At 36.3% G+C, this 236,112-nt stretch overlaps 1 protein-coding gene, 1 long non-coding RNA gene, 1 other non-coding gene and 2 pseudogenes across 12 annotated transcripts, besides 3 other annotated features; 3 read left to right on the plus strand and 2 right to left on the minus strand.

Annotated features, from left to right (window-relative positions):
* Positions 1-4,659: 4,659 nt before the first annotated feature.
* COBLL1 (cordon-bleu WH2 repeat protein like 1) lies at positions 4,660-188,805 on the minus strand. 10 transcript variants are annotated; one of them, NM_001278458.2, is made up of 17 exons: positions 188,686-188,805; positions 187,885-187,975; positions 147,263-147,283; positions 90,416-90,604; positions 76,643-76,844; positions 74,698-74,926; positions 73,835-73,873; positions 69,154-69,251; positions 68,804-69,040; positions 51,681-51,834; positions 51,173-51,247; positions 49,833-49,949; positions 47,251-47,485; positions 46,134-46,228; positions 40,998-42,565; positions 38,950-39,126; positions 26,917-32,761 (listed from the first exon to the last, which is right to left on the minus strand). In NM_001278458.2, exons 1-17 carry the CDS (start codon positions 188,771-188,773, stop codon positions 32,675-32,677), a joined length of 3,702 nt encoding a protein of 1,233 aa, NP_001265387.1. In that variant the 5' UTR covers positions 188,774-188,805; the 3' UTR covers positions 26,917-32,674. The 10 variants fall into 10 exon arrangements, with proteins under 10 accessions (NP_001352600.1, NP_001265387.1, NP_001352604.1 ...); NM_001365671.1 differs by lacking the exons at positions 26,917-32,761; positions 49,833-49,949; positions 147,263-147,283 and adding exons at positions 4,660-5,240; positions 12,576-12,630; NM_001365675.2 differs by lacking the exons at positions 49,833-49,949; positions 147,263-147,283; positions 188,686-188,805 and adding an exon at positions 188,468-188,552.
* On the minus strand, positions 34,372-34,506 carry SNORA70F (small nucleolar RNA, H/ACA box 70F). Its single transcript, NR_033309.1, has one exon. It is a non-coding gene; the product is annotated as a small nucleolar RNA, H/ACA box 70F (small nucleolar RNA).
* Positions 58,513-58,657: an enhancer, noted in NCBI's record as "145 bp enhancer 131/132 fragment used in the MPRA reporter construct; PK_construct_95". NCBI's record gives its function as "activates an SV40 promoter by MPRA in HepG2 cells {active_cell/tissue: HepG2}" and the evidence as "EXISTENCE:reporter gene assay evidence [ECO:0000049][PMID:23512712]".
* Positions 58,578-58,591: a transcriptional cis regulatory region, noted in NCBI's record as "HNF1 motif; enhancer activity is reduced when this motif is scrambled". NCBI's record gives its function as "necessary for full MPRA enhancer 131/132 activity {active_cell/tissue: HepG2}" and the evidence as "EXISTENCE:site-directed mutagenesis evidence [ECO:0005528][PMID:23512712]".
* LOC124906197 (uncharacterized) lies at positions 93,041-93,118 on the plus strand (annotated as a pseudogene).
* LOC101929633 (uncharacterized) lies at positions 187,478-196,125 on the plus strand. The gene is made up of 2 exons (NR_110574.1): positions 187,478-187,551; positions 195,571-196,125. It is a non-coding gene; the product is annotated as an uncharacterized LOC101929633 (long non-coding RNA).
* Positions 188,526-188,735: a silencer, noted in NCBI's record as "silent region_12065". NCBI's record gives its function as "represses an Ori minimal core promoter by ATAC-STARR-seq in GM12878 lymphoblastoid cells {active_cell/tissue: GM12878}" and the evidence as "EXISTENCE:reporter gene assay evidence [ECO:0000049][PMID:35858748]".
* Positions 205,161-205,275, plus strand: RNA5SP110 (RNA, 5S ribosomal pseudogene 110; annotated as a pseudogene).

The following is a 236,112-nucleotide window of genomic DNA, read 5'->3' on the forward strand; positions in this document are numbered from 1 at the left end:
AGGAGATCCTCAGGTGGTTCCTATACACATAAAAATTTGAGAAAGGCTTTTATTGACCATATCATGTGAGGTTTGGATGTCTGCCTTTCACACTAAATGCTGCATTTCTCTAGACAACAACCATTTATTTCATTTTTTACTTATTTAATACAGTGTCAGTTTATGCTAACCACTAAATGTATATTAAATAAGTGAAAGAGAAAATGGAAACAGATGGTTTAGTGGTCACCTAAGTTGGAGTGACAAAGCCAGGATTCTATCGACATTTATGCTATGCCACTTACAAAATGTCTTTCCTTTCCATTTCTGAACCTCCAAGATGATGGATGACACACTTATAGTCACAAGGCTATTTTAAGTGGCAAAGAGGACTCTAGAACACTAGAACACTAGTTTTTTTTCTTGACACTTAGTTGAAGATCTTCCCATTGTGTCATTTGGCCTCTATCTGTCAGAAGAACAAATGGGAAACACATTAATTGAACTTCTGTCCTCACAATGCAAGTCTCAAAGAGCATCTGCCATGATGAATGAAAATATGTTTGTAGTTCACAGTGTGCTTCAAGTCATTAGTACTGGATTAAAGTCCAGTAAGCCAGGATCAGTGAACATCTTTATGCCAAAGTTAAGGCAGATGCCCTAACTGAAAAACAAAAAGGAAAACAAAAACATAAGAAATAATTAGGAATATAATTAATCAATTTACCAATTTGATTTTCTCTATCTGGTGCAAAAATTTTCTTGTAGCATTAATTATATTTTATAGTACATTCATTTAAATATGTGATACATAATGATTACAAATTTCCATTTTGAATAAGACATATTTATACCCCAAATGATTCTTTATTTATGTATTCCAAGTATGCTTGAATATTTTGGGCAGAAAACATACATGATGTTTTATAATTGCCACCAATATATCTTGCTTTTCTTTGTTTCAGTTTTGAAATAATTATCATGCCATAAGTGGCCTATTTACTCATTATTCCTTTATTTATGGGATATGTACTATGTACCAGGCACTGTGATATGCTATACCATCAGGAAATTCTACCTCTAAGAATCTTATGGGGAAGTCGGGGAGATAGCCAAAGAATCAAGTAGTTTACAATGAACTTTTACAAAGGGGTAAACAGCGGGTACTTACTATGGTCTGAAATTCATATGTTGAAATCCTAACCCAAGGTATTAGAAGGTGAAGTCTTTGGGAGGTGATTAGGTCATAAGAACAGAGCCCCCATGAATGGGATTAGTGCCCTTTTAATAGAGGCTCCAGAGGTAGCCTCGCCCCTAGCAACAAGGCACCATCTATGAACTAGAAAGTAAGCCTTCACAAGACACTGAATCTGCCAGTGCCTTTATCTTGGACTTCCTAGCCTCCAGAGCTGTGAGAAATAAATTTCTGTTGTTTGTTAGTCACCCAGTTTATGGTGTTTTGTTATTGCAGCCTGAATGGACTAAGACAGTACTAAAGGGCATCTAGTAAGAAATAGGACCAGGCCCAAGTTTGGAGAACAGAAAAGCTTTTGCAATGATAACTATGAAGCAAGGTCTCAAAGAATGAGTAGAATTTAATATGACAAATTATGTAGAATAGGATGTTCTAGGCAGAAGAAGAGAGCTGCATGTGTAAAGCCCTAAGCCAAGAGAAAGGATGAAAGTTTCAAGATAACTACAAGTAGTTCAGTAAGGGTGGAGCAGAGCTTTGCTGGTGCAAGGGAAAGAATGGTATGGAGAATGATAAGTTAAAGCCAGACAAGAAAGCAGGGTCAAGATCATGAGGGGTGCTGAATGTCCCACAAAGGAATTTGGGCATCATTTTAAATAATAAGAGTAATATGTAATGCATTTCTAGTGCTTACTGTAGGCCCTGCATTGTTCAAAACTCATCTCACTTAGTTTTCACAACCACCATATGCTCCAGGTACTCTTACTACTCCCAATTTTTCAATAATAAAACATACTCTGAGAGCCACTGCAAGTGAAATCTTCTCTGAAGATTTGAGCTTCGTTTGGCATTGGCTGCCAAAAGATGAAGCCAGGGAGATTCCCTGTAGGTATTTTCCTTGGGAACCATCACAGATCCACTGTGAAGAGGAAAGCCAGCCAGTTCTGGAGTGTCATCACCTTTTGCTCCAAGAATATTTGCAATCTTTCCCAAAGGAGGGAGAAAAGATTCTGTATTGGCTTAAAAGATTCTGTATTGGCTTAAAAAGGCTGAATCATTCTCAGAGGTGAGATCTAGGCTACTGAAGGAATGACTCAGAGGAGGTGAATTAAACAGAAAGTTCCCAAATTTCCTCATAGTAAACCTTGGAACCTAGTCTCTCATGAAAGGGTTTCTGTACCAAGAACCTACATCCTTGGGAAAGGTGTTTCCTGAGTTTGCTGTCTGCTAGTTTATACACTCTCTCTAGACAATCAATCTGTGCTGTAGTTCAGAAAGCAAAATGAGATGATGTAAAAAAAAAATTCTCACATTTCTGCTCACACAATGGAAAATTAGATGCAGAAGCACTACATTTAACCAACTTTGTTCAACAATCTTTAGTTACACCTGTTTTATACACACACACAAAACAAGTCATTGGAACATCAAAATGTTAGCCCACTTGGTTCATTAGGAGTTTCATGATATTCGTGCAGTGGGTACTGCCAAGTCCTGGGCATATGGCTCCACCATGTGGATGAGACTCTGCAAATAATACTGACAATATTTTTTTTTCTTTTTTTTAAGACAGAGTCTTGCTCTGTTGCCCAGGATGGAGTGCAATGGCCCAGTAATGGCTCACTGCAGCCTTGACAGCCCAAGCTCAAGTGATCCTCCCACCTCAGCCTCCTGAGTAGCTAGGACCGCAGGCATGCACCACCATGCCTGGCTAATTTTTAAATATTTATTTATTTATTTATTGTAGGAACAGTGTCTCCCTGTTGCCCAGGTTGGTCTCGAACTCCTGGTCTCAAGTGATCCTCTCACTTCAGCCTTCCAAAATGCTGGGATTTTAGGTATGAGCCACCATGTCCGGCTGACAATAATTTTTAAAAAAGAATTTAAAGTTATAATAAAAATCAGAGATCATAGGTCAAACCCTTATTTTATAAATGAAAAGAGTTAAAGCAATTATATGAACTAATTCACTCTTAATTCACCCATTCAATCATTTTAATTATTGAATAATGAGATTAATATGTTCAGTGGGTATTTGCTTTATTTTTGTCTACATATAATCTAAGCCCCTTTTCTACTTGGGAGCAATTTTGTTGTGTAAATGTGGTGGGGCAAAAACCCCACTTCCCTCTAGGGAATGGGAAAGAACATTTAACCTCTCTTCTCACCCCATGAACTAAGATATAGGCATGTCTCTTAGTAAACCAACAGGATATTCAATGCAGGAATGTTGGATCTGTAGTAAGTGACATATTGGGATAGTTAGAGGTTGTTCTGGAGGAGGCAGTAAAACTTGACTAGGTCAAGTAGTCATAGTAGTGGTAGCTGTTCATGCCAGCAGCAATGGTGAGGACCTAGTGGTGGCACTGCTAGTGACAATGTCCTATCAAGCTGTTACTGAGATATAAGTTTAGATACATTTTCTCTTCCCACTCTCTAAGGCCCATTTCCTGAGCGTGGTTATTTAGCCTTCCTATGGACTGTCTGAGCCAACCTATATTCTTCCAGTGTAGTTCTTTTCTGGTTAGTAAAGCCAGAGTCTGTTTTTGTTGTGCAGCAAAAGACCCTCATTTAAACAGAAATTGTTACCAGTCGCTAGTTACAGCACAGAGCCTCAGTGAAATGGGCAGAATCTAGGGTTTGTATCTGACCTTGTTGAGGCTGAAGGAATTTTAAATCCTAATCATTTTAGGGATGGAATTTAGATCTGCCTCATCCTAGCATGGAAAAGTGAAACAGCTAATTAAATTATTTCCTGTGGTCACCTGGAACAAATCCTACTACCCTGTAGTTGTCACATGCTGTGTGGTTGCCAAGACAGGCTGCGTGTAGATGCCCCAGTCACCAGTCCTAGTCTTTGAGTCAGACCAGTTTAGGTACTAGATATGTGAATGAACAAGCTTTCAGATGCTTCCAGCCCACAGTCATTGAGTCATCCCCAGGCTTCGAGACTTCCTAACTGAGGTCACAGACATCATGGAGCAAAGATAAATTGTCTCCCACTCCAATTCCTTACCCACAGAATCCATGATTAGAATAAAGTGATTGTTTTAAAACACAAAGCTGTGGGTTAATTTTTTATGCAACAACAATAACTAGAACAGGAACCTACACCAATTCAGCTGTTAAGGCACTGGTTAGACAGCCAGGCACTTGAAAATAGTGAACTCGGAGCATTGTGGAGGAAGTTTAGGGAAAGGGTATGCTGAAGGGGTATGACCCTTTATAGTGAGCCCAGAACGAGAATATATTTCTTGGAAAGTTATATTCACCACAAAGCCTCTAGTGTGAATAAGGTGACCCACTCAGTAGACATAGGTCACCCTTCTTTCTCAGAAAATTACAGTGGACTCAAGAACCACATGTTCATCATGGAAGGAATGAAGGTTATTCATGGTTTCAACAACATGGAGTTCTTACCAATGGTAATATGGCTACGGTCTTTACAAATGATCCATTTTTTTTTTTTGCAGTTGCAAGATTTGATAGAGTGAAGTAGAGTGAAAACAGAGCTCCCATACAAAGGGAGGGGACCCAAAGGGGGTTGCTGTTGCCGGCTTGAATGCCTGGGTTTATATCCCGATCATTGTCCCTCCCGCTGTGCTCTCAGGCAACAGGTGATTGGCTATTTCTTTACCTCCTGTTGTTGCCTAATTAGCATTTTAGTGAGCTCTCCTTACTATCTGATTGGTCATGTGTGAGTTAAGTTGTAAGCCCCGTGTTTAAAGATGGAAGCGGTCACCTTCCCAGCTAGGCTTAGGGATTCTTAGTCGGCCTAGGAAATCCAGCTAGTCCTGTCTCTCAGTCCCCCCTCTCAACAGGAAAACCCAAGTGCTTTTGGGGAGGTTGGCCGAAGACCGCTCTAACTGCTTCCTGTTGAACTGGGGCATAGTAGGGGTGGTGCAGTTGAGATTTCCTTGGGAGGGGTGCCTTCAATGTCATTAACATCAGAGCATGGGCTAGCAGGCCGGTCCAGGGGTCCACGGTAGATCTTAGTCATGGACTGCATCTGGGGCTCCATTTGAAGAACGATTTGTAGTTTTACAGCTTTGATTCTGGAAGAGACAAACTTAACAAGGAGGTTAAAGATATAGGGATTGAAATGTATGGCCTGCAGTGCAGGGGATTATTTCTTTGGCACACTTCACAGGCCCTGACTATCTGCCTGATAGTTTTGAAAAGGCCTGGTCCAGTAAATAATAATTTGGCCATCTGATGGGTGCTATCAATGCCTAAGTGAAAGATTTGGTGAAGGGTTTTAAGTAATTTCCATTGGTTAGCTGCAGGCAAAAGTACTTTTCCTTCTTTGGTGGCTAGCCATCCTGAGGGGAGAAAACTGTGTCCTCATGAGGTTCCCCAATCTATTTCTCCTGCTGAGCATTGGGGCTTGGTTTCCTGGAGGGGATTACCCCATACTAGGGGTCCTTCTATAAGCATCTCTAATGGAGGGTCCTGCCTTGTGGCTCTTTTGGCTTCAATATCTGCTTGACAGTTCCCTTCTATTTCCCTTTCCCTTCCTTTCTGATGACCCCAGCAGTGTAAGACTGCCACCTCTTTAGGTTTCTGTACAGCCAATAATAATCTCCTAATGGCTTCCTGATGTTTGATAGGTGTTCCCTCGAAATTAAGAATTCCCTTTCTCTCCATATTGCTGCATGGGCATGGAGGACTAGGTAAGCATACCTAGAGTCTGTATATATATTTACTCTTTTTCCTTCTCCTAATTCTAGTGCCCGAGTGAGGGCTATTAGTTTTGCCAGCTGAGCACTAGTTCCTGGAGTGAGGGGATTACTTTAAAGTATTCCATTATCACTGACCACTGCATACCCCGCTTTTTGAAGTCCTTTTTCTACAAAGGAACTTCCATCAGTATACAAGTTGAGGTCAGGATCAGTTAAGGGAAACACTAAAAGGTCCCCTCGAGTGGCATAGGTTTGAGCAATTACTTGTTGACAGTTATGTTCTATCTTTTCTTCATTGTCTGGAAGAAATGTGGCTGGGTTAAGAGTTGCACAAGTGTGCAGTCGCAGCACTGGCCCTTCAAGTAACAGAGCCTGATGTTTAAGTAAATGGTTGTCTGATAGCTACAAGTCTCCTTTAGCAGTGAGTATGCCGTTCACATCATGAGATGTCCACACAGTAAGATCTCTTCCCTGTATTATTGTAACTCCATTTTCTAATAGCAGTAGACCATCATAAGTCCTTATAAGCATTATACCTAGAAGGACCAAAGAACTATTTGGTGTCAGGTTGTCCGGAGTGGGCAACTGCCATCTTTTAGGGAATAAGGAGTGAGTAGCAGAAATCTTTCCTTCTTGCAATAAATATTTATTCTGGATTTTTTTTCTTTTATTGATCATTTTTCTCTGTCCTTGCTCTATCTATAGATTGTCTACCATATGCAAGGGCATGGTATCCCACACAAAGTTGCTTCAGTTTAAAGGAAATAACTTTATAGAGAAACAAAGCAATGAGCTAATGTTCAAGGGATTTGTGGGTATTGCATACTCCATGAAAACTCAGATGAGCTTCATTCAGAGTCAATAGCTTGCAAATTTGAGGTACTGTCCTGCAGAATACAGTTTATGTTCTGAATAAGTGACTACCACATGGCATTCTTTTACCCCCTTAGCTAAAATATATGCGTCTGGAGTCCTAGGACTGGAAACTGGGATGCAAGCCTTTGAGATTACACTTATTGACACATTCTAATTGTCTGCTTTCTGTCCTTTTGATTTTGGACTCTGATAGCATAGCACCAAGAAAAGGGGAATTCTCTACCAAGAGACACAGTAATATTGCATTGATTTGGAAATTAAGGCTGTACGAGTTTGGAGTTTTAATGCCGTAAGTAAACAGGGAAATAAAAAGATTGTCACTGTTGTTAATGTGTTATTGTGTTTTCTTGTTCCTCTTGGGGGAAAGTAGAGTTATTGCTATACTTGGGGATTGGGAGAAAGTGTCAACGAAATTATACTGCAACCTGATTCAGGAGGGCCACGAGGGGTTCAAATCCCTGACTCTGACCCAGTGAGATTCAAACTGAAGGCAAAGGAAGTGAAGTAGAGGAGGAGACTCACAAAGTTCCATTGAGGCCTCAGCTGAAAAACAAGCCCAGTAGTACACTACCTATGTTCCTTTTGGTGTATTATACTCATACTGTGTTGCTTTGTTATTAATGGTTTCTGTCAATTTGTAATCAAGAGTTGACTGGTACAGTTTCCTAATTGGTTGTTGACTCATTTTTCTGGAAAATGATACAAAAAGCAGCAGACATCTAATTTTAAGTTCATATGTAACTGGAATCATATGAATTTGCATCCATTTTAACTAAATTACATTACATACAGCAATCATAGCTCTTGAATAATACTACATTTTAGGTAAGTGTGCATATAAAACATTACAAAATGGGTTTGATTGAAACATTTAATCAAATAGTGATTTAAACCCTAATGGGACTCTCATTTCCTGGATTTTATAGTTATAGAGACTGTACCTGTGAAGTTATTGATTTTAGATAGTATTTTTCTGATTCAAAACATTTATGTCTCAGCTTAACATAAAATCTTTCATGTGCCAAACATAAAAATTACATTTCAACTAGTTTCTACCGTGAAATTGAACTCCTTTCTTAAATATTCTTTATAATAAAAGTAATGGAGTTTGGGAGGAGAACATTACTCTTTAGTATATTACATTCAGTACCTTATTATTGGGGGAAAGAGTGTCAAAGTTTAAGAATTAATCATTTTTGGAGACTCTATAACTCATTATGATATTTATATATTAAGAAATAAATACTGTGAGTTTAAAAAAATGATAACCAGCTATGGGATGGAAATAAGCATTTTATATTAAAATTATTTGCCACATGACAGGAAAATGAATCCTTGAAGGATACAAGCTTTGGCTCATACAAAGAAGAAACTATAATGATTTGGGGTTGAAGTCTTTCACAATAAATTGATAGTTATGTAAGAATAGTATTTTACTTTGTTTATAGAGCAATTTATCATAGAAAAGTGTTTAATTAAGACTGTAAAATGATTTACCACTGACATTTTAAGCATTTCCAAACATTTCCACATAAATTAAACATGATGTAATTTAGTGGTGGATTAAGCAATGTTCCACTGTTGATTCATGTGGAAATCACAGAAGTTCACTGATTACTATCTTTCCAGTGTGTATTAATGTAGATGTCATAGGTATTTTCATGAGAATCACACTTCAATGTGCCATTTTAAATATTGAAATAGAGTTTTCAAAATGTCATAATCTTTTGCAGATCCATAAACTGTTTGGAATTTAATTTATAAGTAAGTACTATAGTATTAGGATTACTTCAAGTAAAGCCATATATTTAACTTAAGGCATATTTAATTATTTGTGTTTTTCAACAAATAAGTTATTTCTTGTTAAGAAGTAATGTTTTTTATGGTTATTCATTTTTGATTCTAGCATAAAAATAATCTTGGCAATAGGCTGTTTCTTAATTCTGCTCTTTTGAGCTTCCTAATAATCACACAAATTATTCACTCTTGTTTTTAAATTCATATCCAGATATGCATCAAAAGGAACTTAAGGCAGGTTACTGATATTGTTTTTAATATAGAGAAATTCAAAATGTTTTGAATTGAGAGTATTTTTAAACAAGGTAAAGGAAAAAATAAGTATGGAAAAGTTAGATGGAGCCAGAAGTCGAGTTAACATCTAAAAAACATACACTTGCTAGTGATGAGCTGCAAATTTGGCTTCAGGCTCTCCAGCAGCCAGATATTCCTTAAATAGCTTGGGTCTGTCTTCTCACAGAAGCCAAAAATTTGTCTGAATGACCTTGAGGCTACTCAGCCTTGCTTAGTAAAGCATAAGATTACAAGTAGACCTTGCTTCACACAAGAGATTTGTTACCAAGAAACTGTGTGGAAATGGAAATTTTGCACATGGAATCATATTATAAATGCACTAATGAAGGAATCATAAATGGCTCCTTTCAAAGAAAACCTACAAGTACTCCCTGTGTAACATGGAACTAATAAACTTACTTCTGTTATGCATTTAGCATTTTTAATGTTGGATTTTCTGAAGAGTCAGTGATATCGTTTCAATATATGTCCCTGCCAAATCTCATGTTGAAATGTAATGCCTAGTGTTGGAGGTGGGGCCTAGTGGGAGATGTTTGGATCATGGGAGTGGCTTTCTCATTAACGGTTTACCATTATCCCTTTGGTGCTGGGTTAGCATTATCCCTTTGGTGCTGTCCTCATCATAGTGACTGAACTCTTGGGAGATCTGGTTGACTAAAAGTGTGTGACAACTCCCCTCACATTCTCTCTCTTGCTCCTGTTCTGGCCACGTGACATGCCTGCCCCCATCTTGCCTTCCGCCATAAGTCAAAGCTCCCTGAGACCTCCCCAGAAGTTAAGCAGATGCTGGCACCATGCTTGTACAGCCTGCAGAATGATGAGTCAATTAAATCTCTTTTCTTTATAAATTACCCTGCCTTGGGTATTTCTTTATAGCAATGCAAGAACAGCCTAATACAGTCAGTATAATATCATGGCAACATCCTTTCATCTCAGTTTCATGGTAGTAGACATATTAAATGTATGCATTGGACTTTTCAGGGCAGGGTTTTAGTCAATATGTAAAAACTTCTAATTTCCATTTTGTTTTGTTTTATCATGTTTTATTGCCTTCGTTTAATATTCTGAGGGCATAGGGCAACCTGCACATTTAAATTTCTTTCTTCAATGCACATACATTTGAAAATGTAAATAAAGGTAGCTATAGCTATAATCCAACATATCCCTAATATTCACCAGTTATTGTCTACCACAATAAATTCTAAATATTGAGCCATGAATCATTTAAAATATCTTTATTTTTTTAAAGTCCTTTTTGAATGCTTGTTCACTGTTGGTAGGAATGTAAATTAGTTTAGCCACTGTGAAAAGCAGTTTGGAGGTTTCTCAAGTATTTAAAAATAGAACTACAATTCACCCCAGCACTCCCATTACTGCATATGTACCCAAAGGAAAATAAATTGTTCTACCAACAACTATGCAACAGAATTCACCACAGCAAAGACATGGAATCAACCTGGGTGCTCACTGATGCTGGATTGGATAAAGAATATGTGGTACATATACACCATGGAATACTTCACAGCCATAAAAAAGAATGAAATCAGGCCCTTTGCAGAAACATGGATGCCCCTGGAGGCCATTATCCTAAGCAAATTAGCACAGGAACAGAAAATCAAATATTGCATGTTTTCACTTATAAGTGGAGCTAAATCTTGGGTACACATAGACATAAGGATGGGAACAATAGATACTGGGAACACCAAATTAGAGAAGTGAGAAAGCAAGGACTAAAAAACTTCCTATTGGGTACTATGTTCACTATTTGTGTGACAAGATAAATGGAAGCCCAAACTTCACACAGTATACCATTGTAACAGATCTGCATATGTACCCTCTGATCTAAAATAAAATTGAAATTAAAAATAAATGAAAATAAGCTTTAAAATCCTTTTTGCTTTTACTAAAATGTATAATCTTATACTTAAAATAAAAACAATCAGAGTTATTGGAGACTTTATACCTAGAAGAGGCTTCACAGATGAAGTGACAGCTTCCCATTTTGCAGAAAAGCCTATAATGCAGAGAGGGTAAGGTTTTGCTTCCTGTTCTATCCCACTGAGTATTGTTAAATGAAGTCCTATGTATTTGCACACTATTCTCTGATGACACTGCTCAAGCAGTCACCTATGATGGTTAAAGTATAGATAAGCACTAACATGTCATCTATGAAAACAAGGGAGTCATCCCATGGTGTTACATTACCATTTGGAGAGCCATAATTTTCTTTCCTAATAGCTAGTATTTTCAGATGTTAAAAGACACAAATCAAAGAATAGAGTCACATTAGAGTCATTGCCTATATTTGAGACTTCATGACAAAATGAAAAGTTCAATATTATATTTCTTACATTGAAAAGTACTTTAGGGCAATGATCTACTTGGGAAAGAAAGTATTTCCATATGAATAACTCAAAAAATAAATCAACAGCCACACAAAATGAGGGATAATCAATCATTGCAGACAAAGTCAATGAATACCTGGCTAGTTTACTCCAACATGATTAAAATATATAAGTACTATTCAACCGTAAGACTAAACTGTATAAACTAAGTGACAAAACTTTTAATAACAGGTGAGGAAGAACGGTTAATTTCTTCATAAGGCGTCTATTTATATTGAATAAATAAAAAGAAATTAAAAGCATTTTCTCTATTTACAACAGAGCATTTGAATACAAGATGAGAATAACGAGAAGATGTTCTTAGTGACACAAAACCATGGTCATTTAGTTCTCCTGATAAATTATTTAACCAAATAAAGTGCTGTTTAAGAGCTGGCATTGAGTTAACCTTTATGTCCAAAACTGAAAAATGAAAGTGTGGCTAGTTAGCCAGGGTGCCTTTAAAAAAATACACAAAACAGGGTGAAAGAAAAAGTACATGAGAGAATCAACAAATAGAAATGAAAGGTTAAATGGTCATATCAAGATGGCAGATAAAGGAAAACAAAAGTGGGTCGGGCACAGTGGCTCACGCCTGTAATCCCAGAACTTTGGGAGGCCAAGGCGAGCAGATCACTTGAGGTCAGGAGTTTGAGACCAGCCTGGCCAACATGGCAAAACGCCATCTCTACTAAAAATACAAAAATTAGCCAGGTGTGGTGGCGGGCGCCTGTAATTCCAGCTACTCAGGAGGCTGAGACATGAGAATCATTTGAACCCAGGGACAGAGGTTGCAGTGAGCTGAAATCGCACCACTGCACTCCAGACTGGGGTGACAGAGCAAGATTCTGTGTCAAAAAAAAAAAGAAAGAAAGAAAGAAAGAAAGAAAGAATGAATAGCTACTGAAAAGGGAGCCTGAAATTCATGTTGATGGTCACGAAAAACAGTCAGTAACAGGAAAGAGTAACGTAAGTGTCTACTGTAGTTTAAAAAAAAAAAAAGACATGGCATAATTTTTGAAGTGAAATCTTACTTCAAAAAGATTGAAAACCCTACCCCAGAAATTTATTATCAATCTTTTCTAAAATGGCTAATTTGGAAAGAAAAAAGTTACATAGTTGATATTCCTGTTTTAACACCATTGCTGCTATTTATTCAATATTACCTACCATAAGCTGGATGGTAGCTATTTTTTAATTAAATTAATTCAAATGTTGTTTGAGAAATGCAAAATAATTAATAAATGAGCTAAATAAAGGGAGGAAGAGTATGTGGGTTTTTTGGCATTAGAAGAGTATGTCAATTTTCCTCTTCTCACCTCCAGCAACCATAACTATTTAACCAAACACATAAAAAACTGCAGACCTTACCATTTGCCTTCAAGGAGAATGGGTACGTTTCAGGTTTACAGATGCATTATCCATCCTAGTGAGAAAACAGATTGACAGTGCTAGTGTTCTACTTTAGAATGATGATAGTTAACAATAGTATATTATATAGTTTCAAATAGCTAGAATAATATTGAATGTTCCTAACAAAAATAAATAAATGTTTGAGATGATGTGTGATACATATAATTAAGCTGATTGATCACTATATAGTTTATGTATTGAAACATCACTATGTATCCCATAGATATGTATAATTATTATATGTCAATTAGAAAATAAAATAAAACTCTAAACATGAAGTATAGTTATACCTCAGAGATACTGCAGGTTCCATTCTAGACCACTACAATATAATAAATATTGCAATTAAGCAAGTCACACAAATTTTTTGGTTGCCCAGTACATATAAAAGTTATGGACACACTATACTATAGTCTAGTAATTGTGCAATAACATTATGTCTAAAAAACAATGTACATACCTTAAAAATACTATATTGCTAAAAAATGCTAACGATCATCTGAATCTTCAGTAAGTCGTAATGTTTTTGCTAGTAGAAGGTCTTGCCTCAATGTTGATGGCTGCTGATAAATCAAGATGGTGTTTGCTGGAGGCTGAGGTGGTTCTGGTAATTTCTTAAAATAATATACCAGTGAAGCTTGCCACACTAACAAACTCTTCCTTTCACAAAAGATTTATCTGTAGCATGCAATGCTGTTTGATAACATTTTACCCACAGTAGGACTTCTTTCAAAATTTGAGTCAGTCTTCTCAAAACCTGCCGATGCTTTTTCAACTAAGTTTGTGTAATATCTAAATCCTTTGTTGTCATTTCCATCTCAAAAGAACACTTTCTTTGCTCTTCCATAAGAAGCAACTCCTCAACTGTTCAAGTTTTCTTATGAGATTGTGGCAATCCAGTCACATCTTCAGGCTCCACTTCTAATTCTAGCTCTCTTGTTATTTCTACCACATCTGCTGTGATTTCCTCTACTGGAGTCTTGAACCCTTCCAAGTCATCCATGAGGGTTGGAATCAACTTCTTCCAAACTCTTTTTAATGTTGCTGTTTTTACTTCTTCCCATGAATCACAAATGTTCTTAATGGCATCTAGAATGGTGAATCTTTTCCAGAAAGTTTTTACTTTCCTCGGATCCATCAGAAGAATAACTATGTAAGGTATAGCCCCACAAAATGTATTTCTTAAATAATAAGATATTTATTTAATATTATATGTTAAATATTAATCTCTTTATATATCTTCAACAGAGGTCCTGGGTGACTAGGTGCATTATCAATGAACAGTAATATTTTGAAATGGATCTTTTTTTCTAAGCAATTGATGTCAACGGTGGGCTTAAAATATTCAGTAATCCGTGCTGTAAACAGAGGTGCTGTCATCCATGCTTTGGTGTTTTGAGCACAGGCACAGTAGATATAGCATAATTACGAAGGACGCTCATATTTTTTGGAATGCTAAATGAGCACTGGTTTCAACTTAAAGTCACCAGTTCCATTAGCCCCTAACAAGAGAGTCAGCCTGTTCACTGAAGCTTTGAAGCCATTCATTGACTTCTCTCTAGCTATAAAAGTCCTAGATGACATTTTCTTCCAAGAGAAGGCTGTTTTGTCTATGTTAAAAATCTGTTATTTAGTGTAGCCCCGCCTTCATCAATGATCTAATCTAGATCTTCTGCATAGCTTGCTGCAGCTTCTACATCAGCACTTGCTGCTTCACTTTACACTTTTCTGTTACAGAGACAGCTTCTTTTGTTAAACCTTGTGAACTAACCTCTCCTAGCTTCACATTTTTCTTCTATAGCTTCATCTCTCTCAGCCTTCATAGAATTGACGAGAGAGTTAGGATGTTGCTCTGGATTAGGTTTTGGCTCAAGGGTATGTTGTGGCTGCTTTGATCTTCTAGCCAGACCACTAAACTGTCTCCATATTAGCAATAAGGCTGCTTTGCTTTCTTATCATTCATGTGTTCACTGGAGTAGCACTTTTCATTTCCTTTAAGATCTTTTCATTTGCATTCACAACTTGGCTGTTTGGTATAATAAGCCTGTCTCGGCTTTCTTTTTTTTTTTTTTTTGAGATGGAGTCTCACTCTATCGCCCAGGCTGGAGGGCAGTGGCGTGAGCTCAGCTCACTGCAACCTCTGTTATTTTCCAGTTTCTCTGTTATTTTCCAGTTCATGATTGTCCTGCCTCAGCCTCCCAAGTAGCTGGGACTACAGGCATGCACCACCACTCCCTGCTAACTTTTGTATTTTTTGTAGAGGTGGGGTTTCACCATGTTGGCCAGGCTGGTCATGAACTCCGGACCTCAGGTGATCTACCCGCCTTGGCCTCCCAAAGTGCTGAGATTACACGTGTGAGCCACCACGCCCAGCCTGTCTCGGCTTTTGACATGCCTTCCTCACTAAACTTGATCATTCCTAGCTTTTGGTACAAAGTGAGAGCCTTTAACTCTTTCTTTCACTTGAACACTTAGAGGCCACTGTAGGGTTAATTGGCCTAGTTTCAATATGTTGCGTCTCAGGAAATAGGGAGGCCTGAGGAGACAAGAGAGATGGGGGAATGGCTGGTTGTTGGAGCAGTCAGAACACATACAACATTTCTCAGTTGTTTGCTGTCTTACATTTTACAATTACAAAAGTGTGACACAAGGACATGAAGTGAGCACATGCTGTTGGAAAAATCGCACTAATCAAATTACCTGATGCAGGGTTGCCACTAACATTCAATTTGTAAAAAATCCAATGTTCGTGAAGTGCAATTAAGCAAAGCACAGTGAAATGAGGTATGCCTGTATATTTAGTGCCCTGCTTTTTAACTTTTCCTTTTTCTCTGTTATTTTCTCGTTCATGATTATAATTATTTGAAGGAGCAAAACATTCTGTGGATGTTTATTTATCTACTTGTCTATTGTTGAACCATCAGTTTGCTCCTTGGGTTTCATTTATAATTAACACTTCATTTGAGTTCTGCCTGAATTTATATACTTTTTTCTTTTTAATTATTGCCTTAGGATAAATTCCCAGGAATGGGAGAACCTGTGCCAAGTGGTATGAACGGTATGAACATTTACAGTACATTTACAGTACACTTCATAAGTGTTGCTAAATTGTTTTCTAACAGGAATGTACCAATTTATCCTGTCCTTAGCAATAGCTGAACATAGTTTTCCCCCCAAAAGTTGACAGCACTGATTGTTTATCATTTGTTCGTCTTGTGTTTTTAGATACTTTTGTTCTCTTTTTTTCCTCATTATCCGAAAGGGAAGAGTTGATGAACTCAGAGAGCATAGGATTTTTAACTTAGTTTGGAATGAATGAGGAATCTTGTTTTCATTCAATAGCCTTTGTTACATCCACTGAATGAAATATTATGCGGGAATAAATAAGGACAAACATGAATGCTACCTGGTAATATAAAAAAACACATTCTGATTGCTTCTCAGCCTTTTGGATGAGATCAAGTGTAAAAACACATTCTGGAATTCAATTCAAAGGAAAAGGGAGACTTATAGAGTTTGGCTTGTCCACTTATGTTTCCAAACCAATGCCATATGAGAGACAACTGTGTATACTCAGCCTTGTTTTATGCCAAAGACTTTCTTGCAACATGGTCTGTTTCCAAGAGTAATACACATCTATTTTTCCAAGAACACTGCTTGCTGCCCAACCACTTCTAGCTACCCACAAAGTTCAGAAGAAATGGACTGAATGTGAAGCCCTGTAACTTTGCTGGATGTACCCAATTGGGAACACTGCAAAACATTCTTTCTAAAAGGATAGGCCATCTATCTAATTCTTTTCTTGGTACATATCTATCTGGTTCAATTGATTCCATTCACATCCCAGTTTTGCCACTTCACTGTGAAAATTTGCATGTGGCTTAAACTTTGACTCAGTTTACTCATCTGTAAATGGGAATAATAATAATGTTTCTTATATGTCTGTTGTAAGGATTAAATAAGTTATGATATTACAGTATCTGGGATCACACAGTAAAGCATTAAGTAAATTGTCTTTTTGTTGTTGTTGTTACGTGAGAAACCTGACTTTCTGTATTGCACCAACTCCAAATGCCCAAGTCAAAATAGCTTGCTAGTGACTGTCATTGCCGCTCCTTGAACTGTTATTTTTCCATTGAAAATATAATACAGATAATAAAGAACATCATAACAGCAGCTGACATGATTGAAAGCTTATTCTGTACCACATTCAGTACTGAGTGTTTTATATGCATTTTCTTATTAATCTTCACAAGCACTCTATAAAGTTGGTACCAGTTTTCAGATGCAGTGACAGATGCTTAGAGAACCTAAATAACTTGCAAAGACTGACCAGTAAGTGGAAGAATTTGAACTTGAAAGCAGTCCTTCCCATCAGAATATATGTAGAAAAAGAGAAAAAAAAGTGCATAAATATTATCAGTGGTTGTTTCTGGATCATAAAATTAGGAGTGATGTTTTAATTATCTCTACATCTATCTTTTATATGTATAAGAACATATTTCTCTGATAATAAGTTTTTTCAATCTATTCCAAATAATGAAGATAATAGCATTTCTAGCTAACAATGAATAATAGCAATCTTATTGCTCACTCTTGTGAATTAAAAAGTAGTCTATCTTTGAATCAGTCTCTTTATCCTTTGCACAAAGAAGTTCTGTTATGGCTTTCTAAAAATGAATACAGTGTTTTAGAACCTGAATTCCATCTACTTTTAATTAGCAAAAATATAACATGTGCAGATTTTTAAAAATTCAAGTTAAAATCCAACATCAGTTTTAAGTTGGGATGAGAAGGCCTCCTTGCCTTTGCCCCTGATGTCCCTGTGGGAAATTTCCCCCCACGAGCCTGCATGGTGATCAGCAACAGAGAAGAGAGGCCAAATGGAAGCAGAAACCAAGGCTAGTGACATGCTCAGAAGAGGAAAGTTTGTCCCACACTGAATTACTTCTCAGAACTCATGAGGAATGGAGAAGAAAGAAAAGCAATGGTGGCAGATCAGATTCATGGTCAATTGACATTTATTCTAGTGCCTGCCAAGTCCTGGGTGCTTTCACCAGTATTATCTCATTTCATTCTTCAAGAACAATGTAAAATAGGCGTTATTAGTCTCACTTCACAGGTAAGGGCAATGAAGTCCAGGCATCAAGCAATATTCTGAAACCCATAGAGATGATAAAACAGCAGACAAGGGATTAGAACTCTGGTTTGCAAACCTCTTACTCCTTTCTATATATAATGCTGCCAACACCTTCATCACTCCCAATTCTCAGAAGTAAAAGGCATGCAGTAATCTATTATTAGAACCATTATATATGAGAAAGTATCTATAAATTAGAATACTATAACAAAAAATAATTAGTAAATAAAGAAGTATGGTTCTACTTGCACACCAGTTCTACACTTCCTTTTTTGTTTTTTTGTCTTTTTTTAATGTAAGAACCTATTCTTTGATGACATGTTTCTGCTCAGGATAGTGTTTGCTAAGTCTGTGGCCCTTGCTATGAAGTGCAAGGCAAAATTTCATTTAGCAGTTCATAACAGATTTTATGTGCAAAAACAAATAGACTCATAATATTACTTCAACTAGAACCACAATCCACAACAGACTTGCTAATTATTCTCTCCTCTGAGGTCTCTGGAAAGGTGATAACCAGTTCCATGACCCATCCCTAAGGCTCTCATCATCTTTGACATTTCTGTCAATTTATTATTTTCGATATCTGTCAACATAGAGATTAAACAGAGGAGAATGTGGACTCATATTGCTTCCAGAGCTTTATGAGGATAAGGACATTTAGACAATGGAATCGGTTACTGAAGCACGTTATGAAGATTTTTTTTTTTTTTTCCAAGAGGCTGAGCTGTCATTTACTTGGAATGGCTTAGGACAGTTCTGACTGGAGGCAGGAGTATGGACTCATTAACCTCCTAGCCCTGTAACTCTGTCAATCTCAATTCTCACCAGTTTCAATCAGATACAGCTGCCTCTAGTTTCATTCTGGTTGGTTTAGTGTGGTTGTGTGTGCTCATGCAATTTTCTGCATTGCAGGGGAAAGAAAGTATCTTCAATATGTGTCTATATCTGTGCATGAGGCAGTGTGTATGGTCAGTCTTTCCTTACCGAAAGTCTCAGCATAAAATGTATTGATAGAGGTGTACGCTGGTATATAGGAAAGTACCCTGTGACAAATATAGTTGATTCTTTTTATTTCTCTTTGCATAGAGATGAACACACAGCTACAGTGCTCTCAGGAGGCCTAGGAGTTGACTTAGTCCAAAGGAATGACTGTGCTATTTTTGCACTTTCCCTCACATTATTTCTCAAGGCTTGAGGGAATTTAAATGTGACTTACTTGGCAATGACAAGTGTCTGTCCCTTCAGTGCCTCCTGAATGAGATCATTTACACAAATCACTTCACCATAGCTCATTGTATTTTTCATAGACAAATAGTATCACTTAAATAGAATCTAGACTTCAAGAAAGGAGAGGGTTTTTTTCTTCTTCCCTTAAAAATGACTTTGTAGGCCGGGCGCGGTGGCTCACGCCTGTAATCCCAGCACTTTGGGAGGCCGAGGCGGGTGGATCATGAGGTCAGGAGATCGAGACCATCCTGGCTAACAAGGTGAAACCCCGTCTCTACCAAAAATACAAAAAAATTAGCCGGGCGCGGTGGCGGGCGCCTGTAGTCCCAGCTACTCGGGAGGCTGAGGCAGGAGAATGGCGTGAACCCGGGAAGCGGAGCTTGCAGTGAGCCGAGATTGCGCCACTGCAGTCCGCAGTCCGGCCTGGGCGACAGAGCGAGACTCCGTCTCAAAAAAAAAAAAAAAAAAAAAAAATGACTTTGTAAAAAATGTCACTATGAAATTCACAATATTGGTGTGATGATTCATTATATGTTTTCTGGAAGAGACAGGGATATTTCAGAACACCTTAGTATTACAGATAAAAGACTTGAGGCTCTGAGAAGTGAAGTAACTTGGATAAGGTCTCCTAGTAAATTGGTACATCCCCAGGCCCATAACCCAGATTTCTGGTTTCCTGGTCCAGACTGCACCCTCCCTGCATTGTGTAACTGCAGCCCCACACACTCTGGAATAAAACTGATTCTAGCAAAAACAACAATAATTTAAAAATTGCCTTCAATTAAATGTTACTGAACTTTTCTCATGAAATATAATTTTGGAAAAAGCAATTGTCTTTATAAGTATACATAATTCATGTCTGTTATTCCTTGATTCTTATGAGAATTTTCTTATTACTGAAATAGTGAAATTTGTCTGTTCTCTTGTTAAAATCTATTAAAATGGAAAAAAGTAATAAAGCTTAAAATACATAATAAATATAAAATCAGAGAACATGACCAGACTTATTCACCTCTACGGAAAGAATAAGAAAGGCGCAATGGAGAGGGGGGCATTAGTTAGAGGCATAGTACTTTATATTGCGGGTACTTGGTGAATGTTTTTAAGCTCGATCAGTAAGGCTGGGCGCGGTGGCTAGGCCAGGCGCAGTGGCTCACGCATGTAATCCCAGCACTTTGGGAGGCTGAGGCAGGCACATCACTTGAGATCAGGAGCTTGAGACCACCCTGGCCAACATGGTGAAACCTCATCTCCACTAAAAATACAAAAATTAGCCGGGTGTGGTGGCGCATGTTTGTAATCTTAGCTACTAGGGAGGTTGAGGCATGAGAATCACTTGAACCCAGGAGCGGAGGTTGTAGTGAGCTGAGATCGGGCCACTGCACTGCAGCCTGGGTGAAAGAGACTCTGTTTCAAAAAAATAAAAATAAATAAATAAATAAATAAACTCAGTGAATTCACTTCACAGGAATTTCCAAGTTTGTAAGCCACTTTTACAAGTACTATGAAAGAGTTCTGTGCTTATATATTTGTGTATTGTTTATGGCAGAATATGTTTAAATGGAAACGAAAACAACTTTGGGCAAATTAAACCTAACCAAATTTTTAAAAAATATCTCTTTAGAAACTTGAGAGAATTCTACAATTACATCAAGAATGAAGCTGGCTATTGTCATATTATTATGCTATAAATACTATTGAGTACCTCTATTATAAGATTTGTAGGAAGGTAGAATTGGTATTTCTAATGGTCTATGCCTCATTTAGTCAAGCTAAAATATAAAATTTACTATCTTTTTGTTTTTTGTTGTTGTTGTTTGTTTTCAGACAGAGGCTTGTTCTGTCGCCAGTCTGGAGTGCAGTGGCGTAATCTTGGCTCATTGCAACCTCCACCTCCCAGATTCAAGTGATTCTCCTGCTTCAGCCTCCCGAGTAGCTGGAACTATAGGCACGCACCACCAGACCCAGCTAATTTTTGTATTTTTAGTTGAGATAGGGTTTCACCGTGTTGGCCAGGATGGCCTCGATCTCTTGACCTCGTGATCTGCCCACCTCGACCTCCCAAAGTGCTGGCATTACAGGCGTGAACCACTGCGCCCAGCCAAAATTTACTGTCTTATTCATGCATTCTTTCAACAAACATTTATTGCATGCCTAATATGACAGGCAATATAGAAGAATGAGGACTCTAGAGTCAAAATGCCTGGGTTCATGTTCTGGCTTTCTGTTTACTAGATATGTAATCTTGGATAACTTGTTCCTCAGCTTCCTCATTTATAAGACAGAGGTAATAATAATACCTACTGTTATTTTTTATTAAATGATTAACATCAATGAAGCATTTAGATGAAGATATGGTAAGGGCAAAAGCTCCTGTTGTTATGATGTGTTATGGATTGGGGATAGAGGGCAAACAAGATAGATATGGAGTCTACCCTCATGGGAAAAATTGGGTAAACAGCTTTTACACTACAATTATGTTAAGTGCTAAAAGAAGGTATAGCATGAATAATATAACATAGTTCTAACATCTCTTTAAACATTCATGCGTAATTTTCTTCTGCTATTGCAACCAAGGGAAGCCACACAGTACACTGCTATTCCACATGTTGGTAACTGAGATTTGAAATCTTTGTTATTTCTACACTGAATCATACCCTTTTAAATGAAGCAAGTGAAATTTCATATCTGTGACATTGTGTTGGGCAGGCATCCTTGGAATAATTCATTTCTCCATTTTATTCTTATTTCTTTATGACCACTTAAAAGTTTCAAGAAAACAATCTTAATTTCATTGTGCTACATTCCTTAAGGCACAAATCTTTGTGATGCTTCAGGGACCTTTGTCTTGATAAAGACAAGTACTTCAGAAAAAAAAAATGAGGAGACCAACAGCCAGTGTTTGTTGACGATGAGCTCAGTTGTTCTTCACATTGTGCAACAGATGGCATTGACAGACTGATGGTTGGGAAGGAGGAAACCAATTTCAAATACACCGTTGTCTCATACCACAGCACCATGTCATAATTACATATTGATTTCCTTTCTTCTAATCCCACTGTCAGCCTTCTACAAGTGAGCTGATTTGGATAATCTGAAAAAATATTAACCAGATATCTCTCAACACACTTGTCATTTTGGCCCCATCTCAGATATCAAAGAGGCTTGAGGCACAGATTTTAAATTTATATTTAAATAAATATAGGCTTGTTCTGCAGACAGCTCATCTAGACAAGAATTTAAAAAAGAAAAGAAAGCTGCCAAAGAATCTTCAAGAAGTCAAACTCATTTCTCTGAGATTTTTCTTAAAAAATAAAACAAAATGATTTTTTAGGATTCCCCAAATGAGGACGGGACAAAAAGTGAGCCGAAAGTCCCAAGGTTGCTAAAAATGACTTACTTTATCTTTGGCATGTGTATTAAATGTCTTATCTTAAATTTAGACTAGGTTTTTGAGGTCTCTTCTAAAATACAGGGGTAATAAAAATGTTTTATTGCTTTTCTTTTCTTCCACAATGACATGGGTATTCTTTATGGTAGGAGAATAGAAAACTTGGGACTCACCCTTTAAATTGAAAGACAGATAACATAAGCACTGGCCACCTGCTGCCAAGCAAGGTGCGGTCCAGTACTGCTGTGGTTATATGGTGAACTGTGACAGCATTTCCATGGTGTGGTACTTGAGTGCACTAAAAATAGGCAACCGTGAACTATACTGCAGTTGAAGGACAAGATAAAAATAGGAAAGAAACCTGAAAAATAATTGTATAAATAGAGTACAGGGATTAACAACTCAACCCACAGGATTGAATTCCCTAATAAGTTTTGCTATTTTTATTGAATGCAGTAAATAAACTAACATTTAAATATTTAAGAGAAATGTTTAGTATAGAAGTGTTTTCCGAATTTAAGAATGGTTGACATTCAAGCAGAGATAATGTATACCATAATTTTGAATAGAAATTCTTTAATCTTTTTAGCTGGGATGTGCCTTTATATCTTTTAATGGTACTCCTTTCACTAAACACACACATATAAACACACACACACACAACTTGGATAATATCTGTCAGCTATAAAAAATATAATTGATCTTGTAGATGTAGCTAAAACCTGACCTTTATTTGCAGAGTCTCAGCTTTGATCTTGTATTCAATTCCCAGAAAACAGTAAGGACTGGGAAGAGCCCAAGAAATGAAGGCATTCTATATCATTTGGCATAAATGTAGCCAATATAGAGATGGCATCAAATGGTTAAATATTCTTCATATTTCCTTAAAATGAAACATTTAAAATGCTGGTTTCAATAATTCTGGGATGGAAAATCTGTACCAGATTACCAACTCTTGGCCTCATATTTCAGTCCTCTCTCATTTTGCCTTCTGTATTTCCACCAAATATGCCATCGATTCTTAACTCTGCTTTTTTTTTTTCCCCCCCTTTTTCTGCCACGAGTCTAGAGCCAGAATCCCATCAAAATCAGACTTGGATTTTGGCAAAGGATCATTAACTTCTGAATTTCTGGCCACTTCCAGCAGATTAATTTTATGATTATGTCACCTTTCTGCTCAAAACTTCATAGGATTACTTAGAGGAATTCTACACTCTCTAAACCTGCTATTCATTTTTAACAGTAATACATTAATTATGCATTTATTTTATTCAACCAATTTATATAATAAACATCTCTAAATCCACTGTCCAATTTATATCATAGAATAAACATCACTGATAACTTACCTATGTGTCCCTTGCCTAACCTAATCCTATCCCCCTTTCTCCCTCTCACAGGTAACCAATCTCCTAAATTTAATGTTTATCAAGCCTCCTTTTAAAAAACTCTTAGCAAACATATGTACATCTAATTTAATTTTATAAGAAGGTTATAATTTTATATGTTGCCTTCTGTGGCTTTCTTCAAAATTTTTGTCCTTGACATTTGCTTACTATTATTTATCTGTGCCCATCGGAACTTGGGCTGTTTCTTTCTTTCTTTCTTTCTTTTTTTTGCTATTACCAAAGCATCCAAAGCGTACTGCAAACATTCTTAACATGTCTTCTGGAAAATGTACCTACTTTGGTTTCTCTTGGGTAAATGCCTAAGAGTGAAACTGTTGAGTTTTAGGTTGTACCAGCAAAGGTACTGGTAGGAACAAGATCAAATTGTGTAATTGAGGAAAGTTTAAAAAAAGAACTATTATGGGACAACAAAACATGCTAGGACTAGCAAGGGCAAGGATCCTTAAACATCCCTAGCCCTAACAAGGCACAAACAGGGAGCTATTACTTAATCTCAAAAGGGTAGCTGCAGCTTTAAAAGATTACTCAACAGAGCTCTAGCTTTCAGTAGAATTCAGTTAACAAACTGGCAGAGAAAGAGTTGATCTCACTAAGAACCTTGACCTGACTCTCTACCCTTCTCACAAATGTCTTGCCATGGTCTCTCATTGGCTGAACCAAATCAGAAGGCAGAATGCAAGGAAACCATTCATGATCCCCTTCCAAGAACACAGTGCAGGGTGGAGAGGGCTAAGATCTAGATCTAGAGAGATAAATGGATATATGCAAATGTTAGATATTATAGAATTCCCTCTTATTTTTCAAAGTGTTTGTACTAATTGATACTCCCACCAACAGTGGATAAGATCATACTGGGCCATATCCTCTCCAACACTTAGTATTATTAGACTTCTGAACTTTTGTCAATAGGCTCAAATTGTTATCTCCTTGTGGTCTTGATTTGCATTCCCTCAGTTAACTGCTAACACTGAGCTTTTCTTCGTGTTTGCTAGTTAGACACATTAACTCTTCTGTAAAATTTCCAGTCATATATTATGGAAATTAAGTTTATGCTGAAATTTACAGAGAAGAGCAAAGAGCAAGAATAGCCAAGACATTTCTGAAGGAGAAGAAAAACGAGCAACTTTTCTTCAAGATATAAAGGCTTATTATAAAGTTACAGTAATTAAGACAGTAATATTGGTGCAGTATACACATTTTGACCAATGGAACAGGAAAATAAAAGCCCCAAAATAGACTTAGGAATTTAGGGATCATCAAAAATGATGGAGATAATATGTCAGATCACTGAAGAAAGGCATGGTTATTTAACTAATACAGTTAAAAAATTTGACTATTCATATAGGGAGCAAGAAGAAAAATGGATTGCTATCTGAAACCATACAAAAAACTTCAGATGAATTCAGACCTTAAATTTAAGAAGCAAAGCCTTAAAACTTTCAGAATAAAATACCAATGAATGCCCCTGTCTGACCTCAGGGTAGAAAAGGAATCCTTAAACATAATACAAAAAATCTTAACCATAACAGAAAATATTGATGCATTCAATTATGTTAATAAGAAATTTTCATTAAGACAATTTAAATAAACAATAAGCCACAAACATGAAGATAATATTTAAATTCATGTAACTAATAATGAGCTAGTATCAAGAATATATAAAGCACTTCTGAAAAAAGGCAAATGACCTAGTGGAAAAAGGGACAACTTACGTTTCTAGCATAGTTTTCTTTTATGACCGTGTTTTATGAACCATCACTAGTCTATAATTCTTGGAGGACTAAAATTGTCTTAGCTGTCTTTGTTTCTTTATGACCCAGCACAGTGCCTGTTGGAAAGAAAATGGTCAACGCATGTTCATCAAATAAAGGAACAAACTTGTCACCCCAGAATAATGCAGACTGTTAATAAAACTCACCATATGCATGCCCTCAGAGTCTTTCCTCTTATATTCACATTACCAACTCCTATCCACCCAGTTTTGGAAGTCCAGATCACCAGTCCCTTTACATCATGTCTTCGCAGCCTCTAGCATTTAGCAAATATTTCTCTGGGACATCTCATGCACTGTTGGATTATGTTTCTCCACATTTCTATGTCTGTCTCCTCTGACTTTGATTCTAGACTTCTCAAGAAGGCCATACTTCTCTAAAGCACCCTGCCTAGTAAAATTCTAGGAGGTGTCCCATATTTATAGGGGATGTGGTGCAACACCTCGTACAAATTACCAGCCATCCATCAGGTTTCAAAATGGCAGAATAAGTGGTCTTGGAGAAATACTGGTCACTTTCATTATGATTTTTCTCCGGTTTAGGCAACTGAGATAAGGTTACAAAGATTAGAAACGTAATTTATGAGGTACTCATTGCAAAGGAAAAAAAAACTTTTTGAAGATTGTTCAAGTACACAGTTACAATTGGAATAAGGCAGCAGAGTATAGCAGAAAAAAATGGGGCCATGGTATCAAATATGTCTTCAACCCCAGCACCACCCTAGGGTGCTCTGAACTTCATGAGTAAAATGTGATAAAAATCTACCTCAAGGGACATGTAGCAGAGTAAATGGTAGAGAACTGGTATTTAAATTTCATTTTCCCTATTTCTCTCGTCCCTCTTAAAAATAATGCCGTGTTCCAAGAACAGAAAACCAAACACCGCATAAATGGGAGCTGAACAATGAGAACACATGGACACAGGGAAGGGAACATCATACACTGGGCCTCTCGGGGGGTGGGGGCGGGGGCTAGAGGAGGGATATCATTAAGAGAAATATCTAATGTAGACGATGGGTTGATGGGTGCAGCAAACTACCATGGCACATGTATACTGATGTAACAAACCTGCATGTTCTGCACATGTATCCCAGAACTTAAAATATAAATATAAATAATAATAATAATAATAATAATACTGTGCTCCATCAGATCTTGCAGTGTATGGTGTTTTTTAGTTAAAACTGAACCATAACACCCTTAATTAACTTTGCTAATAGTGAGATGCTTTTGCCAAATTCCTACTTGCCTCCAATCATCTATCCTGACTTGACTAACATTCTTAATGGGTGGAAGGAGAACAAATGGCCACAAATTAAATGTCTTTATCCATATGAATAGAGTGCAATCGGTCACTGTAACAGGAGTGTCTCAATAATTTATTTATTGACTTTATTATAATTTCAAACATGCAGACAAGTTAAAAATCATGTACAATATAACCCACATACCCACCACCTAGATTTAACAATTGTAACCGTCATAATAATAATGTAGAGAGTAATGATGACATTACCAAAATTTCCTAAGTATATTATTTTCTGATCCCTTGAAGGTATCCAAAACCCACCAACAGAAATCATCCAAAAAGTTTCTTCACTATGAACCCTTCAGTGAACTTTTCCCCATTCATAACATGGGGGCATCGCTGAGGGAGAACTACCAAGGAGCACACAGGGTGAGTTACTCTTTTCCGTAATGACGCCTCTTGGTTTCTTGACTTAGGGAGTCCTGGGCCTGCTCACTTCTATTACTCATATGGCAGATTCTGCTTCTTCCTTCTTTGTACACTTTCAGGTTTTCAATGAAATAGCACAGTTGCCAGATTTAGCTAAGAAAAATACAGGATGCCTAGTTAGCTTGAACGTCAGATAAACAATATAAAAATATAAGTATATCCCAAATATTGTATGGGATATGCTTATACTAAAAAAAAATTTGTTGTTTATCCGAAGTTCAAATTTAACTGGGCATTCTGTATTTTATCTTGCAATCCTGTGAAATAGACAAATTTAATGACCTTCTGAAGGGGGTCTAGATGACTTTGACAGCTGGGCTCTCATGCTTCTAGGTCTGAAGACAAAATGAGAGAAAACTATAGAGAAAGGGAGAGAATATACTTTTGCACTACGACTAAGAAAAAAAATATTTAGAATTGCTTTTAACTGGTTGGGAGCTAGACAGAAAGTCTGAGGTGTATTTGTGTTGGATTTAGTAAGTCATCTGTGAGATTCTGGAGGAAACAGCGTTGTGGAACTGAACAGACTGAATCAATTTATGATTAGGGTTAGAGTCATATGTGTATGGTTTGTTTAACAGGGTGTATTGCACCTATTGCCACATTAATGCTGTATATAAACCAACCACAAACCTTGGTGGTATTGCTGGGGTAAGCATTTATTGCTTACACATCAGAGTAAACTGGGGGCCTGGCTCTTAGGTGATCTAGGCTGGCCTCAGTTGGGAGCTCTGCTCCCTGCATCTCTCATCCTTTTCTTAGGACCATTCAGCTGTTTCAGAGATGTCTTTCTCACAGCAACATTTCAAATACAGTGAAAGCAAGCAGAAACACATGAACCTTTGAGGGCTGGTCTTAGAACTGGCACAGTGTCATTTTCACTTCATTCTGTTACTCTCAAAACCTGCTCCTATGGGTGGGAGAGGGGGCTCTGCCTCTTTAATGAGAGGAGCTGCAAAGTCACACAGCAAAAGGTACGGATGCAAGAGAGGGAAAGAACTGAGGCCATCACTGCTATCACAGCAAAAGGTATGGATGCAAGAGAGAAAGAATTGAGGCCATCACTATGCCTATCGCTATCGCAAGGCGTGGGCTGGAAACTAAGAATAAACTGGGGAGCAAAAAAGTTGCTTCTTTTTGAAAACTATACATTTGTTTGCAACTGTAGCATTTTTTTTCTTCTCCAAGAAAAGTAATTAGCAAGACTTACAAATGATTTTTTCCAGTTTGTGAAGCAGAGATGCCAACAGATCTCTACAAATTACCAGAATGTTCCACAACTCTTCTCAAAATACCTGTCAAAAAAGTTCTGAGCACATGGTGGCATTTTTTCCTTGTTGTAAACACAATGTATCTATATGAACAGTCTAACATATTAAGGATGGAAATTTGCAGGAAAGTGGTAACATTTAAGAGAAAAGGAAAACCAACTGAAGATTCAGAACAAATAACTTCCTATTCTGGTATCCCTTGAAATCTAGCACCAGTTTCTTCATCATTTGCTACATTTAGTCATGGGGAAGAACAAATTAGTAATTGGATGTGGGACTCTGAGACTCCTCTGCTTCTGTGACCTTTGTAAAGTAGCAATCTTTGCACACCTTTTAAATATGTGGATCAAATAAAAATCTTGTTGTCAACTCTGAAATAGCAAATAAATAGGAGATATTTTTACATCTAAAACCTCAGAAATCACTTTGACCCTGGAAATCTTCACTATGACCTCTAATTGCAAGTTCTTTTCTTTCAAGTCAGTTATCAAAATCAGTAGATTTTAAAAATGATGAGTTTGATTCTTAGTTCTTTGATACTTATTTTCTCTACTGGTAGTGGGTACAAAGTAAACTGGAATTAGACACATACATAATTGTATCAATTGGGACGCTTTGGGTTTTAAGCACCTATAAGTAACTAAGTCTCAGGACAAAGATTGGTCTCATTTCAAGGACTTGGATAAGATGACAGAGTGTGTATGCTGTTGCCAGTGCCTAGTGGCCAAGGCCAGATCTGGCAGTTCATGAAGAGGTGAAATCGGAAGAAGGGTCACTCCTCAAAGAATAGGGAGTATATTAGGCAAATAATACCTGTTCACTTATAGTATTGACATCAGGTAACTTTAAAAGATGAATTGCCTGCCGTTTTTAAAATAAGGTTCATTTTTATTCATATTAATTCATTTTTCAGAAGAGAAAATGAAGCATAGAGAAAGTAATTTGCCCAAGATCCCATGACTCATAAGTGGCAGACTTGTGATCTGAACCCCAATCTCTTCACTCCAGCCAACATTATGTACCGCAGCAAGAAACAATAGAATGGCTAACAGAAATACGATCGATCTGTATGTGTAAAAAGAAAAGCTCTTCCAGAACACTGCTGGTATAAAAGGCAAGTTGTTACATAGTATTAGAGTGTGACCTCCTTTCATGTTAAGAAACACACATACACACACACACACACACACACACACACACACACAAAAGCCCCCAACAAACCTGCACACATGTACTTCATATAAATACATCTATATAGGGCTTCATATCAAAATATTAACAGCTATCTTTGGAGAGGAGAGTGGGATGCTGGGGATGAAAAAGAATGTATTTTATACTCTATCATATATATGTAATCTGAATTATAATTTTAATATTATATAAATAAATAACTTGATTGGAGGAAAGAAGGAAAAGCAAAATGCCTAGATGCTAAAAATTATACATGAAAGTCAAAAGTTGGTTCTAGACCATTCCTGTATCTTCCTTGTGCTGTTATTTTAGGATATGATGAGTGAAAACTACTTGTCACAAATTTCTTTCCCCATTGACAGGATAGCACATGTTCTCCTAAAATGGTGTCGATAAGGCAACTTTTCAGAACATACATGTATTAATGGTTTATATACATAGCCCCCTAAATCCTATGTGACCTTTAAAACATTATTTTATTATAATTATAAACTACAAGTATACTAGAATTTAGAATATAATAAGCACTTGTTTTCAAACAGCAGTTTATAAAATACTACGAACACAATTGATGCCTCTTATAAATCTCAATTCAGTCTTTCTTGGTTCCCACAGGTAACCACCAGCAAATTTTTTTCCTACATATACAGCCATAATTTATAGTATCATTTTTTATATTTATACTTTATGTAACTAATTTCATAAAACACGACTTGTTCCACCACTCACTCTTGTCACTTGTTTTTGAGATGTATTCATGCTGACATATATAGCTCTAGCTTGTTCATTTGGACTGCTGTGTGGAAGTCTATCATATGAATATATGCATTACTAAAGCTGAGCACGGGTTAGGACCCCTTTCTGCTGTTTTACACAAGGCTGCCGTGAACATTTTTGCAGATGTCTCCTTATGCATGTGCATAAGTACTTATTTAAGGTAACATGGTAAGGAATCTTTAATTTTACTAGATATTGCAGAACTGGTAGTTATGCCAGTGTATTTTCCCACCAACAGTAGAGTTCCCACTGTTTGATGTTCCTGACAACACTTGCTATTTTGAAACTTCCGTTTTTGCTAATTTGATGTGGTACCTTTCCATGTTTTTAACTTGTATTTCCCTGATTATCAGTGAAGAGTATTTTTTTTCCATGTTTGTTGGCCTTTTGAATTTCCTCTTGTAAGAATAATGTGCTGATATTTCTATTAGGTAGACTTATCATGAGTTGTAGGAACTTTCATATCTTCATAAATTAAGCCTTTCTTATATATTAATATATTGAAAACATCTTACATGTCGCTTGTCTTTAAGTCTTCAATCCAACTCAAAATATATGAAGGTTTAAATTAGGGATCCAAATTTATATTTTTATAAGTAGATAATTATGACAACACAATTTTTTAAAAAAAATTCACTCCTTTCTCTACTTGCTTATAACAACATAACTTAAGTATCTATATATGAGGGTCTCTCCAACTGATTCAAGGAAAACAGCAGCAACATTTAGCATTTAAGATGGCCATGCCATGTATCAGGAACTATGCTAAACATTTTAAATGCTTAGACCATGCATTTTGGAGTCAGAATGCCAGGGCTTAAATGTACACTAGGGATCCCTGATAAATGGTAAATCTTACAAATTTCTTGTTTGTTCACTGGCTAATAGAAATGTATGCATCAGGTAAGGGAAATAAATATGCTGGTTGACACAAACTATATATTTTAAAAAGCACCCCAAATATACAACTTGCTTTTATTAAATTGAAAAAAAAATCCCCAAGAGGCAGATATCCCAGTAGTTTTAGTGAAAACAAATTTAATATCATCTTGTTTGAACAAAGCTTTCAGAATAAGTGAGCAATTAAATTCTTAAAGTAGGGACAGAACACCAACAGGCTCTAGACTCCGGAAGAGCTGTAAGCCGACAAATGGGCATTGTTTTGCTTAACAGTTTTAGCTTCAATGTAAATATATATTATTACTTAGAATATTAGCATCTGAACTATATAATGACTATTTTATCATTTTACTTGAATTAAAACCAGAATTTCTGGAACTTCCAAATAGTCTTTAAAGTTTTTCAATATAAACATAAACTAACCCCTATTCCTCTCTACATATCAAATGTGAAATAACTGTCACAATATATCAGCATTTTCACAGAAAGATGTTTAAGGCTTCTGGCACATAAAATGTGTAATTTCTGTGTGACAATGTCATAATTATATACAGAAAATATTTAAAATTCTTGTAGAATTTAAGTTCTAAAGATTAAAAAAACAAGAGTTCCATGTTAATAAAATATTAAAATACTATGAGCTTCCCATAAAATTGACAGTGATTTGTAATTACATAAAGAATACACAAGGCAAGTCTTTCACACTAAGTGATTCATCATTGAAAATAATTATTGAACTGAATATACTTATTTGGTATCACTAGTTTTCTAAATCATTCTTTCAGCCCAAAACAGGCTTTCATATAACTTATAAATATTTCCAATTGCTACACTGAGGCAGCAAATGTCATATCTATGTTTGTCCTAGTTGTATGTCATACAAATATAAAGTCTATGAATCTTATACTTTTGTCTAAGTCACCATTGTAGAGAATGTGCTGGTAAGTGAAATCAATACAAAGGAATTATTTTTCATTTGTAAAAAATGAAAATCATTTACACCTTGTTTTAAAGTTCTAAAGCAGCATATTCAACTCTTAAGGCAAAAAAAAGATCAAAAAATTACTATAAATTATAAATTCTGGTAACTTTTCTTCTGGCATTAAAAGCCACAACACAAATTCTAATATTTTAATAGATAATATATTAGTGTACATCTGAATATACATTTGCCAAAATGTTCCATTAGTATGAAGTTGGTCTGAAGTGGAAGTGAAGTGCAGTGGTGTGGCAGGGTAACATTTAATGGCCGTCCTGGGCATCAGGGGACATGGAATGGCTGAGTCTTGACCTTCCATTCACAGATATTGTATTTGATGGAATGGTAACCTAAGAGAAAGAAACACACTTTGCACCCATCAATTTAAAATGGGATAGCTGTCTAATTTTCAATTTTCAACAGTTACCACATTTTAACTTCTGCTTAATTGTAAATGATAAGTATCTATTATTCAATAAATTATAATCAAGAATAAATGTTCATTCTACCATAAAATTTAAAAAGAGAGAGTCGTTATTTTCACAACAAATAAGATAAATAATCCATTAACACATCTTAATCTGTACAGAATTACCAAATCAACACAAAGGACAAGAGCACAAACAGACTGCAAACCAAGCTGTTAAAGAGCATTTTTAGCTAGATTAATTCTGTAATTCTGGCTCCCCAAAACTGCCTCTGAGAATGTAGAAAGATAAAGTGAATTCCACAAAGCAATGAATTTTACAAGTTTTGTACTGATGGTATAAATTAACGTGAAATCCCCCTCCCAATGGCCCCCTATTTATTCAAAACAAAAAAACTAGCCCTTGGTTTTAAAAATGCTTTCATATAAAGGATTTAAAAATTAAAATCTGTGACTGTTAAGCCAAATGACTGAAGACTGAAAAGGAGTTTTTTTTTTTTCCTTAGTAAGTAAACTCCTAAGTTTCAAAATTCTATGGCAAAGTCTTCTATTCACAAACTATAAGTGAATAAAAACACTAAAACAAGAATTTTCTACATAGTGTGAAATTCCAGCTTTTGAAAAATGTAAAGTCATCTGTATTCTGAATAGTAAATACCTATATTTTGAAACATCATACTTGCAATATAATGAAGATATTTTAAGACAGTTTAGATTATAATTTGACTAATTTAGATTCATAACCAAACACTATCATTTTCTTACAAGAAGACAACTGGAGTACAAATGGCCACAGATTTTCCTATTAACCGAGTAAATTGGTTAAAAGGAAAATGAAATTGGCAAATTTAGTTTGGACTTGGCTTCCTTGCGCTTCGCTTTTTGCCTTTTACTAAATAAAGATTGGTCATCTAAACTAATGAGTTTTCTCGATTGTCTGATGAATCCAGGATGGAGCAGAGTGATTGACGCTACACACCTAAAAGGATACGGTAAGAAGAGTTGCCACCAGCAGAAGGGAAAACTCATCTGCACTCTCTTTAGTATGCCTGTGAGATTTCTTTCCAAGTATAGCCAACAAATGACAGGTAATGACTTTCTTTCTTTTTTTTTTTTTTGGAGAGGAAGTAGAATTTATTGGTTAGTATTAAGAGGGGAAGCACAGTGAAAGCCCTCATGAGTGCAGGGCCCGGCACTTGTCCACAGGGCCACAACTGGGGATGTACTTGACCCCACAGCCATATGAGCCACTTCTCAGCCACCATGTCTTCAAATTCATCGACATTGAACTTGGTGAAGCCCCATTTCTTTGAGAAGTGGATCGTCTGGCAGCCAGAGAACTTGAACTTGGCCCTGTGCAGGGCCTCAATCACATGCTCCTTGTTCTGCAGCTTGGTGCGGACGGACATGGTAACTTGGCCAATGTGACCCCTGACCACAGTGCCCTGGGGTTTTCCAAAGGCACCTCGCATGCCTGTTTGAAGCCTACATTGGGGTAATGCAAGGTCAGAGACATGAACATACATCTGAAAGGCCTATTATCAAGGTCCCTTAGAGCAACCTATAGAGGAAACAGGCTGCATACACCACCAAGGAAGCTGCTGTTTGCAGCCATTGCACACTGGGCCCCCATAAGGAAAGGAACTCAGTACACTTAATTGACTGCAGAGGTAATGACTTCCATTGTGGAACCTTGGTCCTAAATGTTTCTGTGTACAGGATAATTATTTTGTAATCCTTGCCAAAATTGCAGTTCTCATAATTCTTTGTGAAGGAGAAAATTTGTTTTAGGCATTTAGAAAACGTATCGATGGCTCTAAATGTCTCCACGTAAAATATGCTCATTGTACCACCATATACAGAATCCACTTAAATGTCCACAAATAATGAACAAATAAGCTACGTCACATTCATAAAGTCAAATACTATGTAATCTTTAAAAGAATAGTATATGAATATATATATAAACAATTTTAAAAAGCTTCAAAGAGACATTTGTTTATGACTGGATTTGCAGAGGATTCCATTTTGTAAATTAAATACATTTACATACTACAGAAGTGGGCTAGAAGCTTACAGAGCAACCTATCAAGAATGGTTATTTTTGAAGAGAAATGACATCTGCTTTATTATTTAAAAACTTGTTTACTAAACTTTTAAACACAAGAAGCCATCAATAGAATACTAGTTTACGCATTCTGAGGGCAGAGATCTTACTGATTTTAATGCCAGTTTATAACTACTTTATATTTATTTTAGTGCCTGGGACAGTGTAGTGCTCAATAAATATTTCTTAAATGGAATATGGTAACTTTTTACAAACATTCATAAACAAGAAGGTATCACTTGAATGTTTTTGAATGAGGAACATATTACACTTATAATACAGATACTTAAAAAAACAGCATTTAAGAATTTACTGATGTGAATATCTACTAGTTGATTGTCTACTCTTGAAGTTTAAAGCATTTTTAGGAATTTCACATAGCTTTCTTTTTTCCATAAGGAATGCAACTATAACAATTTCTATCATTTACATTTACTTTAAAAATGTAGAAATCGCTGCCAACCTGAAACTCTTTGGTTGTTCAAATTTAAACTAAGGAAATATGAATTAAAAAAACTAATTAAATAAACAATACAAGCCAGCAAGATTCTGTGTGACTTACCCAGTTTTTTCCTTCCCTCCACCTTCTGTTGAACCAAAGATAAATCTTACATTTGAAAAACACTTAATACATAGTGATAAATATCAATATCATTCACTATTTTCAGACCTTACTTGTAATAGGGTAATAACTTGATTTTTAGTAAATCAGAGACCATCAAGTACTGAAAGCCAAAGTTGTTCTTATGTCAACACAGGCCAAGGGTAATGAATTAATCTGTCTTACTCTTTGTAAATAATTTGCTGATTAATAAACCTTAACATCACACAATTTATAACATACTGAGCTTGATTTATTAATGCTTTACTTGAAGAAAAGACTAATCTCTGTGACTACATGTGGGTTGAGTAGGGGTAAGGTATGCAAAAAATCCCTTCTGAAACATGAAAAAAAACATGGCATATTTATGACTACATTTACACTAGAGCAATCAACTAGATAATTGTTCTATTGTGAACCAACCATTATAATGAAGGTTAATTGCCTGCGTATGAACCAGAGCCATAAGACAAGTGGGTACCTGGAGTTAAATTGAACATTTGGGTGCCAAGATATAGAGAAACACAGAGCCAACTTTCTGATGAACAATCTAAACCTACTATCAAAATCACTGGAGATTTTATTTGGCAATATAATTGTTGTTCTATAAAACAAATGTTAGAATTTAAAAGAAACTAGAAGAAATTTTCAGTACAGAACAGAAACATAAGACTTAAGCAAAGATCACAAGAAATTAAGAGCCTGCCTGTGTCCATTTTTACTTCCTTTTGCAATTTTTTGAAATAGAATATATGTATAGAAAAATTCACTAAATGTAAATACGCAGCCCAGTGAAAAACAAATGTGCATACAATGCACCACTCATGTCAAGAGAAAAAATACCTCCACGTTCCCTATTAATCTTCTTTTAAAATTGTGGTATTTTCTTCAGCATAGATTTTAGCCTTATTTTGAATATTTTTATTGCATTACAATAAATAACATTTATCTGGATTACTTAGCTTTTTGATTCCCCCTTAAATTGTGTGCATGGCCTACATCAATAAGCCCTCACCAACCCCTCCTTTTTTCCCTCTGGAAGTAAGCGCTATCATAAGTTTTGTAATTACTTCCTTGCTTTTAAAAATAACTGCCACTTATGCATGCATCACTAAATAATGTAAATTAGTTTTGTATGCTGTCAAACTTTATGCATATATATCTGTGTATTTTTGTGCACATTGTTGCATTTTACTATATTTTGTCCATTTGATGGCTATATGACAGTCCATTCTTTGAATATACTGCTATTAATTCTACTAATTGGATATTAGGGTTATATTTATTTGGAGTTTTTACAAATAATATTCCCTGAACATTCTTATGTGTGAGAGTCCTGGTACACAATAACAACATTTTTAGGGTACGTAACTAGAAGTGAAAAATGCTCGTCATGAAGTTTGTATATTGTGAACTTTACTAGATACTATGTCCATTTTTAGTGAAATGAGATGGATTATAGATGAGATTTTTATTTTAAAAAAATTAGAATCTGGCACTATGCTCAGAGCTATCAATAAGGTTCCACTGAAAGAGAAAATTTTAGATTCAATAGAACCTAAAGTAATTAGTTTTAAACAGGAAACAATTATAGGATAATCATTTATTGCCCGCTTTTTATGTTGATTCATATTCAGCTCATTCTAGAAGCAATGAGAGTTTTCTGTGTGAAAGGACTGCCAAGTCAGGGTCCATAACACACCAAGTATATAGCTGCTGGCCTGTATAATTCTGTTGGCCTAAAAGGCATTTCCAACTTAATGCAGTTTTCTGCAATTAGTTCATTGAAACTGATGAATATCTTCACTGACCTAGTATAAAGGCATCGCAATCAGTTTCTGTGTAGTAACTTGGTTCTCCCATGGGCCTGATATACCACTGTATCTCAGGACCAGGCTGTGAATGCACAGAAGACAGAGGCTTCATTTTATTCATTTTCATGTTCTCAGTATCTAGTACAATATTTGTTACTTATGTGCTTTAAAAGTGCTTGCGAAATTTATTGAACTGAGAAACCAGTAGTGCTTGGTTTGAAACTCATCCTTAATTTACAAGATCAGAAAAAGAAAACTTTTCGTGAGGTTGTGTAATTTATTAACAAGGGCATTTATCCTCCTCTAAAAATATAAATTTGTCATGACCGATGAAAAACCAATTTCAATATTAAAAGCTATACCAAATTGTTATGCTGCCTGGCACCTAAAATCAGACTCTACAAATAATTTACAAAATTCAAATCTAATCCACTGTAGTATTCCCTCCTGTTTCCTCCACTCCTGACAGCACCCAGTATTCTGCCTTGTCTCCATGTTTGCCCAGACAGGGTGCCAAGTCCTCTGGGAGGAATGGCTGTCACTCATACCTCCTCACATACACACCAAGGAAGTTGGCTTATGCAGTCAAGTTTGGCCAATGTTGATATGGTTGAAAGGCCCGGAAAGCCTTTCCCCATTTCTTTTCCTATCTTTGTAGCATTCCTGTTCCTTTGCAGGTTTAATTTCTGTTGAGCTCAATGTTTTGCTCAACAAGTCTCTTACTATTCTCTAAATGGCTTTTAAAATGATCACAGAAGGAATTCACAAAATGAAATGCCTCGGGAGTTAATGGAATAATAAGTACTTTCCTTGTCTTAGATGCGGAGGTGCTTCCAACCAGGAGAATTAAGGGGAGAAGACAAGAGAGGTTTAGGGAGAGGACTCTCTCTGGGGAGTCTAAGTGCTGATGCCTTGTTCAAAGCTTCACCACATCTTCTTCTCAGTGGATGAAGGGAACCCAAGGAGGAAATTCACCTGAAAAGAATTCCCTGTGACACTTGGGTGTTTTTCCTGAGAAAAAGCAGACTTCCTCTTTTTTTCTTCTTCTACCCCACAGTAAGGAGGAGCTAGACAACTTTGGCAGGACATTACTAAGATTTGAATTTCTGTATTATCTATCATCTACATTCTCTAGATATTCTGCACTTTTTTTTGGTTTAACCTATAAAACTCTTCCCTAAGCCTCATATATGTTAGTAACTAATCATGGCAAGAGCTATGACTACAAACTTGTAGGTTCCTATCACTAATGTACCTTTTTTGGAACAGGAAGGTGTTTTCCAAAGAGTCTTTCTCGAGGTGCTAACATAATCTCTTAAAATCAGAGTCCAGGGTATTCTCTATATAGTTATGTAAGAATGAACAAAATTCATGTTCTGCAACTGGCCCATGTTGTGGAAAATAGACCTGACATATTTTTCAAGTACGTGTAAGACTCTGGAACTCTTTCAGCTTATACTTCAAAGACACAGAAGAGTAACTTTGGGAACCCTATTTAGATTTACATGCTAGAAAAATTTTTCCCTAAGTATTAGTTTGACAATGGTGACAATAAACCCACTGTCACCCATCTGATAAAGAAGACTTACCCTTTTCAATTTGGCAGCAGCCTCTCCCGAACGGATTGCAGTCAGCAAACTCTGTCGCATCTGTTCTGGGTCAGAGCTTTGGAATGTTAAAGAACTTTGTCTCATAACAGTGAATGATGGGCCATCAGTTGGAGTTGGTATTTGGGAATTCTGTTCATTATGTGCAGAGTTATTTTCCTACAAAAATAAATGTGAAATATTTATATGAATGCCAAGAAAAGAATGGGCCATTTTTTGCAAAACATTTTCATCATCAATAGTTCTTTAACAATCACCATTTGCCACACTGGTGTTTCAGACACAGCTCTGTTTCCTCACCCACTGAATTATCTCTGCTGCCAGAGCTAAGCTGGAAGATGAGGGCATTATTCTCTCTTGAACTCAGGAAGCCAAAGAAGAAAAGTGGTACCACTCTTTGCTTCATAAATACAGTGGTAATTTTATTGTTCTTGAGTTAAATACTGCTGACTTCACCAATACACAGAACTGGTTAGAAAAGCCAAATTAAGATTTTAAAAAATACTGCAAACTAAAAAATGACCCATTTTCATGGTTTCAACATACCAGGCTATGAAATTACTATTTTTAAATGAGCAAAACAGTCAAATAGACAATGTCATATTTGTTGAATCTAATATATCTTCTAATAAAGGAATACTAATTACTATGCTACACTTAGTAGCTTATTTTGTGTTTCTGGAAGTCACATGGACTAAGTGCTAATCATGTTTTATTTTTTGCCATGAGAATCAATATAAAAAATTAGGAACTTCCAAACTGAAGACTAAAAAATTTAATTACGCTTCTCAGGAAGGAATATTTAGTAACTGATGTAAGTGGCATATGTTATCAAGTAATCTTAAATGTCTTTTTCAAACTGCCAAATACGTATCTTTACCAAAAAATGAGCCAAACAGGGCTCAGGCAATGACTTAAAAGCTTTATTATCTAAACCAAGCTTCCATTGTTTAGGAATGGTATTCTATTCCAAGAAAAATCACAGGCTTTGTGCCCAAGTAAAGAATTAATCTTTGTATCATACTTCTATTCCTGATGCTATATCAAAGTAATAAACATAAATGTAAAATACATGAAAAATATTAAGATAAATGTTGTTATACAATTATGGAAAAATATTTACTTGGCAATATGGTTAACATTCTTTTGCTCTAGGAATGTTTGAAAAAGTAATATTAAATACTTCTGGAACTGTCACACAAATATGAATGTATTCTTTAAACACTATCAGAGTAAGAGTACACAAAGTATTTCTTTAAAATTGCATGAGGATTATCATAAATCATGCTGTGAATTTCATCTTCTCCTTTGACTCTATTATCTGAAGCTAGCAAAATACAACATTTAGTTGACCAAACACTAAGTCAACAACATTCCTTTATGGTAAATATTTAAGGTTAGATAGTGGTTAGATAACAGTTTGGTCAACATACATATTATAGTTGAAAGTTGACACTGAATTAACAAAATGGGGAATTAAGAAAATTACATTTTAAAACTCTGCTTTCAATGTATTTATATGTGAAAATGTACAATATATGCAAGCTGAAGTTGAGTGTATATGATGGAAATCACATAGCTAAGAGATGCTCAGTTATTTTGTCTAGCCTCTCATACTATTATTTTTCCATTTCATTAAGACTATTTCCTTTACTATTACATAGTAATGTAAAATTGGAGAATAAACCAGAAGATTTAGACAAGTTAAAAACAAATTAAGATAACACAGGAAAATAGAACCATTAACTAGTAAATATATCATACAAATGAGCAAAGAAACTTTAAAACATTTGCTAATGACACAATTATATAATGATGACCTTACAGTAATACCTAAACAAGTTATATAAGTTATAATTGTGAGCAAATAATCAGATTTTATGTATCACCACTCTCTTCACTACAATAGCTTAATTTCAGATGAATATGAGTTCAGAGTTAAGTAGCACACAAACATCAACATGCTTGTTAACCCCCATTAAACCATGTCATTAAATTTGAATACTTATTTTTAAAAAGGCTACAGTTACCTTATCAGACACACCAAGCTGTGGGATGTCCACAAATTTATTTACAGAATGAGTCTTCCCTTCCTCTGTGTTGGCTGGAGGTTGGACCAATGCACTGGCACTAGGTGACTCGGTGCGCTCTTTACTGAAAGACTGTGACCTTTTCACTACAGCAAGAGCAAACGGTGAAGGACCAGAACTTGAGTATGGTCGTGGGGCACCAAAAGTTTTCAAAGTCTTCAGATTTTGTGTGGATACCTGACTAGCAGGAATTGTCACAGGTTTTGGAGCTATGGGAGGAGGGGAGGCTTCAGCAGGAGCCTGACCGATGACATCATCATCAGTTTTTTCAACAAGGGGTTGTGGAACAGAGTGAGGCATTTTACTTAAGGGAGAAAGAGTCTGCTCCGGAGAAGGCAGCATATCCCTTTCTGCCTCTTTATTTGTCAGTTCTTTTGGAGCAGGATTAGGGGCAGCATGGACACTCTTGGCAGCTGCAGATGTCACATAGTGACCCGATACTCTCTTCTGCATCTGCAAAAAAAAAGAGCTGGGTTTGGCCTGGGCATTTGAAGCCCGAGATTTAAATTTTGATTCCAAAATATTGTTTATTTCTTCCAAATTTGGTGCAAAAGGAGCTGTGCCAGTGTCTCTTGTCATTTTGGGAGCAGGTTTCAGAGGACTAACCATGGCATCATCAGGTGAGCTCACAGAACTGGGCACTTGATGCTCTGTTCTCAGGTTAGGCTTCGGTTTAAGGTTTGGCAGTGGCTCTTCTGGGCTTTCAGAAATAGCAGAATCTTCTGTTTGGATGGCAGTTTCTTTCACATTCTCATGAGTGTGCTTTTTCCCTAAAGCATGCATGTCCTGATCATCTTTATACTCTATGGTTTCTGATTGCCAGTCTTTCGATATTTCCAAGGATTTGGGAGGCACTATTTTATAAGTAGTCATGCCAATTTTGGGTATATACTCTCGTGTAATTTCATTTGAAGGTTTTGGCTTGGGATTGTAGTCCTGTCTATAAAGTGGGTAATTCTTTAGGTAAGAAGCAGTGGAATTTTTGTCAATCCTATCTACAGGAGGCAAAAGATCATCATTACCATGTGCACAAATTGGATCTTTTACGGTAAGCGGATCTTCTGAATGTATAATTAGGGTGCCTTGACTCCTGAATTCCCTTGAGGTATTTACAGAATCTTGTGAACTTAAGCATGAGTGTTGAGTTGATATGTTGTTATTTGAAGTTTGCACACATTCTTCAACTTTGGAGTCAGATAAATTATGATCTTGGTGTTTCCCATCAAAACTGTTACAAGAAGGGGTTGTCTGAATTGCTGCATCTTTTGTCTTTTCTGCACTGGGTTGATTCAGTTTTTGATCTGGTACTGATGAAGCTGCTAGATGGTTTTCCTTGTAACTTATAGCAGTATCAGTTTCATGTGCCTCAGAGTTTGATGGTCTCTCAACTTCCATATCAATGTTGTTATTTTTGGCAACACCTTCTACATTGATTTCTGTTTTCTTCACTCCATTTTTCATATTGTCTTCTGTGTTCTCTGGATAGACAATTATTTCATTTTGAACTACTGAGAGAAAAAAATCATCAAGTTAAATATATGAAAGAAGTAGAAAACCTCAAGTTTTTAATGCCTACTTTCTCCAACCTGAAATAGTTTGGTTTGAATTCTACAGATAATTTTCAACTCACTGACTATATAAAGGTAGGTAGTAGCATACAGAGAAAACAGTACGTGCTTTGGATTCATACAGACTGAAGTTTGGAATCCCTGGCTTAACTAGTGTGGCCACAACATGTTAATTAACCCCTTTGAGCCTCAGTTTGCTCAGACATAAAAAGGTGAAAATATTTATATTATATGTGTATCATTTAGATAGCATGCTCATTAGTATATTGACCAGAATAAACACTCCATAGAAGGTAAATAAAGTTTTTACTTCTTAGAAGATGTCATTCAGTCATTGTTCATGACAAAAAATAGAAATTGACAAATTCAAAAACTGTATTTTTCCTCTATTTTGACTGTCTTTTCTATAGCCCCTAGCATATTTATATTTTCATACCTAACATTAAAAGGAAAAGAATCCCAGCAAATGCAGTTTTAATGAAGGCCTTAACAGAAAACATTAAGATTTATAGTAAAAACAGAATCTCAGTTGATTGTCTTGTTAACTAGGTATCTTTGCTGAAGGCTGTTAGAGGACTTTATTTTTAGTTATAACATGGGTGATTTCAATGACATGAAATCAGTCATAATGGTTTTGATTTTTCTCTGTTGGAAATAGGCATCCTTATTCTACAGTCAGAGTCAAAATCAAAGTAGAGAAAATAACCTTCCTCTCCCTTGCACTACTTTTCCTCTTGATTCTAATTCAGACCTCCTGAAAACAAAACTCATTTGCCAGTGTCTAGGTTAACAGAGCAACAGCTTCCAGTCAACAACATGATGGCAAAGCACTGGCAGGAGGCATGTGGAAGGAAACAGGGTTTGGAGTCTGCACCATGTGCCCAGTACCGAATTAAGTCATTCCTCTGCTCCTCTATTCAAATGCCCTGAAGAATCATGCTTCCTGCACCATCACTGTGCTTATCTTCAAAACCCTAGTGGCCTTTTCACATATGGCAATAGTTTGCACAGCACAAGTTAAATGTGAGCCTTGGGGGTCAAACTGTGAAATTATGTCAAGTTATTTCTCTATAGTTTTATCATTACCCACTATTACCTATAAGAATGAGATGAAGTACACTGCCTAAAATGTAATAAGCTATATTATATAGTTTCTCTCTTAAAAAAAGAAAAAGAAAAAAGATATGCATGCAGAAAAATATCATGTTAGGTAAATTTGTATACAATTTAAAAACATATCTTCACATTTTTAAACTCTGCCTGATTGCACAGTTATTTGGTTGTGGCAGTTAATATTCTATATTGTGTTGCAAGATTCCTATATTAAACATGTAATTTTAAAATGGAACTCATTTTTATTCTTCCCAGATAAAATGCAACTGAGTATCAGAATACGTACCATCTACTTAGGTGAATTCTTTTCTCAATGACCAATTATTATTAACTATTTTGATTTACAAAATTAAAGACCCATGTTCTTAGGAACCATAGAAGAGGCACATTTCTGCCTCTGCTCTCAATTTACTTGGTTCATAAGTATTTTTCAATGTTCATATGAAAAACACTATTTTGAACAGTTATAAGCATGAAAGAATTTAAGAAACAATCTCTGGCAGCAGGAAATGAGTCTAAATGTATTTCCTTCTTTCTTTCTTATTTCTAATTTTCCACTGAGTATATGTATTTCCCAGAAATATTTTCCAAAAGAAAGAAAGTCAATGTAAACATATATTTTAAATTGAATCCCCGTTTAAAAACCCTAATTTATTGGTTTTAGAATTATAAGTCTCTCTTTTTCATATTTTTGGTAGGTTACACCTACTTTACCATTGTCTAACTCTGAATTTCTTCTCAACATTTCATGATCATTTCCAGTGATTGGCAGTCCTGGAAACCCAGAATCCATCCTCATATACAACTGACAATGATGTTAACCAAGTGTTTATAAATGGCTAGATCATTTTCCAAGAATGGCCAGTAGAGGGAGAAGGTATCTTTTATACTATAGTGACCCTCTACTCAAAAGTGACACTGACATTGACAAACTTACAAGAAGGTGATTTAGATAAGGGTAGGTAAAAAGGAAAACAGAATAAAACTACTTTAAGAATAATAGACATTATTTACTTTAAAAAACAACTAGAGTTGACAAAAGTCGTAGCAAAACAAACCATATGCAAATCAAAGTACTACGTAAATGTACTTGTGACTCTGGCACTAACTTGACAACAAAAGTCTTAACAAAAATGATACAACTTGACTATTGTTTTAAAGAGAAAGAAGCAGCTTTTAAATCATAATTTCTCAATAGGAATGCTATTGCCATCACAGTACATGCTGTGAAAAACTGACTCAAGTGGAAAAGAATGAAAAAATTATTTGCTTTTAGACCTTCTCAGTATGATATCTCACAATGGTATTGAATGTGGGAGAAAATGAATCAGTAGCACACATAATCAAGTTAATGAACACATACCACACACATACAATTATATATATATATAATTATATATATAAGTATGACATTGCGATTATCTATGTCTTATTCAAATATGAATACTACATCCTAAGTTTTCTAAATATCTTAACCTAGTTTTCTAGATTAACATAATAGATTGGACTATGAGAATTCATAAGCCACTTCCTTCTTAACCCCTTAAAACACCATTGAGTATTTTTTGAATTTTCTATTTGCATAGGATTGTTTTTCTGAAATTCAATACTAAGTACATATTTTATGAGTATCTCAGGATTCTGTTAGGTGCCATGAGTAGTGCAAAGTATCACATGTAATTTATCTGATCCAAGACTGCCTAATTCAGTTGAGGAATCATAAATATAGAACCGCAAAGCTTCTAATAATCAAGTAAAAACATGAAATGATATGATTTGGATAAAAATTGAATGGGTAAAATAGATGAAAAATTGTCTTTCAGACAAAGACAACATGAATATATGCCTTATGATATAGAAATAAGCAAATGACATCATGAGAAAAAATAAGTTGTGCTAATATGAGGATGGGAACTGGGAAACAGTGGTAAATAAGGTTATATTATTAGATGATTTGGGCCTTGAAAAATCAGGCAGAAAAGTTTCATCCAAGGAAGTTAGATGGAAAAAAAGAGAAACAGATCGCAAATAGATACACAGAAGAAACATTTTTAAGATCCAAAGTCTAAATTAGATAATTTCTATGTTTTAACAACAAAAGTAGTACACATGGTAGTTAAGGGCACACTCTAGAGCAATATTGCCCCAGTTTAAATCCTAGGTTCACCACTTACCGTAGTAGTTGTGAGACCTCAGGTGAGTTATTTAATATCTCTGTGGCACAATCATCTGTAAAATGGAACTAAAAATAATAGTACCCATAATATCCATAAATGAGGTAGGTATTAAGTGAGTTACAGGAGATTAAATGAGTTAATACATATAAAGTGTTAAGAACTGTCCTTGGCACATAATAAAAGTAAGAAAGTGTTGGCTATTAATTTATATAACTCACCATTCTCTTGGTTTGGGCCCAACGACTTCAAGTTTCTTATACTGTCAACTACCTTCTTTCCATTGCTTGTATCATATACTACACTGTGTGGTTCTCTGGAAGATACGACATTGTATGTTATATGTTGATACTATTGAAACACACACATACACACACACACAGACACACACACACACAATGAGAAACAGGCAATAATTTCCAAAGACAGATGGACTAAAATAATCATTTATTTCTGCCAAACATCGGAAATTTAATAGCAGAGAAAAAATATAACTGAGAAGAAATGCTGCTATGAAACATTAGCTTTCATGTGGTGGTCCCATTAAAAAGAAAGAAGCTTGGTAAAATAGACACTTTTCCAAAATAGTGGCTTTATTTTGCTATTATCATTTATTTGCCTTTTAAAGAAAAAGGAAATTAAATGAAACATTTTAGTTTTTCATCTGGCAAGGTCAACTATATAAATAAGAATGTAGATTGACCTCACTGATCTTTTTTTCCCTTTGGTGGTAGAATAGTTTAATAAGGAGACAATCTCATGCAAATTATAATAAACGTCTGACATATATGGTTTATTTTGCTTGGTTGATTTCATCTTTATCCATGTTGTTGCATTTCAAACCTAAGTGGACTAGACTATAGCTGTCTGTTTCTAGAATAAAGCAGAAAGTACATTCTCTGTTTCATAAAGTTGACTGCAAAGATAATACTCGTGATTTAACATCATATTCTAATATGCATAATTGTTTTCATATACCAGTGAAAATCCACCAGGAATACTTGGTAAAAATTGAAAATTAAATATTACATATAGGTCACATAGGTTAACAGGCAAAACACCCACAAAAAGAAAAATTTTCATTTTTGAATCACACAAACTATTTCTCATGGTTTATCTGACACAGGGATATTAGAACTGTCACATTTGATTTTCTTTGAATGTAATTACATGCAAATAAGTACTTCATTAATAAACATTCTTATATAATGGTAAAAAGGATAAAGTCAAAACCAAAGGGCTGACTATATTTATGTTTAAAATATCAGATCTATATTTCAGAAGACTAGTATTAATTAAACTAACGGCCACCAACACTCCAGCACAGAGACTACTTACTGTCCATCTGTGCTTTTAGTTTCTTGTTTTTCTTCCATGGAGTTTTGTGAGAACTCTCCACTACCATTGCCAAGGGCTGAGTCAGGATCATTTTTCAGTGTATTTATTATATCAGTAGATACAAAAGGAATATCTTGTGACTTCGGAGAAATATTTTCAGCTTCAACTTTAGGCACTTCACTCAGTTCTTCCTTTTCATCTATCTCTTCAAGGCTATAATCAGAGCTTATTCCAGCTACAAAGAAATGCAGATATAATCCTAAATATTAATTTGCCTCATTCATCACATGCAATTCTGGCAAGGAAGGAATTTTGAAAAATAATAATTAGCTGGACTCTTTTAAATTCTGCCTCAAAAATAATAGTGAAGTTCTTTCTCCTGGTGAGCAGTCACGTTAACATAAAACCAGATTATCTCAGACTCATAATTCCCAAAACAATTTGCTATCACTCTAGGTTTTATTCATGGTAGAGACAAGAGGTTATTTAATCTCATAAACTTTAAGTTAAATATTTCATTTAAGAAATGTCTTACAATTGAATGGTTTTTACACTCATCCAGCAACTCAATAGTGCAAATTAAAGGCAAATTAATAATTTTAAAAGTGAAAATGAAAAGCACATGAGATTTTTGTATTGTCTACAAGGGCACTCATAAAATTTGACTCAATAGTTATTAGTACCAACTATACTTGAGAATTACCTGAGCCCCCTTTAAAAATATTGAGGCTCACACCCTACTCCACAAAATCAGAATCTCTGAAGGGTGGGGCAAGGGATTTTTAAGACTACTTAGATGATTCTACTATGCAACCTCAGTTAAAAGCCACTGACCTAGATGCTTAATTTGTGAAAATACAAATAGAGCAAGTATTGGACAATGAAAATTAAGTTTTATTCCTAACCAGTTTGATTCTCAGAGGCAACTTGCTTTAACAGTTTTTCCTGTATGTCCTGAGAAAGTGTAATATACATACATAGGCTGATAACCATACTCACGTTTCCTTTTGTTAGTTTATTTAATATAAATGGAAGCATACTGTAGCCACCTAGCTTTTTTTCCACTTACAATATCTTAAATATCATCCATATTAATATATATGTTTACACATAAATATTTTCAATAGCTGTGGTTAACATTTCACTGTATAAAAAAAATGTATTTTATCACCAACAACCAGTAGCCAGCAGGGTAAAAGAGAAGGAGGCATCCTGAGCAGTTAATGTTCATGCTTATTGTCAAGATTAGCCATGGAAGTAAATGTAAGCCAGAGTGAGGTTCTGGATTTTTGCTAAATATAATTAAACATTTCCATATACACCACAGTATCTGAATGAAATTTAATTTTATCCCAAGGCTGGGGATGTGGTGGGAGGGGGGGGCGGGGTGGGGAGGTGGTGTAGCATCCAATTATAGTAATCAGCACATTCAGAAAATTTAATTTAAATTTTTAACATAATTCAATATTTAAAGTACTTAAAATATATTTTTAAAATTTTATCTCTAAGTATACAGACAGAAAAGTGTGCTATTTGTGCTCTTTGAGAAATAAACATGAGAAATTTTAATGGTATTTTTATCATTAATAAAAATAGATTACTCAATAAAAAATATTTTAAAATTTAGGTTTAAGTGAATATTCAAATGTACATATTTTGGCAAATGATGCTTTATTATGATGTGAAATAGAAATAATGTGTCTACGATAGCATATTGTATCTATGTGTTAAGAACGTATTTATATAATTTGAAAACTCTAGGCTGGGCGTGGTGGCTCACGCCTGTAATCCCAGCACTTTGGGAGGCTGAGGAGGGCGGATCACAAGGTCAGGAGATCGAGACCATCCTGGCCAACATAGTGAAACCCCGTCTCTACTAAAAATACAAAAAAATTAGCCAGGTGTGGTGGCGGGCGCCTGTAGTCCCAGCTACTCAGCAAGCTGAGGCGGGAGAATGGCGTGAACCCAGGAGGTGGAGCTTGCAGTGAGCCGAGATCACGCCACTGCACTCCAGCCTGGGCAACAGTGAGACTCCTCAAAAAAAAAAAAAAAAAAATAATAATAATAATAATTTGAAAACTCTGTATTGAAAAAAAATGAAAGGCCATGATGGTTTAGATACAAATGTGTTTTTTAATTTTTATTATAAGGTCTTGCTTTGTCACCCAGGCTGGAGTTCAGTGGCATGATCATAGCTCACTGCTGTCTCAAAATTCAGGGCTCAAGCAATCTTCCACCTCAGCCTCATGAGTAGCTGGTATTTTAAGTGTGAGCCACCATGCCCAGCCTCAATTGTGTTTTCAAAGTGACCCCTCAGTATATATAAGCCAAATAGAAGAGAAGCTAAAATTCTTCGGAACCACTGATTTTATTTAACTAATCCACTCTGTTGTATTCATCTGTATGGTTGGGAAAAACAACAAACTCTACACCCAGATAAAATTTCAAGTGAAAAAGGGGAAACTTCTCTTTCTTTATAAAATATGTTTACACAAGGTTTCAATAGCTCATCAAATTTACAGTCGATGATATCTTAACCTGCCTGACACAAAGCACCAGCCAGGAAAGGCCTGACCACCTACATGTCAATGATGTTATGGCTGCCTCAGGTGTCCCAGGGCACTCAAAGACAGAGGTTTCCTCCATCAGTTTGGGCGCAGTGCACTGCTCCTGACTGGAAAGCCCAGGGTGAAAGGTTTCTGCCAAAGAAGTAGAATCTGTAGAAATGGCACTTAGACAACAGAGTTAAGGCAAGCAGAGACCAAGAAGCATTTTGGAAGAAATCAGATTTGTTAGCTCACAATTATCCATGCATTAAATAAGAAGAGGTAAAAGGAAAAAAACAAATGAAGAAAAACAGATATGAAGCAAAGTTTGAATAGCATGCACTCCTTTTTATAATATTTCAGTGACTTCTAATTTCACTCAACAGTTGTAATTGTTATTATTCAATACATTTCCTTTGTGGAAAAAAATGGTGCCATTTATATTATTCTGAGTAAAAGCTGAGAAAAATCATTACTAGTTATCTGAGAGTAAGATTTAAAATCACAGAGGAGTGAAGAATTCTTACATATATATGCTAAAATTCCAAATTCTTAAATACCACTTAAAGATGAAAGATTCAAGAGTGTTCCTCCTAAATGTTTCCTGTATTTGGAATATAAATTATAAAAATCAGGCGAGTCATATTAAGCATTTTTTATACTTACAGAATTATCCCCATGATAAAGTCCTAGCATAATCATATTCTATTTTTGGTATGATATTACTAGTCTATCACATTCATTGATGTCTAATAGTAACTCTAAAGATTAAAACATTTTTATCATACTTCTTAGAAAAGCTACTAAGTAGCTATTATTAAAAACACTGGAAAAGTATTACTATAAATTATGTAACTTGTAATGGAATTTTGTTTGGAAAGAATCCTAGAGGAGAGCCATATACTGCAACAGAAAACATTTTCATGGTAACAGATTTTTACCATTAGAGTAGGGTAACTTGTATGTTGAGTTCATACCTAGAACAGTTGCATCAAGAAATTGTGCTTACACTTTCCTGTAAGTTTTCTTCTGCACACACCAAGGTACATTCCTAATTACGGTGTGTCATTACACTTGGGAAGGAGGTTAATAAATGTTAACCTGATACTGCATAAAGGAAAGCAGGAGACCACATAGAAAAAGTACTCAAGGACAATTCCAGAACTGAAATTTTGATCTCTGCCAGCTTCATACTCTAATTGGGTTGAGGGGCAGAGGGGTGGGGGCAAGAATTTATTTCATAATAAAAATTTGGGAAATGAGGCCAAAGAATCTGTATCTCTTTCATGTACAAAGCATCGCAAATGGACTCATTTCTCAATTATCATGGACGTCCTTTTTCAGTAATTACACCATGTAGAATAAGGGTGTCATACCTGGGCTGGATAGCTCCTCAGGAGAGTTTGCTTCTGAAGCACTGTCTGGAGGAACTCCATCTACTGGCTGTAAGGCTAAAGGAAAGAAGCAACACAACTTATAAAGTCATATTCACAAATAAAACAATTCCTTAACAGTTTAACTTAGTTATATAGTTCAGAAAGCAGTAAGCCTTGCTAGAAGCCATTTTACTATCTAGCTGTAAAACACTAAAATCCACTTAGACTCCCTTTTCTACATACAGCTAATCCTGAAATGGCAGCATCTTTCTGAATAAATTCACAGATTATGACATGCTCATCTTAGGATAATGGAGCTGTATAATTTTGACACTTTATTTGGTGATGTTTCAGATTTTTAAACGGCAGCAAAGTGAGACTAATCAAGATGTATTTAAAAAGCCTAAGTATTATTTAAAAAGCATAACTTACATACCCATATCTTTCCTACTGTCCATATTAAACAAAACACAATACAAATGTAATGTTAATGAAACAACCACATTACCAGTCACACGACTATTTTCATCACTTTGATGCGGGGGTATTTTGGAGGGTGGGGAAGGTGCTTTTCGCTTTGTCCTTCTCAAAGATGAATTCCCTGCAGACATGCTGCTGAGCTGCAGTGAACCTGCCCTCACTCTTCCTGCTTCACAGGGACTCTGGAAAACAAAATGACCAAATAAAATCCTACATTTAGAAATCAGTAGCAAACTTTAGGAAGACACTGAACTTTACGTCAAGCACAGGATATATCCAAATGGAACATAACAGTCATTCCTTAAAAACGTTTATGAAGCATCTGCCACACACAGAAGCTGGGCTATGGGATAGATATGTAAAGAAAAATAAAATACGGCCTTTCTCAAGAAACTTGGGCTAGAATGGGAAACTGCCACACAAACAACTAACTGTAATGTAGAGGACTCATAAGTAACAGAGTTAAAACCTAACTTTTAAAGAAAAATCTGGAGACATTAAAAGGAAGGGATGAAAAAGGGAACATTATTTGTATAGTAGTATTTGGCTTGATTAAATCTACCTCTTTACAGCTGCAGTGTTTCAGTGAGGAACACTGCAAAAATCTATATGTCTACCTGAGGCCAGGTCCTTCAAGGTCACCTACTGCAAAGAGCTACTGCTCACACTCCTAGCCCGTGACTGTCAGCAGACCCTAAGACATCCTCCTTCAGCAGGGGTCAGTGCCTCCTGACCAAATGCCATGTCATCTTTGCTCTTTGCCTTTACCAAGAATGAATGAATGAATGAATGAACGAATAAATAACTATTTAAAAGAGTTGTTCAGGTGGCTCACACCTGTAATTCCAAAGTGTGGCTCACACACTTTGGAAGGCCAAGGTGGGCAGACCACCTGAGGTAAAGAGTTCGAGACCAGCCTGGCCAACGTAGTGAAAGCCCGTCTCTACTAAAAATAAAAAAATTAGCCAGGCGTGGTGGCATGTGCCTGTAATCCCAGCTACTCGGGAGGCTAAGGCAGGAGAATCGCTTGAATCCCAGAGGCGGAGGTGGCAGTGAGCCAAGATTGCGCCATTGCACTCGAGCCTGGGCGACAAGAGTGAAACTCCATCTTGAAAAAATGAATAAATAAACAAAAGAGTTGTTTGCAGTTTGTGTCTCCAATTTCTCTTATCCCACTTGAATCCTTTCAATGATACTTTTCCCAGCCTTTGATCCATTAAAAGGATTCCTATCAAAGTCACCAAAGACCTTGACTATGAAGAAATCTGTGGCCACTTCTCAGAACTCACTTATGAGACCTATTAGCAACATTAAACAAAGCTGACCACCCTCCTAAAATACATTATTTTTCTTCCAGGAGACCACATTTCTTACTCTCTATAGATCCGTACTCTCTGGCTACTCAGTTTTCTGTGTCTGCTTCTCTTCATCTCCTGATCAACACTGGTGTGACACAGAGTGTGGTCTGTGAACACATTCCATTTAGTATCTCTGCTCCCTCTCCAGAGGATCTCATCTATTCTCTTTATGTATTATTTGCATGCTGATGAATTCCAAATCCACGTCTCTATCTTGGACCTCTGTTCTGATCTCCCCTTAATGTCTGAAGCCTCTTCAATTTAGCATGTCTAAAACTGAGATCATGATGATTCCTCTTTATCCCTCTGCCACATCCTATTCTCACAGCCTTCCCTGTCTTAGTAAAGAACAAGTCATCCTTCCATTCACCCTCATCTTGTATCTGTCACATCTCACACTGAGTCAACCCTTTTTTCCCTTCCCTTAGAAGACATCCAACATCCAGCTTAACTGCTACTATGTTGTCTGACTCATCATTAGGAAGTACCTAATTAGACTCCATCTCCACATTGTTTCCCTATAGTCCTTCAACATAGCAGCAAAAAGAATCTGCTATCTTTAAATAAGATCAGAAAAAAGGATCCTATTAAAATGTAAGCCAGATTAGGTAACTTTGGTCAAAACCCACTAATAGTTCCCTTTATAAGTCCATTAACAACCCGGTGTCTAGCTTTCTCTGGCCTCTCCTTTGGTAATGGAATGGCTCACTCCACTCCAGCCACACTGGCCTCTTTGCTGCTCTTCAAATGTGCCGGCAGAGTTCCTCCATCACAGGGTGGTCACCCTTACTGCTCCCTGTGCCTGGAATGCTTTTTCTTCTGATAACTCGGTGTCCCTTCATTTTCTTCAGGCCATTTCTCAAAAGTCATTTTTTTTTTTGAAACAGAGTCTCACTCTCCACCTAGGTTGGAGTGCAGTGGGTGACTTGGCTCACTGCAGCCTCCACCTTCCAGGTTCAAGTGATTCTCATGCCTCAGCCTCCTGAGTAGCTGGGATTTCAGGCATGCAATATGACACCTGGCTAATTTTTGTATTTTTAGTAGAGATGGGGTTTCACCATGTTGGCTAGGCTGCTCTCGAACTCCTGACCTCAAGTGATCTGCCTGCCTTGGCCTCCCAAAGTGATGGGATTACAGGCATGAGCTACCATACCCGGTCAAATGTCATCTTTTCAATGAACTCCTCCCTGACTCCCAACATTTCTTATCCCTGCTTCCTAGATTTATTTCTATGATGAGCATTTAATTGCTCTCTAACATACTATACAGTTGACTTATTTGCCTTGTACATTGTCTGCTCCCACTGGGGTTGACCACAGAGGCAGAGATTTTTTTCCCCTACTATTTCACTCACTGCTGTATGTCCAGAACCATGTCTGGCTCACAGAGGGTTCTAAGTAAATACTCCTTGAATGAATAAAAAAATGAATGATATGCTGCCATCTTCATTTGTAAATAAAAGACCTTGACATACTCAGACCAGGGGCACGTGTAAAGCTTGGGGCATTCTAGTCTTACAAGACAACGTAGGTACCTCTAAGGGAAGTGAACTAATTCATAAGATATTTTTCAGTCTTTATGCCTTGCTACACACCAAGAAAAATTTGGCAAATTTACTATTTTGTAATTTTTTAATATACCTGCCAGAGAGAAAGGGAAGCCTGCCCCCAAAGAAAAGGGTTTGAGTTAGCCATGCTCTTTGCCAACTGTGTTAGGTACTAAAGAGGAAGGCAGGTCACTTCAACAGGGAGAGAAACATTTAGGTCTACAGTGGCAGGAGCTTCACTGAACAAACCTCTCATAAACCCACTAACTGTGCCTCATAACAGGGGGGTGCGACAAGGTGGCACCAGGGAGATTTTACCAACAGTTGAAATGTTAAACTTCTCTCCTACTAGTTGGTAAAGAGCTGCCTCCAACCCCATCCCATTACTCTGATTCCTCCTCCAAAATTCTTCAGATTTCTCTATAATCCAGCAAGAAATGAGTTAAAGCCTGCCACCCAAACTCAGATTCTGTCTCAGAGTCACTGAAGTCAATTCTGACTAAATATTATGATCATCCTGACTGGGGTAGGCATGGGGGTGGATTCTCAATGGATGTTTGAAATAATTCAAAACAAGGGCCCGCTGCAACAAAAAGGTAAGAAAGAAGTGCACCAAGGAGTTGCCAGTATTTAAATATTGTTTTGAATAGAATATAAAGGTTAAATAGAAATCTTTCTACTGATAATGCCCTTCTGTTCTAAAACTTTCCCTTGATATCTTAAGAGTAACACATTTAGGAAACATCAGAAAAAAGGCCAAAAGTTCTCCCAAAAGAACATGGCCCTTCACTTTAAAAAAATAATTGTCTACAAATCAAAAGCAGTAGAAGATGTGATTTTATTTCTCGGATTTACTTCTGTAAAGCCCTATTAAAGCCATGCTCCACTCCTATGGCAGATCTAGTTTACCAGTAAGAATGCAACAGGTGATCAATAAGTGGTAGCTTAAAGCATGAAGCAACAAGAGCATTTGATTTTCCTCCCTAGTTCCATGTTTCCCTTGTTTCAACTGATTGCTTTCATGAGGTGTATAATAAAAATGTGTTCACCTTTAGGTCACATTCCTAATCTTTGTCACTTACTGGTCTTTTCCATGATAAAAGCAGCCATGACATGAATTTCTCAATGAGAGTATCTACTTGGGAGTTAGAGCTCTTATATTTTGGTTATAATAAAGCAGACAGTATAGAAATAAAAATGGAGGAATATACACAGACTCACAAATTTTTATGAGCCTATTCATAACTAAAGACAGAATAACCATAGACTCATATATTTCATTATTCAGGCTAGAGGTCTTAAAATAAGCTAGCTTTTTGTAAAACAGAGTATTTATATTTTTATGGATAAAGAATTTAAAATTTGTCAAAACAGACATATTTCAGTTTTATAAATGCTAAATTTTTTTCAACAGCATTTATGAAGATAACTGGGGGAAATGCATATTGAAAACACAAAGCCATGGACATCAGGGGAAGCATTTATTTTACAACCCTATTCTGTGACATTCACCACCCTTACCATGTTGTGCATGGGTATCATGATGGTAAATGGATATGCATTACTAAAGCTGAAATTTGAATTAAAGAGGCTAAGAAAAAAGACATTGGCTGGGTGCCGTGGCTCACGCCTGTAATCCCAGCACTTTGGGAAGCCAAGATAGGTAGAATATCTGAGGACAGGAATTTGAGACCAGCCTGACTAACATGGTGAAACCCCGTCTCTACTAAAAATACAGAAATTAGCCGGGTATGGTGGTGTGTGCCTGTAATCCCAGCTACTTGGGAGGCTGAGGCAGAAGAATCGCTTGAACCCGGGAAGTGGAGGTGCAGTAAGCCAAGATTGCGCCACTGCACTCCAGCCTAGGCAACAAGAGTGAAACTCCATCTCAAAATAAATAAATAAATAAATAAAAATAAAAAGACATTAGAGGAAAGTGAACATGATTGTCACTAATTGATACGACGTACAATTATGTGGTCTGTCATAACTGGAACTTACGCTGTTAATAATGGTTAAAACTTATTAAAGTTGAGGACAAAATGTAAATTTAACAACTGGTATAAGTCGTGCAAAGGCAAGAGTTTTGAAGAAATAAGAATAGTGAGTTTAGATAATAACCAACAGATTAATGAAGGACAGAAATGTAAATTTTCTTTTGAAATATGAGTAATATTCATATTAACATTCAAGGAAATAGCTTAATATATATATTTTTTGTTGTCATAAGACACAGAGGCAAGAGGTTTTATGAAGACTCTTGGAAAATAATTTCAATTATTTAAGAAATTGCCAAGGGAAGTTAAGATAATAAAAATCAAATAAAAATCAAATTGTGTGTTAACTAAAACATCACTCTTAACACAAAATGGAAGAACAACTGGGACTTGAGAAAGAGATGTTCTACATCTACTAAAAAACCTTCTCTTGGGGAGGCGCGGTAAAGTCTGCAGGAAAAGAAGGGACATTTAAGTTAGGAGACTTCGATATTTCTAAATAGACTGTAGCCAGGAAAGCACATGTATACACTGGGATTTACAGAGAATATACATATCTAACATGCAAGACTGGAGAGGCTCCAAACCCAGGAATGACTAATGCTAAAAGCAGCCTTACTAAACTGCCACAGCATTTAAGTAATATTTAAGTAATACACATCATGAATTTAGAATGCTGAAAAATTAAATTAAATTAAATTAAAAGGCTGGGAAGACCACTGATCCCTAAGCAGCAGCATTCTTTTTTTTTTTTTTTGGAGACGGAGTTTCGCTCTGTTGCCCAGGCTGGAGTACAGTGGTGCGATCTCAGCTCACTGCAACCTCCGCCTCCCGGGTTCAAGCAGTTCTCTGACTCAGCCTCCCGAGTAGCTGGGATTACAGGCAGCCACCACCATGCCTGGCTAATTTTTTGTATTTTTAGTAGAGATGGGGTTTCACCATCTTGGCCAGGCTGATCTTGAACTCCTGACCTTGTGATCCACCTGCCTCGGCCTCCCAAAGTGCTGAGATTATACGCGTGAGCCACTGTGCCCGGCCAGCAGCAGCATTCTTAAGCTGTATTTTCTTCTGTGCACTTTAGGAGTATGCTCCAAAGAGTCTCCCAATAGTTCTGCTCTTGCATTCATCAGAGCTAAACTACCCACTATTTCTGAATCTGAATTTGTCTAGTTGGAGAGAGGCTTACAGAGAGTTTGCAAGGTAGAAGGCGACCCACTACAATGATTCCCAAAGAAATGGGTTTTGGAGTCAATACAAGCGGTTGAACCAGGAAACATGCCATTTATTGTCTCTGTGACCTTCGGCCTCCTCATTCATGAAAAGGAAAAGTACTAGCACCTATGTCAAAAGGGGCTGGGATACTTAAATGAAATATTATATGTAAAATACATAGCACAGTGCCTAGCATACAATACATGCTTCATAACCATCAGCTGATATTATTACATGCAATTTGTCTGTTTTAAAGTACATGAAAGTGTTCTGCAAATAAAATAAGAATTATAGTTATACAGATGTTGGAGTAAAAAGCATAGGTAAAAGGAGGTATTTAAGATTGTACTCTCTGGTGACTGTGTTGGTAAGAGTCCTATTGGAATCAGTCTCAGTAATAATTAACCTTAAAACTCAACAGTGCCCAATGTTCAGGAACCAATGCTTAGTCTACTGTATAAACATTCATTGTGGGTCTAAAAATCTCCACCTTTGAGTCAACTCAGGTCTCTTCAACATACTTTAAAGGACTTTAATAAAAGTTAAATATTTAACACTACTTTGTTGAATCAGTGATGAATTCATGGATATGTATTATAGTACATACATTTGAAATGTCTCATAAGCAAATTTAATGTGAAAAATTAAAGAACCATTTATAACTGTCTTCAGCTTTTACTACCAACAAACATTTACTTTGTTCAAATTATGACTACATTTTAAAAAGTGGTAGAGATTAAAATTTATTAAGTCTAAAGGCTTTACAAAATGAGAAAACACAGAGGTTTCTACTTACTAGGGGAAACTGCTTTGGTTAATCATTAGAGATGTTCAATTATTTACTTTAGTTAGAGTCACTGATAAGTCTGCTTGCCATTAATGAAAACTGCACTTCTAACAGGAATGCACATCACTGAATTTTATGGTCTGTAAAAAGGAAAATACCACAAGGAGAAACAGAATCTACTAATGAAAGTGGCAAGGTCAGGTTGAAAACCATGCCAGATTGTTAATCCCCCAGAATTCACACCCAGATCAGAATTTCCTGATTCAAAATCCAACTAAATTTAGCTGAAGAAAATAGAATCAAACGGCATTCAAGAGATTTACTGAATACTTGCTCTGTACTAGTTATTAGATCACTTATTAATCATAGTTGAATTATAAAAAGTGGGTCATTGAAATTGACGTATCCTGGATTAAAGAGTTAAATGAAAGAATACATATGGAAAATAAAAACACTCAGGGGATAGAAACATAGAGGCTCAACTTCAATAATGTTAAATGTTTCTAATAGAATCTGTTGGTTCTGTTTATGATTTTCACAGGTGGAAAAGGGTGGGGTTAGTGGAGAGAATGTAAACAATCCCTTGAAATTGTCTTAAAACTCATGTTTTGTTTTTCAAGGGACAGACTCACATTATTCTTCTCCAACCTGGACATTCACAATAAACACTATTAAATAGTATAAAATATCTTATAAATTGACATTAATTTATGGTATTTGCTATTGTGTCCCAATAACTGAACTTTTCATATATCTGAGGGTCAAGTTTTAACTCTTAACTCTTGATGGAAGAATGTTAAAAAATTTTTACAACTTAGACAAGCAAGTCAATTTTAAAGTGTCATTATTATATATATTATTATTACACTATAATAAATGTAATTTAGAAGAATGAGGTCTTGTATTGAATTTGCAAAATAAGCTGTGAGTTTTTATCACAATTAAATCAGTTTTATGGTTGATGTGATAAAATTAGCTCAATCTCACAAGACACAAATAATGTATATAATGATGAGGAAAAAAATCACTAAATCCCAAATAAAAGTCGCCTCATAGAAGTTTTGGTGTCCACTGTTATATGTGTATCTTTTTACACCTGTATATACATGATGCACATAGATACACACACACACGTGCATGCAAATTTTGGCTTGTATTGTATGAAAGCATACTTGCCAGTTTCTTTGTTATATTATTGTGATTTGTAAAAATAAAATGTTATCTTTTGGTGGGGTGGGGGAAGTTTATTTCTGATGTCCTGTATCTCCCTGTGCTACATCCTTTTCCTCTTTGGATGGCACTTCCTCCACACTCCTGAAAATCTAGGGCTTATGCATTCTATTTTCTTATTCTCTATATAAACCTGTTTTAAGATTCTTCACTGATGGCATAGAAAATCTTAGCCTGCCTAGGTTTTGTAGATTAAGAAAAGTCATATAACATCAGAGTGAAGGGGTATAAGGAATAGAGGTGGCATGTCAGATCCCAGACAACTATAATAACGAGAGAAGAAATAGGTCAGCAGTACCAGGGCCTGGAGCTCTTACATCTACACTAGGCCAGCTATCACTATGTGGACAATTTTAATGCTGCTCCTACCAATCTGCTGAAATAAATATTATGAGAGGAAGCAATGAGGTTACAGCTAGGTTCACTTATATGTGATCTAAATACCACCACCAACAGTAACTTGTACCTTTTTGGTTAATAAAATTAAACCCATTCAGGGGATTCTGAGTGGCCAAGCTTGCCACTAGATTTCTCTTAAAGTCATCTACTTTAAAACTCATTATTAGTCAATGGTAACATGGTTACCATGGTTAACAAACTCATTAACCTAAGCATGTCGTCATCAAATATCAAGTCTTTTACCTCTTTTTAGTAATGCAATACCTATGCAATTGTGTTAACTTTTGTGTTACAGTCAGGAGTTTGGGAAGAAAGATGTCAGTCAATGTTTTATTTTGTTATTGTACTTTAAGTTTCTGAAATCCTCAGAGGAGTAATGCCAGGATTAGACACCGTCATCTCGTTAACGTTGATCAAACCAAAACAAGCACGTTCATCTGTTAGAGGCCAATTTTAAAAAATAGCAAAATAGCATAATTTTGTAATACTAGAGTTGGAAGAGACTTTGGGAAATTTAATTACACAATCTTATTCTACAGAGGAGAAAACTAAGTCATAGAGAAGTTCAGCAAAGGTGAAGGAAAAAAAATGACAACGGCAAAGAAGAAGATAATAGACCTATTAGTAGAATTCAGGAGTCTCTCTCTCAGGCCAGGTCAGGACTTCTTCTTTCCAGCCCTTGTCTAGGCACAATAGAAAGAAACACACACACACACACACACACACACATTAAAAAATCCCATGTTATTCCCCTGTAAGTTTTTTCCATTTGTCTTCCTGAGGCAATCCGTGCTTTCATCAACCCTATGATACTCTGATAAAGTATATAAACTAAGTCTTACTCATGATAATCCTCTGCATACAGCATTTAGTAAAAGCCCAATGATGAGGGTCTAGCTCAATGGTACATCTTGGATGAAAAAAAAAAAAAAAAAAACCAGGATGAACCACCAGAAAGCAGAGCTCAGGATCAAGTTTAAAAGACAGGGAATGGTGGTAACCATGATTCCCTGTGATCACAGTGATGAGGATAGAGGTGTTTTTAGCCACAGGGTAGGAGAATGTGAATAATCTAGAAGTTAACCGAGTTTAGGACCTATACCAGAGTGAAGCTACAGTCAATCAAACAAACTGGGGCCAACTCAGTTCATCCAGAAAGGCAATTAAGGCTGGGAGCAGGCTTATCCCAGGGACACCTTAAGGTTATCACTGTGGCTCCAGAAAAGAGGCCTGCTTCTATCTGCCCTGGCCTCTGTTAACACATGCTGGTTACCAGAGAAATGCAAATCTTCCCATGAGGTCACAAACATCACAGAGATAGAGAGGCTAAGTAAACTTCATACTGGTAAAGTAAGCCTCCTAACAGTAATTATTTTCAATACTATTTTATTAACTCAGCATGTTATTTTAGAGAGGTACGACTTTTTACATACTAATAGACAAGAATGAGAAATCCATATTAATTCCACAAATGACCTACTGCTCTTTGAATAATATATTTTTCCTTAAAGTTTAACAACTTATTAATTCCTCATAATTCATAGTTCTTTTAGGCTAAAACTGTCAGAAACCTAAAATGTAATGGCCCAGAGGGTTGTCATAAGGATTAAATAAGTAATGTTCTTAGAGCCTTGTCTGAAACATTAGTAAGCATTATATAAGCATTCACCATTGCTTTTGTTATTGTGATTATGACCCTTTGAAAATCTGATGAAAACTACAGTGGCAAAGTATGTATTATATCTAGGAAAGCCTTAAAAAGGGGAGCAGATTAAATATTATACTGTGTTGGTACATTTCTCTACTGAATGAAACCAGTCATATTTTTGGAAGTATAGACAGCTGTATTCTGTACAGCAAACTGCAAATGCCATGGTAACCACTGTTCCTAGGCAATTGTAGAATTATGCATGGTGGTCCACTTTCTATATAATAAATATAAGAGGAAAATGGAGGGGAAAATAAAATATAACAACCTGTGTAAAAATCTAAAAAGGGGGATGTTTCTTAAACATTGCAAATACATACTCTATTACAACAGAGGGTACAACCTTACATACTCTATGTAAAATAACTAGGATTAAAATTAAGTAAAATAGCAAAATATGTACCTGTACATTTCATAAGTATATGACAATACATCATCTTATCTGCTTATAAACCATGATATATATTAGAATATAAAATTGCATAAAAGATGAATAATGTAAAACATTTAAAAAATTAAGTCAGTTATTTTAAAACTAACACTCTAGGTATTAAATTTCACTTGCATAATACTAGATGGCAAAGAGTTTCCGTTTCTCAATAGTTGAGTGTTTGTCTGAAGCAGGATGCAAAATGAGATAAAATAAAATGCCCAGTGAAGATCATTTCTTACAGTGTTTCCAGCCACAATGTAATATCCCAGAGAAAATGATGTGCCATCCCCGTAGCCAGGAGAAAAATTGATTGCTGTTGTATATCCATCATTCCAAGCAGCAGTCACACCAAATGTGCCAAATGAAAAATTCTCCAAAAGGTTCTGTGAATTCTATGGGTCAAGATTACCAAATACTTTTCCCTGACTCTTCTTCCACTTATTCAAATGTAAAATCAGCTTATGAGGCTAATTTGTCAATAAGACCAGAACATCCTTTGGCCATTGATTTTATTAAATGTGCTCTTCATAAACTCTTGGTCAGCAGATACGGTGCAGAAACTAGATTTCTGAACTTAGATTTATCTGAGAATTCTAAGTCACTTTCAATTTAAGTCAATGTAATCGAATTTCTGACTTCCCATTTCACAAATGACAATCTTATCGTAAATAACTGTGTACATTTTATATAAGAATATATGTTATATGGTTCATATAAATAAAGCATGATCTATTATATGTCTTGTTGCACAAATGGCATTTCAAATCATCAGGAAAAATCATATTTAAAAAATGCTCAAAAACTACCAAGAAATACTGCCAGAAAATTTCTAATGGGAAAGTTTTCTTTTCAAATGAACATTTTCATAGAAGATGATATATTCACCTTCATAGGAAAAATGACATGAGACTTGAAATAATGTGAAAGAGGGTACATAGAAATTTAGGGATTTGAAAGGATACTGCAGCAATAATAGTAAAATATGTGTTCTTCAAAATGTATTCTTTAGATGGAAAAAATAATTTTAGATGCAGAAATATTCTAAGAAAGCTTGGGTTAAATCATTTGCTAACTTGGATCTTTGCTATCTCGGCTAACTTTGAATAGTCTTTGGAAACTGCACAGTTAGTTTGTCAAAATTAGCTCAGCAAATCAACAGCCTTTTATGTGAGCATTTTCAGTATAAGCTCTAAAAAAACACCATCCATATACTTTAATTTGCTAATATTGAGAAATATCTTAGAAGAATGAGGCAAATTATTAAATATAGACAGCCAAAAAATATAAAATAAATGTGGTTGACAAAATTTTTCCTAAGCTACAGATTTACTGACATCAGTAAACCTTGACTAAGGCAAACATAGTTTCTGTGGCTCTTAAAAGAACAAGAAAATGCATTAAAAACTCAAAATGAATAAAATTGCTAATTATAAATCCCTTTGTCATGTGTTACTGACATTTATCTCTCTAGCTTTATTTACCCGCATGAATAAGCATTTTCTACTTCTCATGCAATGTAACTATTTCCAATATTTTCTTTCTGCTTTATTAAAATGTGCTTTGGAGAAAAAAAATGGAAAAATTAGAATACTGTACTTCTGTCAAACAGCGCACCCTTGTGGTTTATTTTGTATCCTGAACAATAAAAATTAAATAAAAGTGTCTAAAATTCACATACTTAGAACCAATTTGGTCATACATATTTTTCTTCCAAGTTATGTTTTCCTCAACATGCTATCATTTTCAATCACTAAAAATAGTGATATTTTACATTTTCAAATTGAAAACTAAATTGTTAAAATAGATACAAACGTTTATAGTGATAATGACCATCTTTGATTTTAAATTTAAAACAAGCAAGCAGTGAAATAAGTATGATTCACTTGTACGTTCATATGTTTTGCTGAATTTCCTGAATATTTGCATCTGGCTATATAAACCACATTTTTACTATTTTAAAATTCATTATTATTTTTTAAAGACACAGTCTCACCCTGTCACCCAGGCCGGAGTGCAGTGGTGAGATCACAGCTCATTGCAGCTTTGAATTCCTGTGCTCAAGTGATCCTCCCACCTCAGCCTCCTGAGTAGCTGGGACTGCAGGCACACACCAACATGCCTGGCTGATTTATTTTATTTTATTATTTTTTGTAGAGGCAGGGGTCTTACTTTGTGGCCCAGGTTGGTCTTGAACTCCCGGCTTTTAAGTGATCCTCCTACCTCGGCCTCCCAAAGTGCTGGGATTATAGGCATGAGCCATCAAGCCTGGGCTATAAACAATTTTAATTCAAGGATCAATTATATTTATATGCATTATGCAATGTACAGTATAGTTTAGTTGGACCTTAAGTTTTCAATATAACCTTATCTAAATTCTGGCTTTTCTATAAAAGCTTAAGAAATATATTGCTAAAAATTACATGGTCCAATTACCATAAAAGTAAATGTAAGCAATCTTTAAGTTAACCACGTACTTCTGAAAATTTACCAGATATATGAATGACATACTAAAATTTTACGATATAAGTGTGACACATTCTCATTGTATATACTATACCTGGCTATGAAAGCAGTGATTAATGTTTACTTATCAATTCTCTTGAACACCTACCATGTTACAGAATTTTGCTGGAGAACACAATTCCTGCCTTCTGGGTGGGGAAAAGAAAAAGGTAAAATTTAACAATGCTGCAAGCATTAAGCCATAATACAACCCTAAAGTTTATCTTTAGAGGATGAGGTAAGTAAGTCATGTTATACCCATCAATTTAATATTATTCAATCCTTCGAAAAGGGAAGCCCTTTATGAACTGCTAAGAATATCCAGAATAAATAATTCCATACCAAGAAGTAAAGTATAACATGCATGTAGTATATGGCCACCTGAGGAAAAAAAATATTTAGCATGAATATTGGTTTTAATATGCATACATTATCTCTGGAAAGACACACAAGAAACTGTTAACAGTGGTTGCCTCTGGGCAGGAGAACTTGGTGGGGGATAGGGAAGGAGAATTTTTACTGTATTCCTCTTTTTATCTTTAGAATAACATATAAAACCTATACATAATGCAAATTAAGAGAAAATAAAAAGGGACAAGAGGAACAAATTCAGAGAAGGTAAAGATTATTCTGCGCTGGCATCTTCAGAAAACTCTCCATGAATCTGATAAAAGAATGGACATCCTTTGGATGGGTAAGTAGAAATGAAGAAGATGGAAGTGGGGCCATTCCATTCTGAAAAGATACAGAACACAGGATTTTTGCATCAGCAACAATAAGTCAAATCTTCTGGTTAGAGATAGAAGTATCCTATCCTATCAATGAGGAGGCATTAAAAAGTTTAAAAGTAAAATTGTAATCATTCTGTAGAGGATCTTGGATGCCCAGAAAAATGACAACAAGCTATGCAAAATTTCTGAACTGAGAAGTGATAATTAAGAAATACAAATGCAGCAGCTTGCCACGTTGAGAATTTCAAAGACACATTAAGTACTGGTTTTCTCTTTATACTCTGTCCTGGATTTCTCTACAAAAGATGTCAGCAGAGGGAATAAAAGACATCATGAAGGGAGACTGAATGAAGGATTTGTCTCTAATTAGATGTAAAAAGAAAAAAAAACAAAGATGAACTTGAGCTTTTCAGTCTGGTGAAAAACAATGATTCGGATCTTAAATACGTCTTCCAGGTAGTCATGAGTCAATAGCAACTGTGAATTCAAATTGCAACTGGAAGAATACCGAGACTGGAATTACGAAGTTGATGTACAGTTTCCTAGGGCTGCCCTAACAAATTACTGTGACTGGGTGGCTAAAAACAACACAAATGTATTCTTCCACAGTTCTGAAATACAGAAATCTGAAATCAAGGTGTTGGCGGAGTCATGCTCCCTTTGAAGGCATTAGGGAGAACCCTCCCTTGCCTCTTCCAGCTTCCACTGACTCCTGGTAATGGTTCGCTGTGGCAGCATAATGCCAATTTCTGCCTGTCTTCACACGACCTTCTCTGTGTCTCTCTGCCTGTGTGTCTCCTCTTCTTATAAGGATACCTGCCACTGGATTTGAGCCCACCTCAAATCCAATATGAGTTCATTTCTAGATCCTTAAGTACATCTGCAAAAATTCTATTTCTAAATAAGGTCAGAATCACAGGTTTTGGAAGGGTTAGAGCTCAGACATACCTTTTGCAAGGAACATATTCAAACCACTACAGTTGAGAACCATCAGCCCACAAACTCAAAAAAGAAGAGATGTCTTCTCTGAATAAGTGCAGAAATATAGACCAAGACCATGGATTTAGTACCTCCAAATTTAGAAAATGAATAAAAGAAACAGTGACAAGAAAAAAAAAATAGAAGAGGGCTGAGATATAAGAAGAGGTTCAAGACCAAGGAAGAAAAAGACAAATCAAGACCAAGGGGGTAATTAACCACATCAAATATATCAAGAAGTTAGTTGCAGAGATGCCTAGGAAGGTATGAATTTTTGTGTGCACTACAGCTTTATCACTAAGAATTTTTGCAATGAATAAATAAAAAATGGTTCTTCAGCTTCTCTAGGGAAAGACAAATAAGTCTGGGTCCTACTGAACAATACATCAAAGAACTATCCAGATGTCCAGATCAAAAGAAAAAATAATTAGAAAATTGTATAAAGATGTGTAGTTTGCCAAAGGCAACATACTAAAAAAAAAAAGATTACTTAACACAGGGGCAGCAACTGGTCACAGAGCAGAGGGAGAGAATCAAAAGAAATAGCTTTCAGTGAGGTCACTGGTGGCACAGCCCAGAATTTTAAGAAACAGACTATTAGAAAGACAACATAGACCTCTTGGGGAGCCAAGTACAAAGGAAGTTTACTGAAATAGATTGGATGAGGACAGCTGGAATAAAGATTTGTGAGCATGGGCTAAAGTATATTTCTATATATATTAATATATGCAAAAAGGTAGCTACTCAAGAGTATAATTTACACTCTTCTATGATACAACAACCCTAAAAATGCTACTTCTTATTGTGAATAAATTTAAAAGGGCTACAAGCACAAAATAAAGTCTTTGGGACCCTGACTTGACCCCTGCTTACCATGCTTAATTTCAGTCTCTGTTTCTTGCTCATGTCCAGGCAAGCCATCGTGTTCACATTCCTGCGTCTCTTAACAGGGTTCCTTGGCCTAATGCACTCCCACACATATTTTAAGAGTGAACTCAAGAATCATCTCTCCGTGAAGATTCTCCCAACTCTCAAGCAGTTACCCTGCAAATTCTTTGTCAGTATGTGACTCTATAACTTGACAAAAACATTATCCTCCTGATTTGTGAGATTGGATGAGATTTTATAAGATGAGATTTTATACCACAAATACTAAATTAGACAAGAAAGTCTTCATAGAAATAAGAAACTTAATAGATAATTTTCCAAGTACTGAGGTTAAGCATTTTCAAAATTCATTTCTATCTCTTTGAGTTGCATGTATGATAGCCTATAAACTACATTTTAAAACTATGGTTAATTTTTTTTAAGTAAAGGAAGCACAGAAATGTGTACCAGGTGCTTGGGAAGAGTTAATTTACTTTAGCATTGCATTTACTAAGCCCCCAAGGGGGAAACAAAATCTTTCAACTAGACACAAGAAAACTTCTCAGTGTCTCAATTATCTCCAAATAAAATCTGCTCTCAAAGTTACTTAAATCATTCTTTCTGATTACCAGCAACAATATATACAGTCTCATCTTCAATCATATATACCTAAAAATTCATTTATTTTTCACATGGATAAAGCAAGGAATATGCAGATTGTTTAGTCATGAAAAGTAGTTTGCAAATGGATCTCCACAAAATGGCAAACTCAGGGAAAATTTGAGATTAAAGGTGTGTAATAGTAAGAAACTTTGAGAAAAAGGTACACATAGAACTGTGCTTTGAAGATAAGGGTGCATAAAGGTAACTGTGATATATTCTATATAAAAAGGCTCATTTTCTTTTTTCACTGTGGAGTATCTATGTACTAGGTAGATACCAGGCTATTCCCTGGAGAATCTGAGTCAGGTCAAGAAAATACGTGTGGTTAGAAACCCATGAACACAACTCAAAGACTGTGTTACTGTATAAAAAAGAACTATTCAAAAATAAAGACTGTATTTCCATTCCTATTACATGCACCTAGCAAGAGCCCCTAGTTAGGCCTTAGTAAACCAAGACTTTAGGTTTTCAGATTTTTTTTTGCTTGAATATGAAAGTTACTTAAAATGGACATTTATCCTTTACTGCATCACAGACCTGTATGTACATAGAAGATCTATTCCTAGTACCAATCTTAGAATGAGCTATTCATCTTATTACATATTAGTAACTGTTACTAATTACCAACTGTTATAGGACTACTTCTTACTAGTCTACCTAGAAAAGATGTTAGGTAAGAGGAAAAATAAATGGTACACTGCCTCATCCAAAAAAACAAAATAGAAAACAAAACTACACACCTTATCTGTCTCATCCACGCTCATGGATTTCACTATACAAGAAGCAGGCCTCTCCTGGATGTGTGCAAGGTCTTGGGGGACACTCTGAGATGCTGGCATCGGGGGCAGTGGAGCCCGCCTCTTCTTGGGTGCATCCGACGGCAGGGTGTTGGAAATATATGGTTTGGAAATGGTATTGGACCTTGTAAAAGTTGGGCGGTGCTTATTTACTAGAGGGGTTGCAGGGGCACTTGCAGTCTAGTAAAGAATGACAAAGACAAAATCTAGTAATTTCAAGATATTAGTAAAAAGCATTAGTAATTAAAAATAATTGAAGAATCTTACAAAATGCAATATAAGAAAATACTTACTTGGTCTCGCTTTTTCTTACTGCGTTGAAAAAAACTGAAAAACCCTTTATTTTCTTTCTCCTTCATAATATCTAGGTTTTGTGATATTTGGCAGGACTCTAAAATAGAAGAAAAGCATCTTACTTTTGTATGTGAGGTTGACTGTTCACTTCCAAGATTTCTTTCTCTTACTTCCCCTTTGCAAACTTATCTAATGCTAAAAGCTACTAATTATAGTCTACAAAGAAGCACCTTAAATCTTATTAAGTTCTCAAAGCAACAAGCAAATATTGTTCCTATTTCACAGCAGAGGAAACTGAAGCTTAAAAAACTAAGATACATAATCCAGGCCAACACTCAGGAAATGACAGAGCTACGACACAAACTCAATTTTTTTGACTCAGAGTCTGTGTTCTGCTTTTGAAGTATAGAAGCAAAATAGAAAGGACACTTCAAATTACACAAGACATGAAATCGCTACCACACAGTTTGTTCCTTTATTTTGATTATACTTTTGTCTCACAGCTAAACAACTATGAAATATCTTATTCTACAAAATGTGAGTCATTATAATTGCTCAGTACTTTGTTAAATGTTTCATAAAAGTTATTTCTTTAATAGGGTGGGTCTCAACTGGGACCAATTTTGTCCCCCAGAGGACATTTGACAAAGTCTGGGGACAATTTGATTGCCACCATTGGCAATGAGGTTAGGAGACTGTGCTGTCTGCATTTACTGGGTAGAGGCCAGTGAGGATTCCAAACATAGCACATTGCAAAAGACAGTCCCTAATGACAGAATTATCTTGTCTCAAATGTTAATAGTGCTGAAAATTAGGAAGCCCTACTTTAGTTAGAAGGGCAAATGTCAAACCTCAAGGTTGTATACATAATATTTATATAAAATTTTCCAAAAAGCATCTCCTAATATCAACTGAAGGGCCTACAAACAATGACACAGCCAGTAGTGCTGAGCCTCCCTGGCCCAAATTGGCTATAAATTCCATTTCCCATTAAAAGAAACCATGATTACTTGAGAATGGTTGATTCTCTGTTGGTATCAAAGAATCTACAAGATAAACTTGGGACATCTAGCCATACTAGAAAGAATGCTATCAAAGTCTACCAGGTTGTGTTAAAAGGACTCAGGAACCAACTTGAGACAGTTTCTACTGGTAAAAATAAGGATAATTTGGACATCATAAAAGTAACTCAATAAACTGAAACATGTCACATGTGTTTAATTTCATATGTTCATAATGATACTAAAAAAAAAAAACTCTTTTTTCACCTTTGTGTTATGCTAGAGAACCAGTCCATTATTTTAAAAACTGATGAAAGGAAATCATCCAACTTTTATTATACCTTTTTCTTTTCTTATTTATTTATTTATTTATTGAGACAGTCTTTTTTTGAATCTCACTCTGTCGCCCAGGCTGGAGTGCAGTGGCGTGATCTTGGCTCACTGCAACCTCTGAGTCCTCGGTTCAAGCGATTCTCCTGCCTCAGCCTCCCAAGTAGCTGGGACTACAGGCATGCATCCCCATGCCTGGCTAATGTTTGTATTTTTAGTAGAGACAGGGTTTCGCCATATTGGCCAGGCTGGTCTCGAACTCCTGGCCTCAGGTGATCCACCCGCCTCGGCCTCCCAAAGTGCTAGGATTACAGGCATGAGCCACCTCATCCAGCCTATTCTACCTTTTTCTGATTGAATTCGACTTATGTAGCAGTCATATAGCTGACACGGAGAACCTTACTTTTTCAGTAATATTGACTGCAATAGACTTTCACCATTTTTCAAATCTTAATTAACTAAGATGTAGACAAAGATCATTGATGGCTAACATCAGAAAAAAATAACTCGTTGTTACATGTTTGCTGATGGAAGTACACAGCAACACTTGTGAAGTATTCTTGCCAAAAAATCTCTCGCCAAAATCTGATCAAGCCTCTAGATTTAACCATCAATTTACAGGAAAGAGAGGGGAAATTTACATTGAAATAAAATTTCAATGACATTGGCAATAAGTTAAACATTAAGTGACACCACAGGAGGCAAACAGTAAAAATCTGAACACGGGAAGCTATAAAACAAATGACCTAGTTTCTTCAATAAATGAGTAGCAAATTTTTCTAAAAGGTTGGAAAAACAATGAGTGGTGATCTGTAAAACTAAAAAAATATTTCTTCTACTAAGCAACATATGGATTTTATGGTAAATCACAATATAATTTCAATAACATTTGACATAAAATATTGTGTATTAAAATTTGTGAGACATAACTAAAGCTAAACTAATAGATAAATATATAGTCTTAAATGCTTTTATTTAAAATACCTGTCTAAGAAAACCAAAATAAATTATGGCAAAATAGGGACTACTTCAGGAAAGGAAAGCTAGTTAACACCAAATAAATACAATAATACAATATGCCTCAATAACATATGAAAGGAAAACTATTTTACAAAGTAAAACTTTTAAATCTGATGATTCAAATATTAAATAAGCAGCATACATTCTGCACAATGAGTTTGACAATGCTAGCAACTAATAATAACGAACACGTAGATAGCACTTTATGGTTAAAGTTTTTTTGCATGCCTAAATGTTTCTTAGAATGACCTTGTGAGGGAAGTATCAAAAGTTATCACTCTGAGCCCTTTTTCTCATTGGAAGATGCTAGCATTTACCCTGCAGGATATATATATATATATATATATATATATATATAAAATGAAAGCAGTGGTATTACTCCATTACGCTCTCAGGAACTATAAGTGAACAGAGAGTTTTCGTAACTTGCACAAAGACAAACAGGCATTAAACAGTAGAACTAAAACTGGTATCCATTTAAAGATTATTTATATTTGTATTATTTTTACATTTGCCACTATTTCAATTTAAGATGGAATACACCGCTTATCGCATATGGATACACAATTAAATTTACTCAGAACAGTAGATGAAAAATTCATATGGTTGTGCAATACAATAAATATAACCAGAATATTTTTTATTTTTTATTTATTTTTTTGAAACGGTCTCACTCTGTCACCCAGTCTGGAGTGCACTGGCAGGGTCATGGCTCACCACAGCCCTGACCTCCCTGGGCTTAGGTGATCCTCCCACCTCAGCCTTCTGAGTAGCTGGGACTACAGGCATGTGCCACCACACCCGGCTAATTTTTGTATTTTTTGTGGAGATGGGATTTTGCCATGTTTCCCAGGCTGGTCGCAAATTCCTAGGCTCAAGCAATCTTCCCACCTTGACCTCCCAAAGTGTTGGAATGATAGGTGTGAGCCACCGTGCCTGGCCCATATGGTTATTTTTGGTGAAGAAATTTTCAGGTACATGGTCATCCTCCACACTAGTTAGCCATTAAGTTTTCACTTAAAGCTCTACATCAGGGATCATAGCAAGTCAGGTTAAACAGTAAGACAAGCAAAGGCTTTAGCTTACTTAGAAAAGCAACTCAAATACTGTAGTTTCCTGTTTCTAGAAGGCAGGCTAAATATAATTGCATGGTAAGTTCTAAGTTTTCAAAATAGTATCAGAAAAAATAAGGAGGCAAGGGTAGTGACAGCATTTGGATTGACCTTGTAGATTCTGATACTGTAAACTTTCTTAATTTTAATATTTCACTCTCTTAAGATTTGTCCACAACATTTCATATTCTAAATAAACCACATCCTTCCATTACTGGAAGGGATATTAGAAATCAGTGCATTCGACAACCTCAAAATGAGGCCAGAAAGTTTATGGAATTTGCTTAGGATTATGCAGATAGAGAGTGGCAAAATTAGGAGTAAAAGTCAAGTACAAGTAATAAAATGTTGTTGCTAGAAAGAACCACAGAGACCACTATTTCTAATCTCCTATTATTATAGAAGTAGAAGGTGAGATTTCACTAACACATAATATATGCAGTTTGTTAAGGCTTGTTTTTTTAGTAGGCTGGTAATTATTAGGGTAATCAATTATTTGAGACTTTTTCTTAATGGGTGAAAAAAGACTTCCACAATTTATTATTGGGCAATTTTTAATACAGTTTTTCTCTATGAAAGGAATGTATGCCCATTATATAATTCTGTATTATAAAGAAAATAAATAATAAAAAAATCACATACCATAACCCTACCACCCAAAGGTAACCACTATTGAAATTTTTTATGTATTTCCTTTCAGCAATTTCATATAAAAGCATTTATTCACCTATTGTGTTAAACACACTTATATGGTATAAAAGCTAATTTCAACATAAGCATTTTCCATCTTATTACAAAATATTCACAAACAATGACTGCAAAATTTCATATGATTAATATAACACCATTATTCTGAATTACTGTTCAGTGAAATAATCTGAAATGCTTCCTCGGTACTACCAAGCTATTAGCATTTGTACCCAGTAAAGATCCTAGTAAATCATTTTTCCTTGTATGAGAGTAAAGAATACGTTTTCCCACACTGTTAGAATAATTTTTAAACATTTGTTGAAATGAAATTATTATAATTAAATTCAGAAATCAAGGGGAAGGAACCTATACATTTTTCAAGGAAATAAAACCCAAATATTTTCTAGGTTAAAATCTCATACAGAATGAACACGTTAGTGATGTTAAGAAAGGGTAAAATTAGAAGCTTAATTTCAATATATCCAATTTCATGTTATAATTTGTTTCTACTGATTCATACATCTTACCTTGTAAAGATGACTTACTGAAGACAGTAACAGAAGTGGCTACAGAAGGAGGGGTATAAAAGAGGGTAAATTGACTGTGAAGATGATGTTTGTTCAAGTATAAAACATCACTGAGTTGAAAAAGTAGTCTATGGATTACATAAAGCCACCACCTCAGGATAAATTTTGAAGTCTCTATGCAAAGAGTATGTAAATAATTGTCAGCTTCACTAAACTTTTATTTCTCTTAGTGAAACAGATTCATGTTGAATAAATGTTTGCATTTGTCTACTAGACATCATACAAACCAGCATTATCTAAGATCTCCAAATTTTAATACATCATTTCTATAGATTAAAACTGGGAGCTATTTCAAAAATTTTTTGAATTAGACTGATACATTTCATAAGCCAACTTATTTTGGTGTTGACCTTAGGAAAAATTTGGCAAGAAACTTCCAAACTTGAATGATAATTAAGACTCAGACAAAATCATAGTGAGTCCACAGTAATTCACACTTGATTAGAATAACAATGACTTTATATGTAAATTTTTATTTTCTGTTTAAGCCTCAAAGCCATGAAGAATTAAGTTAAATCCTACCAAAAAAAAAAAAATCAAAGAAAAAATATAAATTGTGGATGATGGCTAAAAAGACAAGTTTTAATTCCAATTTCAATAACTGAAATTAAGTTGTTATATTTAACTTGATTTATATTTATTAACATTTTGTTTTCTTATTCCTAATGCCAAGTAATTACTTTTATCTATAGGACCCATTAACTGCCATTATGAACTTGAGAACACCTTCACACAAACACAATGCACAAACATATACAAATATACACATCCCACTAAATAAATAAAATAAAAGTCTTACTTACCTCTGTTGACATCCATCGCATATAATTCTCTTAGTCCCAGGTCATTAAGAGATTTTGTCAAGTCAAGAGGCTCCTGCGATTGATAATCTTTCAACAATAGTGTATGCAACGGATCAAACTCACATTTGCTACATATAATAGGGGCAAGCTCTTGAAGCGATGCATGTGGACTCACTCTCACTATGGTCTTCTGTGTTTTCTTAAAATTAATCACTACTCTCACAGTTTTCTGAAACACATATTAAAGCCATAGTTGTACCATAATTCACTGAAACAAACACTCTACAATAATGTCTAGAATAATGAGATAACCTACAGTTACATATTCAAACAATAAACAGTACTTTCCTATTTGGTGTGAAATTCTCTTTTTGATTAATGTTACTTCCTAAATCCAAAGCAAGTTCTTAGAAGCAAACACATTAGTTTATTTATTAAATAATCCAACCATTCTATAGTAAGATTTTAATTAAATTTGACCCTAAAAAACTAGCCTCATATCTAGTACTACTCATGTTTTCACTTTGTTCCTTAAAATATTTACTTTAAAATTAGCAAATATACATAGTACAAAATTATGTATATTTTATCCTACCCTTTGAGGAATATTTATCTTTCAAATAATTTCTCTATTGCCTCAATAAAAAGGGGTATTTTGGTTAAGTCACTAAAATTTTTGTTTCTATTTGAAACATTATAAATGAGATAATCCATATGAAAAGCTTAGCAGACTTCCTGGCACATAGTCATTTATCAATAAGAGAACATTAGCTATTGTGATTAACTTTTGTTGTTACTATTACTACTTTGGCTAATTTTAATGTTTTAGTAAAGAATATTTAAATCTCTTCATTAAATATCTAGTACTAATAATTTAAAATTACTACAAAGATTTTAAGCGTCTCATCATTTTATGTAATTGAATTAAATCCTGTATGGAACTTAGCAACATGAGACCATACTAAGTGAAACGTACATTTTGCAGGTCCTTAAAGACCTTTATTCACAAAACTAAGACCCTTTGTATAATCCCACGCTATAGCATAAATATAACTATTTCCATCTAGAAAAACAGCAGGGATATGTAATAAACACCTAGACAGAAACAAATACCTAGACAGAAGGCAGTCCAATATCCCAATATATATTAATAATATTAAATCATATATTGTAGAAAGCAAGTATGTTTTAATATTTTCAAAAACTCACCTTCTTTGAAAAAAGCTTCATAACAATATGAAGAAAATGCAAGAATATGTATATTTAAGTCACATGTATCAATTTAATATACAAACTTTTATATATATTATAAAATGAAAATGGTTGATGTTCATAATGAGAGTATTTCTTGAAACCCATAAAATTCTACCCTATTGCTTATAGCAATAGAACAATTTTAATAAGAACTGATATTAGAATTATTGTGGTTAAACATTTTTGCATGAAATTTGTACATTAAAGAAAATGGAGTTAATGTGTGGCACACATTAATAGTTTAGATGTTAATAAATTCAAACACAATGAAGAACTCGAAAAAAAAACAAAAACACACATACAAATAGATGTTAGTAAGTTACAACTGCTGCTTACCAAGTACACAGAAGCCAAAAAATTACTTTAAGAAATTATTAATTTTCATGAAAAGATTCTAAAACCTTCCTTTACATATACTTTTTAAAAGAGTAGCTTAAAATACAAATCATTCATAATTGTTACATACTTATGCAATCATATTGATCATTTTAGAGCATTAAATCTAAAGTACTGCCCAAATTCTATTTAATCCAGGGATCAATAGCCAACTGAATCCTAAACAAAGTGCCTAGAAAAACATAATACTCACATTCACATCAAATTTAACCAGTAAAGTCCATTTTTATTTCACTTACAATGAGCTGCTGATAATGACTGAATAAGACATCAAAATATATAATGGAATTCTTACCTCTGGTATTATAGGTGTAGGTTTTTTCTTATCCAACATTTTTGGCTTTAAAATTACCTTCTCTACCTCCAACATTCCTATTGGTGTGTTTGGCTTAAATTTAATGTGGTTCTGTTCAGCTGACAACAGATCGATTGTGTAACTTGATGGATTTAAGTGATACTGTGCACAAAGGAATATCAACAAGTCCATCATAGGTTTACTGTAAAACAAGAGTATTTCATTACCCGTTATTGTTTTGAGGATTTTCTTAGAATGCTTGTCTTCAATAGATAAACAAGTCTACAAGATAGTTTTTGGAAAAGCAGCTTAAATATTGAACTACAGGTCAAGCTACAGGCCAAGGCAGGAGGACTGCTTGAGCCCAGGAGTTGGAGACCAGCCTGGGCAACATGGCAAGACCCTGTATCTACAAAAAATAAAAAAAAAAAACAATAGCCTGCTGTGGTGGGTGTGTGCCTGTAGTCCCACCTACTCAGGAGGTGGAGGCCAGAGAACAACACGAGCTCTGGAAGTTGAGGTTGCAATGAGCCGAGATCGCGCCACTGCACTCCAGCCTGGGCAACAGAGCAAGACCCTGTCATAATAATAATAACAATAAAAACAACAACAACAACAACAACAAAAATAATCTCCAAAAAAATTGAACTACAAGATATTTAAACAGACAAAATTGTAATAGTTAAAAAGTCCTGGGATAGTCAAGAGAGCATAGATCCTAGTGTCAGTTCAACAACTACTTTTATGTTTTTACCAAATTGTTTCCAAATTATAAATTTCAGGAGGAGGAGTCCTTTCCTTACCCAAGAGCAGTCCTTCACAACACATTATTTGTAATATAACATTGGCAGTCTTTAGCTTATGAATTGGTTACAAAGTTCTCATAAGAATGAAGCATTTGGAACCACCACCACCACTTTTTGGCTTTAGAAAACAGACTGTAAATATCTGCATAGGAAGTCCACAAAATCCTAAAAGGTGTAGTACAAATTCTTTAATCATCCAAAGGTTATGAATATTCTCTAGGCACTGGAATCACAGTACAAGTATTATAGTATATCTGTTCTCATAGATCTAACACTCTACTGGATGAACTAAACCAAGTGTCAGCAAACCACAATGTGCAGGTCAAAATGGGCCCACAGTCTGTTTTTGTAAATACAGTTGTATTAGAAAATAGTCATGCCCGTTTGTTTATATAACGTCTCAGGCTGCTTTTGTGTTAGTTACAACAGCAGAATGGAGTAGGGTGACCACACCTACTATATAGGCATAGCCCACAAAGCCTACTATTTTTATTTCCTGGCCCATGATAGAAAACGCTTATCAGCTCTTGTGCTAGAACATAAAATTGAAATAAAGTAAATGCATGAGATAATTTCAAATAATGAATGAATGTTTAATACTATTGGTAATACAGGACTTATTTCTATAGAAACTTTCATACCCAACTTGGAATTCAGGGATACTTACCAATTTTTTGCTTCCCTTTCCATAGATTCTCATTGTTGACACAGACTTATATTTTCATTCATATCACTGACAGAACAACATAGTCTCTGAGTCTTTCTTAATACTGTCATCCCTTAAGGAAAGCACACTAAAAAATCTTTGGTATCATGTGCTTTCCCCAAATGTCAGGTGATCCTAAACTGTTAGTTCACACTTAAGAATAAGGCACTAAACCGCAGTGTGTACATCGTATTTTTACAGATGGAGGCATAGGTTCATGGGATTCACTTTAGGGTAATCGGGTAGCCAGCCATCTGCATCCCACCTCGAAAGGGAAATGCACATATCAGTAAAAAGTTATTCTCCAATTTCTTGACTAGAGATATAAACCTGGTTACTGGCTTTTGGGAACTTGACAGGGAAATGGGGCTAGAAATCCCACCATTCAGTATGCTACTTTTATTTTAGTGCACCTGTTTTCATACGGCACGTCACCCCTAGTAAGCTCCCAGGCCTGCAGCCTCTGATGCAGTTCTTCCAGACAAGGAGTCTCCTGCAGAGGTGGGGAAGGATTCACTGTCGGACACTGTGTGGTCTTGAAGTCAAACAACACGTTACATAGATTTCAGATCATCCCGTGTTCAGCCCCCATCTCTACTTTCTGTGGTCGCTGCCTACTCCTAGGCCAGTCCAATCTTTATGGGATAAGGAGTATGTTTCTCAACGGTCCCTCACACATCCCTTCTCCCCCACATACAAGTAGCACCCTATTACTTGTATATATATAAAGAAAAATAAATAAATCAAAGGTTCTAAGTCCCTCAATTTAAAAAAAATTCTCAGGAATACATTTCAATTCTCAAAATACATTTCCTGTGTCTTTATTAGATGGTTGCATAATATTTAAGAGTTTTACATCCTTCTTTTGAGCCACAGGCTATGCCCATAAATGTATCTATATTGCCCATGTTTTGGCTTTAAACAGGACATTTTAAATTTCATCCAGAGAGAGACTAGCAAAATGGTCTTGTGGAAGTTGATTTTTTGGTAATATGGTACTCTACAAGAGCAATTGGATGGCACATACCAATTCTAGACTTGGAAATAGTACTTTCTTTGATAGTAAATAAAGTTAAGAAGGATTAGGTAATGTCTAGTTATATACTATTATAAATGCAGTTTAGCTGGAAGAGAAGAGAACTTTCATTGCCAACTGAAGGGGTAGCTGTCTGCTGTTGTCTATGAGTAAATGATGATACATGCAGACTGTATTTCTTTCTCTCTATATATAAATGTGTCAAGTAATAAATGTAAAAACATTGAAGCTCATTCTTCCAACATCTTTTACTTCTTAAATATACAGTTTTTTTGAATCTTTGCCAGAAATACATAAGTTAACAAGACAAATGGCCGGGTGCGGTGGCTCACGCCTGTAATCCCAGCACTTTGGGAGGCCGAGGCAGGCGGATCATGACGTCAGGAGATCAAGGCCATCCTGGCTAACGTGGTGAAACCCCATCTCTACTAAAAATACAAAAAATTAGCCAGGCATGGTGGCAGGTGTCTGTAGTCCCAGCTACTTGGGAGGCTGAGGCAGGAGAATAGCGTGAACCTGGGAAGCGGAGCTTGCAGTGAGCCGAGATCACGCCACTGCACTCCAGCCTGGGTAACAGAGAAAGACTCCATCTCAAAAAACAAAACAAAACAAAACACAAAACAAAAAATTATTAAAGTTTTGTTTGGTTTTTATCCCTATTTTTGTGCCATAATTTTCATCGTTTATGTATAAACATATAAACATTTAAAATACATTTTTGATTTTTTTAAAAAGAACAATTTGATTCCTTGTGTAGAAACATTGGTATTTCTATCTGTGATAAATTAATTTTCTAATCTAATAAATAGTGTGGGTAATTGGTTAAGAATATTAACATAATGGCCTATTCCCTCAGTCATTTTATTTATCTAGAAACTTTACACACTATATCAGATATCATGAGAAAAAAGTTGCCGACTATATCATGACCTTTGCACTCAACACTGCCTATATGTTTTCTACTAAAAATGCCTCTTTGAGAGGCAACTGAAAACCACAGAAGTTCTTTATGAGTTTATTCTCTCATTTTATAATTCTAGGTCCAATTCTTTATTCAATAATTTCAGAAGCCAAATTTGTCTTGAAAATATTCCTATTGCCAGACAAATAAATGCAGCAATCCAGAAAGTTCTGCAATAGACATAACTACATATGTGAATTTAATACTGCATATGAATTGTTTCTGGGGAAACAACTGAATTTTCAGTAAGTGGTACTGGGAAAACTATCGGATGAAAAAGAAAAGTTGTGTATCTAACCTGATTCCTTACACCAAAGTAAGCTCCATGTGGATCTTTCTATGGTTTGTGTTTTACAGTAATATGCCCAATGGAATTTTCTGCACTGATGGAAACGTTCTATATCTGCACTAACACAGTGGTTACTGGGATAGTGGACTCCCAAACCAAATTTTTTATTCAAATTAATTTAAATTCAATATAAGTAGACACATTTGGTGAATGGCTGCCATACTGGATAGAGTAATTCTAACACGCTGGTTCTCAAGGTGTGATACATAGACCAGCAGCATCAGTATCTGCTGGGAACTTGTTAGAAATGCAAATTGTCAAGCCCCAGCCCAGATCATTAATCAGAAACTCTGGGAATGAGGAAGAGCAATCTGTGCTTTGACAGGCACTCCAACCTATTCTGATCATACTGTAGTTTATGAAGTTTATGAAACTGATCTAGAGAGAAGAGAAAAAAGAAACAAGTAAAATATATAAAATATCAGATGGTGTTACATGCTCTGACAAAAAAAAAAAAAATAAGGAAAGAAGTTAGGAATGTCCTAATTGAAAAATGACACCAGAATTGAGACCTTGAAGGGACTGGGATATCTGCGGAAAGATAGCTTTGACAAGTACAAAAACCCTGAGGCAGGAATGTGCTCTAAGTGTTTAAAGAAAAACAGAAACTAGTCGGCTAGTGAAAACAATAGGCATGAAATCAGGGTGATAATCTTGTAGTGTTTAAAGGCCTTTCAAGTGAAGACTTGAGATTTTACTGAGTGAGACAGAAAGCCTCCAAAGAGTTCTGAGGAGTGATGTGATCTACTCTACTTTTTAAAAGGATTACATTCTGGTTTTTGTATTCAAAATAGCCTGGAGGAGCAGCTACAAGGTTATTGCGAAAATTTAGGTGGGAGATGGTGGTGTCCTGGACTACTCAGATTCTAGATACATTTTGTAGGGAGCTGATAGGATTGAAGCTAATGCAGAAAGGAGACAGAGACAGAAAGAGGAGCTAGCCAGTGGAAAGAGGGCAGGATTGGAGGGACAAAGTGGCAGTGTTGCTGAAAGTAACCAACAGGAGACCTAAAATGCAAATTTCAATGGTTTGCTATGTGATGTGCTTACTATAACTCTACAAGCCATCACTAAGGTTCTGGTAGCCTTGGGAGGTGTCAAATAAAGGATGAAATTTCAAAAGCAGAAACTGAAAAATATGAATCCAGAGGTGGTAAGGCATAAAGTCAGAGCCAGAGGTGACCCCAAGAACGTAAAACTCTTGGGAGTTTACAATGAGATTATAAAGGGCATTGAACCTTCCACAGGAAGTGGAACAGGGGTTCAGGCCAGCCTTACTTAGATCTTAAGCAGCAGAGTGACCTCAAGAAGTTAACTGGGTTCTGTGTGTACATAGATGTGAGCTCCCCTCTAGCAGGACCACATCTTAGTAATCTTTAGGCACCTGGCTAGGTCGCTGTTGTCGAATGGGGAATTTAGAGAAAACAGTGATTAATTCTGCTTGAAAGTCAAGGGGCTCAAATGCATAGTAGACTAATACAACTGACACATGAGAAAGCATACTTGTTGAGAGGAGGTTCATATGCTTTAGAAAAAAGTAACATGGTGAAAGCTCTGTTGTTTTTTATAATTAATAAGCTTGTTTTGCCTAAGCCATACCATCTTTACACAAAGGTGAGACATAAACATTAAATAGGGTTAAGATCTTTTCCAAAAATAGACTCAGACTAGTTTGAATGCTTTAAATATTTAATTGAAGCCTCAGCATTCAGCACTGTAACACAGGAAAGCTGACCCTGACCACAAGATTTTGAGGTTGGGAATTACTGACTGTCTAGCTTTACCATAAAGGAGTCATAACACTACAAAAGTAGGACATTAACTTTTAAGCAGGTCGTGCTTCCAATGGAGCTGCCGCTGGGGTTAACTAGTCACAAAGTGCACCCACAGGAAATAAAATAATCGCTTGAATAGAGCTCAGAATTATCCACCTGGATGCCAAACTACTTCTGCCAAAGATAACAATTCTGGTTGGATAATCATCCCCTAGTTGATGCACCTGAAGGCAGTTGGCTAATGGGTTTGACCACAGGATCACCACAGAAAAGATGCCTGTCTTCCTGTTTCCTAAGGCAGGAGCACACGTGAGCAGTCCATCTAAAACCTGAGGCAAATCATTAAAAGTGGAAAAGGATTGGATGAACATTATAATCACTCCTCTATATTATTACACCACATTGAATTTTGGGTTATTTTATTACTCAGCAGAGTCTGCTTTGCATTAACATTATTTACAGAATTTTTTCTCTTGTAAGATAATATAATAATTTTCTAGAGGGCTGATTTTTTTTTAAGACTCTAAAAGCTCTTCTTTGAAATGAAGAAATCCCTATGAGATTTCCCACTTCTTTCAGAAATAAATAACAATTCCCTGGATTAGTTTCATATCTGTACCTTGTAAGTGCACACCAACAACCCAATTACACATACCAGTAATAGTACAGAAATTTTAAAACATTCTCTATTGCTGCTGATGTTTATCAATCTTATGCTAACCCATGTAGTTCAGTAATGAGTTCAGGAATGAAGCAGTGCTCTCTCTGTGTGTGCAAGAAATGAAATGTACCAGGTACACGAAACAAATAGACCCATTCTCAAAATTGAGAATGCTTATTATGCTATAAGAAATATTTTGAAGAAAATAACACATGAAATTAAGATTTGAAGATAAATAGTAATAGGTCAGATTACTAAGCTGATAAGTTCTTAACATACTAAAAATAGATATTACTAAATGTAAAAAGCCCCACAATTTTTAGAAAGTCACCACTTTGGACTCTATCTGGTTGTTTATCTTAGGTGTTATACTCAGAGCTAATTATAAATAATTACCATCATAAAAATTGTGATTTAAGAACACACCTACTAAACACACATACATGCCCCTTATAAAAACAAAAATACTACAAATATATCTCACTATAATTGGGGCAATTTGAATATAGACAAAGGATAACATTTTATTGACATGAAAGATGGAAATCATTAACTGAAAAAAAGCAGGTTACAAATAGCACGTACAATATAATACCATATTGTTGTAAAAAAGAAGTGCACATATAGATGGGTGTACATATATGTGCATGCCTAAGAATAAAAGGCTAGACACTGCAATGTTAGAAGTTGCAATCTGCCTGCTTAATGAAATTGCATTTACAATTTTTTGGCTTATCTGTATTTTCCAACTTTCTAAAACATCTAACTATTGCACTTGTAATCACAAAAATTTAAAAACTAAAATTAGTGCTGAGCACGGTGGCTCACATCTGTAATCCCAGCACTTTGGGAGGCCAAGGCAGGACAATCACTTGAGCCCAGAGTTTGAGGCTGCAGTGAGCTATGATTACACCACTGCACTCCAGCCTGGGCAATGGAGTGAGACCCTGTCTCTAGAAAAATTTAAAAATTAAATTAAGTTAAAAAACTGAAATTAAAAAGGGTCATTATTATAAGGTGTAGACGCCAGGAAAGCAAAGGGAAGAGGGTGGCCCTGCCAGGAACAATGTTCTGAGGACATTTGTGAATACTTTGTCACCCCTTTCCCAACCAGGGGAGCAGGCAGGTGACAGAGGCTGACATTCTCCTGGGCTCAGAGCCATGGGGGACATGGGAGGGCAATGACAGAACCTAGATGACAGGATGATTAAAAACTCAAATAGTACCGATTAAAAACTCAAGTAGTACTGTTATGTCTAGGTACTTGCACAGTTAAAATGCCAACTTTTGTTTTAGGCAATTACAGCAGAATAAGGATCTAAACCAAAATTTAAGCATCTTATATAGTTAAACATGGTTTGTACCACCCTATAGATTTTTGACAGTTAAAAAAAAATTACCCTGCTATAAACATATATTTATCACACATTTGTCATCACTGGACACTTCTCAATAAATATAAATATGACGTGAACTTCAGAAATTTTTCTAGATCCATACTGTTGTTACTCTCGTTTTTTCAGCAAAAATCCCACACCGATCCCTTTATCTTGTCATTTTTCATAGTCTACTTTTTCCCAATAGGTGGCGCTGTAATCCATGTAAAATGCTCCCGAGTTCCTCAGCGGACCAACCCTATGCCAGGCAAAACCGCGGGCTTAGGCTCAACTCTGCTGTAAACTGGTGCTATGGGACAGGTAAATCAGGCTGAAAAGCATGTGCGACATGTCTCTGGGTTATTTTATGTGAAAAGCCCAGAGAGGTGAGGTGACTTGCTTGAGATCACACAGCAAGTCTAGAACAAACTGTAACTTCTAGTTGGGACTTCTAGCTTGGAGTTCTGTGCTTTCTTTGTGTTTTCAATTATGACATCTCACATGTGCTCCAATCAAAACAAATTCCTATTTGTGGTAAGGGCGTAAAAGAAATATCTTCCTCTGTTATAAATGGTGCTTATTTCTTCCTCCCTCTTGTAGGAAAGTGTGATAGCATGCCATTGAATGCTCTCTCAACAGGCTAAGAAGGATTCGTGTCAATCTTTTCAGATTTCCCAAAATGAACATTTTGCTTTAAAAGTTTAGCCTGGAGAAAGGGAAAAGAGGAAAAAGGAACTAATACTTATTCAATGAGGAATAATTACCTATGAAGCTGATACCCGACTATAAGATGAAGACCATATACAGATCATATACAAATGTACCCACATATTTCCTTATTCTATGTGGTTTCTATATCTGTTTAGTCTATAAGCTCACTTTCATTAAAAATTAACTTTTCCCAAGTACTAGCAGACACCACTGCTTATGCTGTTGTGAAGTATAGCATTTTCTGAGAAGAAGAGCCACGAGTTCTGTAACAGTAGTCCTTTAATGTTCATTTCTAGAAAGGCAAGGAACTGCTTTGACTGGTGAAAAAGATGTTTATCGATTATATACATGATACACAGACACACAGAAACAGGTTGAGTATCCCTCATCCAACATTCTTAAGGCATGAAGTGTTTTACATTTCACATTTTTTTTCAGATTTTGAAGTATTTGCATTACACGAGTTGAGCATCTCTAATCTGGAAATCCAAAATTTGAAATGCTCCAATAAACATTTCCTTTGAGCATCATATTCACACTCAAAAAGTTTTGGAATTTGAAGCATTTGAGATTTTGGATTTGGTATACACAGTCTATACACAGACGCACACATTTATATATGTGTGCAAACATATATACATACATACACATAGACATACACACACATACATCTATACTACACTGTATCTTATATATAAATTAAATATTTTAATTCCTCCTTCTTTCAGTCCAACCATCCATGATATTAGGATATGCAGAAATGCCCAAGAGTTTTCAGGTTAGCATGGCAACCCCCGCCCAATGTAAGCAGAGCCTCACAAAGGCAAGATAGTAGAGACATGGTGACTTTTGGTCATTAAAGAGATGGCATCACTAAGTTCTGGTACCAAAAATAGTTGAGCTGGCAGATGGCTACCAACCTAATTCAGGATAATAAGTTTCTCCCTGAGCATAAAGTCTGTGACCACCGCCAACCCCACTGTGTTTCCTAATCTGAACAAGCTCTTTGGTGAAAATCAATGTACAAACAAGTGCGTTCTTCTGAAGATACCACTGTGCACTCACATTCCCCAAAATAGAACATCCTGAGCCCACCTGTGCATGAGATCTATGGGGGGACTTTCCAAAAATATTCCCCAAGAACACATTTTGAGTGGGAAACTTATTTCTGAAAAGTGAACTGAGGCATATAAGTTTCTGAAATCTGTACTTCCGTCAAACATTGATAGTATTCTTCACAATAAAGGCATAAGAAATAGTACTACACTATCAAAATAAATATACAAGAAATATTCAGACAAATTCAGAAAGCATGGTCTCAAAAAACTGCATTGAAGTCTTTTCAGAGTTACATATAGAACTCTATTTATCTAAGAAACTCTCACACACTTAAAATTACCTCCACCAAATTCTTGTATTATTCTGTTGAGATTTTTCATATTCCTTTTATATGGTAGTAACAAAGCCATGAAGAAATTTTATTTTTGTCATTATGAGTCTTCCCATTAGGTAGTTAACATTTTTCAGTAGTAGTACATAATTTTCTATTTGAACATTTCTTTTTGTTGTTAAACAGTTTTGTGAAACAATGGGTCAGCAGCAGCTGTGACACTCAAGACATCCCTAATCACACTATTAAGATATCCCAAGTCACACTTTTAAGATATATCAAGTCAAACTCTAAAACATCTTGGATCGCATTAAGATATCCCAGAATCACACTCCTAAGATATTCAGAATCACACAACTACTTTAAATCACAAACACTTAAAATAGAAAATTAGTCATAGCATCAATGAGTCATGCCTGAATTATAAAACTACTGCGAACAAAGTCCCTAAATGAAACCCCATAGTAAAAACACTGATATACATGCTGGGCAACATGGGGAAATCCCATCTCTACAAAAAATACAAGAATTAGCTGGGCATGGTAGCACACGCCTGTGGTCCTAGCTACTTGGGAGGCTGGGGTGGGAAGATTGCTTGAGTCTGGGAGGCAGAAGCTGCAGTGAGTCCAGCTCTTACCACTGCACTCCAGCCTGTGTGACTGAAACCCCATCTAAACAAACAAACAAACAAAAACACTGATATAAATTCTACTCTCAGAAAAACTCTTCAGCCCTAAACAAAATTTAAAAAGGAATCAGAATTTGGGGCATTCCATTCCTACCTTGCTCTCTGCCTGGAGAAAATATCTTTACTTAAAAGATTCTGGGTAAACAACTAGGACTCATTCCAAGTGCTTCTTCATACCATTTATGTTGCTACCTCCATCTACACATAAGGGTTTAGGAAGACAATATTCATTTTGATAAATTCATGAAATGCCTACCACATTGCAAGAAACTGTGCTAGGCACTATAAAGAAAAGTAATGATATTCTCATGGCTCTGTGGTTTCTTCAAAAGGTAAGACCTACACATACATTGCAGCATAGAACAATATGTAATAAATATGATATAAAGTGTCGGAAGATTTTGGAAGCCAGAGTTAATCACTGATTCTGGGGAGATCAGGGAGCCTTTATATAAAATATGTCACCTGAGCTATATAAACTAACTGGAGAAAATGAGGCTAGTGAGTTACACGAGGGGGGGAAAAGTTCATAAACGTATTGAGGTGAAAGAAATAGAGTATTTGTAGAAGAACAAAGGAAGAGCAAGAGGCATGTGGTGAAGCTTAAGATACACAAAGAAGGGCCAGGCACAGTGGCTCATGTCTGTAATCTCAGCACTTTGGGAGGCTGAGGTGGGTGGATCACCTGAGGTCAGGAGTTCGAGACCAGCCTGGCCAATATGGTGAAATCCCATCTCTTCTAAAAATACAAAAATTAGCTGGGCATGGTGGTGTTCATCTGTAATCCCAGCTACTTGGGACACTGGGGCAGGAGAATTGCTTGAACCCGGGAGGTGGAGGTTGCCGTGAGCCAAGATCCCGCCAATGCACTCCAGCCTGCGCAACAGAGCAAGACTGTCTCAAAAAACAAACAAAAAAAAGATACACAAAGGAAGGAGAGTGGTGGTGAAGGAAAAGCCTACTTAATTTTGGAGGAGAAAATAAGGTATCCCAATCTCCAGGCTAGGTAGTTTGGACTCCTTTAATTTGACATTGAATTGCTGTCCTGCAGTCTTTTATCAAAGGTAGTACCACAAACAGAGAGGCATTTTAGATTAATCTGAGGGTGCAAGGTAAATGAAGAGAGCCCAGGGTTAAGAAAAGCAGTTCCCAATTAAAAAAAAAAAAAAGAGAGAAAGCCAATAGGCGCCAAGCCCTGATAGTATTTCATTTAATCATATTTAATCCTATCAATTCGGCTATAATACATTTTCATAGATTTAAAAAACTGCAGCAATTCAACAACAGTTGGTGGCCCAGAAACATAAAGCTGACTGATGGAAAGTTACTCAGATTTAGGGACCTGAGGGGGCAAACATGCTGGAGGGAGGGTGGGAAAAATCTAGGGTGCTTGTAAGTACAAATGTAGGTGAAATATCTGATGCAGAATCTATCAGGTATGAAGAAAAAATACATATGAAGAAAATTTAGACATGAAGAAAATTGCAGCATCCTACAGAACAGTCATAAATTAGACTTGAGGAGGATGAAGAACTAATTCAGTTAAAGAGAAAGTGGATAAGCTAGATGTTTAAAAAGCTGGTATTCAAATAAGGAACCCTAAGATCTCAGAAATGGAACCGTTTTAAAGTGATGAGATTCCACCATTCTCTGGTGGAAACAGGAAAGTTGACCATGGATCTCGGTTTCCAGAGTTGAGGAAACAGAAGAAAAGTTAACTCGGGGTGGCATGTGGAAAAGTCTAAAATAACTATGACGGGTGACAGGACGGAGAGAAAAAACACGCTTCTGATATTAAAGTCACTGAGGTTTAAAAAACAAAATCTGAAGAACCCAGAGGTGCAATGATAGCAAACAGAGAATAAGGCAATATGAAGAGATGACTGTTACATCCCTAAGAAGAAATTTTCAAGAGTATTTGTGATGAAACCAACATCACCTGAAACCCTGAAGAACTAGAAAAAAAGTTGACTTTTTTTTTCTTATTTTGAATTCAGGAAAAATTAAAAAAAAATAAAAAAGGAATTGCCTTTATTACCCCCAGCCAGATCCATTAACCCTTTAAAACCAGAGTAATATTATTTCAAGAATTGATGATAATGGCCATTGTCTCTAACTTTCAAGATGTCTTTCTCACACATACGAGGCCATCCACAGCTGCAGGTGGGAGCCTACCACAGACAATTTTCTCAATCTCATAAATAGGGTTCAATGTGTGATCTCCAAAGTGACTTTCAATACAAAATAAATGGCAAAATGCAACTTCCTCAAATTTAATCAGAGTTAAATAATACTATATTATTTGCTAAAGCTGAACTATTTTGTTTTCATCTACTTTAAATAATCTGTAAAGTTACACATGATTTTAATGATAAATCTTAAAATTAAGGTTACCTTGAATGAGTTTTTCTAGACAAAACCAGATTATAAGAATGCAATACCCAATATATTCTTTTCCTTATACACAACACACACACACAGAGAAAGAGAGAGAGAGAGCGAGCGAGCGAGCTAAGGTCAAAACAGCTTAAATTTCTAAAACAGGATTCCTGATAACAAATAGGCAGTTGAAGGTGAAAGAACAAGACCAAGTCTATAGTTCATGTAACTTTCCACTTCAAAGTGAAATGGAAAATTACACTTGGCTTTTTTCCATTTTTCCAATTTTCGCAAAGGTATTTAAAAATACCAGTCTTCTAAATCACATCTTTCCTTTTTGCTGGGATAAAGTTTGATTTTACTTTTCTACTTAACTCACCCACATTTTAAATAAAGTAATTAAATCATTCAATGAAATAAAAAAACTGCCAATTAATTTACAGACAGATTTAACTGTTTTGATACATACAAAAGTATTACATTTTAAGAGTAATAAAACTCTTAAAATTAAGAGTTTTGTAAACTTAAAGAAGCAGCTTAAAGTGGGAAGAACAATTTGAGAAGAAAAGGATAGGATTTTCCTGTGGGTCACTGGGCTTGTTTTGTAAGTTTGGTTTACAAAATCAATATAACTAATGGCCATTCCTCCAGGAAAGGCTTATTTTTAAAAACTTGTTAAATAACTAACGAGATATGAAAGGGTTCCAAATTTCAAGAGTCATTTAATTGGGTTTGTGGAATTCATAGCACTGATATTAAAACATTGATAGAAAATTTTTAACACCATTTTAGCAGTCTTTTTTTTTAACAGGTAACTAAACTGAGTGATAAATGAAGTGTTTTGTCAAAGAACAAACATCAAGACGTATATCACAGAGACTTTCAATGGTGGAATAAGAAGGGGAGGTCCTGATATTTCATTTACTCCAGCGTACCTGCCATGAACAGTAGTAGATTTGATAATATCCCCAGGTAGGACCACTGAGAGTTCAACGTCTTTATCTATCATGTTTTCTTTCTGTTCCATGATGAAAGCAGTGGATTCTACAGAATCAGCAGCTGAAGAGACATCAGTATATTTGGTCTCAGCTGGAGGAAGTGGTGCCTTGGCTTTTGGTTTTCTCCTAAAATATAAAGAAAACACAAAAAATACAAAATATTTTATTTTTAAGGTAACTTTTTAATATGATGTATTTTTATAAATATGATCTAGTAGTGGTTTTTCACATCTAGAAAAAATGTTCTACAATGTTAACTGTTAGTGTTGGATGGTCGAATTAGGATTTTGTTTTCCTTTTCCAGTCAGCATTTTGTTTTGTTTTGAGTACTATGCCTACATTACTTGGACATAAAAAGAAACATGATAAAGAAATTTTATATTGGCCTCTATTAAATTTAGTTACTGTGTGTTCACTATAGCAAGTCAAGAGGAAAATGTATTTTCTTTGATTAGATAAATTACAAAAATCCTTAATGTTTCAGGATAGAGATCAGTATCTCACTCTCATTTCACAGTAACTCTTACCTTTGGGCCCTTCATCCTATTTGTTTCCGATGTAGTATGTTCCACCTCTCGATTCAGACAAACCCTACCTTATCCTTCAGAGACTAGTTAAATTCACCCTGTTTGCCCCAAACTACCCCTTCCACAGAATTTCTTCCTTCTTTGAATTGATATAGCACATACCAATTCCATAGATGTAACTTTTTAGATCTTTTGGGGGGTACCAGTTTCAACTCTCTACCTACATTTATAACTCCCTGCAAAAAAGAAGCATGAAGCATGCTAGCCAGATGTGGTGGCACACAGCAGAGATTCCAGTTACTCGGCAGACAGGTGGGGGGATCCATTGAGTCCAGGAGTTTGAGTCCAGCCTGCGCAACATGGTGAGACCCTATCTCAAAGAATGAAAGCAAGAAAGCCGCATGGTATGGATGGCTGTATTTCCCACTGCACATAGATGGCTATTTCCCACTGTACCTAGCAATGAACTATGATGGGTTGTTTGATAAATAATATATCTGCTTCAATGAAAAACATTACTAATAATTTTCTAATAAATATTTTTGCATCACTAAGACAACCTCTTAACTAACTTATAACAGAAATAGTAGACATTCTGAACTTACATAGGCCAATCCAATGATTTGATGGATTGAAAAAATAAAATATGAAAATAAACTATAAGTAATGACATATTTATGGTTTTATTTAAAACACTGTGAATTAAAGTTTTTGAAACTATTACCTTTATAAAAGGCTAATTGGTTTTAGAAAAATGAATACTACTCCTTTCCACTCAGAAAAATACAGATTTCAATTCCTCCCATCCTTACTTGCTAGGCAAACATAAGAACCAAACAGGATCAAAAGGCTTCTTTATAAGTAAATATATAACATCCACCTATTCGGTATTTTCAAAATTTAAGGTCTCACAACTCCAACTCCTTTAACATATGACTCATCGTGAAAAGACTGAAGCAAGGTTCCTACAATGTACATTCATTTACTAAAATAACAAGCCCTTAACTCTTAGTGGTATAATAATAGAAACATATTGTACTTCAGAAAAGACTTATTTTACAAGAGCAACAAAACTACATTTTAAAAAACTGTTACAATGAATAAAAGCTTATGAAAATCCCTGTAAAGAAGAATGCCCCCCAATTTCAAATTTCAATTTTTAAATCTGCGGAAATTAACCACTCATGTATAACAAATATTTATTTTATAACAGACAATTATCAGAGCAGATTCAGCTAAACACAGGAAAGGTAAAGATGAGTAAGACTCAGTTCCTATTCCTGAAGGGTTCATCGCCCCAAAGGATTGACAGGCAGGCAAAATTACCATCAAGTTTGATGACTGCTCTAACACAGGTATGCAGATGGTGCAGCTGCGGGTCACAGGAAGAAAACACAACTTTCTTAGGAATCCAGAAATGTCTTACAGATGGGAAACATGAGCTGGGTTTTGGAGAATGAATAGAAACACACAGAAAAAGGCAAGAAATAACTGATATTTTTGGCAGAGGAAAGTTAATAGAACCATAAAAGAAAATGGTAATTTTTGGAATTAAATGGTTTGGTAAAATTGCACAGAGAAGTCAAAAGAGATGAGAAATCAGCGAATCGACTGAAACATTTTATAAGTAAGAGAACTCAGTAAGGTAGGTTGGCACAAAGTTCATATATGAAAGTGTCAATAGCCTACCTAAATATCAGCAAAAACTCATCAGAAAGTACAATGAAAGAAAAAGTAACTTTGGTAATAGCAACAAAAATGAATTTTAAAAAGACTCTCCAAGTATTCCCATCTCAGTCAATCACATTTCTTTCATTTGTCCAGACCAAAAATCCTTGTTCTCATAAACATACATCTAATCCATCTACAAATTCCGCCAGCTCTATATCATAAATAGACCCAGAATCCACCAACCACCTGGATCACCAAATACCTCTGCTCAAGCTGCCAACTGGTGTCCCTGCTCCCAACCTTGTCACTTCATAATCTAGTCTCAACGAAACAACCAGAGTGATCTTTTTAAAATACAAGTTAGAAGACTAAACTTTCAGGGGTCATTTCTATAGTTCATTACTAGAGAAGTTTCTCTGAATGTGTGGAAAAATAAGTCAATAAAATAATAAAATAAAATACAAGTCAGCTCACTGCCTCACTTCTCACATTCTCCAATGGTTTCTTGCCTCAACCAGAAAAGATCTGGAGTGCTATACAAATGTTCCTCTACTTACGATGGGATTACAACCTGATAAATCCACCCTAAATTGAAAATATCAGTCAAAATGTACCAAATACCCCCAATAAACCCATCACAGAATCAGAAAATCATAATTCAAACCATCATAAATCCAGATGTCCCTCAATTTATGACGAGGTTACATTCTGACAAACCCACAATAAAGTTGAAAAATCATACATCAAACCATCGCAAGCAGGAGACCATCTGTAATAGGTCCTTCCTTCCTCCCTTACCTCCGGCCTCTCCAGTCCCCTATCTAACACTTTCTCCCTAGGATCACTGCATTCCAATCTCAGGACTCTTGCCTTTTCCTTGAACACATCCAGAATACCAGGCCCTCTACAGAGTCTGCTCCTGACCTTAACACCCCCATCTCTCTGCTTTACTTTTGGCCACAGGGTTAATGAGCAACATACTTATGTCTCCTTCTGTTAAAGGGTAATTAATTCCATGAGAGTAGGGACTTGTCTCTACCACCTTGTCCACACATTTGCAAATACACAGAATCTCTGGGACCATGCCTGCCATGTAGTAGGCACTGATACTTGCTGAAAGAGTGAATTCAATGACTACTTTCCACAGAAGATGCACTACCTAAGCCTAAAACTGGGAAGGAAAAGAGTCCTTACCACCAAAAAATAAAATGAGCTTTCATTTCAGGATTACTTGTCTGGGATTTTTTTTTTAAAATTAACTGATTATGTTTTATTTTTTACAAGATGAATGAAAAATACACACTGGATTTATTAGCAAGGGATAACTGACAACTTTGTAATTCTGGGGAAGCATTCCCTGTCTACTGCACACTGCAGTGAACTCCTCTCACTCACAGTTTTGATGTCTGTGTGTGACAGTTTTACTTCCTCAGGTAGTTTGTATCTATGATGAAAATCCATCTCTAATCACTATACATAAGCCAATTTCTTTTAAGATGGGGAAAGTAGGACAAAGCGCTACTTGAAAAACCATTCACACAGAACTTTTTTTTTAAGACAGGGTCTGGCTCTGTCACCTAGGCTGGAGTGCAGTGGAACAATCTCAGCTCACTGCATCCTCTATCTCCCAGGTTCAAGCGATTCTTGTGCCTTAGCCTCCTGGGTAGCTGGGACTACAGGCACATGCCCAGCTCATTTTTGTATTTTTACTAGACACCAGGTTTTGCCATGTTGGCCAGGCTGGTCTTGAACTCCTGACTTAAGCAATCCTCCCACCTCAGCCTCCCAAAGTGCTGGGATCACAGGCATGAGCCACCACACTGGGGCATTTACATTAGACTTCTAGGAAAAACATCCTAATGTTCTCAGTTGTTATTTCAATTTAATAATGTATTTGTAACTTTTGTTCCTGAAAAATGGAAAGCAATGTGAATAAGACCAAGATCCTTCCACAGTGAATGTGCAATACAACCGAGAAGATGCAATGCATAATTACATAATACAAAACGAAAAAGAAGGGTCATCAAACAGATGGCAACTTTGAAAATTTAGGTCAGTGAAAGCCAGCTGAGACCAGCTGTGTGTGGTGGGGAGCAGGATCAAGGCATGCTTCAAAGAGAAAAGACAAGAGACTCAGGTCTTGAAAGAAAAGTAGAATTTTGATAAGCAGAGCCTGTAGGGTCAATTATATGTTAGTTCCCAATTGTGATCCATACACATTAAATTTAGGAATGTGTTTATCCAGTTTGCTTACTACATAGTCCAGTCTAGTGAAAAGAATACCAGATGGAAGCCTGGATTTGGCCTGAATCCTAAGTAGCTTTAAGACTTTAACTTATTTGACCTTTTAGTCACCAGCAAAATTTTGAAAATATCTTTTACCTACTCACATTCTCCTAACATTAATTTTTTGGTCAGAGGCTCCGAAGTAATAACAAAATTGTCACCCAAAGTTAAAAGTACAGTGAAAATAATCAAATGTGTGTTATCATCTAAATATAGGAAATTCTGATAATATAAACTAAAGAGAAAAATGTAACATTAACATTCAATAACAACTATACTTAAGAATACTAAGTTTTTAAAATATTTAAATATTTAAAAATCACAGTAACTGCCATTGAAGCCTCCTCACCCCTTTTAAACGGGAATGTTTCAACCAGTTTTCTTATCAAATAGATTTTCACATATGCTTTTCTTCACCGGTGGCCTTGTTTGACTATCAGTCTACTCTTTAGAGGCTTTTCCCCTTAACAGTAAACAACAGCAAATTTCACATAAGGGTAGGTGGAGAGGAGGTTATACTGGAAAGATATTTATAATAAGAAAACTCCCCCACATCAGGGCAAAAATTCATTATTCAAGCTTAAAAATAACAAGCTACAGTAAATTATTGCTTATGCAAATCATTGCTTTATTAAAATTATCTCAATATTATACTCAATTTTAATAATGAGAATTAAGGCAAAATTTGCATTATTCAATAATATATTTTGATAATATCATAATCTCATTTTAACACCGAATTCAATTAGTGTCCTACTATTACTGCTGATTGGTCTTTTTATCATTTTGATTTACAGGGCACTCCAAAATCATGTGCCCACTGTAATCATTACTCCATTACTGTCAATATAATATCCTTAAAATAGATAAAAAGAGGAAATAAAAGAGCTCAGCAAAACATAATTCTAGTCTTGATTTGAAAAAGCAAAGGTTTAAAATGCTGTATGAGATATACTTACATCCTTAATAAGCTACTCAACTCCAATGGGCTCTCATCAGTTTGCTGTATTTATCATATTTATAAAGTATTCTTATAGATTCATTCAGAAAAGTGCTATACAAAAAATATGGCTTCAATATTAAATACAAAAATATGAGTGAATTCTCAGTCTTAAAACAATAGGGTTTTTAAGTATTGCAGTCTAAAGACCAAAAATAAATTTAACAGTAACCCTCTCTCAGCACAAAGAGGGCAATCAAACATAGATAGGATTTATTGTGGTAAGTGTTGATGAGGCAGTCCTTCAAAATAACTGGCAGTGTTTTGATGGCCACTAAAGTATGTATTTCAATTATAAATTGAAGACCAATTTCTCAACACGATTTCTCAGTTTCTCTGTCTGGGTTTAATGAAACAACAGAAGAATTTTTTAAACAAGATTTGTTCAGAAGTGGGCATAACATTGTATTATGTGCTCAAGAGAATACAATTAAAAACAATAAAGCCCTTTTTTCTTGATGAGCCTAATTTCAAATAGTGAGTATGTCAAAAGGGCTTGAAAAGATATGCAATAATGAAAATCGACAAGGAGAAACCCAAAACATTATATGACTCTCATATTACATTTTTTTTTTCTCAAGGTTGCCAATAACCTATGAGGGTCCAAATCATAGACAACTGTCTGTCTCATCTTGGTCACACTGAGCACTATTTCACAGCCACTCAAGTCCTCTGTGAGGGATTGTCTTCCCTTGGCTTCTTCATGTGGGCACACAATCTACTGTTTCTTCCTTCTTCACTGCCACTCCTCAGTCTCCCCATCCTCACCTCCTCTGATTTCTAAATGTTGGGGCAACCCAGGGTCCATTCTCTGCCTTTTTCTCTTCTTTCTACAACCTCCACCTCCAAGAGACTTCATAAAAGCCCATGGCTTCAAATATCACTATATGTCAGTGGCCGTCAAATTTACATCTCCAACCTGACTTGTTTATTGAGCTCTGACTTTTATTCCCAACAATCTCATGGTTATCTCCATTTGGATGTCCCATAGGTATCTCAAATGTTCTATAACCAAAACTTGATTCTCCTCTTCATCTCTAATCCTCATTCTCACACAAACCTACTCTATATTATTCCCCATCTCTACAAATGGCTCCACTAACCACCCAGTTAACTCAAGCAAAAAAACTCCAGCAGGCATACTTTAATTCCTCTCTGTCCTTTATCTCCTATTTCCAATCTGTTAACAATTCCCCTGGGATCTAAACTCTAAAACATATCCTGAACTTCTATACTTTTCACCAGCTCCCTGCTACCACCCTGGTAATCAAGGCATCATCTTTTCTTGCCCAAACTGCTTCAAAAGCCTTTTCACTGGTCTCTCCTGTTTCTCCTCTTGTCCCTTAAAATCTATTCTCCCCTGTAGTAGTCAGAGTGAACTTTTAAATATGTATGCCATTAGGTCAGTGGGGGAGAAAAACAAGAAAGAAGACATAAATCAGATCACATCTCTCTAATCCTTCACTGGCCTTCCAATGCATTGATGAACCCAAATTCTTTTCCTTGGCTTGCAGGCCCCAAATGAGCTAGCCTGGTGGTTCTCAAAGTATGGTTTCAGAGCAGCAGCCATAGTACTTGGCTGCCGCACCCCTGAGACAGACATAATCAGAAACATTAAGGGCAGGGCCTTACAATCCACATTTGACAACTCTCCAAGTGATTCTGATGTATGCTAAAGTCTGAGAACCAATGAGACAACCTCAGCGCCCCTCTTGTTACTCCCAGTTTCAATGCCCCATGTAATTCACACTGGCATTCTTTCCTGAAATAGACCCAGTCTCTTCACATCCAAGAGCCTTCCATAGCTTTGCCCTCGGTCCAAAATGCTTTTAACCAGAAAACTTCAAATTGCCTGCTCCTTGAGGTCATTCAGAATTCAGATAAAATATTTCCTCCTCTTAGAGGTATTCTCTAACCACTCAAAAAAGGTACCAAGGCACACCCCACCCATCGTGGCCCACTCTTCACATAGCCCTGCTTGGTCCCCATCACATTTATCACTATCTGAAATCATCCTGCTTATTTACTTATTTCCTTGTTTTTTATTTGACCCCAGAATAAAAATTCCTGGAGGGCTGGGACGTGGCCTGTCTCATTCTCTGCTGGCACCTAGAACTATAACTGGCACAAGATGGGGTTCTCTATGAGCATTTTTTTTTATTTAGTTGAGGAAGGAAGGGAGGGAAGGTCATATTAGTTTCATCAGTTCATAGGAGAGCAAAAACTTGGTGGGTTGCTGAGAGTCAACCTGTTCTGTAGCCAGAGGTATAAGAAGTCATTCAAGTCATTCATGAATATCTACTGCTAAGTCCTTTAAAGGTGCTTTTGGTCTACATTTAATCTTATGAGGCCATTGCCACTGCCATTTAGCTGGGGTTTACAGAGGTTTAAGAAATTTGCCCCAAAGCGCATAGAACATGGGACAATTACAAATGAAAACCCACCAAATCCCCCCGCCAATAACCCTAGCAAAGGCCACCCAAATAACTCCCAGTGTTTAAATAAGCCCCAAAGACATGCACATGGATAAAAGATCTCAATCCTCAGGAAGTTTCTAAATGGTTTTCCTATTTGGGGAAGGGATTAAATTGGGACTGACAAAATTTTAGATTGTATGAAGACTCCCTCATTTTGCCCAGACGCTCGGTAATTTGCCTGAAGCCATGTAATCTGTGGGACAGGACTCAAATCTGTAGCTTCCTTTGACCAATGAGAATTATGATTAATATCAGAAAAGAATAATCTAATTTTTCATTTTTAGGAATGGGACTCAACTTTCAGTTATACTTGGTATAATGTACCAAGCAAAGAGGCAGTGGCATATTCACATCAAAGAAGCACATATGGAATGCTAGTGTCATGTCCCAACAGTAAAAGCCAAACAGAACACAAGAAAAAGTAGTTTCTATCCAGTATCAACAGCAGCTAATCCTTGAGTGTTGACTGTGTGTTAGAAAATGTTTTTTACCTGCACTAACTCGTGTCCTTACTACACTATATGAAGCAAGTGCTGCCACCTCCACATTCCAGATGAGGGTGACATGCAGACAGATTAAGGAACTTGCCTAAGGTTCCTTAGCCAGTAAGTGGTGGAGCTGAAATTTAAACCCAAGGTGTCTGATTCTGAAGTTGGTGCTCTTTACTACCACATTACATCATTTCTTTGAGATCTTAAACATTCATCAAAATAAACAAAAACAACAAGTGAATGAGCAAAAGCCAGGTAGTGAAGGAGAAAAAAATATGTGGTTATTGAATATCTTCTAAGTCCTGTACAGGTGCTTTTTGTCTACGTTTAATCTTATGAGGCAGTTACCACTGCCATTTAGTTGGGGTTTACAGAGGTTTAAGAAATTTGCCCAAAAGCACAGAGAGCATGGGACAACTACAAATGAAAACCCACCAAATCCACTCCCCACTACCCAATAACCCTAGCAAGGGCCATAAGCCTCAACATTTAAACAGGAAGGCAGATACCAGATGTACCCATACCCCAGCCCTACCACTGAGACAGCTACTTCCCCAGGTGAGGTTGGAGAAACAATATACTGGACATCAAAAGGCCTGGGAGTATCCTAAATGGCCACTTGTGTTACCGTAAGTAAATCACTTAATTTCTCTGGCCTTCCATTTTCTCATTTACAAAATACAGGTATTGAACAAGATGATCCCATGCCCCTTTACCTCTGACATAAAATATTTATGCACAATTTTGTTTAGAAACTGGAAATGGAGACAAGATAGTTAGGACTAGGGTCAAGGCAGGGCACAGTGGCTGCACTAATTTACAAGTAGCATTTGGTTGAAAGAGTCACATGGACAGGACGCCCATTCCCAGGGAGTTCTTCCTATGCTGAGAACACTTCTGCTCCTGGTCAGGAAAGGGTCTCCTCTGAGGCTCACAGGAAACAGAAGCCTGGAAAATGGGATCCATTTCCAAGTGCTTTTCTCTCTCTTGGCATTCACACTAGGAAAAAATGATAAAGGGAATGGCAAACCCAAAAGAAAATTTTGAAAAGCTCTTGTTTCAGTCTCCCACACTCAATTATTTTACATTTCAACACCTGGAATACCAAGTCCCTACCACAAGCCATTCATCACTTCAGGCTTTCTGCCCCCATAGCACCTCCACTTAAGTCTGACCAATAATCCATAGTCCCATCAATTACATCCCATGTTTCTGCCACCTTAAATCTCTCTCTCCAAGGTGCACAAACAAAAAAAAAAAATGCAGAGATTTCTATTATCTTAAATACGACTTGCCTGCTTCTTCCAAGTACTCTTTCAAGTACCTTGTCATTACCCGCCTTTCTTTTGCAGCAAAACTTCTAGGACTCTGCTGTCCAATATGGCGGCCATGTAGCTACTGAGCACTTGAAGCATAATTAGTGTGACTGAGGGACTACAGTTTTAGTTTATTTAGTTTTAATTTGAATTTTAAAACTGATACTTGATTCAGTTACTGGAAAATGTTTAAGTATATTTGGGATAAGTTGAGTATGGGAATTTTTTTTTTTTTTTTTTTTAAGACAGAGGCTCACTCCGTCACCCAGGCTGGAAGGCAGTGGTACGATCTCAGCTCACTGCAACCTCAGCCTCTTGGGTTCAAGCAATTCTCGTGCCTCAGCCTCCTGAGTAGCTGGAAGTATAGGCATTCATTACCATGCCCAGCTAATTTTTGTAGAGACAGGGTCGCACCACGTTGGCCAGGCTGGTCATGAACTCCTATCCTCAAATGATCCACTTGCCTCGGCCTCCTAAAGTGCTGAAGTTACAGGTGTGAGCCACCGTGCTGGCCCAGAATCTATTTTTTCAAGTATAAATTTCATGACATCTAAATACAGATCGGGTATTTCCAATGAAAATATAACATCTGAGTTGAGAAGTGCTATAAGTGTAAAATACACACTATATTCCATAGACTTAGTAAAAGGTATTAAATATCTATTGGTAATTATTGTATGCTGACTACATGTTAAAATAATATTTTTATATACTCAGTTTAAGGAAATACATTTACCATGGTGGGCCTTCTCTAAGATGATGTCCAATGACTGCTTCCTTGTGCAGTCTCCTCCCTTTGTACGTGGGCTGGACTTAGTGACTCACTTCCAGTAAATAGAATGCAGCAACAGTGATTGGCTGTCATTTCTGAGATTAGGTTACGAAAAGACCATGGTGTTATTTTAGGTACCCTCCTGCTCTGAGAGAATCCAGCTGCCCTATGGGGAGTCCCATGTGGCAACTGACATCTCAGGCCAATAGTCACAAGAGTGAGCTTGGAAGCAAATCTCTCCCCAGTAAAGACTTGAGCCCCAGCCTACACCTTGACTGCAGTCTCATCACTCAACCAGCAAACTAGAGAATGACAGTTCTACATACACGCTGTACCTGAGTTTCAGTTTCAGGTGATTTGACGTACTCGCTGTTCTAAAGCACTGCTCCTGGCATCACCTACATTTAGAGCACATCGTCTTTGCAATCCAAGAACCTTTCTTGTTTTACACAGAAGTCTATTTTAAATTCTTTTAGGACCTTGTCTATATTTAAAGGAAACATGTAAATCCTTTTGTTCAATAATTAGCTATGATGATCTATCACACCCATCTCTGTGTGACAATGAAGTAGAGCAAATCCAAAGACAAGACACAGGTTTCCGGCTGGGTGCAGTGGCCCACACCTGTAATCTCAGCATTTTCGGAGCCCATGGCAGGAGGATCACTTGAAGCCAAGAGCCTGGATGACATAATAATACTTCATCTCTACCAAACAAATTTAAAAAATAGCCTGGCATGCTGATATGCACCTCTAGTCTCAGCTACTCGGTAGGCTGAGCCGGGAGGATCACTTAAGCCTGGGATGTCAAGGCTGCAGTGAGCCACGATTGTGCCACTGCACTCCAGCCTAGGTGACAAAGCAAGACCCTGTCTGCAATAAATATATGAAAATTTTTTTAAATGTTGTTTTTAAAGACACAGGTTTCCCTCTAGCATGTAGAGTATGGCAGAAAGAGTAAAGACGTAGCCAAGTGACTAGCACAATGCAGGAGTGAAATACCCCAGGGTACCTTGTGCATAGTTTCCAAAGTACATCACCTTATCCACCAGAAAAATTTTTTGAGTCAAAAACCATTAACATAATTTTGCCATTTTTGATTAGTACATTACCTTCTGCATAGTATGTTCAATTAATTCTTAAAGAATGAATCTACTTAAATATAGTTTCATTAGGTTGATTTTTTGTTGTTATACCTCTCTCAAATCTTCCCCTTTTACTACTTTTAAGGAACATAGCAATTATGTAAAGTGGGCCACAGGACACAATAGAACCTCTTTGTATCATTAGACCTTTGAGAATAAGGTTAGCATGAGTAGATGAAGCTTTATTGTAATTTAGTTGTCATATACCCAGAAAGACATAACCTGCTCTGTGTTCTAACTCATGTAATAAAAGGGTCATGTAGGTAATGACAGGATTCTTTAAATTTAATTTAGCTCGCAACTCAAAAGCTGTTATTTCTTAAATGAAATTAGATAGTTCACTTGCTTCTAAATGCCCTTTTAAATTCATGTAAACAAATGGACAGTATTTATCATCCTGCCATACTTTTCATGTATATATAAAAAATCACTATGCTGTGCAAGGGTGGTTCCCAAATACATCTTAGAAGTTGTTCTGCCTCATGCTTAGTTATCATTTCAGACCTTTAATAGACATAGGGCCAGCTTTTGTTCACCTTACTCTAAATACATTCTATACATATAGTACACACATACAAATGTGTGAGTATACATACGTGCGTATAGTGTGTATATGGCAGCATGAGAGAGAGAGAGAGAATGAGGGAGGGAGGGAGGGAGAGAGAGAGAGAGAGCAAGAGTGAGGGAATGTGCTAGTGAGCACCATGAGCACTTATTTTCCTTTGGCTTTCACTAGAGGTCTATTCCAAATTCACTTGCCAAGTAACTTTTCCTGAAGCAACTCTTATTCTCCTATTCTAAGCAGATATGTACTCCAGTAGAAAACATATGACTCCTAAAAATACTTGTGGTGAGGAAAAGTTTAATATTCACTATGATAGCCAGTTACTGAGATGCTAAGTAACATAATTCTCTCTCTCCATTCCCCCTCTACTCATCATCTTCAGGTAATTTCCAGGGAAATTTCTTTAACATTTAGTAATATCCTAATAATATTTTCAATTCCAAAACCCTGGTTTCTATTTTTTGTTTTGCTTATAATATCTAAAATAGTTAAAAAATGGCAAAATATATTTTTATAAAAGTTGATAGAGTAATAGTTTATTCCTAAGCAGCATCTCTAAGTCAATAAACTTATTCTAGTATCTATAAATTTAAAATAAGTGCTTTAGATAATCGTTGTATAACTTGGCCTTCACTGTTTTTGGTGGGGACATGTGGGCGATACGGCAGGGAGAAAACAAAAATATCTAGCTCACTAAATACATACAGTGTAATCTTCCAGTGACAACATTAATGCATTCCAGAAAGGCACAGGGTAATAAAAAAAGATACACACTTGCAAAAAGGAAAAAAAATCTACATACTAATCACCAAGAGTTATTGATAAAAATCAAGATTCAGAGTCAGAGATCGTGGTTTGTGTCTGGGTCTGCACAAATTAGTTATTAGGTCATTTGATCTCACTGGAACTTGAATTGCAAAACTGGAATAACACTTCCTGCCTCTCAAGGTTGCTGAGAGGGTTAAATGGGTAAGGTATATTCATTGTCTAGCACAATGGTTCTCAAACTTGGTTGCACAATGGACCCACCTACATTTAAGAAAATACTGAGGCCTAGGTGTCACTTTCAGAGATTCTGATTTAATTGGTTTGTGAGGATTTTTAAAAATCTCCCCAAGAGATTCTAAAGTGCAGCCAATTTTGAGAACCACCGGTCTCATATAATGCCTAGCACACTATTAAGTATTCAGTTAGACTTAATGATATACCTTCATTGGAACTTTATAAACTCTAATACACACATAAAGGCTTCTACCTAGTTCAATCACATTTATGTAAATAAATGTTCAATAAATGTTTATGTAAATAAATGTTCAAAAAATAAATGTTCAATCACATTTATTCACTCAGGATCAGTGAATAAAACATATCTTAAAAGTAGTCCATAAGTTTAATAATAAGTGTTTCAAATTTAAATCCCTGTTACATTTTTGTTTCCTTTTATCAAAGAGGAAAATTCCTCATGAAAGAAACAAAAATGATCTTTTACTTTATATTTTTTACTGAGATACAATTTACATAAGAAAATGCACAAATAGAAGTGAATAGAATTTTACATATATACACACACACCTCTCTCTGTCTGGGTTTCTCTCTCAAGGAGTCACCAACACAGACCAAGATATGGGATGGGAAAATATAACTACAAAGTAAAAATTAAATATTAGACCAGGCGTGGTGGTTCATGTCTACAGTTTCAGCTACTTGGGAGCCTGAGGTGGTAGGATCACCTGATCCTGGGAGGTCAAGGCTAGAGTGAGCCAAGATCATGCCACTGCACTCCAGCCTGGGTGACAGTGAGACTCTGTCTCAAAAAATAATAATAATAATAATAAAATATTAAATTTCTTATATATGTCCCATAAATAAGAAATTTCAGTTTGTCTCTGGGTTTTCCTAAATATCTTACAGGGGATGTTTACTTTTTGAACAGTTATGAAAGTCAAACTTTCTTAACAAGAAAAGGGAACAAGATGAGAAAAACATCTTGGGGAAAAATATGAGAAAAACCTTCAGCAGAAATAGCTATATCAAAGGAGGAGATATAAAATTAATGTAAACAAACGAGCGATTTGAGAAAACAGACTTAAAAGAAATATCTACAATGAGTCACAAGACAGTCAACAACATTTACTGGGCACCCACTGTGTACTTAGTGCTATATAAAGAAATTGTGAGCAGATTAAAGAAATACCATATGAGGCCCTCAGATACCAATAACTTAAAAATGGAATAAGTCCAACTAAACAATGGCAAAGATGTCCTAAATGCACTCTAGGAAAAAACTCTACATTAACTGAATGCTTATCTAGTTGCAGAAACTATGCCAAATGTTTTATATATATAATCCCCTAACAAATACTACCCTTTTTTGAATAGAACCCTAAAATAATTCATAAACATTTATAGAAATGACCAAATAACTTCTCTCAATAACAAACCCAAACCACAAAACCATGTCCCAATGCTCACTTATGATTCCAGTCATTCTTGCACAACTTTCTGCCCATACAAGTGTCAGCAGCAGCTGGACTCAACATCATCTACTGAAAGCTTCCTTTGCACTTGTGTTTGTTGCCTTGCAAGCAACATATATGGGAGAATCACTGTGGTTTAGAAAAATTAGTCCAAAAAAGGTCATAAAAATGTGACTGACACTACAATTAAATTTTTTTTAATGATTAACAAAAATATGAGAAGAGAGAACTATGTGAAACTCTGACCTCTTTTTTCTTTGGCACATAGAAATTAAGTATAAAAGGCCTTATTACAAATATATATTTCTACTTTAAAAAGGTTAAATTATTATTCAAAAAATTTGAAGAAAAAGTTACTCATTAAAAACAAAATTATCTGTGGATTTTTTAAAATTTTACTATACTTGCTCTCTGAAGCAATAAATATAGAAAAAAAAGTTCTCCACCAAAGGAAGTTAAAAAGTTTTAGTTGATTTTTTTTTTAAATTTCAAACACACACTAGGTTAGAAACCTAGCATTTAAAACATTAAATGTGAGAGTTATAATTATTAAAATATATGCACATACACATATTAAAGAGTGGGAATGCATGTCAGCCAAGCAAGCCCACTGGTAGATCAGCCAACCAAACAATAAAACCAAAAGTTGCTTTCAAGTCACAATGTGAATAACATACTCTCAAATATGAACTTGGGTAAATATTAAACATCGTTGAGTTATCAGACTCTGTTAAAATTTTAAATTCATGTTGGGGTAAACCTATCATTCACCACATACTGATAAAGAAAACTCCCTGAAATAAATTTGCCAAAATAATTTTCCTAGTTACAGGTTTTGACAAATACTAGCTAAAAGAACTATTTGGACATAGTATCTCAAACAGAGTTTAGAAATACTAAAATCAAAAGTAGCACATTATTCAAAAATTACCTTAAATTGGATCTAAATTTAAAACATAAACTTAAAAAATTTATAGATAAAAACATAAGAAAAAAATCTTTGGGAACAAAAGTTAGGCCATAGGATTAGCTATGACATCAAAGGCACAATCCATAGATTTAGTATACATATATGTATATAAAAAAATTTGACTTCATCAAAAATTAAAAACTTCTGTTCTGTGAAAGACCCTATTAAGGGGATGAAAACGCAAGCCACAGACTGGGAGAAAATATTTGCAAGTCACATATTCAGCAAAAAGACATATCTAGCATATACAAAGAACTCTCTAAACTCCATAGCAAGAAACAATCCAGCCATGAGATGGAAAAAGGTGTAAACTCGTTACCAACGAGGGTACACGAATGGCAAATAGACACACAAAAATAGGTTTAACAACATTATCTATTAGGAAAATGCAAATTAAAGCTATGATGATCTACCACTACACACCTAAATTTTAAAATACTGGTAATACCAAGTACAGACAAGAAAGTGGAGAAACTGGCTCTCTCATATGTGGCTTGTATAATGTGAATGCAAAACGGTGAAGGCCACTCTGGGAAGCAATTTGGCACTGCCATATAGAACTAAACATACACATAACGTATGACCCAGTAATCTACTCCTAGGTATTTGCACAAGAGTAGTGAAAACTTATATTCACAAAAACCTCTACATGAATGTTTCTGGCTGCTTTCTTCATAAAGACCCAAACTGGAAACAACCCAAATGTGCTCCCATGGGAGAAACAATAAAAAACTATGATGCATCCATACAACAGAAAACTACTCAGCAATAAAAATCAGCAAAGTTTTGATACATTCAACTCGGATGGATCTCAAGGGTACTAGGCTGACTGAAAAAAGACAGTCTCAAGGAGTTACATACTGTATGGTTCTGCTTACGTAAGAGTCTCAAAGGGACAAACTTCAGGTCACAGAAAACAGATCAATGGCAGCCAAATTTGGAGGCATGATGAGACTATTAAGGGTTAACATGAGGGAGTTTCTTTGTGGTGGTGAAGAGTTCTGTACTCTGATAAAGAATGGTGCAGTTACATAAATCTACACATGTGGCAAAGTTTCATAGAACTATAAACCTAAATCAACAAACATAATGATTATAGAATGCATGTAAAAAGCTGATGAAATCAGAATAAGGTCTGTACCTGTGTTAATAGCATTAGTATCGATGTCACTTCCTTGGTTTTGACAACATACTACCATTATATATGATATTATTATTGGGGGAAAGCTAGAAGAAGGGCACAGAGAAACTTTCTGCACTATTTCTGTAACTTCTTTCAAAGAAAACTAGTAAAAAAATAAAAGTTACAATAAAAATATATCTAAGGTAGTGATTCTCAAAATTTGGTAGATATTAGAATCACCTATGGAACTTGTTTATAACACATGTTGGCTTCAGTTCGTACCTATTTAAAGTAAACCTGTATACAGGGTCCAGGTAATATACGCTGATAATCTAGCACATTACAGTTTGAAACCACCGAACTAAAATAAAGGCAAAGATATTGGAAAAAATGATGATCCCCATCAATAACTGTTGTTCTATTTAATGGCTAATTACTAAAGAAGTCCTACCCACACAAGACCTCATTCCCAGATTATATAACTGAGTCAAGAAGCTGTCACAGATACAGCAAAAGACATGCAATGATGTTATGGATCTATTTAATAATGCAAATACTGGCCAGGCACGGTGGCTCATGCCTGTAATCCCAGCACTTTGGGAGGCCAAGGCGGGTGGATCGCCTGAGGTCGGGAGTTCGAAACCAGCCTGACCTACATGGAGAAACCCTGTCTCTACTAAAAATACAAAATTAGCTGGGCATGGCGGCACATACCTGTAATACTAGCTACTCGGGAGGCTGAGGCAGGAGAATCACTTGAAGCTGGGAAGCAGAGGTTGCAGTGAGCCAAGCTCGCATCATTGCACTCGAGCCTGAGTAACAAGAGCGAAAGAGCCAAGCTCGCATCATTGCACTCGAGCCTGGGTAACAAGAGTGAAACTCCATCTCAAAAAAAAAAAAAATGCAAATGCTGTTAGTCATAACACATCTGATAATACAGAAGTGAAAACACTGACATAAGAAAAAAAACCCATGCTGTGAAAACAAAGGTGTGTAGAGAAAATATATCCTCAATAAGACACAGGCGTCACATATTTAAAATGTCTATTATAGGCCTTTATCTATGCTTTTATATGAAATAATTATTGTTGGCAAATCATAAACAAAAATAAGCATCGAGGCACTTGATTTAAAAGTTTCCTTTGTTCGATATAATTCATGAAAAGATCAACCTAAATATTACTCCATATACAACACAGTAAGAGTTAAAACCCAAGAAGTTTCCAAATCTTCACTCAAATTCTCTCCTAACAGGATGTCCACAGGAACATACAGGTATACAATTTTCACATTTATATTAGGCAGCTCTATGCCAAGTACCTACCAGGCCCTTTTCACCTTTTCTCAGCAAAGAATGAATCACAGTTTTTCCACTATCTCCCTGCCATCTCATAAGAGAAGTAGCAATGCAACTAGAGAATAAATCAAGTCTTAGATCATCATTTCTGAAAGGCTGCTAATCTCTAACTTAAACCGTTCCTATAACCTCTGAAATGCTAGCTCATTTGCTCTTCACTCTGTGGAAAAATAAGTTCTTTTGGATGAAAAATTATGGTCATTATGTGATTATGCTCAAATAGTTCAGCTGATTAATACTAGCCTCAAGTGAATCCATAATTATAGGCTTAATCCTTCCTTATAGGGCTATTTAACCTGACCATGCTCTTTGGCCACAGGTGACAGTGCCAACCACTGAGCTAGAAAAAAAGTGAGTATCACTGGGCAAAATAAAAGTCAACTGAGCATGTGTGTTTGAAGGAGGACAAGTCTATGACAACTCAAAGTACTTTCAATGTAAGTTTGGCCAGTAGTAGCATCTACTGTACCACAGATGAAATAATCCAATATACAGTGTCCTGAACTAACCAGGAGAGGTAGTGGGGAACTAGAAAAGAGTGCTGGATTACAAGACAGTATACTTCAGTTCTAGTATCAATCCAACATATACTGAGCTGTGTCTCAGCTGTCTCGTTTAATCAATATATCAAATGTATAGTGTATTATACGAGAACAAACTAGCTAGCCTGGTAAAAGCATCTGATCATCTTAAATCACTTGCATTATTAAAAACAGCATAAGGTAAGTGTGAACAAACTATGGCCTACAGGCCAAGTTAAGCCTATCATCCTTTTTTTTTTTTTTTTTTGAGACGCAGTCTTGCTCTGTCACCCAGGCTGGAGTGCAGTGGTGCGATCTCGACTCACTGCAAGCTCCGCCTCCAGGGTTCAGGCCATTCTCCTGCCTCAGCCTCCCGAGTAGCTGGGACTACAGGCGCCTGGCACCACGCCCGGCTAATTTTTTGTATTTTTAGTAGAGACGGGGTTTCACCATATTAGCAAGGATGGTCTCTATCTCTTGACCTTGTGCTCCGCCTGCCTCGGCCTCCCAAAGTGCCAGGATTACAGGCTAGAGCCACTGCGCCTGCCCGCCTATCATCCTTTTTTAAAAAAATAAAGGTTTGCTGGAACATGAACATGCTCATTTGTTTACATATAATCTATGAGTGCTTTCACACAATAACAGAGTTGAGTGGTTGTGACAGAGACCTTAGAGCCTGCAAAGTCTAAAATGTTTACTGTCTCGCCATTTATAGGAAAAGCTCACTGATTCCTGGCATAAAGGGTCACATTTCCAATAAAGTCACCGTACAATTTTAAAATCCTTAGTTTTATGCAAAAATATACTTCGTACGTATCAGGTTTGAAAAAAATGTCTTTTTTCTTTTTTTTTTGTTTGAGAAAAAAATGTAAAAAATTTGTCAACACACACTATAGGTATGGTTGGGAAAAGAAGCACTCTCATACCTTGCTGGTGGGAGACCAAAATGGAGGAATTTTCCCTATAGAGAAATATTTAGCAATAACTAACACAATCAAATACGTAGTTACCCTTTGGCCCAATAATCCTACTACCAGGAAGTTATCCCAAAGACACACCAGCTTATGGCTTATGCGAAAGGTTAGTTCTTGCAGCATTTTTGAAAACAAAAGACTAGAAACAAACCAAATATCCATGAAGTATAGACTATATCAAATTATGGTACATCCACTTGATAAAGTATTATGCAATCATGAAAAGGAATGAAAAAGATCGCACACATTCATGACTGGAATATATTATCAAATGACATAAAGAAAATAAGTGCTTTTAGTATACTATCTTTCGATAAAAAGTAGATGGGGTTCTATATGGAATATAATAGAAACAATGTCAAGATAAAAATAAAAATGATTACGTGGGAGAAAAGGAATAGGGATGAAAGTTAGATCTCTACAAATGTATCTTAAAATTTTGCCTTTAAAGATTAAATGTTTTTAAATAACAGCTTTTCTTTTTCTTTATGTTTGAGACAGGGTCTCGCTCTATCATCCAGGCTGGAGTGCAGGGGCGTAACTGTGGCTTACTGCAGCCACGACCTATTGGCTCAAGAGATCCTCCTGCCTCAGCCTCCAGAGTAGCTGAGACTACAGGCATGTGCCACCACATCTGGCTAATTTTTTTGTTTGTTTAGTAGAGACAGGGTCTCACTATGTTTATCAGAGTGGTCTTGAACTGTTGGCCTCAAACAACCCTCCTGCCTTGGCCTCTCAAAGTGTTGGGATTACCAGGCGTGAGCCACCACACCCAGCTAGCTTTTCTTTTTTATATGCTTCTAGTGTGATATATTCTAAAGACAAAAACACTAAAAATTTTAAAACTGTAACCAGTTGTCTTACTATTAGTAGTAATTTTAACAAATATTATTTTGAAACTATAGTATTTCATATAATTGTAAAATAAATATCTAAATGTATACTGCTAGGAGTCCATATTTTCTGAATAAGAGATAAACATAAAATTGGAGTTAAATAAAAATGCTATAACTTTAGATTTGATTGAATATATTAGTATGAACATGATTTTCTTCTTTCAAAAATGCATATTATCCAGCTGTCCACTTGAACGTCATCACCCAGTAGCAAAGAGCATGTAGTTATGGTCTGAAAATATATTTCCCACCAAAGGAATCAGGGTTCCTTGAAAAAATGACTGAGTCCAGGTGTGGGCCAAAAAAGCATATGAGACTTTTTGGGCAAACAGAATGTTCTAGGATCAGAGAGGTTATCACAGACTATGGAGGTCATGGCAAAATGACTCAGCAGGCAACTGGAAGGGCCTCTTTCTGGCCCAAGATGGGATAATTTTAACACTAAAAGAATGACTACATTGTATTGAAACATAACATTTATTTTAAAAATCCATGAGTTATTAATAATAAAAACTAAATAGTCATTATGAAGGCTGCTAAGGTAGGACATCTCTTAGTACCCTGAAAATTTAGGGAAAGAATCAATCAAGCATTTATACTGCCTGAAATACAGTTCATACAGAAATATAACATTTGATGAACAAGGGTTTCCTTTAAAGAATTCTAGATAATAAAATACAGAAGGAATAAAATAATTAGAAAATTATTGGTTTCAATATTTGCTCAAAAAACAGTATTAAGCAACCATTCATCAATGAACTCTAAGCCATGAGGTGAGAATTTAACTGGGAACATAATAAATGGATCAGATGGACACCACCTGAATCCACTTTTCAAATTTAGCATCACTAAATACTGGACAGACATCATGCGCTTCATGACACGTTGCAATGGAATGCATACAGTACCACATATGAAGTACTCTTATCTAATACATTTAATATGACTCTAACCAAAAAATTAAGTAGATCAAAAAACAATATAAACACAACCACAAGAATGTAGTTAGCAAGATCCTGAATTTGCAACAGTCTGCAAGATCAATAATCCAATTTAACTAACGAATCAAAATGTAGGAACAAAGAGAAGGGAGTGGGAAAGAACCCATATAGAATGAGAGACTTAAGTGATATAACCACCAAATGTTAGATACGCTAATGCCATAAAAGGTATTTTTTTAAATTTCCTTATCTGTTACGATATATAACAAAATATGAGTAAAATGGCTATGTGTGGATTTTCTTGAGACGAATAAAAGGGAAAAAGTGGAGAAAGCTAAAGCAAAATTGGCAAAGCGTTTGTGACATTTAAAGCTCGGTGAAAGGTGAGTAATGAATACTCTCACCTTTTGTGTTTGAAAATTACTAATGTTTTTACAAAAAAAAATCTTATGCTCTATGGTATATATGAACAAAACAATAATTGAAACACACAGAAACAAAAGAAATTACTAAAGCTAATCAAAAATACATTTAGGAATATTGACCTCCTAAATGAAGGTCGCTTTTGCCTTTTCATCTGTAAAATGAAGGGCTATCTGGAAGATCTCTGAAGTTCTTTTCATTCTAATATTTCTTATTTGTGCTTTAAATAAGCCAAGATCATAATTTTTTTCTTTCTAATATCTCTGCTCTAACCCTAACCAACCTCCAGCCTCAGGCACCCATTACAGTGTTTTCTGTCTCTCTATATTTGCTTTTTTTGGAGATTTCCTGTAAAAGGAATCATGCAATATGTGTTCTCCTGAATGGCTTCTTCCACTGAAGCAGCTCTTGAGGTTCACCCGTGTTGTAGCATATATCCATACTTAGTTACTTTTTATTCCCTAATAGAATGCCATTGCATGAATAGACATTTTATTTACCCATTCACCAATTAATGTATGTTTGAGTTGCTTCCACTATTTGGCTATTATGAATAATGCTGCTATGAACACTCACATACAAATCTTTGCATATACCCTTTTTTGTATGTGATATGGTTTGGTTCCCTGTCCCCGTTCCAATCTCATGTTGAATTTGTAATCCCCAATGTTGGAGATGGAGCCAGATGGGAGGTGACTGAATCATGGGGGTGGATTTCCCCTTAGTGCCATTCTTGCAATAGTGAGTTCTTGTGAAATCTGGTCATTTAAAAGTGTGTGGCACCTCTTCCCTTTTGCTCTTCCTCCTGCTCCAGCAATGTGAAGTGCTGGCTCCCCCTTGCCTTCTGCCATGATTATAAGTTTCCTGAGGCTTCCCTAGAATCTGAGCAGATGCCAGAATCATGCTTCCTCTACAGCCTACAGAACCATGAGCCAATTAAACCTCTTTTCTTTATAAATTACCCAGTCTCAGGTATTTCTTTATAGCAGTGCGAGAACGAACTAATACAGTATGTCATTCTTAAGACTTCACAGCATAGATATATAGCATGTTCCTAGTACTCTCTGACTACTCCTGCTTTCCTCCATGCACATGGAAATAGTTTAAAGCCACTGGCATTTAAAATTATAATTTACTCGTGAAAGACCAACAGATATTCAAGAACCATAAGCCACACCTATATTACACAAAACACAGCCTTGGACATAAAATTAATTATCCAAGAAATATTTTGATTATGATTAAAACAGTATAATAACCACAAGCCTCTACTTTTCCATTGAGCCATTCTTCCTTCAATTACAGATCAATGGTTTGGTATAAATGTTCAGTATATCATAAGGATAATGAATAAACTAACATGTCTAATAAAGAAAGATGTAGTGGGTACAATGCAGACAGCATAACTGTGTTTAACTTATGTACTGGTTTCACTACGGAAACACAGAGAGGGATGGAATTCTACTCCAAGTGTCGCTTATGCAACAATGGGCAGTTCAAACGTGTACTTTTAAATTCAAACACAAAACTGCATGAATGCTTTTTAATTTTTTTCTCACATATTTAAATAAGTTCATTTTTTGGAAAAATCACTAGAGTTTTAAAACATATAGTTAGAAGAGACACTACCATTATCTTATGGAAAATAGTTTAGGATTAATGATTTAGAAAAATTATCAAAAAAGGAGGCAAATATAACAAAATTCTCTAATATTTCTAGTCAGCAGGTTATAAAAAGGTCAGGTAAAGTGGGAAATCAAAAGTTCATATAACCTCAAACATTCTAACTTAAGATGCACAGATGTAAATTCATTCACTGCTCTTTGATGTAGAGTGAAAGCTTTATTTTTTAAATGTACCCACTGATGGGATTTTCATCCTGTCCTTCTTGCACACATAGCATACAAAGGCTTGCCTTTGATGTTCTCCTTTTCTACGTAGATCAAACATTTCAACACATCTGCAAAATAATTTACATGTAAATTCATTTATTTCATATTTTTATTTCATTATTTTAGTGTCCCATTCAATTATAATTTAATAGCATAATTTTTTGGTTAGGGTAGGTAGCTCACCAAAGATTATTTCTTAAGTACTTAATTTTGCTTTTATGAAAACAGCTCTTCCTGTTTTTACATTGTATGTATATAATATTTTTTAAATTACATTATTAAAATAAGCAATTGTAAAAACAGGCCTTAACAGGTTAAGTAATAGTAAAACAAAATTTTGAAGAAATATAACTGGCATGAGAAGGTGAACTAGAAATTACCCTACTGGTCCTAGCCCCAAACGGTGCAAAGAACAGACTTTCAGCATGTATTACTGAGGGACTGGAAATCTTATCTGAACAAGTCTGTTGACTGAAGTTTAAGAACTTCTACAGGTCACTAGATGCAGGATTGCTGGAGAACTGTGATCCATACACTGACAAACCTTTAAGAAATCATGACCTGAAACTTGATTTTTTTTTAGTTTGTCCAAACAAGTGCAGGCCAAGCAAAAGCAACCACCTGCTACTCCTTAATTTATTACACAATTTGTAAGAAAGGCAGTAGAAAATGAGAATACTGTGGATAGATCACATGCACCAGAAATAATACAAATGATTCTCTCAATAAAATAATAATCTAAGCCAAGCTTGTCCAACCTGTGGCCTGCAGGCCACATGCAGCCCAGGATGGTTTTGAATGTGGCCCAACACAAATTCGTAAACTTTCTTAAAACATTATGAGATTTTTTTTTTTTAGCATATCAGCTACTGTTAGTATATTTTATGTGTGGCCCAAGACAATTCTTTTTCTTCCAATGTGGCCCACGAAAGCCAAAAGATTGGACACCTTTGAATTAAGATATAAATACAGAAGCATAGCTTTCCAGAAACCATTTTTATTCATCTATAGAAATAATCCCTCTTATCTGGGGAAGAAATGATCCAGAACCATCTTATGTCTATTAGTTAAATGCCTCCTATCATATATCCCTTAGTAAATCACTTGATAAAAAGAAATTTTAAAAATCTACTGTAAATCTTATTAGTGTCATCAGAATTGAAAAATCACAATTAAATTTAAAGATAAGTAATATGTATTGACAAACGACATTTCTAAAAATCTCCGTGAAAGCACTGGCCTTCCTATTTCCTTAACTATTTTTAGGTATATTTGTATTGCAAGCACACGATGGCACACTAAGCAAAGAAATCTGTTTACACACTAAATGTTTCCATACAAGCAACAATATGCAAATGGCTTATTGTAAATGTTCACAATTCTTAGTGATTAATTCAGATTAGCAAGTTCATATTAGCGAATGGAAGCTGACTGAGTCCAGGCACCTTAACTCTCTGGTTTAATGCTGTGTCTTGAAGCATCTAGAATATTTATTGGAACAAAGAAGATGCTCAATAAAACATGGTTGAATGATTTCTCTTTCAGATACACACATACTCTACCATGTGTTCAAACATTTTCCTAATTTTGAAAAAAAAATCTCGTTTCTTAAAAGCATGCGGGGTTAGAATTTTTAATGTATTTAGTGTGAAATAACAGTTCCTTTCAGCATTTGACCCTGATTCATAGAAAACAAGAACCTGCACAAAGAATAAATTATCCTCAGCCATTCAACAATCAGGCTGTCTTCTAGCAATGTATAAAAATAACCAAGCTGTAGGGTTGCTAAACATCTATATTCCATGAAAATCATTTTCTTCTTCCCATCTATTGTAGAGACATTTGCCTTTTACCTTCAGACTGGTGGTTTGGCAACTCTACCAAATACATCATTTTATATATATTATCCCCAGTCATCAGTAAATAAGAATATATTTTATATTCCTGTTTGTGTAAAAGGCCAAATTACAGATTAATTAAAATGAGCTCATTTAGGAGTAATTGGGATGGATGCGGTGGCTCACGCCTGTAACCCCAGCACTTTGGGTGGCCAAGGGAGACAGATCACTTGAGCTCAGGAGTTCGAGACCAGCCTGGGCAACATAGTTAGATCCTGTCTCAATTTTAAAAAGAGTAATTGCACAGAGTTAAAAGAAGCAATGCATGGGAAATAACTCTAAACCAGGAAGGGAAGAAACTCGAGTTTTGCCACATATACCCCCCCCAGAGCAAGCATTTATTAAGCACCTACGCTGGCTTTGGGTAAAGAAATAAGTACAATTCCTGTATTCAAAGAACCAACAGTTTATTATTTTACAATATTAATCAACTACACATAAAAAGTCTCAAATGTTACCTTGTTCTCCCTTTCTCTTTAGGTGTCTTTGGTCAAGAAATGAGCACTTTTGAAGCACCCATAAAAACATAAATAATGGAATTTACTAAGGTACAATGTGCAGGAGATTATATATGAATTAAACTAATTATTACCACAACACTGTGAGTTGTTGTTTTGTAATTTACAGGACAAAGCATAAATTCCTGAGAAGGGAGTTAACTCGTCCTCAGTTAGTAAACTGCAGCCCTAGGTTTAAAACCCAGAGAAGTTCATTTCAAAACCCATTTCTTTCTCCTATGCCATTCTGTTACTGTATGCCGTATCTGTGTGCCCAGCACCACTGAAACACCAATCTAAGATCTTAAAATTCTATTTAGAGTGCCAGATGGAAACAAAAAGAAAAAAAAAACACACAATACATTATGTGAACCTATCTAATAGATATGTCTTCTGAAATGACATCTACTAAAAGAAACACTAACTTATCAAAAGAAAACCATTAGCTATATGCATACTAAAGACTAATTCATTATAATCATGCCTTCACGAGCTGTAAAACTATATTAAATCTTTTGAAACAAAGGAAAAATACCCATATTCTGAAAAGTAAACAATGTTTTCATCTGCCTAGTTTAAACAAACAAAAATACTATTCCTGGCCCGCCCAACTACCATCACATTCAGTACCATAGAAAGGTATCTGATTTAATGTATAAACACCGTAAAATCCATTGCAATTCTTCCTCCCAGAAACAAGAAGAGGAAATGACAAAGAAATATACAGTAGTCTCATTTATACAAACTTTCCCTGAGGAAATAGGTGGACCTAGAAACAAAGGCATATATAACACGCCAAGTAATGGTGGTGGTCAGTACTTAGCAATGTCTTAGCAAAGACTTTGTTCAAAAATAGCCTTTGGATATCAAAGCCATTAAAACAACTTTTATAGCACAAGAATTCTGGTATTATAGGTGTGGTCCAGTTATTATAAATGTCAAGATACAGGAGCTAAAATCCTAATTTACACATTTACTTTTTGATCCTAAAATAAAAATAAGATATTTTTATTGTACTGATCTCGCATAAAGATCATTATGTTCTATATATTGTCCTCAATTTCATAAGCACCACTTATGTTACTCTTACAATATTTTCTTAATTGCCTTCTACCACTTTTCTTATAAAAAGCTAGAAAATATAAAAATTTTATCTCAAAAGCAAAACTAATTCTATGTCACTGAGAGATCATTGTTTATATTTATGAATTTAATGAGATACCTATAATTTATGTGCACTTTAAGAAACCACAGATGACGTTGACCAACAACCTAAGTTTTTTACATCAACAGTATGACACTTTGAAAATCATCTTTAGTAATTTTAAACAAAACAAAAAACACACATGTAACACGTAATCAATTTGATATTCCATCCAAATATGTTGTTGTTTAAACAACAGGGTATCACTGTCTTCTAGAGTTTCTCATTAGAAAAAAAAAATTGTGTACTGTGTTTCAGTTCAGGCACTACAGCATGATTAGAGTACCCCTATTAGACAAAACATAAACTCAAACTTAAGTACATTTTGCAAAACATGAAAACTTTTAACAAGTGACCTCAACTAGAATTATAAATGGGCTTGTCCATATGACTTGGGAGTTTCATGACATAATTGACAACAGGCTAAAGTTAAAAAACAAAAATGGGTCAGTACAAGGCACACTGTTCTGAATAGATGGAGACAGGTTTAGAAAGCACGAGTTTCTAATTGTACATCACCACATATATGGTTTATATGCCAACTACTGCATGTGTCTTTGTAAATTACTATCTACTTTCCTTTGACAAGAATAAATTGTGATAAGAAGGCATCTAAACATTCCAAGTTATAGCTATGTAACTTCAAAAATCTACAGAAAAGTCATCCAGTTCTAAAGATTAATGCATAATTATTTCAAACATGAAAATGGAATATAATTATACTCAATATTGAATGTATAATGAGTCTGTGTTAAACAATTCTATTACTCACCTTAGCTTTTTCCTTTTCCATATGGTTCAGTAATTTGCTTTCTAAAGAACGTATGCATAGTGGGAGTAAACAAGACACCAAGAGGTACCTTCTCCTCTTCCTTATTAATGACATCATTAAGTTTGCTTATTTATAGTCTCGATCATCTAACCTCATGCCCTACATGAATAAGGGGATTTGTTTAGTTGTTAATCCTCACAGTGTGTGGTTAGCAGCAATAAACCAGTGACAGATAGTAATTTGATACTATCTTTTTTATTTTTAAAATAAAACATGGCAAGATTGCAGTTTGTGCTGTTCTGGTTTATGTCAACCTTAAATGTGATAAAGTTTCTTTATCAGCAAAATTTGGAAAATGTAAATCTCATGTATTTATTTTTATAGGAAATTTACATTTGAATTATATAAGTTAGATTTCTACCAGGTATTTAGAAACACAGCCCTTGTTTAAAAAATATACAGTCAATGATTCTATTGACTATTTTTCACATTTTAGATACATCTGATAATAGCAAGTAGATTTTTAATTTGAACATTAAGAATCTCTCCTAAGTACATGTATTATTTCTCCTTCATTCTGTAAAGGTTTTCAATTAATCTTATCACTTATTCTAAGAAGACTTCTTTAAATACTAATTAGCTCTGTTAGAAGAAATACTTTATACCACAAAACAATGTTAATTCAATTTTTTCTTTTAAGTCACCAAACTTTCAACACAAACCATTTGGAGTTTCAATTAAAGGATGCATTTAGCTATCCACAGATATTCTATACCACAATTTTATCTTACATAAAAAGACTAATTCTCACATTCATCTAATATTACATAATACCAGACATCTATTTAAGGGATGAAGTTAACGCAGTCCTTAATAAAAGAATAATGTTTTAGCACACACAGAAAGTACAGTACTGTAAGCAAGGAGATGAGTCAAGTTGCATTATTCAGTTAGTTTAGCAAAATTATATGTAATCGTGTACCAGCCAACTTAGAATGTCCACGAGCAACTTCTTAGTCCATGCTGACGGAGTTAATATTACACTCAAAGTCTGCTCTAAGGTTCATGTGCTAAAGGATTCTTTATTTTTTAATTTAATGCAGGTAAATTGACTAACTGCAATTGTTACTACCAAGAGGGTTGTTAATACAGAGAGGTCCATGCCAGGATCGTACAGGGGAAAGAGTGCCAATCTAGAGATCAAAATGCTTAATTCTAGTTTGAATTTCTGTCCAGTACCCGAAGAAAATACCTAAAGTTAGCTTCATAGGGTTCTCATATTTTAAATGATAGAGACTATTCCTTGTAAAAGCTAAAGCCCTAGATTAGCGTGATTATCATATTGTTTATTGAAGAATTTACCATAATTTGAAAGGAACCTCACCATGTCTTAAGGCTAGGAAGTGTTTCCAGTAAGAACATAATGAACAGCAGTAGTTAATATTATATACACACAGTTTAATGGATTAAGCATTACATTTAAAATAATTTTTATTCTCTAACATGTATATACATTTAATCATTACATATACATTTAATGCATTAAGAAAAAAATTCTGTACTTTACTCTCCAAAGCATCAATTCAAAAAACATAACTACTTCAGCTTTTTCTACAAAAATGCTGATGGAGAAAAAGAGTCCTCAGACATATTAAAATGTGCAAGGGTAATCATAGTTTGAGAGAAAATATTAGATATTTTTAAAGCAAAAGATTAGGAAAGGTTAAATTATTTTAAAAGTTTTACACAACGTATTTACTTACAACTGTTCCAGAAAGTCTCCATAAAACAGTATTGTTCCTCTAGCGCTTTACTTTTAGAGAATGCTGAACCAACTGTCCTGCTCTGTTACTAACTCAACTGTTTATCATGTATGTGTAAGCGCCAGGCACTTCTTACCTCTGGCAAATATGTAAAAGAAGGAATTCACTGGTCTTATCCAATCATTCTGGGAATAATCATGTTAACATTTTCACAGGCTCTTTTTCTAAAGAGAATGTGCTTTATGCAATAAAAATTACAAAAATAAAAAGCAGCTTCTTATCAAGCAATTTTAAAATTGGAGAATCCAATTTTTTGTTTCCTTTATAAAGTTATAAATGCAGATTCTCAACATATACAAAATCTTTAATTATCTTAATTCATCGTTTGATCTGATTGCTAAGAAGCACATCTGTATAATATTTTTTAAAGCCTTAAAATTACTTGTAGGATGATAGTTTGAAGAAAGCTGAGTATATAAAAATAAAATTCAGAGAAAAAAGCAGGCATTTAATTTTGTAAAAAGAAAAAAAGAACCAGGTAAACTTCCTGGCAGATGCCCTAAATTGTCTCCCAGTGGGCCCAGGGCAAACATCATTTTCTACCACGGAAGCCTCAATACGGCCAATGGAAGCTGGTATTTCTGTTTCATGGCTTCACTTCTACTAACATTCTACTGTGAAGGCCCTGATGTGAAAGGAGAAGAATTTAAACAGCTAGATTTTATAGTCAGTCCTTTTCTAAATCAAAGTGCATCTTTGCAACAATTCCGATTTTTCCAGAATGTTCAAAATCAAATGCAGACTATTCTAATATGAGTGACAGAAACTTTGATACAAAATCACATGTCCCATTACTTTCACTGACAGAAGCATTATTTCTTCTTCCATGTGTGCAATACTGATTGATAAGGTTATAGCTCAAAATATCACAAGAACTGTGACTGGCACTTGCTTTCTAGCCTTGACTGTCTCTTATACAGCTCTACGTACTTTGTACCTACATCTGTCTCCACAACAAACATTTTTAAGAAGGTGTTCATAAGAATGAGTCTAGAGCGTTAATGCATAGCATGAGGATTGTGGCTAATAATATTGTACTGTATACTGGAAACTGGAAATTTGCTAAGAGTAGTTTTCAGGTGCCTGTATCACTTTTTTCAAAAAAAAAAAAAAAAGTAACCATGTGAGGAGATACATATTTTAATCTGCTTGACTGCAGTAATCATCTCAATATGTATATGTTTATCATAACAGCCATGTTGTATATCTTAAATATATACAATAATAACTTCAAAAAACAAGATGTTCAGGTTAGCACGGCAGTACATGCTGTAGTTCTATGGGGAGGCTGAGGTAGGAAAATTGCTTAAGCCCAGCAGTTTGAGGTTGCAGTGAGCTGAGACTGTGCCACTGTACTCCAGCCTCGGCAACAGGAAGAGACCCTGCCTCTTAAAAAAAAAAATGCATTCATAGTTTCTACTTCTTTACCTCATAGCCTCTTGTGAGCCCACTTCCATCTGGCTACCACCCCCAACCCCACCCACACTGTCCTATATCTTCATTAACACCAATGCCCCTCATGCTGCTCCAGATATTGAAGAACAGCATTCTTCTGTAATCTTATCTTGCTTGATTTCATCATGGCACTCTAAACATTTGATGTTGCCAATCCTGAAATCTTTCCCTGAAAACAGACTCCTACGTGCAATACATTCTGTTTTGTCTCTGTTGTCCTGCTGGTAGTTTGTTTTGTTTTGTTTTGTTTTGTGTTTTTAAAATGGAGTCTCACTCTGTCACCCAGGCTGGAGTGCAGTGGTGTGACTTTGGCTCACTGCAACCTCCGCCTACCAGATTCAAGTAATTCTCCTGCCTCAGCTTCCTGAGTAGCTGGGATTACAGGCGTGTGCCACCAGGCCCAGCTAATTTTTGTATTTTTAGTAGAGACAGGGTTTCACCATGTTGGCCTCGAACTCCTGACCTCAAGTGATCTGCCAGCCTTGGCCTATCAAAGTGCTGAGATTACAGGCGTGAGCCACGGCACCTGGCCCTTGGTGGTAGTCTTTAGTGCCCAAACACTCCCTCCTCTTATGCCCTCAAAGATACCCCAAGTTGTATAATCAGTTATAAGGGATCACCCTACTTGGGGGTCTTACTACCCATATTTTAAAATCTCTTGGCTGCCCATTTGTCATCTCAAACTTGATAATGCCAAAAGTGAACTTTTCACCCCTCCTCCCTTAGTTTCCCTGCCTCAATAACAGCCCCAATACAGTCCCAAATCTAAGAATTTACCTTGGTTCATTCCTCTCTTTCCCTCACTTCCATTTTCAATCCAAAAAAGATGCTGAATTAATGTACTTCGTCTCCACTTCAACAAACCCCCCCAGTCCAATTCAACCCCCGGTCCTTTCCCACTCCACCCTGACAGTCTCCCTGCCTCTGCTCTCAGGCGGCATTCCAATCTCTTCCACAAAACTTCCATGTCACCATCTTAAAATGTAAACTATCAATTCATTCTCTGTTTTAAATCTTCCAAACGCTTCCCATGGCCCTTAGAATAAATCTCAAACTCCTTATCCTGGTAAAGGAAGCCCCAAACTGCAGTGCTATCTAGTTCTCATGGCCCCTTCATCAACCCACTTTGTTCCAGCAACACTGGCTTTTTCTAGGTCTGGTATATACAAGCACCCCCCGTCTTAGAGGCTTTGCCACTACTGTTCCTTGGACCTGGAATGCTTTTCCTCACTCAGATCCCTGTTTAAATGTTACCTTCTCATAAAGATTCTTAATCAAGTCTACGGTAGCATACCAATTGCTAACCCATCACCCTATTTTAATTCTCTTCAAAGCATTTATCACTGTTTTTTTTTAATTTATTTTGTCTGTCTGCCCCCTCCCCGCCCACCGCCAACCTGGTTCCCCCTCAGAATCTAAACTCTGAGAAGAGACACCTTCTCAGTCTTCTCCTGATGCCTATAACAGGGACTGGGACTCGACAAGCAATCATCAAGTCTTTGCTGTCAAATAAGTGAATCAGTTATGAGGAACACTTTTCTTTTTAATTTGATCACTTAACTATTTATATAAATTGTGATTAAGTGTCTTTGGAACAACATTATGATTAACATATATAAAAAGGACAATACTATTAGCCCTTGGAAAAAAACACAAAAATAATTACGATAGATATTTAATTTTTAAAAATAAACATTGTTTTGGAATAATTTTAGATTTACAGAAAAGTAGTAAAGTAACTAAAGACAGTTCCCATATACACTTTACCTAGTTTCCTTTAATGTTAACATCTTATATAACAATGTACCTTTGGCAAAACTAATACTAAAATTAGTGATTATTAACTCCAGACTATATTTGGATTTCAAGAGTTTGTCCACTAATGTCTTTTATATGTTCCATGATCTAATCCAGAATACCATATGGCATTTAGTACAAGTTTAATTTTGAATTGTAGCTTGATTTTTTTTTTATTTTTCAAAATCTCTTTTCAGTTCTGTATCTGGCATATACAAACCTTACTATTGGTTTTATTTAAAAAGAAGTAATTTGATCCAATGTAAAAGAAATAATATGCCAGGAAGAACAAAAATTCACTAAATCATGAGTTACACACACACACACACACACACACACACATTACTGTTAAAGACAGACAGAATGATTACTACAGTATAATCCAAGATTCTTTTTAAAATTTTCTTTGCGTACCTTCCTAAGGATGCTGCCTGCCCTAAGCGTCTCCTGAAACGTTTTGTATATGCACCTATGCACCTGAGGATTCCAGGCAGCATTAAGGGAGAGTGACACAGGAATGCTGCTATATACCTGAATGTAGATAACAGCAAGAATGCTCACAATGATCCTTCTTAGGGAAAATGAGAACACAATCTTCTAAACCCAGATGAATGACATCCATGAATAGTAAGCTTAATATCAGCTTGATTTCCTAAAGCAACTTTTAAAGAGTGTAAAACAACTTCCTTAACACAGGCATCACTGAGGCACAATAGAAATGAAATGGATCAAGTGTAAAAGAAACTGGCATAGGGGTACCTGCAGCCAGCTGGAGAAAAGGCTAGCAATAGTACAGGCTATTCAGATCTAACTAATTAATACTCTGGGAAACAAGAATCTGTGTTAGGAAGTTTTCCAGTTTTTCAAAAGACATAAGAACTCTGAATTTTTATGTAAAATTTTCTATGTTGTCAAATAATTTGCCCTGCTAAACACAGCATTCTATGTGGCCTTGGGAGAATGGCACTGTAAACTCTAAGCCAGTGGCTAGATCTCACCACTGTTATCTGTTCCTATGCATAATGGCCAAGAGTTGCCAACAACAGCCACAAAAAGATAATTCTGGTGCTTCTAATAGGATGGCTCTAATAGGCATAGCCTCAGATACATGAGAAAATCAGACAGACTGATCAGGGGAAACTCACTCAACATTTACTGAGCCTTTGTGACATGGAGAATTGCAAGACACTGAAGGAATAAAATGCCAGCTCAGAGGATGGGTGTGTCAGAAAGGGTTATACTTGGGAGGAATAGCAAATGCAAGGGGAGAAAAGAAGTCTTAATGCTCCAAAGAAAATAACTTTCCAGCCCAGCACAGTGGCTGATGCCTGTAATCCCAACACTTTGGGAGGCCGGGGCAGGCAGATCACTTGAGGTCAGGAGTTCAAGACCAGCCTGGCCAACATGTCAAAACCATGTCTCTACTAAAACAAAACTTAGCCAGGGTTGTGGCATGTGCCTGTAGTCCCAGCTACTCAAGAGGCTGAGGCATGAGAAGTGCTTGAACCCAGGAGGCAGAGGTTGCAGTAAGCTGAGATCATGCCACTGCACTCTAGCCTGGGCGACAGAGTGAGTGAGACAAAAAAGACAACTTTCCAAGCAAAGCCTTGTAGGCCATACTGAATTTAGGTTATCTAAAATCAGTAAAACAGGGCAGTCATATGATCTTATTTGCATATGGAGATATCATTATAATGAAAATGGAAGGGATTGATTAAAAGGTTAAGACCAGGGACAAGCAGACCAATTAAATGATCAATAATGCAGGTAAAAATTGCCAAGACCTGGTAGCACTGGGAAGAGAGGGAAAGAAATAGGTTTAGGAGACATTTAAGTGATAGATCAGCAAAATTTAGTGACCGAGTCACAGGTTAACAAAAGGGGAGGGGGAAGACCAGGAGAAATCCCAGTGTATGACTATGATAATTCAGTAAATGATGAGACCAACCGCAACTAGGATAGAAATTACAGGAGGAAGACAAGACTTCACAGGAAATGAGTCATTCAGGATTTTTGAATTTGACAGTCATATTGGAAACATGGTCTTTAAGTTTCGCAGTCTCCAAATGAGATCAATTGCTTGTTGTTGTTGTTGTTGTTGTTTTGTTTTTCCCTATCCAAATTGTTTTTCTTCTATCCAAATTACTTTCCTATTCCTAAGTAGGGGTAGGAAAATTTGGTCTTTTCTTAGATTCTAGGTGGAAAAGTGATCCAAACATGTAAATATTACCATAGATCACAGGTTCTCTAATGAGAAAGGATAAACAGTACGAATCATGGCAAAGTCACCATCTTTGCCTGGGAAATTTTCATCAGAACTGTCCTGCTCTCTCTTGATAACTTGAAGGAATCTGGGCTATCCCAGTCTTCTATTTTCCCGACAGGAAAAGCCAGGGAAGTTCCTTGCTCCCTTCAGCCTTAAGAACGATATTAAAGAGCCTTCACCAAAACTGATGAGGTCTTGAATCCCTCAGAGAATTCCATGTAAGCTTCAGGAGATGCAGCATTCTTCCTCCTTGCTCTTAATGACCTGTCCTGCCCTGCCCCACCCATGCCATTTCCCAGAACACAGAGCCTATTTCCACAGGACGCTTCCCAGCCTCCCACAGATTCTCAGGCCCAGGCAGGACGGTCACCTTACGGCAGGGATATTCTCTCTGAGTCTCTCGACCAAAAAGTCCCCTTTTAGCTCCTCCAAACAGAGACCACACAGACTAGGGCCTTCCTTCAGGTCTTTCTTCATCAGCCTCTGTCCCAATAACTGAGCCTAGAGGGAAAGAGAAGACTTAAGATGATAGCACTCTGCAAATTTAGACCGAACATTAAAGGGAGGGTAGGGAATGTGCAGGTATGAGACATGGGTCAGGCCTCCATCTATGGGAATGTTCTCATATTGCACTCAGGGCCAAGATGAGGCCTAATGAGAAACAGGTTTGCCTCATGAATTTTAAAATATTTTAAAAATATGATATGATACTTTTATTTCTTTTATAGCTTAGATAAATAATGATGTCACTCTGCTATCCTACAATTCAAGCAAAGTGTTAACTTTACTAAATGTGAGGCAGTCTAGCAACACAGAGCTGACTACCTGGACCCAATTCCTGGTATTTCCGTAAGCTATCTGTGTGACCTGGAGCAAATTACTTATCCTCATTCTCCTAGATCCACATCTGTAAAATGGGGTAGTAATAACCGCCACTAAGGGGACTGTTGTAACCAAAGTTCTCAGCACAGTGCCACTTGGAGGCTTTTCTACAACATAGAAATGGCTGACACGGAGGGTTCTACTGCCACAAATGAGAACATAAGAGGCCTTTGTAGTAAACATTTCTGGGAATGAAAGGAATTCCACGTAATTCCTCCCTTTTATAAAAGTTTAAATTTATAAAAATTATTGGCCAACTTAAAGACATATGTTCTTTTTTTTTAAGGCTTCTGGGTCAGTCACATGGAAAAGTTTTGAGATTTTCATGGCTTTTCTTGAGAGCAATCTTTTTAGCATGGTTTCCTCTTGGACAATAATGAATAATTTAACATTAATTGAAGATCTAATTATTATTTTCCTTGGATCTCAGGATAATGGGTTATGAGCTCAAAGACATAGATGATATTATCACCACAGCGAATGGACAAGAGCTGCAGCGCTCCTATTTATTCCACAACCATTCCACTTTTGTGTGTTTTCAGCTTTATGCCTTATTTAGAAACCAAATAATGTTTGCCCTGGGTGGTGCTGCCGGAGTATCTGCCGGGCTAAGTGGAAATCCACAAGGCAGGGTAGGCGACAGACAGAGTGTAAATGCTGTGTTTTCATGGAGACTGCTGTCGCCTTGTGAGGTCTCTGGGCAAGGAGTAAATGTAATTCTCAGTCAGTAATTTGCTGTTCCACTAAGTCAACTTTAGAACAGGCACCTTTAAGAATACCTTGCCTGTGATGTGCGTATTTTCTCCTGGGCGTTTCCTTATACTTAGGAGAATTTTAAATACACAAACATCCCTCCAGTATTTCAACAGCAGTAACGCATTTCCCTCTGTAATAGTCTGAGTTTCATAATGTTGCACTGTAATTATAAAAGTTTACTGCTTCAAAATCAAAAACACAAAAAGTAAGATTCAATACCTTTTACATACATCACAGTGAATACTACACAGAGAAAACAAACATTTATCTTCTTTACATTGATTTAAGTTATTAGACTTTCTTTTTTAACCCAAAACCTTTTATTTTTTAGGTACCTCATATCCATATGACAAAAATAGCACAATAATGGCCCATGCCTGTGATAACAGTATGTGAATACTTGTGGAGAGAGGCTGGAACAGTTTTGAGAAAGGCTGATAAAAATAAAATTGCTACTAACAAGTTGGAGAAGCATTGGGCCAATATTTAATTTTTAGATAAAAGAATACTTTGGTATCATCATGGTCAAATCAGAAGCTTTCATGTTCACTGTACACTTACTGCAGACCAGACACTTTGTAAAGTGCTGCTGAGGTGCTCTTTCCCCTTTCTCACAATCCACAGACACATATCTTTATGGATACTTTACAAGATACTTCACTGATAAGGGTAAGAACTATTTAGCGAATTAGTCAAGGCAGTAGTACACCTTGGAGGCAGGACTTGAACCTAGGCAGTCTGACTATAGAGCTACATTCTTTTCCACTGAACTAAAAGTCAAATTTAATTTGAAATTGTGCCCTAAATTAAAACATAGATCCTGACTTTATTTCAAAGGCTTTATCTGTGAAGGTGCTCAAGACAAAACAAAGCATAAAGAAACCACATACACAGAGAAAACCAATAAAGTAGATCTATTTTCAACAAATCTCAAAAGTATAACAAGGTATTCAAACCTCATTACTGCTTTTTAGAGAAATTGTAAACATGCTTCCCTAAAAACATTATCAATGTGTTGTTGAATTTTTTAAAATGGAATAAAGCTATCCTTTCTTTTAAGTGTTTTTTCTTTAGCCTCAGAGAAGGCTATCCAGTTAAAAAAAAAATGGAACTTTTACCCTCATAACTTAGGACATTTTTTATCCAGCCAACACTTCTAATTCTCATTACTTTGAATTGTCTTTTACTTTTATGTTTGCAATTTTATATTCCCACAAATTACAAAAGTGAGAAAAATCTTGATGGCTGGCTTCATTCTTGCAGTTAATTCTCAGTATTATGAAAGTTTAAGAAAATGCCTGGCCTTTATTACTACTTCTTCTTAATTTTGTGAGTTTCACTTGCTCCTTTAATAAAATTACTAATGTTTTAATAAAAAATTCTTCAGTAGAGCTCCTCATCCCTAAATTAACTGTTAATTATGTTTTTTAAATCACCTAACTGAAAAATTAGTCTAACAAACCGAATAGAAAAGCATTATTTTATATCAACTGAGCAAGAAAGATCAAACCAGTTTCTTTCCATTATTTTGCAATCGGTGACATCATATTATTCACATTAAAAAAAGAAAAAGCAGATTAGTAGATGCCAGGGGCTGAGGAAGAAAGGGAATGGGGAGGGACTGCTTTATGAGTACAGGCTTCCTTTAGGAACTGTTCTGGGCTAGGATAGTGGTGATGGTTGCACAACACTGTACATGTACTAACTGTTACTGTGTCTTACACATTAAAATGATTAAAATGGTAAATTCTATCTTGTGTATTTTACCACAATTTTAATAAAAACAGCCAGATATTTTAAGACTGTTATTAATATAACAAGTAGATTTCTGGTCAAAGATTTATACTTCATAATAGCAACTGAAATATAAAAATAACATTCTATAAATATATCACATTAAATGTTTAATAAAAGTTTAACATTCAAAATAACAAGAAAACCCACTGCAAGTATAATTTTATCACCTATAAAATCAGAACTTCCCCAAGATACATTTTAAATGGTTATACTTAAAATGTTATAACTTCAATAGTTCAGTAGTTTGCTTTGCTTTCCCATTTTTTTTCATATATTACATAAAAGGGAGATTAAGCCTTCAGTATGCAATTATCACAACTATGTATTTTTTGGACTTCTACAGCAATATTCTAAGAATAAATGCCCAAATCCCACAGGTCTTTCAGAAAGGCAAGATGAAGGACAGGCATGGTGGCTCACACCTATAATTCCATCACTTTGAGAAGCTGAGGTGAGAGAATCAGTTGAGCCCAGGAATTCCAGATCAGCCTGGTCAACATAATGAGACCTCATCTCTACTAAAAATAAATATTAGAAAAAAAAATTAACCAGGTGTGGTGACACGTGCTTGTGGTCCCAGCTACTCAGGAGGCTGAGGCAGGAGGATCACTTGAGCCTGGGAGGTCAAAGCTGCAGTGAGCTGTGATTGTGCCACTGCATGCATTCTAGTGTGAGTACAGAGTAAGACCCTGTTGAGAAGAAGAGAAAAGAAAGGAAGAGAAAAGAAAAGAGAGGAGAGAGGAGAGAAGAGAGCCTCTCAAGTTGTGGGCTGTGGCTCTGAAGAAAGCAGTTCAGTGAATCAGTGTGGTCAGAAGCACATGTCCTTGCTGGGCTGGCCAGACCCAAACATTAAAAACTCCTCCTCCATCCCAGACATTCAATTACAGCCAAGATTTAGCAGTAGTGGTTTCAGACACTTTCATATTATAAGCAAGAGATCAAAATGAAGTTAAAACCATCACACTGGCCAGGCGCAGTGATTCATGCCTATAAATCCCAGCACTTTAGGAGGCCAAGGAGGGAGGATAGCACGAGCCAGGAGTTTGAGACCAGCCTGGGCAACATAGCGAGATCCAATCACGACAAAATATAAAAAATTAGCCAGGCATGGTGGTGCATGCCTGTGGTCTCAGTTATTTAAGAGGCTGAAGCAGGAAGATTGCTTGAGCCTGGGAGATCGAGCCTTCAGTAAGCCATGATTATGCCATTGCACTCCAGCATGGGCAACAGAGAGCTACCCTGTCTCAATCAATCAGTTAACCCATCAAACACTTCTGATAAAAGTGGTATTTTCACATTCTTTCTAGAGGTGTGGAGCCAGGCCAGGAGAAGGAGGTGGCAAGACCGGAGTCCAGGCAGGAGAAGCAGCAGATCCAAGTAGACCACTGTCATCTTCTCAGGCTTCCTTTCTCTCTCGTCTCATGGTAGATTCTCTCATTTCAAAGTATTCACAGCATTTAGCTCTAACTTCATTCACATTAAGTTTTCATTTATGCATGTTTTATATGTTTTATATTTTATAGACTTTAAGATCCACAAAGGGAGTAGTATCACCATACTGCGCAACACACAGAAGTCACTCAATAAACATGTGCTTTTGTATATAATCCTAGGTCGTTTTATTATTCTATTTTTATATCTGCATTTTGTATCTCTAAATTTTAAGTTCATTTCTTTAAGGCATAATTTGTAGATATTTCTTTAGTCCTCCAAGTTCCTTACACACTGCTAAAGCATACAGAAAGTGCTGGATCCACATACGTAATTATTTCATGTGGCTGCTGCGGTGAATTCCAGAGTGATGTGAGCATATCCACCCATTGTCCACAGCACTGTGTTCTCTCTGCAAGGGCCAGCTCTAATGTGAATTTCCCTAAGAAGGCATCCTAATCTCTCCTCCCTTCCTTCTGTTTGCATAATCTGCTTCCCTGTCTTCTTTTCCCTAAGCCCTTAGAGGAGGCCATTCATGGGTAATCAGGGTGCAAAAAAGTGCTATATGATACTTATGCATTTATCTGTTTCCCTTTACACTGTGGATTCCCTTAGAGAAGGAAATTTGCTATTTTCATTTTTGGATTCCACTGGTACTAGAGCCAATACATGTTTTTTTAAAAACAATTAAAATACATATAAAATGAAGGTGCTATGGTTTGACTGTGTCCTCCCTTTCTAAGTTGTGTTAGAAACATAATTTCTAATGTGACCGTGTTGGGAGGTGGGGCCTAATGAGAGATGTTTAGGTCACGAGGGCTCCATCCTAATGAATGTATTAATGCTATTGTAAAAAAGGCTTGAGGCTGCAGGTGGGCTCTCTTGCTCTTCTGCCTTCTGCCATGTGAGGATGAAGCAAGAAGGCCCTTGCCAGATGTCCAGGCCTTGATCTTGAACTTCCCAGCCTCCAGAACTGTGAGAAAGTACATTTCTAGTCTTTAGAAGTTACCTAGTCTGGTAATTTGGGCTGGAGTCTGAGACCAGCCTGAAAAACATGGCGAAATCCCATCTTTACTAAAAATACAAAAATTAGCTGGGTGTAGTGGCATTCGCTTGTAGTTCCAGCTACTGGGGAGGCCGAGGCACAAGAATCACTTGAACCCAGGAGGTGGAGGTTACAGTGAGCAGAGATTGCACTACTGCACCTCAGCCTGAGCAACAGAGTGAGACTGGTCTGTGATGGTCCCAGATAGTCACACAAATGGACTATACCAGAAGGGTGCTCTGGACATTCACAAGAAACTTCCAGCCAACCCCATAAATGAATAGAAGTAGTCAAAGATTTAAAGAGTTCTGTTTGGTTTTGGTTTCTTTAAAGCAAGGAAAACAATAGGCAAAGCCCTTCATGATGAGCCAGGAACAGACACATAACTTCAAGCAGGGGTTAATACAGGAAGTTACACGAAATATTTTCATAGGAGCTAGAAGTTCCAAAAGTGAGAGACAATGTAGCTGAGTACTTGCTATGGCAACAAAAATAAACTTTATACCAATATTCCAGTCATCATATAACTATTCTTTCTCCTTGCTGGGAGTTTTCAGTGGTATTTGAGTCCAAGAAAGGAAAGAAAGAAAGAAAAAAAAAAGACATCAGAGGCTTATTCTCAAAGAAGAAAATAGGAAGCTGATTCAGGGGCATAGGCTACAGCTGATGTCTCCTTTGATTCAAAATAAATAGCTAGAGGAAATCCTCCTCCGCAACAAAAGGTAGATTTTTTTTTTTTTAAGTACCAAGCAGGTATAAAACAGGCAGCTAATTTGATTAAGGAATTGAAATGAAGCAGTCACATTAAAAAAGATGGTAAATCTAATTTTTCGGATGAATAATAATGTCTTAAATTTGATTTCCAGTGTTTCTATGTATTATATAAAACTAATTCTAGTTAACAAAGTTGAATTTGCTGCATATAGAAATGAATTAAGAATATTTTCATACGTGGATCAAAACTTCACAAACCCAGAGGGCTTTTCCTACACTCTGTTTGGAGTCTTTTCTGACTGCTCATATTCCACACAGTACTTTGATACATGTAAAGTGCAAGGCACCTTGCTAGAGAGCATAGGAGCTATACTAAGATATAGAGTCCTGCCACAAATACACACAAAATAACATGAATACAAAGTGTCCTAAAAGTCATGCCAAATAAAACAGAGCATATAACTGGGCAGAGGGATGGAGAGTCACATGCTGGAGGAGGTGAGCGTTGACATGGTCTTATGGGATATGAACTTGAGATGTTGAAGTAGAACTGAGACATTTCTGGAAAACTAGATGTATGAACAGAAGCAGGAGGAATAGGAGATGGTTTGGAAAACAGCAAGCAGCTCAGTTTCTTGGGTGATCCAGGAGAAGAAGCTCAAACAACAGTCAGTGATAACACTAAAAAAATCAAAAATTTTAAAAGTCTGGAATCACAGCATAAAGAACCCGTATGCAGGATTTTCATCTCGCAGCCCTGTCTCCCTCAGGAGACAGAGATCCAGAATCACTTCCCAGAATGGCTTCAGTGTCACCTTCCCAGATTCTTTGTCACCAACCCTTACCCACACCATTCTAATGATTTCCATTGTACTTCTTGAACTGCTAATTCCCAAAAAGCTTGGTACACCATTCTTAACATTTTCTATGACAGCATCCTCTACTTCCTTGCCTTAATGTATCTTGCTTTTTTCTTGATTATGCCATCTCCATCACACACTTCTCAAATGGACTCTGTTCATTCTCTGCTTGCCTCCACAGACCAGGGAAAGGAAACAGTCAGCATTTTCCTGAAGCCCTTCTGCACTAATGTATGACTGTAGTTCATTAACAACCATTCCTTCGCCCCCAAGGGTCTCACCATCCATGTCTATCACTTTAACCATGTTAATCACTTAACTTCGAGTTGCCTTCCACAAACACTAAGGAATTGGACATCTGGCTAATGGTAAGCTTATCCTTCCTTAGTGCTGTCACCACTCTCTAAATTTCAGTCCCCATATTGATAAACCATTCAACATCCTACCTAGCTCACTGGCCTTTCCAAACTTGCACTCCATTACCACTAGGAACTTGTCATTACCTGAAACATCTCCACATCAGAAAAGTCAAACATATCAAATGTAATGATTATAATGTATCAAATACAAGTTATGCAGATCTAATGCATGGCATGGTGACTGATACAACTGAAATTTACTAATAGAGTAGAACTTAAATGTCCTCATCACAGACACAGAAAATGGTAACTATATGAGATGATGAATATGTTAATTAACAGTGGTAATCATTTTACAATGTAAACATATATCAAAACATATTCTATATCTTAAATATATACAATTTTTTTTGGCAACTATACCTCAGTAAGGCTGGGGGAAAAAATAAGTATCCATCCTCTGAATATAGCTTCTTATACCTTTCCACTCCTGCATCCCTTGCCTGTGACCTTGAGCCCTCAAATAAATACCCTAACCTCATTTATATGCCATCCATCATTGAGTACTTGAAGAAACACCAGGGCTACACTTTCACCTGCAACCTCAATTACTTTGCATCCTTGGTCTTCCAGCTTATATGGCTCATAACATCCCAACTTGTATTTACTATAATAATAGCTTCCCTGCTCCCATAGGAGCTTCTGAAAAACGTAAACCCTGCAAAATTATTCCATTGTTGATTTCATAGTGCCTTCTTTTATGACTTGGTTTTCTAAATTTCTACAACCAAACCTGAAATAAACTTAGAATTTGAAAATGTGGGAAGCTCTTTATATTGAATAAAAATATCAATCACTGTAACAGACACTTGTCAGATGCTTCCCCGGCCTCCGTTTCATACTTTTTGCACAGGTTAGCAGTCCGGGTGACTAGATGGGATTGATTCCCATAACCTACCCACATAAGTGGGCACTGATTGGCCTAAACCAAGTAGAAGGATCTCCCAAACTTAGTACTATGACTGACCAAAACCCAAGCCCAGGCCAGCTAGATGTTGACATTACTCCGGCCATGGCAACTGCTTTGGCCACTCGGTTAAATCTAGTTCAGAGTGAGGCCACAAGTCTTGTTTGACAATCAGAGAAAGAGATTTTCTTTTCTAAGAAAGACTGATGTGCAGATGTGACATTTGGAGCTGCTACATCCATTGTGCTCCACATATCATAAGGCCTAGGTTCAAACACAACTCTGTACCTTTAAAAAAAAAATCTACAAGTTGCTGATAAAAATAGCTTTCATGGAGGTTATGAAAATTACAAGAGATACATGCAAAGAGTCTTCCACTGGGTTATCAAGGCCCACTTTCTCCCTCTAGAAACACCTATCAGCTGGACAACAGAAATAGGAGATACTATAGTTTAGGCTGATTCCATTTTATGGTTAGTGACATGTTTGGTAAAAGTTTGTCTAGGAAGAAGGAAAAGCCTAAAATTGAGCCAACTTTGAAAGTAGTTAAAATGACTGATGTTGGAATTTACACAGAATACAGAAATAAATGCATGAAAAGTCAGATAACTGGCCGGACACAGTGGCTCACACCTGTAATCTCAGCACTCTGGCAGGCCAAGGCAGGAAGATCACCTAAGGTCAAGAGTTCAAGACCAAGACCAGCCTGGTCAACATAGTGAGACCCCATCTCTATGTTTAACCAAAAAAAAAAAAGCCAGATAACTAGAATAAAAAGTTCAAGAGATGTACAGAGTAGTAGAAAAGGGTTAGTTGGAAAGGTAGGAGAACAAGAATTTGTAAAGTGAGTGGAATTTCTGAATTTCAGAGGTATGGTCATTCCAGTTAGTAACAAACGAGATTACCTGTAGGAGTAGAGGTTTAAACACACACACACACACACACACACACACACACACACACACACACAGATGCAGTGGTGCATGCCTGTAGTCCCAGCTACTTGGGAGGCTGAAGTGAGAGGATCACTTAAGCATAGGAGTTCAAATCCAGCCTGGACAAGTCCTGGACTCAAAAAACAAGCAAGATCTTGTCTCAAAACAAAACAAAAACACATTAAGATAGGGTATTAGATTGGTCATACACCCTATTTTAATAGAGATCATGATGATAGAAGGTTAGAAGGGAGTTAGGTGGTAGAAATGGGGAAGAAATGACCTGGCCAGTAGATGGAAGACAAGAGAGTGGTCATGTGTGTTTAGCCAGATGGTACCCAAAGTAGTCAGAATTTTTGTCATACATATCCTGTCTTACAAGGCTGATAGAATATGAAGCAAAAATGGGGCATGAGACAAGCCAATATTACCTCTGTGCTAAGGAGAGTGAATATCTTCAAAGGAAGTGCAATGTTTTTGAGGAATAAGAATATGTGGGGAAGGAGAGGGAAGTGTGAAGTTTAAGTTGTTTGGCATAGAGGGGGAGCTCAGAGGGTATGTTAGAAAACTTAGCTATTCCATCAAAAGCCTATATTTTTAGCATTTGCATTATTTCTATTCAGATTTAGAATAGGTGAGAATATGAGATTTAAGGACTACTTAACTCTCTACTTGAAACCCAGTCATCAGCAAGCCTATTTCTCATATCAAAACTTAGATGGTAATTGCAGACATTCTCTCTGCTGTTACCCCCTTTAACGGACATTTTGAAAATGAAGTAATTGAGCAGCTGGGTAATTCTCAGCTAAGGCTACTGCTTATTCTTTTGCCCTTAAATTGATAGATATTTTACACACATTGGACTGATTACGAACACGTGAATACTTCCAAAACAGCCAGCTGATTTTGGTCTGTTTGTTTTTAAAGTTTACCATTTGTTTTTTCCTCCCTATATTCAAATACATTAAGGGAAAACAGATGAAGGGGAAAAATACATAACTTCAGATTCTTGAATAATGTTGTTTCATTCAATGTTGTTTCATTATAATATTAATGAGAATAGAAATCAATTCACACTGGGTGGGGCCACCATCTGTGTGGAGTTTGCACTTACGCCTCATGTCTGCATGGGTTTTCTCCAGAATGGCTGGCGCCCTCTCCCTTCCCAAAGATGTGCATGTCAGGTTCATTGGTGTGTCTACATTGTCCCAGTGTACGTGAGGGTGGGTGGGTATGACTGCACCCTGCCATGGGACGGCATCCTATCTAGGATGGCTTCCTGCCTTGCACCCTGAGCTGTTGGGTTATGCTCTGGCCACCCATGACCCTAAACGGGAATAAATAGGTAAATCATTATCCCACATGATTTGTTAACCTTTCTTAAATGTATGTATAGCTCACATTTATTTTAATGTTTAATAATGTGACAGTTTTGGTTTTTATTTAAAAGTTTGGTGATGCTTTTGTGACCAGAAATGTCACACGCAATCTTGTTTACATCAATTAACCTATAGTAAAACTGGTTTCCTTATACATCATTTTACTTAAAGTTGAAGTTTCCACGAACCCAGTGACAACACTGAGGACTTAACTGTATACATAAAAAATCTGAGAGACAAATGTCTGAAATTAAACAGCAACAAAGAGCCTCCCTATGGAATTGTTTCTCTTAACTTACACACTGGTATTTCACACTTGCCTGCTACATATAAAAGGTTTAAGAAGTAAAGAAAGAAAGTTGTAAGACTCCACAAGGAACTCCAGAAAAGAAAACATGGTTTACATAATACACCATTGATCGCTGATGGGAAAATGCTTTGGAAGACTCTCCACCTCTCTCTAGAAACTAATTAAACTTTTGAGTTTAGGCACCTGAGCTAAGAACAATCCGTTGCACACTTCTGCATAACTTGAAATATCATATTATAATGTGCTCTCCAAAAGATAACTCCTATCAGAAGTCTCCAGTAAAGTCTGCATCTAAATTAGTTTCCATTCTGAAAAGTTATGTATATAAATACATACATATAACAATGTATTCTATACACATACTTGATTCTCTGCAGCCTATCTTTGAAAAAGTGCAGAATACTCTGCCAGAGATATAATAGACTCAGAACACTCTCCTAGTGTTATATCTGCTAAGTATTTTTTGCAGGTATTTTGGAATTGAGAGCTAGAGTTTAGCTCTAGCACCCCTTGTCTTAGTAGCCAAAATAACTTCTCAAAATACTTTTTAAAAAGTTACCTACATATATTAATCAAATATTTATTTTTAAATTATTTATTCCCTGAGAAAGCCTTTAATGACATGGTTAAACAAAACAAAACAAAAACACATGGCCAGAAAGACAAAAGTCACATTTTAATGACAGCTGGGAGTGAGGGAGGTCAGGAAATGTAGACATGGAGACAAAGCAAGGTCTTATCCCATTGCTATCAGATAGATAGACAGACAGACAGACAGATATATACATACCTATATACACATACATACATACATACATTTGTTTTAATATGGTGGGTAACCTCCATACCAACTGTCTTCCTGCGTGCCTGCCTGAATTACAGAGGCGAAAATCCTAAATACTTCTCTTCTCAGGCTCCCTTACATCCAGACATCTGTTAATTAGATATGCCACCATGTGTAGTGCTGTCTTTGTGACTCCTGGATCACAACTAAGCTTGAGGAGCAACTTCTCCACCTTCCTGATGGTAGCAGAGGTAGCAGTACCTCTGGCAGGCCAGACAAATGGTGTCACCAGACCTGAAGGCACAGGTGAGGTTCTGCTGCTCCAAATTGCCAACCTTTATATACGTATCAAATTCCCTGGTTTTTGTTGCTTTTTTTTTTTTTAAAAAAAGCAGCCGGCTTTTCCTGTTTTCTGAAACTAAAAACTGACTGATCATACACATTTGTATTTCAATATTAAAGTGGGTCAGATAAGTGCTCAATTATTTTAATTTTTTAAATCCACAGCCTCTTTTGGTAAACACATAAGAGATGCTGCTTTAAGTAGAGAGTAGATACACTTCCCGAAGCAATCCCCATTGGCTGTTTTTCTTTCTTTCTATTCTTTATTTATTTATTTATTTATTACTATTATTATCATTTTGAGACAGAGTCTCACTCTGTGGCCCAGGCTGGAGTGCAGAGGTACAAACTCAGCTCACTGCAACCTCCACCTCCTGAACTCAAGCAATCCTCCCACCTCAGCCCCCCTTGTAGCTGGAACTACAGGTGTGCACCACCACACCTGGCTAATTTTTTTATTTTTTGTATAGATGGGGTCTCACTATGTTGCCCAGGCTGGTCTCAAACTTCTGGGCTCAAGCCATCCACCTGCCTCGGCCTTCCAAAGTGCTGGGATTATAGGAGGTCCAACTCCACTGGACCCCCTTGGCTCTTGGCTCTCCTTGGGGTTCAGCCATCACATAATTAGAAACAGCCTCCTTTTCACAATAGGATCATGACTAAGAAATAACTCAAGTTCAAAAGACGTAGGACCAAATTTAGACTCCATTATTCATTATGTAACCTTAAGTAAATTACTTAACCTCCAAGCCTTAATTTCCTCAACTTTCAAATTGAGTAGTACCAATCAAATAGTGTTTAGATTAAATTATACACGTAACGCACAGTAAGCATTAAATGTCTTTAGAGGAAAAAGACATAATTGTCCCTTTCAAGTATTTATAACATCAATTTTGTATGTATGCTTTACATCTAGAAAGAACACTTTTGAGCATTTAATCTTTCCCCCTGGAGATGTTACTCCTCAAACACGCCTGTCCTGCAATCAGTATGCAGGAAGATTAAGTAATGTACTCTGCTCCACCTCAGGATTAATTCCATTCCTAGGCCCATAATATCCTGGAATGTCTCCTTGGAATGAACATTCTACTGGCAGACACACCCTACAGTTCCTCCCCATAAAAATTCTTACCCCAAAACTCCATTCAACTCCCAATGAAGGATCACCACCCAGTCTGAGAAAGAAAGAGCCACATGCTTATCTTCTGCTTCTTACTTTTGAAAAACAGGCCTGAGATAATCAGCCTTTGGAATCCTACCAAAAGGCAGAAACTTAAATTCATGCTATGGGCCAGACCCCCCAGTATAATGTAATTCAAACCTGTGAAACACCCAATTTATTCCTTGTGGAGTGACTTCTGCACTATTTAAGTTGTCAAACAGAAATCTGTTTAGCTAGAACAAAACATGATAGTGGTTTGTAAACCTTTTTAAAGAAAGGTTTCAAGCTTTTCTTAAAAAACAAAACAAAGCAAAAAAAAAAAACAAAAGTTTTTTAAAAGAAGGGAGTTTGTACCATCTTATATTTACAGCACTACCAAAACTGAACCTTTTACACAAATCTCATAAATTTAATTCTTTAACAAAACTTCATTTCAGGTATTTTCATGTTATTTTGACATACGTTTTACTGTGCTGAAAAATACTAAAGGAAAACAAATGAGTGATTATGATAATATTATGCCCTAATTTATCTATATTCTTATGTTAGTTCCTTTTTGCTATCTTCAAAAAACTAAATGACTAAAATCACTGGTGATCTGAAAATATGTTCTACTTTCAGAGACTTTTGTTGTTATAGCTTCCACATTAAGTTCCTTGTGAAATTCCTTTCCAATATTAACAGGTCCCCATGGGACAAGGAAAAAAAATGCCAAGAAAAGAAAAATCATCCTAGTATGTCATGGAATATAAAAGACATTTGCATGAGGAACCATTTAACAATTCAAAACCAAGCCTGCTTTATAGCAGACTGGTAAGACTATAAGTATATTCCTTTGTAAACTGTGACGGAGTATGGAAATCATTAGCATCATCTATTAGGAAAGTAATTTTCAGTTACAGATTAGGAATGTGTATGTGTTTTAAAATTGTAAAAGTAATGTTACAGAAAGTTTTATCAGATGGTTAAAATGGCTTTTTACATAAATTATTCATCATAATTAGAACCCCCTCCATGTAGTCTCCTATTTATTAATACAAACAGAAGGTCATACTTACTTAGAAATGGCAGAGTAAATTTGAAGGAAGTTCACAGCAGAGCTCTCTTTGTTAAGAAAAAGAATTGTCTACCCATTTAAGGTGCCAATTCCTTTGAAAAGAAAAATCCAAACCTCAAAACTGAAGGGGTGGAAGTTGAACCACAGCCTTCTGATCTGTATCCTGGTGATAGCAGTACCTATTCTTACAGTGTTGTTGTAAGGTTTAAATTATGCATACCATAAATCATTCCATAGATGCAAGGTAAAAGAAAACTGCATTTGTCTAAATGCTCTGTGTTAAGCATAAAAAGAATGTCTTTGAGTTTGGGAGGTATGTTACACCTAGGGAAGGTCCTGGTAAAAACTGTCAGAAGTATACAGATAAAAGTTCATTTCAGGTTATTGCAGAGGGGAAGGGCAGCAGGATGGAGTAAGGAGGGTAGGGAAGAAAAAAAATCAGATTAGGGAAAATGCAGACACACCTCTGAAGAGTCATATAAGACTGTATTTAGAATTCTGACATTTCGGTGACCCTTTACTAGGCACAGGGATGACCTAGCAAATTTTATTCCACTTGTTCAGTCAAGTGCACACTCCTGAACAAGGCAGTGACAGGGAAAGGAAAGAGAAAGAACAAGACTTACTGGGGCTCAGTACATACGCAGCATAAGTACTTGAATTCCCCAGGAATCACAAGGCAATTTCAACCCCCTCATGAAGACTGATGGTTCACAGACACAGACCCTCTTGCCCCAGAATGCCTTCATGTTCTTCTATTAAGTTAACACCATTTACATGTAAGAGCAAAAGACATTGTTGAATTCACAAATCTTTGCCCCACACAACAAGTGCTAATGTTTAAGACTTAGTATTAAGAAAAGCAAAGAAAATGAATTTGTAAACCTTCTAAATCAATGCCAAGAGCAAGAGCCAATAAAAACAAAAGTGAATTGTGAGAAATACTTATCACAATGACCATTCTTCACTAAGCCCACTTCCTTCGAGGACTCTTTTCATCTTCGTCTCTAGGGAAAGTTGGTTCCACATATCAAGTAATCAAATATGCTTATTTTGAAAGGGAAACTACCCTAAATGTCTCTTTAAAGGTACTCCTTTATAATTATGTTCTAAAGGAGAACTTTTAGAAATAATGTTTTTTAAGAAACAATACAGTATTTTGAAGCACTCACAAGTCTAAAGGGGTATAAACTGAAAATTATTTGACAGAAGAATATTATGCATATATATGAGGAGAGAGAGAGGAAAGATATTACATGGCAAAATAATACCTTTTTACTTTTGATAAAAATATGGAGTTCCCTCAAAGTTTAGTAAGTTAAAATGAATTAAATATCAATTAAAAACATGTTTCATGGCATTATTGTTAATCATTTCTATTAATTCGTTATATTTTATTAAATTAACCATTGCAAATATCTTCTAAATTTTTCTTACTCCCAGAGTATCTAGATTGACCAATGACCCGCTCCCAGTTAAATTATTTCTCTCCAGGATCGTAAGCTATGTCTTCATCACAACTTCTTACAGGCTTTAAAAGTCTACATGTATTTTTTTTAATCATACAGAACATACATCTACAATATCTAAGGTGTTTTACTGTTTTCTTGAGACTAAAGGCACCACATTAGGAAACGTAAAATAATACATCCGTAGTCTTAGAGAAAGCCCTGATAATAGTGTGATCAACAATCTTAAAATATACATTTTCTTTAAAAACTGAGTTTTTTCAAAGTTACATTTAAAATTAACTTTTAAAAAGTGCATAAAGTTTTTCTTAGACTAAAAAATTATGATTCTTTGATATACAGTGAATCAAACATAAGAAGCAGAAGCATGTCAGACTTAGAAAGCAGCACTGATACTGTGGTCTGAAGAGTGTGCCCCATGAATGGTGGCCCCTCTAGACACTGTGTCTCCTGGTGAGACGCATGGTGGCACACAGGACCCCACCTACAATATGTTCTAGTTGAAATCTACTTAACTTAAATCTATGTTGCCTAGATCTTGCTTTTCCATATACAAGGATTTAAGAACAAGTTAACACCACCACAAAGAAGAAACCAGAAAGATTCAGATGGCACAATATTTTGTAGGGCAACTATCTTGATCTCCTGAAAAAAAGAGTCATAGTGGACACTACTTGAAGGTTACGGGGCATAACCAAATGCAAAGCAAAGTCCCAAATTAGACCCTAATTAGGACAAAGTACCTGTACATGTTTTAGGGGCATTTGAGTCAATGTAAGGAAGGACTGGGTATATATGAGGATGTGAGAATGGACATAACTAAGATGAAAATGAATTAACATGAAAAAGTGAAGAGCATTAGCAGAGAAAAATCAGTTCACAAATGAGGATAACCAAAACAGCATTTCATCTTGGTATAAACAAATGCATACAGAAATAAACAATCTAGAATTCTATACATTGAAGAAAATAGGAATAAACTCTGCAGAAGTTTGCTTTATTTTACTTATACCTATTAATATCTTCGAACTTTCTACAATGAATATTGTTTATAATAAAGTATTTTAATATAAATTTACTATAATTAATAAAAACTTTAAAAATCTGTTCAGGCAACCAAGCTCCTATAAAATTTAATGGTGGGTGATGACAGATGAAGTAGCTGGCCTTCCAAAAAAAAAAAAAAAAAAAAAGGAGAGGGAAGGTCAAGGGGGAAGGATTGCTGAGGCCAGGAGTTTGAGATCAGCCTGGGCAACATATTAAGACTCTCATCTCTACAAAATATTTAAAAATCAGCAAGGTATGGTGGAGCACACCTGTAGTCCTAGCTACTAGGGAGGCTGAGGCAGGAGGATTGCCTGAGCCCAGGAGTTCAAGGTTACTGTGAGCTATAATTGCACCACTGCACTTCAGCCTGGACAACAGAACGAGACCCTACCTCTAAAAAAATTTTTAAAGAGAAGAGAAAGGGATTTAGTGTCAATAAAATTAGCTGACGAAAAATATTAATTGAAACAATTTCACATTTGGTATTGCCTATAAAGTTTCTAAAAGTTAATGCTATTCACAACACTAGAAGGAAAATGAAGTATTATTTCTGGGACCTTTGTTGATGTCATAAGTTACAGGTAGAATGCGAATGTAACTCAAAGTCCTCTCATGTGCAAGCATTACCACACTAGGCAATGTTGGGCTTCCCTGATGGCTGGAATCTGCCCATATTAAATAAGCTAATCAGTTTCCTTGCTACTCATCATGTGATTTTTTTCAGAAAGTTCTAAGCTATTAAACTACTTACTTTTTCACTCTAACTATTGTATAATGATGGCACTATTTCTTATGCCATTATATGACAGGCATAGTTTTGGGTCCCTTTACAAATGTTCTTGTTAAATTCACTAAACAAGCCTCTGAATTCAGTAGGTAAATCAACTGTATATAAGACAGAAAAAAAAACCCTTAGGGTTATTAAACAATATATCCACCATTTTAATGAAAGAGCTTAGATTCAAACTCCTATCTCTCTGACCTTAAAGTCTAGGCTTTTTCAATTCCTTATGACCATGTACCCGGTCCTGCTTCCAGATACCCATCCTTCATCAAAATGAGGTATAACTGAAATACCATCTTGTTTTTTCAAGAAGTTCTAATTATGGTGTTTTTTCTTTCTACAGTACATATTTCTTCCAAGAAAAGCAAAAGGGAATATAGAGCACTTTTCTCCCACTTTTGAAAAAGCAAGTGAACACCTTCTTCCTCCTTGCAAACAGAAAGTTAACCATTTCTTTACTTTCTTTTTCTTATACAAGAACAAGTAATAGCAGATACAAATGTTACTAAATATCTTCCGTTTTAGGGAAAACCAGATTGGAACTGAAACTATGTAACACTATCTCTACATCATTACACTAAGCCAGAACATAATTAAAACTTACATTGAAAAGATCAATTATTACAGGAGATTGGTTCAGAAATCCATGGTTATACTGGCTTGTGCTTGGCATACCTAAAACAAACCTGAAACAAAGTGGCCAACAAATGTAAAAGAAAATGTATTTGCACCAGTTACAACACAAAAGCTTTCAATACTCTCACTGCAGAATTCTGGCTAGATAAATCAGCTTTTAAAGCAGTGAATTTTAAAAAAATCTAAGGCTCTTATGTAAATTAAGGGAGTTTGTTCCTTCTTTAAAATATCTGCCTTCACATCTCATCATTTACTTTGTTGTATAAAAGTTTTAATTGTGAAATATCAAATTCCTCATACACACATTAATTTTCTAAATATCAATCCTCCACTTCTCCCTAGAGTTTGCCAAGGCTGCCAGCAGAGTCTTAAATAACTCAAACCTAGTTATGTAGATACAACACTATGACTTCTCTTCTTCAAGAAAAATTGTCACAAAGAGATTACTCTGACGTTACATACTCAATTACAACTATTCAAGCCAAAAAAGGTTATCTTTCCCTAATCAATACTTAAATGAGATCATAAATAAGAGCTGAGTATTCAGGGCTGGGAAAGGAGTTGTACTGTCATTTTCTTGAGAGGGAGTGGACAAGGGAAGAATGCTGCAAGATCTCAATACTCAGGGGGACTATCTGCTAACAAAACATATTTACAATGTTTTTCAAATTATTTGGTTCTATTCACAGCAAAAGAAACTGGTCTTGCTTCAAGTTTCAGTTAAGAGGGGGTAAGCAGGCTGGGGGCAGTGGCTCACGCCTGTAATCCCAGCACTTTGGGAGGCCAAGGCAGGCGGATCACGAGGTCAGGAGATCGAGACCACCCTGGCTAACACGGTGAAACCCCGTCTCTACTAACAATACAAAAAAATTAGCCGGGCAAGGTGGCGCACGTCTGTAGTCCCAGATACTCGGGAGGCTGAGGCAGGAGAATGGCGTGAACCCGGGAGGCAGAGCTTGCAGTGAGCCAAGATCGCGCCACTGCATCCCAGCCTGGGTGACAGAGCAAGACTCCGTCTCAAAAAAAAAAAAAAAAAAAGAGGGGGTAAGCAAGTGGTTGCTTACTCTACCTTAACAGAATGCAGCTGTAAAACCCAGACAGAATCCATAAAGCAACAATTTGAAGAATCTGAAAAGTAAATTGAAAAGCAGCTGAATAACTACTTTTCCCCTCCAGTATACCCCAGCTTGGACTCAATGCAGCCTAAACTCAGAAGCAAAGGATTAGAAGGAATACAAGGAGATGCTCTATAGCTCAAGGCCAAGTAAAGAGAAGGGGTTTCCTAATGCACAGAGGGAGTTGCCCTTTTTTTATTGATTGAAAGCCACAAATACTTCCATATAATAGCAATAAACAACTTTTAAGATCCCAAAACGAAAATACTTGACTGTAACTCCATCAAAATATGTAGAGGATCTGTATTTTGAAAACTACATAACATAGATGAAGGAAATCAAAGATGACCTAACTAAATTCAGAGGCATATCCTGTTCATGGATTAGAAGACTCAGTACAGTGAAGATTCTTTTCAAATTTATCTGTATTTTTAACACAATTCCAGTCAAAACTCCAGTGGGATTTCTGTAGATATAGACAAGCACATATTAAAATATACAGTATAATAAAGGAACTAGAATTTTAAAAAAGGCAAAAAAGAATAGCAAGCTGGAGAACTGATACAATTCAATTTCAAGACATTATAAAGAAAGCTACAGTAATCAAAACAATGTGGTATTGACAAGTAGACACAGATCAATGGAACAAAATAGACAATCTAGAAATAGAGCCACACAAACATGAACAACTTGTTTTTGACAAAGGTGCAAAGGCAATTCATTAGAGAAAGGATAGTCCTTTCAACAAATAATAGTGGAATAATTGGACTGTATGCTAAAAATATGAATCCAGAGCTAAAGCTTATACCTTTAACAAAAATTAACTCAAAATGATTAATACATCTAAATACAAAATGAAAAGCTGTAAAACTTTAAAAAACAAAAATACATTCATGATCTGGATTTAGGCAACAAGTTCTTAAGACACCAAAGCATAGTACATTTTTAAGAATTGGTAAATTGGATTTTATCAAAATTAAAAACTTTTGCTCTAAAAATACACAATTAAGAGAATAAAAAAGACAAGCAACAGTCTAGGAGAAAATATTTCCAAATCACATATCAGACAAATAACTTGTATCCAGAATATATAAAGAACTTAGAATATTCTGCAGTAAGAAAACAGCCCAAATTAAAAATTGGCCAGGGACTTAAACAGTTGTCTCAAAAAAGGATATACAAATGGCAAATAAGCACATGAAAAGCTTTTCAACATCAAGTGCCTTTATGAAAATGTAGATTAAGAACAAAATGAGATCTCATGACACATGTATTAGAATGGCTAACATAAATACCAACGATACTATGTTGGTGAGGATGCAGATCAAATAAAATTCTCATGCACTCTTGGTGGAATGCAAAATGGTACAACTACTCTAGACAATGGTCTAGAAGTTTCTTATTAAATATACACTTACCATGACCCAGCAATCTCTCTCCTAGGCAGCATAAAAAAGAAATCAAAATTTTGTACTTGAAATGAAAATACTGTACTTGAATGTTCTATTCATAATGAACCCAAACTGGAAACAATCTAACTGGTATTCAATGGGTGAATGGATAAAGAAACTGCAGTACATCCATACTACAAAATACTACACTTAGCTATAAAGAGGAACCACTGACACACGTAAAAGTTAGATGAATCTCAAAGGCATTATACCGAGTGAAAAAAAGTCTCAAAAGGTTGCATACTGTATGGTTCTATTTTTAAGACATTCATAAAAATTCAAACTACAGTGACAAAGAATAGCTCAGTGGTCACCAGGTGTTATTGATAGGGACGGTCTCATTATAAAGTAACAGCAAAAGGGATTTTTCTGGAGGGATGGAACCAGTCTATGTCCTGATAGTGGTGGGAATTTTGTAAACATGTGCATGGGTTAAAACTCCTAGCACTGGAGCTGGGTGCAGCAGCTCACATCTGGAATCCCAACTCTGGGAAAATAAGGAGGGAGGATTGCTTGAGGCCAGGAGTTCAAGACCAGCCTGGGGAACATAGTGAGATCTCATCACTCCAAAAAATTAAAAAGCTTAGCTAAGGCCGGGCGCGGTGGCTCACGCCTGTAATCCCAGCACTTTGGGAGGCCGAGGCAGGCGGATCACGAGGTCAGGAGATCGAGACCATCCTGGCTAACAAGGTGAAACCCCGTCTCTACTAAAAATACAAAAAATTAGCCGGGCGTGGTAGCGGGCGCCTGTAGTCCCAGCTACTCGGGAGGCTGAGGCAGGAGAATGGCGTGAACCCGGGAGGCGGAGCTTGCAGTGAGCCGAGATCGCGCCACTGCACTCCAGCCTGGGCGACAGAGCGAGACTCCGTCTCAAAAAAAAAAAAAAAAAAAAAAAAAAAAAAAGCTTAGCTAAGTGTGGTGGCAACACACCTGTAGTCCTAGCTTCTTGGGAGGCTGAGGTGGATTGCTTGAGCCCAGGAATCTGAGGTTACACTAAGCTATGATCACACCACTGCACGCCAGCCTGAGAGAAAGAGCAAGAGCCTATCTCAATTTTTTTTTAATTTAATAAACTCCTAGAAGTATACACCCAACAAAAGTCAATTTTACTGCATGTTAATTTGTCCAAAGTTTTAATAGCCTTAATTGATATCCAGGCTGCCACACAGTTTTCTATTTGTTCTTGTGCTACCTCCATTTTAAAGTAAAAGTATCCATGACAGGAGAAAGAAATCACACAAGTAAACAGTATATTTATGTCTATTATCTGTGGATATGCTGTATATTTCTGGCAGAATAATGGCATCCAGAAGCTGAAAGAAGACTGGGCTACAGTGAAGCTCCTACGGACAGAACCAGTCATTTGAATCCCATGTCCTATTGCTTAAGCATTCAAAAGGAGAAAAAGAAAATGTATTTTCTGATTCTTTGTAGCTGCATTTGAAGTAAATATGAAATTTCATTTTAGCTTAGAACCTAGAGTTTAAAAATTAAAACAAAATTTAAGCAAAACAGTTGTAAAATACTTAGCATGTTTTATATTTGTTATTTAGTCAACTCTCAAATTAGATAGCAGATTAAGATTCATAAATAATTGCTAGTGACAAAAGAAAAGTGTATTTGTAGAGAAATTAAAATTGTTAAGAAACTGAAACAAAAAGTAAAATGTTTCCACTTTGTAAACCTCACAACATTTGGCACAATATCTGGCACATGGTAAGCATCGATCATAATTTCAGAATGGGTCCTCTGATAATAGCTTTAAACAGAAAAGTCCACAGATCAAACCTGCACCTCTATAATGTAGGCTAAGATTGAACAATTCATACATCCAAATGTGTATGTGTATTTGCCAGTAATATATCTGAAGGCAAGAGATGATGGAAATATGGAAAAACTGAGTTTACTTGGCCCAATACAGCAGGAAAAAGCACAGGATTGAAGTGAGAGAGGGATTTTGCTGAAATCAAGAGAAGATTGTGGCACAGCTTCCATTGCCTCACTCAGTAGACAGTGTTGACTTTCCAAATAAGGTCCATTGGGTGATCTGATAAAGTTAGAACATACATATGTTCAGGTTTTAGATATAGAAAATCTGTAACAAATTAAAAGTCTGAGATAGTTTATTTTAATACTGAGAGTTTTTAGTCCTTGAAGTATCAGTATTTTGATACATAACTATTTTTGAAAGTCTATAAAATTCCCTGAACAACATCCCATTAGATTTACAAGTTGGGAATAACATTTTAAACTAAAACTCATGCTTAAAGGAGGGAAAGAGAGGGAGGAAGGAAGGGGAGGGAGGCAAACTGAAAAATGAATAATTAAAGGAAGACATGAATAGAAGTTTTCCAAAACTAAATAATCAGGTGACATATCAGTGCTAAATGGTCTTTCTCTTTCTGAAGAACAGAAATTGCCACTTCAAAGATTATAGATTGCAATATATAGATTTTTAATTCAGTTTTTATGACAAGTATTTCCTCAAATAAAAAATTTTCCACTATTATAAAGCCTTAGTGATCTTCTGGAATGTAAACTTGGTCAAAGGATAAGAACCAAAATATTTGGAGAATGTTAGAAAGTAACTTTTACTTCAACTATTTTATGTATGTCAGTTTAAATTTTTGTATATTTATCTGCCTCTCAATAAATGTATTAGTAATATGTGATATCTTTAAAAGCGTTAATCATACAAGATTTAAAAAGCAAAGTTTGGCCGGGCGCGGTGGCTCACGCCTGTAATCCCAGCACTTTGGGAGGCCGAGGCGGGCGGATCACGAGGTCAGGAGATCGAGACCATCCCGGCTAAAACGGTGAAACCCCGTCTCTACTAAAAATACAAAAAATTAGCCGGGCGTAGTGGCGGGCGCCTGTAGTCCCAGCTACTTGGGAGGCCGAGGCAGGAGAATGGCGTGAACCCGGGAGGCGGAGCTTGCAGTGAGCCGAGATCCCGCCACTGCACTCCAGCCTGGGTGACAGAGCGAGACTCTGTCTCAAAAATAAATAAATAAATAAATAAAATAAAATAAAATAAAATAAAAAGCAAAGTTTGACAAAACTAGCATTGCTTATAATCCATCTATTTTTAGATAAGTAGGCTTATGATATCTTTTGTCAACTAACATTGTACAAAATATCACCTTCCTTCTAAAATATGGCTTTAATCAATTTGTCTAATCACAAATATGTATTATACACACGAAGACAGCCAAGGTAGTAAGCCCTAGAGGTACTTGAAGCTTGTCACAGTGGTGACAAGCAAATACCAATAGTCCAGGCCCAGCAGACTAGGCAGGTAGCTACTTAAGGACACATCACACCCAAGTTAGAGGCAGAAAACATCTTCTTGAAGGAAGTGAGGGCTCAACATACTCGAATAATGAGACAGACACAGGCTAATGAAGAGGGCGATGAAATTCCTCTAGATACTGGTGAGAGGCAGAGAGAAGTATCTTTCAGGAACAGGGATAGTAGGAGATAAGGCTAGGGAGGAGGACCAGGCCCCTATCAGTGTCTTACATGACCAATGTTAGGCCTTAGCAAAAAAAAAAAAAAAAGGACATGTTTTAAGCAAGAAAATGACAGAATCTGAGTTGCATTTTGGGGTGCTTTTCTTGGTGCTAATATGAAAAATGGTTTGGAGGAAAGTAAGACCAGAGACAGGAAAACCAGCTGGGAAACTGCTGGAGTCATTCAGACCAGCAATCTCCAGACGTATTGGATCACACAACTCTATGAGTAAAAGAAAAAGAATTAACACAACTTATAAATAACATGTGCTGCTGTATTCATGCGTGCTTTTTTTAAAAATGAAAATGAAAATAATAAAAGTTTACTTATGAAAACAAAGTCTATAATATGAAATGTCTGTTTCATATTATATAAAATAAACATGTAATATGTGTTATTAATGGTACATTGTTATTAAAGGTGAATATAAATCTTTATTTCAAATAGTCTGATAACTGCTTTTGGGGGCTCAATTCTTATCAGATCTGATCGTTTCTTATAACGTGGCTGACAAAATGTTGATACAAAGGATAACTGTCAACTTTGCTATTTTCTTGTGGTTCACTGGTGCTTGCATTTTCACTGTATTCAATGTACAGCTTCTTTGCAAATATATTCACCTGTCCATCATGAAGATTAGTTAATAAATAATATAATGTGTAAAACACTTACCTGGTTTACGTAACCTGCATTATACTGAAAGATGCTAACTACACAAGGCCAACAAGGCATCTCCTAGTGCAGCTCAAATCGACCTCTCCTCCCACAGCCCAACTCCAACACCACACATGGACTCTCTGACCCACAAACTGAGTAACATTCTAGTGCCTACCTATGTTTTATTAGTAAAGCATAATTTCTGATTTTAAAATTACATATTAATAGAAGTTCTAGTGCTTTCTTTCTCATGCCAGTAAGTCATTTTATATGTCTCCTTTCTCTGAAAATTCAACTGATCTAGAAGACAAATGATGATGGCCTCAAGTGGCTAAGGGAAAAGATGCAGACTTTTCCATATTAATATTTGATTCATAAATTTTTGGAGTAATTTTAAGTTTACAAAAAATTGATCAAAAAGTACAAACATACTCCTTTCATCTCCTCCCTAGCACACACATACAGTTGTCTCTATTATACACAACTTGTATCAGTGTGGTAATTTTGTTACAACTAATGAACCAATACTGATATATTATTCTCTCTGTCTGTCTCTCTCTCTCTCTCTCTCTCTCTCTCTCTCTCTCTCTCTCTCTCTCTCTATATATATATATATATATATATATAAAACTAAAGTTCATAGTTTACATTAGGGTTCACGCTTTTTTATTGGTTTTGAAAAAAATGTATAATGTGCCCCTTATTACTATATCATACATCATGGTTTTACCGCCCTAAAAATCCCATGATCTATCTATTTATTTGTTCCTCCTTCCGCATCTCAAATCCCTAGCAATTCATCTTTTTGCTGTCACCATAGTTTATGTTATATAGTTGGAATAATATAGTATGTAGCCTTTTCAGTTAGGCTTCTTTCACTGAGTAATATGCATTTAAGGTTGCTCCATGTCTGTTCATGGCTTGATAGTTCATTTTCTTTTATCGTGAATATTTCATTGTATGGGTATACCACAGTTTGTGTATCCATTTACCTATTGAAGGACATCCTGTTTGCTTCCAAGTTTTGGCAATTATGAATAAAGCTGCCATAAATATCTGTGTGCAGGTTTTCGTGTGGACTTAAGTTTTCAGTTCATTTGGGTAACTACTAAGGAACATGATTGCTGGATCATATAGTAAGAACGTGTTTAGTTTTGTAAGAAACTACCAAACTGTCTTCCCAAGTGGCTGTGCCATTCTCATCAGCAATGAATGAGAGTTCCTGTTGCTCTACACTCTCTCCAGCATTTGGTGTCGTCCATGTCTTACATTTTAGCCATTTTAATAGGTGTTTACATATTTTCTATATCCAGACAATTTCTTAAATGTTTTTATTGGTTTTAAATGAAAGGTTTCCTTTGATTCTCTTAGTTACTGTTAGGGGTCTTGTTTACAAAAAATAAAAGGAAGAAAAAGGGAAGGAAAAAAAAAAACTCCAACGTCACTCCTTTGAAATTTGTGCTGCCATTTCTTCTATAACAGTGACTTCCCAAGGAATATACAGTGACTATCTGTGTACCACAAAACTGAGTTTGATACCTAGTTCTGCCACGTACAATCTATATAACTTTAAGCATGATTTTTCTTTAATTAATATGATATGAATAATTTTCTACTAACTAAGCCATTCTTGAACTCCTGCAATAATCTCACTTAGTAACAGCAATTTAATTTTGGATTTTACAACCATACTTAGAGGATGGCTTCTTTTTCATTTTGTGCAATTTCATTGTAAAATATTAGTAGAAATGTACTCACTATGTAAAATAAACTCAAGCTTCCTGGCTTCTTTTATGCTCTGTAAAACTATAAAGAGTGTGTAATGCCTTCCTTAGATGACTTAATACGCTTGTTTCTATAAATGACCCCAGAGCCTTTGGAGGGTAGCCCTTTGATAACTTTCTTCATAATTTTCATTCTATTATTGATAGATCCAACAGCTCTAATTCTTGATTCAATTTATTTATTTTTCTTTTCTTTTGAGACAGGGTCCCACTCTGTCACCCAACCTGTGGTACAGTGGCACAATCACAGCTAATTGTGGCCTCTACCTCTCGAGTTCAAGCCATCCTCCCACCCCAGCCTCCTGAGTAGCAGGGTCTACAAGCATGTGCTGCCACACTCGGCTAATTTTTCTATTTTTTTGTAGAAACAGAAACAGTGTCTCACTAGTTGCCTAGGCTGGTCTCAAATTCCTGAGCTCAGGTTATCCTCCTGCCTAAGCCTTCCAAAGTGCTGGGATTATAGCGTGAGCCACCATGGCCGGCCTATATTTCTTCTAGAAACTCATCCATTTCATCTGCAATTTCTAAGCCATTACCACAAGTTATATCTAACTCTGGAAAGCCATTACAACATTATTGTTCTCTTTTTCATTAAATTTTCAAGAAGTCTATTTTGACCTTCCCCTAAAAAATGGCTACATAGGACCAGGCATGGTGGCTCACACCTGTAATCCCAGCACTTTGGGAGACCGAGGTGGGTGTATCACCTGAGGTCAGGAGTTCAAGACCAGCTTGACCAACATGGTGAAACCCCATCTCTACTAAAAATTTAGAAAAAAAAAATTAGTCAGGCACGGCAGTGGGCTACTCAGGAGGCTGAGGCAGGAGAATCACTTGAACCCGAGAGGCAGAGGCTGCAGTGAGCCAAGGTCATGCCACTGCACTCCAGCCTGGGTGACAGAGTCAGACTTCGTCTCAATTAAAAAAAAAAAAAAGCTACATAGTTTTTCAATTCTACATTTGTCAAATCATTAATTACTACTTATATGTGTATTATTTACATCCTCTCCATATATTTGTTTTGTTGTTTTAGTATCATGAGTTGAATTTCTTATTCATGTTCTCATTTTCCACTTTGATAATGTAAATACAGTACAGATACTTATTTGCATCTGAGTATAGCCTATTAATAGTATTAGCATTGTTTTTACTGTTTATACTTGTTTTGATTTCTCCTTTGCATTTAGAATAATTTAATTATTCTCCTATTAGCTTATCCTCTAAGCATTTAGGATAATTTAATTATTATTTCCAAGTGGTTGAGTTTATTTTTGTTTGAGCTTTATTTTATTTTATCTTATTTTATTTTATTTCATTTTGTGACAGAGTCTCGTTGTCACCTAGGCTGAAGTGCAGTGGCAATATCTCGGCTCACTGCAACCTCTGCCTCCCAGGTTCAAGCAATTCTTGTGCCTCAGTCCCCCGAGTAGCTGGGACTACAGGCATGCACCACCACGCCCAGCTAATTTTTGTACTTTTAGTAGAGTTGGGGTTTCACCATGTTCACCAGGCTGGTCTTAAACTCCTTATCTCAAGTGATCTGCCCACCTCAGCCTCCCAAAGTGCTGGGATTACAGCCATGATCCACCGTGCCTGGCCTGAGCTTCATTTTAAATAATATCTTTGGGTCCAAGAATGTCTCTGTACAATTCATATTTGTGTAAATGAACTAGACTTTCCTTCTGACCCAATCTGTAATTAGTTTTACAACCTTCCTTAATAAGCACATTTTACCTCAGTTTGATGCTTTATAGTCTTTTGACTTGGTAAATAATTTTTAATACTATGTTTTTGCTGGATTATACAATAGCTTAGGGACTTACTGATATATAGAGGCCCTCATGGTAAGGTTTACAATTTTTGAGTCTAGTTCTAATAGTTTTTCTGTCTCCTTTTGTTTTCATCATCAGTGCTTACCGTTAGTCCAACACATTTATAGCAGTCTATCTTCCACCATTCTAAATCACCATTTCTACCATCTGCCTTTGGTTTTGAAACCAAATAGCTACATGTTAGGATTAAATGTTAAATAAAAATTGATAAGGCATGAACAAACATCTGTTAGTGTCTTTTAAGAAACATACTTGAATTTTGTGGTACTTCCTTTAGCTAGTCTGACATTATTTCCTTACTTCTTTGTTTTAAAGTTCAGTTTTCCAAGGAAGAGTGTAAGTTTAACTAGATTTTTTAAGCATTTAAGCCCTTTAAAAAAATACAACACTATTACTTTTTTAAAAACTTTAAAATTTTAAGTAAATAACATAAAAGTCCACAGTGTTTTATAATCTTTCATATATTACTGCATTTGAAAGAAACTATCACTAAGTGAAGTTGCTTCAACCAGAAATAGCTGGTATGTTGCCCCACTCACATATTCTTAAAAAGTAAGAACAATGTTTCTTTTTATAGCCAAACAATGTGGTACTTTCTACAGCATTCACTAAATACTCTCAAAGTACGTTGGAAAGCAGCACTAGAGCAACACTTGGAATTCATTAATCACCAGACTGTCATCCTCAAAAAAATGTCAATATATGAAGTAGCTGAAATATTCCCATTCTTAACTACAACAGTGTTTTTTTGACTTAGAGGATAAATTGTCATTTAAATTAGGTATGAATAAGATTTATATTTGAATTTTAATTAAAGAAACCAGCAATCTGTTCTCGCCCTTCAATAGAAATCACAGTTGAAAGATATGTGCAGTTTATATATTTTAATATTCTGGTAGGTATGCTTGATAGCATCCATAAAAGCCATTTTAAAAATGTCCAACTACAAAGGAAATAAATATTCATTATTAAGTACCAAACATAATGAACTCTTATTCCTACATGTAACAAAATGTCCCTAGCCAGCAAAATCCCTGTTTCTGAGGACATTCTGGGGGTTGCTATTTATCATCCACAAAATCAGGATATTAACACAAAAAATATTTGGGGGTCTAAAATTCTGTATGATTCATTGCCTAAGCTAAATGACAAATAGCTCAAAATTACAGAATTGGTCTTTCAAGAACAAATAGCCAACTCTCAGGGTATTAAGGACAATCCAAAGACAACAATGACAAGAAGATATTTAACCTCTAAAGAACTGACTTTACAAAAACTATTTTTAAAGTATCTAAATAAGCTGTCGAATTAAAGTGACTATTAGTCATTTCCATTAAACAGACTATAAAATAATTTGTTTTGAAACACCTGGAGTCAGCATCTTTTAATAATTTGAGTTGCCCTGATCATGATATATAATTTCTCAAATACAAGCACTGTACACATTTAAGCTCAAAATTTTATGCAAGATATTCACATGACATTAACATCATATAATAGAACTAGAATTTTATATATAAAGAACCACACAATTCTGGTAATTATTTAAACTGTTTAGTAACAATTTTAACAAAAAAGCCCTCTTTTAAATAAATGCCAAAAGAGCTCTTTAAAAAATCATCTATCTTCTTTTACTTTGAGATGTTTAGAAAATTTTACTTTAGAAAAAATAAAACAAATATCAGATATAATGGCATATGTATGAGGGAAAAAGGATTTAATACAAAAAAATCATTCACTTCTCTAGATCTCAACCCAAACAGACATCATCTTATAATCATATGATTTTTTCATTACCTATAATTCTAGTAAAAAGAAACATCTTTTGATTCTAGACTATGGACAATTTTCCTTTCTGGTATTTGGGATATATTTATGAATTTTTTTTTCTAAAAGAAGAGATTTGAAAATTGGATTTGGGGCTGGAGAGGTATGTTCTAGAAATATAAATCTGTCTCATATACAGATTTTATATTTATCAGAAAATTTATTTTTAAAATTTGTATTGTAAAAATCCAAATTATATAAAAATCCAAAAGTAATTATATAAGTATATGCCATATAAAAACTAAATGAATGACATAGCAAAGAAATTTAATATAGATATTAAAATGTTGATTGTTATAGCAATATAGAAGTATTCATAATTGTCATAAAATTATAGGATCCAAATTTTTAAAACAAAGGAAACACCCTAAAATCAAAAGAGTTGATTCTTTTGGTATGGTAACATTGAAGTTAATTGTTATACATGTCATGAACATATTTTAGTAATTTATAATTCTCCAAATCACTAAAGCTCAAAATTTTTACTATTGAATTTTATTCAAGTTCTCTAAAGGGAATTCAGATATCAGAGATATGGTTCACAGTGGAAGCTTTAAAAAAAACTATCCAAAACAAAAGTTACTTGAAAAGAAGTATAAGAAAAATAACAAAATATATGAAAGGCATGTTGAAATATATGAAAATAAATACATGAAGCATGCTTCAAGCACTAATTTGTCAAAACATTCTTACTGACTTTGAACAGAAATTGCTTAACTTCAAGTGACATGTTACTCAACTGAGGAATAAACAAAACCTAGAGTTAGTCAAATAAGCAAATGGTGGCCAAAACTTGCATAATAGATATAATCCACTTGAAAGAAAGCCCCAGGAACAACAGAAGAGCATTTCTGATTACAGAAGTATTGAATTAGTGATGCAATTCATTGCATAAAGAACAAGATAAGTGAAATAACAGTCATTGACAACTGGGAGTTCAAAAGAAGAGTCAGTTCTGAATCTGAACAAGTTTAAGACACACCTTAAAACTATTTTGTTTACATGTTTCTTCTCATGATTTTACAGGATATGATGAAAATAGGAAAAATTAATTTAAAATCTTTCAGTATCATTAAATAGAGAACTAAGCAATAATGCATGGTGTTTGGAATTGTTCTAGATTTCAATTGTGATAGTGCCATTATAACTGCATGTGTTTATCAAAACTGGCAGAACTATAGGTAATTTTACCATACGCAAATTGTGCATTAATTAAAAATTGTAAAGCACTGTATCAGTTTAACTGGCCGTGATTGTCTTTCAGTGAAATGTACATAACAGTGAATCTAAGATTTGATGTCATCCTAAATTTAATGGAATACCATGTAACTAAAGATTGACTCTAGTTAAAGAGCTAGAATTCCATTATCTGTGACTAGCATTCTATATTGGATTCCAGTATCTCTCTCAATTTCTGGGCTCTAAGATTACTTATTTTAAAATGGTATTCTGACTTCCAGAAAAGTCAAAGTACATTTTTCAAACCCCTATCTGAAAGACATTTAGTGAAAGAATCGACAAGACATAACTGAAAAAATGGAACAGCCAAAAAAGTATATTTAGGTTTCTGTTATCAAGACTAGAAATACATAAAGAACCTGAGCAACAGTCTACAAAAGTTCACCAAAAAAGAAAAAAAAGTTTTTATATTCTCCAAATTGAACGCTAGAAGCATCTACACTTGGAACTATCAACCTAAATTCATAATCCTCTGTGGTAGCATTTTTGCTGAGGTTCAACAGTTCACATAGATTGAGATGTCAAGACCTGTTTCCTTTCATTCAAAAACTAAAATACCTGCAGCATGGTCTTGATTTCTCCTGAGACTCTTGATTAGATTCCAATTTGTAGTAACCATGACAACCCATTTCAAACTAAGGCTCTGAAAAAAAAAATACTTTTTTTCTGACATCACAACTAGCTGAAGATATTTTAAGACTTATGCTATTTTCATCAACATCTAGAAACACAAATAAAAGAACAAAATCATTTCAATTTCTGACACTGTATTATGTACGAAACTAGGTCAGCCAGTCAAGAACACTTGAATGTTGGTTTTACACACAAAATTAAAATCATGATGTATATAGGATTTAAATATCACTATTCTACCACAACATTTTAATTGATTCATTTTACAAAAATGAATTAACTGGCCTACCATGTGTGCTAGGTACATAGTGAAGTAAATAAGGCATGCATTGTCCCTGTCCTCCTAAGATTTTTATAAACTACTTAGTTCCTGTCTGTTATTTATCAGTTTATATTCTAGAAACATTAAATTTCTAGAAAAAAAGTCTTCATAAAAAGGTGAGCAAATAGCCTTTTTGTGACACTATAGAGGCAACAACAGACTAATGGTTAAGTGAATGTGAATGGTTTCACACTGTTCCTCCCATGACCTTCCAAACCTCCTGTAACTCTGGCAAGAGTTCACCCTTCCCTGCCTAGATTTCTCCAGATATAAAACAAGTATCTTAGCACCCCTCTCTGAGTTGTCATAAAAATAAAATACATGCTAAGCCCTTGGTACAATGCCTAGCATATATTAGAGTACGCATTTGATAATTGTTAGTTGATTCTTGTATTAAAAATTATAACCCTGATTTTAGTTTTAAAAAGACTTTGTAAAAAAAAGTCATTGTTTAAATAAGCATTATGCAGTTGCACCCTACTGTATACTAAAATAGAAATAACTTAGTTTTGTACTTTCCCCGTAAGTATGGCATAACCAAATTCATTTATACAAACTCAAATAAATTAGGTCTTGATTATTCACCTCAAAGATTTTACCATTGATTCTTTTAAATAACAACTTTTTTCAGTACATATAAGACCAAAGATTAAATTTCCAAATTTTTTTTTAAAACCACAACTGATTTCTAAACAACTTTTCTAAAATTAGATTTTAGAAAGTGGCACACACTTCTAATTCTCACAGGCCTATCATCAAATGGATAGATATGTGCAAAAATATTGAATAAATACATCTTCACTACATTCAGTTCCTACTTTAAGTATTTTAAACCACAACAGAACAATATGCTAATGTGAATCTACATTGTCATATGAAATTTTGGTTTAATCAACAAAGATCTCTTAGTAATGCACTTATTTTAACCACTAGATGAACAACCATGTACCCCTTGAAAGACCTCACAGGGGTAACCAATGGTACAAAATGTATAAAGTCAAACTGGGCATTCAAGAAGCTTCTCAGGAAAGACTTTTTACCTTGAATCATGGTTGCTTTTTTAGCTAAACAGATAGAAACAGCATTATTTTCATCATGTAACCAGCTACCATCATCCAAATGGAACATCAGGGGTGTTGGTTATTTCTCCACCTGGCTGCTGAGTTGGTGACCCTTTCAGGCATCAACAAGTAGTAAAAACTCATAAGCTAATTATTAAATGAAAGCATCTCCATGTCTCTTAAAATAAGAAATGAACAACAAAGTAGCAAAATAAATACAGGGCTTCCAATTTCAACTCCAATGTTTACTCTCCAGCATCACAACTGAACTTATTGGGCTGCTGGAACACCACAAGGAATTTACAAGAAAACTGTTTGTAGTCAAGCTGAAAATTTCAGCAAAATCTTTTTTATATGATCACATGATTATTTTGAGCTATTTTATGGAAATGCATAAGAGGAAAATGACTGGGAAATAAAATTTTAAGATCTTACCAGCATGTGCTTTACACAGCTCTGCAAAATGGGTTGTAATTTACATTTTATAAGCTAGGGGACAGAGGCTGTGAGAATCAAGTAACTTTCTCAAGGTTACCCAATAAGAAAACGGCACATCCTTCATTCAGACCCATGTCTGTGTAACAAGGTCAGAACAGGCACAAGGAATGCTACTTTTATAAAGTTTTGGAAAAGTAATCTCTAAAAATCCTTCACACAGTATACACTAAAATAATATATAATTTAAATAGATGAATCAGAGTAGTAAGGTAGCAAGAATGAATTACTTTGTAGAAGCTGCTTCATTTCTCATTGTCTCTTTGGTTCCCCTCTACCCTTCCCCATCTGATAAATCGGGACAAAGATAGTAGTATCTCTCACACACAGACATAAGGATAAAATGCTATAATATTAATATATTCAACATACCTAACATTAGACCTAGCATCTAATAAGGTCTTAATAAACAATTGATTTTTGTATTATTACTTTTATTCTTATATATAAAATTAAAGAGTCTTTACTTTCTGCTAGGTGATCAATTAAGCAATCTTCTCTGAGGAAGGCATTGGGTGTGTCTTATCTCTCATCCTGATGGAGTTTGACACATAGATGTTTAATAAATAGTCATTGAATAAATCAACTAAAATTTTCCATATACGTTTATCTCAATGTATGTATACTGACGGAGAGTAAAACAATAAGGTATTCCTTCTGCTAATCTTTCTTTTTTCCCACAATAATTCATTGATTCAAAAGTTTTCTGAGGACACAGTATCTCCATAGGAAGTCCTACTTGGTTAAAGAGAAAGAGGGGGAAAAAGACAGAATTTGCCTATATCATATAAAGAAAAACAGGTAGACATGTACATACAAAATACCTCAATTCAGTCTTTCCTCCATTAAAAGTAAACTATACCTCAACTTTAGAAAAAATGTATAAATTCTTACTATCCTCTAAACCTTCCTCCACCCTCCAAGTTCTCTTAATTACCTGTCATCTAATTATATGCAACAAAGGAGGAGCCAAAAAATGACTATATTTGACATAAGTGTCTCAGCATTTTAGTCTCTTTCTCTTATCCATTATTCAATTTGATAAGTTAACTTACCGTGTTGACTTCTTGAGCTAATGAGCTAATTTGGAGAAGGGCAGACACTGAAATCACTAGTTTCTACTGTGAGCTGGTGAACTTGATTTGATCTTCATAGCAGGAAAGTGAGGTCAGAAATGCATACTTTCCAGGCCAGACACAGGGGCTCATGCCTGTAATCCCAGCATTCTGGGAGGCCGAGGTGGGCAGAGCACTTGAGGTCAGGAGTTTGAGACCAGCCTGGCCAATGTGGTGAAACTCATGTCTACTAAAAATACAAAAATTAGCTGGGTGTGGTGGTGCACACCTGGAATCCCAGCTCCTTGGGTGGCTAAGGCATGAGAATTCCTTGAACCCAGGAGGCGGAGGTTGCAGTGAGCCGAGGTCATGCTACTGCACTCCAGCCTGGGGGACAGAGTGATATCCTATCTCAAAAAAAAAAAAAAAAAAGATTCACAGAAATGCATACTTTCCAAATGCTTAAGGCAAGAGAGCACAGTGATACAGAACACAGACTTTGAAATCAGACAGATCTGACATGAAAACCTGACTCCATCTCTTACTTAATCTCAGTTAAGAAAATTGTATAAGCCTAGTTTCCTCCTGTATAAAAAGGGATAAAACATGAACCCTATGTGGTTGTTGCAGGAGGATGTGAAAGTGCTGCCCCAGTACTTGGTATTAAGAATATCAATAAATCATTAGGACTATGATCTATTTTTAAACAATTTTCAAACAAAGTATTACCATTATCCTAATTGGTTAAAGATCCATGGGAATTGTTCCTCCCCAAACCATATTATTCATTCTAACACAGCCTCAAGCACTCACCCAGATTCCTCTACCTGACACGCACAAGAGAAAGGGAAGGGGTTAGAAAAAACACACAACTATTTGAAAGACTCAAATTCCTCCACTGTACCCTTCTTCGCAAAAAGTAAAATTTCTTAGACCATCGAAATCCTAATTATGGAAAAAACTATTTTTGAAAACCCAGTAGGGACAAAACAATGTGAGCAAGTGCTAATGTAGATAAAAAGAGAAATCTTGCACTAAGAAGTTTATAATTTTGTGTAAAAGCAAGCTTGTACGCAAAAACATAGAAGACAGAAGGTAATATATACTCTGATAGAGTTAAAGTATCATGAAAGAAAAAGAGAAGAAATGCATTTGGTTTGAGGATCTGTGAAAGCTTCAAGCAGAAGGTGGAATTTGGAAGTGGGTCTTGAAAAATGTGTGGATTCCTCTGGGAAGTGAATTGAACCAGTAGAATTCCACACTGAAGAAACAGCAGGCAAAGGCAAGGAGGTGTGAAACTCCCCAGTCTTCAGAAGCTACAGTGGGCCCTCTAAGTCTGAAAAGAATGTGGGTGAAAGGACAGTGTGAGAGATAAGGCCACAAAGGAAAGTTAGGACCAGACACCCCGCATTCTCAATGCCTTCTACAGAATCTGGCCTTTACTGTACAGACAGCAAAGACTTTTGGGAAGAGAAGGAAAGCTTGATAGGAATTGACCGGTAGTTTGGAAATAACCCTGCAGTGTATTAAGTTTTTAAAAGCTGAGGGCAAGAAGAGGTTATCAAAATAGCCCAGGCCTAAATTAGAAATTTTATTTTAAAGGATATTATACTGTAAGAATCCACAGAATTTAGCAATTTCTAATCCTTATAATATAAAAATATATATCTTTCATTCAGGATAAAAGTCAGTGGTTGGCTGTGTGGGACTAAGACAAGGGGGACTTATCAACATGCATGACCAATAGTCAAAAGAACCCCAGGAGTTGCTAAGTAGAGGTTCATTATTAGTTATGAGGGGTTCTCTACACTCTACTAAACAGATATCATCTGGTGGATGAAACACAACAGCCAAGGTCTCAAGGCACTTTGTACCACGAGTAGAAGTCAGGATGGGATTTAGCCAAGGTTCCCAGTGGATCTCTCTGATTCATAGCAGGCTTACAGCTGGTTATGGAGGCCACAGAATTCAAGATCAAGGCCCCAGGAGGAAAAGGTCAGGAAAAGGTGAGCAAAAGCTAGCCAGGGAGTCAGAACCCAGCTATATGAACTGAAGTTAAGTCAGGACTCCAGTGAGGTATATGCAAATATCCATAGGCTCAGTGGGGAACACTGTAGAATCTGGAACATGAATGATGAGAACTCACTGAGCAAGTGTTGCAGGTAGCAAGAATAACTCATAGCCACAGCCACTGGTGGAAGAGGCTTTGTCTGGATTAACCAAACAACTTTGGAACCCACAGTTGAAAGCCTTCAAGGCTGAGAAAGACTGAATAGAACCCAAACTAAAATTGGGATGTATGAATGTGAACTTGTAATATGAAAGTTTTCCGAACTTCTAACCTAAATTCCCTTATCTGAGTGTAATGGTATATATTAAAAAAAAAAAAAAAAAGAAGAAGAAGAAGGACTTAGAACAACAGAGATAAAAATACTGTCTAAAAATAAGATAAATATTAAACAAAACCCTCTTTAGTCAACCACAATATCTGAAGAACTTGCACAGTTTCACCTGTAGCCTCACCTGCCAAGCCTGTACGTTCTCCTCACGCTACGTTACTCCTCAATCTCCAACATTTATGCATCATTTAGAATATCTCTTCCTTGCCTGGCTTGGCAACTCCCATTATATCCTTCACCATCACTGTAAGACCCCAGTGGCCTCAGGCAGAACTAATCACTGAATGAGTTCCTACAGTATATTCTACATACCACTCCTGGGATAGGATCTACTTATTCTTCAAGGTCAGCGCAACAGTTCCCTCTTCTAGGAAGGGAAGCCACCTGGTGGCTTCCACAGCCATGCTTGTTTTTCCTTTATTACTGGCCTTGCCATAGGTAATATCATATCACTGGGCTATTTCTATCTCCCAATTATAAACTGCTCATGAGCCACATCTAAATGCTGATCATCCTTTTAAGTTCACTTAGCCCAGTTTCTGGCATAATTTATCAATATGTTGAACAAATTACATCATTTAATTTTTCCAGTTTCTCAATCACAAATAAGGCTTTGTGTATTTACTTTTTCATATTAATCTTTACTAAATGAAGATATCAATCCTTATTCCACTGGAAAACACACATATATGTACATCATGTATATATGTATATACACACATATATACACGTGTGCATGTACATATATGTACATGTATATGTACATGTATACGTGTATGTATACATGCACGTATACACGTATATATACGTATGTATACATATGTGTGTATATATACATATATACATATGCATGTATGTATACATGTGCATATACACATATACACGTATGTATGTATACATATATGTATGTATACATATGTATACATATACACGTGTGTATGTATACATATATGTATATATACATATGTGCATATACGTATGTGTACATGCGTATGTGTGCATGTACATATACATGTGTACATATATACATATTTACAATGTATGCATGTATACATATACACATATTTACATTGTATACATATACACATATTTACAATGTATACATATACATATTTACAATGTATATATGTATACTTATATACAATATACATATTTACATATATGTGTACATATGTACACATATATAGCATATATGTACATATGTACACATATATAGCATATGTGTACATATGTACACATATATGGCGTATATGTACATATGTAAACATATATAGCGTATATGTACATATGTAAACATATATAGTGTATATGTACTTATGTAAACATATATAGTATATATATATGTACTTATGTAAACATATAGTATATATATGTACTTATGTAAACATATATATATATACATATAATTTTTTTTCGAGATCTTGCTCTGTCACTCGGTGCTGTGGTGCAATCATAGTTCACTGCAGCCTTGACCTACTGGGCTCAAACAATCCTCCCAACCTCAGCCTACTAAGTAGCTGAGACTACAGGTGCATGCCACCAAGCCCGGCTTTTTTTTTTATTTTTTGGTAGAGACAGTGTTTCATCATGTTATCCAGACTGATCTTGAACTTGTGGCCTCAAGGGATCCTCCTGCCTCAGCCTCTCAAAGTGCTGGGACTACAGGTGTGGGCAACCGTGCCTGGCCTGTTTCTGTCAAATATTTAATCTATCATAAACTTAAAGTAATATTTTAAAGACTCATAAAGTGTAAGCATTTCCTTCCAAGAAAAGGGAAAATAAACAGAATTGTCTCTATAATAATAATCAAATTAAAATGCTAAAAATGTTTGCATAAACAAAGCTGCATAATAAATGATAAAACTAGCGAAATATTTAGAACATAGGTCGTAAAGCATCAATAACTTTTACATATTAAGAGCTTTTATAAAGTCAACAAGAGAAGAATGGACATACAAACATAAAAGAGATAAAGCATAGGAAGTGAATTTATAAGGGAAAAATTAAAATTAAATATTGTAAGAGTTTCTCAAACTTATGAATATTTTAAGAGTTTGTCAAATACCTAGAAAATACAAACTTAAAATAATCAGATATTTACTCTGATCATACTGGAAACCACCAAAATTTGACAACGTAAAAAAAAATTTTTTTTAATCAAACTGAAAAATGAGAAAATGCAATGAAAGCTCAGAGATGTCAGGAAATGTGCCAAAGTGTCAAACATAAAGTGAATTTCAGGTAGGGAAAGAAACAATTGTTCAGAAACTTGTTTTACTGTTTATAATCTTGGGTCCAGGTTTTCACTGACTTTCATTTAAAATATGCCCTTAGCTTTAAAAGCTGGGAGATTTTTAAAATGTGTTTTTGTTTAGTTATTTCCACAGGGTAAAAAAGAACATGTAGTTTTTTTTGCCACTGTTTTTTTTTTGTTTTGTTTTTGTTTGTTTGTTTGTTTTTGAGACAGAGTCTCACTCTGTTGCCCAGGCTGGAGTGCAATGGCGCCATCTTGGTTCACTGCAACCTCTGCCCCCTGGGTTCAAGCAATTCTCGTGCCTCAGCCTCCCAAGCAGCTGGAATTACAGGCATCTGCCACCATACCTGGCTTTTTTTTTTTTTTTTTAATTTTTAGTAGAGATGGGGTTTTGCCATGTTGACCAGGCTGGTCTCGAACTCCTGACCTCAGGTGATCTGCCCACCTTGGCCTCCCAAAGTGCTGGGATTACAGGTGTGGGCCACCGTGCCAGCCACCACTGGGTTTTTTAACTTCATAAACTCTAAAATCTTTCTCTATTCAGAACAGTTTATTGGAGTGAGCAAAATGCTGTCATATCCTTACCCCCACTTTTGTTTTGAGACAAGGTCTCACTCTGTTGCCCAGGCTAGTATGCAGTAGAAGAATAACATCTCACTTCAGCCTCTACCTCTCAGGCTAAATTGATCCTTTCACCTCAGCCTCCTGAGTAGCTGGGACTACAAGAAAATGTCACCACACCTGGCTAATTTTCTGTATTTGTTACAGATTTGGGGTTTTGCCATGTTGCCCAGGGTGGTCTTGAAATCCTGGGCTTCGGTGATCTGCCCACCTTGGCCTCCCAAAGTGCTGGGATTACAGGCATGAGTCACCGCGCCAGGCCTGCTGTTAATTTCATAATACACAAGTACTGTCAGGAAACAATAACACTTTACAAATCTTTAAAATTATCTAGTTCTCTGAAATAACAAAATAGTAATGTATTCATACTGTTCAGCTAGCTTCAGTAAGAATACCTGCATTTATCAGAAAACACACAAGTTCAAAATGTGGGCACACTCTAGTGGGCTACCCTCTTGCATGATCACACCTTCTTCCTCCATGACTTTGAGGTTCGCACCAATTTTCAGCAGTTTATGAGCAGTGGTAACCTGGTTAGGATTCCTTAAATAAGAAAAAGTGCAACTGTGTGCTTTATGATTAAAATAATAATCTGCCTTGTTTCAGAAATGACATGGACAATTTTTTGTTTTGTTTTGTTTTGTTTTGAGATGGAGTCTTGCTCTGTCGCCCAGACTGGAGTGCAGTGGCGTGATCTTGTCTCAATGCAACCTCCGCCTCCCAGGTTCAAGTGATTCTCCTGCCTCAGCCTCCCGAGTAGCTGGGATTACAGGCATGCATCACCATGCCCAGCTAATTTTTTTTATTTTTAGTAGAGATGGGGTTTCACCATGTTGGCCAGGATGGTCTCAATCTCCTCACCTCATGATCCACTCGCCTCCACCTCCCAAAGTGCTGGGATTACAGGCATGAGCCACTGTGCCCAGCCATGGACAATTTTTAATTAGATGAGTATCCATGTCAAAATGAATGTGACCTGACATGAAGATGGCACCACAAAGCTCAAAGAACTTTGAGAGAGAACACCTTCCCACAAATGCCATCCCACTCTCCACACCCAAGAGAATTTGTGCTGTCAAGAGAACGAACCTCGTCAAAAACACAGAAAGGAAATGCATAACCTATTCAAGACACGTATTATCAACAATCTTACACATTGTTTATAATGTAATGGGATTATTTCTAGTTTACAGATGTGGAGATGTGGAAATTATGTGATTACTGGAAGACAGCATAGTGAGTGTTCCCAGTCTGTGTACAAGCGATAAAACCCAAGCCATAGATATGGGAGGAACAAAATTAAAACTATCTTCTTACACAAGAGGACTGTCTTACAGGCTCAGAGACAAGGCCTTTTCATTAGGAACCACTGCCAACAATAAAGTTTAGGGAAAGAACATATTTGGCTAGTTGGTTATTTTATTTCCTACAGGAAAAGGGAATTATTATAATATACACATTGTGTGCTCACTATCTCTGCATCTTACCTAGTAGAACCTTTTCTAATGATTAAGGGCTGAAAAACCTGCTTTCCGAGAATCATATTCCATGAATTCATGAGTTACAAAACTACTTTATTTATATTTCAAAAACGATGATCCTAAACAGAGTATCAACTACTAACTTACTGAATAGAAACTGAGAGTGGTGAGCTTAAACCAATCTTGTTAACTTTTCCTATGGCTGATGTCCAAAAACATTAATAACTTAGCTACAGACATTTAATCACTAAATGAAAATCATGGTCCATAAGGTTTATTACTTTGTCAATATTTCATGGCTTTACATATAAATGCTTCCAATTAATACCCACGAGCCTAGGTAATAGATAAGTAATCCTCAATTTCAGATGGAAAACAAAAACACAGAGTCAAAGACATTTATTTGTCCAAAATCTCATAACTGTTCAATGTCTGAGCCAAGATTCAACCACAGGTCCCCCTAAAATGACACACCAGTGACCCTTGGACTATTTCCAGTGTCTCCTAATTGTCACTGTTCATAATAAGTCACACGTTTAAGGCAACAAAGGTAACTGCTAGAGTCTGGTCAGATGAAGAATAACCTCCACTGCTGTCTGATGTCAAACTGGCAGCTCTGCCTCTGTGTCTGCTGAGCTGGGGGCCCTGGGAGCCCCAGGCAGGGAAGGGATTGACCAAAGCCAACCACCTCTTGCTGCCTCAGAAATGTTCCCCATATGCCTTCTGGGTTGTTGGCTATTCCCTTTGGCATCTCCCTGGCCCTTGCAATCCACTGCCCCTGACGAAGGTAGTATTCTCCAAGTCTTGCCATTAATTATCTCAAGCTGGGAAGGTCAGGTTTGAAACTTGGCTCTGGTCAAGAGAAGTTGATGTTAACTTCCCAAAGTCTAATGAGATGAACTAATCTCAGGGAAAATTTCAATATGGGTAGAGAGAAGGTATATACACATTTACATGCTCCACAGTCATGTAAGCTCTCTGAAAAGATTATATTATATTATTATTATTATTATTATTATTATTATTATTATTATTATTATTATTTTGGAGACAGAGTCTCACCCTGTTGCCCAGGCTGCAGTGCAGTGGTGCAATCTCAGCTCACTTGCAACCTCCACCTCCCAGGTTCAAGCGATTCTCGTGCCTCAGCCTCCCAAGTACTGGGATTACAGGCATGCACCACCACACCTGGCTAATTTTTGTATATTTAGGAGAGACGGAATATTGCCATGTTGGCCGGGCTGGTGAAAAGTTTTATTAAGACATCTTATGAACCAAACATAAATTCATCCAAGGAACAACAAAAAAAAAGTATTTGAAATTGCATAATAAGTGGCATTTCAGAGATTTGGACTTTCCTTATTTTAAAACAGTGAGAGTATTGTTTACACTGCCCTGGTGGTTGTTCAAAGATGTGTATTTTTAATAAGATTCAATCATGTTTTCATTACGAGCAGTTACATTACTCCGTAAGTATAATTTCCATATACTGTATAGTAATATTTTCAATACAATTGGCTGCTAGTGACCAGCACAGTATCTGACGCATTGTTTATTTAACAAATACTTACTGAAAATCAACAAACTGTTGATTCAAGACTTCTTTTTCTTCTTAGAATGGGTTATTGATTAAATGGCTTCAAACCCAATCCTCTACAACTAATCTAACTCTCCCTGTTAAATCGATCCCTGTCCACAGGCCCAGTTTCTTCACCCTTCAAGGAGACTGCAAACTTCCAAACCTCTTACCCTCCTTCACCGCAGCAAAGATTAATAACCAGAACTCCTCATGTGTCCAAGCTTCTCCAGTACAGCCTGGTGAGCACCAAGGCTATACTTGAATAATTGCATACCCCTGAACTAAGTGTATAATTATACACGCAGACACCTAACTTACCAACTCATTCTCATAGATGACTTCTCGTTTTTTCCCCTGAGAACATCCCCTCTCTGGCATGTCTCTCCCATGATTGCCAATCACAGGGGATCTTATACATCTTATACAGATTTCTCAAAAATTTGTGATGGCTTTTACTGTTTCTAGCTGTGTAACAATCCCTGGGGTTGGTATCCTCACTGCTGCAGGATCTGTAACCTTTCAGTTCTGGAATCACCTTCACCCAAACGGAAAACTTTCACATCTAATGATTTCATTGGAAACTGCAGAAATGTTCAACAGGTGAAAGGTTGAAAAAAATGCAGAACACACATACACACACGGTTTGCTATGCAAATATTTCAAAACACATTTTTAAATGAGTTTCAAATAATTAAAATAGCCTATAATATAATCCTGAAGAAAAAGGAATATATAAATAGTATACACAGTTAAAAGCCTAAATCCTTATTAAATAGTCTAGGGCCGGGCGCAGTGGCTCATGCCTGTAATCCCAGCACTTTGGGAGGCCAAGGCTGGTGGATCACCTGAGGTCAGAAGTTCGAGACCAGCCTGATCAACATGGAGAAACCAAGTCTCTATTAAAAATAAAAAATTATCTGGGCATGGTGGTGTATGCCTGTAATCCCAGCTACTTGGGAGGCTGAGACGGGAGAATTGCTTGAACCTGGGAGGTGGAGGTTGCAGTAAGCGGAGATCTCACCATTGCACTCCAGCCTGGGCAACAGAGTGAGACTCTGTCCCAAAAAAGAAAAAAAAAAAAAAGTCTAGAAGGATGCAATCTATCCATAGCATTATCTAAAATATATCTGAAAAAACAATGATTTCAAGATATTTATTTGGGATAAATAAATTGGGAAAGCGTTACTTATTAAGTTTCCATTTTGAAAGTCCATTATGCACGTTCACATATTAAAATCTCTGGGAAAGTCTGGAGAGAAGAAAACAGTTTAACAGTTTTAACTTTTTAAAACCTACACTTTCCCAAAGTTATGTGACCATGGGAGTTGTTTTTACAGACAGCATGTTAAATTATAAATCAGAATACATCTTAAGAAAGGCTGAAATGCAAGTCAATTGTGTTATTTATCTCTAGGTGGCTTGCAAAATTATTTTTCTTTACATGTTCCTATTGCTTTCAAACATTCTGTGACAAGCATGTTTATTTTGTAATTGGAAAAATATTAAAAATACAAAAAAAAGTGTTCAGTTCCATTTAAGATCACTCTTGCTATTTCTTATCTTACTGGCTTTGTCAGTAAAGCCAGTCTACAAGTTGTCTATAAGTTGTCAAAAAGCAAAGTGGTCAAGCAAATAGATTCCAAATGACATCTGGATTCCAGGCTCATATCTACCACTGCCTGGCCACATGACCCCAGACAAGTCATACCTTAAGCTGCAGTTTCCTCTTCTGTACAATCTGGATAACATCTACATCTACTGGATGTGGGTTGGATGTGACCATTAAATATAGCAACATGTCATGCATTTAGCACAGTACCTGGTGAATCATAAATGCTCATTGCTTGCATAACCAGAGTCCTGTAAGCCACTGGTCACTGTTCTTAAATTACTGTGACCCTGATACTTTTAATTAGTGGAAATTTGAATAAATTTACAAATATTCATTCAATCTCTGAAGCAATTAAGGCTCCATATTATTTTATATACTACTTGTGAAACATATTTATTATAAGGTAAATTTACCAGGAGCACCCTGATGCTTAAGAAACTTTCCAAGTGCAGAGTTTATGCATGGTTATAATTTATTCTACCTGAAAATTTCCATTACGTTTACTTAGGAAAAAAAATAGATCTTAATTATGTTGAGATTTTGATAGCAGCCAATTGCATTGAAAATATTGCTGTACAGTACATGGAAATTATAGAACAAAATCACTTTCTTCTTACATCAAAACTTAACCTGCAAGAAAATTTTTTAAAGTTTCTATATTACAACAAGCAGCGAATCCAGAAAAAAATACAAATCAATAAATCCATTTGACTGTATTTACTCTATTAAAAGCTTTTAGTCAAGGGTGCGTGAGGCTAATTTTCAGACTATGCCATCATGCTGCCACCATAGCTGAAAGAGTTACAGCTTTAAACAACCTGAAACAAATGCCACTCACTCTTATCCCCTGTACTAAGTGATGTGGTTGCAGTCATCCTGAGAGATGGAGGAGTCAGAAGTTATAGATTCCTCTTGCTCTTTTCAATAACTGAAGTCAGCTTCTTGACAGTTTTACAGCATTTGTGGTAAAGTATAATACCTCAATTTCTTGTTTACAGGAGGTAGGAAATCTGATTTTAATCCATGTGTAAAAAAAGTATATTCAATATATGATAACCTATGATTAGAATGGGTGTCTCAAGTTCCTACCTCCTCTTTGAGTAATGATGCTCGTGTATGACTTTACCATAGAAAATTTTCAGTCACTGCATATCAGTCTTAACAAAATCAAAGAAATGCAGTTAGAGTTACTTTCATCTTACATAAGAGAAAAGTGAAATATTCACCAGAATGGTGAAGCGAGGAAGTTACAATCACCTTGGTAGCATATTCCTAATCTCAGTGGGGGCATTTTTCTCCTCTAAAAGGGAATGTGATTTTCATTGAGATTAGTACACATTTTGCATTCAATGTGCCAAGAACAAGTTCCCTGCATCTGGCACAAGAAGTTTCACAGTGGACTTATGAACTTTCTAACCAACTTCATCCTCCACTTCCTGGGAGAGGCAAATGAGAACAGGGAGTGTACTGTCCTTCACTGGTTTCAAAATAGTACAATAATGATGTCCACATCACAGTCGCCTGTTTTCTAGCAATGTAGATAATATTTAAGATTTCACAAACATAAGCCAAATGCCTGGCATATACTGGTATTATTTTCACACTTTCATTCTGTATTACTATCCTCTTCCACAATAGAAGAAACTGTGGGTTAGAGAGGGGAAACAGTGCCTAAAGCCAGTAAGTGGCAGAGCACAGATGGAGGTCCAGGTCCTGTCTCCAAGCTCACTCTACAGTAGCTGCCTGCCAAGTGCTGCTATCTGACTTCCTGCTGGACCAGTTTTATTTGAAACCAAAACTAATGCTGTTAAATGCCAGAGTGCCAAGTGCACTGTTTCATTGCATCAGACAACTGTAAGGCAGCCGGCAGAGTTAAATGTAGAGTATTAGGCTTACTTAAAATGTTTTATGGAATACTTGATCCCATTAAATGATCATTTCTTTAAAGTTTTTTGTCTTTGTTTCGTTTTTTTTTTTGTTTCTCTCTCTTTTTTGTTTTGTTTTGTGGGTTTTTTGTTTTTTGTTTGTTTGTTTGTTTGAGACAGGGTCTCGCTCTATCACCCAGGCTAGAGTGCAGTGGCATGATTTTGGCTCACTGCAACCTCCACCTCCCTGGTTCAAGAGACTCTCGCTCCAGAGCCTCCAGAGTAGCTGAGATTACAGGCATGCACTACCATGCCTGGTTATTTTGTATTTTTAGTAGAGACGGGGATTCCCCATGCTGGCCAGGCTGGTCTCGAACTCCTGAACTCAAGTGATCCACCCACCTCGGCCTCCCAAAGTGCTGGGATTGCAGGCATAAGCCATCATGCCCGGCCCATTTCTTTAAGGTTTTTCTCATGGTAAATTCTGGCTTAGAATTTCATCTTATATGGGAATAATGTAAAATGTCGATTTGTTGCCAAAAACATTTATTTTTTTAAAAAGGACAAATGTGATTTCTACCATAATATTTGCAGTTTTGTAACCATTTTGAAGAGTAACACTCAAAAAACACCGGGAAGAAAGAATAAAAGAATACTCATACTTGTTTTTCTTTCCTATGTGCCCACATGACAATTGGATTTCTTGCATTTCTGAGACCTCTAAATTCTCATCTTTTCTTTCATGAGCTAGAAGAAAACACCTTCCATTATTTGGTCTTATTCTTCAGCTCATTATTGTTCACATCAAAAGACTAATGTCCTCTACCAAGTGAAGTCTGGAATCAAAATAGCAAGGCAATTGACAATTTAGATTTCAGGGTGTTGACACAAATGAGTATGAATTCTTATGTACTAGTCACACAATTAATGACTATTTCACTCTCAAACGTACAACCTGTTCTATAAATAAAATAGCACTCTGCTGTAATTATTCAAATGGGGATATTTAGGTTGTAAAAAATAATATACCCTTTATGTCTTGTTAAACAACCTTGCCCGTGATGGACAAAGTTTTTGGTTTCTCTAGATATAAAATGAAAATGTTATTCAGAATTTTCACTTATATAGTACTCTTAATGAAATGCACATTTCTTTCAAAAATACTATGGCAGGGAATAATCCTAAATGAGAAGCTCAAACCAAGAATGGAATTTTATAATAGAGTGCTGAGAGGTATAAAATAGTAATTTTAATGGTGTGGTATTTAATGGTGTCTTAATAACAATTCGTTGGTTAATGGCTATAAAAATGAATATTAATTACTCGGTTCAATACTCTGCATAACTGAGCTCCTATCGTTCCAATGGACAAGTAATTTGTCTCCATCTCCAACACTGACTTTTTGCTTGAGTTCACACAAACTCAAATACCACCTATCCAATAACTGATCATTGTTTCTAGGTATATGTGGAAATGATATTAAACCCTGCAAGTTACACAAAAGAAGGAATAAAGAATATGGCCTTTTCCTTTTAGGGTTTCACAACAAATTGTAAACTGCATAAAGGTTATTAAAATGACAACTCAATAGCAAAGGGTGAGTGAGGGGAATAAACCTAAATATCTATCAATAGGAGACTGGTTATATAAATTAAAATTCATCCCTACAAAGATATAATACATAGCTAGAAAAAAAATAAAGCTCTTTATGTAATAAAATGGAATAATTACAAAGTAGATTGTTAAGTAAAAAAGCAACGTATGAAGCAGCACTCACTGTGTATAAAAAAGGGAGAAATTATATACGTACACCCACTTGCTCATGAATATAAGGAGATGCACTAACCATACAGTAGCCACTACACACATCAGGCTCTCAAGCAACTGAGACGTGGCCAGCGTGACTAAGAAACTGACATTTTAACGGAATTAATTTACATTTCAAATCTGACTTGGCATAAAATATTTTTTTGTTAAAGACAACTTTATTGTTTTGAAAGACTTAGAATCATATAACCATGTGTCATGTAATATGTTACTTACATTAATTTTTTAATGTGGCTCCTAAAATATTTAAAATTGCATTTGTGGCTTATAGTTCCATTGGACGGTGCTAGTTTAGAATGCTACCAGGATTCAAAAGAACTCATAACACTGATTGCCTCTGTGAAGGAAGTGGGTGACAGGAACCAAGATGCTAGAAGGAGATGTCTCACCATTTTGTCATTTTTCTCTTTTGCTTTTTGTGACATTTGAATATGTTGCCTATTAGAAAAATAACGAATAAATAACATGACCCATAAATACCACTGGAAAGAACTGTCATCAGCACAACCATCAGTTTAATTTTGGATGAAATATTTTCCCCCACAATCAGATATGGTACTTTTGAAGGGGTTATATATAGTCTTTGGCAGAAAACACTTCATAATAACCTAAGATCACAGAAGTGCTCCACAAACAGTACCCGAGTTACAAAGTGAATACAAGCGATCACAGCCTTCAAACTGCTTGTTTAGTGGCAATACAGTCCAGCATTAACACAGCAGCCTCTTCTTCTACCATCAGAAACTGTTCTGCTTTTATTTTCCCACTCACTAAATATATTTTGCTTGTTTTCTTCTTTCATCTTCATCCACATCCCCAAATAAAAACACAATTATTCTTACATTTCCATTTAGCAAAGCATGCATCTACTTAGCTAACTAAAGCAAAAAAATAAAAATAAAATTCTCCCCTTGAAGAGAACTCCATGAAATTTAATTTTTTTCCATGAAGCAGTAGTGTAAATACATAAGCAGATCACAAAGGGCAAAGGGAAAAGAAGGAAATATATATCATATACACAACTGAAAAATAATATATTTAAATACAAATGAAATATCAAATTGTATATGAACAGGGGGTATTACCCCAAATCTCCCAGATTTTCCAGTTTTATTTTGAATATAAATACTTTAAAATTTTTTTCTTGAGATAGCCAATTATAGAGCTTCAGATGCATATACAATGAAAACTATTTAATTAGCAGTGTCAAATTTCAGAAGCTGGCTGGTTCCCTAAGGTTTAAGAATAAAGGCATCTCCCTTCTCAAATCCTAAATGGTCTCCTCCTTTTCTTGCACTCCTTCCACTTCCATAAGAATGTTTGACATAGGTCCATATTGGTGTGACATAGATCCACATTCTGAAAAAAAGAGAGTCCTAGGGCCATGGTGATAATGGGTACAAAACCATCCACAATGGTTCAGCCACTGAGTGGCAACTAAGCAGAGACGAGTTCCTCAGTATAAGTAGTAGTAAAAGATGCTGACCATGGAATTAAATCATTTCACTGTACTACTCACTCCCTGCTTCCTAAACTGTACTTCTTGGTGCCCCAAGGCTATTCCTTTAATACCATTGGTATTTGTGGTACCTTTGTGTTCAAACCCTTCCAAATATCCATGGGATGCCAGAAAGTCGGTCTCTACCTTACCTACGCTTTACAGTAATATATGGAAACTGTGAATGTCCCAAATCCAAGACATTCAAATCCCCCATTGCTATCAACAAAAAAGAATGGATTTGGGTGATCAAAAATTGTAGTACATATTCAAAATCCTCAGATAATTTTTAGAACTGCCACTAACTCAAACATGCATAACCTTAGTGTACTAAATGATACACAAAAAATGAAAATCTCAAAGTGTTGCACCCCACATATATATACGAATCTTGAATTTGATTAGAAAGCTATAAAAATTCTCCTAAATTTAAGATTATACTACTTATAACCATGTAACTAAATTAGCATTGGAAATATATTTCTAGATTTCACAAGAATACGAGCACAAACTTCAGGACTATATTTTCTTAGCATCATCTAAGAGTGAATTTACGACATACTTCTACATAGAATCACAGACATACAGTATGAATTACTCTGGAATATTGTTCGTTTCAGATCAGATTATATTTCAAAATGATGTATGGTAAAGTGAAGTAAACTAGAAGGTGGAATAGATTCTAGATATAAAATTCATCCCAATTCAAATGTGAGAGGAAAAATGAGTATATTTCCTCTTTTCAGATTACTAGCATTAAATATTTTTCATTCAATCAAAGTCAAATCTCACTTTCCTAAAGGGAGGAACAAAGTTCATAGGTAATAATCACAATAAAGCTTACCCACTTTCAGAGAAAGAGGAAACTGAAAAGACTGATATCATAGGATCACAAGCATTTAAAATTTTGTTTTATTTTTGGCAGGGCACAGTGGCTCATGCCTATAATCCCAGCATTTTGGGAGGCCAAGGCGGGTGGTTCACCCAAGTTCAGGAGTTCGAGATTAGCCTGGCCAACATGTGAAACACCATCTCTACTAAAAATACAAAAATTAGCCAGGCATGGTGGCTCATGCCTGTAGTCCCAGCTACTCGGAAGGTTGAGACAGGAGAATCACCTGAACCTGGGAGGCAGAGGTTACAGTGAACTGAGATCAAGCCACTGCACTTCAGCCTGGGCAACAGAGTGGGAGTCTGTCTCAAAAAATAATAATAAAAATAAAAATAAATTTTAACATTTAAAATTTTATTAAATTTTATTTTAAATTTTATTTAAATTATCTAGTAGGGATCATTTAAATTTTACTTAAGTTATCTAGTAGAATAAATATTTAAATAATATTTAAATATTCTTTTCAGCTGCTGATGTTTTTTTCTACCACTTTCAGCTTTGCTCTCCTGAAGCACAGAAAAAATATTTTTTTTTGCTTTAAGTTAAAGCACCTAGCTGCCATCTGGAAATGGGGAACAACACATTTTATGTGGGAGCAAGAGACAGGAAGAACCCACTCCCACAGTGTAGCAGGACAGTTTGCTGAGGAGTCTGCCACCAATAACTGAATCACGGATACCTGAGAATTATGGGAGCTGCCACAGACCAGGAAATACAGGTATTGTCCTATAAGACAGTGACCCTGTCTCTTTCCTAATTCTGTTAAAGCAGTAATACAGCAAGTGACTATCAGGCATAAAAAAAAGAGAAAGAGTTGCTCTACCCTCGGACACTTCCATTTTGTGTGTAACTTGCATTCATCTTAGCACAAAGGAGAAAATGAATTCAATGACTCCTGTAATTATCTTGATTACAGTTAACTGGCCTAGAAACTGTGGCACAGCCAATCAGGTCTGGGAATGGTAGGATAGTAGTCATTTTCCTGTTTAGCAGCTCAATTTCCTGTTTTTCCAGCACATCTCAATCAATACACAACTGTAGTAGCTATTAAAACTTTGGCTTCAGCCCCCGCTACTCCCCTTGGGCTCATCTAATACTTCCTCGCTTCCATTTCTCCAGAAATAGTACATGTGCATGTGCATGAAGGCAGATTCGAGAGATGGAATCCTCAAGGAATGTCGATAAATGTCTCACCTAGATTTGAGCATCTTAACTCTACTTCCTTAAAAATATATGTTGTTGTAATTACAGAAGCTATGATGTAAAGCTTTACTTTAGGCTATAAGGTAAAATGGTGTATTTAATTTTTAAAAATATACCAGAATACCTACCAATTACTTGGTGTTAATCCCTCAAATTAATCACACTGAGAAACAATGTAATTTTTCTAATGATTAATATTATTTTAAAGACATATTCTGATGCCTTAGCATTCGATCCTATTTAAAGTCAACCTACACATCATATTTAAAAAAATCAGATTTTATAAGTACAGCCATATTTTGAACCCAAACTACTATATAACTCAGCTTCTTATTCAACCACATTTCAGAGGCTTGCTTCTGAAACACTTTGGCTATTTTCAAATATGTGGTATTTTTACACCTTTATGTACAAAGGAATTTTCTACAAGTCTGAAGTCATTACAAAAGAAAACCTCTGTCCTATTAAACCATACTTTTAAAAAATAATAATTGTTTATATTACTCCTGCAGCTCTGATTTCAATTGAGGAATTAAAAACTACAAATGGCCCAACAAATGGCTCACACCTGTAATCCCAGCACTTTGACAGGCCGAGGCGGGCGGATCACCTGAGGACGGGAGTTTCAGACCAGCCTGACCAACAAGGAGAAACCCCGTCTCTACTAAAAATACAAAATTAGCCGGGTATGGTGGCGCATGCCTGTAATCCCAGCTACTCGAGAGGTTGAGGTAGGAGAATTGCTTGAAACCGGGAGAGGGAGGTTGTGGTGAGCCGAGATAGCGCCATTGCACTCCAGCCTGGTCAACAAGAGTGAAACTCCATCTCAAAAACAAAAAAAACAAAAAACAGAACACTACAAACCCGGCACGGTGGCTCATGCCTGTAATCCCAGCACTTTAGGAGGCTGAGGCGAGTGAGGCGAGAGGATCTCTTGAGGCCAGGAGTTTGAGACCAGCTGGACAACATCTCTCCAAAAAGTACAAAAATTAGCTGGGCATGGTGGCACATGCCTGTAATTCCAGCTACTAGGGAGGTTGAGGCGAGAGGATCACTTCAGCCCAGAAGGCAGAGGTTGCAATGAGCCGAGATTGTGCCACTGCACTCCAGCCTGGGCCACAGAGCAAGACCCTGTCTCAAAAATAAATAAATAAATAGCTACAAGCTACAAATAGAACTAAGTGTTCAACTTTCTATGAGTTGAGCTTAATAGGCCATTTCTCCTGCCTTTACATTTTTTTTTTTTTTTTCCTGAGACGGAGTCTCACTCTTTCGCCCAGGCCGGACTGCAGTGGCGTTATCCCGGCTCACTGCAAGCTCCGCCTCCCGGGTTCACGCCATTCTCCTGCCTCAGCCTCCCGAGTAGCTGGGATTACAGGCGCCCGCCACCACGCCCGGCTAATTTTTTGTATTTTTAGTAGAGACGGGGTTTCACAGTGTTAGCCAGGATGGTCTCGATCTCCTGACCTCAAGATCCAACCACCTCGGCCTCCCAAAGTGCTGGGATTACAGGCGTAAGCCACCGCGCCAGGCCGACAATTCCAATTAAAGCACTTCGCCAAAATGCTCCAAAATTCAACTCCACAGATTTCTTACATCTAAAGTAAACAGTTTTAAAATATTTAAATTTATAAACAGTATAGTGAACTTAAATTAAATGAAATAAATTACCCATGCTCACTCTATCATTTTTCTAAAGACTAGCCAATCTTTGAGAATCTTTTCCAAAGGATTCATTCCTCAGATATGAAGTTTGTATTCAAAACTGAAGACGTTTGGCCTTTTATAAATAGTCATGGGAAACTTCTTTCTCTCATACTTTTAGTTTGTTTTTACTGTAGCAGATGGGGGAAAAAATTTAGCACAGCAAAGTCATAAAAAAAAGTCTCATAACAACTATCATACTAATATTAGAACACCAAAAGCTTGAGTATATGAGTATCTTGAACAACAACAATAAAAATACTTGCTGGAAATTATAAAGACATTTTGACTTTTAGACTCAAAAAACTGGATAAGAACTCCTTCTACCTTTGGTCCATTTCCTCCTAGGCACATTCGTTTCTAAATATCTTCTTAATTATATCAGTCATTTTTTCTAAAGTTTCTCTGGCACAGAAGTCTGGAATTCTCTTTAAAATATATTCTAATATCTTATAAATGTTAAAAGTCTAAAATGTGTGCCAACAGCCAAGTCTAGTCTTTACTTGAAAAAGGAATCAATCACCAATCTCCATTCTGCAAAATCCCCTAGTATAAGATATATTTCACTCCATACAGATAATAATTTTGTTTTAACTGACATTTCAGTTAATACTTAGAAGTCTCCTGTATGCAATAAATTTTTAATTAAACAATTACTAGTTTATTTACTGATCTTATAAATTAGGCCAGTGGGTCAGCAAACTTTGTCTGTGTAGAGCCAGAGGGCAAATATTTTTAGCTTTGCAGGCCATATGGTCTTTATCTGGACTACTCAACTATAATGTGAAAGCGGTTGGAGGATAATATGCAAATGAGCATGGGTGGCTGTTTGCCAGTAAAACTCTATAAATACAGGTGGAGGATAACAGATTAACATCCAGAATATATACAGAATTAAAACAGATTGAAAAACAAAGGACTTGAACAGATATCTCTCCAAAGATGATTTACAAATGGCCAATGAAAAGGTATTCAAAATCACTACACATTAGGGAAACAGGAATCAAACATGCAATGAGATACTACCACATACCCATTAGGATAGCTGCTACAGGGAAGGGGGGCTCTATAACATAAACGTTGGTGAAGAGAATTGGAACCTCATGTACTTTTGGTGAATGTAAAATGGTACAACCACTGTAAAAAAAAACAAAACAAAAAAAGAACAAACAAAAAACAGTATGGCAGTTCCTCAAAAAAATTAATAAATAAAACTGCTATATGATCCAGACTTTCTATTTCTAACAACACACCCAAAAGAACTGAAAGTAGGGTCTTCAAGAGGTATTTGTACACCCATGTTCATAGCAACAGCACTATTCACAATAACTAAAATGTGAACACAACCCAAGTATCCACTGATGGATGGATAAGCAAAATGTGATCTATACATACAATGGAATATTATTCAGCTATAAAAAGCAATAAAGTACTGATATATACTACAACATGTATGACATTATGTGAAATAAGCCAGTCAAAAAAAGACAGACTTTGATCTCACTTGTAAGAGGTACCTAGAGTAGTCAAAATCAGAGACAAAGTAGAATGGTGGTTTTCAGGGGCTGGAGAAAGTGGAATGGGGAAGTTATTGTTTAATGGGTATAGGGTTTCAGTTTTGCCAGATGGAAGGAGTTATAATGATGGAAGGTGGTGATGGTTCAACAATATGAATGTGCTTAACACCACTGAACCATGCAGTTAAAAATGGCTAAGATGGTAAATTTTATGCTATGCATATTTTACCACAATGGAGAAAAAGGGGGATAAAAAAGCAGGTAGAGGGCTGTTTTGACTTTCAGGACATAGTTTGCTGACCCATAAGTTAGGCTGTTGCATTTTAAATTCTAAGCATAGACATAATGTTTTAAGCCAGTAACAAAGTACCATTTATACACTAACATCATGTTCATTTTATTCCTACAGATACATATAATTTCTGTAGTGAAGTTCTTAAGATTAGAAGCCTATTTCCCAGTACCTAGAAAAATATGTTTTATATAAAGTAAGAGTTCAGGAGTTTTTGACTGATTAATTAAAAGTAGTTGTCTTAATAACATGAAGTTTGGCATTTATTATTATATTAACACATCTGGCGTTTCAGTACAAATATAAGGTCATAATATTGTTATTCAATATCCTCTAACTCATGTAGAGGTAATTGATTTTGAAGGGCAAGTATAGCATTTTTAATAAATAATTTCATTTTTGTTATTCAGTAATCAAAAATCCTACTTTTGAAATATTGTTATACATTTAATAGCTGCCTAATATCAAAAAATAAGTATAGACTTTGTCATATGATGAAAAAAACTGCCAGTTTACTATGAGTTAAATTACATCATACCATACACAGGAATATGTTACACATTACTTTGAAGACATAAGCCAAATAATTAATCTCCTTTTAAATGCTAGACATTTTATATGCATTGAAATTTATAGTTTTTAAATATAAAATGTAAACATAATTTTAAAAAGAATCAAGATAATGCTTTTATAAGGCCACTTTAAATAAAAATCATTTTTAGCCATTCAGTATAATCCATGGTAGCAAACATAGCACTATGAAAAGCATAGGTTTGGAATCAGAGCTTGTTTCTAATACTCTTCCATTCCTTAGAGTTGTATGACCTTCAATGTGTTAATTAAGCTCTCTGATCCTCAGTTTCATTCATTGTAAAATGAAGTTAATATACTTATTCAAAAAGAAGTAGCAAAAGCTTTAAAAATAATATTGCAAAGCAGCTACATGGAATCTTTCAAAAGGCAAAATAATGCTAAAGTTACAATCTTGAGTTCCCTATAAATGATTAGTAACAGCCTCTATTCTCTTTTTTGCATCAGCTCCATGTCAGCTATTGATATCTACTTAATCAATGATTCTCAAATCTGGTCACACACTACAATCACCTGAGCAGCATTTTAAAACTAGCCATCCCCTGGTCCCAGACCAAGAGAATTAAAATCAGAATGGGTGGGGGCATGAGAGCCCAAGAATTCGTGTGAAAGTATCCCAGATGACTCCCATGTTGAAACCTCAGAGAAGTCACTCAACTTCAAGTATTCAAGAACTCAGTTCATACAATCAGTGAAACTTTAGAACCAATAACACTCCTCAACAAAAGCTTAAGAAAGCAGCTGTTAAATCATTCTTTAATTTTTCGTATGCCTTCAATTAACTCCATAGCTCCAAAGCTGCAAAATGATAAAGAGAGCTTTTGTCCCCTCTGTACATTCCTGAAAATGTGCTTCAGAATCAAAATATTAAGATCCCTCAGAGCAAGGTCAATTAAGCTTTTGACATTTAAATTTCGAAGGATTTTTTTTTTTAAAGCATATCTGGGCAAGTAAAGAACATAAGCACTAGTTCCAAAGATAAGCACCCAAGTTGATGTCAGCAATCATGTTGCTTTTTCTAAGTGATTAATGTCACTTTACTAAGTACTAATATAGAAAACTTAAATAAATTTACTAATTGGATATCCACGTTAGAGAAGGAAATTACTTTTGACTATCGCTCTCTTCTCCAATGCAGCATTTCAATTTTCCAACCAGTGTCTCCAACATTTTTGCTCTCTGCAAAAAAAAAACGCAAACCAACCTAGGATTTCCACTTCATAGAAACAAATATAAAAATGATTTATCATTTTTCATCTAGATCACTATGTAAGTTAAACCAGTCAACTTTCACATACATATGAAAACATATATACATGAATTAGATAGGAGTATATATGTATGTATATGTATAGTATACATAAAATATGTAATTATATATGAATGTACATATTACATTTGAATATATATAAAGTTGCATGCAATCTTTTTTCTCGAAGGAAAACCGAAACTGTTGTGACTCAATGTCTTTTGATATCTAAACTCTTAACCTCATAACGAATTCCAAAAAGAAGCCCATAAGATACAGAACAACAAATATAAAGTGGATACTTCTGCATGTTACTAAGAAAGTGATCTAAAGCCAGGCACAGTGGCTTGTGACTGTAGTCTCGGCCATGCAGGAGGCTGAGGTGGGAGGATCACTTGGGCCCAAGAGGTCAAGGTCAGCCTGGGCAACATAGCAAGACTCCAGCCTGTCTCAAAAGAAAGGGATCTAATCTAGAATGGTAAGGGATTAAAGCAGTACAGTAGAGGCCAAAATGAAAGACATTCAAGATGACCACAGGATCAGACCCTTTTAAGGCAGGGACTTCACCAGCACAGACCCTACGGCAGCCACTATTTCTGCACACCATTGCTTCCACTGAAAAGAAAATGACACCCAACCCATATAATTCACAATGTCGTAGAATGCTAAATGCGAGTTAAATGTGTGAAGGCACCAAACAAACTTCAAACTATCCCTTTTGATGTTACAATTATTATTTAGAATGTTTCAAAGAAAAAGCAGCAGCTGAGAGGCCATAAAACAATTTTATTTTCCTAAAATACTCATTCCCTGAATGGGCTAATTTATCATAGAATTAATAAAAGTGAAGATAAGGATATCAACTACATTTTTCCTGAAATGTATTAAAATATTACAGAGTTAATGGTTAAATATAAGTTATCCGTTAAAATGTATAACGTCATGGTATGTTATATCATACCATGGTCAAGAAAAGATAAAAAGCAATTAACAAAATGAACTAGGCACTTGGAGTTTTTCTTCTGGTTTTACTACTAATTTGCTGGGACTTCAACACACTCAGTGTTTCTGAGCTTCAGATTCTCATTTATAAAATGTGGAGAACAAAACTTGGTGCTATGTTAAAATGACATGTTACAACAATGTAAAACTTGGAAAATTACAGAGGAATTCTTTCCAACAGTAATATCCAAGGATAAAGACTAAACTAGGCTTCATTGTCTATTAAAGTAATGAGTTATGATATAATTAGTCAGTTTTATAGCAAGAAATTTATCTCCAAAACCTAACAATTATAACATATTAAGATTTCTGCCTGCCACTTCCCAAATACCCTTATCTAGATATTTTTCCCCCAGTTTAAACCTTTTATAATTTGGGTTTTTGAGAGAGAAGAGAAGCAATACTGAATATTAAATATTCAACAAATCTTATATGACAGGCATTCGGAATATGCCAAAGGACAAGTTAGACAAGTGAAATAAGACAAATGAAGTAGAGAGGTAATTTTTTCATGTTGATATTTTTCAGGTAATGATAACTTCTCTGAGTAGAATAATGTAAGGCAAAATGATAGAACTACTGTGTTATTTTAGATAAGGTGTTGACAGATTTTCCCTACTTAAATTTGAAAAGGGGACGGCAAAAGTCCTTTACAAATGCTTGACAAATTAGATAAGGCTCTTTTGTACTTTCTTTTTAAGCAAAGAACTTATCAGTTTAACCTTTAAATTCTCAAAAGTGGCTGGGCGCACTGGCTCATACTGGTAAACCCAACACTTTGGGAAGCCAAGGTGAGAGGATTGCTTGAAGCCTGGGGTTTCGGATCAACTAGGCAACATAGCAAGACCTTGTCTCTACATTAAAATAAAATATCAAGAGTAAAGTCTGAAGGTTCTTACTACAGTTATGCTTGCCAGCAAAAAGTGTTCTTCTGTTTCTTCAACACAGAGCCATCTGACCTCACCTATTTTACTTAAAAGTCCCCAGTGACTTCTGAACACCCATGGGTGTATTTTGTGAAAGCAGGTATGTTTTTCTTTCTTTTTTGTTTTTTAAAGTACCTTAACCTAATCCATTTCCAAATCCAATTTAATTCTATCTCATTTTGCAATCCCTGAATACATTTCGGTATCCTGACAGCTGTCTCATCGTCAATTCACATAATTTTGCAGCTCCACTTAGGAACCTTGCTTGTATGCTCAATATCTTTCTACCGATATATTTCTTTACTCATCCTAATGTGAGAATATATGTCAGGATATATGAAAATATTTAAGCAATGAAAAACCTGGGGAAAGAAAAGAAATGAAAGTCAACAGTGGGAGTAATATTTGCAGAAAGGAGAAAGTTAATTTGAGCAAAATGAAATAATTAATACACTACATGTTTCCTCTATGTAAAAATTATACTAAATATCTTTTAGATTAGTCATGTTGCTTTGAGACTTTTCCATGTTTCCTCTAGACAGCTGCCAATGTTCGCATGGTCTCTGATGAATAAACATGCTGTGACTTGCTTCTAAGGAAACGCCTGTCATGTTCCAGGGAAAAATGACTTCTACACTCTTAAATCAGGAAAACTGTACAAGTCTCATTCATTAGTGACAACGTCGATTTTTCCTTAACGTTTCTATTTCTGGAATGCTCGTATTCTCATTAGGGCATTTCTGCATTCAGATTAACTAAGAAAATAAACTATGTTGGAGGAACACTTATGCTGGGGGGAAAAATCTTGTACTACATCAAACGAGTTTCCTACTTGAGAAACTCAACTAGCATCCAGGTTACTCCTGAACTATTTACTAAGACCAAGGTTATTTTCAGGTTTTCTTCATCTCTTGCAGAACTACCTGTTCTCATTACTGTTTACTCAAACGCTTAACAAGGTAACTATTAGCATATCTGGCAGGAAGACATGCCTCATTTAATATTAACTCACCATGTGACAGCCCCCTTCCTCTCTTCTCAAACATGTGAGGATAAAAAGAAAAGTAGAGTTGTTTGCAATCTGATTTGCGCTGGGTTTTGGAACCAGCAATTGGCCACAGGCACACACACCCCCAATCAGAGGCGCGCACCCCGCTCGCTCCCGGAACTGTCATGCGGGCTGACAGCTGGCACACCCTCCTGTCGCCCTCCACCCGCCTGCAGAAAGCCCACTCCCTACAGTCACCTTGACATTGCTCACCTGCCTGGGCCTCAGCCCATGACCAAGGAAACTTTTGCCCTCCCTCCCCAGGAGCTCACTTACAGGTATCGTCCACCGCTCCCCCAGAGCCCAAACAAGGGTCCCTTTGTTACAATTTTTGCTCCCGGACTCCTCACCCAATTCCTGGCATTCAGCTGGCCTGTAGCAACCCAGGGCAGCCCCGGTAGGAAGGCAACCAAAAACGACCCGAGCCCTCCGCCCGGGCGGCCTCCGAGAAGGCCGGGAGGAAGCAGCCTCCCCGGCCGCGTGGAGGACAGTCAGTGAGTCAGGCCGCCGGCAGGGCAGCGAGTTGCCAGCCAGGTGAAACGGCCGAGGCCTCGCTGTCCTCGCCGGCCTCGCCCTCCCCGGTGAGAGGCGGCGCGGCGCTCTGGGCTTACCTGGCTGGGGCGTCCTGCGGGCGCGGGGTTCGGCCGTCCATCGCCCTGCGGGGCGCTGCGCGGGCTCCAGCTCCCAGGCGGCGCGTCACTGCTGGGGTGGGAGAGGCCGGCGGGTCAGGGCGGGACGCGCGCCTTCCCGAGGCCGGAGCGAAGCTGGCTGAGCGTCAAGAGCCCGCCCGAGCCGCTCCAGCCCCGGCCGGCCCGCCTCCCGGGTGCGCTTCCACCTGCGGGCCCCGGCTCCCAGCCCGCGGGCGCCGCCGCCGTCTCTACAAGGTCTAGCGGGCGCCCAGAGCACGGCGGAGGAGGCGGTGGCGCTGCAGCCCCCGCCCCGTGGGGTTTACTGGGTAGCCATTTGGCGCCTCTCGGAGGGAGAGGAGCCGCCGGGGCTGGAAAAGGAGGAGGAGCGGGGCCGGGCGCACGGGCACCGCTGCCACGCCGGCAGCGCACTCCCAGGCTCCTCCGGCCGAGTTTGCACAAACAAAACGCCCTAGGAAAACTTTTCCCGAAGAGAAGTTGGGAGGGCTGATCTCTCTTTTCCCACCCAAGGCTCCTACGTTCTTTTCCAAAGGAGACAGTAGCTCGCCTGTTCTCCCTCGCGGCTTCCTCTCCTACTCTTCCCTTCCCCGGCCCGCGCTCTTGCCGCTCGGCTCTCAAGCCAGGACTTGAATGGAGAAGCGGCAACCCCTGCGAGGCTCAGCCCAGCGCGGGCAGGGCCGACTCAGCACCTCCCCTGTCCCGCGGGCGGGGTGCGGGCGCTGGCTGGGCGCTGGGGGCCTCGCTGGAGCCCGCTCTCTCACTCACCCTGCCCCATTTCCCTGCCCGGAGTCCGGGAGCTCGCCGCCGCCTCTGCAGCACGGCCGCACATAAGTGGGGACCAGCTCGGCGGCATTGGAGCGAGGGAAGCAGCGAGCCGGAGAGAGGAACGGGGCGGGGGTGGGCCGGGAGCAAGTTGGAATTTCCTTCCCCCAGGGCTTCGGGTCTTTGGGGTCCGGCTGGGGAAGCTGAACCGAAAGAAAGCTCCCAGACGAGGTGTTCCCATTCCCACCGCTAGGCTGCGCTTCGGGAAGGCTGGTGCGCCTGAACCGGACAGGTGCGGGGGAAGGGAGGTTACCTGCCTTGCCAGGATCCGCGGGGAGGATTGGGGCCTCCGCGGAATGCGGTCAGAAACTCGCAGAGTGGGGCCTGCAGCTTGCCCCCCCTAGAGTCCGACCCTCGACGTCCAGGATCGTTTTTTTAAATTTGTGTTTTTAACTTGACCTTTAAGATTGCCATTCTTTTAAAAGCGCACCTGTGACACAGATCTTTCTAATTGGTGGCAGGTTTAAGCTTGCCCTGTCTTCAGAGGCATTTTTTGTAAAAGCCTATAACAGCTCTGACATGAGAACTGGACAACAGTATGTCTAATGACAGTCTATAAACTAAGAATTAAGTAATAGATTGTATTCACTTATTGGAACTTTTACAAGGGTAAAGGAATCAGACACAGCTGTGTGCTTGTTTGTACGTTTTAGTATCCACGTGCATGCCCTTTAGATGATTCTTTACACCTGACAGACAGGTACTAGGTTGGTGCAAAAGTAACTGCGGTTTTTGCCATTTTTTTTTTTTTTAAAAAGTAATGACAAAACCGCAATTACTTTTGCACCACCCTAATATATTTACATATTTTATATTTTTCATAAGCGCCAATTGTTTTAAGATGCGCGCCATTCTGATGGGCCCAAAAATGTGTTTTCAGAAAACAACGTGACATTAAGAAATGAATTTAAAATTAGAGTTTTAAAAACATATTTGGATTAAACTGATGGAGAGATCTTACAGGAAGGAACATCCTGCAGGGGACTTCTGTTGTAGCACTAACATCAAGTAATAAACCTGTGTTAGCCACTGATAGAATAACATTTGGCAGGTATTACAATTAAATTGATATTAATGCTCCTTTAGTTGGTTATCCATTGCAGCAACAAAAAAAGATTGCTGAACTAAATGCCTAGCAATGTGCCATTTGTCTACCACACGCAGGCATTGGTATTTATTTCTTTCAGTGCATAATGTCCTTTCAGTGCATCTTAAATATGAAAAGAAAAAAACACATGGCTCATTTGGATTACAATACTGGAACCATATTAGAAAAAGTTGCTTTTAGAGATTTTAACTAAGAGTAAAGCAATTTATTTAAATACCTCTGGGTTTTAGTCTTTAAACAATAACTCTGTTTAAACAATTTCATGAATCATTTATGCTTCTGAATACAGAGCTGTGCAAGCTTTTACAGTTGCTTGCACAGACAATGATGCAAATATTGAGTAACAGTGAAACTACTTGAAAGTCCATAACTTTCAATCACAAGACAAGATTAAATCTTTAATTAGTTTCAGCCTTAATTTATGACATACTAGTAATATTATGGACCCTAATACCAGTAAGATTAGGCTAATCTTAGTCATAAAACATTCATAACATTTCGTAACCACTGAAGGCATTTTCAGTGCTTACCACTTTTTGCTGTCCTCCTTCTGGTCCTAGGGAGAACTATATGCTCCACCCCATGGAAATTAGGTATGACCCTGTGACTTTGATAAGTGGAAATGTGAACAGACATGAAATGCTTTATTTCCTGGTGAAATTACTGCCAGTGTTTGAGTCTCTATGTTCCCTTCCTTTGCTACTGCAATCATGAAAGCATGTATTAAAATGAAGGTGACACAAGACTGGAATGCTAAACTATTACCCAGAGCACAGCTGCCCTGGAGAGTCCCAGGACCTACAACAGAATCCACATAAGCAAGAAATAAGCTCATGTTGGGCAAAACCACTTAAGAGCACCACCAAGCTTGGTGGTCTTCACATAATGGTACTAAGCTATCCTCACTGTAGCCAGTGATTAGCAAAATAATAATCACAGATTTGCTATAAATCTTTTTTTTTTTTTTTTTTTTTTTTTTGGAGAAGGAGTCTTGTTCCTGTTGCCCAGGCTGGAGTGCAGTGATGCGATCTCGGCTCACTGCAACCTCCATCTCTGGGGTTCAAGTGATTCTCCTGCCTCAGCCTCCCGAGTAGCTGGGATTACAGGTGACCACCACCACGCCTGGCTAATTTTTATATTTTTAGTAGAGACAAGGTTTCACCATGTTGGCCAGGCTGGTCTCGAACTCCTGGCCTCAGGTGATCTGCCCACCACAGCCTCCCAAAGTGCTGGAATTACAGGCATAAGCCACCATGCCTGGCTGCTATAAATCTTTTCACATAACAGGAGAAAACTGCTGTTTTCCAATCTTTCTAGTTATGCAGAGCTGTTTCAAAATTGCCCACGTTTCCAAGATTGCGCTCAATTTCCCCGTTTGGGAATCTCCCCCTCATTTCACCACCCAGCCGATCATTTTAAGTGCCTAAGCATAGGTATTATCCCCTCAGGAATACTTCCCTCATTGCAGAAATAGAAGTAGCCCTTCCCTTTCTTGGCCCCCAGTAGGTTCTGTTAGGTAGGGCAAGGACCCATGACACTTTGTTTCAGTTATTCATTTACATAATGCAGAGTTGGAGGGGTTTATTCTCTTTTTTTTTTTTTTTTGAGACAGAGTCTCACTGTCACCCAGGCTGGACTGCAGTGGCATGATCTTGGCTCACTGTAACCTCCACCACCCAGGATCAAGTGATTCTCCTGCCTCAGCCTCCCGAATAGCTGGGACTACAGGCATGTGCCACGTGCCCGGCTAATTTTTTATATTTTTAGCAGAGATGGGGTTTTACCATGTTGGCCAGGCTGGTCTTGAACTCCTGACCTTGTGATCCGCCTGCCTCGGCCTCCCAAAGTGCTGGGATTATAGGCGTGAGCCACAGTGCCCAGCCTACTCTTAAAGGACCACGTCTTATCCTTTGTCTCCTGAAAGCATAGCCCAGAACACAGGAGACTCTCCACCAGTATTTGTGTACTGAATAAAGGAATGAAGGAAACCTTCAGGCCTTCCCTCCTCAGAAGAATCCTAAAAGGAACTTGATTCAGGGAAAGACTTCAACTCAAAGGGGCTGGTAGGCCATTTTAAATGGAACAGATGGAAGGTGAGTTTGTCTTACTAGAGAAAGAAGACTTATTCTTCACGTGGTTACCTAATGGGGTTAGTACCAAAATCAATGGGTAGAATGAAGCTAAATGAAGGTCCACTTAGCTATATATCTCTCTGAATAATAATCTAGGTTTCATATTCCTCCTGGATAGTAATAAATGGAAAGGAGGTTTACATGCTTAATAAATACCTGTGTGCTTATATAAAAAGCAGATAGGCATGTTAAAGTGGGCCATAATGGTTGGAGTTTGTCTAAAATTTTTGTAAACTATTTGGAATAATGAAAACATTTTTAAATGCTTATTTTAAGTATGTTTTTATTCCACTATAAGTACCACTTGAAAAGCTTTATTTAAAACTGAAAAATTACACTTAAAAGATGGTTAATATCTTTCTGTGCATTTCACCTTTGCACATTACAACCTAAAGGAAGTGTTTATTTTATGTCTTCTTAGATTGTGTACATGTGTGTGTTTGTGGTTTTATATAACAAGATCAGAGTTGTTACATTTCAGTTTTAATAAAAGTCTTATTTCAGACTTTGTATTTCATAGAAACTGCCCAATCTCAGAAAATATGTTATGTTATTTATGCATAAGACTTTGTTGATGAAAACAGGGAGCTGAAAGTCAGAATTGTAGCTTTATTCTCAATTCAGTAATATATGCATAATAGTTAATTATCCATTCATCTCTGTGTAGTGCTTTCATAATTTGAGTATTCCTACATGTATTAACACATAGAAAGTGTTGTTAGAATTTGATGTTCCCTATATAAATGCTTCATGAGAGCTTTATTTCAAAGTACCAAAAATATTTTCTTTGGCTGTCAGGAATCCTGGGCCAGGTTTTGTAATTAGCCACTGCTGTCTTTATCACGGGTATATCTCCTTTTCCCTTCCCTCCTATTCCAATTTGTAATCTTATTTTAATGCCTTTTTTTCAAACTGACCAACAATTAGTAGGTAAGAATAAACTCAACAGATATGTTTGTTGAAATATTATAGTTTCCTTAACACAGAAATGTCTATTCATGAAAAAAAATTTTTGATTTTGTTTCATTGAGAACTTTTTTCTTCTTTGCGCTGAAGTTAGAAATACACAAAGGAAAATATGAAAAATAGTCAACAACTCTTAAATGATTAAATCTTTACTTTGATGTCCAGTGTATGCAATTATAATAAAAACTGACAGAATTAGTTTTGTCCATTGGAACTAAAGCCAATTGTTAAACATTTTAAAGTCAAATATAATAGCTAAAGGCTGTATTGTTTATGTAGTTTTTTAATAACCATAGTAATTGTAGCCATTTTAACTCTCGTCATATCTATTTTAGTATGTGAGTTAAATGACATACTCAAATGAAGTGGTAATACATTTATTCATACTTTCAAGTTTAATGCATACCCCCTTCTTTAAGTACTAGAGATAACAATTATTTTTTGTAGAGTAATTGAGTGTGGGAGATATTTTTATCCAGTTATTTTATATTGTTTAACAGAAGAAATAAAAATCATATTTGGCTAATTTATTCCTAAAATGTAAATAAATCCCTGTTTTTCCTGTATGAAGTTTAGTATTTACTTTGATATCAAAGTTTGAAGAAAATAAATACAATACTATTTTTAAAGGGAAAATATGAATTACACTGTTCATCATCCTATATTTGGAATTACAGAGGTATTTTGTTATATCTGGAGGGTCATTTACAAACAAGCCTTCTAGAGATTGAAAGAACCAAAATAGATGTGCTTTGTTGTCCATTTTAATGAGTTTTTAACTCATCAGATTTTATATTTTGAAACATGAAAAATCACTGAACATTTTTTAGAATAGAACTTCCGAGAAGATTATATATTCATGAATTAAATTTTATTTCAATAAAAGGAGAATTTTATTGGATATCTGCTATACCAAGAATTGGGCTAGGAAAACAAAGATCACAAAGATATTGCCTTTGCCCTTGAGGGGCTCACGGACCATTGGGCTCATCAGTACTTTTTTGTGACTCTCAATCAACTTAAAATCTTAAGGAAATTGGTCAATAATCAGTGTAGGGCCTTTTACTGCTCTCCCAAAAGGTAAATAATTTTTCAGTCCTAAGTATCAGAAGAAGAAATGCCTGAGTTTGGTATGCTATCTCTTAAAATGGTGCTATATTTCTATATTATCATATTCGATGCTAAAAAGAGACTCTTTATTAATATATACACATTCCAGAATAGAGGTGAGGCCTGGGGAAACGTGCACGAGCATGCAGACGTGTAATTTAGTGCTATGAGCATGAAAGAGGGCAGAGTTTTCAGTGCCCATTCAAACTTCAAGCTCAGATTCTCCATCAACACAAAGTTAACTAAAATCTACTTTCTCATTTCCCTCTTCAACATATCCTTTTGTCAAATAAATTTCTGTTTCTGGATTCTGTAATTCTGTTGGCAATAATTTTCTTACTCATTGGAAGTAAATAAGCTCTTTTATCACATTAAAGTATCAGTTTTGTTCAAAGTACCTTGGTAATTTAAAATTCAAATACCATTCAAATATGGGTGTTTCTTTAAAAAAAAGGAAAAGGACAAAAAAAGTCAACTTTTATCTATTTTATGTGATACAATTTACTAAATCTTGGTATTTAGGATTTTACATTGCCTATTCAATTCTAACTGTAACTAGAAGCTGCATCGCTCCCTTTCTGTCTTACAGAGCTTCCTAAAGCCTTAACTGCTTGTCAGTTTCCATGTATTTCAAAATGTACAGCTTTGAGCCAGGTAGCCACTGATTTGGCTTTCCAGGCATAAAACCTAACAAGTCTCAGCATATTTCATCCTGGCAGGGTTCCTTGCCCCTCCTGTGCCTTTTCTTCTGGGAGGCTGAGTGTGTGTGCGGTTAACTAAGTACCACAGTGGTTAAGAGCTCAGGCTCTGGAGCCAGACAGATTTGAGTTTACATCCCTGGATTTGATTCTTACTATCTGGGTGACATTAGGAAATTTACTGTTCCTGGCAAAGAGTAAGTGTCCAGTGAGGGTAATGGAGGCCCTTATTAAACAAATGTTACAAATGGGAGCCAGCTGTGTCTCTGCAAGCTGCCATCTGTAAAGCAGAAAATTTCCTCCTCCAAGCTGAGAGCTCTGGCTTCTTGCTCTATAGTGACCTTGGGTAAATCACTTAACTGTGGGATCTTCAATTTCCTTATCTCTGTAATGAATCTATAAATATTCTGTGATCTCTGAGTTTTCTCACTATCTATGTTGAGTAATCAAGCTCATTGTGTTAAAAACGATTGAATTCATATATATGGACTATTAATAACAAGATGTCACATACAGCCCCTTGCAAAGCACTCTCACTTATTGAATCTAGTTTGAGCCACTTAAAGGCTTGCAGAGATTGACATTCATATCCTTATTTCACTGTTCTGGAAACTGAAGCAAAGACTTGCCCAAAGCCTTGATACTAGTAAAGTAGCAAAACTAGAATCAAAAGTTATTTATTCTGATTTTTACTTTATTTTGCAGTAGCATTACAGTTACCTCGTTGCAATCATAGCAGATTAAAAAAGTTATCCCAGAGCAAATAAATATTATTGTGTGAGCAGCATGCTGAATATCTTCTCCTATCTCCTAGGCCATCTTCAAAGGTACTGCCTACCTGAACCTGCCTTGTCCCAAAGGACACACTTCAATCTGGGGAGAGTTTAAAGTTGTAGACATATCCATTTTCATTTAAGGAATATGAAGATCAGGGAGGCAAAATATAGAGATATAGAGAGGAAAAACTGAGAGATGATCAGAAATTCAGACGCATTCGGAATGAGCACCCTTGACCATACCAAGAACAAAGACTCTATAAAAATGTGAAGTCTTATTATTGTTCATCCATGTTCTACGTGGGATCCACCCAAGACATTGAAAACTGTACAGAACAGGGTGAAATTGAATCAGATCATTCTGTACTCCTAACAAGGTCCACCCCATGAGAGACTTGCAGCAGAATTAATGACACTGTATATTTTCCTCTACTAACAACAACAAGAACAACAACAACAACAATCTAGGAAAATCAAAGGCAGCCCGACATGGAAAAAAACACAAAATGAATATTTGGATTACAAATAGTGTGATGGGAAGAACACACTGCCAAAAGTCCACCTAGTATGTTGAAATTACTGTTTCTAGCACATATAAGGTATGATTTTTTAATGTTTTAAACATTCATTATTGGCTACTTTAACTATTTTTCCTTGGTAACTGCAGCAGAAATTGAAAAATGATAGAAAAGCAGAAAAGAATGGCATAACTTATCAGATATATGTAAGTGTGTAAACTTTGGGTTTTATTGTTTAGCTCATCTAGTAACTTGGGAAAATAATAGCTATTCCATAAGATTGTTGAGAAAATTAAATGAGAGAACACAGTTAACAGACTTAGCTGAATGTGTAGCATATAGAGGGCACTCAGGCATCCCTGGCATACAGGTATGAGTCTGCAATTAACAAGGTAATGGAAAGAGTGTTGCAGATCTCTGACCGAAGTATTTTCTCCTGGGCTTACAGTATTTATCAGCTATCATAATACAAGTAAGTGGCAAGATAAGCTTACTTAAATAAGGTGATTTTCTTGTTTGATGTATTTTTATGTGATTGCATATTTACAAGGGCTACAGTGTATATTTCAGGGATAGTGATACATATTTTCTAGATCTTTACAATTTTCTGTTGTAATAAATAAGAGTGCATAATTTTGATCAACAAAGAACAAACATTTTCATTCAGAGGACTAGGAATGTACTAAGTAAATAAATAGTTGTTTTTGGAATGAAAAACAAAAATGGGATTAAGATTTTGTTTTCTGACCGTGTTAAAGGAAACCATGCCATTTTTTCTTTTTACTTTTTTTTTTAAATACCCAGACTTCAAAACTACCATATCAGTTTTAACTTCTGAATCTCCTTCTACATGGGGACTATTTGTGATAATCAGTGACCTTTTACATAGAATGCTATTAAAATATAGTTTTATGTCTGGCAAATATAAGACTCCTTTCTTCCCTACATATTTTGATTTAAATGAAGTATTGTCTCATTTCTCCAGGTGTGATTCTTATGTATGTTATAAATTTTGCGATCTGTCAATACCACAGAACAAGCTGAGCTGTGGTTAACACTATTTCAACATCGAAGAACTTTCTTCCAGTTCTTTCTGAAATATGCCAGTCAAAGAAAAAAAGTTTGAGGAAGTTGAAGAATGTAAGAAATTGGTGGAGCATGCTAGTGGTGGTTTTAGAATACAGTCTTTTTGTTCGTGAGTTCTGTGCTTCAGTCGAAATCAGTCATAGCAGTCTAGCAAAACCAATGAATTACCTAAGTTATTTCAGAATTAATATGTATTTTAAATATCAAAATCAAGTCAATTCACTGAAGCTAGGCATTCTGCAATTATCATAGTTTCATTAGTGGAAATTCAAAATCCCATATCTGAAAAATATTTTTAAAAATAATTTTGTAATTTTTAGTTTCTTTATCAATAAAATGGTGATACAACAGTATCATCATCTGTGTTGCAGGGTATGAATTATGAATAAGTATGGCAAATGACTGTGCTCTATTAAAAATATCTGATTGTAACAGAAATCATACAACATTAAACCTGAAAAAGACTTTAGATAACATGTTCTCAAACTATTCTTTACATATATTAGAAAACTGAAGTTTATAAATAAGATAACCAGCTTTAGTAAATAAAAATACAGGATAACCAGTTAAATTTGAATTTCAGATAAACAGTGAATAAGTTTTTGGCATAAGTATGTCACCTGCAATATTTGCCTGTTATAAATAGTTATTTGTTACCTATCTTAAATTCAAATTTAACTGAATATCTTGCATTTTACCTGGCGACCCTCCCTGTAGAGGTATCATAATTCCTTTTGTTCGCTTCTTTGACCATATTTTGTACATTAAATCTCTAGACTTATTCATCCTATATGACTGTAACTTTGGAGCCTTTCACCCATTTTCCACCCCCAACCCCAATCCCACATCCCCCAACTCTAGTAACTATCGTCCTACTCTCTGTTTCTATGTATTCAATTTTTTAAAAAAGATCGCACATATAAGAGAGCATACAGCAATTCTCTTTGTGTGTCTTGCTTCTTTCACTTAGCATAATGTGCTCTCGGTCTACCCATGGTGTTGCAAATGGCAGGATCTTTTTTTTTTTTTTTTTTGAGACAGAGTCTCACTCTGTTGCCCAGGCTGGAGTGCAATGGCGAGATCCCTGCTCACTGCAGCCTCCTCCTAGCAGGTTCAAGCGATTCTCCTGCCTCAGCCTCCTGAGTAGCTGGGACTACAGGCATGCGCCACCACACCTGACTAATTTTTGTATTTTTATTAGAGATAGTGTTTCATCATGTTGGCCAGGCTGGCCTCAAACCCCTGACCTCAAGTAGGATCTTCTTTTTGGAGGCTGAATAATCCATTTACACACACACACACACACACACACACACACACGCACAGTGTTTCCTTTATCCATTTATCCATCAATGGACACTTTGGTTATTTCCACATCTTGGCTACTGTGATTAATGCTGCAATAAACATAGGTGTGCAGATAGCTTTATAAGGTGGTGATTTCATTTCCTTTGGGTATAAACCCAGAATAGGGATTACTGGATCATATGGTTGTTCTATTTTTGATTTGTTTAGGAACCACCATACTGTTTTCCACAGTGGCTACACCCATCTACATTCCCAACAGAGTGTACAAGGGTTCCCTTTCTCCTCACCCTGACCAATGTTTTTTATTTCTTATTTTTCCTTTTTTTTTTTTTTTTTGAGACAGGGTCTCTCACTCTGTTGCCTAGGCTGGAGTACAGTGGCACAATCATGGCTCACTGCAGCCTTGAACTTCTGGGCTCAAGCAATCCTCCCACTTCAGCCTCCCAAGAAGCTGGGACCACAGGCACATACCACCACATCCGGCTAATTTTTGTAATTTTTGTACCAACAGGGTTTTACCATGTTGGCCAAGCTGGTCTCACACTTCTAAGCTTAAGTCATCCTTTTGCCTCAGCCTTCCAAACTGCCAGAATTACAGGCATGAATCACTGTGCCCTGATAATTTTTGTTTGTTGTTACTGTTATTGTTGTTGTTGCTTTTGGTAAAGATGGTGTTTCACCATATTACCCAGGCTGGGATTACAGACGTGAGCCACCACACGTGGCCGCTTGTTATTCTTGATAATAATTTCTTGATAACCTAACAGGTGTGAAATGATATTTTACTATAGTTTTGATTTGCATTTCCCTGATGATTAATGATATTGAACACCTTTTTACATACTTGTTGGCAATTTCTTATTTCTTCTTTGGAGAAATGTCTATTCAGGGCCTTTTCTCATTTTTCAATCAGGTTATTCATCTTTTTTGCTATTGAGCTGTGTGAAGTACTCGTATATTTTGAATATTAACCCCTTATCAGATCTATGGTTTGCAGCTACTTTCTCTCAATTGTAGGCTGCCTTCTCATTTTGTTGATTGTTTCATTTGCTATGCAGAAGCTTATTAGTTTTATGTAGCCACACTTGTTTATTTTTGCTTTTGTTGCCTGTGCTTATGGCATGCGAATCAAAAAATCATTGCCAAGACGAATGTCAAGGAGACTTTCTTCTGTTTTCCTCTAGGAGTTTTACAGTTTCACATCTCATGGGATATGATCATTGTTTTCAAAGGGCATATACCTAATTATATGCCAGTGCAGGAATAAAAACTGAACAATTACAGAGTTTACCGATCACTCCTACAGTTGATAAAGTTATATAGTAACATGTTTTAGTAAAAGAAAATAACCATATTTTATAACCATAGTTTCACAAGAAACTGAAAAACATCTAATAATTTAAGATGAAAACTTTTGAAGCTTTTTTGTAGCTCCTCAATTGGTAACCATTGTTAACCAGAGCTGAATAGCAGTTTTTCCTTAAGGCATGTTTTCTGAATACGAGCATACCTTGGAAATATTGCAGGTTCCATTCCAGACCACTGTAATGGAGCGAATATTGAAATAAAATGAGTCACATAATTTTTTTGGTTTCCCAGTGCATATAAAAGTTATGTTTACATTATATTGTAGTTTAAGTGTGCAATAGTATTATGTCTTAAAACAATGTACATATCTTAATTTAAAAGTATTTTATTGCTAAGAAATAAGAAATACTAATTATCATCTGAGTCTTCAGTGAGTTGTAATCTTTTTGCTGGTGGAGTGTCTTACCTTGATGTTGATAGTTGCTGACTGACGAGGGTGATGGTTGCTAAAGTTTGGGTGGTTGCGGTAATTTCTTAAAATAAGACAACAATGAAGTTTGCTTATCAATTGACTTTTGCTTTCATGAAAGATTTCTCTGTGGTATGTGATCCTGTTTGGCAACATTTTACCCACAGTAGAATTTCTTTCAAAATTGGAGTCAATCCTCTCAAACCCTACTGCTACTTAATCAACCAAGTTTTTATAACATTCTAAATCATGGCAGGGCACAGGGGCTCACGCCTGTAACCCCAGCACTTTGGGAGGCCGAGGCAGGCAGAACACCTGAGGTCAGGAGTTCAAGACCATCCTGACCAACATGGAGAAACCCCATTTCTACTAAAAGTACAAAAATAGCAGGGCATGGTGGCGCATGCCTGTAATCCCAGCTACTCGGGATGCTAAGGCAGGAGAATCACTTGAACCCAGAAGCGGAGGTTGCAGTGAGCCAAGATCGTGCCATTGCACTCCAGCCTGGGCAACAAGAGTGAAACTGCATCTCAAAAAAATATATATATATATTATATATGTATATACACACATATATATGTGTATATATACATGTATATATAAACATATATGTATATATACATGTATATATAAACATATATGTATATATGTGTGTATATACATATATGTGTGTATATGTATATTCTAAATTATATATATATTCTAAATCATTTGATGTCATTTCAAAAATGTTCATGGCAACTTTACCAGGAGAGATCCCATCTTAAGAAACCACTTCCTTTAATAATCCATAAGAAGTAACTTCTTATTGGTTCAAGTTTGATTATGAAATTGCAACAATTTAGTCATATCATCAAGCTTCACTTCTATCTCTCTGTCTCTGGTTATTTTTACCACATCTGTCATTATTTTATCTATTGAATATTATCTACTGTAGTTATTTTATCTACTGAATGCCTCAGAGTCATCCACAAGAATGGTAATCAACTTTTCCCAAATTCCTGTTAATGTTAATATTTCGACCTCCTTGTATGAATCACAAATGTTCTTAATGGCCTCTAGAATGGTGAATTTTTCCAGAAGGCATTAAATTTACTTTGCGCAGAGCCATCAGAGGAATCACTATATATGTCAGGAATAGCCTTATGAAATCTATTTCTTAAATAAGACTTGAAAGTCAAAAGTACTCCCTGATTCATGGACTGTAAAATGGATCTGTTAATAGGCATGAAAACAACATTAATTTTTCTGTACATCTCCACCAGTGCTCTTGAGTGATGTGGTGCACTGTCAATGAACAGTAGTATTTTGAAAGGAATCTTTTTCGTGAGTAGTAACTCTCAACAGTAGACTTATAATATTCAGTATACCATACTGTAAACAGATATGCTATCATCCAGGCTTTGTTGTTCCATTCATAAATCATAGACAGAGTAGATTTAGCATAATTCTTAAGGGCCCTAGGATTTTTGGAATGGTGAGTGATTGTTGGCTTCAACTTAAAGTCACCAGCTGCATTAGCCCCTAGCAAGAGAGTCAGCCTGTCCTTTGAAGTTTTGAGGCCATGCATATACTTCTCTCTGGCTATGAAAGTCCTAGATGGCATCTTCTTCCAATATAAAGCTATTTCATCTACATTGAATATTTATTGCCTAGTGCAGCCACCTTCATCAATGATTTCAGCTAGATTTGGATAACTTGCCACAGCTTCTGCATCAGCACTTGCTGCTTTACCTTGCAGTTTTATGTTAGAGAGTTGGTTTCTTTCCTCCGAACTCTGTTAGCTTTCAAATTTCTTCTGCAGCTTGCTCACTTCTCTCAGCCTTCATATAAGAGAGTTAGGACCTTGCTTCGGCTTAGGCTTTGTCTTACAGGAATGTTGTGGCTGGTTTGATCTTCTATCCAGACCACTAAAACTTTCTATCGGCATTATGATCGTTTTGAATTTTTAAAAATCATTTGTATATTCACTACAGTAGCACTTTTAACTTCCTTTAAGATCTTTCCTTTGCATTCACAACTTCGCTAACTGGTGCAAGTAGCCTAACTTTTAGCCTTTTTCATCTTTTGACATACCTTCCTTACTAAGCTTAATCATTTCTAGCTTTTGATTTAAAGTGAGCATCGTGTGACTCTTCCTTTTACTGGAAAACTTAGAGGCCATTGTAGGGTTATTAATTTGGCCTAATTTCAATACTGTTGTGTCTCAAAAACTAGGGAGGCTCAAAGGGAGGGAGAGAGATGTGGCAAACTTAATCAATAAGATGGCGAACTTGATCAATCAGTGACCAGGAATGGTTGGTCATTGGAGCAGTTAGAACACACTCAGCATTGATTGATTAAGCTTCCCACCTTATATAAGTGCAATTTGTGGTGCCCCCAAACAATTTTAGTAGTAATTAATATCAATGATTACTGATCATAGATCACCATAATAAATATAATAATAATGAAAAAGTTTGAAATATTGGGAGAATTACGAAAATGTGACATAGACACATAAAATGAGTACATTGTTGGAAAAATGGTGCCAATAGACTTGCCTGATTAGGGTTGCCAGAAACCCTCAATTTGTAAAAAATGCAACATTTGCGAAGCATGATAAAGGGAAACACAATAAATGAGGTATGGGCCAGGCGTCATGGCTCACGCCTGTAATCCCAGAACTTTGGGAGGCTGAGGTGGGCAGATCACCTGAGGTCAAGAGTTCAAGACCAGCCTGGCCAACATAGCAAAACCCCGTCTCTACTAAAAATACAAAAATTAGCCAGGTGTGGTGGTGTGCGCCTGTAATCCCAGCTACTCGGGAGGCTGACGCAGCAGAATCACTTGAACCCAGGAAGCAGAGGTTGCAGTGAACCAAGATTGCGCCACTGCATTCCAGGCTGAATGACAAAGCAAGACTCCATCTAAAAAAAAAGAAAAAAGTATACCTATGCTCCTAGTAAATAATTAAAGTCATTTGAAGAGTAGAAAAATCTTAGCTGAGAAAAAAGTATACATTAGAATCATGTAGAAGAATCTTATATCCTTTATTCTGATCTAAAGTTGAAGTTTTAAATTAATTAGTTGAAGTTTTAAACATCCTCTGTTTTAGCCTAAAAAAGCTGTAATTATGTTGCATTTTTTTTATTCCAAATCCATTTTATTTCTATCTTCTTTTTTAAATTCTTAATAGTCTCACCAGAGGTATGACAATTTTATAAGACCTTTTTCATAACCAACTTTTGGCTTTTCATGTCCACTGCATGTTTATTTTTAATTTTAAAAATGCAATGCTTTGCTCTTCCAGTAGTCCCCAGGGAAAAATCAAGTAGGATTTAGAAGATAATTTATCAGGCTGGTTATAGAGATGAGGCCTGCCATGAGTAGGAAGTTGGAACAATAGATACCTCTTAAGTTTAAAAGTCTGTTTTTGAAAGTTGTGTTATTTAGCAAAAGCAGTAGTTGTAGCTAATTTCAAATTATAATTTTTTCATATGAAAATACTCCTAAAAATATGAAATAAAAGTCTTAAAATTCTATAAAAGAAGTTTTATTAAGAATGCAAACTACAATACATAGTGCCTTCCAGCAAGCCATAAAGAGAAAAATCTCTTACCAATGTTATAGTAATAATATGTTTGGTATTTATTATATTTACTTATAAGGTACTAAGGAGTGCTATATATTTTAAGGATGCAGTTAATTCTTGCTACATGTTACAAGACAACAAGAAAGCATAATTATTTTTATTTTATTTATTTATTTTTTGAGACAGGGTCTCACTCTGTTGCCCATGCTGGAGTGCAGTGGTACAATCACAGCTCACTGCAGCCTCAACCTCCTTGGGCTCAGGTGATTCTCCCTCCTCAGCCTCCCAAGTAGCTGGGACTACAGGCGTGAACAACTTCAACTGGCTAATTTTTGTATTTTATTGTAGAGAGGGGGTCTCACTATATTGCCCAGGCTGGTTTCCAAATGTTGGGCTCAAGCGATCTTCCCATGTTAGCCTCCTAAACTGCTGGGATTACAGATGTAAGCCAGTGTACTTGACCTTTATTTTTATTTTAAAGATGAGTAAAATGCAGCTCAAATTTATGACAAAATAGGAAATTCAGAGGGGCAACACCTTTCTCTTTTAACAAGGAAGCTATTCCAGAGCAGAAATTGTCATTACCTCGTTGGTTTTTCAAAAGAAATCAATGATTTGTTGGACTGTTACAGCAATAACTCAAAGAAAAAGAAAATGGAGTGTAGCTAAACATTTAATTGTTTTTTCTCTCTTAAAATTTTTTGTGGGAGTAGCAGAAACAGGTGGAATCAGGGAGGCTGGACTGGGAAAGGGGTTGGTTGGTATGCAAACCCAACAACTTCTTTGTGGTTGAGAGAGGTTTGAGGAAAATATGAAACATTTAGAATCTTCCACACTAATGTTTGAATGAATTCAACAGCTCTGAAAATGTCATTTATGGATAAGGAGTGTTGAGTGTAAAATTATGAAGATGTAATTCATTTGTAACAGATATTTGTATGCATATGTTGTATATGTGTATGTGTGTTAGGGGTTTAATTGGTGGTCAGAGGAAATGATAATAATAAGATAACTGTAAAACCACTGTATTAGTCTGTTTTCACACCGATATAAAGAACTACCCGAGACTGGGTAATTTATAAAGAAAAGAGGTTTAATTGACTCATAGTTCTGCATTGCTTGGGGATACCTCAGGAAACTTACAATCATGGCAGAAGCTGAATGGGAAGCAAAGCACGTCTTACATGGCAGCAGGAGAGAGAGGAAGCTAGTGGGGACGTGCCACACTTTTAAACCATCAGATCTCATGATAACTCACTCCCTGTCATGAGAAGAGCATGGGGAAAATCCACCCCCATGATCCAATCACCTCCCATCTGGTCCCTCCCCTGATACATGGGGATTACAATTCTAGACTAGGTTTGTGTCTAGGGCCATACCACACTGAAAGCGGCTGATCTCGTCTGATCTCAGAACCTAAGCAGGGTCAGGCCTGGTTATACTTGGATGAGAGATTTGGATGGGGACACAGAGCCAAACCACATCAACCTCATAACCCAGAGCACAGAGAATATTGTGGTGAGGTGGTAAGGACGGACGGTTACGAGAGGATCCTCATCCTTCATGGCAGGCCCAGTGCCTGAAAACAATCATCTCCCAGAAATTACTTTCCAAATTAAGAACATGAAACATTTGAACAATCCTCTGAATTGGAGCATCTTCACAGAATGCTTTCACCCCATTTTGAGGAATGTCCCTTCCATCCACTCACCTAATTATGAACCCAGGAGAAAAAAAACAAAAAACAGTAATAACACTCTAACCTGTTTTATCCTGGGCAACTCCAAATATTATTTTTGGGTTCCTATTCCCTTTTATTAAATGTTCTGAACAAAGGGTAGGAACAGGAGATGTAATTAAATGCCCTCTATAAGCTACTATTGTTTATTTGTTAAAAAATTTAAAAAATACTCTCCAAAAACAAAACACAAAAATCCATCAATGTGCTAATAGGTCTTCATAGGTCATAAATTAAAAGAAAAAGCTTATATTTCTAAATGCACACTAGTGTAAGTTTGCTTTTTATTCTAAAATATCAGAAATCATTCAACCGATTTTTTTCTGTCAATAGTTGTCTCTTTCACTAGACTCTCTACCTTTGGGTACCAACAGTCATGTAGTGTTGAAAATCCACATTTTGCGGACTCATGTCCTTCTTTGCTAATGCAGTGGCTGTAGCCCCTCAAATGTTGCTCATATTTTTCCTGGAGATCCTGGGATTAAAGGTAAAATTGCTTAATTTGAGCTCATGGATAGTATTCTTATGTTACTCAGTTCTATTCTCTCTCAGTTACTTGAGGGCAAGAGCTCTCCACTACTATTGCTGCAGGGCTGCACCATAAGCACACATCTCTCTGGGTTACAGAAGCTTATCACTGGTGTTCTCCCAGCTGTAAGTCCTCAAGATGCCAGGGAGCTGCCCATTCCTGGAGTCTTCAATATCCTGAGGTCAGGCTGTGTACTACACCAACGGGCTTTTAATCCTTGTATTTCTCAAATTCCTTCAGCTTCTGTTCAAAATTCCTTCTGCTCTAGAACTCAGGAGTCAACTCCTGTGGCCTACCTAACTAGTTCTTCAGACATGTCTGGGCATTCCTGAGTTCCCTTTAGACTCAAATTATGCCCTACATTAACCTTTGAAAAAAAAATGTCTTATAGTATTGATTTTTAGAATGCTGTCTGCCCCCTGAAGCCCAATACTACTCATATCAATTTGATCCCTCTCTAACCTTATGATCAAATTTATCCTCGACCTCCAGGATTTTAAGGAATTTCATGTTGGTGTCATCTGACAACAACTGAAGTTTAGCTTAAATATGAACTTTTGAAAAATAATATGAATTTTGTCACAAATAAACATCTAATTAAGTTTTATTATTTGGATTAGTGAAGACATAGGAACTCTCATGTTTATCAAGAATCCCAACTTATAGCTAAACATTCTTATGAAAAATTACACATTGGAAGTGAAGCAAAAAGGATCATGTGTCCTTTCAGTATCATACTGGAGCTTTGTCTAACAGGTCCACTTAAAGGTAGTTTAACTCTGTAGGAGAATGCCCCTTTGTTTGATATACTATTTACTATTGATTAGAACCTAGGCTGTGAAGTTACATGTTAACTTGTGGGTTTTCATTGGGTAGAGATGCAAAGCATTTGTCTAGTAGAAAAGATACCTCTAAGAATATTATTTGATTTCCCTATAGGGCATGAATCAGTTTTCTATCTAACCTAGCAATCTTATTCCAACATTCTTCTTTTCTTTTTTGTTTTTTATTTATTTTATTTTATTTATGTATTTATTTATGATGAGTTTCACTCTTGTTGCCCAGGCTGGAGTGCAATGGTGCAATCTTAGCTCACTGCAATCTCTGCCTCCCGGGTTCAAGTGATTCTCCTGCCTCAGCCTCCCTAGTAGCTGGGATTACAAGTGCCTGCCACCACACCCAGCTAATTTTTGTATTTTTAGTAGAGACGAGGTTTCACCATATTGGCCAGGCTGGTCTCGAACTCCTGACTTCAGGTGATCCACCCACCTTGGCCTCCCAAAGTGCTGGGATTACAGGCAGGAGCCACTGCGCCCAGCTCTTTTTCTCTTTTTCAAGACAGGGTTTGGCCTTGTTGCCCAGGCTGGAGTGCAGTGGTATGATCATAGCTCACTGCAGCCTCAACCTCCTGGGCTCAAGTGATACTCCTCCTCAGCCTCTCAAGTAGCTAGGACTACAGGCATGTACCACTGTGTCTGGCTAACTTTTGTTTGTTTTCTGTAAAGACAAGGTCTCACTATGTTGCCCAGGCTGGACTCAAACTCCTGAGCTCAAGGGATCCTCCCACCTTGACCCCCCAAAGTGCTAGGTTTACCAGTGTGAACCACTGTGCCTGGCCCTTCTTTTCTTTAGTACCTCCTCATGTGTGCTTGCTCTTGAAATAATGTTTATTATATTGCTAGTTTCCTCATTAACAAGTTAAATAAATTTTTGGTACATGTTTTATATTTGTATGCAGGCTTCCCATGTGTCTGTAATAGTGAAAAGATTGCCCCTCATTGACTGAGTGTAGAATATTTTCATATCTCTGAAAGGCATTAAATATTTGTTACAATGTCTTTTAAAATAACAGAGCTCTATTTTTATTTATTAAGGATAAGCACTTACATAAATCTCAATTTTCCAGAATTCCTGGAAAATAAAGAAACTAAAGTTCTGAGCCTTTAAGGGAGCTAGACTCTGAAGCAAAAAGCCCTTCCTACAGAAACTGGCCAATCAGAAACCTTTCAATTAGAATCAAGTTTACATAATCAAGGTCAATCTGTGAAAAAAAAATTAGACTGTTTTAAAAATTTTAGCTTTAAAAAACAGCAATATATCTTTTACCTGTATGAAATATAATAAAAACATATTTATTTATTTGTTTTTTCATCTAAGACTTTGGTTTGTTTTTTATGAAAAGATTAGTTAATCTGGATTTCCACACTTCTTGTACTGTTTCTTGATTAGATAAGCTAACATTATTCTCACATAATGTATGAAAAAAAATTTGAGAGAAAATAATCATATAAATTGAATTACAATTCTGACAATCTTTTTAAAAATAACACTAAGTATCTTCTGTAATGTATCAGTTTAAACAATTTTCAAGCCCCTTAGTTAACTTTGAGAGCTGGAATTAGCATTAAATCTAATTAGTTGGTGGATTTTTTTGGATACTTAGATAATTTCTAAGTAATAGAGAATACTGAAACAAAGGCCAATATTTTTTGTTCATTAAAGAGAAACTGTTTTTGGTTCATGCTAACATGCATGTTACTTTCTGTTACTTTAAGAAAGTACAAAAAGAATGCATGTATAAAGTCATGTTATATTTGATTATGATTTTTGATGATCTTCTAAAATGCTTGGGTATGATGAAAATGTCTCAATTATCTATGTCTCCATTATCTCTGTGAAATGGAAGTTGGTTACTTTGGTTAAGGTTAAAATTCGTATTGGTGATTGAAATGTTACTAAAAGCAACTGTGGCAGAGAGCTATGATTGTAAATCAAGATAATGCAATATGTTTTAGTTGATAAAAGGAGAGGCGAAAGTAGTATTATCCTAAGGTAAAATGTCTGGTTGTTCTAAAGTATGAAAAAAGGTAGTAAAAAATAAATGTGAATAGATATAGACAATTGCTGAAGGTTTGTAGAAAGTGAATTTTAGTTGCTTTGGTTTATAATTACCTGCAAATGATAAGTCTAAAAGGAAGAATTATAATGTGTTAAATTTTTGGCAAATTTGTTCAGGTTTGATGGTCCTATTCATAAGATAATTTTAAAGTAGCTGCTTATGAATGAGCCTCTGTCAAATATTACATTTACGTAAAACTAGAATTTGGTTTACTCTCTCTTAAAATTGCAGGTAAGTCTTAGAGAATTCCATCTGCTCTTAAGAAGAGGTAGTAAAATGTTACTCTGTGTAATCTGCTCACAGAACAGGGATTCTGTCTCACCTTAATAATTTTTAATAATTTGTGGTAGTGTGTTTGTTTCATGTCCTTGATTATTCACAAACAAAATAAAATTTCCTGACTTCTAATTTAAAATATCTTATTGCCACTTTGATTAATAGGTAGCCAATCAGAACCATTCACTGTTCTCAGGCATCTGTGAGTCTTTCATAAGTGACCAGATATCTACTGATAACTCCATGATTTTACCTACCTAAGATCACATCCTACAATGTAAGAAGTATTATTTTCAATATATATTTTATGTCTAAACTATTTTTGGAATTTCCCAGGGCCATGGGCAATTCCAAAATTTTTTTCTTTTACTTCATAAAACAGGAAGATGTAAATAATTGAGTTATATGTTATATTCTATATTTCTTAAATAGCTGCACACTATTGTAAAATCTGCATGGGAATAGTTGTCATATCAAAGAGAATCTCTACCTTCCCTAAATACTATCAATGTAATTATGTTATACTTATGTTATTAATAAAAATATTTCATTGATTATACTCTTTACTGATACCTCAAGATACAGACTATGGGTATAGAATATGGTATAGAATATGGATCTTAAGTGTCACCACTTAGACAACTCTCAGACTGAGTCAGGATTTTAGGTACTCTCTTTTTAGTCCTGCAGACAACCTCAAGAAAGCAAACTGCTGACCTAATACCTAAGATTTAAAGAGTAGGAAAATCTAATTGTTGTTATTATGTTTAGTGTTCTTTTTTCTAATGGGTACCTTACAAACCCCTCCCGCCTTTTTTCTGAATCTCTCCTTAACTCTTGATATAGTAGACTATACTTTTGCAAATGAAAATGAAACACTCTTTAAATGGTAACTTATTTTCCCTGAAGCTTCAGAATTGAGGAATAGAGTACTTTCCGGAGTCTTTCTGATCTTTTGTTATGGCAATATAGTTAATTGTACAGGCTCAATAAAAATCTGTCCTTCTTTTTACCAGGACATAGACAAACTGATAATGCAACCAAGACCATTCTTGGAAGTGTTATATATGAGAATAAATCTTATTTCATCAGTTCTGACGAGACCACCATGAAGCAACAAAGGTTGCACTTTGTAGATGAAATCTATGCCCATAGAACAGTCCCAGAAAAATAGTCGCCGATATGCATTTGAGATCTTATAGGCTATAAATACCATTACTTCTTAACAGGCCAGAAACTTCACTGTATTTTAGGGACCTTGAGCAGAAAACAACATACTCAAATTTATAGATATTATAGGTAAAATCTGTTGAGATGAGTATCTTGGTTTGGTTTCCTAGATTCAGACTAAAACAGCCAACGAGCAATTCTGAAAAACTTGGAATAATAAATCTAGTAAAATGTAATTTGAGGTTCTTTGTGAAATTTTCATAAAGAAAATTCATAAAGAAACTTCAGGCTAGAAGTTAATTTTCTAGCCTGGGTAGTTGTTCAACATTATATGGCTCTAGATATGCCGACCTTAGCAAGGAGGTTAATTAATACTTTGTGCCACAATCATATGGCAAGATAAAATGAGACCAGTCTTCTTTTATTTTCAAAAATAATCTTTGGGGATTTGTTGTTGTTTGTATAGTTGTGACCTTAAGTAAATTGGAAAATATTTTATGCCCACTGAAAAGAACAAGTTTTTGATATCTAGACTAGTGGTTGTTGGGATTTCTGCCCTTGGAACCAGGTTTAACATTCTGTTTCCCTCATTAATGAGCTAAATAAATCTTTGACACATGTTTATTCTACATTTGTTTTAGTCAGTTTTTCAACTTTTTGAAAATGATACATTATCACAAACATAATGAAATTCAGTTTAGGTTTCATATCTAACTTTTAATAACTTGATTGTAATTAATAATTTTTAACTTTGGAATTTTACTATAACATAATGATTGTTTAACTTTGTTTTTGAGCTATTAATTTTTACAATCTTAAAGGAAACACTTCACTGTAATTTGTTGATTACATTGCTCTTGGTCTTAGAAATTTCTGTAATGTTAAATGAGATGGAAAGATTATATTTCTCTAATTCAACTGGTTAATTATTACTCTGTTTGAACATAAAAGCCACCAGATCTATTTCTTGATTATTTATTTCCTTACTTGTCTTGACCTTGCAAGAGTATTTTCCAGTTATTGAATTCATTGCTAGCACTAATATTTGAATTCACTTCTAGTCATTTTTACATTAAAGAAACCACAGAGAATATGTTTTTTGAGTATGATGTACTACAATTTAGGAGCAACTGTAATTGGGCAAGTGAGAACTGGTCACTAGAAGAAAGGGAGCAAATATCAATGATCAAGTATAAAATGCAGTGACTAGGAGCAACAGGCAGAGAATAGTATTAGCAGTGAGACGAAAATTTTTATAAATTATTTTAATGGGGCAAATTAACCATTTTTAGTAAATTGCACGTGGTAAAAACAACAAAATATGTATTTTTCTTACTTTACCTTTGGATTTCTCATAGAATGTCTTTAATTTTGATGTATACATTGCAACCAGTTACAGTATTTTAAATGACTGGAATACCTAGACCAAATTTTGCTAAATGGTATTTTAAAAATTCTTGCCTGTTTGTTGTGTAGAGAATTTTTGTAAGATGGATAGAGTAGTTGTTTTTGATTAGTTAATAGGTCTTCATGACCATCTTTCCCAGTGAGTCTTATACTCCAACTTTTAATCTAAGTAATTGCTATGGCATTAGCTTAATTGCTCAGCCGGGAAACTCTATCAGTGACTGTCAAACAAAAACAACAACAGGATATAACTCCTTATTTTTATTTCAAAAATAGTAATTAGATTCACCAACAGCTGTACTAAATTCCTTTATTACATGACCAATGCAAAAACTGAGATCCTGTTATAGATTATATGGAACTAGTCTTTCCCAGACGAACATGCAGTTAAAGAAAAAAATTAACATTAAATTAAAGGAAGAAGTATTACATTTGCATTCAGAAGTATTACATTTATTAAGAGATGTCCTGATTCATTCTTTTTACCTAAAGTCACATGGAAATGCTTCAGGGTATCAGTTCCCACCTTGAGTATTGGTTGACTGAATGATTAATATGGAGAAAAGTCTGTCCTAAATTTATCTGGAACCATGGAAGAAGAAAGTAGGCTATGTGTATATTTTTTCCTACATTTATGTTTTCGTATTTAATATACACCTGAGTATGTTGACAGCCAACATTTCAGTCACTATAAAAGCTTATTTTTCCTGTCTATATATCTTTTCTCAGACTAGTAGACTCTAGTAGAAATTGTTCTGTTTCTGTATTAATCAATGTGAGTAGCACATGAGGACTCGATTAGTTAGCTTGATCTGGAATGGATCATAGTACTTTAATCTATAATTGTTTATGCTAGATTTAGTGGCAATGTATATGCTATAGTTGTAGGGTAGAAAATTCACTCATTATACAGATGTGTAAAGAATGTGTGGATTTTTATTTATCTATAACTAATCCAATTTTTTTGATAATTCAGTCAGTGGGGGACTGAAAGTGGCACCACTCACCATCAACCCTAGTGATCCACTAGCAAAATTTTTGCTTCCTGTTCCCGTGACATTATGTTCTGCTGGTCTAGAGGTCTTAGTTCCAGGGGGAGGAATGCTGCCACCAGGAGACACAATTACGATTCCATTAAATTGGAAGTTAAGACTGCCACCTGGACACTTTTGGCTCCTTCTACCTTGAAGTCAATAGGCTAAGCAGGGGATTACAATGTTGGCAGGGGTGATTGACCCAGACTATCAAGATGAAATCAGTCTACTACTCTACAATGGAGGTAAGGAAGAGTCTGCATGGAATACAGGAGATCCATTAGGGTGTCTCTTAGTATTACCATGCCCTGTGATTAAGGTCAATGGGAAACTACAACAGCCCAATCCAGTCAGGACTACAGATGACCCAGACCCTTCAAGAAAGAAACATGACCTGCTAAGGTGCTTGCTTAAGGCAAAGGGAATACAGAATGGGTAGTGGAAGAAGGTAGTCATCAAAACCAGCTACAACCTCATGACCAGCTGCAGAAACGGGAACTGTAACTGTCATGAGTATTTCCTCCTTCTTTTGTTAAAAACATGTTTGCATGTATACACTTGTACTAAGAAAATATCTTCATTTTACTTCCTTTCTCCTTTGTCATGGGACATAAGATTTATTGACTTCACATCAGCATTTGAGTATTGTTAACTTTATGTAATAGTATTTGTGTTGGGGATTGGTGCGTTTCCAGTTGTACAAAGATAGTTGTATTATGTTAGGCATAATTATGACCTTATTATTGTCTTTATTTGAAGATTATGTATGATCTCAGGAGGTGTGTATGGGTTGACAAGTGGTGGACTTGTGATGGTTAATACTGAGTGTCAACTTGATTGGATTGAAGGATGCAAAGTATTGATCCTGGGTGTGTCTGTGAGGGTGTTGCCAAAGGAGATTAACATTTGAGTCAGTGGGCTGGGGAAGACAGAGTCACCCTTAATCTGGGTGGCCACAATCTAATCAGCTGCCAGTGTAGCTAGAATATAAGCAGGCAGAAAAATGTGAAAAGGAGAGACTGGCCTAGCCTCCCAGCCTAAATCTTTCTCCTGTGCTGGATGCTTCCTGCCTTCAAACAATGGACTCCAAATTCTGCAGTTTTGGAGCTCAGACTGGCTCTCCTTGCTACTCAGCCTGCATATGGCCTATTAAGGGATCTTGTGATCATGTGAGTTAATACTTAATAAACTCTCCTTTATATGTATGTAAAGGAGATATATATATATATATATATATATATACACACACACATACATACACACACACACACACACCACATCCCTTCACTGCCTCCCCATTGTTATAATATATATTATATATATGTATTCCATGAGTTCTGTTCCTCTAGAGAACCCTGACTTAATACAGGGGGTAATTGGGGTAAGGGTTAAAATTTCAATTTGCCAATTCAAGGTATATCAATTTCTTAAGTTTAGACAGTTTTTCTAGTTAAGACAACCTGATTGGGTAAACATTTAGTCAATTCCAAATTCAACTCGTTATTAGGACTTTGTCCTGTGCCTGCCTCCCTTATAAGAGGGCAACTCGATGGGAAGCATAAGATTCTCATTGGAGGAGAGAGTGCCTCATGATGGTCTTCATGCAGATCCAGCTCATGGATTTGCAACTGTTGATGTCTATTAACTTGTGCTCACTCTAGTTCGGTTCTTGAGTGTTTTGCTGGTGTGTATGAATGAAATCTATGGCTAGGAAATTGCGGTATGTTCATCTTAAGTCAGAACCTAATTGTTTTTCCATAACTACGTCCTATCTTACTTAATCCTAGTTTGCACTACAGATCCTGCATTTGTTCTGGTGTGTCTCCCCCTTGCTCCCAAGTTTGGGTGCCCTTTTGGAAATCTTTAGCTATAGGAGGACTTTGACCTCCTCTTGCAACCATGTTGGGTGAGCACCCAACTAGTTTTTGAAATACTAGTAGTGCCTGCTTGTTATGGACAGGAATTTTTGGGTCCCTTTTATGCTATGTGTAGTCTTTGTGGAGTCACAAATACTGCTGGAGGAGGAATCACATCCCTTCACTGCCTCCCCACTGTGTTTAACCACATCCCTTCACTGCCTCCCCACTGTTATAATCCTCCTTTCTCTCCCTGTATCAGTGTGAAGTTTATTTCATAGCAACCTACTCCCAGGATACCAAGTGGAACATGGGACAAATATTTTCCATTTTTGGCTCCTTTCTCCACCTAGTATTCCATCCTCCCATGATTTTAACCCTGAGGAGTATAGGCAGAATATAAGATATGTCTGAAAGGCTGTTTTCTCTGCCTCTGTTTTTACTTCCCAATATCACCTCTCCTGAAAGGGAAAGACTTTCTGCTCCTTATTCCTCTTTGAAATAACTTGCTGATGTGAGATCATGGGTTTCCTTTTCTCTGTGGTCTGTAATGAAACCCTGCCATTCAATTTGTTTGGCATTGTTCTTAATATATTAATCAGAAATAAACTTAGAAAATGTTTTGTTTCAAAACATTCTGATACAGAAGCTTATTGACTATCGGTGAACTCAAAAATTACATTTGGTTGTCAAAAGCTGAATGTTTTACTTTTTCACATCTTTGCTGTAATTGTCATAGCTACCCTAGAGACATATGGATGCCTCTGAAACTGTTTGTTTATTTTTTCACTCAGCAAAATCTTACTGAGCAGATTTTATGTGCTTGGCACAGTTTCAGGTGTTTGCATGCTAGTGGCAGAGGCAAGCAATAAGCAATAGAGTTAAGGAAAGTATTAGAAAGTGATAAATGCCAAGTTGAAGAATATAGGAGGGAAGGGCAATTGGAAGTGTTGGGGGGAGTTGTGCTATTCTCGATGGGGTAAAGACCTCACTGAGAACATGACTTTTGAGAAAAATCTTAAGAAATGAAAGGAGTTAATCATCCTGTATCTGGAGGGAGACCATTTTAGGCAGAGAAAAATCACAAGTTCAAAGGCTTAAAGGTAGGAAATGTGTCTGCTTGGAACAAGAAAGGCGCAGATGAGTTCAGACAGGTAACCAGGAAGGCTTTTCACAAAGTGTCCCAGGGGATAGAACATCTAGTCAACCAGAGGGGTGGCTGGCTTATTACATCCATTGATTGTTTCTGTCATGTTTTTTCTTTCACTCCCCTGTCCCTAACTCCCGTTTACTGAGATCATACTTCTAAATTAACCACTTTCACTTAATTAAGCCTTTGTCGTAGACTCTGCTTCATGGAGAATCCAGGCAAAAGTTTTTCTTTGTTTGTGTTTGCTTTTGTTTCTCTATCTTCTGCCATTTCAGTGGCACAGAGGTACCTGATCAATCCTTAGCATTCAGAAGATTTTCTGGTAAATGACAGACACTCAATAAATATGTGTTGAATTTAATTGAAAGTAATTTGGTTCTCCAATTCTAAGTTCAGGACTAGCAATTTGGAACTGCAGTGCCAAAGCACAACTATGAAAATCACACATTACCTCATAGGTCATTGAACTAAACTATAAGGAGTCCAAGTTATATGACATATAGAGTAGGGTTAAAGGGCTTCTGTTCAGGAGGAAGACTGGGTTATGTGTCACTTGCTACCTGTGTAAATTTGGAAGATTCCTGAACCTCTCTGTGCTGTAATTTTCTCATCTCTAAAATGGGAATAATAATAACCCAAAAATCAAATTATTGTTGTGAGTACTAAATGAATGAACATGTAGGATGTATATGGCATGTAGTAAGTACAATATACATGTTTGCTATAATAATAATCATTATTGATTCCTGCCATAGCATCATGGAGACCCAGAATCAAATTAAAATAAGTGAATATTGACAGATTTCAAAGAAATCTAATTAAAGTCTTCCTACCATTTTCTTATACTTACATTGTTTGTAGTTACAAGTAATATTTGCCTTAATAAATAGTTATACAGTATATAAATAAAGGTCTACAACCTATTCCATTGCCACCGCCCAGCCAAAGTTCTATTTTATTCAAACACAAGTTATTTTGCTAATGTCAGCCTAATTTATAAATGCATTAACCCATTCATGATAAATGTTAAAAATTTCATCATACACTAGCTTCTCCTTGAGTCTCAATGTAAGATGGTAACAGCAATTTGTTTTGCTACTAAGCTTCTGGACAAAATATCAAAAAGTCTCATAATCCTGAAATTTCATCATTTGTGAAGCTGGGATTTCCATGCCTATCCCACCATGTTCAGGGGAGAATTAAATGTTATAATTGTTCATGAAGGGTCTTAGCACAGACTCTGGCATGTAGGCAAAGATCAATAGCACTAATTGGAATAGACGCTAATTGGAATAGCACTAATTGGAATCCCATCCATATCCCACACTTCTCTGATCTTGGTGCTGTGATTTTTTAAAGAAAAAACCAGGCCAGGCACGGTGGCTCATGCCTGTAATCCCAGCACTTTGGGAGGCAGAGGAGGGTAGATCACGAGGTCAAGAGTTCAAGACCAGCCTGGCCAAGATGGTGAAACTCCATTTCTATTAAAAACACAAAAATTAGCCAGGCATGGTGGCAGGCACCTGTAATCCCAGCTACTGGGGAGGCTGAGGCAGGATAATCGCTTGAACCTGGGTGGCAGAGGTTGCAGTGAGCTGAGATCGCGCCACTGCACTCCAGCCTGGGCCATAGAGTGAGACTCTGACTCAAAAGAAAAAAAGAAAAACCCAAACACAAAGTTTTAGCCTTAAAAATATCTCATTAGAACTTGGCAAATGGAACTCACTTTTGAAAATAAATGTTCCAGAGATGGGTGTTAGACATTGAAAGCTTTTTTTTTTTTTTTTTCGAGATAGCAGCCTCAACCTTAAGTGAATCTCCTGTCTTATCCTCCCAAGTAGCTGGCACTATAGGCACACCCCACCATGTCTGGCTAATTATTTTATTTTATTTTATTTTGTAGAGACAGGGGTCTTGCTATGTTGCCCAGGCTGGTCTTGAACTCCTGGACACAAACAATCCTTCTGCCTCAACCTCTCAAACACTGGGATTATAGACATGAGCCTCTGTGCTAAGATGAAGGCTTTTCATCAGCCGTAAAAACACTAGTTGGCTGGGCACCGTGGCTCATGCCTGTAATCCCAGCACTTTGGGAGGCAGAGGTGGGTGGACCACTTGAGGTCAGCAGTTCGAAACTAGCCCGACCAATATGGTGAAACCCCGTCTCTACTAAAAATACAAAAATTATCTGGGCATGGTGGCAGGCGTCTGTAGTCCCAGCTACTCGGGAGGCTGAGGCAGGAAAATCGCTTGAATCTGGGAGGCAGAGGTTGCAGTGAGCCGAGATTGTGCCACTGCACTCCAGCCTGGGCGACAGAGGGAGACTCTGTCACAAAAAAAAAAAAAAAGAAAGAAAGAAAAAGAAAAAGAAAACCCTAGTTACAGAGTTATTTCAGCTGCATTTCAATTTGTAATTTAATTTAGTAGGTCATAATGGGAACTATTAAAAGCAACCTAATCCAAGTTCTTTGAATTCTTTTAAGTTGGCATTAGGTTCTGAGCAAATAGGTTTATTAAGCAAGCTGCTTGGAAGGCATGGTATCTTGATTCAGACATTAACCTGTGTTTTGCAAACTTTAACATTATAATACATGCTGAGTGTGACTTCTAAGTTAATAAAAATAAGGTAATAAATGGAACACTAGACTTAGTGTTAAAAAATTAATTTCTAACTGCATGACCTTGACTTAACCCCTACCTTTAAAGTCTATATAATATGTGGTTATGGGAATGTGGTTATAGACTATGGATATACTATAACAGATATATACTATTACTTTTATTGGTACTTATGCCAATGAACTCTACAAGGAAAGTCCTATATACATTATATACATTTAAGACACTATTACTTCAGCTGTTGGAAATCTCAGAGTGAGAGTCAAGGACTTAGCAGAGTACTTCCGTGAAGCTGAAGGAGGAAAGAGAACTGGTTAGTGTTATTTCAGATAGCTGCCAACGTGAGGATGCACCACTAAGAGGCCTTTGCTATTATAAGGCTATTTATGAATATCCTTATATGCCCCACTTAGCACTTTTACTGCTTCTAAGGTGTCATACGTTCATGGGATCTTGCAACTTCACAGGTAATAAAATTCCGAAAGATGAGAAAAACATGATGTTCATTCATTCAGCCCTCTAATATGAATTTATTTATAACCACTTTGACTTCTGACACTATTTAGTCCTAATCATATATTATATGTGAGATAATCTAGCATAATAAAATTGTGTCTTTTTACATCAATGCTAATTGAGTGCCTTAGGCAGAACAAGTACAAAATTAATTGCTATAATAAATCCTTGTGACTTCATTTAGGGGAGAAATGATTATGTGTAAGGTAAACCAAAGTACTGAAAGAAAACATAACATTTTAAAAAGAGGTTTTTGAGGCTTAAAATGAGTGGACATTTTACTGAAATATTTTACTTGAAATAATACTGATTAATTATTGAAAAAAATTGTATTTGTATAAAAGCTTTCCCTAAAGGCATTTTAAGAATAATTATTTGAAAATAAGATTCTAGGCCGGATGCAGTGGCTCATGCCTGTAATCCCAGCACTTTGAGAGGCCGAGGAGGGCAGATCATGAGGTCAGGAGTTCGAGACCAGCCTAGCCAACATAGTTAAACCCTGTCTTTACTAAAAATACAAAAAATTAGCCAGGCATGGTGGCAGGCACCTGTAATCCCAGCTACTCGGGAGGCTGAGGCAGGAGAATTGCTTGAACCTGGGAGGCGAAAGTTGTAGCGAGCCAAGATCACCACTGCACACCAGTCTGGGTGACAGTGCGAGACTCCGTCTCAAAAAAAAAAAAAAAAAAAGGAAAGAAAATTCTAGAATTTAATTGTTCCTCTTTGTCAACCTGAGAATGCATTTAGATAATTTGGTGCCAAAATCCAAATGACCAAAAATGCCAGAAATGCAGATGAAAGCACTCTATTAATTCTAGACTTTTGGGATTATCATTTTTCAAAGGTGTTTCCTGCCCAGTTTTAAATGTCTGGTGCTGCAAATGACAAGCAAACAACTTTGTCAATAGACTGCTTATGTTCCTTACTCTGTTCTCAAAGTGACAAAGTACCTTGATTCTAGCAGTGATTCTCCATCCTGCTTTAGTGTTGGGTTTCCACTGTGACCGTTAACTGCTGAAACTGAGCCCAAAGCCCTTGGTCACACGATCTGAGCATTGCAAGAGGCACCAAGAGGTAACTCATCCTTCTGCCTCGAGGAAGGGTGAACTGTGCCCAAATATTTCCGGATGGATAATTTTGTATCCTAATCAGAGCAGAAAAACTAAGGAGTGGGAATTTCCTTCAGAAACCTTTTTGCATATTTTCTGACTATTTCTATGCTAATGTAATTGCAAGAGCAAATAAATGCCCTGAAGTGTACATTGGCAGTGCCTCCCACATAGCCAAATTAGTACACACCCTGGATTAGTCATCTAGGTTTTACAGATTCGTTAATTTACCTGAGAAAATTCCTTTTATGGGTTAAACAACCCCATAGAATATAACCGTTTTATTTTATATTAATCATCATTTCCATTCCCAGTATTTTTCCAACTGTCCCCTCTTGTCAACTTCCCTCTCCATTCTTTCCTTTCGCATTTTTTATGAGTCTTCTTTCTCTTTTGCCTGTTGTCCACACTCCACCCTGGGAAATGCTGCCATTAAACTCAAAGTTTAGCTCACTACCTTGGCATCATTTTTTCCTGACCTATATTCTATTGGATGCCGAATTTTGTAATTAATGCTTCAAAAATGACTCCTGAATCGTCTCTCTTTTCAGTTCTGTTGCAACTATCGTACTTCAGCCTTTTATTATGTTTTGCTTGGATATAAATTAGCTCCCTCTCTTCTTCTGTCCTTGCTTTGGTTTCTCTCTAGCTTCCAAGCATCCTATGTGCCGCTGCCAGAGCGGCCTCCAAATAAAGCACAGCTTGCACTTGACCCTACATTCAAACCTTCACTGGTTCCACACTTTCTGCTGGATGGCGTCCAAACCCCTTGACGGGGCTCTCTCTTTCCCCACTGTCAACACACACCTTATCCCTCAATTCCAACCGACCTTTCTAGCTTTACCATTTTTTTTTTTATTATGGATGGCAGTCTTGCTAAACGATGCAAAATTTCCTCAACACACACTAAATTTCCTATTAATTTCTGTTAATTTAATATTTACCTATTGAAATTAAACTCTTCCAATTCCTAGTCCACCAACCAACCAATTATAACAGCAGCTATATTTAATTGTGCATTCCTAACACGTCAAGACCATACTGAACATCCTATATACATAATCTCTAATCCTCACCCTATACTAGGAAGTCATTATTATCACCAATTCACGTGTGAGGAAACTGACATTGATGGTACTGAGAGCTGCTGCACTGTCTTCAGTCCAGAAATTCTTCTTGGGTGAAAAGACTTTACTCCAGTAGTGGAATAGAAACTTGAGTGAGTGTTAAGGATCAGATTTATGCTAAGTATAGAAATATGAAGAAGAAAGATGAGGTGGAAAAGGAAGAGAATGGGATGAAAGAGGAGAAGAGGAGAAAGAGAAAGAAAGGAGAGATGAAAAAGATGAAAGACCCTTCCAGTAGAGAATATTATTTGGTATACAGTTGGCCCTTGAGCAATGTAGGGATTTGGAGTGCTGACCCACTGTGTAGTCAAAAATCAATGTGTAACTTTTAATTCTTCCAGAACCTAACTACTAACAGCTTACTGTTGATCAGAAGCCCTACTGATAACAATCAATTAACACATATTTTGTATGTTATACGCATTATATACTCTGTTCTTGGAATAAAATAAGGTAGAGAAAAGAAAATGTTTTTGAGAAAATAAGGAAAACAAAATATATTTACTGTTCATTAAGATGAAGTAGATCATCAAGAAGTTCTTCATCCTCATTGTCTTCACACTGAGGAGCCACAGGAGGAGGAAGAAGAGGAGGGCTTGGTCTTGCTATCTAAGAATTATGGAGGCAGAAAAAATCCATGTATAAGTGAACCCATGCGGTTCAAACTTGTGTTGTTCAAGGTTTAACTATAATTGATTTTTGACAAAATTTAATTAAAGTCATGAGAGTAACATCTTAGTATCCTCATACACAGTATGCAATATCTTCATACACAGTGTGCAAACTGCTCTGTGCTCATGGGTAAGAGAGCTCAAGAGATATGTCTTGTTTAGGAATTAGGATGGAAACCAGTCAAATAATTTTTTTTCAGACACGTTAATAATATAATGAAACTAGGTTATTTTACACATTTCTAACACTCTATACCATACACCTGTATATATTTTCTCAACTTTGTATTTGTCAATTTGTTTATAATTTTGTAACACTTTTTGATGTTTTATTATTTTTTTTGAAATGGAGTCTTGCTCTGTCACCCAGGCTGGAATGCAATGGCACCATCTCAGCTCACTGCAACCTCCGTCCCCGGGTTCAAATGATTCTCCCGCCTCAGCCTCCCGAGTAGCTGGGATTACAGGCACCCGCCATCATGCCTAGCTAATTTTTGTATTTTTGTAAAAACAAGGTTTCATCATGTTGGCCAGGCTGGTCTTGAACTCCTGACCTCAGGTGATCCGCCCACCTCGGCCTTCCAAAGTGCTGGGATTACAGACGTGAGCCACCGCACCCAGCCTTATTATTAACTTCCAACTGAGATAGACTTTTGTAATATATTCTGATTTTGAACAACCTACAGTAGACATTTGTAAAATATATTGTTAATTTAAATTTTTTTTTAAAAAATGAAACTTTCCAAATGTGCTCCATGGGAGTTAGGCTGATACAACTAGAAACTACAGAATGATTTGGCCTTGGATTTCACTCATTAAGAGAGAGCTGCCAACTTGTCCTCACCAACAGGGCAGTGAGTTTGCTTCACTTTTGTTTGGCTATCAGTACAGAAGTCAAGGCTGTCTGTAGTCTTTGTACAACTCAGGATAGTTCTTTCATTTGAGGACAAGGCTGTCATCTGATTCTTTCCTGGAATCTGGAGGTGATAAAATAGATATGGACTAACAAGAAAGCAAGTAATGAAAAGAAATTGAGAAATGCATTTTAATGATGATTCTTATAGACTAATTCATAGTTATTGTTAGTTGGCATATAGACCTTTTTGGCTGGCTAAATGATAGATGTGATAAACTTTAAATTTTTTCTAATTCCAGAATGTTTTATATCTTTTGAGGTATGTTATTTCAAACTGGATGATCCTGTAACATTTGGTTTAAATTTTTTTGAGGTCTTTTCAATTACCATGAAGAGTATAATTAATTTTGTAAGATTTAATTAGTCACATGAGCAGCATCCTGGTTTTGTCATAGGCAGAGGACAATCAGTGCTCTGTGCTCCTAGATAAGAAGAAATAGCTCAAGAGATGTGTCTTTGAGGAGAAATTATTTAGGAATTAGAGTGGAATAATGGAGTTGGATGCCTCAGTGTATTTCAGAGGAGTACATCCATTCTGCCCCTGGGGTTCATCTTCTCTCTTTTGCTCTCTGCCTCTGTCTTTTCTTGTTCCATGCTAGCAGAAAGCTCCCAGATTACAAAGCTTGTGTCTTCCTCTTTAGTAACTGTCCCTGCCATTGTTAATAGAAGAGGGGTCAAATGAGTCTTGATTAATGAATCCCCATTGCCTCCTTCCTACCTCTCTCAAGTTCTGTGATCTTGATTCAATGTTAAATTGGTGTCCCTGTGTCCCTAAATGGCTCGTTTAATAGGGTGAAATTTAGCTAGTTTAAATGTAAATACTGCATCTTCCCCCCCTGTCCCAACACTACTGTGATGTGCACAAGAACAATATAGAAGAGTTATATTAATGGTAATTAAAGTCTTATTTTTTCAAACTTCCTTATTTTTTTAAAAATATAAGCAGCTATTATCTTTATAACCAAAGTTTAAACATTATTTAAAATTATTTTGAAAGTTCATGGTAGATAAAGTACTCAAAATAGATTTCCTGCTTCTAGATGTTTATGTAGTGTTGTAAATGGTGGGCTCTGATCTTTGCTGACGTGTTTCACTTGATCAACTCTACCAATATTATCAGCAGTACAAATATAACTCTCCAAATAGCATTTAATGTCTAGCCAGGAAAATGGAAATCACCCTCAACCTTTCAAAGAGAAGGAATTAAATATGGAGAATTGATCACTCAGATGATGAAAAACAGAGAAGTGAAACGGAGCAACCCGGATGTACATCAGGAACTCAGAAATTCAATGTGGGTGAAGCAGCCCAGAGATTATACTTCAGGGAGCTCTAATTTCTCCTGGACTGGAAGGACATCAGATGAATGTGTGGTTACCAGAAACCACAAACTAGACTGAGGTGAGAACCAGAACCATGATGAGGGTGGCCCAGTGATTGCTGGGGACAAGAGGTTGTGGGGAGGCGTGCCGCCTAGCAGGAGTGGAAACCATGAAGGGGAGACATGGGCACCATCAGAGATTCCTTGGAGATTCCAAGGAGAGAGGGGAAGGAATACCCTAACTTCTCCCTGAAAGGAAATAAAAGCTGTTGGTATAACAAAATCTTGTCTGTGTCCTTTAAAGACTCTTTCTGTATTATGACTGTGTGGGCAGAAATCAGCAGTGAGTTAAATGGAGTTATGCTGAAAGAGGCATTCATGGTGCTATAAGACCAGAGTAAGCAGAAGGACTGGCTCATCATATATAATATTTACCAATGGGGTAATATAATGATGTCTTCTTATTAGCCTTCTTTTTACATTATACCATAATGATTTAATGTAAATCATGAAAGGATGATTTGTGCCATCTCATCTGTCACTTTATAACATAGAGAATGGAAAGTTAATAATAACAGCTGGTATTTTTTTCATAATTTTTATTATGAAAGAGAAAACTCTTCTCTAAGAGCTTTCCATGTATTAATGCTTTTAATTCTCAAAACAACCTCATGCATTACTATCTGCCCATTCTGTGGAAGAGAAAATTGAGGCACAGAGAGTTTAGCTAATAGGCATACAGATGACATAGTTGTATCTGGGGGTACTAGAAGTAGCCTTAGTAACCAGCTCTGCAATGTCATTTTTGCCACAAAGAAGGTCTTCATATAACTTTTCTAATATGAAACATTGTTTATTCTAGGCATAATCTATATGCCAGCACTCTAAACCAAGACCATCTTGTTTTCCCTGTACCAACAGCCTCTGGACTCGTCCCCTCATTCCCATTCTCATCCTCTTCAGCCAATGTTCCTCAGAGCAGCCAGAATAGGTTTTTGAAAACAGCTTTTTTTCTGAGTCCTCTGATGTTTTCCCATCTTTAGTTAGTAAAGTATATATTACTTAAAAGTACTGTACAGTGGGTTTTTACTGGATAGGTGTAGCCAGGTGTGTTTGGAGTGCTGTTGATACCCTGATGAGGCTGGCCAGTCATTTATTTACCCACCCATCTCCTCTTGGAGGGACATTGTCTTTACCTCTCTTATACTTAGGCCTTGGGCAAGATCTATAACTGAGTCAGAAAAGTCATCCTGAAATTATAGTACACCTTTTGTTTATGAGAAGAGCATTGGCCCTTTGGCAGCAGAGAGCTCCAGGCTTATGTTAGACTCAGTTCACCCCTGGAGACCCCCTGAGGGTTTGCAAGTCTGCTGGCAGAGTAATGGCTGTTTTGTAATGTCTGTCAATGGTGCTATTTGTTTTGGCCTTTTGTGGAAAAGTTCACTGGGCAGCCAGAACAACAAAGGGCAGTCCTAGGACTAGAGTTGGAAGAGCCAGCTGGGGTGAATCTCTAAGTGATAGAGAGGATATAGGGCAAAGGAAACTGGCCAGTGACACAGATGAGCTAAATTTCACAACTAACTTGCTTATATTTGAACAAATAGCAAAAGCTAGAAAGCCTCAACATGCTGGGAGAAAGTTTCCGTCCCTTGGGTGCTTTACATGTTATCCCTGTGGCAATGAATCATGCTAGGATTTCAACCAAACTGCTACTCTTAACTAGCAAGACTATCTTAGGTGTTTCATATGTGTGATTAAGAAATAATGGACAAGGCCGGGCGCGGTGGCTCATGCCTGTAATCCCACCACTTTGGGAGGCTGAGGCGGGTGGATCACAAAGTCAGGAGATCAAGACCATCCTGGCTAACATGGTGAAACCCCGTCTCTACTAAAACTACAAAAAATTAGCCGGGCGTGGTGGCGGGCGCCTGTGGTCCCAGCTACTCGGGAGGCTGAGGCAGGAGAATGGCATGAACCTGGGAGGCAGAGCTTGCAGTGAGCCAAGATTGTGCCACTGCACTCCAGCCTGGGCGACAGAGCAAGACTCCGTCTCCAAAAAAAAAAAAAAAAAAGAAATAATGGACAGTGAAAAGCCTGGCACTGTCTCTGGCCCATCTAGCTGCATTCATTCATATTTCTAAGAAATAAGAAAGATTAATTGGTATAAAAATATAAGGAGTATTTATCAACTGCTGAATAAAAAGCATATTAAAATATCTTAGGAAAAAACTTTATATTTTTCTCATAGACTAGGTATACCCAGTCAAAATTACCAAAATAACCCAAGAAAAAGTGTTTGATTTGTAATTCCTTCATGAAGGTGGCAAAGGTGGGCTATGCATGAGGACCACAATGTTATAAGTTTTCATATTTTAATACAAATAATTTGTCATAATTTTGCCCAAGACGTCATTGAATACAAAGTATATTGAGTCCTATGGGTGCTGTAAAAGAACTTTGGAGCCTCTTTTATTGCTTCAGATTTTATGCAGCCAAAATAATTATTGAAGACATTTCAGCCTGTCTTTTTTCATTTCAAAGGTCATTCACACTGACTTCTGGCATTGGCTTCATGCAAGACATCATTAATTATATGTGCTATAAAATGTTAACTATCCCTTCAAATATCTCAATAATGTCCATGTGTATTTAACTATGTATTTTTTATCTGAAGCAATTAAAAATACCTCTTAAGTGAAGAAAAAACTCCTGTGTTTTATTGCACCTTGCATTTTAAGACATTACAATCTAGTACCTCATAAATATTTGTCCTTTTTAAATCATTGCCCGGAAAATAAGTTTGTCTAACTTTTTCCATAAAGTTAAAGTTGCAGAGGTCAAATTTTGTAGATGCTACAAATAACTTTCTTCCGTGAATAATCACAAGCTCATGCAACTGGAAAGATCTTTAAGGAATGTCACAGTTGAGCCTGAATCTCTATGGGTACACTACATACTGACAGTTATTTTATTGTTCAGACCCCCTGAGACAGACTATCTAGAGTCTTGCCATGGTAACCTGTCTAATGTTAAGTCATCCTTTTTTTTCTATAAAGCTTATATGATGCCTAATTTATGTTACTGAAAATTATGACTCTTTCATGGTTTTGCTATTGCAATACAGAACAGCTGATCAAAAAACGTATTATGACAATGATTACAAAATGAAAAGTGAGCAGAAGCTAAGGTTTGGTGACGTTTTGCTATTTCAGATGTTTTAATGCTTTTGAATATTGGTATTGAAATGTCAGATATTTATTTGAAAAAAATTAAAAGAAGGATAATGGGGAACATTCTTCTGACAAATGACTGAAATTCCTACCTCAACACTAAGCTTATTTTTATTTTTTGAGACAGGGTCTCACCCTGATGCCTAGGCTGGAGTGGTGTGGGGCAATCATAGCTCACCACAGCCTTGAACTCTTGAGCTCAAGCAACCCTTCTGCCTCAGTCTCCCAAGTAGCTGAGACTACAGCACATGCCACTATGCCTGCCTAATAACCTCATTTTATATCTAGTGTTGATCTGAGAACATAACTCTTTTCTCAGTAGGAGTCCTCTATTTCTTAAATTAGCTATAAATCTCCATGTTCTTTCCGATGGGTTAAGAGTAGCTCACATTTGAAGCATGAGGTGTCTGAAAATAAAATCAAATGTACTCAACAGTGTGTAAAGCAGCTTCTAGACTAAAGGCTGTCATTGGAACTGTGCTATATATTGTAAGCAGTGACCAAGAGACTAAGAGACTGCATTCAGGCTACTAATTATATGGAAAAGTTAAATCCTTCCTTCTTCTTGAAATTTATACTAAAAAAATACGTCACCTTTGATTCTTTAAAAATGTGAAAATTGCAAGTTTTTTTAAAAAGCTATCATCAAAGAAAATACAATATAAAAAATTACAGTGGGATAATTTTATCTCTATATATTTCTTTTGTCTAGAATGGAGGTACAAACTTTCTCTCCTAAAGTTCGGTAAATCTAGAATGATCAGTTTTGCGGAATCCAGGCATTGACTGTAATTACATGTTGGTATTTTGACGGCATGGACTCTTAGGTTGAGTTACTGAGAAGCTGACCCTGAGATAAGAATTCATGTGTTAATATTTGTGATTTATTCAGGATGTACTCTTGGGTGAAGAAGTAGGACTGAGAAGGCAAACGAAGACAAATGGGAGACATTTCAGGTAGATTCTCAGCCTCACAGTGATTCCACAGGGAATATATATTATGTCTCAGATTTGTCCCTCTTTGAGGCAAAGACTGGGCTGTTAAACTCCCATACAAGTCAGTACTTGGCTGTGGGTTTCCCCAGGAATGTAGTGTCTCAGGCACTTCTGCTTCTCTGTAAAGAGTACAAGTGCAGAAGGTCAGCACTCAGAAGGCAGCTCAAGGCCAGTTGTCTGAAGAGGGGACCCCAGGAGATCAGGGTGGGTACCAGGAATATGCCCACACAACTGTCACAAATCTGCATTTAAGTTTAGAAATATGATTCTCCATGTTTTACTGAGCCAAAAGGTCTGTGGTAAGGTTCAACATGGATGCCGAGTTTACAAGTCTAATGGTGCATTTAGAGGTTGGGCATTTTCAAAGAAACTGTGATTCAAAGTTGGAATGTGGGCTGCTGGTGGGGAATCCTCAGGTGTATGTGATCAGAAGTATAAAGAAGAGGAGACTACAAGTTCTGTAAAATTTTGAAGTACAAGGAAGGAAAGGAAAAAAAAATTAAGAGAAACCCAGAACACATTCATCATGGAAGGATGCTTAGCTCAGGTAAACTGTGTTGTTAGTTGCCCAGGCTCCAGACGAAGGTTGGTCAGAAAACTCTCAGCTCACATTTGGAACTACTAGAACAGTTTCCATTTGAGCTCAGTGAACTTGACTTGCGCCCCAGGTTGGAAAGGACCCTGGCTCTCTAAGGGCCTAGGAGATCTGTGGAAGTAAAACTCAGAGGAGGCCTGTGATGATGGTAGGCCGAGCAAGAAAGAACATCGACCCCTGGGTCAAGGCCAAAGGAGAGGCCAGCTGCCTCCAAGGGAAATAAAAGTGAAGCCATCCAAGAACACATGGTTTAAGACTTTAAACCTGTGCCAAGTTTATTGAAGAATGTGAGACTGTGTACTTGCAAATTACCTCAACACTATATAATTTGTATGCTGAAATCTTCTCTCACTGTGAGAGATTCAGAGCCTTAGAATCTTTCAACCTATGATTCCGTGATCCTAAATGAGTCGTGTATGTCAACGCATCCCGAGGATACTACGTTGCGAACAGCACCAGGACTGGGTGCTGCTGAGAAGAAAAGTGAAAAAAGAAAAAGATAGTGATTCACCCTTTGTGGTGCTGGAGGGAGCTCTCTTGCCATTGTGACTACACAGAAACTTGTCCACAGTATCAGAAGGAACCCATGAAGGAGAGACTTCTATTCACACCTTGCACTTGGGTGCCCCATTAGGACATTGTATGTCTTTCAGTCACATTTTCATGCTGGCAAACTTTTTTATTTTTAATTCACAGCAGGTAATAATTATAAGTCTTCAACAGAGTTACATGATAAGCTTTCTTTTTCTAAATTCTAGAATAATCTATTTTTAATATTAAGAAATAACAGAAAGCAAATAAAGCAAAACCTTCAATGATGGTATTTTTACTTCCATTTCATCTTTTTAGAGCAGTTTTGGGGTCATGGCAAACTTAGGAGAAAGGCACAGAGATTTCTCACATAATTCCTGACCCCACATATGTGCAGTCTTCCCAGTTTTCAACATTACCCGTCAGAGTGGTACATTTGTTATAAATGATAAACTCACACCGACACATCATAACTACTCACAGATCATAGTTTACATTAGGGCTCACACTTACTTTTGTACAGTCTATGGGTTTCAACAAGTGTAAAAAAACATATATTCATCATTATAGTTTCATACAGAGTAGTTGCACTGCCTCAAGAGTCCTCTGAGCTTCACCTACTTATCACTCCCTTCCCAATAACCCTAGGCAGCCACTGCTCTTTTTATTATCTCCATGGTTTTGCCTTTTCCAGATGGCATAGTCTTGAAACCATACAGTATATAAGCTTTTTAGATTGTCTTCTTTCACTTAATAATTTGCAATTACGTTTCCTCCATGTCTTTTCATGGCTTGATAGCTCATTTCTTTTTAGCCCTGAATAATATTCCATTGTCTGGATGAACCACAGTTTATTAATCCTTGCACCTACAATGGACATCTTGGTTGCTTCCAAGCTTTGGCAATTGTGAATAAAGCTACTACAAACACCTGTGTGCAGGTTTCTGTATGGACATAGTTTTCAATTCCTTTGGGTAAATATATACTAAGGATCACAATTGCTGAGTCATAAGGTAAGGGTATATTTAGTTTTATAAGAAACCACCACAGTTTTCCAAAATGGCTGTACCATTTTGGATTCCCAGCAGCAACTAATGAGCGTTTCTATTGCTCCACATCCTCACCAGCAATTGGTGTTATCAGTGTTCCAGATTTGGGCATTATAATAAGCATATCATGGTATCTCAATGTTGTTTTAATTTGCATTTTTCTGATTACATATGATATAGATCATCTTCTCATATGTTTACTTGCTATCAGTATACCTTTGTTGGTGAGGTGTCTGTTATGGTGTTTGGCCCATTTTAAAATCAGGTTGTTTTCTTATTGTTGAGTTTTAAGAGTTCTTGGTATTCTGTTTCATTTTTGTACCCAAGAAAATAAGTATCACTTGGGTTGCAAGAGCTATGCCATCCTCTTAATGATACTATTCTTTATGAAGTTGGCACAGATGCTGGTTCAAGGAGAACATTTCTTGCATAATGACCAGAAGATTATGAATTCACACATTTTTCTTTAATGTTCCAAAAAGGGGCAGACTATGCAATTTCTTCCCTGGAAAGTTGTAATTAGACTCAATCCCTCTTCCTCCCTCATAAAAGATACTCCAAAAATGTTTCATTCTTTAAAAAATATATATTATGGAAAACTTTAAACATATACAAAAAGAAAGAGAACAGTTTAATAATAATATGCTGTGTCCCTGTTCCCAAGTTTCAACAATTATGGACAATCTTGTTTCATTTATACCCTCATCTGCTTCCCTTGTTACTTGCTAGATTATTTTGAAGCAAATCTCAGGTATAATTTCACCTATAAATATTTCAGTGTGCATAAAAGATGGGATCCTTCACAAAACATAACCACAATATAATTTTCACATATAAAAATACAAATAATTATTTAATATCTTCAAAGATTCAATCAGTATTTACATTTTCCCATTGTTTCGCTCTGTCACTCAACTTCTTTGTTGTAATCAGGATCTAAAGAAGATTCATACATTGTAATTGGTCAACATGCCTTTTGAGTCTCTTTTAATCTATAGTTTCCCTTCTACTTTATCTCTTACAGATTGGAAGTTAGATTTAGAGGGTTGATAATTCAAGTTTGATTTTTTCTTTTTAGATTACTACATAGGTGGAGTCACAATCTTCCTTTGGTGACAAACACTATCAAGTTTTTTCTTTTTCTGATGTTAGGAGCTGTTGGTGATAGTCGCTTAGATTTATATTTCATTAGAGGGTCATACAATGATGATATTTTAATTCTATTATTCTCTTTACATTTATTATCCAGAATATATTAATAAAGAGAAATTTCTCCCATGAATTCTTCGGTTACCCAGCAGTAGAACTTTTAGAAGAAAGTCTACAAAAATAATTGATTTTCCCCCTTTTATCAGTTTTCTTTTTTTCTTTGTTCTTTTTTTTTTTTGAGACAGAGTTTTGCTCTTGTTGCCCAGGCTGGAGTGCAGTGGTGCGAACTTGGCTCACTGCAACCTCCACCTCATGGGTTCAAGTAATTCTCCTGCCTCAGCCTCCCGAAGTAGCTGGGATTACAGGCGCCTGCCCAGCTAATTTTTTTTTTTTTTTTTTTTTTTTGTATTTTTAGTTGAGACGGGGTTTCACCATGTTGGCCAGGCTGATCTTCAACTCCTGACCTTAGGTGATCCACCCGCCTCAGCTTCCCAAAGTGCTGGGAGTACAGGTGTGAGCCACCGTGCCCGGCCACCAGTTTTCAGATAATGCATTGGCTCCCTGGAATTCTCTAAGGATAATGAATGAGTTTTTTTGTTTTGTTTTGTTTTAAAAACATATACAAAACATATTTTAAACCACTGGTGTTACTATTCTGCTTGATGCTCATACTGTCTCATCTTTGACTAATGGAAACAGACCACTCCAAGATGACTTGCAAGTTATTTTGATACTTCTGCCTGTTTTCTGTCATCAAATGATGCTCCATTTTTATCTTGTAACTTTTCTGTCCCACTCCTACAAGGAACCACTTCTCCAAAGAGCCCTGGTTCTTTTCAGTGGGAAAGGCATTTGGAGACCACAATATTGGCATTGCTGTGTTCATTGTATTATGCGTTGGTCATTGTTTCTCAGCCATTGCAGTTTATAGAACAAGGAAATATGTTTTTAAATTTTGGAGATAAAACATTTTTTGAATTCATACACATATTTCCTGTTCAATTTTAAGATGACAGGAATTTTATCAAATGTTAGGTAGGTATGTATTTTATTTATTTATTTATTTTTGAGAAGAGGGTCTTGCCCCATCACTCAGACTTGAGTGAAGTAGTGTAATCACTGCTCACTGCAGCCTCAACCTCCTGGGCTCAAAGGATCCTCCCACCTCAGCCTCCTGAATAGCTGGTACTGGAGGTGCATGCCACTACACCTGGCTAATTTTTGTATTTTTTGTAGAGATGGGTTTTCGCCATGGTGCCCAGGATGGTCTTGAACTCCTGGGCTCAAGTGATCTGCCTGCCTCAGCCTCCTGAAGTGTTGCAATTACAGGCATGGGCCATCTCGCACAGCCTACAACATTTATTGATGTTATATCTGTATCTCCTTTATGCCATGTCCAAAATCTTGATTTTTAAGGACATCATTATAATTACTCCTTTGCCTTGAAACCATATGCTCACATAGCGGCCATGGAATATAATGCCTACAACACCACAGGTACCATCAATAAGGTTACAGAAAATGGTGTTTGTTTTAAAGAAGGTTCTTTTTACCCTTAAAGTATGTCTCTAGGAATACAGAGTCAAAACGTTATGCTTTAAATCCATTTAGAACAGATCTTGCCTGATAGTTAATATTTTTGGATGGTAATATTCACTGTTGATGTGCAGCAAATGGACTTTCATGTCTATTTGTGAAATTTTAAATTAGTATAGTTTACCTCGATTTTGAGTTTACAGCACAAAAAAGTAAGAGCCTTACATTTTTATATTCTTTAATTCAGTAATTCTATTTTTAAAAAATTATATTAAGAATAACATGAAATATGGTAAAAACATTCACATGAAAGAATGTTCATTAAGTTTATTTATAACACAAATGAGAAACACCCTAAAAACAGAACAATAGGAAAATGATTATGGATCATAGGAAAAGTGGAATGTTATGCAGCATTAAAAATCAGGTCTGCCATGAAGAATTTTAATGGCAGAGGAAATGCTCATAATATGATATTCAAAACATGGACCCAAAAGTCTCTATATAGTATTACCTCAATCTAGTGACAATATGCATAGAAAAATGACTGGAGGGTAATAAACCAAAATATGAACAGTGTGTTAACTTTTTAATATTTATGTTATGTTATAGTTTTACTTATAATGTGCATTTTGCAATTTTTAATAAAATAAGACAAAACATAAACTGTAATTAATTCAAAAATAGGAGACAATAAGTGTAAAATATCTATTCTTGAGTTGAAAAATGACTTTTATAAAAATCATTAAAAACTCTTAGACAAAAAAATTTGGCCATGTAAAATGAAAAACTTCATTAAGTAAAAAATAAAATTAAAAGATAAATACAAAATTTAATTACTATTTACGTTATTCATAATAGCATAATACTATTAATTCAGCAAGGAAAAAACCAAGACCCAGTGGGAGAAAATAAGTAAAATACAGTGTATAAAAGTAATTCAAATGATCAATAAACGTAAGAAAAACTCTCACAGAAACCTAACATATGATAATTTCTTCACTTTAAAGATGAGGAAAAGGAAGATCAAAAAGGTCATATCATTTGCTTACATAAACAGTGATGAAATTCAGATTCAACCTTGGAACTTTGGATCTCATGCCCTGTCACAAACGGGACTTAGGAAACCAACTGGCTTTCATCTAGGTATGACTTCTTCTGGCTTACTTCCTTTTTCCCCAGCTTTATTCAAGCACAATTGACAAATAAAAATGTTATATATTTAAGATGTACAGCAAGACGTTTTCATGTCTGTATACACTGTGAAATAATTACCATTTTCTAGTATACAATCTGGTATTATTAACTATAGCCAGTATGGTATACATTAGATCTCTAAAACTTATTTATCCTGCATAACTAAACTTTTTACCCTTTGACCGACATTTCTGCCAACACACCCCTCCCAGCCCCTGGCAACCACCATTCTACTCTTGACTTTATGAGTTTTTGGATTCTACATATAACTGAGATCATGCAGTATTTGTCTTTCTGTGTCTGGCTCATTTCACTTAGCTTAATGTCCTCCAGGTTTATCCATGTTTGCAAAAGGCAGGATTTTCTCCTTCTTAAGGAAATTTTTTTTTTGTGATTCCCCTTATTATCAAGAGTTCTTGAGGTCAGAATGAGGAATATTCCCTTTTCCCTGAATGCCAGACCCTCACTAAATTTAAATTAAATTATATGATGCAGTTATTGCTTGCTTATAGATATTTCTTTCATTAAGCTATTAATGTCACCGAAATAATTGCATGTTCATTATTATTAAAGTCAAAATGTATTTTAAGTGGCTTTTCAGTCAACTTGGAGACTATGTCTTATAATACCAAATATTTTATATTTAGCTAACCACTTAATCTAGAAGCAACATAAATTTTAGAGTAATCTTTATGACTCTCATATATTTATTAAGTTATCTTCTTTTTGCATTCAAAGTAAGTAGTATATTCAGGCTTTACATGTTTATTGCAATGATTACCCCGTCCATAGCCCACCTCCTATTTGTTTGATGACACATATGACTCTAAATTCAAAGCATATTCCCATCCTGAAAACTTTCTAACTGACTTATTCATTAAGGTTTTTTAAATACAAACTAGAAATCAACAGGTTGTCTTTAAGATTTCTTCATTTGTAGCATTATTTCTACCATAGTTAAAAAGAATTTGCCAGTGTGACCTAAATAAAAGATATGGCTGGTGTGTTTCAATTTTAGGCAATGATGGCAAAAACATGTTTTATTTTATCTTTTTGAGATAAGGTCTTGCTCTGTTGTCCAGGCTGGAGTGCAATGGTGTGATCACAGCTCACTGCAGGCTGTTTCCCAGGCTCAAGTGATCCTCCTGCCTCACCCTCGTGAGTAGCTAGGCCCACAGGCATGAGCCACCACACTCGGCTAATTTCTAAATATTTTTTTGTAGAGATGGGGTGGGGCGTGGTTCATGATATCACCCAAGCTGATCTCAAACTCCTGGGCTCAAGCAATCCTTCCACTTCAGCCTCCTGAGTAGCTGGGACCACAGGTGCATGCCACTCTCCCTGGCTAAATTGGAAAAAAAGTTTTTGACCACATGAATACAGGCAGAACAGATACAAATAGGCTTCAGTGTTATAGCCAAGAACCTTTTTTCTTCCCCAGGTTCCTGAAAGGTTACCCCACAGTCTCATCAGTAACAAAAGCCCTAGTGTGGGCATAATAGGCTCTCCAAGAAGTGACTGCGTATTTAATCGTTTCCTAGCTGATTCTGATAGGTCCTGCTCCCAAGGGACAAGGTCCCTTTTATGCTAGTGCTTCTCAAACTTGACTGTGCACATGAGCAACCTGTGGCTCTTATTAAGATGCGGATTCTGGTTCAGTAGGTTTGAGGCAAGACTTGAGATTCTGTATTTTTAA

This window comes from Homo sapiens, chromosome 2 (genome assembly GCF_000001405.40).
Source record: "Homo sapiens chromosome 2, GRCh38.p14 Primary Assembly".
NCBI lineage: Eukaryota > Metazoa > Chordata > Mammalia > Primates > Hominidae > Homo > Homo sapiens.

Excerpts from the sequence above, each read along its gene's own strand:
- COBLL1 (NM_001278458.2), bottom strand. The coding sequence starts at position 188,773 with ATGCCGCCGAGCTGGTCCCCACTTATGTGCGGCCGTGCTGCAGAGGCG. Across the intron at positions 90,605-147,262 it reads AGAGAGATTGCTGGGTCATG|GAGAAAACCAAAAGCCAAGG; the intron begins GTAAGTGTATAT and ends TTTATATTTTAG. Across the intron at positions 47,486-49,832 it reads AGCCATAACATCATTGACAT|CTGGAATAAGCTCTGATTAT; the intron begins GTAGGTGGTCAG and ends ATTTCTTTGTAG.